The following is a 288,358-nucleotide window of genomic DNA, read 5'->3' as shown; positions in this document are numbered from 1 at the left end:
CCATAGCATCATTTCTCCTGTTTTGACCAAAGTGGGCTTGTTTGATGAATACACATCCTTGCTGCTTTATTTTGCCTCCAATAAAGGAGAATATTGCAATGCACTGTACATGGGGCTGCCCTTGAAGAGCATCCAGAAACTCCAGTTGGTCCAAAATGTAGTGGGTTGCATGGTTTTGTGCAGACCCCTGTATGCACATGCACCACTTCTCCTGCAAGTGCTGCATTGGCTGCCGATTTGCTTCCGGGTGCAATTCAAACTGCTTGTTGTCAGTTTTAATGCCCTTCATGCTTTGGGACCAGGTTATCTGAGGGAATGTCTCTTGCCAGTCACATCTACCCAACCCATCAGAGTGGGGAGGCAGTGAATGTTGTGAGCCCCATCCCCTAGGGCAGTGGGTCTCAACCTTCTTAATGCCGCGACCCTTTAATACAGTTCCTCATGTTGTGGTGACCCCCAACCATAAAATGATTGCATGTTTTCCGTATTTTTTCAAAAATATGTGTTTTCCGATGGTCTTTGGCGACCCCTGTGAAAGGGTTGTTGGACCCCCAAAGGGGTCCCGACCCACAGGTTGAGAACCACTGCCCTAGAGATTTTTATCTGGTGGGACCCAGAAGGGCCTTCTCCATGGTGGCTCCCTCTCTCTGAAACATCACCCCCCAGAGATTAGAATGGCCCCCACTCTAATACTCTTCTGGAAAGTGCTGAAGACCTGGTTCTGCCAGAGGGCTTGGGGAACACAGAGCAGGATGGAGCCCATTAAATGGCTCCTGTTATCTGCTGTTGCCGGGGTGGGGGGTGGGGTGGATTTTATTATATTAACCTATATTAATTTATTTGATTTATTTTAACAGTTTTATTGTTTTAAATGTGGTTTTATATTCTGTAAGCCGCCCTGAGTCGCCGTGTGCGAATAGGCGGCAATATAAATTCCCTAAATAAATAAATAAAATTTTTTTAGCTCAGGGTTGAAGTGAGGGATCCTTGGTGGTTTCTGAGCTTCCTATTTGTTTTCTTGCAGACATTTTATTACCCAAACTAGGTAACATCATGAGCGCTATTATAACTACAGATATTATAATACACCTTGTGTTCTTTTATAGTGTACAAGCTGAGCCTTCACACTGAACAACTCCTGTTTCCCTCGTCCCCACCAACCTCGTCAGCTTAATTTTATTTATGATGAGCATTCCCTAACTCCAATATCAGAAGAACAGGCCCTGCCCAAGCCTAGCTAGAGCCAATTATCCCTCTTTGATTGGCCTTCCTAAGAGCTTCATTCAAAATAAAAGGGAGGATGAACAGGTCTGTGAGGAAGAATCCAAACTGGATCCCGGAGAGTTTCCCTCTTGTTCAGTCTCATCCCTTCTGTCAAGCAGAGAATCTGAGCAAGAATGAAAAGGGTACTTCTCTGTGGGTTCGTCTTACTGCTTTATTTCACCTTGGGTAAGTTGAAAAAAAACCAGTTGTGGTAATGGATCAGTGGTGGGATTCAAACATTTTTACTACCAGTTCTGAGGATGTGGCTTTGTGGGCATGGCAGGGGAAAGATACTGTAAAATCGCCATTCCCTCCCCACTCTTGGGAGAAGGTTACTGCAAAATTCTGGTCGCCACGATGTAAAAAAGATGTGGAGACTCTAGAAAGAGTGCAGAGAAGAGCAACAAAGATGATTAGGGGACTGGAGACTAAAACATATGAAGAACGGTTGCAGGAACTGGGTATGTTTAGCTTAAGAGAAAGAAGGACTAGGGGAGACATGATAGCATTGTTCCAATATCTCAGAGGTTGCTACAAAGAAGAGGGAGTCAAACTATTCTCCAAAGCACCTGAGGGTAGAACAAGAAGCAATGGGTGGAAACTAATCAAGGAGAGAAGCAACTTAGAACTGAGGAGAAACTTCCTGACAGTTAGAACAATTAATCAGTGGAACAGAAGTTGCCTCCAGAAGTTGTGAATGCCCCAACACTGGAAGTCTTTAAGAAGATGTTGGATAGCCATCTGTCTGAAACGGTATAGGGTTTCCTGCCTAGGCAGGAGGTTGGACTAGAAGACCTCCAAGGTCCCTTCCAACTCTACTGTTGTATTGTATAAAATCCCCATTCTTCCCCACCCCACTCATCTGCTTTCCAGCTCCGTTCTCCTGTTCAGGGCATCAAAAGAATATCAGCTGGGAGGCCAGCCTATTTGCTGGTTCTCCAAACTAATCAAAATTTCTGCTACCGGTTCACCAGAACTTATCAGAACTGGCTGAATACCACCTCTGTAATGGATCTTACCAGACCTTAAAAATACTGGGAGAGAAAGAGAAGGTAGATTGGAAGCAGCATTCTGAAATATACAATACAATACAATAGTAGAGTTGGAAGGGACCTTGGAGGTCTTCTAGTCCAACCCCCTGCCTAGGCAGGAAACCCTATACCGTTTCAGACAAATGGCTATCCAACATCTTCTTAAAGACTTCCAGTGTTGGGGCATTCACAACTTCTGGAGGCAAGCTGTTCCACTGATTAATTGTTCTAACTGTCAGGAAGTTTCTCCTCAGTTCTAAGTTGCTTCTCTCCTTGATTAGTTTCCACCCATTGCTTCTTGTTCTATCCTCAGATGCCTTGGAGAATAGTTTGACTCCCTCTTCTTTGTGGCAACCCCTGAGATATTGGAACAATGCTATCATGTCTCCCCTAGACCTTCTTTCTATTAAACTAGACATACCCAGTTCCTGCAACCGTTCTTCATATGCTTTAGTCTCCAGTCCCCTAATCCTCTTTGTTGCTCTTCTCTGCACTCTTTCTAGAGTCTCCACATCTTTTCTACATCGTGGCGACCAGAACTGAATGCAGTATTCCAAGTGTGGCCTTACCATGGCATTATAAAGTGGTATTAACACTTCAAGTGATCTTGATATATATTTATGTACACACACACACACACCAACACATACACACACACACCACTATGGGTGTTTGAATATAACCAGTTTATTGTTTTTGAACAGATATGTGACTGTTAATCTAATTATTATTCAACATTTGAACATTCCAAAATTTTAAAATGCAGTTAATCAGAAAAAGTAACCTACAAAATGTATCCTCACAGCAGCGCACAAGGTGAGTTCCCGTTACCTGCCCCAGGTCCTGCCCACCTAGCAGTTTGAAAGCATGCAAATGCAAATAGATAAATAGGTACCACTTCAAAAGTGGGTTTCTACTGGTTCGCTCCAGTTTGGGCAAACCGGTAGTGGTAATTTGGCCTGGGTTGCAAAACCAGTAGTGACCCAGGCTGGCCACGCTCCCGAACCGGTTCCCTGGTCTCCGCTGCCATTGTTGGCATGTTTTTTATTCGTTTTTCGTGGTCTTTGCACATGTGCAGAAGAATTTACAGTGAACTGTGCATGTGCGTGTAAAGCAAACCGGTTCCAACAACTGTAGGAACCTACCCATTTACCACTTGAGTGGGGAGGTAACTGAGCTCCATGCACCTCGTTGTTTAGTCATGGAGGCCACATGACAGTGAAAATGTCTTCAGACAATGCTGGCTCCCTTGCCTAAGAAATGGAGATAAGTGCTGCCCCCTAGAGTCAGACACAACTGGACAGTGGAATCCTTTCTCTTTTCCTAGCATCACATATGGAAAAAAATGACTTCCAATAGGACATTTGCAAACACAAATGTGTGAAGGTTAGAGTGATGGCTCTTAAAAGACATAAATATTTTAATATTATCTCAGATAAAACAAGACCCCAGTTTGGTAAACAAATTTGTTATACTTCCCCCCAAAAAAGAGGAAATCAGCGAAGATTGAATCGATAACTTTGTAATTCTAGAGAGGGAGTAAAAAAGAAATACAATCAGTTTAACTTGTCTACTATTTTGGCAGCCATTTTGTAAACCAGCAATTCCTCCTCATGGGAGACATCTTGTGAGAGCACGTTTAGCCTTCCTCAAAAGGGCAATGGGCTCACTAGCTTAGAAAGATCCCAGGTGATGGGAATTCAAATACAAATGTGACAATTCATATAGTCAGTCTCACACAACGTATTAAAATGATAATTAACAATATATGAAATGTCTATGCAGCCCAACTCCAAGTTGGCCCAAAGTCCGCATTAACCTAAATACCTCAAGTGTTCTCGTAATTTCTTCTGGATTCATCCATTTTTTATAGATCCATAATGGAGGGAAGGAGGGAGGGAGGGAGGGAAGGAAGGAAGGAAGGAAGGAAGGAAGGAAGGAAGGAAGGAAGGAAGGAAGGAAGGAAGGAAGGGCTTGTAAAATTTGGGAATCCTAACTAATGGTGCTTCTGGGTTCTTTCTTTCCAGAATTTTAAGCAATGCAGTAAAGTCGGGAACAAGTAAAGTCTTTAAAAAGTTTTTCAACCATTAAAAAAAAAAAACCACAAGGAGGTTGTGTGAAAAAGAAAGAAAGGTTTTCTGAAACTGCTTTTTCTTGCTTTCATTTTTGCAGCCAATGGAATTACATGTTATAACTGTATGGGACAACATCAACACAGATGTGAAAAGAATCCAGTAGTGTGCCGTGCAAACGTCAAGCAATGTGTGACAGCATCAGTGTACAGAGATGGTAAGTTTCCAGCACCAGAAAACATGGCTCTTTTTAGTGGGCTTCAGCTCAAAGTGAACCTTTTTAGCAATGACAGAGGAACAAAGAGGGGAGGAAGCAGCCTGAGATGCAATCCTGGCCACCTGGGCTTCCAAAGAGCCATCTTCCCAGGCTCAAGAATGAGGACAATTAACCAGTGGAACAGCTTTGCCTTCAGAAGTTGTGGGCACTCCATCACTGGAAGTTTTTAAGAAGAGACCAGACAGTCATTTATCTGAAATGGTATAGGCTCTCCTGCTTGAGAAGGGGGGTGGACTGGAAGACCTCCAAGGTCCCTTCCAGCTCTATTCTATTCTAAGATTTGGATCAGATTGCAGGAGTGCTTCTCTGTGTCCAAAAGCCCAAAATGGCTGGGACAATATATCATTTATATGTGCTTCTCTGTGTCTCTGACTCTTTTATTGTGTGCGAAATTCTCATTGTATTGTTCACTCAGCACATAGTGGACAAGCTTTCAGGAAGAGTTACCATTAAATCACATGTACCTCCCTTCGCAAGGAGTTGGGTGCCGAGACCCATAAGACTCATCCTATACCACCATTAAAAAATGAAAAAGGATTCCCATGAAGCGAAGGACCCAATTGGGGCCATGAAAAGGTTTCCTGGTTCATTCTGATGTTCTGAGCAGCGCAGATAGGCTGACTCTCAATGTGCAGAACAAACATTCATTATTTTCCTTGTCACTGGAAAATGCAGAGGGAACAAAAATTGAGTCACTGATAGCCTCTTTCAATTGTGGAGGAAGTCTATGTGTTTACCTGTTTATCGATTCTATATTCCACTGCAATCATACTTAGATTTTCACACACATACACACACACGTATGTGCGCACACAAACACATACATACACACATGGCATTATAGTAAATCCTTCCCTGTACACTTTGGGAAAGCTTTCAATTCATCCTCTTCTAGAAGGTCACTAAAAATGGAGCCAACTGGACCTCTGTCAGGAGGCCATTCTAGAAAGACTGACCAACGATGGGGAAGCAGCACCTGTAGACTTTGTTCCTCCTGATCTTCTAACAACACAGGACAACCAGCTGCTTCTCCTGGTCAGGGTTTTCTTTAGTGGAGGGGTCCTACTGGGGCACATGAACAGCTTTATAGACCAAAGCCATCTCTTTTAATTGCACCATATAACTAACAGAAAGCTACATCAAGGCACACAAAGTGGGTAGAACAATGCAAAACCCATGAGCACTGGGGCCAGAGAATTTTAGACTTGTTGAGGTATCCAGGGGTCTTTCAAGGGAATGCTATACCTCAGGACAAGATGTTGAGAACAAGCTCACTGATGTTTCTTCAACAACATCCAACGAGGAACATTTTATCTGTTCGTAATCTCAGTTAATAATGTCTATTCCAAACAGATGTTATGGGCACTTTCTCTTGGTTCAGCATTTTCCATGATTCTCCACCTAGTAGTAGAGCTCCAGCAAGAGGTGAAGGCCAACCTATTCTTCATTTATTTATTTAGTGTCTGGCAAACACATGGACTTATTTGAAAAAATAAGACATTGGGCCAGTGTAAGCTCTTGATGGGCATTGGGATACAATGTGATGGATATTTTGTCAAGGACCACCACAGTCACACTGAGCGGTAGAGACAAGACCCCATTTCCTGGCCGACACCTGTCAGGTTCTGAAGGGTTAAGGAAAACAGTCAAACACACAGACGGTTTGATCTCAAAGCCGGAGCTGACACACCATGTTGGGTATGGATCAGGGGTGAAATCCAGCAAGATCGGACAAGTTCTGGAGAAACGGTAGTGGAAATTTTGGGTAGTTCAGAGAACCGGTAGCGGAAATTGTGAGTAGTTCGGAGAACCGATAGCGGAAATTTTGAGTAGTTCAGAGAACCGGTAGCGGAAATTTTGAGTACTTTAGAGAACCGGTAGCGGAAATTGTGAGTAGTTCAGAGAACCAGTAGTGGAAATTGTGAGTAGTTCAGAGAACCAGTAGCAGAAATTTTGAGTAGTTCGGAGAACCGGTAGCAGAAATTTTGAGTAGTTTAGAGAACCGGTAGCAGAAATTGTGAGTAGTTCAGAGAACCGGTAGCGGAAATTGTGAGTAGTTCAGAGAACTGGTAGCGGAAATTGTGAGTAGTTCAGAGAACCAGTAGCAGAAATTTTGAGTAGTTTAGAGAACCGGTAGCGGAAATTGTGAGTAGTTCAGAGAACTGGTAGCAGAAATTGTGAGTAGTTCGGAGAACCGGCAAATGGCTCCCAGAGTAGGGTGGGAATGGAGATTTTGCAGTATCCTTCCCCTGCCACACCCACCAAGCCATATCCACAGAACCGATAGTAAAAAAAAAATGAATTTCATAACTGGTATGGATCCTGTTCTGAGTTGACCAATGCTGGAAAGCAGACTCTTCTTCCACACAATATTGTATGCTGTGGTTTTTAAGCTTCATAGGAAACTGGCCTCAATATGTCCTGTTAGCATCAGCACCTGATATCCGTTGCCATGTATTTAGAGAGCCAAGAGTTCTACGAAGATGTCTGGCTGCCAACTGTCATTAACTGCCAATTGTTCAATGTAGTTGGGCTGCAAGTTGTTGCTAGTCTTTTGGTTCACACTATCATGCTATCCAGGGTGCACCACAAGGGGGCGAACAAGCATCACACCCTATTCTCCATTGACAAGGTGTTATGGTGGTGATACAAATAGTTTCTGAGAGCCAGGACACTTTGAATTCAATCTTCTAAATGCAGGTCTAAATTAACCTTGCAAACAACAGTTATTTTATCTGGTTCCCAGGGTCCTTGGCTGGGAACAGCTGGCTGGGCTCATTCAACAGGTCTTCAGCTCCCTTCCCTGAATCTTTCTGTTTCCCCTGAGATCCTCTTGGCAAAGAAAGAATTCCCTGACTCACACTTTTCTCTTCCCCTTTAAGGTGGTGTTTTTCTGGGAGTCCGTGCTCGATGTGCTGGAGGTTTAGACATTTGGAGATGTAACACAACTCTATTGTTTGCCCATGACATTCAAGTTCTAAATTGTTGTTCCAGTGACAGGTGTAATGGGAAGCGTGCACCTTTTCCTCCCCCTGAGTGTGACAAGCCTGCTTTGGAGTGATGAGGAAAATCAGCCTGCTGTTCCTTCAACTCTGCAGCTTTCTCCTTCCTTGATCTTGAAGAAATCGCTACTATCTTACTACCCATTTAGGGCATATTATGATTTACCTTCCCTGTCTTGTTTTGTTCCTTATACTCATGTAATCCACATCACTTGGAAGTAAACCCATCAAGTGCACAGTGACTGTGCGTGATGATCTATGATTCAACACAACTTGGAAATACCGACAGGGAAAACCTATGGTTATCCAAATGAGAAACATTGCAAATACAACAATAAATGTGTATTTTGACCAATGTTGTTCTACTGCTTCTCTTCCATACTTTCCTCAGTCTATCATCAACTTCCTTTCTTCACTCATTTGTAGTCTTCAGATCTTGGTTACACTTGTAAAATACTATAGTGGAAATGGCTTTTACTGGTTTCAGCCAGTACGCACCAGTATGCACATACCAGTTGGAAGAATTTAGCATGCCTTCCCGTACCAGAGCTTCTGGAGGCACAGTACCATAATGATCCCTCTCCTGGCCTGTCCCGTCCCCCCCGTTCACTGCCCCTGCCTGCCTGGTCACCGCTCATGCGCTCTCTCGCCCCGCCTGTCCACACCAGGCTTGCCCCGCCCACCCACTTCTTTTGCTGGAGCGAAGGATTTGGTGGTTGGAAGAAGCCCATGCGGTGCGTGCTCCCTTCTCTTTGACAGCCACCTGGTTTCCAATATGGGGGAGAAATCCATGCATTACAGGGAAGAGAAGGGCGAGCCTCTGTTAGAGACTGGCTTTTTCCTCCCTCTCCTATGCATGGATTTCTCCCATCCACCATTGCAAACTAAGCAGCTGTCAAAGAGAAGGGAGTATGCGCCACGTGGGCTTCTTCCAATAGCTGAATCCTCCCCTCCTGTTCCTTCTTTGGCTGTTGGAAGAAGTCCATGCAGCACACACTTCCTTCTCTTTGACAGCCGCCTGGTTTCCAATGGGGGGGAGAGATCCATGTGTTAGAGAGGAAGGAAAATGGCAGTCCCTAGCAGAAGCTCGCCCTTCTCTTCCCTCTAATGCATGGATTTCTCCCCTCCCCCGCCCCATTAAAAACCAGGTGGCTGGTAACTGGGAAAGAAAGCTGTGCTTTTTGAGTGGAAGTTTTTAGCAGGTTCTGAGCACGGCTTTCTTTCCCAGTTATTCAGCAGCTTTGGGTTAAGGTGCCTCTGCTTTATGCCACCCCACCTCCTCCTCCTGCAAGCGACAGGTGCCTTGGAGACTCGGCAGGCAGCTCAGGGGAGACAATGGCCACGATGACTTCACTTCCCAGGAGCTGCCACCACCGCCACCACCTAAGCCCTCTCAGGAGCAGAGCAGAGCAGAAGCCCTGAAAGCGAAACGTCTCTCCTTTCCAGTCATCACTGCCCATTGGCCCAATTCCCTGATGCAATTCATGGAGATGGTTGCCCTCATGAAAATGCAGGGGTGGCATTTTCAGGCTTTGAATGCTTACGACTATAGGTAGGAAGACAGGGGCATCTCAGGAGTGAAGCCTTCAGTGCAAAGTGCCGAGTCCCCCTTCTGCCCCCATGAAAATCACCCCCCAACCCACTCACTCCTCCCCCCTCTCATTCCCACAGCTTGCCCATCCACTGCTGTGGCATCCCTGAAGACTTCCCTTAAAGATGGCTGAAGGGCTGACAGGCTTCCTCCCCCCTCAGCTGATAAGAACATCCTGAAATGAGATAGGTGATGGGGGTTAGTGTTGCTGTTCCTAACCACCTTCCCCCCCCCCCCCCAGGGCGCCCCTTAGGCTTGCTATGGAATTTCTCATTGAACTGTCTTACTAATCTGTCTGCTTTTACTTCCCAGCTCTTGATCCATGTAGCTTCAGACAAAGGATATCCCTTCCAGTGGACTAAATATTGCAAGCGACCCCTGTGTAACCTGGGAGTCAATATCTTCTTAACCTCATAGTGAGTCTCAACCTGTACTACCATTGGCTGGCCAGTCCTGCAGTCTTATCTGTGAGCTAATTGCGGGCTTTAATAAACTGCTATGGAAAACCAGGTGTACTTTCCCTAACAGGCGTGGGAAACAAACTGTACAGCGATTGGGTTAATTATTTTCACTATTGAGATTGGCCTTAAAATGTAGGTTCTAGTTTCTTGCTAGGCAATTTTAGCTTAAGGTATTTGGTTGATAGGTGTATGCGGTCTCCCACCTGGAAGGGGACTGGAGAAGTCAGCGCCTATCTGCCTGCTTTTTGTATGCTTTTGCCACCTCAGCTAGTGCTTGTTTCATATTCTCCCAACCCAGATTTAGCAATTCCATCCATTTGACCAGGGTCATGGACAATGGCGGCTCTCAAGGCAGCTCAGGCATGTGGACGTATACCATGCTGCTAGTAACCTGGAAAGGAGTCGGTCCAGTGCTACTGTGCACTACATTATTGTAAGCCACCTCCACAAAAGGCAGCAAATCCGCCCAGTTATGTTGCTGGTAGTCCACGCAGCATCTCAGGTACTGTTCCACCATGGTGTTAGTGAATTCCACAGCTCCATCGTACTCAGATGGAAAGCCAAGCTAAGTCCCTGGATCGACCCTATGGACTTTAGGAACTCCCTTCAGAACGTAGCTGTGAATTGAACCCCTTAGTCAGGGATGACCCTGCAGAGCACTCCTTGCAGCCGGTATATCAACTTTATAAACAGCCTGGCCGATTTTCTGGCAGAGGGCAACCCCAAGCAGGCTATGAAGTGGGCTTGCTTTGAGAATAAGTCAATTGTGGTCCAAATGATCATATTCCCTCTACTTTGTGGGAGTTCAACTATAAAGTCCATGGCAATTTCCTCCCAGAGCCAGCAGGGGTTTTGTTAGAGAAGCCCAGGGAGTGTTCCTTGGTCTCATCTTCATGGTTGCACATGTAGCACAGCTCTTAACATAATCTTCTACATTTGCCTTCACCTTCATCTCCAAACCATCTGATGCATCTGATGTCTATGATGGCTTCTATGTCCCCCTGGGCCCCATGCCCACTCACAAAGAATTCACACATGAATCTCCATACTATACACTAGCCTGAACCCAGACTGAAAAGAGTCCAGATAACCTGTATCCAGGTTGTATCCAGGGACCTCTGCATCTGAAAGCCAACCACCCTCTCAACAACCTTATCCCTCAAAAAAGGATGAAAACTTAAAGAAAGCTACCCAAAACAGTCAAATCGAAGGGTGAAATGTTGAGGAGGGGCAGCAGCACCCCTGACACTGTCAACAGCTGGCAGAATCCTCCCTCCTTCAAAGATTCATGAACCATCATTTGGACAGAGGTTTTATCAACCCAGAAGGGAAATGATTCAGAATTCAGGTGGCAAAGCTTACCAATGTGTGGACCTTGTCCAATTCTTCATGATGTCCCAGCTCAAACTTTTTCCAGATAGAGTTCAGAAGTGCCTTGGTCATTTCCAGAGGATCTGGCCAGAATTGGACTAGTTTCATCTCCCCAGTTTCTTGTCCTGAGATACTGTAATATAATAGAACAAGGTGGCCAGGCAGCTGGGGAATTAGCTCAAATGGTAGAGCACTTGCTTTGCATGCGAGAGGTAGCAGGATCAATACCTGCATTCTCCAGTTAATCTCTATTTGCTTTTGCCTTCCCTACAGAAAATCCACTTCCAGGCAAATTGTGCATATTATCCTAAATTTCTACATTGTTGCAAAGCAGTCCAGGCAGGGAGTTGGGCATTAGTGGCAATACCAAACTCTTGCTTTGCTTGCAGGAGATGGTGAGATCGATGCCCACCTTCATCAGAAAGTTTTTGAGTGGATCCACCCCAGTCCACCATGTGTGATTCTGGCTCTTTCTTAAGAAACGATGGAGCAGAACTACTAGGATGTAGTGTGATCAGCTCAAAGGATAGAGTACCTCAGTAGTGGGTTTCAGCTCCCGTTGCAACCGGTACACTGCAACGGGAGCCAGGTGTGCACCATGGGCACATGAGCTATGCACGCATGCGCACCCACCACCTGTGATGTTCCAGCTGCTTGGCAGAGCGTCACACAAATGCCATACACTGTGCATGCATGCGCAGATGGCCTGTTTCCTGCAAATACAGGTAAGGAACGAGGGTGGGCAGGCGGGCCCTCCAAAGTACCGTTCCGTATGGTGGCTGCTGCTTCCAGCAGGAACCGGTACATGCGTACCGGGGCATACAGCCTGCAACCCACCATTGGAGCACTTGCTTTACATGCAAGAGTGTCAGGCCTGTAATTCTGTTCCTTTTAGGATCTTTGGCCTGCCACATAATTAAAACATATATATATTATGCTGTTTCATTGGTATAGTAGTTGGGAGGGGGGGAATAGAAAGGAGTAGGATTGTGGAATGTATTGTTATGAATTTCTTAGAAGCTCAAGGTCGTCTTTTGTCTCCGCACCTCGACACCTGGCCGGAAGAAGAGGGGTGTACATGCCAGCATGGAAGATGAAGATTGGACCATGTGATGAATTATGGGGTGTGGGGAAAAATGATGAACTTTTAACTGGGTGAATTCACCGGATGTACATTAGAGTTGAAATTCACCAGCTTAATGCCAACATGCCTGTCTTATTAAATTGGAGTTTTAATAATTTTGCAATGCCCCAAAAGGTTCTTACTCCACCTTCCTACAGAGAAGCAATCTCCACCATGGAAGAAGGTTGACATTCTTTTATAGAAGCCAAGGTCATCTTTTGTCTCCGCATCTCGACACCTGGCCGAAAGAAGATGGGTGTACATGCCAGCGTGGAAGATGATGATTGGAACATGTGATGGATTTGTGGGTGTGGAGAGAGATCATGAACTTTCAACTGGGTGAACCCAGAGCATGTACTTCCAGAGTTGGAATTTCCATAGCCGTGCTAACATGCCTGCGGAATAAATTGCACTTTTAAGGATGTTTTGCCTTGGACAATCAGCGAGACAACTGGTCAGACTTGCTACCCTTTGCCGAAGTGGCGTACAACGATGCGGTCCACAGCAGCAGAGGATTAGCGGGTTTCCAGATTACCAGTGGCATGGAAGTTGTTGCCATGCCTGAGTTGCCTAGAGAACCTCATTCTTTCATGTCTTTGAGTGAATGGATGGACATGCTAAAGAAAGGATGGGAGAATACGAAGAAGGCTCTAGCAGTTGCGGCAGAAGCCTACCAGAAGCAAGATGATCAACATCGCTCGCTCCAAAACTCCTACCATGTGGGGGACAATGTTTTTGTATCTACCAAATACATAAGATTGGAAATGCTTAGCAAGGAATTGGGTCCAAAATTTCTAGGTCCATTCCCAATAGTGAAGTTAGTTAACCCAGTTACAGTTCAACTCAGTCTACCCAGAAGTCTAGGGGAAATTGACCCAGAATTTCATTGTAGCTTGTTGAAACCAGTAATTGGGTCTAACAGAAGAGCATCCACCCAAGCTCAATCTCCTCCTTTAGTGATAGAAGGGGAAACACAATCTGAGGTGGAAAAAATTGTAGATTTCAGGCTGAATAGGGGTTGCTTACAGTACTTAGTGCATTGGAAGGGTTACCCTTGGTCTGAGGCTAATTGGGTGAACAGTGGGAACCTAAAAGTGGAGAAGTTAGTAAAGCAATTCAATGGGAAGTTTCGCGAGAAGTCAAGGGGTTCCCCTGGGTGGAGAAGAGGTGGTTAATTTTGTTATATTAACTTTTATGTTATTCTCTTTGCAGGAAACGTTTTTCTTTTGAGGAGAGGCCGCCTGTCAGGCCTGTAGTTATATTCTTTTTAGGATCTTTGGCCTGCCACACTTTCTTATAATTCTCTATGCTGTTTCATTAGTGTAGTAGTTGGGAGGGGGGAATAGAAAGGAGTAGGAGTGTGGAATGTATGCATTCTGCTAGTCAACCTTTTGCTCCATTTTGCCAGGTTATTTGGACATTTTTAAAAAAATCTCTTTAGTTTCTGCATCCTGAGTTCTTGAGGTGCGGTGGGTCAAGGCTAGCTAGAGCTGGGGAATTAGCTCATATGGTAGAGCGCTTGCTTTGCATGCAAGAGGTGGTGGGATCGATGCCCACATTCTCCAATCATATGTTTTGTTTATTTTGGCCATAATATTTGATCCTTTTTATCTCCTCCATTGCCATCCATGATCATTCTCATCAAATCTCTTTTTAGATATAACTAGCACAGGGGTGTCAAACTCAAGGCCCTGACCCATGGGGTGCTTAGATCTGGCCCACAGAGCTGCCCTGGAAACAGTGAACTCAAGAGGGCTGCCTTTCCAAGCTCCATTTTCGCTGGCAGAGGGTTGAAGGAGGCCGTTCCAGCCGAAAACTGAGATTGGGAGCCTGTTTTCACTGGCAGAGCACTCAGGCCACCATAGGCGTCCCTGACACAAGTGACGTCAAGCTGGCCATGCCCATCCTGGACCCCCAAGGTCAAACACAACCCTGATGTGGCCCTCAATGAAGTCGAGTTTGACACCTCTGAGCTAACCCTTCATTAAACCATGATTTAATGATTATCCACAAGTGGGACTGGATCCCCCCTTAACCATAGCTACCTGAGGTGGAGCGGTGTCTCTTACTGCTAATTGAGGCATCCCTCTGAAAAGGTCTAGATGTATTGATTCAAAGGGCTTCCTTTGATGTAGGTCGGTTGAATTGCACTCTCAGTAGGGAACACCAATCTTCTCCTGCTAGTTTCTGTATGTTATCTTTGCTTCTTTCTTTGGAAATTTTTCACCAGGGCTATCCGGCAGCTGGGGAATTAGCTCAAATGGTAGAGCGCTTGCTTAGCACGCAAGAGGTAGCAGGATCAATGCCTGCATTCTCCAGCCATTCTCCTTTATTTTGTCCCCTCCATAGAAAGCCCTTCAACAGTTTCTTCCCTAATGTGGTGCTTCTAGGTTGCTGAGAAATGTACTGTATCTTAATGCTGGTGACAACTGAGCCTGAAGAGACAATGGGGTCTTTTTCAGTTAAGAGCTTAAGCTTTTAATCAACGTAGCTGTGTTTGCAGAAGAGAGATACAGATAAAGGGACAGCCGTAAAGAAATGTGTGTTGTTAATGCTTGCTGTGTGTGCTGGATCCAAAATGCGTGGATGGTACTTACCAGACACATCAAACTCAGACTCCTTTCATTTCAGAGCAAGAGAGTCTGTAAGGCAGACTTCTGAATCCTGTAACCTGGAGTCACAGAGATGGATGATGGTTCTACGCATCCGGGAAAGGAGACCCATTTGTTTCTTTTGGAAAAAACGTCCATCTGGGTTCAATTTCCAAGTGGGGAGAAAGACACTGGAAACATGGAGGCTGCTTGGAAAGATGGTTAAATGGAGCAGAACCATTAAGCACGTGGTCCTGTTGCAAGTGAATACATGGAGTGGAGAGTGAGTGTTATTTATACCCTCTCTTGGGCTTTGAACTTTAGCTTCCTGTTCCTGTGGTAAGGGCAGGGATTCTATTGGCTGTCAGGCTCTCAGGGGGCTATGCAGGGGTCACAGCAGGGATGAGTTCTGGCTGCTGCTACTGCCAGTTCGCTCAGGAACACTTTGTGCACGCTCACAGGCACAGTACTAAAAAAAACCAAGATGCCGGTGCCTATGGCACCACTGAGAGAACCAGTTTGGGATGCATGGCAGGCCGAGTTACTATCTACTTGGTCGAACCAGGCCGAACTGGTAGGAACCCACCTCTGGGTCACAGCTAACCTTCTAGGCTGTCTGTGTCCCAGGCTTGGTTGACTCTTGCTGAGTGATGTAATGAAGGGGCTTTGGGCAATTCCTATTATGGCTTAATGGCTTTGTCCTGGTTTGGATCTTGAGTGAGGGCTAATCCTATCACCCTGGAGTGGAAGGTCTTTTGTGTTGTAGATAAGGTGGCCCAGTCTTTCTGGGGCTAATAGCAAAGGTGGGGACTGCTTTCCAAGAGCATTTCTCCTTTTCTCATCCAGGGAAATATAATACTCTGCCTTTTTAATATTTCCGAGAATATTTCATTCTCCTAAGAGGGGTGGGTGCTAACTTTCTTCACTTCAGTGAGCGGTTCAGTGTTTGCCATTGAAAAGGGGGGTGGGTGGGTGGAAAGATAAGCAGAAAGTAAATGATCAAACTAATGATTGCAACATTCTCTTTTACACCCCTGTTAAAGGAGTTGCTGCTTGTCTTTCTGCTTTAAAGCCCGTCTGTAGACTTTTTCTGAACCAAGTCGGACTTCTAAGATTATACTGGACTCTTCTATATGCACCCTTGTTTAACAAAGAGGCTAATTACAAGTGGGAAGACCTATTTGGTGGTGGCCCCAGCCCATAGCTGTGTGCTCACTAGACAGAATCACCTTTTGTTCTTTTGTGCAAGATGAAGGGTTTGGTTTTTAAAGGAAAAAACAGATTTTTAAAAAAATGCTTTTCTCTGTTGGTATTGTTTGATACTGCTGCTAACTTGATGTTGCTTTTTGCTGCTGTGCTTAATATCACGGTCTTATTTTTTTTCCCATTTAATTTTTAAAATACCTGTCACTCCAGGCAAGAAAAAAAGTGGAATCTTGCATGGTGAAATTTGCTTCAGGATGCTCTATTAGCTTACTAGAGAGAATATTTATAGAAATCATTTTTGTCCTGGCATCCTCCTCTCTGTGTTGAGGCACTTTTTTTTTTGCCTAGTAATTTTTTATTGTTTTTCTCTTTTCATCATATGTTACAATCGTTATGTCAACCTTTTGTACATTGTCATATCGTCTTATCTATACATGTTTTTCTCTTTTCACCATATATTACAGTCATTATGTTAACATTTGTACCTTGTTATATCATCTTATCTATACCTGTTTATAATATTCTGCTTCTATATTTACATACTTTTATACAAAGTTCTATACGTATTTATATATATATTGTTTTTGGCTTAATTATTTTTCTTGTTTTCTAACCATTCATACCAAATGTTCCAGATTTCATAATATTCCGATTCCTCTTTATCTTTTAATTTTAGGGTTACTTTGGGTTCATCTCTGCACAGTCCAGTGTTTTTTTTTATCATTAATTCGTCCGGAGGGGTAGTAGTTTGTTTCCAGTATTGAGCGAAAGCAATTCTAGCTGTAGTTAGAAGATGTGTTAGTAAATATTTGATTTTTTGTGTCTATTTCCCTTTGATTTGAATGAAAGCACTCATACGTGTCCTGGGATAATGTTGCAGGATCCAATCTGGGCCAGTCACCAGGACCAGAGGTTTAGTCTTCCGATCTTTCAGACTCGTGCTGGAGGCCATCCTGAGGAAACTTCTCTCTAGCAGAGTGTATGTGCTGTTCTGTGTGAGTTATTTATAGTACCTGTTGTAAGTGGCTTTTTAGATGTTGATTGGGATGTGTTGATGGCTGACTGTTGAGTGGTTGGCTGTTGTTCACTTGTCCTGCCCAACCCTCGCCTTCTAAGTACTTGATAGGCTGGTGGTAAATCAATACTCCTGTTGACTGATGAGGGCCCTGTTCCCCAGCCTTCCCCACTCCCTTTCTCTTTCCATAAAGGCCTCTTTGCTATCTTTGTCTCAAATAAGATAGCAAAGATGGTGGAACAGCTTAAGTGTGGGAGATTTTCATAATCTGAGGGGACTCCCAAAGCAGATCTTCTCCTTTTCCGGTGGAACAATGGGAGAAAGCAAATTTTCTACCGTAGCAACTTCCCAATTCTACTTTACAGGATCACTGCTAGAGAAATGCAAGTTCAAAATACATTCCCAAACCTGGATGAGTAGCAGTTCTTGGGTGAAAATGCCTTGAACAGTCACTGATTGCAAGCAGAGTAGGAGGCGTGGTTGTAAGAAAGGCACATGACATTTTAGGCAGCACTATGATCAGGGGTGGGATTCTACCAGTTCGGACCGGTTTGGGCGAGCCAGTGACTGCGACAATCAGCTGGTTCACTCCAAAGAATAGGTGGGCCCACCCGCCCCAGGGGTCTACTCACCTATATCTTCTCAGCTGATTCACAAGGCAGAGTGGATTGCCGTGTCTCAGCTGTGTTGCACCCCAGCAGTAACGCAAAATGTAAGTGTTCTTAAAACTGCGTGTGTGCAAAGTGCACAATCACCGAACCAGTTGTTAAACCAGCAGGATCCCACCACTGACCATCAGACATTTCAAACAACAACGGGCATCACCAGGAATCAGAAACCCAAATTCTGTGAAGAAAGTTGGAAGGACTTGGGATTCTATAATGTTGAGAAAAACAAGAGGGATAGAAGAGAAGGGAAGGGAAGGGGAGAAGGAAGAGAAGAGAGAAGAGAAGAGAGAAGAGAGAAGAGAAGAGTTGGAAGGGATCTTGGAGATCTTCTAGTCCAACTCCATGCTTAGGCAGGAAATCCTACACTACTTCAAACAAATGGTTATCTAATCTCTTCTTAAAAACTTCCAGTGTTGGAGCATTTATAATTTCTGGAGGCAAGTTGTTCCACGGATTAATTGTTCTCACTGTCAGGAAATTTCTCCTCAGTTCTAAGTTGCTTCTCTCCTTGATTAGTTTCCACCTGTTCCTTTTTGCCCAGCCGTCGGGTGCTTTGGAGAATAGCTTGACTCCCTCTTCTTTGTGGCATCCCCTGAGATAATATCACATTGACCTTTAAACTTCTGAAGGCGTCTCTCCGAGAAGCTCAAGACCTCTTTTCCTTTGAGAGTGAAACCTACTGAGGCAGATTGAGGTTGAGTTTCCCTTCTTAAACCTTCAAGCAGAGGGTGGTATAGGAAGAAAAATCCGGTCCGGTTCCAAGCCAGGAGAAAGACGCTGGAAATAAAATGGAGGCTGGTCAGAAAAAAAAGAACTCTGTTTATTGATAAGCAGAACCAACAACAGCAAGTAGTTCTGGGACAGCTGGCAACTTGTCTAGATGACTACATGGATTTTTATAGGGTTCTGAGATTTGCAAGGGATTGTGCAATGTCACAAGCCTGGTATATTTTGCTATTCTAATGGTGGTGGGTTAATTCTATTATGTTCTAAAGATCATCTCCAGTTCTTAGAATTTGGGTGGTGGGGATGTAAATTTTAATCCCATCGCTGCAGATGAAGTTGCTTTGTTTGCAAATAGGTTGGCCTGGATTTCTTAAGGGGCTCAAAATATCCATCTCTAAAAACTTCAGGCATCTGTTGGAGGCTGTTTTACCATACAGGAAGACTGGGGCTGCCTTTAAGAACCTGTTTTCTCCATTTCTCCTTTAGCAAAATATAATTTTGCGGGATCGCATCCTGCCCCATACATCCCTGTGGCCGATTCGCTCTCACAGGGAGGGACTCCTCCAGGTGCCGTCCACTAGGCAGTGCCAGGGGGCGACGCCCAGGAGTAGGGCCTTCTCTGTGATGGGCCCGACCCTCTGGAATGACCTCCCCCCCCCGACATTAGAATAACGACCGATCTCCGCTCCTTCCGTAAAAAACTTAAGACCCACCTGTTTAACTTAGCAGGCCTGGCCTAACTGTAGCTTTTGTGTCCCTCTAGCCTATATTTTAAATTTTAAATGTTTAGGGATAGATTTTTTAGGTTGTTTTAATTTTTAACTATAACTGTACAGCCTATCATATAATTTGTTTTAATGGGTATTTATAATTATCTAAGTTTGTATATTGTTTTATTGTGGTCTGTACACCGCCCCGAGTCCCTTTGGGGAGAGGGGGCGGTCTATAAATTTAATAAATTAAATTAAATTAAATTAATATTTTACCTCTTTTAATTCCCCCCAAAATATGTCATTCTCTAGGAGGGGGGGGGGGGGCAAGCTTCCTATAGTGGGCAGCCCAACCTTGAATATGCATTCATTTGGATTTCTCTTCTGGGTGGGCAAGATTTCCTTTCCTGCTATTTAATTGGAAGGGTGAGCAATCCTGGGGAAGGGGGTTTCGCCCTTTGCAGAATCGCAGGCAAATGTACCACTGGCCAAAGTTTTTAGGGGTGGATCCTGTGGAAGTGACACAAAGGGCACCGTATACAGAGTTATTGATTTGCTCATGGGACTTTGTTTGACTTCCCGTATCTGCCTCTTTTAAACTCCCAAAAGACAACATACGCATGTATCTGTGTCCCAGGCCTTATTGGCTGATCTTGGAATTTTGGTGAACGCACGTCAGTAACCCAATCCCAAGTTGAATTTCTGCTTTTTATTCCTTTTTTTTTATCGCTTCTTCATATTGGCTCGGGACATTTCTACTTGAGAGACCTAAAACAGGATGAATGTGATTTTCTTGCTCGGGTTCCCTGCTCTGCTCCTCTACAGCACTGGTAGGTATTTATTTATAATACAATACAATAGCAGAGTTGGAAGGGACCTTGGAGGTCTTCTAGTCCAACCCCCTGCCTAGGCAGGAAACCCTATACCGTTTCAGACAAATAGCTATCCAACATCTTCTTAAAGACTTCCAGTGTTGGGACATTCACAACTTCTGGAGGCAACTTCTGTTCCACTGATTAATTGTTCTAACTGTCAGGAAGTTTCTCCTCAGTTCTAAGTTGCTTCTCTCCTTGATTAGTTTCCACCCATTGCTTCTTGTTCTACCCTCAAGTGCCTTGGAAAATAGTTTGACTCCCTCTTCTTTGTGGACTCCCTCTTCTTCTTTATTTATTTTTATTTTATTTATTTGGTTTGTCAAACATATACAAGATAACAGGTATATGTATAAACATGGACATGAACAAAATAAATGAGTACAAATAAATGGGGACAGTAGGAGATGGATGGTAGGCACGTCCCCTTTACGGACTTCTTAGGAATGGGGTGAGGTCCACGGTAGACAATTTAAGATTGAAGCTATGGGGGTTTGAGGATGTAACAACGGAGTTGGATAAAGGATTCCAGGTGTTGGCCATTCTGTTGCTGAAGTCACATTTCCTGCAATCGAGTTTGGAGGGGTTCACTTTGAGTTTGTATCGATTGTTTGCCCGTGTATTATTGAGGTTGAAGCTGAAGTAGTCGTTGACAGGTAGGACGTTGTAGCAGACAATTTTGTGTACTATGCTTAGGTATTTGCAGAAGGGATTCACTCAATACAATGGCTGGCTGACAGGACTTAAAATGGTGCTGAGTGGCAGGAAGCTGGAAAAACTCACCATGCAGAAATGGGTGAGATGAACTAGTGTCAGTGGTGGGTTCCAGATCCCGTCGCAACCTATACGCTGTGCACGGGGCTGGGCATCCTAGTCGGGCAGGTGCACTGCGTATGCTTGTGCATGCCACCGCCCTGCAACACCCAGCTGCTTGGTGGAGGTCACACAGGCGCCGCACGCTGTGCGCGTGTGCTCAATTGGCCAGTCACATTATAAACAGTTATTGAACGCAGGCAGGTGGGTGGGCCAAACAAGTCACCGTACCGGTACGGTGGCCGCTGCCCCCGGATACTACCGTACAGCGGTACCGTACCGTACCGCCCAGAACCCACCACTGGCTGGTGTGTACCTAGTTCTGCAGAGCATACACAGAGAGAGATTCAAGGAAAACTCATCCATATTCAGATGTTTTTTTCCCGAATTCATCTATACATGATAGGGGGAAGATGACTTAGGTAGTCTACTCTTCACCCACCTGATTCTTCTAGATAGATTCAAAACATCTCAGGACTTACTGCTCTGTTCACGATGTTCCTTCCCTGGGACACCCCATTCCATAGTCTGCATTTCCCATAGAATGAAGTATAGCCTGTACATAGAATGAAGTACATCCTTCAGCACTTGCCCCGTGCAACGCCTGAATTGCTCCAAAGAGACTTATTCCTGCTAAGCAACTTGGAAGCCTCCGCTTTTCTTGACCTGCTGCCCAGCCAAATCATTTGACTGGGGTTAAAGATAATAGAATAGAATAGAATAGAATAGAATAGAATAGAATAGAATAGGTAGAGTAGAGTAGAGTAGAGTAGAGTAGAGTAGAGTAGAGTAGAAGAGACGAGAGGAGAGGAGAGGAGAGGAGAGGAGAGGAGAGGAGAGGAGAAGAGAAGAGAAGAGAAGAGAAGAGAAGAGAAGAGAAGAGAAGAGAAGAGAAGAGAAGAGTTGGAAGAGACCTTGGAGGTCTTGTAGTTAAACCCCCTGCTTAGGCAGGAAACCCTATATCACTTCAGACAAATGGATATCCAATCTCTTCTTAAAGACTCCCAGTGTTGGAGCATTCACAACTTCTGGAGGCAACTTCTGTTCCACTGATTAATTGTTCTAACTGTCAGGAAGTTTCTCCTCAGTTCTAAGTTGCTTCTCTCCTTGATTAGTTTCCACCCATTGCTTCTTGTTCTACCCTCAGGTGCTTTGGAGAATAGTTTGACTCCCTCCTCTTTGTGGCAACCCCTGAGATATTGGAACCCTTAATTTTCCAGCTATTTGCTTACTAAAATTGATTTCTCCTCCTGATACATTTTCAAAGCTTCCTTGACTGTTTTTAAAGGGGCTCTAGAACAAAAATCCGTTGTCTTCATTGCAATTAAAAATAATCTTTGCAAAGATGAAGCTGAATTTCTCACAGCAATCTGTCAAAGATAGAGATTTAACCCTCCCTACATGCACGGTGGTTTAAACTGATTGGTTTCCAACTGCTTACGGTGCAGTTAAAAAGATAAGTAAAAGACCTGATATATTTTATTCACTATCTATTTTTTCCCTGAACCATTTGGATTTTCCAGTAATATTTTGTGCTTGTTCTTTCTTGAAAATATGAAAATTGTCATTGGATTTGGTTAGCTGTTATGTTTTATATACACTTTCTAATTTAGGGTTTTTATTTCATTTAGGGGCACAAAATTGTGTCTGATTTTGCAGTAGGAAAATGTTGCTGTACAATTAAACCTTTCCCTTATTTATGGCAAATCTCTGTCTACTTGAAAAACATCTAAATAGGGTTGTGGCCATCCACTAGATAGGAAGCATTGATGGAAAGCAGAAATGGTCTCAAGTCTGCTTGGGCAGGGGGGTGGACTAGATAACCTACACGATCCCTTCCAACTCTTTTGATCTGTAATCTAATCGGGAAGAGCAACTGCTTAGGGAAAACTCCTCTACCTGCAAGACAATTCTTGGTTCATATTCAAACTTGAGCAAAAGCACTTCAGGTGTTCTACACCTTTGTTTTCTGATTTCGTGTCCAATTTAATGCTCTCTTCTTCTCTGTCAGCCCAAGGTATCGTCTGTAGAGTCTGTGATTCTGGAAATGGCAAAGGTTGCTATGAGAAAGAAGAGACCTGTAAGACTTACTCTGGACAATGCTACTCATATGCAAGTTATGTCGGTAAGATGCAAGGATGAAAACCATGCAATATAGGAAAGAAAGCCAGCCACATATGGGGGATATGAATACAATTTAGTGCAGGCTAAAGAATCTTGGTTGGTGGTTTTAATATTTTTAAGAATGGTTCTGTTTAGGTTTGTCTAGGCCAGGTATGTCAAACTCAAGGCCCAGGGGCCGGATCCAGACCTCTTTTAGATGGCACAAGAAGCTGCAACTTATTCCATTACCATCTGCACACAAATTGGCCCTTCTTGTTGAAAACAGACATCAAACGTTCCTCCCTCTGTTCCTCCCTGCCTGCAGGCCTTACTAATTCTGAAAAGCCTTGCCTGGACTAACTCTGCCCGTCCCCAGTTTCCTTCAAGGCCAATGGAGTTGCTCTCTCACTCGCTGTCAGTTCTTGTTCCAGCTCATCTTCCATTGCAGAGTCAGACTCCGACAGGGGCATGACACCAGCCTTCATGTCCAAATTAGAACTGCAATTTATGGTCTCTTAGTTCCTAGTCCTCTGTTCTGACTTAGGCTTCCTGATACAGCATAGTTCACATGCTTAGTCCCCCAAACCCTATTTTATTTAAACGGCTGTGAATTATGGTCATTCACAGCCCGTAATGATTCACAGTCTGTGAAGAGTCCGACAGATGTCTGCCACAGGGAAATGCTGATAAGCACCCACTTTTATGTCCCTTGAAATGCTGCCAGAGACCTAATTGCCAATTTGTTTGGCAAGGCCAAACTTAGCACAGAGTCAAACAGGACTTCTCAGAGCTTGAACCGACTATATGAACGAATTGCTTCCTGCAAAGACTCAGGTCCGTTTACTCCTCTTTTATGCCTTATGGAAAGGGGCAATCATCTCCAAGCCTTACTCCCGAGTTGCCCTTTTCATCTTAATTGTTCATGCCTTCTGCTCTGCACATGCACACAGTGGGAAAAGGCCTATACTGTTCTTCTGCCTCGCTGATGTCAGACTCTGGAGATAGCACATAACTACCAGATGGCCCTGACCCTCTCTCTGCCTCCGACGCAGAGCCCTCATCCGAGCCTTCCCCAGATTCCAGGACTGGCCCATGTTCCTCCCCAATCTCCTCACTGTCCAACTCTACTGCCGTCTCCACAGGCCACTTACAGACCACGACATCCACCACCTTCACCCAACAGGCTTCATCTGTCTATCTTATCTTATCCCCTCCTGCCACACTGAAAGGGCAGCCCCTCCCACAGAGATAAGCACCACCAACAAACCTCAGTGTTTGTTCTAAAGCAGGTTCATCGGAGAGCTTGGAAACCTTTCAAGGCAGTGTCCTCACTTGGCAAGAGTTACTCAGCCAACGAGATTGCAGGGACACTAATAAGTAACAGAGAGGCACAAGAGAATTTCATTGCGTGCGAGTCTTCAAAACACTCTCCCGTGGTGTTCTGTATATTTAGATTGCAATGGTTATTGAAGGTGTGTTTTTACTGTTTTGTTTTATGGAGAGTCGCACTCATGAGGTGGGCAGCTATATAAGTTTGATCGATCCATAAATAAAGCAACTGATGTTCCCGGAGTAAGGTTCTGGGATCACTCCCAGGCAGGATGGTATGGGTGGGGCCAGCCAGGGGTGGGATATGGAGGTTCTCCAAACCAGCCATAACGTTAGCTACGGGTTCTCCTGAACCCGGGCAAATCCATAGCAGCCCACCCCTGCATATATTGTTTTTTTTAAAGGTACCTTTGTGGCCCAGCAGGATCCATTGGAGCTGCTGAGGGACTCAGATAGTGACGAACCCTATGAGTCGGCTATGGAGAAGGTGGAGGACCCTGGGCAGGGTTCAGATGCAGAGCAGGGACCAGAGAGGCTGGTTGGCCACCAGGAGGTGCCTGAGGCATGGAGCAGTGGGGAAGATCAAAGAGAGTTTGTCCCTGACGCAAGATTAAGAAGGGCGGAGAAACGAAGGCAATAGGTGCTCGGGAGACAAGCTCCTAAGTGATGATCAAGCTCAGGTGGTTGTGGCGTGGCCCCTCCCAAGACCGTATATAAGAAGGGACTTTGGGAGGAGGCTTTTTGCAGGACATAACCATTCATAGTAATCTGGAGAACTCCTTGTCTGATCTGCCTTCTGTTTCCTTTTTTAACAATCTGGAGAAGCTCTTGTCTGTATCTGTTGGAGTCTGGGTTGCTGCCAAAATCTTGCCTGTGAGTCATGTTTGGGCTTTCAGCCAACAAGATTATAGTACTGTCAATAAAGTGTGGCAAACAGCTAAGCCTGTGTCGGCGTTCATTACCGGACGGAGGGGGGTCAGAACAGGTACCCCTTTCACATATTTTTATCTTTCCCCTTATAGATGGTGACCTCTATTTCCTAAGGTATACCTGTATCTATAGCAGCTTTGGCAGTTGGTTTTGCAACAGAACAACAAAGGCGGATCCATATGTCCGTGTTTCAAGTTGTTGCTCCACTGACAAATGTAATGGAGAAATACCACCTTTGCCTCAGAACTGGAATTAAAGAACCTGGTAAGAATTGTGGCTGATATTCTCTGTGACTCCCCAGAGAATCTCTCTCTTTTTTTCATCTGAAGAACTTGCCAATTTATGATTGGCTAGAGAAAGAAATTTAGAAAAGGAAATAAGGGGAAGATACAGTACCCAGACGATACACTATTAAATGGAAAAGGGAGGGGAAGAGGGGGGAAATAGAAAAGAAAGTATTAATATACAAGTATATATTCAAGTGCAAGATATAAAGGGGAAAACATAGTTAGGCTAGATTAGCAAAGGAAAGGGAATAAGAAATGTTATTAAATTATGTTTGGGTTTGCAGAAATACCATCCCAAGAAAATAACTGAGAACTGAAAGAGATTCCCACAACAACAGAAAACGAAAGGAGGAGAGGAGAGGAAGAGGAGGAAAGGAAGAAAGAGGCAAGGAGATGAGGGTGGAAGGGAGAGAAAGAGAAGGAGAGAGGATAGGAAGGGGAAGAGGAAGAGAGGAGTAGGGAAGAGAAGGGAAGAAGGAAGGGAAAGGAGAGGAGGGAGGGAGGGAGAAAAGAAACAGAGAAATAAGGCGGTGTTAAAATAAGGTGGTGGGGTGGTACACAAAGCAACTCAAACTGTATATTGTAATCTTTTAAATCAGGGGTGTCCAAACTTGGGAACTTTAAGACTTGTGGACTTCAACTCCCAGAATTCCCCAGCCAGCCTGGCTGGGGAATTCTGGGAGTTGAAGTCCACAAGTCTTAAAGTTCCCAAGTTTGGACACCCCTGTTTTAAATAGAATGACAAATGTACAAGAATGACAAATGTAAAGAAGAAGAATAACTATGTGGATGTATACCTATAACTGTATGTAAGAGAATAAAAAAGTAAAAAAACTTTTTTTTAGAAACGTACTTGCCAAGAACATCTAATTTCTACAGCGTTCGTCTCTAACCTGTATCTTGTTTCTCTTTTAATCCAGGGATTAGCCATGGGGCCCTTTCCAGATTTTATTGAATGTCACTTGGAAACATCCTGAGCAAAGGATGTGGGGATTTACCCTCCAACAACATTTGGAGGGACCACACGCTGCTCCCTCCCTTGACTTAATGAAACTTATTCCTGAAGAAACCTGCGGGGGGGGGGGTGCAGCCTACATGGTGTAAAATACATATTTAAAAGAAATCCCATGAGGGCTGGTTGTACATAATAATTTCTCTGCTTAGCTCATGTTGATGATTTGGTGCAGTGATAAAAAATTTGGAAATGGAACCCTCTCTGTGTTGTTTATATTCTTCTCGTAATTTGCATGCTCAGGACACATCTACAAAATTCAGTTTGATGTGTATTTCAGTTACCTTTTTGTCTTGTTGTCTGTTATTTTGGATGTGATTAGAACAACAAACCTGAATCAACCTGAGCACCTTTTTCTTTCCTAAATTTTCCTTCCCTTCCCTTCCTACATTTTCCTTTCCTTTTTCCTTCCTACATTTTCCTTTCCTTTTTCCTTCCCACATTTTCCTTCCCTTCCCTTCCTACATTTTCCTTTCCTTCCTACATTTTCCTTTCCTTTCCTTTTTCCTTCCTACATTTTCCTTTCCTTCCTACATTTTCCTTTCCTTTCCTTTTTCCTTCCTACATTTTCCTTTCCTTTCCTTTTTCCTTCCTACATTTTCCTTTCCTTCCTACATTTTCCTTTCCTTTCCTTTTTCCTTCCTACATTTTCCTTTCCTTCCTACATTTTCCTTTCCTTTCCTTTTTCCTTCCTACATTTTCCTTCCCTTTTTCCTTCTTACATTTTCCTTCCCTTTTTCCTTCTTACATTTTCCTTCCCTTCCTACATTTTCTTTTCCTTCCCCTCCCCCTCCCTCCCTCCCTCCCTCCCTCCCTCTCTCTCTCTCTCTCTCTCTCTCTCTCTCTCTTTCCGAACACATCCCATCAGAAGGTGATGGGATTCTAGAGAAGTTTGACTGTTCTTGTAGCCCATCAAATAACATCTCTTTCATGCCTCTTTAAGCAGATATTTGGGGTGGGGGTGGGAATCGATGAGGTCCTAATGTTTTAGTTTCTGAGATAAATTTTTCATTGTAACTCCAAAGGTTATGCATGACATAGGGTAATATTACCATCAGCCAATGCAACTGGTTTGGACCAATTCACCTTAACCGGCAGTAAAAAAAAAAAAAATGCTATCGGGAGAACCGGGATTTCCGACTATCAGCTGTGACGCGTGATTTCTATTAGCTAGAAAGCAGGATTTCCTGGTTTTATGCCAATCTAAATCGCGTGGCACCAGGATCCCCCCCCCCCCGCTGTTCTACTTACCTTTGCAAGAAGCTTGATGGACCTGACTAAGTTTCAAAGGGAACTTGGGGTTTTCCCTGAGACTCTGATCCATGGTTCAACTGAAGCCTACTTGCATTGGAGTAACTCATTCCTGACATAAAATATTTCAGCCAAAATATTTCCAGAGAGACTTTCTGAATGTTATTGATTAAGTGCCATCAGGTCAGCAATGACTCTTAGTAACCACATAGGCAGGGTTGAAATGCTACCGGGTTCACCCAAACTGGTAGTTAAAAATTGATACTGGTTCGCAGAACCGGTAGTAAAAAATACTTTAAAAACTTTTTAAAAAAACTTCCAATGATCACACGTCACACAGCTGATCTTCGGAACTTTTTAAAAAAACATTTAAAGCATTTTTTTTACTACAGGTTCTCTGAAAACATGCGGGTGGGGGTGGGGTCCATTTTTGCTCCCAGCAGGCCAAAAATGGGGGTGGGGGGGCAAAAATGGGGGTGGGGGGCCAAAACAAGGGGTGGGGGTGCTGAGAAAGAAAGAAAGAGAGAGGGGGGGAGGGGGGGAGAGGGAGGGAAAGGGAGAAAGGAAGAGAGAAAAAGAAAGGGAGAGAGAGAGAGAAAGGAGAGGAAGGAAGGACTACAAACCTGTCACTAGGCGCAGCTTCAGAGGATAATCCAGGACTGGAAGGGACCTGGAGGTCATCTAGTCCAACCCTGCTCCAGCAGGACATTGTTAAAGTGAGTTTCTGTCTTTTGATCCCCCAGTTACATGACTACATAGTCACATGACCCCAACAAGCCAAGTAGTAAATATATATATGTATGTATGTACGTATGTATGTATGTATGTATGTATGTATTTGTGTTACAATCCCTGTTTGCTGATGAGAGCTAAATAGCTTGAAATAGATCTATACTAGTCTCCCTTTATTTATTTATCAGCACAAATACAACATATATATATTTCACCACTGCACATAGGTAGACATTCTCCATGCTCATCTGCCTCTCACTTGGTCCTTCAGCTCTCTCAAGGCTTCCTCCATCACCACTGTAACAAGAGCCCACCCATTTGCTGCTGGCCATCCTCTTCTTTTCTTCCTTTCCACCATTTCCAGCTTTAGAGCCTTCACCAAATGGCCAAGTCATCACATCATGTGTCCAAAGTCAGATTGAGCTTGGCCATTGTGCTGATATTTGCATGGTTATATTATGATGGTGTGCTTGCTTTATGATTGTTGTGATGTATTTCTTTATTTTGATGACTGCATGATTATTAATGTATTTGTATGTTGCTGTTGTTGAGTGTTAGAGAGCATTCACAGCTTTCTCTCCAAAATAATATATCTAAGGAAGAAAGAGCAAGAAGCTGCCTGTTCCACCAGGAAGGAAATTGTCCAGTGATTTAGATGGACAAGGTATGACAGCTGAAGAACTAAGAGGAAAAAGCATAGGGTTCAATTTGGTTAGGTGGAGTTAACAATGTCTGGGAAGAAGGACTGAGAAGTTAAGAAGAGAGTGAGAGGAACTGTAACTTAAGATACATCTATGGCTGAGGGAATTTTGGGAAAGTGGAGAGGGGCTGAGAGAAATTGAATTGTTCAAATATATTCTGTGCCTTTGAAGTGTAGCACGCTCTTAAGACTTCCAAGTCTGTTCTGTTCAAAATACAACCGCAAAGCCAGCCTTTCTATGGAACAAATGAACTTTCATCTTAAAGTGATTTTGTTTTTTGAATCTTGTTCAGAAAGCAAACAGTGTTTGGACATGTTGGTCTCCAGAGGGAACTATTCCATTAATCAGATATTACAGGGGAAAAAAAGATCCATTGTCTCTTCAGGCTAAACTTTGCTGCCTTGGGCTGAGCTTTTCAATAGCGAAGGACCATCCCGCTGAAAGAACCTCAGAGGAGACACAGCAATTAGATGAAGGACTCCCTATGGATGGAGCAAATAAAAGAAAATATCTGGAGAATGCAGGCATCGATCTTGCTACCTCTTGCATGCTAAGCAAGCGCTCTACCATCTGAGCTAATTCCCCAGCTGCCTGATAGCATTCTTGCACAATTTACCAAGAAAGAAACCAAGGTAACATTGAGAAACTGGAGAAGATTGGTGCTCCATGGTGAGAGTGCAATCCAACCTACCTACATCAAATCTGGAGCTTCAGAGGGATGCCTGGATTAGCACTAACCCTCACCCTCTGGTACTTCTGGCAAAGTGGGATGTGGGGATCCAGTCACTAGGGTATAATCATTAAATTATGGTTAAGGAAGAGTTGGATGACACATTTCCAGGGTAACATACAAAGCAAAAGGGCTTCTCCATAAACAGATTTAACAGATTAACAGAGTTGGAAGGGAACTTGTAGGTCATCTAGTCCAACCCCCACTCAAGCAGGAGACCCTACACCATTTCTGACAAATGGCAGTTCAATCTCTTCTTGAAAGCCTCCAGGGATGAAGTTCCCAGAACTTCTGAAGGCAAAGCTGTTCAATTGGTTGATTGTTCTCACTGTCAGAAAGTTCTTCCTTATTTCTAGGTTGAATCTCTCCTTGGTTAGCTTCCATCCATTATTCCTTGTCTGGCCTTCAGGTGCTTTGGAAAATAGCTTGACGCCCTCCTCTCTGTGGCAGCCCCTCAAATATTGGAACACTGCTATCATGTCTCCCCTGGTCCTTCTCTTCACTAGACTAGCCAAGCCAGTTCCTGCAGCCATTCTTCATATGTTTTAGCCTCCAGTCCCCTAATCATCCTGGTTGCTCTTCTCTGCACTTTTCTAGAGTCTCAATATCTTTTTTATAGTGTGGTGACCAAAACTGGATGCAGTACTCTAAGTGTGGTCTTACTAGGGCTTTATAGAGTGGTATTAGAACCTCACTTGATCTTGATTGTTTCCCTCTGTTAATGCAACTTATGATTGCATTGGCTTTTTTTGGCTGCCGCTGCACACTGCTGACTCATTTTTAACTGGTTGTCCACTAAGACTCCAAGATCCTGTTCAGATGCTGCTTCCAGCTATGGAAAGGAAATCTCTCCTTCAGTTCCCAGGTGAAACTCAGCTGAAGTGGGCCAAGTCCTCCCCAGTACATGGTGGTATACGAACTATTTAAAAAAAAAAGATGGAGGCACTTCAACAGTTGATTATGTCCACTGATATTTCTTCCCAATATTTTAAATACTTTATAACTTTTGATCGTCAGCCATGCAACTCAATGATCATTGGTGGTTGACAAAACCGGTATTTCTCTCAATGTAACACACACAGCACAACACAACACAACAACACAGCATGGTATGCATTTGTTCCTTAGCATCTTGTCACAGAGAGGACATGACAGTGGCAACCACGTTTGTTGACCTTGGATTGGTTTGTCTGGAAATGTGGCGATAGATAATAGAGGAGTTGGAGATGGAGATAGATGATAGAAATTATAGTTTGGAAGATTGGCATGGTTAACATATTGGCCAACAAGAGGCTGCCTCCTCCTCGTCCTCCTATAGTAGAACCTCTGGTCACGGACCAGTAGTGAATTCCGGATTCCATTCCAACCAGTATGATTGGAACGGCCCCGGCATCACCCACATGGATGTGTGTGGCACGCGCATGTGTCATAATTGCCTGCAACGCTTTCGCAAGCCTCCGCAACACTCCAGCTGCTCGGCGGAGCGTCGCACAGGCACTGTACGCACTGTGCTTAAAGCACAGGTAAGGAGCGAGGGCAGGCAGGTGGGCCCTCCGGAGCACTGTACCGGAATCTGGTGCCCCAGGCAGGCTCCGGTACGCCCTCTCTGTTCTCGCCGGAACAGAGGACCTTGGTGTAAATCATTGTGACTGATTCTGGTATCTAACAGATCCCACAACCTCTTGCATGCAAAGCAAGCGCTCTACCATCTGAACTAAGTCCCCAACTACCTAGCAACCTTGATTCACAATGTTACAAGAATTCAGGGCAAGAGACACCAACTGCGGAGCTAAAAATGATCTAACAACAGAGCAAAATTAAATAAACATTCACTGGAGAATGTGGGCATCGATCCCACCACCTCTTGCATGCAAAGCAAGCGCTCTACCATATGAGCTAATTCCCCAGCTATGAGCAGCCTTGACCCACAAAATTGCAAGAATTCAGGAGGAGGAAGAGAAATCAAGGAGAGGAAATTTGATGCCAACTAGTAAGCCTGCTAGAAATGACCGAGACACACCTGAGCTCCATTTACCTGGGAAGAGCTTGAGCAGGTGGATTCAGAGGAATTGAACATGTTCCTCACAGCTGTGAGTTCTGGAGCTGTGCCAGACTGCAGAGATGCCAGCATGGGGGCCTGTGAGCAGGAGGTTTCTCTCACCAAACTGGCAGCGGGTGCAGAGGTGGGGGGAAATAAATTGGCCCATCTCCTTTTAGGTTTCTGAGGCTGTGCAAACTTTTATGGCCCTTTGGGGAAAGAGATGAGCTGAGCCTCACCTTGGGAAAGTGAGTGGGGGGTGGGAAGCTTTTCTACTTGGCTGCAACCAACTGTGATACCAACTGACGAGCTAAAAATGTTCTAACAATGGAGCAAAATTAAGAAAAGATTTACTGGAGAATGTGGGCATCGATCCCACCACCTCTTGCATGCAAAGCAAGCGCTCTACCATATGAGCTAATTCCCCAGCTCCAGGTAGATTTTAAGGCATCGGAACTGCAAGACCTCAGGACAAGGTGCAGAAACTAAATATATAAACGTGGTCCAATAAATGAGCAAAATGAGGTATATGTTTCTCTCGGAGAATTCTGGCACTGATCCCATTACCTCTTACATGCAAAGCAAGCACTCAGCATTCCAGCTGATTGCACCGCATCCTAGCAGTGCCTGTAAATTGTATCTGGAGAAGATGGGCATCAGTTCCACCGTCTCCTGCAAGCAAAACAAGAGTTTATATATTGCCACTAATGCCCAACTGACTGCCTGTACTGCTTTTCAACAGTGTAGAGATTTAGGGTAATATTCACAATTTGCCTGGAAGAGGATTTTCTGTGTGGAAGCCAAAAGTGAATAGAGATTGACTGGAGAATGCAGGCATCGATCCTGCTACCTCTCGCATGCTAAGCAAGCACTCTACCATTTGAGCTAATTCCCCAGACATAAGGTAACCTTCCCCCACTCAACTGCAAGGATTTAGGATAAGATTCAGGAGCTGAGGAGATGAAATTATAATATTATTATCTATCGGAGAAAAAGCCAAATCCAAATTCCTGGAAGCCTGGCACTCTGACAAATCAGCCATCCACAGGCACATACGCATAAACAACATCTACATATATACCATCAAGGACCTTTCATCTTCCAGTGTCTGGATAAATCCTTCCAGTTCAGACAAATAAGGGGGAAGGGGGTAAACATTCTTCCAGGTTAAAGCCAAGTGGGGAATTAGCTCAAATGGTAGAGCGCTCGCTTAGCATGCGAGAGGTAGCAGGATCGATGCCTGCATTCTCCAGTCAATCTCTATTCACTTTTGGCTTCCATTCAGAAAATCCTCATGCAGGCAAATTCTGCATAGTTTCCTAAAATGGGAATTACTGGTGATGCTAAAGTCTTGCGAGAGACGATGAGATCAATGCCCACCTTTTCTAGGCAGGATTTTGGTTGATTTTATCATCTTTCCCCAAGATCCAGCCCACTCCACCCCTGTGATTCTGTATACGATTTTCTGTGTGGGTGTTTCTTGAGAAATACTGCAGAAGCACAGCAAGGATGCTGGGAAACTAGATCAAATGGAAGAGGGTTTGCTTAACACACAGTAGGTCTGATGCCCAAGCTTACCTTTAACACTGTGTGCCATTTTATTAGACCATTTTTATTTTTGTCTTTATTTAGAGGATTTAAAGGATTTATATGGCCATCCATTCTTTGCCACATGACTCTGGGTCGCTAACGACAAAGACAGAAACGCTAAAAGCAATGCAACAAAAATGAAGAAAAAACAGGAATGTGACTTATTGATCTATACCCGTGATGGCGAATCTATGACACGGTTGGCACGCGGAGCGATCTCTGTGAGCACACATGCTGTCACCTCAGCTCAACTCCCCCACGCATGCACACACGCCTCCCGCCGGCCAGCTGATTTTGGGGTCTCTGCCACACATGCACATGGGGCGGGCAGCACTGCCCCCCTGTGGCCCATTTTTGCTTCCAGGAAGCTGCAGGGAGGCCTACTAGGCCCAAAATGGGGCACGGGGTGTGTGGCATCTCCCCTACTAGGCCCAAAACAGGGGTGGACGTGCACGCATGCGCAGGGGGCGGGGCATTTGCACAGTTAGGATTCACGCATGCATTGCATTATGGGTGCAAGCATGCAGGCGCACTATTGCATGCACGCATGCACACACGCTTTTGGCACGCAATGATAAAAAGGTTAGACATCACTGATCTATACAATCCCCCAGGCTCCAACCTTACTATCTTAGCCTCTTGGGGAAAAGCTAGCTCTATGTGGCTGTTTGGAAGATTAAGAGGGTGGGGCCTGTCAGATCTCAAGGGGAAGGTATGCCATAGGACAGAAACTTCATAGATCTGGCAGGCCCCACCCTCTTAATCTACCAGACAGCCACGTGGAGCTGGCTTTTCTCCCAAGATGATAGGATGGAAGGATGGAACTCTTAAAGGAAGGGAGAGAGAGGAGCAGGGCTGGGTTCCTGCCAGTTCTAACCTCTTCTATAGAAGAGGTTCCACAAATCTATAGTGCCATTTAGAACCGGTTCCAGCTCCCTCCCCCTGCCCGTCTGCACATCATCAAGATGAAGAGCAAGAGGAGGAATTCTGGGAGTTGAAGTCCACAAGTCTTAAAGCTGTCAAGTTTGAACACCCGTTGAGTTTTTTTTCTAAAGGGTTAGGGGTGCAATGGTCTTGTAACTTGACAGCTTTAAGACTTGCACACTTCAATGCCAGAGTTCCTGAGCCAACATGACTGGAGGAGGAATTCTGGGAGTTGAAGTCCACAAGTCTTAAAGTTGTCAAGTTTGAACACCCCTGGAGGTTTTTTTCTAAAGGGTTAGGGGTGCAATGGTCTCGTAACTTGACAGCTTTAAGACTTGCACACTTCAATGCCAGAGTTTCTGAGCCAACATTTTGGTTGCTAAGCAAGAGCATTGTTAAGTGAGTTTCACCACATTTTACAAGTTGGCCATGCCCACCCAGTCACATGGCTGGCAAGTCACTCCCACCTGGTCACATGGCTGGCAAGCCACTCCCACAAAGCAGGGCCACACCTACAGAAGAGGTTCTAAAAATTTTTGAAACCCACCACTGGAGAGGAGGTAACACTTAAAGGAAGGAAGAGGAGATCCTGGAAACAACCTAGCCCTGTGCTAGATAGGACTTTAAAGGTGAGAAGGAGCACCTTGAATTGCAGCGGAGAGAAACTGGAAGCCAATGCAACTGGCATAATAATAGCACAACAGGAGCAAGTCGATGGGCACTAAAGACTGCAGAAGCTGCCACATGCGAGACCATTTGTAACTTCTGTATGGTCTTCAGGGGCAGCCCCATGTGGAGTGCTTTGCAGTAGTCCAACTGTGGAACCACAGGGCATGAATGGGGGTGAGTGTGAGGAAGACAGGAAGGAAGCTGAGGCTGCTGTCTGAGCTTTGGAAAAGCAGCTGCAGCCAAGTAGAAAAGCTTCCCATCCCCCACCCACTGAGCTAGGCTCAGCTCACCTGGTTTTACTACCGGTTCTGTGACATGGCTTGGTGGGCGTGGCTTGGTGGTGTGGCAGGGAAAGGTTACTGCAAAATCCCCATTTCCCCCTGATCAGCTGGGACTCGGGAGGTAGCGAATAGATGGGGGTGAGGCCAGTCAGAGGTTCTTTGAACTATTCAATATTTCCTCTACCGGTTCTCCAGAACTGGTCAGAACCTGCTGAATACAACCTCTGGAAACTGATTTTGCTGCCTGAGCTTGGGAAAAGCAGCTGCAGCCAAGTAGAAAAGCTTCCCACCCCCCCACTCACTTTCCCAAGGTGAGGCTCAGCTCATCTCTTTCCCCAAAGGGCCATAAAAGTTTGCACAGCCTCAGAAACCTAAAAGGAGATGGGCCAATTTATTTCCCCCCTACCTCTGCACCCGCTGCCAGTTTGGTGAGAGAAACTTCCAGCTCACAGGCCCCCATGCTGGCATCTCTGCAGTCTGGCACAGCTCCAGAACTCACAGCTGTGAGGAACATGTTCAATTCCTCTGAATCCACCTGCTCAAGCTCTTCCCAGGTAAATGGAGCTCAGGTGTGTCTCGGTCATTTCTAGCAGACTTACTAGTTGGCATCAAATTTCCTCTCCTCAGTTTCTCCTCCTCCTCCTGAATTCTTGTAGTTTTGTGGGTCAAGGCTGCTCATAGCTGGGGAATTAGCTCATATGGTAGAGCGCTTGCTTTGCATGCAAGAGGTGGTGGGATCGATGCCCACATTCTCCAGTCCATTTTTTAAACTTTCCTTTGCCAAAAACTTTAGACCCTTTCGATCTACTCAGTTTCAACATCTTATCCCGAATTCTTATGACGTGGTAGGACAAGGGTGACAGGCAGTTTACTTTCCAAAGTATTGGATCATTTTCATCTCTTCATTTTCTGCATCTTGTCCTGTATTCTTGTAACATGGCCAAACAAGATTGACAGGGGAATTAGCTCAAATGGTAGAGCGCTCGCTTAGCATGCGAGAGGTAGCAGGATCGATGCCTGCATTCTCCAATCAGTCTCTCTTCAGTTTTGACTTCCATACAGAAGATCCTCATGCAGGCAAGTTTTGCATATTTTCCTGAACTTGGAATCAGTGGCAATGCAGAACTCTTGCTTTGCTTGCATGAGATGGTGGAATCAATGCCCACTTTTTCTAGACAGACTTTTGATTGATTTTATCATCCTTCCCCTAGAAGCACCTCATTCTGCTCCTGTGATTCTACATATGATATTCTGTGTGGGTTTATCTTGAGAAAATGAGGACCCAGATTGTTGGGGGTAATGTGCTGATGTTGCAAACTGCTCAGAAATATATTTGCTCAAATATGCCCATGCTTAATAATGCAGGTAGTCATGAGCGGAAGGGCCCAGTTTGTATAGATACTGTAAGGTCCAAAACTGCACTTAAATCATCAAAATGCCAAAAAAGAGACTTGGGAAATAACAGCTTTTATTTCCACTAAAACAGAGCTGGGTGGTTTTATTCCACAACATACAGGCAAGTAAGCATGTAAGGTGAAGCAACACCTAGGGAGAATGTGTTAAACATCTTATACATTCAGGTAATCAATCAGAGACAATAGCTGGGTACCCAACCCTGGCCTCCTGGCTCATGCCTTAAAACTTTCCTTGTAGCCCTGCATGTCAGTTCTCTCCTGCACCAGTGCAGCAAGAGAGGGGGGTTGAGTGCTTAACAACACAAGTATTTGCCTGATGTCTGAACCCTGCCAGGCGTTGACATACCCCGCAGCATAGAAAAGAAAAGGCAGATACAAAATAATGTGTACAGATGGATTCAATGAGTTTGAATTAGTGTATGGATTGGGGAAAATAACGGAGAATTGGCTGGAGAATGTGGGCACCAATCCCACCACCTCTTGTATGCCAAGCAACCACTGTACCATCTGAGCTAACTTCCCAACTACCAAGCAACCTTAATTAACCATGTTACAAGAATTTGGGCAAGAGGACGTCTGGTTGTACTTCTGGCACCATCAGAAGATTGGTCTGCGGCTGCTCCAACCTCTCCTTATTGGAGGGTCCAAATTTGGACCATAGCTACTCTGTAGGAGTGGCGAAGCAAAGGAGGACTACCTAGAAGTCATCTCCCCTCCCTGTTTAGGAAAGCCCCCTCAGCCAATGACAGGGAGCAGCGGCAGCAAATATGACTGCCATGAAGCCGAAGACAGTCTGAAAACCTAAGACTGTGCAGGAGAAGAGAAAGTGAGTGGCTTGTGAACTGGCTAAGATAATATTTTTTATTGAAATACAAGGGGGAAACATACTGGAACTATTGGCTAGCGGCAGAATAAGCATATTTTAAAAAATCAGAATATTTAAGAAGAGAATTTTTTAAAGAAAATTAAGGAAAAGAAAATCGAACACTCAAAGTAAAGACGTGGTATTGAAAAGTATTTTAAAAAATACTGGAATTCGATCTGGAGCTTGTTTTTCATAATGATAAATTTAAGTGATTGGAACAGACAAACCCCTGGTTTCTTTTCTTAAATTGGATTGACTGTAAAATGGATGCAAGTGGACACAATTAAATGGAGCTGAAATATCAAGACATTAAGGCTTTTATAAAAGAACACAAGGAGATGAAGGAAATATTTGGTTGTATAGATCGTATAGATCAAAAATTGGAAAATGTAATACATTACAACAAGTAAAGAACAGGACAATGAGGAAAGAATGGAATCACTGAAAGATCAAAGGAGACAGCAGAATTGGGAAAACAATAAGAAGAAAACAAGAAGAAGACATTAGTACAATTGATGGTGAATAAGGGATTAGAACAGAAGGAAAATATTCTAAAAGATGTGAAAAGGAAATGGGAAAAACGGGAAGACAGCTGAAGAGAGGAAAAGGAGGTTAGAACTGGTAGCCATAGAATTAGACAGGGGGGGGGGAAGGGTGAAGGGAGAGAAAACTAGAGGGCATAGTTATAACAGATTCAAAAGTAGGTGAAGTAAAAAAATTAAAAGAAGTGTATGGGAGACAACCCCCCCCCCAAAAAAAATATTAAACATTTGGATGACAGTGAAAGATGTGGGACAAAGGGAAAGAAAAAGAATGTAAAGCAAAACATTTTATGGAAGTATTTTGACAATGTGTATGAATCTTAGAACTATATAAATTGGATAACTGCTTTTTATGTGGTGTAAGAGATTACAATCATTTTTGAATATATATTAGTAAGGTAGTAATGTAATGTATATTATTATTATTAAAATTATACAGGTTGAAAAATAGTTTATAAATTAGATAAATAGAATTTGTATAAGGGTATTATTAAATATGTATAAAAATGTGATTAACAGTGAAAAGCTAGGATTAATTTGAGATTAGACAAAGAAAGAACATATTTTAATGAAAATAAGAGTATCATAAGGATTGAAGGGTTGGGAAAATATTAAATGTGAAAAGATGTGATTAACAATGGATATACATTAAATGCTTGAAAGATCACGATTGATGTTAGAAGTGCATATTGAAATATTGAATAAGGAAAAAAGGAAGGATCACATCTGAAAATTATGATGATGGGGGAAGGGGGGGAAGGACTAAAATAGAGGTAGAAATAAGAGCAGGGAAATAGTAAAAACAAATGTTAAGATGATACAACATATGGCAGAACTATCAGAAGGTTTAGAAGTAAAGGATGATAACAGAAGTTATGTGTTAGAGTAAAACTAATACTGAAATGTAATTATTAGAAATAATACTGTTAACTTTATTTGTATTGAACTGTATGATACCCAGGAATCAAACAATGCAATGAGAGGTATAAAAATAAAAAATAAAAAAACTTTAAATAAAAAAAAAGAATTCAGGTCAACCAACTGAGATACCAACTGAGGAGCTAAAAATGATCTAACAACGGAGCAAAATTAAGAAAAGATTTACTGGAGAATGTGGGCATCGATCCCACCACCTCTTGCATGCAAAGCAAGCGCTCTACCATATGAGCTAATTCCCCAGCTCCAGGTAGATTTTAAGGGGCCGAAATGCAAGATCTCAGGACAAGATGCAGAAACTTAAATATATTAAAGTGGTCTGATAAACTAGCAAAATGAGGTATATGTTTCTCTCGGAGAATGCTGGCACTGATCCCATTACCTCTTACATGCAAAGCAAGCGCTCTATCATTCCAGCTGATTGCACCACTTCCCAGCAGTGCCTGTAAATTTTATCTGGAGAAGATGGGCATCAGTTCCACCGTCTCCAGTAAGCAAAACAAGAGTTTATATATTGCCACTAATGCCCAACTAACTGCCTGTACTGCTTTTCAACAGTGTAGAGATTTAGGGTAATATGCACAATTTGCCTGGAAGAGGATTTTCTGTGTGGAAGCCAAAAGTGAATAGAGATTGACTGGAGAATGCAGGCATCGATCCTGCTACCTCTTGCATGCTAAGCAAGCGCTCTACCATTTGAGCTAATTCCCCAGACATAAAGTAACCTTCACCCACTCAACTGCAAGGATTTAGGATAAGATTCAGGAGCTGAGGAGATGAAATTATAATATTATTATCTGTTCTGACCCCCCGTCCGCCTGTGAATAAACCAGAACACAGTCTTGGCTGTTTGCCACTGTTTAATTACTGAGATAACGAATCCTTTGGCTGAGATCCCAGGCAACTCACTTTCAATAGAGTCTTTGCAACAACCCAGATAGTTCAAAAGAAGCAACGCAGATAGTCCAAACGAACAGACACGACTAGAATACATAGACAGATTTTCTTAAGTACTAATTGGAATGGTTGTTTCCTGCAAATGTCCCCTCCCAACGCCTCAGCTATAAATTCTCTTGGGTGGGGCCAATCCACAACCACCTGTACTTAATCATCTTCTGTGAGTCTGCCTACGGAGTTGCTGCTTCCGTTTCTCAGCCCTTCTCAATCTAGCATCAGGGACAAACTGCCTTTGATCCTCCCCACTGCTCCATGCCTCAGGCCCTTCCTGGTGGCCAACCAGCCTCTCTGGTCCCTGCTCTGAGTCTGAACCATGCCCAGGTTCCTCCACATTGTCCAGAGCAGACTCATATGGTTCCTCGCTATCCGTGTCCATCAGCAGCTCAACTGGATCCTGCTGGGCCACAACAATTATCTATCGGAGAAAAAGCCTATTCCAAAAATGCTAGAGAATTCCTGGAAGCCTGGCACTCTGACAAATCAGCCATCCACAGGCACACACGCATAAACAACATCTACATATATACCATCAAGGAACTTTCATCTTCCAGTCTCTGGATGAATCCTTCCAGTTCAGACAAATAAGTGGGAAGGGGGTAAAATATTCTTCCAGGTTAAAGCCAAGTGGGGAATTAGCTCAAATGGTAGAGCGCTCGCTTAGCATGCGAGAGGCAGCAGGAACAATGCCTGCATTCTCCAGTCAGTCTCTTCACTTTTTGCTTCCATTCAGAAAATCCTCATGCAGGCAAATTCTGCATATTTTCCTAAACTAGAAATTACTGGCAATGCTAAACTCTTGCGAGAGACTATGAGATCAATGCCCACCTTTTCTAGGCAGGATTTTGGTTTATTTTATCATCTTTCCCCAAGATCCAGCCCACTCCACCCCTGTGATTCTGTATACGATTTCTGTGGGGGTGCCATCCATTCTTTGCCACATGACTCTGAGTGGCTAACAACAATAACCAAAAACAGAAACACTAAAAGCAATGCAACAAAAAATGAAGAAAAAACAGGAATGTCACTTATTGATCTATATCCGTGATGGCGAACCTATGGCACAGGTGGCACATGGAGCGATCTCTGTGAGCACGTGAGCTATTGCCCTATGTCAGCTCCAGTGCACATGTGTGCCTTGGCCAGCTGATTTTTGGCCTTTCCGGAGGGCCGGGGGAGACCGTTTCCACCCTCCTCATGATCCAGGAAAGCCTATGGAGCCTAGAGAGGGTGAAAAATGGAATTGGCCAACTGGAAATTCAGAAATGGACTGTTTCCAGCTTCTGGAGGACCTCTGGGGGCCGGGGAGGCCATTTTCTTCCAGAAGTTCCAGAAGTCCTGTTTTTCGCCCTGCCCAGACTCCTCGAAATGAAGACCCCTTGAAGCTTTCCTCAAGCCTCTGGGAGGGCGACAATGGCTGCCCCCGGGCTCCGGAGGTTCTTCCTGAAGGCTCCTGGTGCCAAAAACAGAGCATGTTTCCGGCCTCCAGAGGGCCTCCAGAGCCCGGGGGAGCCCGTTTTCACCCACCCAGAGGCTCACTCTCCTGAACCTGGGGAAGGCGAAAACTCTCCTCAGACAGCTGAGGTTGCTGCCTGAGCTTGGGAAAAGCAGCTGCAGCCAAGTAGAAAAGCTTCCCACCCCACACTCACTTTCCCAAGGTGAGGCTCAGCTCATCCCTTTCCCCAAAGGGCTATAAAAGTTTGCACAGCCTCAGAAACCTAAATGGAGATGGGCCAATTTATTTTCCCCCACCTCTGCACCCGCTGCCAGTTTGGTGAGAGAAACTTCCGGCTCACAGGCCCCCATGCTGGCATCTCTGCAGTCTGGCACAGCTCCAGAACTCACAGCTGTGAGGAACTTGTTCAATTCCTCTGAATTTACCTGCTCATGCTCTTCCCAGGTAAATGGAGCTCAGGTGTGTCTCGGTCATTTCTAGCAGACTTACTAGTTGGCATCTAATTTCCTCTCCTCGGTTTCTCCTCCTCCTCCTGAATTCTTGCAGTTTTGTGGGTCAAGGCTGCTCATAGCTGGGGAATTAGCTCATATGGTAGAGCGCTTGCTTTGCATGCAAGAGGTGGTGGGATCGATGCCCACATTCTCCAGTCCATTTTTTTAATATTCCTTTCCCAAAAACTTTAGACCCTTTCGATCTACTCAGTTTCAACATCTTATCCCAAATTCTTCTAACGTGGTACAACAAGGGTGACAGGCGGTTTAATTCCCAAAGTATTGGATCATTTTCATCTCTTCATTTTCTGCATCTTGTCCTGAATTCTTGTAACATGGCCAAACAAGATTGACAGGGGAATTAGCTCAAATGGTAGAGCGCTCGCTTAGCATGCGAGAGGTAGCAGGATCGATGCCTGCATTCTCCAGTCAGTCTCTTTTCAGTTTTGTCTTCCATACAGAAGATCCTCATGCAGGCAAGTTTTGCATATTTTCCTGAACTTGGAATTACTGGCAATGAAGGACTCTTGCTTTGCTTGCAAGAGACGGTGGAATCAATGCCCACTTTTTCTAGACAGACTTTCGATTGATTTTATCATCCTTCCCCTAGATCAGGGGTGTCCAAACTTTTTGCAAGGAGGGCCAGATTTGGTGAGGTGAAAATGTGTGGGGCCGATCATTCAGCCTGACATTCTTTGAACCCTTAACATTAAATGCGAATTAACAACCGTATTTTTCGGAGTATAAGATGCACCAAAATTTTGAAGAGGCAAATTAAAAAAAAAGTTTCTGCACTCTCTCAAAAATGGCCCATTTTTCATGAAAATGGGCCTTTTTTAAAAAAAGGCATGAGTAGCCTTTAAGAGGCTTCTAGAGTGCTCCTGGGGGCTAGGGGGGGCAAAGTTGAGAAAAAAATGACCTGTTTTTTGCTCATTTATGCCCTCCACAGCCTCCAGGAGCACTCTGAAAACCTCCTAAAGGCTATGCACAGCCATTTTGGTGAAGGGGGCAGAGTTTTGGGAGGCAAAAAATGCTGTATTCAATGTATAAGTTTGAGTGGAAAAAGATGCATCTTTATACTTCGAAAAATACGGTATTTTATGAAAGACTAAACAAATGACTCCAGTGGGGAGAAGAGGCTGCGGGCAGCTTGAAATTTGAAAAGGGGCCACATTTGGCCCCCGGGCCGCACTTTGGACATGCCTGCCCTAGATGCACCTCATTCTGCTCCTGTGATTCTACATATGATATTCTGTGTGGGTTTATCTTGAGAAAATGAGGATCCAGATTGTTGGGGGCGATGTGCAGATTTTGCAAACTGCTCAGAGAATGCTGTAAAGCAAGCAGGGGTCCCCTAATCTTTCTGGGCTGGCAGGCTGGGGGCGAGGCACCTTTATGTGCACATGTATATCAGTGGTTGTCTTCTAATTTTTTTACTACCTGTTCGCTTGTGCATGAATGTGCACTCACATCTGGGTGGGTGGGCGGAGTCCCCCGCTGCCACTAATACCTGTTCGCCCGATCCAGGCCGAACCAGGAATAACCCACCTCTGATGTGCATGTGCAAACAGGACCAAGTTCTGTAGAAAATAAACACAGGGTCAGTCAAAAGCGACTCAAATGTCTACACAACAACACACAGAGTATGAGGAATAAACAGGGTGAGTTAGAAATTCAAGCAAATGAGGGCAGATATGATAGTGTTGCCATTACGGAAACTTGGTGGGATGAAACCCACAAATGGAACATACAGCTAGAGGGATTTAAATTATTTAAACGAAATAGACCAAATAAAAGAGGAGGTGGAATTGCACTATATATATATATAAGAAGTCACTACATATCGACAGAAATAGAGCACAACAATGATGAAAACTATCTGGAATGCATTTGGGTCATTATAAAAGGGGACAACGACATTGCCATAGGTCTATACCAGTGATGGCGAACCTTTTTTGGCTCGCGTGCCATAAGGGGGGAGCGCAGGGGGGTCATGCGTGGGCTTGCCGCACCCATAATGCAATATGCAACTCTACCCCTGTTCACATGTGAGCATGAGAGGCACTCTCCCCATTTTTTTCATGCTTTTTTTCACCCTCCCCAGGCTCCAGATGCTTTATAGGAGCCTGGGGAGGGTGAAAAAAAGCCTCCCCCCCCCGGAAGCCCTCTGGAGGCTTCAGGGACCTTCAGGAGGCTTCCCTGGAGTCTCCAGAGGGCTTAAACCTACCCTACGAGCAAACCGGAAGTGACTTCCAGTTTGCTTGTAGGGTCATTTTTAGTCCTCCTGAGGCTTCAGGAAAGCCTCCTGAAGGTCCCTGAAGCCTCCGGAGGGCTTAAACCGACCCTACAAGAAAACCGGAAGTCCGTTCCCAAACTTCCGGTTTGCCCATAGGACCAGTTTTTTGTGCTCCGGAGGCTTCAGGGAAGCTCCTGAAGTCTCCAGAGTGCCTCTGGGGGGGGGACGTTGTTTTCACCCTCCCCAGGCTCCTAGAAAGCATCAAAACAAAAGGCAATGGATCGAGACTAATAAAGGAAAGAAGCAACCTGGAATTAAGGAGAAATTTCCTAACAGTGAGGACAATTAACCAGTGGAACAGCTTTGCCTTCAGAGGTTGTAGGTGCTTCATCACTGGAGGTTTTTAAGAAAAGATTGGACAACCACTTGTCTGAAATGGTATAGGGTGTCCCGCTTGACTATGGGGTTAGACTAGAAGATCTCCAAGGTCCCATCCAGCTCTATTCTATCCATAGAAATGACCATATCAGGATCAACCAGCTAGAACTCTTCCCAGATAATTAAGCTCAGATGTGTCACTTCCAAGGACCTGCCAGTTGTCACCTACGTTCATCACCTCTGTTGCTTGAATTTTCACCTAAATGTTGTGATGTCATGGCCGCCTGGCAACTGAGGAATTAGACCATACATCTTCCCAGTTTCTGCATCTTGTCCTGAGGTTTTGTAACATGGGAGAACAGCTGGGGAATTAGCTCAAATGGTAGAGCGCTCGCTTAGCATGCGAGAGGTAGCAGGATCAATGCCTGCATTCTCCAGTTTGTGTCTATTCACTTTTGGTTTCCATACAAAACTTCTTGTCCCAGGTAAATTTTGCATATTATTTTTGATTTCTACACAGCTGAAAAGCAGTCCAGGAAGTCAATTGGGAATTATAGGCAGTCGTTTGATTCAGCAGATAGAGAAAACAATGTCAACCTTCTCCAAACAGGTCTATGGCACTTAACCAAGGGAACATGTCTGCACCCACTCCACAATGGGCCCCCCCACCACAGCTAACCCATCGCAGGCACTAATCGTAAGCTAGCCTTGTTCTGTCCTGGCAGCCAGCAACAGCCAAGCCAGCAACAGCCAAGCCGCGCCTGATTGGCTAAGACGCGGCTTGGCTGAGCGTGGGCTGTCAAGGACAGCTGATTGGTTTGCCTGCCTGACAGCTCCATATGAATAGCTGTCAGACAGGAGAGAGCCATTCCTTGCTGTATATAGTTGGTTGTTAAGTTTAATAAAAGCAGTTAGTTTCCCTCAGAAACGCGTCCTGCCTCATTCTTCGTCAGAATACAACAAGCCTTCCTCCAGAGGTCCTCCCCAGCGAATGGCCTGCTGGCGCTCTTCCAAACCACCCTCCTCCCAGGCAATTTGGTGAAAGATACTTGTCCCTGACCAATCCATAATGCAGGACATGTGACTGGAATGTAAATCTTTTTGCAAGAAGTGCCATGCTTGGAGTTTTATGAAAGTGGAAGTGGGAGCAATGCTCTTGATTGAAAGCAAGGCATTTAGAGGTACCCATGTTGCTTCTCCTAGTAAAATTGATTAGTTAGAAAGTGCTGACTCATGCATGAGGCAATCTGCACTCTGATTGGTTGCTGTAAGTATAAAGGGGGGGTTTCCCTTTTTCCCTCCTTTTTTTTCTGTGTCTTCTGTATACTGATTGATTTACCTCATAATGTCCCTGTGTTCCCAACTATCTTGCGTTCTTTCTTTCTGTGTGATGACAAAGACTGTACTCACATTTATGACAATTGCACCACTCTCATATCAAATAATCACAATTCAGGCACTTGGCAACTGTTTGACATTTACAATCAGTTGCAGCATCTGCATTATTTTTTGGACCTGGCATTATTTTTTAATTTGCCTCTTCAAAACCTTGGTGCGTCTTATACTCCAGTGTGTCTTATACTCCCAAAAATACGTTGCCTGAAATGTAATACATGGGAGCCATGGCATTGCGGGCTAAATCTGCCCACAGTCTGGCGTTTGATCCCAATGGGGCTCAAAATTGACTCATCCATCTTTCCAAGGGCAGTAAAATGAGGACCCAGATTGTTGGGGGCAATATGCTGACCCTGTGAACTGCTTAGAGAGTGCTGTAAAGCACTGGGAAGCGGTATATAAGTCTAAGTGTTATTGCAGGATCCAATCTTGGTCAGTCATCGGGACCAAGGGTTTAGTCTTCTGAGCTTTCAGACTCATGCTGTAGCCCATCCTCAGAGAATTTCTCTCCACCAGAAAGTGTGCTTTGAGCTATTCTATGAGTAGTATTTATGTAGTAACTGCTTGTATGTGGCTGTTTAGTTGTTGATTTGGGGGGGGGGGTTGATGGCTGGCTATTAAATCATTGCCTGTTATTTCCTTGTTCTCTTAAGTAACCAAATAGGCTGTTGCTAAACCAGCACTCCAATTGACTAATAAGGGGCCCACTTCCCAGGCCTCAATCATTTCCCTGGCTATTTTTGTACTTACTTGGCCAACAATCTTGAAAGTACGTCCTTGTTCATTGCAATGTGAGGCTTGGTAGCCTCAGATAAGCGGTCTCTTTGTCTGACCACTCACTTGTGTTCTTGAAAATCTGGTGGTTAGCTTCCTCACCATCTGTCATACGTAATCAAGGGCAATCTATACAGGGGATTTTGTAGATTACGTTAGATGTGTCTCCCACCTCCAGGCAATCTTTGCAATTCATAACTTATAATGCATGATTTGCATAATGCTAGGAATGTCCCCTGATATTCCTGTCCCAATCAGATATTATAGGCACTTTCTCTTGGTTCAGCCTGCTCGAGCTTCACTGTGTTTCTACTATTCCATTAGGATTCCATTCTAATATTCCATTAGTGTTCCAGAATGAGGTGAAGGCAAACCACTTCTCTATGGGCCAGGGTCATAAGGGGAACATCAAGTGAGAATACAGATAGTTTCTTGGGGTATAGGACACCTTAAAACTCAGCCTTGTGAATTAGATCCCCATCACTGAATCTGTGTGTTTTCCAGAGCAGGAAATTCCTGGACTCACAGTTTTCTCTTTTCTTTTAAAGGTGGTAAATTTTTGGAAGTTGTTGCTGATTGTGTGCAGCTTTAAACTCTTTCAGATGTGGCAGAACTCTAAGGAATCGGCAAGAAGTTCGAGTCATAGAGTGTTGTAACACTCAGAAGTGCAATGGGAAGCGTGTACCCTTCCCTCCAGCTCTGTGTGCAAAACTAGCTAAGGGAGCGTGAGAGAAATCAGCCTGCTTGTCCTTCATCTCTGCAGCTTCTTCTTCACTGATCTTCAAGAAATTACTGTTATCTTACTACCTATTTGGGCCATGTTCTGATTAAGCTACCTCTTCCTTATTTTTTTCTCTCATTCTCATGTAACCTACATCTCTTGGTCTTGTTTCCCAACAAGGGCACAATGCATGTGTCCACAAAGGTTACACAAGAATGCAATGTGGCACATGAGATACATAGAAAGGAAAATAGTATGTCAGGCTTGCAGCCATATTTTCTTGTGGATCTCAGACCTGCCACACTCTCTATTATTCTACTATGCATTTTCTATGGTGGGAAAATGGAAGGGGGGATGGTACGGAGTTAGATGATATGTAGCCAAAACAAAATTCTTTCCAGAAAGCCAAGGTCATTCTTTGCCTCTGCACCTCTGCATCTGATTGGAACTGGATGAGTGGAACTGCCAGCATGGCAGTGGAAGATTAGACCATGTGATGGACTTGTGGGTGTGCGGGCAAGATCTTGAACTTTCAACTGGGTGGGAAAACTGGGGAGATTTGGGTTTTCCCAGATGTGCCAACATGGCTCTCTTAATATATTGGAACTTTGAGAGTCCATACTTTGCCTTGGACTCTGATTTACTTTTGGATGCTATTTGGAACCCTGACACAGTAAATGTAGCAAGTTGCAATTCCCCCACTCCGCCTTCCTCTGAAGAATGGCAGATACACGGATCTAACATAACACTCATTCTCACACACTTATAAATAACACTCACTCTCTATTCAGCCACCCAGGACTTCAAACCCATGTGGTCCTGTTCACCATTAAACCATCCTTCCAAGCAGCCTCCATGTTTCCAGTGTCTTTCTCCCCAATTGGAACTTAAACCAGATGGGAATTTCTTCCAACACTAGTAACACTAGTAACATTCATCATCTGACAAAAAAAAAGAGCACAAAGTTGTTCTCTCTAGGGAGCATGGCCTATACCTGGTGCTACCACCAAATGGCCCTCCCATTCATGACAACCTTAATTAATAAGCATGAGCACATTTGAACAAATTCCCAAACTGTCTGGGACTTTGACCCATCATCCTGCAAGAATTCAGGAAAAGCTTCAGTGGAGGTAAAAAAAAATGTCTCATAATTTGGCAAATTAAAGTCAAGGTTTGACTGGAGAATGTAGGTATTGATCTCACTACTCTTACATAATGCTGGAAAAATAGTCAATTTCCTAATCAGATCAGATTAGCTTTATTGATTAGCCTGTAGTCCATATCAAAGCACAAGGTTCAAACACATACAAACAATGTAAAATAAGAGTAGGGTAAAATTCAATAGTTATAGGATAAGATACAATATAATTTAATACATATGTAAAGTAGAATAAAATGACATAAAATTACATTTCAGTGGCATCCTAACAATCTACCCCAATCAGTCCCACATATGCAGATCTCAACCGAACCATTTAGCTTAAATACTGTGCTGTGTTAAATGTTATTTTCAGATTCTGGCCGCACATAAAGTAAGTTGTTTTGATTTGGGGATCCCATGGGTCCTTCGTTTGGTATATAGACCAAGGAACCTGTCTCTCACCCCCTTATACAAGCAACAATCAAATAGGATGTGAGCCAGATCTTCTACCTCTGCCACTCTGCAAACGTTCATTGTAGGGTATAGAATAGAATCTCCCATATCTGACCATTGTGTCAAGTTGTTCAAATCTCACTCGACCTATCATCCTGCAAGAATTCAGGAAAAGCTTCAGGTGGAGGTGAAAAAAAAATGTCTAGTAACTTGGCAAAATAAAGTCAAGGTTTGACTGGAGAATGTGGGTATTGATCTCACTATAAATATAAATTTTGAATTTATTAGCCGCTCCCTTTCCAGACAGGACTCGAGGCGGCGACTCTTACATACAAAGCAAGCATTCTACCATATGGGCTAATTCCCCAGGTCCAAGTAGCTTTGAAGTAGCAAGAACTCAGGGTGAGATGCAGAAACTAAAGGGATAAAAATTGTCTAATAACCTGCTAAAAGATAAGCATTTCTTTAGGAGAGTGCAGTCACTGGCCCTGCTACCTCTTGTACGTAAAGCAAGATATCCTATATAAATTCAATACATAACAGTGAGGGTTCAATATATTACAGGTAACAGTTTATTTTTTTTCAGCTCTTTCTGACGCCTCCATGAACAAAGCAAATATTCAAGCCCAACCTTGGCACTGAGAATGTATCTTATCCATATAAATTCTGAAGTGTGTCCTTTGCGAATGCTACATTCTCTCCCTCAAAGAGACATTAACCATCACTCAATCACATGTTAACCTCCCAAGCTTTAACAAGCCCAGAAGGAGAGGAGCCCTATAGCTCATATGGCTGAGCTTACAGCTGTGAGGATCTTGCCCACTAACTCAAGATATTTTCCAAGGCACCTGAAGGCCAGGCAAGGAATAGTGGATGGAAACTGATCAAGGAGAGATTCAACCTAGAAACAAGGAGGAACTTTCTGACAGTGAGAGCAATCAACCAGTGGAACAGCTTTGCCTTCTACATTTAGGCAACAAAAATGGAATGCACAGGTACAGAATAGGTGGTACCTTGCTCAGTAGTAGTAACTGTGAAAGGGATCTTGGAGTCCTAGTGGACAACCATTTAAATATGAGCCAGCAGTGTGCAGCAGCTGCCAAAAAAGCCAACACAGTCCTAGGCTGCATCAACAGAGGGATAGAATCAAGACCACGTGAAGTGTTAATACCACTTTATAATGCCTTGGTAAGGCCACACTTAGAATACTGCATTCAGTTTTGGTCGTCACGATGTAAAAAAAAGATGTGGAGACTCAGGAAAGAGTGCAGAGAAGCAACAAAGATGATTAGGGGACTGAAGACTAAAACATATGAAGAATGGTTGCAGGAACTGGGTATGTTTAGCTTAAGAGAAAGAAGGACTAGGGGAGACATGATAGCATTGTTCCAATATCTCAGAGGTTGCCACAAAGAAGAGGGAGTCAAACTATTCTCCAAAGCACCTGAGGGTAGACAATTAATCAGTGGAACAGCTTGCCTCCAGAAGTTGTGAATGCCCCAACACTGGAAGTCTTTAAGAAGATGTTGGATAGCTATTTGTCTGAAACGGTATAGGGTTTCTTGCCTAGGCAGGGGGTTAGACTAGAAGACCTCCAAGGTCCCTTCCAACTCTACTATTGTATTGTATTGTAAGTTGTGGGAGCTTCATCACTGGAGGCTTTCAAGAAGAAGCTGGAATGCCATTTGTCGGGAATTGTGTAGGGTCTCCTGCTTGGATAGGGGTTTGGACTAGATGACCCTACAAGGTCCCTTTCAACTGTGTTAATCTAAATAAGATCAACCAGCTCAAACTCTTCACAGATAACTGAGTTCAGGTGTGTCTTAATCACTTCCAGGACACCTGGCCATTTGGCACCTAATTTCATCACCTCCCTTTCTGAATTTTCTCTTAGGTTTTGTTAGATCGTGGCTGCCTGACAGCTGAGGAATTAGACCAAAAATGTGAAACTCAAGGCCCGCAGACCAGGTGCGGGTCACAATGTGTTTACATCTGACCTGCAGGGCCGCCTTGGAGACGGTGAGGGGCTAGCCCCCACAGCTTCGGCCCGGCCCACCCCAATCCAGTTGGGCACTCCACATGGGCCTCTACACCCTTCCCCTTCCTCAACATCCCCCCTCCTCCAAATAAGAGATCAGACCGAGTTTGGAACCCTACTGTCTTTCCTGCTGACAGCTGCCATGGTGCCTCTCCTGCTGTCGCCTCTATGGGGCAGACGGATGCATTGAAAGCCGCCTTTGGCCCAACCATGGCTGGCCAGTTTGCCTGGCTGTCTGCTTCTTTACTGTCTCCTTCAGGCTCGGCCAAGTCCACTGGGGATGGCGTGAAAAAGAGGAAGAGGAGGAGCAATGGCTGGCTGAGGCGTCTGAGCCCATGTTTATATCACAAAATAAAATGGCCTCTCCAGGCAGCTGGCTGGGATCCTTCCTTGTTTCCCTCCCTCCTTCCTTCTTTTCTTCCTTTCCTTCTTTTCCTTTTATTTCCTTCTTTTCCTCCTTCAACCCTTCCTTCTTTCCTTCCTTTCTTCTTTCCTCCCTCCTTGCCTTCCCTCAATGCAGTGTGTGAGTTCACGCATGCACCCACACTTGGCTACCAACAGTTTGGTGAGATGAGGAGTTTGTGGGGCATTGAATTGTCAATAGTCGAGTTACAGTTAGCCGGTGAGATTTGTTCCATCCTGACCCTGCAGTCCCAAGTCAGCTGCGCCCACTGAGCAGCCACGCGCACCCAGCTATGCCCACCTAGTCACAGCCACACCTATCCAGCCATGCCCACCTGGCTTCTGTGAGGTGCATGCATAGTCTTACATGCAACTGGCCCTTTGAGGGCAACCAAAATGCTGATGTGACCCTCAATGAAATTGAGTTTGACACCCCTGAATTTGACTATTTACATCTCCCCAGTTTCTGCATCTTGTCCTGAGGTTTTGTAACATGGGAGAACAGCTGGGGAATTAGCTCAAATGGTGGAGCCCTCACTTAGCATGCGAGAGGTAGCAGGATCAATGCCTGCATTCTCCAGTTTGTGTCTATTCACTTTTGGTTTCCATACAAAACTTCTTGTCCCAGGTAAATTTTGCATATTATTTTGGATTTCTACACAGCTGAAAAGCAGTCCGGGAATTAGAGGCAGTTGTTTGCTTCAATAGATAGTGTAATCCATGCCCAGCTTCTTCAGAAGAGTCTAGGACAGTTAAACACAGAAACGCATCTGCACCCACTCCACAATGGGGCCCCTACCACCACAGCTAACCCATCGCAGGCACTAATCGTAAGCTAGCCTTCCTCCAGAGGTCCTCCCCAGCGAATGGTCTGCTGGAGCTCTTCCAACCCACCCTCCTCCCAGGCAATTTGGTGAAAGATACTTGTCCCTGGCCAATCCATAATGCAGGACATGTGACTGGAATGTAAACCTTTTTGCAAGAAGTGCCATGCTTGGAGTTTTATGAAAGTGGAAGTAGGAGCAATGCTCTTGATTGAAAGCAAGGCATTTAGAGGTGTCCGTATTGCTTCTCCTTTTGATTGTGGCTCCTGGATCCACTTAATTTTGCATTCCTCCCTTGTATCACTGAGCCCTAAATAAATAATAATTGAGAGATGAAATACCTATTGGACTATTTGGTTCATTGTGGTGTTCTACTCAGGATGTAACAGACGATAACCCTGGAATCTATTAAAGACCTCATCTCTCATAAGCCTTACTTATAATAATATTTGGATTATTGCTTTTATCAAAATGAAGAGCAAAGGAACACTGTGATTATATTTAGAAGCTGTTGAAAAATCACCAATTTAACTGAGAATCATGTCAGAATGGGATAGTACAGAAGGAAGCACCGTGACGGATGGAGGCCTTCTGTGTAGAAACAGAGAAGCAGATGTCTGTCTCCCTGTGATAATCGGAGATTCTTCTAAATCTCTCTGTCTGCTGCAAGGTACTTGGATGGAGGATAAGCATTGCAGTGAGAAGTTTTACAGCACCATGTGATTATTTTATAGGTGCAATCATCTATTTCTTGTGTCTCCATTTGATTGCATTTAATGTCACTGAGGTCCTTGGTGCAACCAGAATCCCAACTGATCAATAGGCCATCTGTATTGGGAGGTTCAAAGGAAGAATATTTTTTAAAAGTGGTGAGGGAGAAAAAAAACAAAAGGTGTGGGAACCCCTAGAAATTCCAACCCACCTCAAACACCCCCTTCCCCTTGCCTTGGAGTTCCATGTCTTACCTCTATATATAGATTTCTTGAAACAATGATATTCCTTGCAAGCATAACAATGAGCAACAGACAAACCAGGAAAACTCCTGTATTTATCATAGCACCAGAGGCAATGAGCTGAAACACAGAAGGTTGAAAAGGTCAAGAGCTCTAAACTCTTGGGATTTTGCAGGATTTGACCCTGGACACTCTTATTGTGTTTTGTCACACCATCAGACAGATATTTAGAGTGGATTTTGTTAAAATATTCATGCCTGGGAGAAACATGGGAGCAAGGTCAGTCAATAATAATAATAATAATAATAATAATAATAATAATGATGATGATGATGATGATGATGATGATGATGATAATAATAATAATAATAATAATAATAATAATAATAATAATAATAATAATAATAATAATAAATATTTATTTCTTAGCCGCACCCTCTCCCGAAGGACTCGGGGCGGCGTACAATGAAACATATGAAATAAATATGGACAAAACAAACATATAACAGAGACATATACCGAGACATGCACAAGGAGGAGGTCGGCTGATAAATAAAACAATTAAAATACAGTATTTAAAAACCCCTAGATAATTAAATATAATTAAAATACCCAGTAAAAACCCGTCAGGAGCGATATGGTTAGATCAAAGTTGATCAAAGTTGAGCCAGGCCAGCTGCTTGGAATAGGTGGGTCTTAAGCTTAATACGAAAGGAGCGGAGGTCAGAGGTATTCCTAATATCCGGAGGGAGGTCATTCCACAGGGCTGGGCCCGCCACAGAGAAGGCTCTACTCCTAGGCGCCGCCCCCCGACACTGTCTTGTGGACGGCACCTGGAGGAGGCCCTCTCTGTGCGCGCGGATTGGTCGCAGGGATGTATGGGGCAGAATACGATCCCGCAAGTAACTAGGTCCTGAGCCATGGAGCGCTTTAAAGATTATTATCAAAACCTTGAAACGCACCCGATAGACCACAGGAAGCCAGTGCAGCTCGCGCAGGAACGGTGTCACATGGGAGTACCTAGTACTCCCCATAATTACCCGCGCGGCTGCGTTCTGGACCAACTGTAGCCTCCGGGTGCATTTCAAGGGAAGCCCCATGTAGAGAGCGTTACAGTAGTCCAAGCGAGACGTCACCAGCGCATGAGTGACTGTGCGTAAGGCGTCCCGGTCCAGTAGGGGGCGCAATTGACGCACCAGGCGAACCTGGTGGAACGCCCCCCTTGCCACGGCTGTCACATGGTCATCCATGGACAGCCGGGCATCCAGGAGGACGCCCAAATTGCACGCCCGCTCCACAGGGGCAAGTTGAATGCCCCCAATGGCCAATGATGGAATTAATTGGCTGAACCGGGGAGCTGGTACCCACAGCCACTCCGTCTTGGAGGGGTTGAGCTTGAGTCGGTTGTCATCCATCCAGATCCGTACGGCTTCCACACACCGGGACATCACTTCGATGGCCTCGTTGGGGTGGTTCGGGGTGGAAAAGTACAGCTGAGTATCATCAGCGTACAGATGGTATCCCACCCCGAAACCACGGATGATCTCACCCAGCGGCTTCATATATGTGTTGAAGAGGAGTGGCGAGAGGACCGACCCCTGTGGCACCCCACAAGTAAGGGGGCGTAGGGTCGACCTCTCTTCTCCTGCCAACACACGCTGCGTCCGGTCAGAAAGGTAGGAGCCGAACCACCGCAAAACGGTGCCCCGGACCCCCAACCCCTCCAGCTGGCGCAGCAGGATACCATGGTTGATGGTATCAAAAGCCGCCGAGAGGTCTAATAGGACCAGGATAGAGGAACAACCTCTGTCTCTGGCCCTCCAGAGATCATCCACCAACGCGACCAAGGCCGTCTCCGTGCTGTGACCGTGGCGGAAGCCGGACTGGCGCGGGTCTAGATAATCATTTTCCTCCAGATGTCGTGGAAACTGGTAGGCCACCACACTCTCTACAACCTTCGCCAAAAAGGGAAGGTTGGAGACAGGAATAGGCATAGCAACTAAGTCAACCAATGGGAGCTTAAACAGACCTGAGTCTGTGCAGAGAATTAAAACAGAAAATTAAGCCGTCTGCTGCACTGAAAAGTAAACTATCAGTCTGTCTGGGCTTATCTGCTAAAATGAAACTAACTGCTTGTGTTTGCCTGTAACTCTCCTGCCTTGTGTTTACCTGGAAGAACCACCTGTTGGTATTGTACATTTATTCATCTATTCTTATGTATATAAAGAAGTTAATGAATCCTGCTGCATTAGTTATCTGTGTGGATTTGAATTTATGCAACAAACTCTGACAGATTTGGCATTTTACTCTCCTATGGAATCCTTCCCAAGGATCTCGACAGGCAGATGTTTTGGATTGTTATTAATATTTCATCACATAAGGGGAGATTTGAATGTTGTATGCTCGACTATGCTAGTTGTCCACTACAACTCCTTAATCCTTACAGCGTGCAATGTGGATAAACAACATCACACACAAGGTCATGATCTGAGTGTTGATCTAATTGAACAAATTTCACTGAACTTTCTTGTCCAGATAGTGTAGCTCCTGCTGTGCCCAAATATATCAGATGTTCATGCTCCCCTAAAGAATGAACTTTCTTCTATAATTTTGCTGGTCCCCAAGTCAACCTCAGGATCATCCAGAATGCTTGAATCCATAGTATTTACCCCTGCAAATGAATTTCTATATTTAACGGAAGGAATCGAATCTGTGCTCAAGATTTTCCAAGTCCAACCATGACATATTTCCCTAAATAGCAAAGACAGTTATTTACTTACCTGAAGTGCTGAAGAGCAGGACAAAGACCCCAAATAAAAGAATTCTTTCCATCTTCAATTTCAAAGGTATGGCTTCCTACCAGGTGAAATGGTGATTTGCTTGGAGCAGGTGTGCAATTCCATCTGATCCACGGCAATGAACACGTCTTGAGTAATGGATAAGGGTGGAGTTTCAGTCTCTTCTGAAATGATGTATGAATGTGTCCTGAGACAATGCGTCCTCCAGCAATGTTCTTCCAGGAAGAACACTGTAAAACCCATGATGAAGGCACTTGCTAGACTCCTGAGAAACAGAAGATTGTTTGTGCCGAAGAAAATGAGACATTCTTTTCTTCCCAAGGCAGGTGCACAATCTGGACTTGAAGTTTATCTCAAGACAAAAGGGTGCATTGAGCATAGGAATGACCACATCAATGTACAGCCCACAGATCACCTGTCAATGTTTTTTTCTCACAGAGAAGCTTGTAAACCACGCTTGTATTTCACAATATAACAATCAGATAGTTTTCAGAATGATACACCTGGGCGGTTGCAGTCCCTGAAAGAACCTTGATATCTCTGGGATTTCTTGGATGAGCATGTTAGTGTCCTTCAGCCACGATCAACTTTAATGTATGGCTGGTTGTGTTCCATTCATGGTCTTTTGTCTGGACTCCTCAGTACTGTTGGCACATCTGGGGAAAACCTGAATCTGAAGGCTTCCCAGTTTTCCCACCCAGTTGAAAGTTCAAGATATTGCCCCCCACACACACACACACCATTCCATCACACAGTCCAACCTTCCACTGCCATGCTGGCATCTTCCACCCATCTAGTTCTGGTCAGGTGCAGAGATGTAGAGACAAAGAATGACCTTGGCTTTCTAGAAGGAATTTTGTTTTGGCTACATATCATCTAACTCCATACAATCCCCCCCTCCCATTTTCCCACAATAGAAAACGCACAGTAGAATAATAGAAAGTTTGGCAGGCCTGAGATCCACAAGAAAATATGGCTGCAGGCCTGACACCTTGCTGATGATTGTCCAACCTCAATATCAGAAGAGCATAACCCGCCCAAGCCAAGACACAGCTTCATATCCCTCCTCCATTGGTTGTTCCAGGATCTTCACCCCAAATTGACAGGATGACTGCAGATTCTAGAGATTTTCCCTCTTGTTCATCCTCACCCCTTCTGCCAAGTATGGAATCTGAGAAGGAATAAAGGACGTACTTCTCTGTGGGTTCTTTGTTCTTCTTTCCTTGTCCTTTGGTAAGTTTCAATAACTACTTATGATAATGGCTCTTACCAGCCCTCAGAAAGAGTTGAGAGACAGAAGGGTTTGAAAACAGGGTCCTGGAAAAAAAGACATGAGGTTGTGGGTGGGTGAGAATAATAATAAATTCTTATTTTTCATCTCATATATGACTGCTAACCAAATCCATTCAAAATTTGAACATTTCCAAATGTCGAAATGCAGTTATAGATGCAGATATAGAGTGGAAAAAGGTCTTTCCATGGATGGTACAAAACAAAGGAGAGTAACTGGAGAATGCAAGCATCGATCCTGCTAACTCTCGCATGCTAAGCGAGTGCTCTACCATTTGAGCTAATTCCCCAACTGCCTGTCAACCTTGTTCTAATGTTGTCCCCAAATTTGGCTCTTAGCCTGGTGCCAAAGCCAATGAAGATGACCGGACACGAGGTGCAGGATTGATTTCCTTTTACTGAAGTGATTCAACAAAAGGGGCCCCAGCCAGCAAAATGCCAGGACCCAGAGCAAAAGATTCAACCAGCTTTTATACATTTTTTTTTTCAAGGTGGGATAAAGATACATTGCCAAAAGGGCATTTTGAAAGTTATCTAACGGGTCCTCTGTTGACTCCACTCCATCCCTATTTCTAAGTCTTAATTAATAAACACTTCGAAAGTTATTCTATTGGCTCTACTTCAGCCCTATTCCTAAAAGTTTATTAATAGGCACTGGGGGGAGACATTTAGCAAGTCTTCTATTTGTTCTGTCTTAGCCCTGTGCCTTGTCTTAGCAATAAGTCTTGTATGATGTGCCTGACAGCCAGCTATTGTTTTCTACATTGAAAGGGGCCCCACCTGTTCACACTCCCTCCTCCTTTGTCTTTGTTATACAGGCTTGGCACTTACACATACATCTCATCCCTTCCTTCTGAGTTCATGCCCTAATCTTGCATTTTTTTTATAGCAAATGGCCCATCGCTACCAATGTCAGGGTTCCAAGGGTATCCTCCATGAAATAAGAATATGAGATCAGAGGTTCCTTAAAGTTCCAATTTATTAAGAGAGCCATGTTGGCACATCTGGGGAAACCAGAAATCTGAAAGCTTCCAGGTTTTCCCCACCCAGTTGAAAGTTCAAGACTCTGCCCCAGTACTCACACATCCATCACGTGGTCCAATCAGTCACTGTCCAGAAAAAAAATTCCTCCCAGTCACTCCACTCCAGGTGCCGGGGCAAGTTGATCTTGAATTACTTAGAAAGAATGTTATTTTGACTACATACCTCCCATGCAGGGGTGGGATGCTGCCAGTTTTACTACCGGTTCATAACATGCGCGCTGCATGCACATGCGCTGTTCAATGTAAATTGTTCTTCATGCTTGCGCAGAACAATTTACAGTGAACTGTGCATATGCAGTCCCTAAAAACCAAAATAGCAGCGGCCCAGCAGCAGCAAGGGAACCAGTTTGGAGGCATGACAGGCCTGGGTCGCTGCTGTTTCTGCGATTCAGTCCTGAATTCCACCACCGGTTCGGCCAAACCAGGCCAAACCGGGAGCAACCCACCTCTGCTCCCATACTCCATACAATCCCCTCTCCCAGTTTCCCACAGTAGAATTAAAGTAGAATAAAATATGGATTAAAATATAAGAATGAAGACGTGGCATAAAAGGGACAGGTAGAAGCTTGCTAAAGGGACAGGAAAATGTCATCAGCCTTCAACCACAAGATGTTCCAGCCAACGTCCCTATGTCAAAAGTCCAAACCACAAGGTTCAAATAAAGTTTGTTAATGACACGTAGTCCATACCTGTAACAAAAGGAGAAGTAAGACCCCCATCTACTTATAAGGCTTTTCCCCCAAAATAACCAATAAGAAATGAGTTAAGTATTTCCGTGTTAACGCTGTCTTTGAGAATGTATAAGAATGCGTGCTTCGTTAATGAAGATTGTTCAGAATTTGCAATGTTAGCCATGTGCTAGCTTTCTGAACCTGGCTGCCAAATAAACTCTTCCTGTATCAACTCTGTTGGCTGCATCAACAGAGGGATAGAATCAAGATCACGTGAAGTGTTAATACCACTTTATAATGCCTTGGTAAGGCCACACTTGGAATACTGCATTCAGTTCTGGTCGCCACAATGTAAAAAAGACGTGGAGACTCTGGAAAGAGTGCAGAGAAGAGCAACAAAGAGGATTAGGGGACTGGAGACTAAAACATATGAAGAACGGTTGCAGGAACTGGGTATGTTTAGCTTAAGAGAAAGAAGGACTAGGGGAGACATGATAGCATTGTTCCAATATCTCAGGGGTTGCCACAAAGAAGAGGGAGTCAAACTATTCTCCAAAGCACCTGAGGGTAGAACAAGAAGCAATGGGTGGAAACTAATCAAGGAGAGAAGCAACTTAGAACTGAGGAGAAACTTCCTGACAGTTAGAACAATTAATCAGTGGAACAGAAAATGCCTCCAGAAGTTGTGAATGCCCCAAGACTGGAAGCCTTTAAGAAGATGTTGGATAGCTATTTGTCTGAAACGGTATAGGGTTTCCTGCCTAGGCAGGAGGTTGGACTAGAAGACCTCCAAGGTCCCTTCCAACTCTACCATTGTATTGTATTGTATTGTATTGTATTGTATCCTGAGAAGTCTAAAGCCTGTCATTTTCTCCAACAGAATAAGTGGCAGGCTTGAGGCCCACTGTAAAAGATGGCTTCCAAGCCTGATAACCATGTTGCAAGAAATCAGAACAAGATGCAGAAACTGAGGAGATCAAAATGACCCAATAATATAGCAAAATAAATGTTTGGCTGGAGAATGGACAACCCTAACTTTTCAGACAGAACTGATCCCTGGTGCCCAAAAGGATGGGGGCCGCTGGTATAGATGAATGGATTGGGGACCTGGTTTTTCTTAATTGTTTGTTGTGTTGCTTCCCACCATTCTGTTTTTATCATTGTTGTTCGCTATCCAGAGTGATGTGGAAGAGGATGGGGAGAAGGGGCTATTAAAAATCCTTTAAAGATATAAATAAAAATGGTCTAATAATTTGCCAAAATAGGGTAAAGGTCAGGGGTGGGATTCAAAAGCATTTACTACCAGTTCTGTGGGCATGGCATGGCTTGGTGGGCTTGAAGGATCCTGCAAAACCCCATTCCTTCCCCACCCCACTAACCTGCTTTCAAGCTCTGTTTTCCTGTTCAGGGCAAAAAAGATCGGCTGGAAGGCAGTGGGGGCAGCGGGGGAGGGGCCAGCCTATTTGCCAGTTCTCTGAACTACTCAAAATTTCCACTACCGGTTCTCCAGAACCTGTCAGAACTGGCTGAATACCACCTCTAGCAAAGGTTGATTGGAAAATAAAATCTACTACCTTTTCTGTGTGAATCAAGCACTCTTCGATTTGAGTTAGTTTCACAGCATTCTACCATTGCTCCTCCATCACTTCTCAAGATCATATGCAGAATCATAGGGGTGGAGTGGGATGGATCTTGGGGAAGGAAGATAAAGTCAACTAAATGCCTGTCTTAGAAAAAGGGAGCATTGATCTCCACTATCTCTTGCAGGCAAAGCAAAGCTTCTATAGTGCCAGAAAAACTTGCCTGCATGAGGATCTTCTGTATGGAAGTCAAAACTGAAGAGAGACTGACTGGAGAATGCAGGCATCGATCCTGCTACCTCTCGCATGCTAAGCGAGCGCTCTACCATTTGAGCTAATTCCCCTGTCAATCTTGTTCGGCCATGTTACAAGAATTCAGGACAAGATGCAGAAAATGAAGAGATGAAAATGATCCAATACTTTGGAAAGTAAACTGCCTGTCACCCTTGTCCTACCACGTTAGAAGAATTCGGGATAAGATGTTGAAACTGAATAGATCGAAAGGGTCTAAAGTTTTTGGCAAGGGAACATTAAAAAAAATGGACTGGAGAATGTGGGCATCGATCCCACCACCTCTTGCATGCAAAGCAAGCGCTCTACCATATGAGCTAATTCCCCAGCTATGAGCAGCCTTGACCCACAAAATTGCAAGAATTCAGGAGGAGGAAGAGAAATCAAGGAGAGGAAATTTGATGCCAACTAGTAAGTCTGCTAGAAATGACTGAGACACACCTGAGCTCCATTTACCTGGGAAGAGCTTGAGCAGGTGGATTCAGAGGAATTGAACATGTTCCTCACAGCTGTGAGTTCTGGAGCTGTGCCAGACTGCAGAGATGCCAGCATGGGGGCCTGTGAGCCGGAGGTTTCTCTCACCAAACTGGCAGCGGGTGCAGAGGTGGGGGGAAATTAATCGGCCCATCTCCTTTTAGGTTTCTGAGGCTGTGCAAACTTTTATGGCCCTTTGGGGAAAGGGATGAGCTGAGCCTCACCTTGGGAAAGTGAGTGGGGGCTGGGAAGCTTTTCTACTTGGCTGCAGCTGCTTTTCCCAAGCTCAGGCAGCAAAATCAGTTTCCAGAGGTGGTATTCAGCAGGTTCTCACCAGTTGTGGAGAACCAGTAGAGGAAATATTGAATAGTTCAAAGAACCTCTGACTGGCCCCACCCCCATCTATTCGCTACCTCCCGAGTCCCAGCTGATCAGGAGGAAATGGGGATTTTGCAGTAACCTTTCCCTGCCACACCCACCAAGCCATGTCACAGAACAGGTAGTAAAATCAGGTGAGCTGAGCCTAGCTCAGGGAGTGACTGAGCTTTTCTACTTGGCTGCAGCTGCTTTTCCAAAGCTCAGACAGCAGCTTCCTTCCTGTCTTCCTCACACTCACCCCCATTCATGCCCTGTGATTCCGCAGTTGGACTACTGCAATGCACTCCACATGGGGCTGCCCCTGAAGACCATACAGAAGTTACAAATGGTCCTGCATGAGGCAGCTTGTACAGTCCTTTGGGGCCCCTCGGCTTAAAAGGGTATAAAGTAATAGGTAATATTGCTGGATTGGGGCCCTGGTCTTCCATGCATTTTTTGTTGCATTGCTTTTAGTGTTTCTGTTTATAGTCACTGATGTCAGCCACCCAAAGTCATGTGGTATAGGGTTTCCTGCCTAGGCAGGGGGTTGGACTAGAAGACCTCCAAGGTCCCTTCCAACTCTGCTATTGTATTGTATTGTATTGTATTTTAAATAGATGGTCATATAAATCCTCTAAAGAAAGACATAAATAAAAATGGTCTGATTTGATTACTAATATTCAGACAGTTCAAAAATTGTCTAATAAAATGGCACACATTATTAAAGGTAGGCTGTGGCATTGAACCTACTGCCTCATTGTGTGTTAAGCAAGCACTCTTCCATTTGAACTAATTTCACACACAACATTCTTGCTGTGTTTCTCCACAATTTCTCAAGAAACACACAAAAAATAGCAAGCACAATCACAGGGGTGGAGTGAGGTAGATCTTGAAGGAGGATGATAAAATCTTTCAAATGCCTGTCTTAGAAAAAGTGGGCATTGATCCCACCACCTCTCGCAAGGAAAGCAAGATTTTTCATTGCCACTAATTTCTAGTCCAGGAAAATATGCAAAACTTGCCTGCATGAGGATTTTCTGAATGGAAGCCAAAAGTGAATAGAGATTGACTGGAGAATGCAGGCATCAATCCTGCTACCTCTCGCATGCTAAGCAAGCGCTCTACCATTTGAGCTAATTCCCCACTTGGCTTTAACTTGGCAGGATTGTATACTCTTTTTGTGAACTGGAAAGATTTATCCAGACACTGAAACTATCAAAAGTCCATTGTGAGAAGTTTTACAGGTAGTCCTTGAGTTACGAATGTAATGGAGCCTGCCCATTCCATTTGTAACCTGAGGATTCGCGGGAGTGAATCTCGCACCTTGAACGAGATCACTCCCTCCTTTCGCCCACACATTCGCTAATTGAATGCGAGGCTCATTAAGTGCACATGAGATATTTCAGGGTTGGGAAGGCCATGTGGTGGTGGGGATAGTGATGGAACAGTCCACATACCTAAGACCACACAAGGCCTCCCTTACCCACTGAAATACGTCAAGCTCCCCAAATTGCTCCCCCCCTCCAACCTGCCATGCTGGGTCACTTACCTTGTGAAGATCTAGCAAACAGTCTCCTCTCCAGCCTCCTGCACCCCTCTGCAATTCTGTTCAGGCCTCTGCAAGCCTCCCCCGGCACGTTGCAGGCCAAAATGGAGCCTCCAGGGGCCAGATTCAGCCCCTCAGAAGCTCCATTTCGGCCAGCAAAATGCAGGATGAATGTTGCAGAGCCACTGTGGTTCTTCATAAGGGTGAACAACTGCCTGGTGCTGCAAGATTCGTAGTTTCGGGCCCCATTCGGAAACGCTAGGGGGGGCGCTGATCGCATAACTTCAAACGTTCACTAAGGGAACACACATAACCCAGGGATTAACGGTATATCCAAATACTTTATTTTTCGGACTGTAAGATGCACTGGGATATAAGACACACCTAGATTTATAGGTGGAAAACAAGAAAAAAAAAGGTTTTGGCCTCCGTGCGCTCACATTTTCAGTTCCGGGTGAACCAACTGGTTGTTACAGCATGTGACGCCTACCTCTGGTTAGATGGGGTACGAACCCATTAGTTCCCTATAGGAACCAAGGACATTCCAACAGGTAGCTGGAGAGAGGAGGAGTCCAGTTACCAGGTGACCAGCCAGTACCTTGATTGAACAATGTGACTGATTGGGGAAAGTGGGAACTTTCTAAAACTTACAACTTTAACAGTAAAAAACATATTAAATCAATACTTTATATATACAAACCCATATAATTCTATAGAGAAGAAAAACGAAAATTTGGATGGAGCACACAAAACTGTTTTAATATAATTCTAAACATTATAATCCAAAAACTGTTTCTGATTAGAATTAAATTTTGCATCAGTTTTGCCGTTTTATATAAGAAGTTATTCTGGACTTCAAAGCATACTTCCCTAATTTATTTAGCTATTCTACCAAAGGAGGAATCAAAGATGTTTTCCAATAAAACACATATAAAATGCTTGTAACTATTTTCATGTATAGTACTAGTTCAGGAAAATACTAATATAGTTTTTGAGATTAGCTGAGTTCATTTAAGTACTGCCATCTAGCTGGACAATAACATGGAAATAAATTTCAAAATTATTTGTTTCTTAAAGCCATCCTATATTCTACATTCTGCCACTAGGGGTCAGAAAAAACTTACTTTTGATGTGATATTGAAAAACAGGCTTTAAAGAAAAGTAGGGAAGAGGGTACCGTAAATATGATGTGCATAGCAATCCAAAATTTCGTATTTGTGATCTTGTGATGAACAACTAAGTACGCACTTTGATGACAACCCACATTTTGTCTTTTCAACAGTATTTATCTCAGGTCAATCCCATCATCATACTGATTAACACTTCAATCCATTGATGAATTATCTTTTCCAGCAATTTCACAGAAGTAAATAACACAAGTAGACTCCCAAGTTTTCCTCTAGATATCTATTTAGCTGTCTGTCAGTCTGTCAGCCTATCTATCATCTATCCATCCATCTATAATTGGTCTATTATAGATGGATGGATAGATGATAGATAGATATGTTCCAATATCTCAGGGGTTGCCACAAAGAAGAGGGAGTCAAGCTATTCTCCAAGGCACCTGAGGACAGAACAAGAAGCAATGGGTGGAAACCAATCAAGGAGAGAAGCAACTTAGAACTGAGGAGAAACTTCCTGACAGTTAGAACAATTAATCAGTGGAACAGAAAATGCCTCCAGAAGTTGTGAATGCCCCAACACTGGAAGTCTTTAAGAAGATGTTGGATAGCCATTTGTCTGGAATGGTATAGGGTTTCCTGCCTAGGCAGGGGGTTGGACTAGAAGACCTCCAAGGTCCCTTCCAACTCTACTATTGTATTGTATTGCATTGTATTGTATTGTATTGGTCTATCTGTCTGTCTGTCTATCACCTATCTATCATCATCTCTCACCTTTAATATTTTTATAAATAACTCAAGGTGGCAAACATAACCTAATACTTCTTTCTCCTTCCTTTTTCCCCACCTGTGAGGATGAGAGAATGACTGGCCCAAGGTCATCCAGACATTTTTCATCCCTACGGTGGACTAGAACTCACAGTCTCCTCGTTTATCTCCTGGTGCCTTAATCACTAGAACAAACCGACACTTGGAGCAAACAAAGACTTGAATGCTCTCCCTGGCACCCAAGACTACAATCTGGAATGACTTACATCAAACCCACTCGCATCACTTGTGATGTATTGCGATGTGTTTTGTCTTCACAGAGCCAGGGCAGGTGTGCCCTGCGCAGACCCTATTCGGCCTGTGGGCTGCCAGTTTGATAGGCCTGACTTATGCCATAGAAGTGGACTCACTATAAAATGTACCTCCGACTCCCAAACCAGTGAACTACAGCAGAAAGACAATAAAGTCCGGCACTAAGCTGTGGCAGAGTAAAAGGCATTAAGAGAGGCTATTACTCTGTAAACTGCTTAGAGGGGGCTTTAAAGCACTGTGAAGCAGAATATAAGTCTAAGTGATATTGCTATTAGCATTCCTAAGAGTGTACATAGTGGGGAACTCATCAAATTTGCAAATGACACCAAGCTGGCGGGAATAGCCAACACTCCAGAAGATATGCTTAAGATACAGAAGGATCTTGACAAACTTAAACATTGGGCACTATCTAATAAAATGAAATGCAATGGTGAAAAGAGTAAGGTTCTACATTTAGGCAACAAAAACGGAATGCACAGGTACAGTATAGATGGTACCTTGCTCAGTAGTAGTAACTGTGAAAGGGATCTTGGAGTCCTAGTGGACAACCATCTAAATATGAGCCAGCAGTGTGCAGCAGCTGCCAAAAAAGCCAACACAGTTCTAGGCTGCATCAACAGAGGGATAGAATCAAGATCTCGTGAAGTGTTAATACCACTTTATAATGCCTTGGTAAGGCCACACTTGGAATACTGCATTCAGTTTTGGTCGTCACGGTGTAGAAAAGATGTGGAGATTCTAGAAATAGTGCAGAGAAGAGCAACAAAGATGATTAGGGGACTGGAGACTAAAACATATGAAGAACGGTTGCAGGAACTGGGTATGTCTAGTTTAATAGAAAGAAGGACTAGGGGAGACATGATAGCAGTGTTCCAATATCTCAGGGGTTGCCACAAAGAAGAGGGAGTCAAACTATTCTCCAAGGCACCTGAGTGTAGAACAAGAAGCAATGGGTGGAAACTAATCAAGGAGAGAAGCAACTTAGAACTGAGGAGAAATTTCCTGACAGTTAGAACAATTAATCAGTGGAACAGCTTGCCTCCAGAAGTTGTGAATGCCCCAACACTGGAAGTCTTTAAGAAGATGTTGGATAGCCATTTGTCTGAAATGGTATAGGGTTCCCTGCAGGGGGTTGGACTAGAAGACCTCCAAGGTCCCTTCCAACTCTGCTATTGTATTGTATTGTATACAGGTGGGTTTCTGCCGGTTCTCCCTGGATCGGGCAAACTGATAGCAGTGGTGGTGGAAAGCTCCGCCCACCCGCCCAGAGATGCTTCAGATGCATGTGCAGAGGCATTGTGCGAGCACACAAATATGCGCAACAAGCGAACCGGTAGTGAAATAAATTGAAGCCCACCACTGATAGAATAGCATGAGAGGAAGAAACCGGCAGCAAAGTTATAAGCAAAGTATAAAAAAATTAAGTTACCTAATTAGAAGCCTGGAAACAGAAAACAAAACAGCAGAAAAAGACCAGGTCCATCGAGTCAGCCCTTTCAGTGGTTTTTTTTTTCTTTTTTCTTTTAAATTTATTTATTTACTATTTTATATTAATTTTTGATGGATGATATGTCAGGTTCCGTTCAGGTGAAGAACATAAAGGTGTTAAGAGTAACCTTTAAAGTCTGTTCTGGTGCTTCTAATCATCACAAAATGTAAATCACGAGTGAAATGAAGTCAAGCCTGTAATTCCGTACTTCCCTCCACCATTTAAACCCTCCTGTCCCCCGCCCTCTCCTATATGTGCGCAATACACCTAATATACTCCGATGATGTGCTGGCGCCGCTCTGTATGAAAGTCACTGCAGGGTTACTGTGCCTGCGTCTGGCCGCCTATCAGCTGTGAGACCCCACCGACATAACGCTCATGGCCTGTCACTACGTTATTTTGTTTGTCTACTTGAGCTTCTATTATAAGTTATACTGTAGAGAAGTGTTTCTTATCTGACAATGATTTATTGTGCATGCTTAACATGTTTATATACATCACACATTCCAGAGACTTCTTCCCTTTTTGATCTTCTGTTCGTCTTCAAGAAGACGGACAACATTTGTTATTGCCAAAATGTAACAATTAGATAGATTTGTTTTATTTCTATTTTGTTATTTTTGTATTAAAAGTTTGTTTTTAATTAGAACTTATTTTCGGGTTTTATTTATTTTTCGCTTCTTGAAGAATATGCCTGTTTGGAAAAGCCGCCGGTCTAAGCCTCATTAGTTCAGGGTGAAATCTTCCCCTGACACGGCCAACGATCCGGGGGCGGGGGGAGTGATCCAAAGGTCCTTCACACTCTTGGCGTGGCAGGGAAGCAAGCGTGGCACAGCAGCAGTCCAAGGCACGAAACTCCCTATTCGCGGATCTCCCCACCAGTGGAATGGCAGCTCCGAGTCGCTGAGAGCAACAGGTCTGACAGATATTTATCTCAAGCATTTTTAAACTCAGTGATGATTGATTCGACTACTTCCACTGGAAGTTAAGTGCCAACAATTAAGTTAAAAGTTATTAGAATACATAGTATTTAGACTCAATCACTGCAGCTAGATACACATATAAAAAAGGGCGTATACACCTAAAACCTTGTAAATAACTTTGCACTTCACTTCTGTAATGAATAGCACTATATTAATTCATTAGCCACGTGTTTGTGCCTTGTGCTATTAAACAATTCCTATTTTCTCCGTACAACTTTTGTTGTCAGTATTTATACAATTATAACTCGAGTCAGATGAGACGTTAGCACTGGATGGGAGCAAAAAGTTGAATTTCCAATGTTTTCCATACTTGTGGCTTTTTCTTAAATTGCATCATAAGTGAACATAGCTACATTCCAGTGACGTGCGGTCAGGGGAGGCAAGGGAGGCAGAGCCTCACCTCTCTTCATGAAATAATAGTATATAATATTATATACTATATATGTTACGGTGAAAGACCGAAATCTGGTGAATGTCGACATTCACCGGTGAAAGACCGAATATTTCATTACATCGTTTTACATTCGGACCTTCACCGGTGAATGTCGACATTCACATAGTCGCTTGGTGTATGTCCGAAAATACCCTTATCCTCTCGACACCCTTACCCTAATCCCCTTAACCTAATACCTCGGCTCCTCGCTTCCTTTTAAGCGTCTTCTATTCGCGGAGTTTTTTTTAAAAAAACCTGCGATCCTTAAGAAGACGCTTAAAAGGAAGCGAGGAGCCGAGGTATTAGGGTAAGGGTGTTGAGAGGATAAGGGTAATCCTCTCGACACCCTTACCCTAATCCTCTTACCCTAATACCTCGGCTCCTCGCTTCCTTTTAAGCGTCTTCTATTCGCGGAGTTTTTTTTTTAAAACCTGCGATCCTTAAGAAGACGCTTAAAAGGAAGCGAGGAGCCGAGGTATTAGGGTAAGAGGATTAGGGTAAGGGTGTCGAGAGGATTACCCTTATCCTCTCAACACCCTTACCCTAATACCTCGGCTCCTCGCTTCCTTTTAAGCGTCTTCTATTCGCGGAGGTTTTTTTTTTTTAAACCTGCGATCCTTAAGAAGACGCTTAAAAGGAAGCGAGGAGCCGAGGTATTAGGTTAAGGGGATTAGGGTAAGGGTGTCGAGAGGATTACCCTTATCCTCTCAACAACCTTACCCTAATACCTCGGCTCCTCGCTTCCTTTTAAGCGTCTTCTTAAGGATCGCAGGTTTAAAAAAAAAACTCCGCGAATAGAAGATGCTTAAAAGGAAGCGAGGAGCCGAGGTATTAGGGTAAGAGGATTAGGGTAAGGGTGTCGAGAGGATTACCCTTATCCTCTCAACAACCTTACCCTAATACCTCGGCTCCTCGCTTCCTTTTAAGCGTCTTCTTAAGGATCGCAGGTTTTAAAAAAAAAAACTCCGCGAATAGAAGACGCTTAAAAGGAAGCGAGGAACCGAGGTATTAGGGTAAGAGGATTAGGGTAAGGGTGTCGAGAGGATTACCCTTATCCTCTCAACAACCTTACCCTAATACCTCGGCTCCTCGCTTCCTTTTAAGCGTCTTCTTAAGGATCGCAGGTTTTAAAAAAAAAAACTCCGCGAATAGAAGACGCTTAAAAGGAAGCGAGGAGCCGAGGTATTAGGTTAAGGGGATTAGGGTAAGGGTGTCGAGAGGATAAGGGTATTTTCGGACATACACCAAGCGACTATGTGAATGTCGACATTCACCGGTGAAGGTCCGAATGTAAAACGATGTAATGAAATATTCGGTCTTTCACCGTAACACACACACACACACACACACACACACACACACACACACACACACACACATATATATATATATATATATATATATATATATATATAATATATTATAATATTATACATCCGTCCGGGCGCACCCGGGAGCTGCGGAGGGCGGAGGCAGAAATGTTGTCGGCGCTCCCAGATGATGAAGGCACGAAAGCAACAGTCGACAGTCGCTTTTGTGCCTTCGTCATCCGGAAACGCCGACATTTCTGCATCCGCCCTCTGCAGCTCCCGGGCGCGCATGGACGGAGGTAGGCAGAATGGCGCCGAGCCGATCCGGCGGGCGAGCGACCGAGGATCGGGCTGCCTCGCTCGCTCTTTCGTCCGCCCGGATCGCCTCGGTGTCGCTGTGGCTACCTCCGTCCATGCGCGCCTGGGAGCTGCGGAGGGCGGAGGCAGAAATGTTGTTGGCGCTCCCGGATGACATCATCCGGAAACGCCGACATTTCTGCCTCCGCCCTCCGCAGCTCCCGGGCGCGCATGGACGGAGGTAGGCAGAATGGCGCCAAGCCGATCCAGCGGGCGAGCGACCAAGGATTGGGCTGCCTCTCTTGCTCTTTCGTCCGCCCGGATCGCCTCGGTGTCACTGTGGCTACCTCCGTCCATGCGCGCCCGGGAGCTGCGGAGGGCAGAGGCAGAAATGTGTGCCTCCAGCACACGTGGTCCCATTCCCCGCCTTCCTGATGACGTCACCAGCCTCACCAGCCATTAACCTCACCGCACGTCACTGCTACATTCATTGCTAAAAAGACTAGTAGAAATTTGTACTGATTTCACACTGGATGAATCTACAAGCCTTGTTTGATTTGAGCTTGTCCTCTATTTTGTGTATGCTGACAACACCAGGGGCTATTTTCTTTGCTGACAATGTGCTTTGTTGTACCACGTGTGCCATCTAGCTAGGGAAATCTATTTAAATAAGTTGATTTCCAGGTTTTTTTTAAAAAAAAAATCCAAGCAGAGAATGTCTATGGAGCTTCTCAGTCATCCAGGTCATGGTTGTCCCAAAGGTGCTTTTTTTCAAGAGGCAACTGAATTTTCTTGAAATTCAAAGGAAACATTTCTTTGAAAACGTTTCACTTCTCATCCAAGAAGCTTCTTCAGTTTAAGTCAAAGTTGGAGAAACTTCTTGGATAAAAAGCAAAACATCTTCAAAGATAAACAAGAAAGTCTGGTTGCCTCTTGAAAAAAGCACCTTTGGGACAAGCAGAGCATGGAAAAAGTAGAATGGAACGGAACAGAATAGAATAATAACTTTATTGTCACTTTGAATGTACAGTAATCGGCATACCTTAAAATGAAATTTCATTGCATACCGCTCTCAAAGGGTCTCCACCTCTAATATACATACATAAACATAAGTAAATAAGTAAATACAAAATGATGCATGCACCTACATATATGACACAAAGAAACAACACAGTCTACTTTGGATGAATACATATGTACATGGTGAAAAAAACAAATTTGGTGCTTGAATTGTTCAGGCTGCTGCAGATCAGGTCTCATCCAATAATTGCCAGCAAAAATTCAACCTGACTGGCCCGGAATGGGACAACTCACCATAGCCAAAACTCACCATGGGAAAACTCGATGGGGGACAATTTTACAAATACAAAAGTTACATTAATTTCAACCGAACCGTGGCCGGTAATAATAAAATAAATCCAGAAATACAGGGATTACAATAATCTCGATGGAAAATGTGATCACCAGTAATAATGAAAGTTTCGTGCAGCTTTGAGTATTCTCATAGCAAGTTGTGCTGAGGCAAGTTAGCCACAGCAAGTTGGCTGCAGAAGTTGTCCTAGACCCAACTTGGCTGTTATTTTTTTTCTGGGAGTGGCTGAGTATGCGCTTTGATATCACTATGCCAGCCACATCACAGCCTGTATTAACTAGTCCTTCTTTGCTCCAGATATCCTGCATCCGTACTTTTAATTTGTATTTGTTCCTTGTCTGATGGAGGCTGCTGGGAGAAATTTGCTGAAAATCCATTCTTACTTTTTTTCCCCTTGAGAAATAGGACTCATTTGAGGTCTTTTTTCCCCTTCTCTACAGCCTCTAAGAATTTCTTATGTCTCTTTGTTTGATGCTCATTGATCTCTGCCAGATTTTGTGCATTGTTATGTCATCCCCTATTGCAATTTCTTAACCAGTGTTTTTCCCCAAACCATTATGTGTCTTTTCTTTTTTAATAGAATAAATAGAATAGAATAGAATAGAATAGAATAGAATAGAATAGAATAGAATAGAACAGAACAGAACAGAACAAAATAGAATAGAATAGAATTCTTTATTGGCCAAGTGTAATTGGACACACAAGGAATTTGCCTTTGGTGCATATGCTCTCAGAGTACATAAAGAAAAATAAAATACATTCATCAAGAATCATATGAACATTTAGTGATAGCTATAGGTTACTATAAGCAATCAAATCATACTAGGATACAAATAAAAACAATATAAATTGTAAAGATACAAGCAATATAGCTATAGTCATGTGGGAAGAGATAGGTAATAGGAAGAATGAGAAGAATAATAGTAATACAGTTTTAGTAAATAATTTGACAGTATTGTGGGAATTAGTTATTTAGCAGAGTGATGGCATTTGGGGGAAAAACTGTCCTTGTAGTCTAGTTGTTCTGGTATGCAGTGCCCTATAGCGTCGTTTTGAGGGTAGAAGTTGAAATAATTTATGTCCAGGAGGTGAGGGGTTTGTAGATATTTTCACAGCCCTTTTTTGACTCGTGCAGTGTACAGGTCCTCAATGGAAGGCAGGTTGGTAGAAAATTGTTTTTTCTGCAGTTCTAATTATCAGTTGAAGTCTGTGTCTGTCTTGTATGGTTGCAGAGCCAAACCAGATGGTTATAGAAGTATAGATGACAGACTCAATAATTCCTCTGTAGAACATATAATGTTCAGATATTTTCCTTTCCCCCTTTCCTATTTCTGCTTGGCAATTTGTGTTTGTTTCTCATAAGTTGCAATTTGTTGAAAGAGTGAAATACTTTTGACATCACAAGATGGGAAGGGAAAAATACTTATTCTGCTATGATCTTGGCAAACTCTGAAGATGATAATTGTGGACGTCAACTTAGGATATATATGTCTTTTTCTAAGTCTGGGTGTGGTTCAATTCTCTTGTCGAAAAGACTCTGTGGATGACAAATAAAATAATCATTCATAACATGTGAGGCTGCTTTTGTGAACTTCTCTTTGTAAAAAAAGATGTGTGCACATGGTGGACGTGTGAGGCGGCCCAAAAATTCTGGGTTAAAATCAAAAACTGGTTGAAAGTTATAAAAGGGAACCACATAGATTGGAAACCAGAGACATTTTTATTAGGTTTAACCACAACAAAATACAGTAAAGAGACTCTATACCTAATTCTACATATCATTACAGCGGCCAGTATAGCATATGCACAGAAATGGAAGATCAACACAGTACCAAACGGAGATGAGATAATACGGAAGATCTTAGAATGCGCAGAGATGGATAAATTGACCAAGAAAATCCAGGGAAAGGAGGAAACAGAGTACTATTTAATTTGAGAAAAATTGTATAAATGGTTAGATGATAGAAATAGGAAATAAGAATTTGGGAAATGCAATTTTTATTATAGAAGAAGTAGAAAACAGTGATAAGAATGTAGGAAAAGTAGGATTTACGAAAGTAGAAAAAGATATGTAATAGAAGAGTAACAAAGACTGTCTGGTGTGAATGAGCAAAAATAGACTGTTAAGCAAAAGAGTAAGAAATAAAAGGATTATAAGTGTAAAATTAGAATGTATTGAGAGGGAAATAATATTTGTAAATATTATAGATATCTGCTGTAAGAAGGAGCGTGTAGTTCCGATGTTATCTGTAAGTTTTGTGTATGTTTTCTCAATGTGTTTAAGTGTTTAAAATAAAAAAAATAAAAAAAGAAAGAAAAGATGTGTCCATGCACATGCACAGTCTCACGGCAGAAACTTTTTTTAAAAATTCTGCTAATCTTTTTGATATAAAGTTGTACTCAACAAAACGCTGATTTGCCTCACGAGCGTAGACCTATCAGTAACTTGTTAGAAACACCTTATCAATAAGTAAACATTAAACACTTCTTGGAGAAAGGTCTTGAATGTTGCTGGATATCTGAAGACAACTAGGTCACAGGGTACTCAATTTTTTTCCTTCTACACGACTACACATATATTTAATATCCACTGCCCATTTTCATTGCCCAAGGTTAGAAAATATTGGCGTAAGATAAGGAAGTGATTGGAAGGCGTAACTGATAGAGTTGGATAGAGGATAGAGTTGAGGCCGGAATTGTTTCTCCTGGGTATTTTTGATGGGAAAATGAGGGAAAAACTACAATACATAACATTGCATATATTAACCACAAGTAGAATTGTGTTAACACAGAACTGGAAACAAACAGATACTCCTCCAGATCCAGTTATAAAAAGGAAAATGCATGAATGCGCAGAAATGGATAGATATGGAAGTGAAGGAGAGGGAAGAAACCAAGTACTATCAAATTTAGAATAGATGGTACTCCTGGCTTGAGAGCAAATGTAAAACTTAAGGTATACGGTGTAAAAGTATAATATAGAGAATGCAAAACTTACAAGAAATATATATTGATGTGTAAGTGGATGTTATTATAATTTAAATAAGGATATAATTTAGGATAGTGATACAGAGTTGTAATTTTTGTAAATAGGATTGTTACGAAAGAGATTGATACCGATATGGAAAAGCTGCTATAGGTGTACATTTGTGTTTTGTGTTTTAAATGTTGGAAATTTTAATATATACTATTTTAAAACAGGACACATATGTCTCTTTTCAAGACTGGGTGTGGTTCAATTCTTTTGCCGAAAAGACTCTGTGGATGACAGGTAAAAGAATCATTCATAATATGTGAGGCTGTATGTGACAGTCTCATAGTGGAAACTTTTTTAAAAAAATTCTGCTAATCTTTTTGATATAAAGTTATACTCAACAAAATGCTGATTTGCCTCACAGTTGTAGACCTATCAATAACTTGTTAGAGACATCTTATCACTAAGTAAACATATTAAACACTTCTTGGAGAAAGGTATTGAATGTTGCTGTGTTTATGAGGACGGCTAGGTCACACGGTACTCAATTCTTTTTCTTCTACACAACTACACATTTAACATCCACTGCCCATTTTCATTTTTGGGTAGAAGAATTTGCAATTGCGAGCTAAAGTTAGCTCTGTCTCAGAAGCTTTAAATGCCACTCATTAAAGCATTACAGGTAGTTCTTCTATAGTGATTGCCTTGTTTAGTGACCATTCACAATTACGACAGTGATGAAAAAGTAACTTTAGTTTAACATGTTTAATACGAAGTAACATTTGTATTTACTTCATTGGCCTGTAAAGGAAAGGAAAGCTGATGTGAGTTCATAAGCACAGTTGTGGTTTTACTTAGCGACCACTTCATTTAACGACCAAGATCCTGGTCCCAATTGTTACACTTAAAGCATTACTTTTTACTCAAACCCAAAGTATTTATAACCATTTTAAAATTATTTTTATTATATATGGATATTTGTAAACTAGTAGTGGGTTTCAAAATATTTAGAACCTCTTCTGTAGGTGTGGCCTGCTTTATGGGAGTAGCTTGCCAGCCATGTGACCAGGTGGCAGTGGCTTGCCAGCCATGTGACTGGGTGGGCATGGCCAACTTGTAAAATGTGGTGAAACTCACTTAACAACGCTCGTGCTTAGCAACCAAAATGTTGGCTCAGAAACTCTGGCATTGAAACACGCAAGTCTTAAAGCTGTCAAGTTACAAGACCCTTGCACCCCTAACCCTTTAGAAAAAAAAACCCCAGGGGTGTTCAAACTTGGCAGCTTTAAGACTTGTGGACTTCAACTCCCAGAATTCCTCCTCTCGCTCTTCATCTTGATGATGTGCGGACGGGCAGGGGGAGGGAGCTGGAACCGGTTCTAAATGGCACTGTAGATTTGCGGAACCTCTTCTATAGAGGAGGTTAGAACTGGCAGGAACCCACCCATTGTAAACTGTCTAGATATACTTATGAATGGCAGCATATAAATCTTTGTTATAAAGAAATCTGTGCTATTAAAAATGCTGTGTTTTACTCATAAAGTATGGGAAATGGCTATCTGCTTACCTGTAGGTATGTCCAGAGGTTACCATATTTCTCTGAAATTCTGCTTCAATTTTTCCTGATGTCTTTTTCTTTTATAACGTAGGAAAACTGTATTAATACCCAGGCTGTAGAACAGTGTTTTTCAACTTTGTTAACTTTTAAGATCTGTGGACTTCAACTCCCAGAATTCTTTAACCAACATGAATTTCCAGAAATTCTGGGAGTTGTAGTCCACGTATACCTGCTCTAACAGATATTCCCCGCATATATTATTAAAGTATTTAAAAGGCTGTCCTTCAAACATCTGTTCAAGATATTCTTGTTCTCCCAAAGTTCAAAGAGTTAATATTATGTCTTCTATTTTTGTTTTCTGAATGCACTGTGACTTTTGTATTATGCTAAGTAAAATAGATACAATAGTCATACATGACATCAAATCACACCCTTAATGTCATCCCTTCTTGCCTTCTCCTCCCTGGGGCTTTGGATTGCAACACCCATCATGCCCAGCCACATGAGAATAGAATCGGAGTTGTTTCTCGCTTGGTTCAAAGCATCTTCTCAGGATCACGTAGAAGGATTCTTCTGGAATATAAAAGATTGATCTGGCATGAGGAAAATGTCAGGCTCTGTTGTTCTTCATTCTCTTGAAGTCCACTTCAAGATCTAAATATCTATCATATTTTCTCGTCCATCCCTCCCAAGACATTCCAATCTGTTGAGAAGGCAAGGGTAAAAATAAAACTGGGTGTGTAGCATGGGCTTTCTTAGGAGTGTCTGTAAAATAGCCAGAAAAAAATAAGTTTGAGTTTCACAGATGCATAGGCTTCTGTTCTTAGCCATAGGAATGGATGACAAGGTACCAAAACATCTGTTGTGATGTCATTTACTCATGCCATGATGTTACAGGAAAGTTCCTAAAGGTCAGAGCTTGTGTTGTGATAATACGATGCAGAACTTCTCAGTTGGCTTCTTTGCCCGCCATGTATCTATACCTGAATAGATGTATATTGACAGAGGTGGTCATATTGACACGGCCAAGGTATCAACCACTGATTCAGTAGACTTGATGCATTTCTTTTTCAGTGGATTATTTGCATATTCTAGAAATACAAATATTAATTACAGATTAGGACCGTCTCTGTCTCACTTTTACTTTTTACAACTGACAATGGTATACATATTGCTAGCTCTTCCCATTTTCTCCACAATAACTTTTTGTGGTACATAGTTGAAAATAGCTGGCCCAAGGTTACCCAGTCAGCTTCTGGGACAAAGGGAAGACTAGAACTCACAATCTCCTGGTTTTCCTCAACCCCTATACCAAAGTAGCTCTCACTTAAAGAAGCCCTCCATTGATGCCATCCTCCCAGGCATATTAAGGTCTGTAAAGAAAGCTATAGCTGCAAAATGCTAGTTAATGAAGCAAGACCTTTTCTGTGGTGGTTCCAGTCCTGTGGAATCATATCGCTGCCCAACAATCAGGATCTAATGATGATGTGTTTGCTGTTGTTAGTCACGAAGTCGTGTCCGACCCATTGCGACCCCATGGACAACATTCCTACAGGCCTTCCTGTCCTCTATCATTCCATGGAGTCCATTTAAGCTCACACCGACTGCTTCCGTGACTCCATCCAGCCACCTCATTCTCTGTCGTCCCCTTCTTCTTTTGCCCTCAGTCTTTCCCAGCATGAGGCTCTTCTCCAGTGAGTCCTTCCTTCTCATTAGGTGACCAAAGTATTTGAGTTTCATCTTCAGGATCTGGCCTTCTAAAGAGCAGTCAGAGTTGATCTCCTCTAGGACTGACCACTTTGATCACCTTGCAGTCCAAGGGACTCGCAGGAGTCTTCTCCAGCACCATAGTTCAAAGGCCTACATTCTTTGACGCTCAGCCTTTCTTATGGTCCAACTTCCACAGACATACATTGCAACTGGGAAAACAATAGCCTTGACTATACGCACTTTTGTTGGCAGGGTGGTGTCTCTGCTTTTTAGTATGTGCCTAGATTTTGCCATAGCTTTCCTCCCCAGGAGCAAGAGTCTCTTAATTTATTGGCTGAAGTCCCCATCTATTGTCATCTTGGAGCACAGGAAAATAAAATCTGTAACTACTTTCACTTCTTCCCCATCTATTTGCCAGGAATTGAGAGGGCAGGATGCCATTATCTTAATTTTCTTAATGTTGAGTTTCAAACTTTTGCACTCTCCTCTTTCACCTGCATCAAGAGGCTCTTTAGTTCCTCTTCACTTTCTGCCATTAGAGTGGTATCATCTGCCTATCTGAGGTTGTTGATGATGTATATAGGCACCTCTTAAAACAATTTTTAGGTCCCCTCCTCCCATCAGCCATTAGTTCCTTTTTCAATAGATTATCATTTAACTCAAGAGTTAACCCCCCCAAGCCCCAGTGCACAGACAGGTACTGGTCCATGCAAGTGACAGGCAAGAGTGTGAAGTTCCATTTACACAAGCGGTAGGTGCACATGCAAAACTTTCCTTTCCCCTCCACCTACACACCTACACACACACACACACACACCTGTTGATGCTGCCGGTGTCAGTTCATGGAGCCAGAAAGGTTGGGGGCCATTGGTTTAACTGATCATTTCCTTGCATCTGGCTTTGTTAGTGTGTTTACTTGGTTTCTTCTATTTTTATCCTGGTGTGTGTGTGGGGGGAGTGTTAACTCATCTTTCTTTTCTAATGGTTTTAGAATTTTTCATAAGCCACAGTGGGATGGCCTTGTAGGAAGTTAAAACCCACCCCTCTGCTAGAAAACTGAAATATCCTGGGAAATATTAAGAAGGCAGAATGTTATATTTCCCTGGATGTGAAAAGGGAGAAACATGTTTTTAAAGACAAAGTAGCTCCCTGCAGTTTCCTGCCCTCCCCCCCCCCCCCTTTGTCAATGAGCCATTAAAGCCTGAGCTAGTCTACTCTAGATAATAAAGGTAGGATTAGCCTTCTACAGAAACTCACCACATGGCATCTGGGAACTCAACCAAACTTGGACTCAAAACACAGCCTAGAGAGTAGCCCCTGCATGGGCCCATGGGAGTCTGACAACCAATCAGAATACATTTCTTACACAGGAACAGGAAACAGATATGTGGGGCCAAACAGAGTCTAGAAAACCCAGCAAGCCCCTTCTTTTCTTTTCTTTTTGTCTTCTTCACTCAACACCTTGAAGCATGTGGTCCCCTTTTTCTGTTCAGGACCTCAAACCATGTGGTCCTGTCCACCATTAAAACCATCTTTCCAAGCAGCCTCCATGTCTCCAGTGTCTTTTTCCCCACTTGGAGCTGAACCCAGAAGGACATTTCTTCCAACAATTTTTAAGAGAACTGCTATTGAAAATACTGTTAATGAAAATAAATAAAGTTATGTGTAATTTACATGTCTTCTATTACAGCAAATGCAAACATATTTAAGGAGATTATATTGTGCGTAGTGAAGGAATCATTTGGATGGCAGGAAGGGTTTTGGGGTATGTTAATCTTAAAGATATCACCGAACCCTTGATTGATTTGAGCTAATCTGGCCATGCCCATGAAACTCTTCAAGGAGGAAAAGTATGTAGATTTGAATGCTGTTCAGGTTATTCCCCAAGTGTGCTATTTTCATCTTTAGATTACATGCGGTGTTTCTCATTTTCTCAATAACTCTCTTCAATTAGCCAACTTGCTCTTGCTCAAGGAACGGTTTAAAATGCTTTCAACCTGGAGTGGGTTGAACAGCCAGTGAGAATGAGAGGTACTATTATAGGCAAGTCATTGGGTAATGCAATGTAAAACTTTCCATGATTTGGCAAGCAACCTGTAGGAGAAGGAGTGGCAGACCCTGGGAGCAGTGTTAAAAGAGAATCTCTACATAGCCACAAGCAGACTAAGTCCAACCACGTCTGGTAAGGCCACACTGGGAATGCTGCATCCAGTTTTGGTTGCCACGATGTAAAAAAGATGTGGAGACTCCAGAAAAAGTGCAGAGAAGAGCAATACAGAGGATTAGGGGACTGGAGACTAAAACACATGAAGAACGGTTGCAGGAACTGGGTATGTCTAGCTTAAGAGAAAGAAGGACTAGGGGAGACATGATAGCAGTCTTCCAATATCTCAGGGATTGCCACAAAGAAGAGGGAGTCAAACTATTCTCCAAGGCACCTGAGGGTAGAACAAGAAGCAATGGGTGGAAACTAATCAAGGAGAGAAGCAACCTAAAACTATGAAGAAATTTCCTGACAGAACAATTAACCAGTGGAACAACTTACCTCCAGAAATCGTGGGCACTCCATCACTTGATGTTTTAAGAAGAGTCTAGACCAGTGATGGCGAACCTATGGCACGCATGCCACAGGTGGCACGCAGAGCCATTTGTCAGGGCACGCGAAGTCACTTCCGGTTTGCTCGGAGGGTTGTTTTAAGCGTTCCGAAGGCTTCAGGGAAGCCTCCGGACGGTCACTGAAGCCTCCGGAGGGCATCCGGGAGGGCGGGGGAGGCTCTTTTCGCCCTCCCCAGGCTCCTATAAAGCCTCTGGAGCCTGGGGAGGGTGAAAAAAGCATGTAAAAATGGGGGTCGCGCCTATTATGCGTGCATGCGCACGGGGCCACGTATTGCATTGTGGGTGCGGCACACCTGCACACGACCCCCCTGCGCTCCCCTACTTGTGGCACGCGAGCCAAAAAAGGTTCGCCATCGCTGGTCTAGACAGTCTATGCCAGTGATGGCGAACCTTTTTTGGCTCGCGTGCCACAAGTGGGGGGAGCGCAGGGGGGGCGAGTGCGGGCGTGCCGCACCCTTAATGCAATGCGCCACCCCCCAGTGCGCATGCGTGCAAAACGCGTGACCCCCCCATTTTTACATGTTTTTTTTGCCCTCCCTATGCTCCAGGGGCTTTATAGCAGCCTGGGGAGGGCGAAAAGAGCCTCCCCCGACCCCCCGGAGGCCCTCCGGAGGCTTCATGGACTGTCCAGAGGCTTCCCTGAAACCTTCGGAGTGCTTAAAACCACCCTCCGAGCAAACCGGAAGTGACTTCCGGGTTGCTCGGAGGGTGGTTTTAAGCGTTCCGAAGGCTTCAGGGATGGCCCCTGAAGCCTCCGGGGGGGGCGGGGGGGCTCTTTTCACCCTCCCCAGGCTCCTAATAAAGCCTCTGGAGCCTGGGGAAGGCGAAAAATAGCTTTTAAAAAGGTGAACTCAGCTGGCCAGCGCGCGCATGCGCCCTGGCCAGCTGACAGGGCAGCGCCTTGCGTGCCCTGACAAATGGCTCCGCGTGCCACTTGTGACACGCGTGCCATAGGTTCGCCATCACGGGTCTATGCTATCTGAAATGGTATAGGTTCTCCTGCCTAAGCAGGGAGTTGGACTAGAAGATCTCCAAGGTCCCTTCCAACTCTTAATTAACACATTCTGCATCTCCTCCCACTCAGAATGCAGCCAAGCTCCCACCCAATCAGCTCAAACCCCCACTGGCAGTTAAAAAGAGGAATCGGCTGAGACCTCACATTGCTCCTGGAAGCACCAAGCCGGAAGCACCAACCTGAAGATGATGAATGAGACTTCATCGAAATGTCATGAAGATACTTCCAATTCTACGCAGGAAAAAACCCGAACAACCAAAGACGTACATATACGAGCCAGGGAAATAGGCTTAGTGGCTAAGACTCCTGCCTAAGATATAATACAGCCCAGGTTCAAATCCCAGTAAGGGTATGGCTAGCTGATGAGAGCTAATTAGCTCGAAATAGATCTATACTTCTCTCCCTTTATTTATTTATCAGTACAAATACAACACAAATATAAAAAAGGCAACATTAAAAATAAAAATATGGTTTTCTGCCTGCATGGTCTTCTGTGATGAGCCGAAGGACAGAAAGAGGGAGTGGTGACCTTCCTCCCATATTTAGGCATACCAGGGGTTGTAACACAAATACATACCTATTTCCCTGGCTCAACTGATAAGGAGGCGAGCCTGTGGCTTAGTGGCTAAGACTCTTGCCTAAGATATAATACAGCCCAGGTTCAAATCCCAGTAAGGGTATGGCTAGCTGATGAGAGCTAATTAGCTCGAAATAGATCTATACTAGTCTCCCTTTATTTATTTATCAGTACAAATACAACACATTATATATATATATTTTAAGCCCACAGCTTGAAGATGGCAGGTGAGATCCTGCCGAAACGTTGCAAAGACAATCTCAACCTTACACGGGAAAAGACCCAAATACAACAAAACCAGCATACCTACACTCGTGAAAATCTACGAAAACAAACAAATATATATATATATATATATATATATATATATATATATATATATATATATATATATATATATATATATATATATATATATATATATATATATATATATATATATATATATATATATATATATATATATATATATATATATATATATATATATATATATATATATATATATATATATATATATATATATATATATATATATATATATATATATATCCTCTTCTATTCTTCAGTAATAATAGTTCCTGAAATTTCTCACACACATTCTCTTTCTCTCTCTCTCTTCTGTTCTCTTCTCTTCTATTCTTCAGTAATAATAATTCTTGAAATCTCTCTCACACACCCTCTCTCACTCTCTCTCTTCTCTTCGCTTCTATTCTTCAGTGCTCACACACACTCTCTCTCTTCTCTTCTCTTCTCTTCTCTTCTCTTCTTCAGTAATAATACGTCCTGAAATCTCTCTCTCTCTTCTCTTCTCTCCTTTTCTTCAGTAATAATAGTTCCTGAAATCTCTCTTTTCTCTTCTCTTCTCTTCTCTTCTCTTCTCTTCTCTTCTCTTCTTCAGTAATAATAGTTCCTGAAATCTCTCTCTCTCTCTCTCCTATTCTATTCTATTCTATTCTATTCTATCTTCTCACAGTTCAGTTTCACAGTTCACTTTCCCCCAGGCCTTCAGCCTCCCCTCCAGCTTCCCTGCCCCCCAAGGTTTGTGGCAGACTGGCAGTGAGGTGGCAGTTCTGACACCATATTTAATGCCTAGGCCTCGATTTTAAGGGATTTCTCTACCATTGCATCAAGGAAGGTAACTTGGTTAATGTCATCATGACCAAATAAATAAAGCCCATGGAGATATTTATAGGATGATGATCATCATTAGCAACATCACCACTCATAGCACAGCTGAAGCCTTGGGTTGAAATTGGTGGATCAACACATTTATGAAAATCAAGAGAAATTGGATATGCTGCCAATATCTTGCTAAGGGGAAAGTAACAACTCCCTTTTGAGTTGGGACTTTCCTGATCACGGCAAATAAATGAAAGAGATATTGAGTCATGATACTTAGCCAGGGACAGATCAATGTTATTTACTGGGTAAACTATCGAATGGAGGCCTTTTTCATCCAGTAAGGCTGTGAGGGCAGAAGGTCAGTACTCACAAACTAGGTTGGGCAAGAGAAACCCTGGTTTTGGACTAGGATTCAAGAAATTCAATTTCTGGGTTTCTCTTTAGGCCTGTCATTCTGTTTCCACTGAACCAACAATGAAGGGTTGAGCACCAACAATGAACACTGCACACCAGAACAACTCGACACAAGGACAGTTTTTCCCCCAAATGCCATCACCCTGCTAAACAACTAATTCAACACTATCAAATTATTTACTAAGACTGTATTATTATTATTATTCTCATCCTTCCTATCTCTTCCAACTTATGACTATAACCATGTTGCTCGTATCTTTTAAAATTTATATTGTTTTATTTGTTTCCTAGCATGATTTCATTGCTTATAGTAACCCATGACTATCACTATGGGATGCTGTGGCTCAGTGGCTAAGACGTTGAGCTTGTCGATCAGAAAGGTCAACAAGTCGGCAGTTCGAATCCCTAGTGCCACATAACGGAGTGAGCTCCCGTTACGTGTCCCAGCTTCTGCCAACCTAGAAGTTTGAAAGCATATAAAAATGCAAGTAGAAAAATAGGGGCCACCTTGGTGGGAAGGAAACAGCATTCCATGCGCCTTCGGCGTTTAGTCATGCCAGCCACATGACCACGGAGACATCTTTGGATAACGCTGGCTCTTTGGCTTTGAAACGGAGATAAGCACCACCCCCTAGAGTTGAGAACAACTAGCATATATGTGTGAGGGGAACCTTCACCTTTACCTTATGACTATCACTAAGTGTTGTGTCTTATGACTCTTGATGAATGTATTCTATTTTATTTTCCTTTATGTACACTGAGAGCATATGCACCAAAGACAAATTCCTTGTGTGTCCAATCACACTTGGCCAATAAAGAATTCTATTCTATTCTATCCAATATGAGAACGTAGAAGGGGAAAGTAGCTTTTGAAAAGAAGCAGTCTTATCTGCAGTGGACACTATGAGAATTGCGAACTGTCCTCCCACACCGCTGCATTGTTGTCGTGGTTGTTGTTGTTTGCTTATTTCTTCTGCCAACCGAGGGAGAGAAATGTCAAAAATTCTCAGTAGGAAATAGTAGAATATTTTTCTTTTGTTCTGTCACTTAGGCGATTCAGAGATGATGGAAAACATGTTAGTAATAACTTCTTCTCTAATTGTGTCTCTTCTGTATATTTAAAGCTGGGAAGGTGGAACATAATATTGCACAAGGTCTACTCCAGAAACATTATTGTTTGCTCATTTGTTTAATCTATTTATATTCTATTTCCTCACTGCCTCCACCCCAACATCTCAATGTACAATAGGTGCTATTGCCGACTATTCCAATAATTAGCCAAGCTCATCCTAAAACTTGCACTACGCAGGGTCCAATCTGGGTCGGTCACTGGGACCAGAGGTTTTATCTTCTGAGCTATCGGACTTGTGCTGGAACGCATCTTCAGGAGACCTCTCTCTAGCAAAGAAAGAGGTTTCCTGAAGATGGGCTCCAGCACGAGTCCGAAAACTCAGAAGAAAAACCCTCCAATCCCAGTGACTATCCCAGATTGTGCCTTGCAACATTATCCTGGGAGACTTATATTTGTCTTCATTTGCTGTAATCTCTAAGCTTTCTAAGCGTGGACTTACTACCGTGTTTCCCCGAAAATAAGACAGGTGTTACTTTCTTTTGATCCCTGAAATAAGTGAAATAAGCCTTATTTTCGGGAAGTCCTATTATTTTTGAGGTGCAGGAGGCAGTGAGCGTGGTCACCTCATGGCTGTTGCTATGTTGCAATGTTTTGGAGGAGGGCGTATTTTCAGGGGAGGGCTTATTTGAGGCATACGCTCAAAAGCCCAATTGTGCTTATTATCTGGGGAGGTCTTATTTTCAGGAAAACAGTGTAATACAATACAATACAATACAATACAATAGCAGAGTTGGAAGGGACCTTGGAGGTCTTCTAGTCCAACCCCCTGCCTAGGCAGAAAACCCTATACCGTTTCAGACAAATGGCTATCCAACATCTTCTTAAAGACTTCCAGTGTTGGAGCATTCACAACTTCTGGAGGCAAGCTGTTCCACTGATTAATTGTTCTAACTGTCAGGAAATTTCTCCTCAGTTCTAAGTTGCTTCTCTCCTTGATTAGTTTCCACCCATTGCTTCTTGTTCTACCCTCAGGTGCCTTGGAAAATAGTTTGACTCCCTCTTCTTTGTGGCAACCCCTGAAATATTGGAACAATGCTGTCATGTCTCCCCTAGTCCTTCTTTCTATTAAACTAGACATACCCAGTTCCTGTAACCGTTCTTCATGTGTTTTAGTCTCCAGTCACCTAATCATCTTTGTTGCTCTTCTCTGCACTCTTTCTAGAGTCTCCACATCTTTTTTACATCGTGGCGACCAGAACTGAATGCAGTATTCCAAGTGTGGCCTTACCAAGGCATTATAAAGTGGTATTAACACTTCATGTGATCTTTATTCTATCCCTCTGTTGATGCAGCCTAGAACTGTGTTGGCTTTTTTGGCAGCTGCTGGGTAGTTTCTCTTTGGCTAGCAGATGAAGACATCACAGACTGAAGAACTGGCTGGAGATGACAGGACCTGTCCTTCAACACATATTCATAGAATCGTAGGGTTGGAAAGGACCTTGGAGGTCTTCTAGTCCAATCCTCTGCCAAAGGCAGGAATCCTTACACCATCCCAGACAAAGGGTTGTTCAATCTTTTGTTAAAAATCTCCAGTGATGGAGGACCCATAACTCCAGGAGGAAAGCTGTTCCATTGATTAATCGTTCTCATTGTCAGTTATTCCTCCTTATTTTCAGATTGAATCTCCCTCTGATGAGCTTCCACCCAGTGCTTCTTGTCCTGCTCTTGGATGCTTTGGAGAATAAATTGATACCCTCTTCCCTGTGGTACTTTTCAAGGATTCAAAAGATTGAGGACATTGCAAAGACTGTGACAAATGTATCTTGACTTCTGGCCTTCTCATATTTATAAAGGTGCCTGTTTGATGCTTATTTGTGGTGGTTGGGAGATGGGTTTTGCAGACAGACCTATATCCAGATTCCGGGTAACCTCATCTATTTATTTTTTTAAGCCAATTGTGCCATTAGTGTATCTAGGTCAGAGTTCCAAGTGGCAGGATGAGGAAGGAAGAGCTATTTTATCATACTGGAAAGCAAACAAGCATATGTTGACATTGGGAGATCAAGTTTATGAAGTCTTTAGGAATGAAGTCTAACATTGTCTAATTGTTTTAATGCAGTTTTTATAGACAAGCCAGTTCTTGACAGCATCTCAGGCTTGACATTTTAAAGCCGTCATCTGGTTTCTGATGCTTCTCTTAAAATAATGCATTGGTGCCACTCAAAGCTCATGCCTTCTGGGTTGTGTGCAAGGGTTGGATTGCACACAACTCTTGCACATAGTAGTGGCAATGATGCTAACACCATGTTGCAGGTGCCTTGACCCCTGCCTCCCAGCCGCCTCCAGCCCCACACAACCTCCCCATTATCCCACCGACCTGGGGACACTCCCAGCTTTGCTGCGTAGCTACTCCTTTGCGCCCCATTGCCAGCTGCAATTGGCCTTTCGGAGGCCCCACTTTGTTCCACCCCTCTCCCTGCCAGCTGCAGCCCAGGCCCCACCTGGTCAGCCAGCTGGGAAAGTAGCAACCGAGCAGGTGGGCGGGTGGGCGGCCGGGACCGGCCTGGCTTCCAACACTCCATTCTGCAGGGGCGGCAGCAAGCAGTAAGGGAAGCAAGCCCCAGGCCAGCATCCCTGCCTCCTTCCTCCGAGAGCTGGCTAGGGGATAGCCAGTCTCCTCCTCTTGTCGTTCACATAGAGCCTCTGCCAATGGGGTGCCTCCAATTTCACTTCGTGCGGCTCTCTGACCAGGCACGGCCTGGGCTGCCACCCGCGGGGATGGGGGTGCAACACATGGGAGGCTCCCCTCAGTTCTTTGACTCATCCGGGCTGCAGCTGACCCACTGCCCTCTCCTGCCGACGCCCAGAGCTGTTGTCATGCTTTCTACTTTACTTCTCCAAGGAAACCATTTCACTTCTTCCTCCTTCTCAGTTGCTTTGCAACCTAGTAGGCACTTCCTTGTGGGGTTCCATCATCTCCCTTCCGACGTTCCCCACTTAAATGAAGCCACGGGAAGAAGTCCTGTGTTGGTTCTTGTAGAGATATCCTCACTATACGATGAACACAATTAATGCTGGACTCAATAGTTCTGGACAACTTTTATCCCATTTCCCACTTACTAGGGAAGATTGTTAAGAAGCCTCAAAAGGCAGTGGAGGAAATGGGTTGTCTGGACCCATTTCAGTTCAGAGGTGGTATTCAGCTGGTTCTGACCGATTTGGACAAACTGGTAGCCGAAATTTTAGCCAGTTCAGAGAACCGGCAAATACCACCTCTGACTGACCCCACCCCACCCTTTCCAGGAGTCCCCACGCATCCCATTTTGGCTTCCAGGTAAGTGCAGAGAGGCTTGATAGACTGAAAACGGAGAGTGGGGAGGCGGTGCAGGCGTGGAAGGAAAGGCCACAAACTCTGGCACTAGACACAGCTTCAGAGGATGCTTTGAAACAGCACAGCAATCCAGGGCTGGAAGGGACTTCCGAGGTCATGTAGTCCAACTCCCTGCTTCAGCAGGAGACCTTATATCCATGATGGCGAACCTATGGCACAGGTGCCACAGGTGGCATGCGGAGCCCTCTCTGTGGGCACATAAGCCGTCGCCCCAACTCTGCTCCACCGTGCATGCACGCACACCTCCCGCCAGCCAGTTGATGTTTGGGTTTCTGCCTTGCATTCATGAGGGGCGGGGTGCATACAGGCAGGGAGTGGGGGGAAGGCAGCATTCCCCCCATGTCCCATTTTTGGTCCCAGGAGGCTTCAGGGAGACCTGCAAGACCCAAAACGGGCCATGGGGGGCATGAGTGCATGCACAGGGGAGCGAGGGAGCATGGGGGATTGCGCGTACATTGCATTCTGGGTATGTGCACGCTTTGCATTGCATTCTGGGTATGTGCACGCTTTCGGCACGCAACAAGAAAAAGCTTATCCATCACTGCCTTATATCATCTTGGTTATTTTGTTGCCTCTAACACAGAAGAGAAATTTCCAGAAATCCCTAGGCATTGCCAACCTCTCCCCCACTAGTAAAAAACAAACAAACACACCTAGAGCAAAAACGTTTGCCTAGAGCATTAAAAAGAAGAATAGAAAAGGGGGCTTCTGTGTATTGTTTAATGAACTGCTAAAGTGGCGAAATGGACTGCTAAATTTGGCACACCCACCCAGTCACATGACAACCTGACCGTGCCCGCCAAGCCACGCCCACAGAACCATTAGTAAAAAAAATGAATCCCACCACTGTTTCAGTTAAGTTTCAAAGCAGTTTATAACTCAAAGGCAGTGTTGGCCATGTTTGTGGATGACCTCTAGTTGAGCTAGGATGGAGGTGGTGTGAGTATTCTGTTAATACAATACAATACAATACAATACAATACAATACAATACAATACAATACAATACAATACAATACAATACAATACAATAGCAGAGTTGGATGGGACCTTGGAGGTCTTCTAGTCCACCCCCTGCCTAGGCAGGAAACCGTATACCGTTTCAGACAGATGGCTATCCAACATCTTCTTAAAGACTTCCAGTGTTGGGGCATTCACAACTTCTGGAGGCAAGCTGTTCCACTGATTAATTGTTCTAACTGTCAGGAAGTTTCTCCTCAGTTCTAAGTTGCTTCTCTCCTTGATTAGTTTCCACCCATTGCTTCTTGTTCTACCCTTAGGTGCCTTGGAGAATAGTTTGACTCCCTCTTCTTTGTGGCAACCCCTGAGATATTGGGACACTGCTATCATGTCTCCCCTAGTCCTTCTTTCGCTTAAGCTAGACATACCCAGTTCCTGCAACCGTTCTTCATATGTTTTAGTTCTTCTTCCTCATTTCTCAACAGCTTTCAATGACCATACTATCCTTTTGGATTACCTGAAGAGATTAGGAGTGGGAAACACAAATTCTTCTCCTTTCTCTGTGGCCAACTCCTGTGGGTGTTGATAGGCAGGAGAGATCAAATCCAAGGCCCAAATGTGTCTGGCCTCAACGCTCATCTCCTGTTTAATATGTGTACGAGGCCACTGTGTGAGATCATTCATCATTTCAGGATCAGCTGGCATCGCTACATTTACAATGCCAATATATATCTTAGCGGCCAGGGGTGGGATTCAGCTGGTTCAGACTGGTTTTGGTAAACTGGATGTTAAACTGGTTCGCCGAACCGGTAGCTGAAAGGACTGGCTGATCCCGCCCACCCTGCCCCTCCCCTCCCAGGAGTCTCCACACAACCCGTTTTGGATGCCAGGTAAATATAGGCCCCACGCGGAGGCTCTGGGAAGGCAAATAACGGGAGTCCCAGAAGTTCCGGAAGTCCAGTAATGGCCCTGTTTCTGGACTCCAGAGGGCCTTCGGAGTCCGGGAGAGGATGATTTTGCCCTCCTGGAGGCTCGAGGAAAGCCTCCAGAGCCTGGGAAGGCCGAACAACAGGCCTACCAGAAGTACCGGAAGTCTGGAAGTGGGCCTTTTTCCAGCCTCCGAAGGGCCTCCGAAGCCTTGGGGAGGTTGTTTTTGCCCTCCCGGAGGCTCCAGGAAAGTCTCCGAAGCCTGGGGAGAGTGAAAAGCCCCCCCCCCAAGGTGCAATAAGCTGACTAGGCCACGCCCCCATAGCCACGCCCACCCAGCAACCAGGCAGAGACTCGGTTGCTAAAAAATGTCAATCCCACCCCTGCTTAACCCCAATCAAGTGAAGACTTGTTTGGTGCCTGGCAGTTATTGTGTGATATCCGCCCTTCAAGGTAGACTAGACATGGACATTAAAGTTATGAATACTGAAATTACTTTGATTACAGGGTGACCCTAATCAGAAAGTATCTCTCCCCTCCCGGTCTTTATTTTAAAATAAAGTAGGGAAGGTTCAAGCAGTGGCGTAGCGTGGGGGGTGCAGGGGGGGCCGGCCGCACCGGGCGCAACATCTGGGGGGGCACCCTGACTCGCCCTGCGCCGCCCTTTGCCGGACTGTGGCCGTCTCTTTCCTCCCGAGGAGGAGCTCGAAGGGCAGCGGGAAAAGGCTCGACTGAAGGGAAGCAGGTGCCGCGGGGGTGGGAGGCGCACCGGGGGCTTCGGGAAGGCGTCGGCTTCCCGGGGCGCTCCAGGCGGAGCCGAAGGAGAGCGGCGCTGCGCTGCGCTCCGTCTGCCCGCCGCTGCAACGCCACCGCGTCCTCCCGCTCCTCCTGGAGCGCCCCGGGAAGCCGGCGCCTTCCCGAAGCCCCCGGTGCGCCTCCCACCCCCGCGGCACCTGCTTCCCTTCAGTCGAGCCTTTTCCCGCTGCCCTTCAAGCTCCTCCTCGGGAGGAAGGCAGGAGGCCAGCATGGAGAGCCTCACTTGACTGATGCCGACCCAGGGGCAGCTGCAATCGGGCCGCCCTCGCTTTAGGGGGCGCAAATTACTTGCCTTGCCCCGGGTGCTGACAACCCATGCTACGCCACTGGGTTCAAGGGAGACATTTTTTTCAAAGTACATTCTTGCTTTGGATTTACGTTTCTCTTATCTGACTGTCGTCATGGCTGCAGCCTGTTCCTCAAGATTATTCCCACAGCCCATTATATCTGATTACCTGCACTGGAAGGTGCTACCAACATGCTCGTATCAGCGTCTGGTTGGCCTACTGAAATGCAGTCTACATGGAGCTGCCTTTGAAGAATAGGATGGGTTGTAATGGGGTGCGGTGGGGTGGGTGGGGTGGGGCGGGGTGGGGTGGAGTGGAGTGGAATGGAATGGAATGGAAAAGAATTGAATTGAATTGGAAGGGACCTTGGAGGTCTTCTAGTCCAATCCCCTGCTTAGAGGCAGGAAACCCTACACAACATCAGGCAAACAGTTAAAGTTTTATTGTTTTTTTTTCAAATATTTTGGGGAAAAGGGTACATAAGTGTGGGGGGAAAAATTTGACAGCTACATCATACGGAAAGTAGTACTTCCCCGGAATCTTGCATCTCTTTCATATTTTATATATATCAAAATATCATTGTTACATTCATATTAGCAGTTATTTTACTCAATTCTTTGACATCTTCAACCATACTTTATATCACTTCTACATTTCATTATATTAGCAATTGCGATATGTTTTTAATTCATTTCTGTGACCTAAGTTTCATTGCTGTCTCCTCTCCCCTGTCTGTTGGCTGAGTCAAGGCTCCTCCCCCCTTCATGTCTTGTGTGCCGTCTCTTGTTTCACCTAGGAGGTCCTTATGTTTTCCCATGAAGGCTTCTGCCTCCACCACTGTGTTAATTCTCACTCTACCCCCCTCCCAAAAAGTCAACAAGCCTTCTGGAATTAACCACCGAAACCAGATATTTTTTTCATGTAGCTTTTTAGTTAGAAAGAAGAATTTCTTCCTCTACAATTTGGAAATTACTGAAGTGCTTTGGACCTCATACAAATCCAGACGTTCTCTGGTATCCATTATAATAAAGATATCTGAGCAGCAAACATCTACTAGATAGAGATGGAAGCCAAGTGTTAGAACTGACTGTTCTCTTTGCTTCCAGATAATGGCTCCTGAGATTTTTGTAGTCCTAATCAACCATTTATTAAGCCACCCTATTGCTTTAAGAGTCACGTTAACTTGAGCAAGTGGATGCCTTAAACTAGAAACATCTTATTTTCCAGGTTCTCCCACTAGCAAGATTGGCTAAAATGTACCCAAACGTATCACCGGACTGTTGGGAATGTAGAACAAATCAAGGAATGTATTACTTCATGTGGTGGTTATGCCCAAATGCTAGACAATATTGGCATAGAATAAGAAAATGGCTTCAAGAAATTACTTAATAGCAAATAGATATGAAACCGGAATTATTTTTATTGGGAATACCTATAAAGAATTATGACCAAAACCCCCACACAATATTTAATTATACATATAACGGCAGCGAGAATAACATATGCACAAAATTGGAAGAATATTAATATACCAACAGAGGGGAATGTTATAATGAAAGAGTGTGCAGAGATGGACAAATTTACAAAAGAAATCAAAGAAAAGGAGGAAGCAGAATATTACATGGTATGGAATGAGTGGTACAAATGGCTAGAGGACAGGTGTAAAGCTTAAGGAAAGACTAAACGAAGAAGACACAGGAGCTAGAAATTAACAATGTATAGGTAGAGATGAACAAACGTGTATAAATGGAAAGAAGGATTGTAAATTAAGGACTGCATATAATGGTATCATATCTTTGGACAAAGAGAAATTAAAATAAGGGAGGGAGAAAATACATTTAGAATGGATGTATACCGAGGTGGAAATGTTGTACAGAAGGAAATTTCAAAAAAAATATTTTTTTTTCTTTTTGTCTTTTTTTTTAACTTTTCAAATAATATATATATATGAAAAATAGAAACATCTTTTTTTTTCCCAGGTTCTGTTGATACTTGAAGAAACATGGGCTTCTTTACCGAATAGTAAAGAGGTGCACATTTTCAGAAACTTAATGTCCCCGTGTGCCAACTCCTATTTTATTTCTTCCTTTTTCTGTGCACTAGAGTAATCTAGATAGGAGACCATCAAATTATTTGGCTTGACATAAGTACTCTATTTATTCTATCCTACTTTGGACACATGATGTGAAGACAATTTTGAAAATTTTGTAATGCTGGGAATGGTGGAAGAAAAGAAAAGGGGATAACCAGCAGCAACATGGGTGGATTCAGTTACTGGGGCAATGGGAACAGCATTGGGGGACCAGAAATATCAGGTTATATAGAGCTTAGGTAAAGGTAAAGGTTCCCCCACACTTGCGTGCTAGTCGTTCCCGACTCTAGGGGGCGGTGCTCATCTGCATTTCAAAGCTGAAGAGCCAGCGCTATCCGCAGACGTCTCTGTGGTTGTGTGGCCGGCATGACTAAACGCGCATGGAGCACTGTTACCTCCCCACCAAAGTGGTACCTATTTTTCCAGCTGCATTTTTTACATGCTTTCGAACTGCTAGGTTGGCAGAAGTGGGGACAAGTAACGGGAGCTCACTCTGTGCTAGGGATTCAAACCGCCCAACTGCCGACCTTTCCGATCTATAATCTCAGCATCTTAGCCACTGAGCCACCACGTCCCCTTAGATAGAGCTTAACATGGGGGTGGGGGGAGGAATCTCTCTGCTAGGAGTCAAAAATAACTTAATGGCACATAGACAATAAATCAAGTTATTGTATCACAAAGCACGAATCCCAGAGGACATTGCAACTGAAGGCACACAATCCTGGTCACAGTTTCCACATCTAGGTGGGCACCCAAAGTGCCACATTGCAATTTTGGAAGGTGGCATCCAACCTATTTAATCCCTTTGTCTAACTATCCAGATATTGGAGGAAATAAGAGCTTAGCTATTGTTACTACAATTCTACAACAAGATCAATAATTTCAGTGGGAGGAGCTGGAACATGCTCGCTATTATTTTCTTCTGTGCAAGACTTGGACAGTTGCTGAAAGAATCACTGTGATTATGCAATACAATGTGACTACAAGTTCATGGATGCTTTCAGATCCCCGAAACAACAGAAGGGTGGAAAATGGCTAATGAGCCCTACCTAGAAATGTCATAGTTTTTCATTGACTCAGAATTTCTCTCAGGCAACTTCCACACCTCTTTCCCATACAATCCCCCATCATAATTCTATCTCAGCATTGGTTTCCCCCACAATATATGGAAGGATACCTTGACCTTGAGGGAAAGGATTACCTCAGGACTTACTCCTATTCTAGGCCCTCTCTACGAACCTCTGTCTATACTGGAGCTTCCCAAATTCAAGTTCAAAAGGGTGTGTTGTTGCAGCTACAATCACACCTCCGCCCACTGTTATTTTAGTGGTACTTGATGTTGACATCGGACAGCGGCAATATATAGAGGCTGGCAGAATTAACCTCCCAACACTCTTTCAAACAAGCGGATGCTGGTATTTCTTCATTCACACAGTTGCTGTACAGCTGCCAATCTGTCCTGACTGCTTTGACATTCTACAATCTGAGTTATGGAGAAAAGAACTGGAGTCTTGAACATTTTCTTAGCAGTGTGCTTCTTCCAAATAGGTAAGTTGGAGGACTTGATTTCAGCTGATTTTTGCAAGCCAGGCTATTGTGCTGAATATTATTTAATGCTTAGTGAGAGCAACTAAGATGATCAAGGCCTGGAGACAAAAACATATGAAGAACAGTTGCAGGAATTGGATATGGCCAGTCTAGAGAAAAGAAGGACTAGGGGTAAGATGATAGCAGTATTCTAGTATTTGAATGGCTGCCACGAAGAGGGAATCAACTTATTTTCCAAAGCACCAGAAGGCAAGACAAGAAACAATGGTTGGAGACTAATCAAGGAGAGAAGCAATCTGGAATTAAGAAGAAACTTCCTAACACTTAGGACAATTAACCAGTGGAATAGCTTTGCCTCCAGAAGTTGTAGATGCTTCATCACTGGAGGTTTTTAAGGAGAGAGTGGACAACCACCTATCTGAAATGGTGTAGGGCCTCCTGTTTGACCTTGAAGACCTCCAAGGTCCCTTCCACCTCTATTCTGATTGGTTGATTGAGATGTGCTAAGGGTGAGGTGGTATGGAGTGTCCAGGGAGGGGTAGCATCTCTGATGGAATGACTCACCATACCCTTTTTACGGCTGCTTGTTCACCTTTGGTCCCCACCTGGTATTCCCTCTGTGGCTCCAAATAGATATAACACATGTAGCTGCCACACCCTACTAAACTGTCTTGACAGATGTGCCAAACTAGGTGAATCTTTGACCCTAAAGTAGAGGCTCCATCTAGAATTAGGTATGCACAAAAGTGGGGGGGAAACGGAAGCAGGGACATGTGGTCAGGGGAGGCAGGGGAGGCAGAGCTTCACCTCTCTTCATGAAATAATAGTATATAATATTATATACTATATATATATATATAATATTATAATATTATATACATCCGTCCGTCCGCACCCGGGAGCTGCGGAGGCAGAAATGCTGTCGGCGCTCCCGGATGATGAAGGCACGAAACGACTGGGTTCCCCAGTCACTTTCGTGCCTTCGTTATCTGGCAGCGCCGACAACATTTCTGCCTCCGCCCTCCGCAGCTCCCGGGCGCGCCCGGACGGAGGTAGCCAGAATGGCGCCGAGGCAGTCCAGTGGGCGAGCGACCGAGGATCAGGCTGCCTCGCTCGCTCTTTCATCTGCCCGGACCGCCTCGGCGTCGCTGTGGCTACATCCGTCCGGCCGACGCCGAGGCGGTTCGGGCGGACGAAAGAGCGAGCGAGGCAGCCTGATCCTCGGTCGCTCACCTGCTGGACTGCCTCAGTGCCATTCTGGCTACCTCCATCCGGGCGTGCCCGGGAGCTGCGGAGGGCGGAGGCAGAAATGTTGTCGGCGCTCCCGGATGACGAAGACACGAAAGCGACTGGGGAATGACGAGAACCTTCCTGCCTCTACTGGATTTTGTGCGCTCCTTGCGACTGCACTATGCAGTCGCGAGGAGCGCACAAAGTCCAGCAGAGGCAGGAAGGTTCTCGTCGTTCCCCAGTCACTTTCGAGGACTGCGGAGCGCGAGCCGGCGGAGCACACTCAGGAAGGCGGGGAATGGGATCACGTGTGCTGGAGGCTGAGGCAGCCTGAGCCTCCAGCACACATGATCCCATTCCCCGCCTTCCTGATGACGTCACCAGCCTCACCAGCCATAAACCTCACCGCACGTCACTGAACGGAAGTATGCCTACAGATTGAAATAGTAATAAAGAAAATATTAAAAGTATGCCGAAATGGGCAGGCTAACAATGGAATTTAAAGATAGAGGAGAATCAGAACATTACTCAATATGGGATTTATGGTATAAATGGGTAGATAATAGGTGCAGAGATTAGAAAATCAACAATGAAAGAAGATTAACAAATTAGAAACAAAGACAGGTATATAAATATATGTAAAATATATATATTGTAAACAATAGTAGTATTGGGCTGTATGCGACGATAAATTAAAATGTATAGAGTGATAAAAGTATGGCACAACAATGGAAATAATAGGCATAACTATGCTCTACAATATTATATATTTAAAAAAGAGATTATACTATATGATTAAGAGAATAACGGTTATGATTAGGGTGTATAACACCATGTATATATTTAAAAAGGACTGGGTACAACCAGCATATGATTGTGGCAAAACTGAAATTGTGATGTAGAATAAATGAAAAATGTACAATAAAAACATTCCTTTTTTAAAAGAAAATGAAGTAGAGGATTTATCTAACCAAGCATGTACAGTCTGGCCCTCACTGATTGAGTTAAGACCAATCAATGGTCCAATGGTCAAGAAAGTAGGCCCAGCAGATGATATGGAGTGCTAAGAGTATGACAAGACACTTAGATTCCACCGCAGCAGGAGAGGTCTCCAGATGTAGATGTTGTCTGCGCCATTGGATTAAGGTCTCATCTACCGAGAGAATGGGATTGAGCCCTGTGCAACAGTTATTCCACTCAAAACTCCATCACACACAGGTTTCGGTGCAAGTGTCTTCTTTGAATTGCCCTCCTGAAATTATTTGGCGTTTGCACAAATCAGATTTTGTAGCCCAGAGAAGTTACCAACTCCACTTTGTGTGAAGGCTAAAACAACCATTCTTTCAAGCTGGTATGCCACGATAATCCTCAAACTTCAAATCTTTGTAGAGTTTCTAAGGAGGGTAAGGGTATGGCATCTGTGCATTTGTTATTCAAACAATTTGTTGCAATATAGTGGGTGGAAATAGTCCTTTCTAGGGTCTCGAGGCTCAGTCAGGGACACGGTGGCTCAATGGCTAAGACGCTGAGCAGGTCAATCAGAAAGGTCAGCAGTTCGAATACCTAGTGCCACGTAACGGAGTGAGCTCCCGTTATTTGTCCCATCTTCTGCCAGCCTAGCACGTCAAAAATGCAAGTAGAAAAATAGGAACCACCTTTGGTGGGAAGATAACAGCGTTCTGTGCGCCTTCGGCGTTTAGTTATGCCATCCACATGACCACGGAGACATCTTCAGATAGTGCAGGCTCTTGAAACAGAGATGAGCACCACCCCCTAGAGTCGGGAACAACTAGCACGTGTGTGCGAGGGGAACTTTTACCTTAGGGTTAATGATAAGCACAATCAGGACGGGGAGCAAATATCTCTCCAAATATAGGTTGTTTCCCCACCATTTATTTACATTGAGAGGGTGGGACAGGCAGTCTAGAACCATGAAACACAAACAAATGAATGTTATCTTCTCAAAGCCTACAACTATATTTGTGCCCCCCCCTCCCCAAAAGCAACAATGTAGACAGTTTTATATCACTTCAACAATATCTGGCTGATGCTCTACACCAGGGGTGTCAAACTCAAGGTCCGCGGGCTAAATCTGGCCCAAGGGGTGTTTAGATTTGGCCTGCATAGCCACCCTGGAAATAATGAAGGACCGACCCACAATGCCTATGTCAGAGAAAACAGAGCTCGGGATGGCCACGTGCAGCCCTCCTGAGTTCCGTTTTGGGTTGCAGGAGGTTGTAGCAGCCGGAAACAGAGCTCGGGAGCCCATTTTCACTGGCAGAGCGTTGGGCCACCACAGGCACCCTGACACAAACGACGTCGAACTGGCCATGCCTACCGTGTCCACCCCACCCCACCCCCGAGGTCAAACACAACCCTGATGCGGCCCTCAATGAAATTGAGTTTGACATCCCTGCTCTAAAAAGTCAGTAAGTTGCCAGTGCTGGAATGACCATTGCTAGATCAGAGCTCCCATAATTCCTTTCATCTGGACATTTGGCTGGAGCTGATGTGAATGAGATTCAGCGACATCTGAAGTACCTCCTCATTATATAAATGAGAATCCATTTGATGTCTGGGTGAGGGCATCCAGGTTTAAGGCCACTCTTCAGCCATAGAGCTCACTGGATTATTTTGGTCCACTCATCTTTGTTTAACCCAACCTATCCCACAAGAGTTCTCGTTGTGAACTTAAAATGAATGATGAACCGACATGCATGGCCCTGAGCAACTTCTAGAAGGTAAGGTAGGACAAAAATGCAATTTTCATCCATCATTCATTCATTATTCATTCATTCATTCATTCATTCATTCGCCATTCATGAATTATAAAATTAGTAATAGAATTATGGAAGTGGAATAGTCCCAAGAATCATCTAACCGAGAGCCTTGGTGGCGCAGTGGTTAGAACGCAGCATTGCAGACTAATTCTGCCGACTGCCAGCAGTTCGATTCTCACCGACTCAAGGTTGACTAAGCCTTCCATCCTTCGGAGGTCGGTAAAATGAGGACCCGGATTGTTAGGGGAAATACGCTGACTCTGTAAACCGCTTAGAAAAGGCAGCAAACCTAAGTGCTATTGCTATGGCTAATCCAATCACGTGCAACTTCCAGGAAAACCAATTAAACCATCAATGAGAGATTGTTATTCAGCCTCTTCTTCAGAATTACCACGTATGCAGAATCTACCACCTCCGGGGAGGTTTGTCCCACTGCTGTACAGGTTTTTACTCTTAGGAAATTGTGTCCTATATTTAAACAAAAATTAGATAGATATGCGTATTATTTCTGGTTCCAGTTTCTGTGGTTATGGAAAATGTTTCTTGACTTCATTGCTTTAACTTCCATTTCTTTCCTAAACACAGAGACAGAAAAACAGACAGACAGACATGAGGACTAGACAGGACTTACAGTTTCCTGGTTTCTAGCCTGATATCTTCACCACTAGACCCAACTGCATCTCATGTCTTCCCCATGTCTTCTTCATATGTTTTTATCTCCAGGCTTTTAATCATCTTAGTTGATCTTCTTTGCACTTTTTTTCAAAGTCTCAACATCTTTTTTTTTTTTTTTTGTAAGGAGGTGGCCAAAATTGGATGCAGGGTTCCTGGTGTGGCCTTAGTAAGGATTTATAAAGCGGTACTGATACTTCATGTGAATTTGATTCTATGCCTCTATTTATACAACCAAGGATTGTGTTCGTTTTTTTTTGGATGCTGCTGATTCATATATAAGGGATCGTCCATTAGGACTCCAAGGTCCTTCTCATAGTTACTGTTTTTGAGCCAGGTTTTGTACTTGAACCTTTGGGTTTTTTTCCTGCCCAGGTGGTAAAACCTTGCTTTTCTCTACATTAAATGTCATTTTATTGGATAGTGCCAGGGACGTGCGGTCAGGGGAGGCAGGGGAGGCACAGCCTCACCGCTCTCATCATTAAAAGAAAAAAAAAGGGAAAAGGCACAAGTGGTCCGATTCCCTGCCTTCCTGAGTCAACATGAAGGGGACTGGGGAGCGCGCTCCGCTGGCTCGCGCTCCGCGGTCCCCTTCATGTTGACTCAGGAAGGCGGGGAATGGGACCACATGTGCACACGTGGTCCCATTCCCTGTTCCTAAGTCAACATGAAGGGGACTGCAGAGCGCGAGCCGCGGGATCACGGAGTGGGCTCCGCGGTCCCCTTCATGTTGACACAGGAAGGCGGGGAATGGGACCACATGTGCAGGAGGAGCGCGCTCCGCGGTCCCGCGGCTCAACATGAAGGGGACCGCTGCTCGCGCTCCCCGGTCCCCTTCATGTTGACTCAGGAAGGCGGGGAATGGGACCACGTGTGCAGGAGGCTGAGGCTGCCTCAGCCTCCTGCACACGTGGTCCCATTCCCCGCCTTCCTGATGACGTCACCAGCCTCACCAGCCATAAACCTCACCGCACATCACTGGATAGTGCCCATTGTTCCAGTCTGTGAAGATCTTTATGGATCCTGAGCTTGTCTTCAAGGTTGTTGGTTAGCCCTGCCAGCTTAGTATCATCTGCAAATTTGATGAGTTCCCCATCTATTCCCTCATCTAACTCATTTATGAGGATATTGAAAAGTACTAGCCATAAGACATAACCTTGTGGTACCCCACGGTCAGGGCCGGATTTTCCTATAGGCTAACTAGGCTTCAAGATCAAGAGGGGCCTTTTATTTTTATTTATTATCCGTGCCACATATTTTATAAAGCTTAGTACCAATTACAACATGTTTCATTTAATATATTGATATATATCACAGTAATGATGTATTTTATTATCTCTCATGTAATTTACAAACTTAAAAATGGGAGGTGAAAGGGCCCCATAAGTGGAATAGCCTAGGGCCTCTTTTCATCTAAATCCGGCCCTGCCCACGGTTAACCTCCCTCCATGTAGATGTAGTACCATTAAGGACTACTCATTGAGTATGGTTTGTCAGCCAGTTACAAATCCATCTGATGGTGATGCTGACTATCCCACATTTTTTTAGCTTAGCAAGAAGGGGGTTGAGACTACTTTGTCGAATGCCACGTGACCACAGAAATGCCTTCCTCCCTCGGCTAAGAAACAGAAATAAGCCTCACCCTCTCGAGTTGGGCATGACTGGACAGGGGAAACCTTTATTTTTTTCCTTTTACATAGAACTTTTGTTTCCAGTTCTTTCATAAACTTGGTAGCCCTTCTCTGGATTTTGCCTCGGTTTATCGACGTCTCTTTTTAAACCGGGGTGGGCAGAAGTTAGAGCAGAAAAAAACAGCCCTGGGTTGTATTCATGCTGTCATTTTGGAGGTGCTTCTCTTCCCAAGCAAACCCTTTGAAGCAAAAACTTCTGCTGGCTCGCTCACAGGCGCGCCGGGCATGCTCGCATTGTGCACATAATATGCACAGTACAACTAAAATTGCTCTATACAACAGGGGTGGGTTCTGGATTCTTTTACTGCTGGTTCACTCAGGGACGGGCTTTGGGCTTGCACACGCTTTACACGCACGGATGCTCAGTAGTGAAAAAATGTGCAGAAGCAAAAAAAACAAGAAGCCAGGAGATCTGGTTTGGGGAAGTAGCAGGCCTGGGCCGCTGCCAGTTCCAGCGACCCAGGCTGCCAAGCTACTGCCGGTTCAGCCAAAACTGGTAGGAACCCACCACTGCTTTGAGGTTATGTGAAAGACGCTTAGCTATTGAAAATTCTCTCCTCCTTCCCTCCCTTGTTTTTCTGCATCAAAATCGAAGAGTTACCCAGAGATTTTTTTCCATTCCCTGTTTCAAAACAGCATGCATAGTCAGCTGAAGAAAAAAAAAAAAAGTTCAGCACCAGAATTTCCTTAGAAGAGATTCCTGGGGTGAATAAATAATCAAGCTTCTGCATGCTTTTCCATTTGCTGGCCCATCCCATGGAGATCCTGTCTTCCAAATTCTTCCCATTTTAATAAAGAGAGTCTCCAATTCTGGCATGGTGAAGTCGCCCTGTAGTTGTGCTGGTGGATATATTTCCTGACCATATGGAAATAGTTTAGCATATCCCCCACCCCCACCACCCCGCCCTCTATTTCCAGTCTAATTTACAGGCTGAGGCTTTTCTGGCAGTCTTCCATCTAAGCCCTAGCCACATCCAGCTCCTTTTAGCTTGTTCGCATGGCTGGTAAGGTGATCATGAGGATATTTTTTTATTAGAGAAAGATGTTGAGACTGGAAGGGGAGAAGCTTTGGAGGAGCTACAGGAGCTTCATCGGGGCCTCTGCAGGCTGAAGAGGGAGATTCTCCTCATTGGAGTCTAGGTTATTTCGTAACCTTCCTCAACCGTGGCCTTTTATAATACAATACAATAGTAGAGTTGGAAGGGACCTTGGAGGTCTTCTAGTCCAACCCCCTGCCTAGGCAGGAAACCCTATACCGTTTCAGACAGATGGCTATCCAACATCTTCTTAAAGACTTCCAGTGTTGGGGCATTCACAACTTCTGGAGGCAAGCTGTTCCACTGATTCATTGTTCTGTCAGGAAATTTCTCCTCAGTTCTAAGTTGCTTTTCTTAGAACTGAGGAGAAACTTCCTGACGGTTAGAACAATTTCAGGTACCCTCGAATGCAACTGCCATCACGTCCAGCCATCCTTCTATTGGGTAGCGCAGTGATGGTGAACTTATGGCACAGGTGGCACAGGTGGCACGCAGAGCTCCAGCTCAGTTCCAGCTCAGCTCCACTGCGCATGACACCTGCCGGCCAGCTGGTTTGGGGGGGACGCATGGGGGGCAAGGCCCTTGGGGGAGAGGTGTGTACATGCACGAGGGTGTCACAGATGTGTGTGGGGGTATACATGGGGGGGGTCACGTGTGCTTGTGTGGGGGATCATGGTATATGTGGGGGGTAGCGCGTGCATGCGTGGGGGAGGTGGGGAAGCGCAGGGGGTCGCACGCACATGCATCGCATTATGGGTGTGTGTGTGCACACTTTCAGTACACGAGGGCAAAAAGATTAGCCATCACTGGGGCTAGTGGAGTGCTTCTGGGTGTTTTCCCAACAAGAGGAGTGAGCCTCCTCTGTAGGGTTACAAAATCCTACAATTTTGTAAGATTGGGGGGAAAGAAGTAGCATAAAGTAACCTATTGGCAAGGCTACTTGGTCACTTAGAAAAGAGACTGACGTACAGGAGGTCACTTTTGCTCCCTATAGCAGCGACGGCATCAATTGGCAGGAGCTACCTTTTTTTAAAAAAAAAAAAAAAATTCCCTTTCAGGCATCCCAGCCCTGTGCCAGAGTACAAAGCCACTGCTCTGTTTTAACTGTACCTTTGGACAACGCTGCTTGGAGTCATCACTGGTGAACTGTAACGAAGGAGAGAGATGTGGCACCATCAAGGGACTTTCAGGTGTGTTCCAGCATTGTTCTGGCCTTCTGTAGATGCCATATCTATCTATCTATCTATCTATCTATCTATCTATCTATCTATCTATCTATCTATCTATCTATCTATCTATCTATCATCTATCTATCTATCTATCTATCTATCTATTTATCTATCATCTATCACCTATCTTTCAATCATCTATTATCTATTATCTATCTATCTATCTCTATCATCTTTCATCTATCACCTATCTTTCAATCATCTATTATCTATCTATCTATCTATCTATCTATCTATCTATCTATCTATCTATCTATCTATCTCTATCATCTATCACCTATCTTTCAATCATCTATTATCTATCTATCTATCTATCTATCTATCTCTATCATCTATCACCTATCTTTCAATCATCTATTATCTATCTATCTATCTATCTATCTATCTATCTATCTATCTATCTATCTCTATCATCTATCACCTATCTTTCAATCATCTATTATCTATCTATCTATCTATCTATCTATCTAGCTATCTATCTATCTCTATCATCTATCACCTATCTTTCAATCATCTATTATCTATCTATCTATCTATCTATCTATCTATCTATCTATCTATCTATCTATCATCTATCTATCTCTATCATCTATCACCTATCTTTCAATCATCTATTATCTATCTATCTATCTATCATCTATCTATCTCTATCATCTATCACCTATCTTTCAATCATCTATTATCTATCTATCTATCTATCATCTATCTATCTCTATCATCTATCACCTATCTTTCAATCATCTATTATCTATCTATCTATCTATCTATCTATCTATCATCTATCTATCTATCTATCATCTATCTATCTATCTAACATCTATCATCTATCATCTATCATCTATCATCTATCATCTCTTTCAATCATCTATTATCTATCTATTATCTATCTGTCTAATCTATCATTTATCTATTATCTATCACCTATCTTTCAATCATCCATCTCTATCTATCTATCATCTATTATCTATCTATCTATCTATCTATCTATCTATCTATCTATCTATCATCTATCCCCTGTCTTTCAATCATCTATTATATATCTATCTAATCTATCATCTATTATCTATTATCTATCTATCTTTCAATCATCTATCTCTATCATCTATCTATTATCTATCTATCTTTCTCTTTCTTTATTCTCTTTTTCTTCCTCCCTTCCTTTTCTACCTCCATCCCTCCTTTCTTCCTTCTTTCCTATCTTCCTTCCTTCCCGCCTTCTTATTTTCCTTCCTCCTCCCAACTTTCCTCCCTTTCTTTCTTTCCTTCCCTTCTGCTTTCCTTCCTTGCCTTCCTATCTTCCTTTCCTTCCCACCCTTCCTTCCCTCCATCCATCCTTCCCTCCCTCCCTCCACAACTACAGGTGTAATTTTTTTTCAAAACAAACTGGATGTCTTGGGTACAACCCAGATATAAAATCAATATTGAGCCTTAACTGTTTGCTGACAATTGGAATCATGATCTAAACTTATTTCCTATATCTATCATGTTTCCCTGAGTCTTATTTTCTTTTGACCCCCAAAATAAGCACTTGGTTTTATTTTCGGGGAGGTCTTATTATTGTTGAGGTGCAGGAGGCAGCGAGCACCTCATGGCTGCTACTGTGTTGCAATATTTTGGGAGGGAGGGCTTATTTTAGCACATGTACTCAAAAGCCCGATTGGGCTTATTATCCAGGGAGGTCTTATTTGGAGGGAAACAGGGTACGAATGAGCCCATGGCAAGAGGTTGAGGGAAGTTACTATTTGTTCCCAATAAAAACTTCAGGGATGGGGTAGAGGACTTTACAACAAACCCCACTCCATCCCCTTTCAACTCTTGTGGAATTTATTAATTGCTTCCATGGGATCCAATTGAATTGGATCCTAGAGCTTTTGGGTTTATATTCTGGCATTTCTGCAGTAACATCTTACCTAGCCTATCACTGCTGAACTCTGCTAGAGACCTACACTATGTAGAAGAATATACAAGGAACGTAGGTACAAGGATGCACATTGCACATAGAGCCGTGGCGTCACAGTGGTTAAAGTGCAGTACTGTAGGCTAATTCTGCCCACTGCCAGCAGTTCAGCAGTTCGATTCCCAAGGCCCAGGTTGTAGGGGGCAATATGCTGACTCTATAAACAGAGAGTGCTGTAAAGCACTGTGAAGGGGTATATAAGTCTAAGTGCTACTGCTATTGTACGCAAATCTCTGCACCAACCCTTCCTCAATACTTTCTCCTTGTGCCATCCCGAACTAGCTCAACTCTAACTCGGCATTTTTGTTTTTGCAGATTTCAAAGTGCACGAATCCATCCATGCAAGAGGCTGCATCCAGGCCACAAAATGCAATAAGTTGGACAGGGCTGTCTACTCAGATGTCGGCTACCGGATCCATGTCTCCTGTTGTGATAGCCATCTCTGCAATGGGAGTAACTCCTGGGCGTCCCAGACTTCTGCCGCGTTCTTCTTCTTGCTGGTTGCGACCACAACTATATCCGTTCTTCTTGCCGCTTGCTCCTGAGATGCAAAATCCACCTGCTTCTTCCCACAGTCACAGCAACGACTGATCCGTTAAACACCAACCGTTAGAAACTTTACTGTAGGGGCTAGATAAAAAGTTAGTATTCCGTTGGAAGTCTGGTAGATTCATTGTTAGTGCACATAGTACGGCTGGTCCTCACTTATCTGCCACAATTGGGAGTGGAAACTCTGTCTCTAAGTGATGTGGTTATTAAATGAGTCACTGTGGATCCTTAAGCGCAACTTTCTGTGATGACAACCGGCAACTTCCTGCCAGTTCTCCATTGACTTTACTTGTTGGACGCCAGCTATGATAGTTACAAATGACAATCACAAAACCACAGGGGGTGCTATGATGCCCACAAGTTCAAGGATTGGTCATAAAACACCACTGTAACTTCAAATAGTCACTGAATGAGGCAATCAGTAAGTGAGGGCTATCTGTAGGCTATCTATCAGCTCCCCAAACACATCAAACCCTCTGAAGTTGACTCAGATTCCTTTATTAGGGGCGGCAGCAACCCTGGCAAAAGGTTTCTCTCTCAACGCAGGCTAACAAGTCCACCCAACAGAAGATTAATAGTTGTCTGCCACATCTATTCATCTCCACCCCCTGCCTTTTATGCCCAAAGCTAGAGTGAGCCTTCACTAGTAGCAGTGGCTCTTCCTTCCCAAGGATCAGCCCACGGATTTCCACTGCCCTCCTCTCCTCTGCCTTCTGTGCATCTGCGTGTCAGGCACTGGACCCAGCTGTTCCTCCTCTTTCTCATTAGCCACCTCCAGACCTGGGAGCTGCTGACTCTCCATCTGAGGGCTGACAGACAGCTCAGGCTCCGCCTCTCTCTCTCTCTCTCTCTCTCCCTCCCTCCCTCCCTCTCTCTCTCTCTCTCTGCCAGCTCCATTCCCTCTTCCCCCTCGGAGCTCTCAGGTTGCATTGATGCTGACCCTGACTCCCACGCTGCCTCCTCCTTCTCTGATTTGGCTACTGGAGGGGCCAGTGACTGACATGCCATAACAGGGACCCAATTGCGAGGCAGCTCCAGGAAGGGAGAGGGCTCTGGGTGATGCTACAGGAAGAGCCGGTCTCTTTCTCTCTTGTGTGCAGCCAGATCCTCCTCCTTATGGCGCACCTTGGGAAGCACGCAAGCATGTCCTATTACAGAACTGGAACCTTGGCAGACCAAACTACCACTCTGCATACCATTGTGGTCTCCTGGCTACTGTAACAATGCCATATGCTAATAGTTATAATAGCGAATTCCATTTAAAAACAGTTGGGACTTTAACTTCTAATTAGGATGTAAATGAAGGTCTTTGACCTTAACACAGGCTTGATATCCTGCACCTTTGCTGCAAAGAAACCCGGGGAAACCAATGACACAGAGTGAGGTTACAAACCTTAACTCTGTGCAGTAGCAGCACACATCTTGCACAGAATCACAGGACTGGAAGGGACCTTGAATCCCATGTATTTACTTAACGATAAGCAGGTTGTTATTATGATGATGATGTTCATTTTCCACCCGTCTCATATTCAAGGACTCTTGGATGTCAACGTTGCTTTAATAAAATTTCAAAAAAGTTCCCCCCACCCCCAGAAAAGACATAACTTTGTGTTTTTATTTCGAGAAACAGGACGGAAGTTTCCTTTGAGTGTTGCTATGAAAATCCTTTCTCGGGCTAATATACATCACAAGATCTTGAGTCACCATACTACTAGGTCCGATGAAGCTGACGAAGAATGACTCAACAATGCCACCACACCAGTGTCTAAAATGGGCATCTCTCCTTCTGGGTCGTTCACTGAAATTGAGGTGCTCTCTGCCCATCTTTGAGTCAGCAGAAAAATATTCTGATGTACAGTTTGTTGGGGCCCATTACCGCCAAGCCCAAAACCAAGAATAACATGTAGCAATTCTTCCAAGTGGAGTGCTTTTATTCTTTCACACCCATACACAGAATCTTGCCGTACTGGATACTCTACTTCTGCATCTCCAACAGATGTGGGTTCCTACTGGTTTGGCCCGGTTCAGCCGAGTAGGTAGTAACTTGGTCTGCCATGCCCCTGAACCGGTTCTAACGTCAGCACCGCCATCTTGATTTTCGGTTCTGTGCATGCGCAAAACAATCTTCATTGCAAAAATGTAATTTTTTTCCTTTCCTTTTCCTTTCCCTTTGAGGTGCAAATGCACACGCATGTGGACTGCACGTTTGGCGAGTGCAAAAATTTTTATACACTGAACTGGCAGTAATGCCAGCAGCAATGCCGGCAGCAACCCACTCCTGATCTCCAATCTCCTGCTCTGCGAGACCACCTACTGCCACCAGTAGCCTCCCACCGTCCAGTACGATCCCACAGAGTTGGCCTCCTCAGGGTGCCGTCGGCCAGACAGTGTCGGCTGGTGACCCCCAGGGGGAGAGCCTTCTCTGTGGGAGCGCCTTCCCTCTGGAATGAGCTGCCCCCGGAGCTCCGCATAATCCCTGAGCTCCGGTCCTTCCGACGCGCCCTAAAAAGTTGGCTTTTCCAGCAAGCCGGCCTGGCCTGTTAATTTTAACTCATTTTTTTAAAATGTTATTGTCCTATTAATTGGGTTTGTTTTTTGGATATGTTTCTAATTTCTTTTTAACTTTCGTGATGTGTGTTTTTTAATGTTGTACGCCGCCCTGAGTCCTTTGGGAGAAGGGCGGCATATAAATCCAATAAAACTCAAACTCAAACTCAATATGCTTTGTTGTGAATTATTAGGAAGGATCTGTCTTCATTCTCTTTCTCTCCTGTGTGATATCCAGGCTGAATTGCCTCTTAATCCTCTGGAATGCACCCCTTCCCTCCTGGGGATCCACCTCCTTACTACATTACATGACATCTTTCGGTCTTTTTTTTCCTCCCCAAATTACTCATGTTTGGGCTTGGTGCTGAACAGTAGTATTCTGATTGAGTGTTTGCATAACATGTTAAGTAACGCAACCGATTGAATCCGCTGGTTTCACCATCCCTGTATTCTGCTTGAACTTCACCCCTGCCAGACAATGGCACCACTGTAGCAGGAATGACATCTGAAGTCCATTATCTTTGATGGCACACACCCATATTGTTGCCAAGGGACAAAAGATGGGATTACAAAGAGGAACTGAGAGTCCCGGGCTGCGGTGGTGGTGAATGGGCCACGATGAATGGGCCATGGCGAACAGGCCATGGCGAACGGGGCATAGCAAACAGGCTGTGGCAAACAGGCCATGGCGAATGGGCTGCAGTGTATCCCTGCTGCCTAGAACATCTGATCGGCAGTATTCCAGGAGGCAGATCCAATTGCCAATCAGCTGTTTGGCCACGAAGGCTCCAGCGTTTCACGACGGCAGCAACTCAGCTCAGTTGACCAGTGGTGGATACAACAGGCGAATCCCTGATGAGCGACATGCTGGGGCTGCAATGATGTGCTGAAGCTGACCAGGCTGTTTGCTGCTAGCCAGATGGATGCTGGGAGGCAGAGGCAGATTTCTTTTTTTTTGGGGGGGGGGGTTCCTCCTCTAAGGCTAATGTGCATCTTATGCTCCGGAAAGTCTTATAGTCGGAGAAATACGGTATATACTGCTTCATAGTGCTTTATAGCACTCTTTAAGCGATTTACAGAGTCAGTATATTGCCCCCAACAATCTGAGTCCTCATTTGACTAATCTCGGAAGGAAGGAAGGCTGAGTCAACCTTCGACCAGTCAGGACTGAACTCCTGGCAGTGGGCAGAGTCAGTGTATAATACTACATTCTAACCAGTGTGCCCCCAGAGCTCTGAAGAAAGTCATCACCCACCAAAAGCTTAAAGCATCAGCATTGTACAAGTGCAACTAATTATTCATTTCTTAATTAATTGATTAGGTTAATGAGGCCACCAAATCAAAAAAACTCAAGGTGGTGTCCAGGATTTAAAATTTCATTTAAAAATACAAAACCAAATACAGAAAGAGTAAATGTGCTAGGAGAGTATCTGTGGTGATTCTCAGTCATACAATACAATACAATACAATAGCAGAGTTGGAAGGGACCTTGGAGGTCTTCTAGTCCAACCCCCTGCCTAGGCAGGAAACCCTATACCGTTTCAGACAAATGGCTATCCAACATCTTCTTAAAGACTTCCAGTGTTGGGGCAGTCACAACTTCTGGAGGCAAGCTGTTCCACTGATTCATTGTTCTAACGGTCAGGAAATTTCTCCTCAGTTCTAAGTTGCTTCTCTCCTTGATTAGTTTGCACCCATTGCTTCTTGTTCTGCCCTCAGGTGCCTTGGAGAATAGTTTGACTCCCTCTTCTTTGTGGCAGCCCCTGAGATATTGGAAGACTGCTATCATGTCTCCCCTAGTCCTTCTTTCTATTAAACTAGACATACCCAGTTCCTGCAACCGTTCTTCATATGTTTTAGTCTCCAGTCCCCTAATCATCTTTGTTGCTCTTCTCTGCACTCTTTCTAGAGTCTCCACATCTTTTCTACATCATGGCGACCAGAACTGAATGATGTATTCCAAGTGTGGCCTTACCAAGGCATTATAAAGTGGTATTAACACTTCATGTGATCTTGATTCTATCCCTCTGTTTATGCAGCCTAGAACTGTGTTGGCTTTTTTGGAAGCTGCTGCACACTGCTGGCTCATATTTAAATGGTTGTCCACTAGGACTCCAAGATCCCTTTCACAGTTATTACTGTTGAGCAAGGTACCACCTATACTGTACCTGTGCATTTCGTTTTTGTTGCCGAAATGTAGAACCTTACTCTTTTCACAATTGAATTTCATTTTATTAGATAGTGTCCAATGTTCAAGTTTGTCAAGATCCTTCTGTATCTTTAGCCTATCTTCTGGAGTGTTGGCTATTCCTGCCAGCTTGGTGTCATCTGCAAATTTGATGAGTTCCCCATTTATTCCCTCATCCAAATCATTGATGAAGATGTTGAAGAGTACTGGGCCCAAAACAGAGCCTTGGGGTACTCCACTGCATACTTCCCTCCATGTAGATGCAGTTCCATTGAGAACTACACGTTGAGTGCGGTTGGTCAGCCAGTTACGAATCCATCTGGTGGTGATGCTGTCTAACACATTCTTCTACTTTATCTAGTAGTAGGTTATGGTCTACCTTATCAAAAGCCTTACTGAAGTCCAAGTAAACTATCCAGGTCATGGTTGTCCCAAAAGCCCTTTTTCCAAAAACAACTGGACTTCCTTTGTTTTTCCCTTGAAGATGTTTCACTTCCCATCCAAGAAGCTTCTTCAGTTCTGAAACCTGCCCACTTTTTAGCTTCTGCTATTCCTGCTATTTTTAACATTTGACTCTTTCTTCTGAGCGTAAAAGTGGATTATGAATTATGTAATTCAAGTAAATTCATGTGCATACTTGAACATTGTTGTCATCACTTTATTCTAGGCAAACCCATTTGGGTAATCCTGCTCTCACAGCATATTTTTTTCTCCTGTTTTCTTCCGTTTTGTCATGCTTTTATACTTCTTTGGATTAACTTGTGCACAGCTTTGATTTATTTCCAAGTATGCATTGCACTGGCATCCTTCAGTCTCAAAAGACTATGGTATTGTGCTCTGGAAAGAGGTAAAGCTGGAATGTCCTCTCCAGAGCACAAGGCGTGGGTAGATTAATATGGAGGATAGACTGTTACACAAGCAGCAGATCCCCCCTCTCCAAGTCGCTGAAATAGTCCAATGGAACCGCAAAGCCGATACGATTGGTTCCAGCTGCATCGCAGGAGTTACTAGAACATGGTTGTACACAGTCACAAACTGCTTCCGGGACTCCGGCTCCAGATTTTGCCTCGGGGTTGACTCCTGAAGCCTTGTCCAGTAGTGGATATAGCCACAAGGCAGTGGAGATTTGTAATCAGAGTTTCCCTTCTTCTAGAAGATGGTTCTGCCATTTTATCTGCCATTGGGGCATAGAGCCCTTTTCTGCCTTCCAAACCGTTGGCTGTCTTCTCCTGTAACCCCGGAAAGGGGCCCTTACAAGGTGCTACCAGATGGGCCAGCTGGACCAAGCTTTTTAAGGAGGTGTTACTCCTCCATCAATACAATACAATATAATACAATACAATAGCAGAGTTGGAAGGGACCTTGGAAGTCTTCTAGTCCAACCCCCTGCCTAGGCAGGAAACCCTATACCATTTCAGACAGATGGCTATCCAACATCTTCTTAAAGACTTCCAGTGTTGGGGCATTCACAACTTCTGGAGGCAAGTTGTTCCACTGATTCATCGTTCTAACTGTCAGGAAGTTTCTCCTCAGTTCTAAGTTGCTTCTCTCCTTGATTAATTTCCACCCATTGCTTCTTGTTCTGCCCTCAGGTGCCTTGGAGAATAGTTTGACTCCCTCTTCTTTGTGGCAACCCCTGAGATATTGGAAGACTGCTATCATGTCTCCCCTAGTCCTTTTTTCTATTAAACTAGACATACCCAGTTCCTGCAACCGTTCTTCATATGTTTTAGTCTCCAGTCCCCTAATCCTCTTTGTTGCTCTTCTCTGCACTCTTTCTAGAGTCTCCACATCTTTTCTACATCGTGGAGACCAAAACTGAATGCAGTATTCCAAGTGTGGCCTTACCAAGGCATTATAAAGTGGTATTAACACTTCACGTGATCTTGATTCTATCCCTCTGTTGATGCAGCCTAGAACTGTGTTGGCTTTATTGGCAGCTGCTGCAAACTGCTGGCTCATATTTAAATGGTTGTCCACTAGGACTCCAAGATCTCTTTCACAGTTACTACTGTTGAGCAAGGTACCACCTATACTGTACCTGTGCATTCCGTTTTTGTTCACTCACCCTTTGTCCTGGCTTGTGACAGGTAGAGCCTGGCTTCCCAAACATTCGGCCCAGGATGGCAGGTTTCCCAAGTATGCACAGCTTTGATTTATTCCTAAGCACTCATCCAGCCTTCTGTTTTCATCCTTCCATGAGATAAGAAACATTTTTCCTAATGTACATGGTGTTTTTTGTTTCTGTTCTTATTGTTTTGGGATGCCCTAGTAAATTATCTTAAGAAGTCGGAAACTATTTTTCTTGGCTGGAGATCCACAGTATGACAAGGGTCATAACTCAAAAAAAAAAAAAAGCTTGTCCAGGGAAAGTCAGCTATGTTAAAGAGGGAAGCGAACAGGGTAAGAGCAAAACAACAAAAGACAGAATTCAGATTTAACGTATTTTTTGGAGTATAAGATGCACCGGAGTATAAGGCGCACCCAGGTTTTGAAGGGGCAAATTTTAAGAAAGGTTTTTGCACTCTGCAGACCTCCAAAAATGGCCGGTTTTTCACGAAAATGGGCCCATTTTTTAAAGGGCATGAATAGCCTTTAAGAGGCTCGTAGAGTGCTCCTGGCGGCTGGTGGGGGGGGCAAAATTGAGCAAAAAATGGCCCATTATTTGCTCATTTCTGCCCTCCCCAGCCCCCAGGAGCACTCTGAAAGCCTCCATAAGGCTATGCACGGCCATTTTGGTGAAGGGGGCGGGGTTTCAGAAGGCAAAAAAATGCTGTATTCGGTGTATAAGATGCACCCAGATTTTCAGCCTCTTTTTTGAAGGAAAAAGGTGTTTCTTATACTCAAAAAATATGGTATATTTGATGAATTAAATAGAACAAGAACCCAAAATGTCAACCTCAATATAAGCAACATAAATGGATCATAGATGTGAGATGCATCAAGGAAATGGATGTATACTTCATTTCAGAAAATATTTGTATATTTGATTCAGAAGCTGTTTGAACCCAGACAACGATGAGCTGAAATAGAGGCGTATCTTCAGGAGTCAGTCCTTCAAAGTAGTGCAGGCCAGGGGTGGGTTCTGGTAGGCACTACTGCTGGTTCTCTTGTGTGTGTGTGCCATGTGTATACACAGTGTGATTAAAATTGTTATGCGCATGCGCAGAACCCAAAAACAAGATGGCAGCGCCTATGGTGCTGCCCGGAGAACCAGTTTGGGGGTGTGGCAGGCCTGGGTCGCTGCCGGTTCCAGCGACCCAGGCCGCCAAACCACTACCGGTTCAGCCGAACCGGTCCGAACCGTAGAATCCCACCACTGGTCCAGGCAAGAAACCAAACCGTGATATCAACATTACCTTGATTGTAAGATTCCGTTAACAGAATCTGGCAAGCCTGAAAGCACTTCTCCCCTCCCTTGCCTTTACTTACTAGAAAACTAGGGTGGGCCCCTTCTGGGATGATTTCTTTATCCTCATTCCTTCTGTGGGCTGAGACATCTTTTGCTGACATCGCCTCTGCTGCTGTTCCTCCCTCTCTTGTCTCCCATGATTATTCTCATAGAGAATATGTTCCTTTCAGTCAGTGTTGTTTTGGGTTCTTCTCCTTCTCCTCTTCCCTGAGAAAGGTCACCCAGTTGGCTTTACGTCTAAGACTGGATGAGAACTTGTGGTCTCCTATTTACTATCTTGGTGTCAGGGTTCCAACGGATGCTTTAATTAAATCAGGAGCCTCGAGCCAAGCTTCAAAAGAAATCCTGTTATTTATTAGGAGCAACATGTCGGCATGTACCCAAGTGAAGCCAGCTTTTACCCTATGTAATTTACAGCCCAATTATGACCCTGCTTCCCCTTCCCCCCAGGGTGTGTTATAAATCAACTTTCGAGGGCTGTAGAGGTCATTCCCCTCTGGCTGCTGCGGGTAACCTGGGATATATCCTTGAGAAAGATATGCCTGGAATGTGCTTCTGGTTGTGGCTGCCTAGCAGCTTTGTCCGTATTCCATTCCCCTTTCCTATGGCAACTAGAGAGCAGGCCAGGGATGCTTTGTGAGTTCACATTTGGTTCCTTACATGCTACAGCTAACTGGCTCTCAACTACCCTGTTTCCCTGAAAATAAGACCTCCCCGGATAATAAGCCCAATTGGGCTTTTGAGTGCATGCGCTAAAATAAGCCCTCCCCCGAAGATAAGCCTTCCCCGAAAATATTACAAAACAGCAGCAGCCATGAGGTGACCACACTCGCCACCTCCTGCACCTCAAAAATAATAAGACCTCCCTGAAAATAAGGCCAAGCGCTTATTTTGGGGGCCAAAAGAAAATAAGACCCTGTCTTATTTTCGGGGAAACACGGTATTACTCTATTCTGATTAAAGGGAAACCAATGTCGTATAGCAATAGTACTTAGACTTATATACTGCTTCACAGTGTTTTTACAGCCCTCTCTAAGCAGTTTACAGACTCAGCATATTGCCCCCCAACAATCTGGGTCCTCATTTTACCCACCTCAGAAGGCTGAGTCAACCTTCAGCTTGGTAAGATTCGATCTGCCAAACTGATGGCAACCAGCAGTCAGCAGAAGTAGCCTGCAGTACTGCACTTTGACCACTACAGTATAGTGGTTAAGGAGCTGGATCAGGACAGGGAGACACACGTTTTAGTCCTCCTCAATTACAAAATCTCCTGGGGGGACTTTGAGCTAGTTCTCCTCTCTCTCAACCCAAGGGGCAATCTGATGCCATAGTGAAGGTGCTGGACTGGGAGCTTAGATCTCAAGGAAAATACAGTTGTGTATGTGTGCGCATGTGCGTGCGTGCGTCTGTGTGTGTGTGTGTTTGTGTGTGCATACATCTTCAGGTCATTCTTGACTCCTGGCAACTACCTAAACAAATCCCTTCAGATTCACAAGAAGTGATAATATCGCTTTATACGGATACAGATTAACAGAGTTGGAAGGGACCTTGTAGATCATCCAACCCCATGCCCAAGCAGACCCTACCCCATTTTTGACAGATAGCAGATACTGCATTAGTTAGGCCATTCTTGGACCAATGCTTACAGTTCTGGCCAGTACAATATCAGAAAAGTTGCTGAGATCCTAGAAAGTGTACAGAGAAGAGAAACAAAGACAATGAAGAATATGGAAGCCAAATCATATGAGGAACAGTTGAGGGAGCTAGATATGTCTAGCCTATCAAAGAGAAGAATTGGATAGGTGGGTGGGTGGGAAACATGGTAACTATCTTCCAATATCTGAGGAGCTTTCACAGAGGATTGACTGTAAATATTAGTTCCCATCAAGGATCTGTGGGGTTTTGGACTGTAAAAATGATCCACTTCAAGTATAATCAACTGAGGACAACCCATTAACAAGGACTCCATCATAATCCAGCGGAACAGCGAATGGGCCTAAAATCCACAATCGCAAGAAAAGAAGATCTACTTTGAGAAAACAGTGGACAGGTTTCGTTGGTAGAGAAAGTTATGAGTAACAGCAAACCTGTTTTTCACATAGATTTACAAGGATTCACAAAAACATGTCTTTATTTGAGCACAGCAGCATGACACATTTCACAAGAAGCTCATAAAAACACGTGAAACAAGCTCTCCTATGTGGGTGATTCCTTGAGATTTCTTTCTGCCTAGCCACAGAGAGGGGAAAAATAGATTTAATGGCCTCCAAGTTTGTATTAGATCTTCAGTTTCTATTGGGACAAAATGTGTGGCTGGCTAAATATCTTATATCCCCCTTAAACCGAAAATGATGTTCAGAGGTTTCTTTCTGAATTTCTCTACTTCCTTGGCACAGTTTGTCAGCTGTTTTCACTCAGATTTGTCCTACAGGCAAATAATAATCTCACACAAGAGTCTTTGTGTACAATAAGGCCAATTGTATCAGCTTCCTTTTGTGACAGTTATCAAAAATAGCCTGAGCAAGATATCCAAACATGTCTAGCCAGCCTGTTTGCTTCAGACATAACCCCTGGGACATTTTTTGTGGACTGTATTCGCTCTTTAAAAAAAAATAGCCTAAATATCCAAATTGCACTTATTTTCCTTATTCCTAATGTGTTTTTAAGCAGGCAAAGATAAAGGTTCCCCTCGCACATATGTGCTAGTCGTTCCCAACTCTACTTTCAAAGCCGAAGAGCCAGCGCTGTCCGAAGACATCTCCGTGATCATGTGGCCGGCATGACTAAAGGCTGAAGGCGCACGGAACAATGTTACCTTCCCACCAAAGGTGTTTCCTATCTTTGTACTTGCATTTTGTAAGTGCTTTCGAACTGCTAGGTTGGCAGAAGCTGGGACAAGTAACGGGAGCTCACTCGGTTACGCGGCACTAGGGATTCGAACTACCGAACTGCCAAACTTTCTGATCGACAAGCTCAGCATCTTAGCCACCGCATCCTCTTTTTAGACAGAGAGGCCCCCAAAGAAAGGGCACTGTACTTTTGTTCATTTGAAAGCTCAAGTAAGTCAATTGACAGCTGCACAATAGTTGTGAACCCAATTCAACCTCTGGGCCTGGAATGAACACCCGATAGATCAGGACCAAAAAATTCCTTAGGAGACCACAGCAGTTTCTTGAAACTGATTCTGCCCGTGTGGCTACAAGCTAGACAGATTTGTCTCTATTGGTGGAGAGGTGCTATAAGGGTTAAATGCTGGTCTAGGCTGAGAAAATACAAACCAAGCCTTATGAACTGGACAGGTGTAGCCTTGACAAGAGAAGATCGAAGGTATATAATGATCTTCCGTATTCAGATATCAAATGGGTTGTCTTGTAGAGGAGGAATTCGGCTTGTTCTCTGTTACTCCCAAGGGCAGAACTAGGGCAGTTGGAACTACAGAATATACTCATCAGCAGAAGAGAATATTTGTAGCTCAAGGTTAAACTGTAGGGTCCTTGTGGCTCTCTGAGCTTGATTGTTTCTTGAAGATGCTTCACTACCCAAGTAGGTAATATCATCAGTGCCCTAGTTGGGTAATGAAAGATCTGCCAAAAAAAAAAAAAAATTCAGAGATTACCAAGGAGCCCAGAGTATATTCAGTTTAGCTATTAGGAGAAATTTACCAATGGTAAGATTTGTCAACAAGTGGAATAGATTTCGGTATGGCATGGCATGACATGGTAGGGTAGGGTAGGGTAAGGTAGGGTAGGGTATGGCAGGGTAGGGTAGGGTAAAGGTAAGGTATGGCATGGTATGGTATGGTAGATTAAGGTAGGGTAGAGTATGGCAGGGTAGGGTAGATTAAGGTAGGGTAGAGTAGGGTATGGCATGGTATGATATGGTAGGGTAAGGTAGGGTAGGGTATGGCAAGGTAAGGTGGGATAAGGTAGGGTATGGCAGGGTACAGCAGTGTAGGGTAGGGTAGGATAGGGTAGAGTAAGGTAGGGTAGAGTAGGATAAGGTAGGGTATGGCAGGGTATGGCAGTGTAGTTTAGAGTAAGGTAGGGTAGGGTAGAGTAGAGTAGAGTAGAGTAAGGTAGGGTAGGGTAGAGTAGGATAGGGTAGGATAAGGTAGGGTATGGCAGGGTATGGCAGTGTAGGGTAGGGTAGGGTAGGGTAGAGTAGAGTAAGGTAGGGTAGAGTAGGATAGGGTAGGGTATGGCAGGGTATGGCAGTGTAGGGTAGGGTAAGGTAGGGTAGGGTAGGGTAGAGTAGAGTAAGGTAGGGTAGAGTAGGATAGGGTAGGATAAGGTAGGGTATGGCAGGGTATGGCAGGGTAGAGTAGAGTAAGGTAGGGTAGAGTATGATAGGGTAGGGTATGGCAGGGTAGGGTAGGGTAAGGTAGGGTAGGGTAGGGTAGAGTAGAGTAGAGTAGAGTAAGGTAGGGTAGAGTAGGATAAGGTAGGGTATGGCAGGGTATGGCAGTGTAGTGTAGGGTAAGGTAGGGTAGAGTAGGGTAGAGTAGGATAGGGTAGGTTGTGGTTGTGGCTGTGGCTGTGGTCGTGGTTGTGGTATGGTATGTCCCCAACTCTGAAGGTGTTGAAACAGAGACTGAATAATCACCCATCTATCTAAAAGGCTTTAGTAGACCTTGCATCAAGCAGGGGATGGGCATGTTTACCCTTCCAATAAGATCCAATGGGTAAGATAGGACCTCCGTGGCCATATCTCGCTCTATCATTCTGTGACACTACCCTGGAATCAATGAATCAATGACTTGGTCGGTGAGCTGAGGGTACGTCAACAACATTTGGAACATGGCAAGTTCCAGAATAAATACTCATAACCACTTCTTATTGACTTCTCATTCAAGGGATCTTGGTTCAAAGGTCTATGGAGATTCCAAGTTATGGTTGTCCCAAAGGTGCTTTTCAAAAGGCAACTGGACTGTTGAAAAACATCTTTGGGACATCTTGGTTCAAAGAGTTAGAAGAGTTGTATAATGTGATTAAAGAGGTCATTTCATTGTGAATTTAAGACAATTCTCTCTGCAGCAGGATTTCTAGCCAAATGGACTCCTGTAGTATCTCCAAGTGCGTATATTTGCTTTATTATTCTGTGATCACGTGACAGTCTTGTGGAAACATTTTTTTTTAATGAGTTGTGGGATCGTGCTTGAAGGAAACACCCTCTGGGGTTGTCATTCCTGACCTGCAAGTGGCTATCGAAACTTGCTTATCTCACAAGAGCACCTGCAGAACTTAAGTCAGCTGACACTTCAAGACAACGTCCCCACTTGGGCTAAGAGAGAACATGACAATTTGGAAAGGCAAACTGAAATTGTGGCAGAGGGAGACCAAACAACAAACAAACAAGCTGACAAGAGATCCCTTCTTTCTGCCACAATTCCCCCAGCTAGCATACAATGCATTCTCCGTGGGGCTGACCTTGAAGACCACACAGACGCTACCACTCACCCACAATGTGGCAGTGTGAATAACTACGGGCATAGATTGTAACACATCTATGCAAGCTAACGGGCTACCAGTAGCTCTTGGGTGCAGTTTATGGGGCTAGTTTTCATCTTTAAAGACCTATAGGGTATACTGTAGATTAGAACATGGATTGTCTGTCCCGCATTATGCTTACCCTTCCAGTAAGAATCCAGAAATGTGCCTTCCCTATCAATGCACCTGCTTTGACAGCAATATTCCCTCAAAATCTGCAGAGATCCAGGCTTGTCTGCCTTCAAGAACCCTCTGAAGATCTGGCCCTATCCAGGGGTATATGTCCACCATTTGCGGTAACTTATATAAGGTTGCACATTTTGAATCAGTTTTCCTTTCTCCACCAGAATTCTTTCTTCACTTGTTCAACTGTTGAAGTGTTTTGTTATTTTCATCTTTCTTTTCCTTCCTCTCCATTTCCCTTCTCCCTCCCCCTCTCTCCCTCCCTCTCTCTCTCTGTCCCCCTTTCCTTTCCCCCTCTGTCTCTTTTTTCTCTCTTTTCTCACCCTCTCTCCCTCTTCTTTCCCTCATCACATGAAGTATTCATACCACTTTATAATGCCTTGGTAAGGCCACACTTGGAATACTGCATCCAGTTTTGGTCGCCACGATGTAAAAAAGATGTGGAGACTCTGGAGAGAGTGCAGAGAAGAGCAACAAAGATGAATAGGGGACTGGAGACTAAAACATATGAAGAACGGTTGCAGGAACTGGGTATGTCTAGTTTAATGAAAAGAAGGACCAGGGGAGACATGATAGCAGTGTTCCAATATCTCAGGGGTTGCCACAAAGAAGAGCGAGTCAAACTCTACTCCAAGGCACCTGAGAGTAGAACAAGAAGCAATGGGTGGAAACTAATCAAGGAGAGAAGCAACTTAGAACTAAGGAGAAACTTCCTGACAGTTAGAACAATTAATCAGTGGAACAGAAAATGCCTCCAGACATTGTGAATGCTCCAACACTGGATCTGGATCTTTTTAAGATGATATTGGAGATCCATTTGTCTGAAGTGGTGTAGGGTTTCCTCCCTAAGTAGGGGGTTGGACTAGAAGACCTTCAAGGTCCCTTCCAACTCTGTTATTCTATTTTCTATTTCTTTGCCTGTCTTTTCTTTTTCTCTTTTTTCCTCTATTTCTTACTGTTTCTTTTCTTTTCATTTCCTTCCTTCTTTCTTTTTCTTTCTTTCTCCTCTTTTTCTTTCAATCTTTCTTTTCCATCCCCTCTCCCTCTTTCTCCCTCTCCCTTTCTCTGGCTCTCTCCCTCCCTCTCCCACCATGATCCCATTGCTGACTCACTTTTTCCTTGTGACTCTTCTGCCTCCAAGGATCACACCCGTAGCTGAAGGGCGGCAGTTTAGTCCGGACCCACCTGGTCGGCCAATTCGAGCTCGGGAAGGTGGAGCGTATCACGTGGATATATAGATAGGATGGGGGAGCTGAGGGGGAGGGAGATTCTTCAGGCACTTGGAACTGTCGCCCGGCTGGAATAACATCGCTACCCTTCTATCCGTCAGTGCATCAACTTAGCCATGGGGAAGCTGCTTGGACTCTGCGCGGTGGTGCTGGCTTGTATCACCATTGGTAAGAGGGACAATCCGTCGCGGTGCAGAGTTCTCTGGTTTTGCCTATGAAGACCTCATCTCCTTATCCGTCACTTCTTTTTTCTCTCCTTTTCTCATCTTTATGTTACTTTGCTCGATCTGTGTTTGTGTGTGCGCGCGTCTCTGTCTGTCTGTCTCTCTGTCTCTCTCTCTCTCTCTCTCTTACAGTCAAAACAAAAAGATCAGGTTTAGTAGCAGATCTGTAAGGCATGCACAGAAATGAGCCCCTCATATAGGAAAAATAATAGAATAGAATAGAATAGAATAGAATAGAATAACAGAGTTGGAAGGGACCTTGGAGGTCTTCTAGTCCAACCCCCTGCTTAGGCAGGAAACCCTACACCACTTCAGACAAATGGTTATCCAACATCTTAAAAACTTCCAGTGCTGGAGCATTCACAACTTCTGGAGGCAATTTTTTCCACTGATCAATCATTCTAACTGTCAGGAAATTTCTCCTGGATTCCAACTTGCTTCTCTCCTTGTTTAGTTCCCACCCATTGCTTCTTGTCCTGCCCTCCTGAATATAGTTGTTTTCTCAAAAACAGGGAGATATGTTTCAGCCAGCTTCTCCTTTTTTCACACCTTAAGTTTATTCTTAAGTTTATTCTGTCTCAGTTCCAGAGTTGATCTTAAAAGGATAACATGCCTTTAAGTTAATTGCTTATACTTTTCTTAATATATACATTTGGAAAGAACCTTATGTAGCATTGTATAAATTTTTTCTCTGCCCGCTCCATTATCACATATATTTTGAGTGTACTTTTCCTTTCCGTGCGTACTTCTTATTGCGTTGCAAACTGCGTTGCAAATTCAATAAAGCCTGAATCTTGGTTTGTGGGGAAGGGGGGGATTCAGTATATATATATAAATAAGGAAGTGAGAATATCAGTTTCACACTAAATTGATGTAGTGTTTGGTGTCACTCCTAAATAGCAACAACTGGGTATGTCTAGTTTAATGAAAAGCAGGATTAGGGGTGACATGCTGGCAGTGTTCCAATATCTCAGGGGTTGCCACAAAGAAGAGGAAATCAAGCTATTCTCCAAAACACCTGAGTGTAGAACAAGAAGCAATGGGTGGAAACTAATCAAGGAGAGAAACAACTTAGAACTAAAGAGAAATTTCCTGACAGTTAGAATGATTCATCAGTGGAACAGAAAATGCCTCCAGAAGTTGTGAATGCTCCAACACTGGAAGTTTTTAAGAAGATGTTGGATATCCATTTGTCTGAAGTGGTGTAGGGTTTCCTGCCTAAGCAGGGGGTTGGACTAGAAGACCTCCAAGGTCCCTTCCAACTCTGTTTTATTCTATTATTGTGCAACAGATTCATTGTTCTTTTTTTAAAAAAAATAAGTGAAATTGGAAACAGAACTCAGCCTAAATGTGTTTTCTCCTAGCCAAACACCCATGAAATGTGCAAAAGTCAATGAAAGACTTAATTTAGTTTTGTTTTTTTAATAAAGGGCCAACTTAAATACATCAAGGGGGGGAAATGTTTTGATAGATAGATAAATCTTCATCCCAGACCCCAAGACAGCAAATCAACTTTATAGCAAATGACCTGCGGCTTAAAATAGAACCGTGTGGGTGATCTAGTTGCAAAACCTCACACAGCCCTAATTTCAGGCAGGATGTTTTATTTGCCTCTCCCCACGGTAGTTTTGCAAATGCTGGCTTTGCCTGGTGTAGAAATAACCTTCTTGAAAATGATCGGATGATCATCAGCTCGAGTAACTTAACAACGTCCCAAAACAAGTTTCCTTGCCTGCAGGCTAACAATATTATAAAGAAACGGGCGAGATAATTAAAGAAACCTGTTCGCCCTGGGAAAAGATTTGCATCCAGAGCTTTCTTTGGCTGTAGCAACTGTAGAAAAGAAACACCAATGAAGAAACGTTGGAGCCATCAAATTTGTTTGGGTGTGGAACTGTATTTTTTATTTCACATCTACCAAATGAAAGTTGGGAGTGTACATGGAATGCCAATTCCTCAGGGAATTCCAGTCTATGTAATATACCGGTAGGCTGTGGTCCATTTGGCATGATTAATGTTGGTGAGGGGTCTCTAGCAAATATCTTCTCCAGCTTTCCTGTGGATATGGGTGTGGTCACTCCACCAGCCCTGGAGCTCCATGTGCCATCCTTTTGAAGCAACTTGCCATACCCTGTTTGTAAACAACATTCTTCTTACATAAGAAGCCTTATGATCAGTGATTGGTTTGGCTTAAAAGAGGCCCTGTGGCTTTTTGCCTCCTAACTCCAACAATTCCTACCAAAAATTCAGGATACTCCCAGGGGTGGGCTTCCAAAATTTTAGCAAGGGGTTCTCTGCCCGGTTGCTGGATAGGCGTGGCCATGGTGGGCATGTCTTAGTCAGCCTCCTGCACCACGGTGGGGAGGGCATTTTTGCCCTCCCCGGGCTCTGGAGGCTTTCCTCGAGTCTCTGGGAGGGCAAAAATAGCCTCCCCAGGCTCTGGAAGCCAGAAATGGGCCCGAACGTCTGGTAGGCCCATTTTTTGCCCTCCCTGAGCCTCCGCACGCGCCCTGAACTAAGGGAAGGGTGGGGTGGATGGGGCGGGGCCAGCCAGGAGTGGGATTTGGGGGTTCTCCAAACTCCACAGAATCTTAGCTAGAGGTTCTCCCAAGCCCCTGCGAACCCCCAGCAGCCCACCTCTGGATACACCCCAAACTTTGTCCTAATTATTCTGCTTGGGGGAAAATCTGGGGCCTGGATTATGTCCTAGACATAATTGGACACACCCAAGCCCCCATATTAAGGCAAATCATTTTCTTCAGTCTGGAATGCATCCTGGATTTTAACATCTGCAGTTTGGGGGTACACACTTTAATCTTTCCACAGGGGTTCTCTTGGAAGGGGTTATGCTTGAGATGGAATCTGAAGATTGACGATACAACAAAAATGTTAATTCGGCCAAAAGGAATGTTCTTTTTTTTTTTTTACGGTGCTTCATTCAAAAGCATGCAAATGTGAATAGATAAATAGGTACCACCTCAGTGGGAAGGTAACAGCATTCCATGCACCTCGGGGTGTAGTCATGGTGGCCATGTAACCTCAGGAATATCTTTGGACAATGGCAGCTTCCTTGGCTAATAAACAGAGATGGGCATCACGTTCTGGAGTTCTACATGGCTGGACAGGGGAAACCTTTATCTTTATTAACTAGAAGGAAACTTTATTAAATTAACAGAAGGTGGAAGGGACTTTGTAAGTCATCTAGTCCAACCTCCCGCCCAAGCAGGAGACCCTACACCATTTCTGAGAAATGGCAACCCAGTCTCTTCTTGAAAACCTCCAGGGATGAAGCTCCCACAACTTCTGAAGGCAACTTCTGTTCCATTGGTTGATCGTTCTCACTGTCAGAAAGTTCCTCCTTATTTCTAGATGGAATCTCTCCTTGATCAGTTTCCATCCATTATTCCTTGTCTGGCCTTCCAGGTGCCTTGGAAAATAGCTTGACCCTCTCCTTTTATGCGGCAGCCCCTCAAATATTGGAACACTGCTATCTTGTCTCCCCTTATAAAACAACTTCTACTGGTCTACCAGAACAGGACATTCAAGGTTGATATTTGAGAGGTCACAAAACTAATTAAAGTCAAAGAAGAGAAGGGTCTAGTGCAGTGATGGCGAACCTATGGCACGCGTGCCACAGGTGGCAGGCAGAGCCATTTGTCAGGGCTTCAGGGAAGTCACTTCCGGTTTGCTCGAAAGGTCGTTTTAAGCGTCCCAAAGGCTTCAGGGAAGCCTCCGGACGGTCCCTGAAGCCTCCGGAGGGCCTCTGGGGGGGCAGGGGAGGCTCTTTTCACCCTCCCCAGGCTCCTGTAAAGCCTCTGGAGCCTGGGGAGGGCAAAAAAAGCATCTAAAAATGGGGGGCGTGCGTTGTGCGCGCATACGCACTGGGGGGTGTCGCGCATTGCATTATGGGTGCGGCACGCCTGCACACGACCCCCCTGCGCTTCCCCCACTTGTGGCACGCGAGCCAAAAAAGGTTAGCCATCGCTGGTCTAGTGGTTAGGGCACCAGGCTAGAAACCAAGAGACCATGAGTTCTAGGCCTGTCTTAGGCACGAAAGCTGGCTGGGTGAGTTTGGGCCAGTGACTCTCTCTCTCTCAGTGCACAATGTCAGTCAGACTTGGGGGACAAGCCAGTTCCCTAAGTTATAAAAAAGCACACAGATCTCAGCACTTGCCAGAATTTCAGTGGCCCAAATACTAATCTTCAGGTTGAACTCAATGAAAACCTGAAACTAGATGTTTGATATCCCAATCAGAAACTTTCTCATCACCTATCTTTCACCACCTGGCAATCTAAATCAAGATCAAATGTTGATGTAATGAAGTGGTATGAAACTCGATTTCATTGAGGGCCACATCAGGCTTGTGTTTGACCTCAGGGGGCTGGGATGGGCGTGGCCATGGTGGCCGTGGCAGGGGGCATGTCCATGGTGGGCGTGTCATGGGACCAGTGGTGAGATTCAGCCAGTTCGCACCACTTTGGGAGAACCAGTTGTTAGGTTTCTGAGCAATTTGGTGAACTGGTTGTTGGAAGAAATTATTAAAGCAGAGAATCGGTTGTTAAATTATTTGAATCCCACCACTGCATGGGACTTGTGTTGGGGGCACCTGTGGTGGCCAAGTGCTAAGGCAGGACTTCCCTGAGACCCTCCCTCATTCTCATTATAATCTTCCTTCCTTCCTTCCTTTTCTTCTTTTTCCTTCCCTCTTCATTCTCCTTTCTTCTTCCTTCTCCCCTTTCCTCATTTCTCCTTCCTTGCTCTCTTCTCATCTTTCCTTTTTTTTTCTTTGTCTTTCAGCTTTCCCTTTCTCCTTTCCTGTCTCTTCTTGCATGCTCAAATGCAAAAGGGGGAAACATTTCTCCTTTGGTTTTGTTCTTAGTTTGTTTTGATATCCCTCTGCCAGAAAAAAAAACGGAGCGGGGGGGGGGTGCGGTCTCCTGCAGCCATCTGCCAGGGAAAACAGAGTGCCGCGGGGGGGGGGGGCGCTCAGCTCCCACTGAGCTCCGTTTTCCTTAGCAGAGGCACCACGGGCTGGCCCTTTGCTGTTTCCAGGCCGGCCCTACCCCTGTTCCTGTTTGACACCCCTGTTCTAATTCATTTACCATATTTTATGGAGTATAAGACGGACTTTTTTCTCTCAAAAAAGAGGCTGAAAATCTGGGTGCGTCTTATACACTGAATACAGCAAAAAAAATTGCCTCCCAAAACCCCGCTCCCTTCACCTAAATGGCCGTGCAGAGCTTGTAGGAGGCTTTCAGAGAGCTCCTGGGGGCTGGGGAAGGGAGAAATTAGCAAATAATCTGTCGTTGTTTGCTCAATTTTGCCCCACCATCCCTCAGGAGCACTCTATAAGCTTCCTAAAGGCTATCCATGCCCTTTTTTATTTGTTTTTGGGCCCACCCCAGCCCCTCAGGAGCACTCTACAAGCCTCCTAAGGGCCATTCATGCCCTTTTTTTGAGGAAAAAAAAGCGGGCCCATTTTCATGAACAACGGGGCGTTTTTGGGAAGTTTGCAGAGTGCGAAAACTTTTTTTTTAATTTGCCTCTTCAAAACCTTGGTGCGTAATATACTCTGGTGCGTCTTATACTCCGAAAAATACGGTATATTGCTATTTTTGACATTGCAAGCCACCTAAAATCACTTGACTTGATAGCCTCGAGTTTGACGCCCCTGATCCAGGAGTGGGTTCCGGCAGGCACTACTGCTGGTTCGCTCACATGCCTGCGTATGCGCTTTGCACGCACATGCACAGTGCAATAAAAATTGTTCTGCGCATGCGCAGAAGCAAAAAACGAGAACCGGTTCCGGGGGCGTGGCAGGCCTGAGTTGTTAGATACTTGTACTAATTACAGTGGTTTCCACCAAGGTCCACAGAGGTTTAATCCTATTGGTTGAAGGGTCTGACAGCTCCCTATAAAAGGGCTGCTGTCAGACTGAACCTTCGCTGGATTGTTCTCACTTGTTGTTCTTAATAAAGAGCTGTTGTAACCGTAAGCCTGTGTGTGCCTATCCATTACCCGATCTAACATGAGTCACTGCCAGTTCCAGCGACCTAGGCCGCCAAACCACTACCAGTTCGACCCGAATCGGTCCGAACTGGTAAGAACTCACCACTGCCCTGTTCTAATGCTAAGAAGGGTTAAGAGGCAACACTCTTCTGTACGGAATGTGCCGAGCTGAGGTTCCTCTTCCCTTGATAAGGATTGCAGTTTCTTCATGTCAACTGGCAAGAGAAATGGGATTATGGTATTATTTACTGTGTAATCACTGGCTGGGGAAGCGTTCACCTTGCCTCTTTTTTAATCTGAAGTCAGAGTTACTGTATCTAGAAAGTTGGCCACTCCCGTTCTCCTCCAGCGATTCCAAGGAAAATCATTGTTTTCAACCATTCAAGTAGAAACTGTGAAAACAGCAAATTGTTTCCATTCACCAGTGATGAGAAACAGGTGGGGAGCAGGCAAAATTTAGATGCCACCACCCCTGAGCCATGAATGATTGTTCCAGACCCGTGACTGATATGAATAAGAGGGAAATCAATCAATGTCTACTTTGTTCTTCTACCATTGTACTGTGGGGAAAAACCAGAATACATTTTGCTAAACCATTACATTCTTTTCTTTCTTCAGTGTAAATAGGAGCAAACCTTTCACCAGGTCTCAACTGAAATGTAGCAATGCAGGTGGTCCTCGACTTACGACCGCAGTTGATCTCAAAATAAGTGTAGCTCCATGTGTTTTGCGCCACTTTGCAACTTTTCTTGCCCCATTCGTTAAGTGAATCACTGCAGCTGTTAAATTAATAGCACAGTTGTTAAGTGAAACCGGTTTCTCCATGGACTTTGCTTGTCAGAAGAATGACCCCGGGACATGCTACCGTCATAAGTCTGAGTCCATTGCCAAGCATCGGAATTTTGATCATGTGACCATGGGGATGCCGCAACGGCCTTAAGTGTGAAAAATGATCATAAGTCTCTTTTTTCAGTGCCGTTGTAACTCTGAACGGCCACTAACTGAACTCTTGCAAGTCGAGGGACCACCTGTATAGAAAATGTGCTGCTAACTTAACAACTGCAGCGATTTACTTAACAACTTTGGCAGGAAAGGTAGTAAAATGGGGCAAAACTCACTTCATCACTGTCGCACTCGGCAACAGAAGTTTTGGGCTCAATTGTGGTCGTAAGTCAAGGACTCCCTATATTTTAACTCTTTTTATTTTTAAGTATTTTATATTTTTGTTTTTTATAAAAATGTAAAATCAATGCGAGAACAGTGTGGCACCTGGGTGCCATACATTCAAATACAAATGAAATTGCTCAGATTAAACATAATTATCACATTCAATCAATGTATTTTTAATAACAATACACATTTATATTAGGTTGCAGTCTATCATTATTCAAATATTCCACATTTTCTCAGGATTACTTCCATTTTATAAAATAAAAATGTATACATTAATACTCCCCTTATTTCTATCACTTATTCTAGCTTTTAATTATGTCACCTTTTATTAAGAAACTTTTTTCTTTCTTTCCTGTTGAAGGAGGTTAGCACCCACGCCTCTCCTAGAAAGTGAAATATTCTAGGAAATATTAAAAAGGCAGAATATTATATTTCCCAGTGTTGGAAGAAATGTCCTTCTGGGTTCAGTTCCAAGTGGGGAAAAAGACACTGGAAACATGGAGGCTGCTTGGAAAGATGGTTTGATGGTGGACAGGATCACATGGCTTGAGTTCCTGAACCGAAAGAGGGGATCGTATGCTTCCAGATGTTGGGTGAAGAAAAGAGGGGAAAGAAGGGGCTTCACAGGTTTTTTATACTATGCCCACCTCTCTGTTTCCTGTTCCTATGTAAGAAATGTATTCTGATTGGTTGTCAGACTCTCATGGGACCACGCAGGGGCAACTCTCTAGGCTGTGTTTTGAGTCCAGGTTTGGTTGAGCATTGCTTCTTCCCAGGTGCCCTATGGTGAGATGGGCTAATACTATCATGCCTTAATCCCATCACCCTGGAGCTGAAGAGGGGAAATCTTTGTTATGTAGAATAGACTGGCTCGGGCATTTTAATGGCCCACTGACAAAGGTGGGGGCTATTAAGAGTGAGTCTGTTTCCTGCCTAAAAACATGTTTCTCCATTTCTGATCCAGGGAAATATAATATTCTGCCTTTTCAATATTTCCCAGGATATTTCATTTTTCTAGGGGGGGGGGGGGTTAACTTCCTACACCAGGATGAGAAATGGAGAAACATGTTTTTAGGCAGGAAACAGACTCACTCTTAATAGCCCCCCCTCCCCACATTTGTCAATGGGCCATTAAGGCCTGGGCCAGTCTATTCTACATAACGAAGATCTACAGGCAGAGCCATAATAGGAATCCCAAAGCCCTTTGGGATCACCACCTAGCAAGGCTCAACCAAATTTGGACTCAAAGTACAGCCTACAGGGTTGCCCCTGTATGGCCCCATGGGAGTCTGGACAGCCAATCAGTGTGCATTTTTTGCCCAGGAGCGGGAGGCCTCGGGGCAGAGCCCAACAGAGGGCATAAAGCCCAGGGACTCTCAGGAAATCGGCTCTCTGTTTTTCCTTCTTCAACATCTTCGAGGTATGCATCCCCTTTTTCCCCCAGGACCTCAAACCATGTGATCCTGTCCGTTAAAACCTTCTTTCCAAGCAATTTCCATAAATCCAGTGTCGTTTTCCCCACTTGGAACTGAACCCAGAAGGACATTTCTTCCAATACTGGGCTTCTAATCATGTCACCTGCCTGAAAAGAAAAGGAGAAGAAGAAAAGAACAGGGAGAGAGGGGAGGTGGGGAAGCAACTCAAAACAACAACAGAAAAAGGAATCACCCACATCATCCCTTGCCTGCTTAATTGCTGTGCTTTAAAAGAAAGAGAGGAAAAAGGGAAATTATTTTAACTCTTCTATGGATTTACCCAACCAAACCACTCCTGGTTCCCACCCTTACAACAGGAATGCCATCACTGTTCTTGAAAATCTTTTACACCTCTGAGAAGAAGTTTCATAAGTTGCATTTTTCTCCCACACATACACAACCTCTCCAGCCCGTTTTTCACTTCACAAAGCAACACCGCTTGCTTGCTTGCTTGCTTTCATAACTTTCATAAGTGTGTTCACACCACACCTGATTACTTGTTGTCACTAACAAGTTTAAAAGCCCCATCATAGAGTTGAGTGAATGTCTTTTCCCCAAATTCGGCAAAGCTGTATGTTTACGGATGATTCAGACACATAAAATCCTACCCTCCCTTTTTTTTTCTCCTTGGCTCCTCACTGTGTGATTCTTTTACTCCCATTTAATGAAATGTATTGGTTCAGTCCTTCCTATTAGACGCAGCCACACCCTGCTCTTTGACATTTTTTAAAAAAATAATATTTATCTTCACTCCTGTGGGAAATGGAAATAGACAAGTCAAAGCAGACCATCTTATATGGATTAGAAGATGTAATCAGAGGATTACAAGAAGCCCATGTCTAATCCTGTAGAGATACAATACAATAATACAATAATACAATAGTAGAGTTGGAAGGGATCTTGGAGGTCTTCTAGTCCAACCCCCTGCCTAGGCAGGAAACCCTATACTGTTTCAGACAAATGGCTATCCAACATCTTCTTAAAGACTTCCAGTGTTGGTGAATTCACAACTTCTGGAGGCAAGCTGTTCCACTGATTAATTGTTCTAACTGTCAGGAAGTTTCTCCTCAGTTCTAAGTTGCTTCTCTCCTTGATTAGTTTCCACCCATTGCTTCTTGTTCTACCCTCAGGTGCCTTGGAGAATAGCTTGACTCCCTCTTCTTTGTGGCAACCTCTGAGATATTGGAAGACTGCTATCATGTCTCCCCTAGTCCTTCTTTCTCTTAAGCTAAACATACCCAGTTCCTGCAACCGTTCTTCATATGTTTTAGTCTCCAGTCCCCTAATCATCTTTGTTGCTCTTCTCTGCACTCTTTCTAGAGTCTCCACATCTTTTTTACATCATGGCGACCAAAACTGAATGCAGTATTCCAAGTGTGGCCTTACCAAGGCATTATAAAGTGGTATTAACACTTTACGTGATCTTGATTCTATCCCTCTGTTGATGCAGCCTAGAACTGTGTTGGCTTTTTTGGCAGCTGCTGCACACTGCTGGCTCATATTTAAATGGTTGTCCACTAGGACTCCAAGATCCCTTTCACGGTTACTACTACCGAGCAAGGTACCACCTATACTGTACCTGTGCATTCCGTTTTTGTTGCCTAAATGTAGAACCTTACTCTTTTCACCATTGAATTTCATTTTATTAGATAGTGCCCAATGTTCAAGTTTGTCAAGATCCTTCTGTATCTTAAGCCTTTCTAGATGAACTGCTAGATGTCAGGATTCCAAGTAACACCCCCAACGAAAGACGACTCCGAGGCTTGAGTTTCCTCAAAGCTCCATTTTATTAGAGATGTCATATTGGCACATCTGAGAAAACCTGAATCTGAAAGCTTCCACGTTTTCCCCACCCAAATGAAAGTCCAAGCCCCTGCCCAGCACCCACATGTCCAATCAGGCACCATCCAAAACTGGAGATGCCTCCCAGTCACACCATCGCAGCTACAGGGCTAGGTGTCCTTGACTCTTTGAGAAAAGAATGTTATTATGACTATATATCTCCCCTACTCTATATAATCCCCCCTCCCATTTCCCCACAGCATTAAATGTGGCAGGCCTGAAGGCCCAATGCAAAAGATGGCTTCCAGGCCTGACACTAGAATAGTTATTTTGTCTCCCAAGGGAAGGCTGGGAATTGTAGTTCTCAGAGGCGGGGTTATCTTGGGATGTTCCTTCAGCTATGCTGGCTGGGGGATTCTGGGAGTTGAAGTCCACAGAATGTAAAGTCGCCAAGGTTGAAAAACACTAAGCTAATTCTTTCCAAAACTACTATTACCAGGATCCTTTAATCATGTGAAGTTTTATGAAGTCTTGACGTAAATAGCTATCCAACCTGTTCCAACTAGCTGGCTGGCCTAGTTGATTCATAGTCCCACTTTCAACCTCCTGGCAAACACCTTACTTTGGGGTAGTTTTTTAAGGGTGATTTTTAATTGTTATCTGAATTTTAATTTATTATTGTACAGTGCATATCTTACCTCCTCCGTTTATCCATGTATATCTATCCATGTATATCTATATTTTTGTATTTACATTGTTTTAATATGACTGTACACCGCCCCGAGTCCTGTTTAGGAAAGGGCGCGGTCTATAAATTAAAGTTATTATTATTATTATTATCGAGATCAGGGAACAGAAAAGGCTAAGAAAGTCACACAGGTAGACCTCAATTTACCACAGTTCATTTAGTGACCGAATTTACAAGGGCCCTGAAAATAGTGACCTATGACCATTTTTCACACTTACGACCCTTGCATCAGTTGATTTACATTCAGATTCTTGACCACTGACTCATATTTATGGCAGTCCAAGAGGTCATTTTGCGACCTCCTGACCTGCAAAGTCAATGGAGAACCCAGGTTCACTTAACAGCCATGTTACTAATTTAACAACAGCAGTGATTCAATTAATACCATGTGTGGCAAGAAAAGTCGTAAAATGGGACGCTTAACAAATTTTTCACTTAACAACATAATCGTGGTCATAAATTGAGGACTACCTGTATTTGCCGTAAAAAAACAAAACCTGGAGATTAGGGCATGTTTGTTATGGCTTTTGGGAGGAAGATACAATCATGGAAGTACAGGTAATCCTAGACCTACGATGACAATTGAACCCAGAATTTCTGTTCCTAGGCAAGGCTGTTGTTAAGTGAGTTGCGCCCCATTTTACAACCTTTGTGCCAGAGTTGCTAAACGAATCACTGTGGTTTTTAAGTAAATCACGTGGTTGTTAAGCCAACCTGGTTTCCTCCATTGATTTTGCTTGTCAGAAACCGACTAGGAAGGTTATAAATGATGATCATGTGACTCCGAAATAGTGCAACAGTCATAAATACATGCCAGTTGCCAAGCCCCCGAATTTTGATCACATGATACTGCGGCAGTTGTAAGTGCAAAAACCAGTCATAAGTCACTTTTTTCAGTGGCGTCGTAACTTCAAATGGCCGTGCAATGAATAGTTGTAACTTGAGGACTACCTGAATTGAGTTTTTGTACACCAGGGGTGTCAAACCTACATCATCACGGCGGTGTCATGTGACATACCATGACTTTTTTCCCCATCACTGAACCAGGCGTGGGCGTGGCCAGCGCATGACGCATCTGGCCCACAGGACACGAATTTGACACCCCTGTTGTAGACCTTTTGATGGACGCATTTCAGTGGGTATACTGATTTTTATACATAGATGGGTGGGTTTTTTTTCAGATTGAGAAATAATATCTGTGACCTATGTTGTTACAGAATTAATAATATGAAGCTATTCTTCAAAACCATCTTCATCCTTAGATTAATGCCCTAGATCAGGGATCTCCAAACTTTGGCAACTTTTAAAACTTGTGGACTTCAACCCCCCCCCCCCCCCGAATTCCTTTGGCTGGGGAATTCTGGAAGTTGAAGTTCACAGGTCTTAAAGTTGCCAAGTTTGGAGACCCCTGCCCTAGATGGATTGAACTAATTAAATAATTTAGAGGACATCCCACTCCAAGGGACTTTGAACAGTCTTTTTTGTAAAAGCAAGAATGCAAAATCAAAAAACAGATCCTAGACATCTAGAAGACAGAAGGCTAGCCAAGATAGGTTGGTTCACACCACAACGTACAACAATATATCAGGGGCTGCCACAAAGAAGAGGGAGTCAACCTATTCTCCAAAGAGGATAGGACAAGAAGCAATGGGTGGAAATTCCTCAAGGAGAGAAGCAACCTAGGAGAGATCTCCTGACAGTTAGAACAATTAATCAGTGGAATGACTTGCCTCCAGAAGTTGTGAATGCTCCAACACTGGAAGTTTTTAAGAAGAGACTGGATAACCATTTGACTGAAGTGGTGTAGGGTTTCCTGCCTGAGCAGGGGGTTGGACTAGAAGACCTCCAAGGTCCTTCCAACTCTGTTATTCTAATATGTGAGCTACAGACATGCAACAGTTACAATTTGAACTCTGGAAAATATTCTGAAGTACCCTTGGTACCACTGGTCTGTAAGATCCCAAAGGAACTGTGCTCTCTGTTAAGTTTCAAGGTACTGCAAATAGGTGTGGTGTCTGCTCTCTTTTGTGGAATCTGCTCTCCTTTGCATTCAGAAGAGACTGAATCCAAAGCACTGCACAGTTGTAAGGCTAAGCATAGTTTTAATCTTGATAATGTGGTGGTGTTTTCATATACAATTGTGCAAATCCACGCAAAAAAGCTTGCGGGTTGACGTATTACATGAACTCAGAACATGGGTTAAATTAGTCATCAGGATAAGCCATATAATAGGAACCCAGCCCCTGTAGACCTGTTTTTTCAGCTGTGCAATTATGACACTGCAGAATCATCTTCAAGATCAATTCTGCACCCAATTAAGTAATTAAAAATTTATTTTTTTAGTACGTAGGATCATGAAGTTGGATAGAACTGTCTAGCACCACTCAACTCCTAGAGCAGACTCAGACCACCAACCCGGCAATTATTTCCTAACCTCTAGTCTAGGGCAAAAGAGTTCAAATCTTCTTTCATCTTTGATGTCTGGAACATGGCTGGCATCTTGATGTCTATCTACCCCTTCCTTCCCCCAGGGGTGGGCTGCTACGGGTTCACTCGGGTTCGGGAGAACCCGTAGCTAACGTTTGGACAACCTTCCAATCCCACCCCTGGCTGGCCCTGCCCATTCCACCTCACCCCCTCCCACCCTCTCCGCCCCTCCCAGGAGTCTCCACGCGGCCTGTTTTGGATGCGGGGTAAATGCAGGGCCTGCGCGGAGGCTCAGGGAGGGAGAAAAACGGACCTCCCAGAAGTTTCAGAAGTCCGGACCCTGGGGAAGATGAAAATCCCCCCCCCCCCGGCTGCCATGATGCAGGAGGCTGGCTAGGCCACGCCCATCATGGCAACGCCCACCTAGCAACCAGGCAGAGAATCCGTTGCTGAAATTTTTGTAGCCTACCCCTGTCCTCCACCCCCGTAGTTCGTTGGCAAGCTGAGAAGCGAAAATAGTTGCGACAGCAAAAGCGTCTTTTGAAGCTTGACAGACAGAAGATTGGAAGAACAAAGAAGAGCGAAAACTAGAACATGGCTGAAAGGCATAGAGCAGTGGTTCTCAACCTGTGGGTCGGGACCCCTTTCACAGGGGTTGCCTAACACCATCGGAAAACACATATTTTCGATGGTCTTAGGAACCGAGACACCAATTTTATGTTTGGGGGTCACCACAACATGAGGAACTGTATTAATGGGTCGTGGCATTGGGAAGGTTGAGAACCACTGGCATAGAGGGATAACAGTACAGGTAATTTTCAATTTGCAACCTCAATTCGTGTTCTCTAGCTTGTTGGTTGGGACATTCCCCAACGAAAACACAGATCCAGCAGGATGTGGAGGAAATCCTTTTGCACACCCATTTCCTCTTCGAGGGGGAAGTGGGGGGGTGGGAGGGAAATAGTGTGTGATCAGTGTGATCACTGTTACAGACTTCTCCTGGGGACCAGAAGCGACCTGTATGCTCCCCCAACTGTGCAAGCCAGCCTCCTCAGCTGATTCCTTCCTCAGAAGGAACAAACAAACCATTTTAATTTTCCTAGTACAAAAAAGGTGACTTAAGGCGCTGCTTATTTATTTATTTTTTTCCTGAAAACAGAAAAAAGTGGTGTGACCAACTCGAGTTCTCTTCTTCCTCCCATCTCATCTTTCAATCTGAGCATGCACAAACAGAGATGAATAACAAGCTGCCTGAGCAAGCAAAAAAAAGCAGTTTCAGGGCCCTTGGGAAGTTTGTTTTCCTCAAAAAGCTGTGGTTTGCAGCAGTGTTATTTTTTGTTCCTGTTTTTCCAAATTTTGCTCCGGCAACGCTTGACGGGCTCCAACACGCCCCCCCCCTCCAGCTCTGTTTGCTTTGCTCCAGGAGAGAACAAACCTCATGTGTGATTCTTGCTGTAAATGTACTTTAGGCATTTGTCTGTCTTCTATTAACAGCAGTGAAGATTTGGGATTTTAGCATTCTTAATTTTGAGGGCAGATTTTCTTGGCAGAGCAGCAAAAATGGCAGGCAAACTTCCATTGTGGGTTGTACTCTGCAAAATATATAAACTGGGAGGAATAGAACCAGTAGGTTTTTATTCTTTTTTTTCCCCAACAGCAAATATTATGAAAGAATCCGTGGGAGATGATATTGTGGTTATAGCTGAAGAAAGAACTATTATAGGACCCGAAGGTGCTTTTTAAAAAGGCAACTGGGCTTCCTTTGTTTTTTCTTGAAGACATTTCACTTCTCATCCAAAAAGCTTCTTCAGCAGAACTGAAGAAGCTTCTTGGATGAGAAGCAAAATGTATTCAAGGAAAAACAAAGGAAGCCCAGTTGCCTATGAAAAAGGCACCTTTGGGACAACTATGAACTGGATGACTGAGAATCTCCGTAGACATTTAACGATTACAGGAAGAAAAATGTTGCAGTATTAGGACTTAATTTCTCGTTCATTTTCTACATAAGCATAGATGCAAAATCTATGCAAAATATATAAACTGGGAGGAATAGAACCAGTAGGTTTTTATTCTTTTTTTTCCCAACAGCAAATATTATGAAAGAATCCGTGGGAGATGATATTGTGGTTATAGCCCGTCAAGCGTTGCCGGAGCAAAATTTGGAAAAACAGGAACAAAAAATAAAACAAATACTGAAGAAAGCAGTTAAAACTGTGAAAAAGATAGGATAATACCACTGTTATTCCGAAAACATAGACAAAAATCCCAGCGTAATAAACTCCAAGCAGATGTAATTTTACATAGTTAAATATAAATACATTTAGAGCTGCTGTTAAAAAGATCAAAAGCCACTTCTTTAAGCTCTTTCCTTTCTTTCTTTTCTATTTTCTTCCTTACTTTATTATTTTTCCTACTTTTCTTTCTTTCTCTTCTAATACTGGTATTGTTTTTAAGCTTCAAAATGCCTTCATCTGTTTAAAAAAAAAAAAAACTTCAAGCAGCAGAATGTTAAAGAGGCATTTATATCATGATGTGTGTGGCAGGCCTGAAGGCATATGCAAAATATGGCTTCCATCTTTTCTGTGTTCCTGTGTTTGCGTGGGGAGCAGGGAGTTGGAAGAAAGGCTCTGTGTGAATTCCTTAGTGCTGATTGTGTTGCAAAATGCCATCAAAATTGGCAGGCGATATTGTTGGCCCAGACTTGTTAACGGTCTTTTCCAGGCATGGGGGGGTTCAGAGGAAGACAGAACTGTAGATCAGGGCAGCAGTATAAAACTCCCATGCTTAAAAACAGTGAATCACAAAAAAAAGCCTACTTCTATAGAAATTGTTAGGTGGCAGAAGTTTCCCCGAGCCACTGAGATGCCAAAGAGAGTGAGATTCAAGAGGAGGCGTGCAAAAAGTATCCGCTTTTGTTTATGGCCATAGCAAAAGCTGGGTGACAAAATTATATCCAAAACATACAAACAAAATGCATGCAAGGAATAGCCATACTTCTGCAGGAGTGGCTCAGAGTATTATATACATTTTACGCAGATGGAAACAAAGTTTACCCAATCAGAGACAAAGATTCGTTACCAACATGATCTTTAAAGCGTTTCTTTGTGTCTCTGTCAGCTGCCCCTTGGCCAAATTGTTTATTCGGCAGAATGCTTTCATGATTTATGAGGCATGAAAACTCCCTATTCTGGTTCCTTTATCTATGGGGGTTGCTATTCCTGGGTAAAAATTTCTTCTATATTTTTAAGAAAATGCCTAGCTTTGAAGCCAAGTATAGAAGCGAGACACAGCAGTGAGATAACAAACTTTGCACTAATGCCAACCAGTATTAAGGTTACAATTTACTAAGCTAGAATTAGTTCCTAACAACTAATTTCTGAGAGTATACAACAATATAAGCAGAAGCCAATAAGAAAGCTTAAACCCTAAGAAATTATTTCCAGCAGTATCAAATATTGGTTTAATCGGTAACAATTGTATAGTAGCATAAGCAATTCATAATAAAAACAAATAGCCAATATTGATTCATATACTCCTTCAGAATCCTAGAATCACAGGGCTGGAAAGAATCTTAGAGGTCTTCTAGTCCAACCCCTTGCCCAACACAGATGACCTTATATCAGCCTGGGCTGTCCAATCTTTCCTTGAAAACTCCCAGAGATAGAGGTCCCACGATTCCGGGAAGTAAGCTGTTTCATTGATTAGCAATAGCACTTAGACTTATATACCGCTTCACAATGCTTTACAGCCCTCTCTAAGTGGTTTTACAGAGTCAGCAAAATGCCTCCAACAATCTGAGTCCTCATTTTACCCACCTCGGAAGGATGGAAGGCTGAGTCAACCTTGAGATTCGAACTGCCAAATTGCAGGCAGCCGGCAGCCGGCAGTCGGCAGAAGTAGCCTGCAGTACTGCACTCTAACCACTGTGCCACCGCGGCTCTAATTGTGGATTAATTGTTCTCACTGTCAGGAAATTCCTCCTTATTTCCAGATCTCTCTTTAAGTGAGAGCCATTGCTTCTTCTCCTGCCCTCTAGTGCTTTGGAGAATGTCAATCCACTCTTCTCTACGACAGCCTCTCAAGTAATGGAAGATTATTCTCATGTTCGCCCCCCACCACCCACCCTCCATCCCTTCTCTTCTATAATCTAGACACACCTAGCTCCCTTAACTGTTCATCATACATCACCCCCTAAGCCCCTTGTCATCTTTGTTGCACTTGTCTGAATTGGTATAAGGCTGTGATGGCAAACAGGTGACACACGGAGCTCTCTCTATGGGCGTGCGAGCCGTCACCCCAGCCCAGCTCCACCACACATGTGCGCACACCTCCCGCTAGCCAGCTGATTTTGGGGTCTCTGCCTCACATGCATGAAGGGAGTGTGTGTGTGTGTGTGTGTGCAGCGCCCCTAACCCGCCCCATAGCCTGTTTCTGGTCCCAGGAGGCTGCAGAGAGGCCTGCTGGACTCAAAACAGCTCACATGCGCAGGGGGTGGTGCGTTTAGGGGGGGGTGTTGCAGGCGCATTGCATTATGAGTGTGGGCACACACACACACACTTTCAGCACGCAACAACAAGGTGGTTAGCCATGACTGGTATAGGGTTTCCTGCTTGAGAGAAAGCAAGGGGGTGGGACTAGAAGACCTCCAAGGTCCCTTCCAACTCAGTTATTCTGTTATTAATCTGCTTTTCTCTGCACTCTTTGACAGAAATTTCTAGGAGCCCAGAAATTCTATAGCCTCGTTATGTTTGTGGCAAGGTGGCCATTCAAAAATGAATTTCATGGGCACATTTGCAAATTTAAAATGGCTATTATTTTAAACTGGAGCTCGGTATCTCTCATCTTCCCGTCTGTATTTTGATTTGCCTGCTATTCTGGAGCTGCTAACTGGGTGGGCCACAAAACCCCTCTTCTTAGGGTTTCCAGCTGAACTCACAACAAAACAAACTTCTCGTAAAAGGATTTGATTTGATTTGATCACATCCAACCACCCTGGTACATGGATTCTTCAGTAGCATCTGGTTAGCCACTATAGAAATGCTCACAAAATATGCTGACTCGCTAACAATTCAATTGCATTTTAGCCCAATTGGGGGAAGCCATTCTGTGTGGCCTCTGGGCTCTGCCAACTCTGAAAATGTGAGTGGAGGGAAACACAATAAGGCAAAAATAAATCAAGTTCAGTTTCAAGTCAGTTCAATTCTGACCAGCTCAAGGTTGATTCAGCCTTCCATCCTTCCGAGGTCAGTAAAATGAGAACCCAGATTGTTGGGGGTGATATGCTGACTGTAAACCTCTGCAACTATGAAGCAGTATATAAGTTTAAGTGTGATTGCTATTATCCCCCCAAAAATGTTGTCTGCCCGTAGTCCAAAAGGTGCTTTTTCGGGAGGTAACTGGGTTTCCTTGTTTTTCTTTGGAAGACATCTCACTTCTCATCGAAGAAGCTTCTTCAGCTCTGACTGGGATAGTGGGGAATGGAAGGATTTATATTCCTTGCAGACAAGCTGGTCATTTGCATCCTTTTAGGGGCTCATTGAAGCACTTGGAGATTTATCTGTGTCCTCAGGTTCACCTGAAGAAGTTCTCCTGGTTCATGCAGTCTTCAATTTTTCCTCTGGAAATCCATTCCTACTCCCAAACCATTCAAAGGGGTGTTCATCCCAAATTGTATAGCTAAAAAACTGAGGACACAGGTAAACCTCCAAGTGCTTCAACGACCCTCTAAAAGGATGCAAATGACCAGCTGTCTGCAAGGAATATAAATCCTTCCATTCTCCCACCATCCTGTCAGAGGCGAAGAAGCTTCTTGGATGAGAAGCGAAACATCTTCAAAAGTAAAACAAGGAAGTCCAGTTGCTCCTGAAAAAGCACTTTTGGCCCAACCATGGCCTGGATGACTGTAGCTTTTAAACTGGGGGTAATTACCAACTTCTCTGGTTATTAACAAGGGGGTAATTACGAGATATCCTGAGGGTAATGATGTAATGTAATAGCTTGTTTGTGAGTCAAGGATCTAGTTTATTATTGTGGCTGCCAAGATAGTGGTGTAAAACAACCGAGTCTAAGCTGTTTAGTGGGGATAATGGCATTACCTGAGCCTGAGAAAAGGGATAATCAAACAGTTTAAGAATCACTGCTGTGATTTCTTCATAGATACATAATGTCTACATCTATCTCCTTAATTTGCCTTTTTGTGAATGTGCAATTATGTCCACCTTGGCATGTGTCAAACAATCAAAAGTTCTAGCTCTACTTGATTGTAAGGTTCCATTAATGAATCGTGCATGCCTGAAAGTACATCTCTCTCTCCCCCACCTCACTTTACAGGCCTCCACATGTCGTGTTTTCGCCCTCCCAGGCTCCCAGAAGCACTCTGCAGTGCTCCGTATGTCCCTTTTTTGCCAAAAACAAGCCCATTTTTACTAACAACGCACCCATTTTGGCCCGCAGAGTGCTTCTGGGGGCCAGGGAGGGTGAAAACGTGATGCACGGAAGGCTTGGGAGCCCAAAACCAGGCTCATTTTTGGCAAAAAACAGACGTGCGGAGGACTGCAGAGTGCTTCCGGAGGCCAGGGAGGGCAAAAACATGACATGCAAAGGATTTGGGAGGCCAAAAACACCCATATTCAGTCTTTAAGATGCATCTAAATTTTCAGGGAGGGGGGAAATGCATTTTGTACTTTGAAAAATATGGTATGTCCGACTTTAGGGCATGGTGCTCATCTCCATTTCTTGGCTGAGGGAACCACGGTTGCCCAAAGACAATTTCTGTGGTCATGTGGCCAGCATGCTTATACGCCAAAGGTTCGCGGAATGCCGAAGTGGTACCTATTAATCTACTCACGTATAGGTAGGCAGGAGCACAATTCTAGCCTTAATTATTATTATTTTAATTAGGGTGGCATCAAAGGTAGGCCCAGTATTGTGAATTCCAGCTTGAATTGATTTCATCTCCCTCCTTTTTAAAATTATTTTTTTTAAAAAAAACTTTTCCTTTGCATTTCAGGATCTGCTCTTCAATGTCTGCAGTGTAAATTCACCATTTTTGGTATACCCTGTCACACTTCAACTGTCACCTGTAAGAGTGGAGAAGTTTGTGCTGTCATCAAGGGAGCTGCTGGTAAAGATTTTCCTTCTTTTCTTTCCTTTTTTATTTCCTCCCTGTCTTCACCTCGGCTGTTTACCCTAGGAACTTTATCAAGCATAATTTTGTTTCTTGGAATAATATTCTGAATAGGTCCTCATATACAGTAGTATAACCTATATGTAGTTATGCAGTTATATGTAGTTATATGTAGTTAACTATAGGTAGTTGTGGAATAAACAACCCTTGGTGCAGTGGTAAAATTCAAACATTTTTACTACTGGTTCTGTTGGCGTGGCTTGGTGGGCGTAGTGTGGCTTGGTGAGCGTGGCTTGGTGGGCGTGGCAGGGGAAAGAAACTGCAAAAAAACTCACGTGAAGTGTTAATACCACTTTATAATGCCTTGGTAAGGCCACACTTGGAATATTGCATTCAGTTTTGGTCATCACTATGTAGAAAAGATGTGGAGACTCTAGAAAGAGTGCAGAGAAGAGCAACAAAGATGATTAGGGGACTGGAGACTAAAACATATGAAGAACGATTGCAGGAACTGGGTATGTCTAGTTTAATAGAAAGAAGGACTAGGGGAGACATGATAGCAGTGTTCTAATATCTCAGGGGTTGCCACAAAGAAGAGGGAGTCAAACTCTGAGGGCAGAACACGAAGCAATGGGTGGAAACTAATCAAGGAGAGAAGCAACCTAGAACTGAGGAGAAACTTCCTGACAGTTAGAACAATTAATCAGTGGAACAGCTTGCCTCCAGAAGTTGTGAATGCCCCAACACTGGAAGTCTTTAAGAAGATGTTGGATAGCCATTTGTCTGAAACAGTTTCCTGCCTAGGCAGGGGGTTGGACTAGAAGACCTCCAAGGTCCCTTCCAACTCTGCTATTGTATTATAAAATCTCGATTCCCTCCCCACTCTGCGTCCAGCCAGAGGTGGCATTTGCCAGTTGTCTGAACTACTCAAAAATTCCGCTACTGCTTCTCCAGAACCTGTCAGAACCTGCTAGATTTTACCCCTGCTTGGCTGTCCTAATGAACATCAGGTAATGCATTAAAAATGTTCCATTTTTGTCCATCTGTTCAACCATCTTTGGTCTGTTTAAGACCAACAAAGCCACCTTAGACTATTCAAGGAAAAACCCACTCGGGTTTTGAGTATTTTAAACTCAAGTGGTGTGGATTTGCAACATTTGGCAATATCTTCTTCACACGCATCCATCCCCCCCCCTTTGGAATATCTTCTCCCCCAGAGGTGGGGCGGACCCCCACTCTTCTGGCTGTTCAGAAGAGTTTGAAGATCTGAGTCCACCAACCCCCATAGGACTTGCAAGCTCTGGATTGGCTACACCAGAGGTGTCATTCAGCAGGTTCTGACCAGTTCTGGAGAACCGGTAGGGGAAATTTTGAGTAGTTCGGAGAACCGGTAGATACCACCTCTAACTGGCCCCGCCCCCATCTATTCTCTGCCTCCCGAGTCCCAGCTGATCGGGGGGAATTGAGATTTTGCAGTAAACCTCCCCTGGAGTAGAGAGGGAATGGAGATTTTACAGTATCCTTTCCCTACCACCATGATGGCGAACCTATGGCACGCTATTTTTCGCCTTCCCCAGGCTCCAGAGGCTTTATAGGAGCCTGGGGAGGGCAAAAAGAGCCTCCCCCCCACCGGAGGCTTTAGGGATTGTCCGGAGGCTTCCCTGACGCCGTTGGAACGCTTAAAACCACCCTCCGAGCAACCCGGAAGTCATTTTAAGCGTTCCGAAGGCTTCAGGGAAGCCTCCGGACGGTCCCTGAAGCCTTCGGAACGCTCAAAACAACCCTCCGAGCAACCCGGAAGTCACTTCCGGTTTGCTCGGAGGGTGGTTTTAAGCGTTCCGAAGGCTTCAGGGAAGCCTCCGGACGGTCCCTGAAGCCTCCGGAGGGCCTTCGGGGGGGCAGGGGAGGTTATTTTCGCCCTCCCCAGGCTCCTATAAAGCCTCTAGAGCCTGGGGAGGGCGAAAAAAGCATGTAAAAATGGGGGAGGGTCACGCGTTGTGCACACATGCGCACTGGGGGGGGTCGCACGTTGCATTATGGGTGCGGCACGCCTGCACACGACCCCCCTGCGCTCCCCCCACTTGTGGCACGCGAGCCAAAAAAGGTTCACCATCGCTGCCCTACCACACCCACCAAGCCACGCCACAGAACCAGTAGTAAAAAAAATTGAATCCCACCACTGGGCTAGACCTTTTCCCTGCCTTTTAAATTTTAATTATTCTAGTCTTGTTTTATTTATTTATTAAATGTATATGCTGCCCATCTCCTCGATAAGAAAACTCTGGATGGCTTAGACAGAGAAAAACAATTATAATTTTCAAACTATGTAAAAAAAAACCTTCGTACAATCAAGGAGACAGACAGCATGGGGACGAGGTCTTCTTAAATACCTCTCTTTTTGCTGTATATCTCCATGCTTTCTGTCTCCATTTCCACCCTATTTATGCTTTGGTCCTTTGCCTCCGCATTGTCCTAATGTTGCTAATGTTAATGTTTTAACTTTTAACACCTAATGTTATTCATGTTTCTAAGCATTCTAATTCATTTATATTGCTACTTTTGACATTGCAAATCGCTTGATAGTGAGATTGGCAGCATATAATTTCCAATTTTTATGATTTTGAGCAGCTCAGAGTTACCTCCAGTAAGAAGGGCTACCTATAAAGTTTACAAATAAATAAAATAAAATAATAAAACAAAGCAAAAACAAAATAAATGGAATAGAAAATAAAATAAATAGAATAATTAAAATAAATAAGTAAAAGTAAAACAAAAGAAAAATAATAAAATAAAATCATCATAATAAAATGAAGTAAAACAAAAGAAAAAATAATAAAATAAAATCATAATAAAATATATAAAAATATTAAATAAAATAAAATAAAGTAAAACAAAATGTAATAAAATAAAGAAAAAAATAACAAAATATAATAAAATAAAAATAAAATATAATAAATATAAATATAATAAACAATATAATAAATAATATAAATAATATAATAAATAATATAAATAATATAAATAATATAATAAATAAAATAAATAAAATAAATAAAATAAATAAAATAAATAAAATAAATAAAATAAATAAAATAAATAATATAATAAATATAATAAAATAAATAAAATAAATAGAATAAAATAAATAAAATAAAATAAATACATTTATACCATCCAGAATCATTCTGTGAGTATTGGGAAACAGCAGGGCAGGGAGGAGAGGTCAAACAGAAAACTAGCCTTATGCTCAGTGGTGAAATTCATTTTTTTTTACTAACAGTTCTGTGGGTGTGACTTGGTGGGCATGGCAGGGGAAGGATATTGCAAAATCTCCATTCCCTCCCCACTCTGGGGCCAGCCAGAAGTGGTATTTGCTGCTTCTCCGAACTACTCAAAATTTCCACTACCGGTTCTCCAGAACCTGTCAGAACCTGCTGGATTTCACCCCTGCTTATGCTTTTGGAGAACTATTCAGGGATTCAAGTCTAGTCCCCCGGTTGACCCCTCTTCCCCCCCCCCCCCGCCTACCTATGAGTTTGGAACAATGAGTGAGATGGGTAGTCTGTAACGTTGATATATCAAACGATCAATCAACTCAGCTTTGCGTTCTCCCCTATGTGTTCCCAACAATGCAACAACAGGGTATTGTATAGGTGGCAGGGAACGTTATCCATCCATACCTCTCACCCTATGTCTCTTTCTTTTTATGTTCCACCTAGCTGGTCAAAGTTTAATCATGAAGAAGGATTGCGTCGCACAGGCTAAATGTGACAGGAACGATACCGAGAGCTATCTGGGCGTCAAATACGTCACCACCTACAGGTGTTGTGATGGCGATTTCTGCAATTCGGGGGCCACCTTGCCCTCTGCTCACATCTCTCTGCCCATGCTTCTGGTCATTGGAGGCACCTGGCTCCTTCGCTTCCTCTAATCCTTTTTCCAGAAAGGAGAGAAAACGCCAGCGCTGGAAGATGCTGAAGATTAAGCCTGCGATCCTCCTACATTTTTTACCTGAAAGTAACGTCCATGGAACTCCAGTCATGTAGAGGATTGTACTTTTATCCTATCAAGCACTGTATTAATTAGACACTCTCGCCTTTCCTTTTTATTCAAAAATGCATCTGTGGCTTAATGAAGGCGTATCCTCTATTTTAGAGCATGTGAATGAAGCTTTAGGAGTTGAAGCTGCCTTAATCTTTCTCCTCCTCCTTCTCCTCCACCACCCCTTCTTTTTTCATTCTCTTCTACCTTTTCCATTCCTTTTCCACTTAATTTCATCCTCTGCAAGCTTATCTTTAAAACAGGGTTGGAAAACTAGTGTCAGACCAACTACAAGTCCAATAGTCCCATCTAGATCACCGACAAGGAATACTGGTCCCCATCTCCCTTAGGCCCCTTTTAAGCTTCTTCACCCCTTGAGATTTTACACTGCCTTCCTCCTCCTGTACTAAAAACTTCCGCCTAACCTGCTCTGTATAATTTCTTTTTTTACTTTCTCAGCCTACATGCTCAAGGTTGGGTTTCCTCTCCAATTATCTCATTTCATAGGATTTCTCCCAACTATGATCACCAATTCATGCCTTTTTCCTCTCGTTCTGCCAACATTTCTCCTGATGACAGTCTCATGTCTATGAGGGAGATAAGGCAACGGAGGATAAGTCCCCTCAATGCAATTCCTCCACACACACACACACACCACGCTTTCATCCCACCCCGCATTCCCTTAAAGAAATACGATCTGTGGCATCCCTAGACATATTTGGCAGCAGAGAGAGAGAGAAAGAGAGAGGGAGAGGGAGAGAGGGAGACAGAAAGAGAAGGCTTCTGAGGCAATCAACCCACTGGCTGGCTGATGAAAATATGCCAAGAGCTGCTATTTTGGGCTGACCCCCGAGCTAGTTATGCTTTAAAGGCCGCATGCATAACATTCTGCAGAGGAGGGGCTCTGTTGCCTGCTCTTGCACACATCCCTTCAGGCCGGAGAGTTGGATTTAACCCTCTATATGCCGACATTTCAGCCTTTGTCCCCAAAATCTGCAGGCAGTTTTCTTGCATCTGTACGCAAGGGTGGGATTGAAAAAATTTAGCAACCAGTTCTCTGCTGGTTGCTGGGTGGGTGTGGGTGTGGGTGTGGCCATGGGGGCGTCGCCTACTCGAGGCTTCCTATTTCCACATCAGTTTGCCAATTTGTTTTAAAGTCAACGTTTGTGTATACCTTTGCTCTGAATATATGGATTGACATACACACTTTCTCCAGTACAGTACAAGTTTTTTTTAAAAAAAATACACATAAAGTAACAAGGTTTTTTTTTATGATGTAATACATTTTTATACATACATTCTCCATATGTGTACATCCTTAGGGTTTGTTTGGTTTTTTTTTTCTTTTTTTGAGTTGTGAAAACAACCATTGTATTTTTGCATTTTTTATATTGCACTAAATCAGGGACCCTCAAACAGCAATTACTCCCGCTCGAGGGATGGGGTCCTTCAGGCACTTAGCTTGGCTGCCTGTTTAGTAGCTTCAGCTTGAGTGAGCGGTGCGCGAAACTTCAGCCGGGCTCCTCAAAAGACAGAGTTTGCAGGGTGCCGATCTAGCACCCGGGTGGCTACAAAACAAACATTCATTCTTGGCCATCATTTGAGATTCCTAGCTGCAATGGACAGCAAGCCTAGGGTTGACCCCGGGTACTTCTCTCCACTAACAGGCAGCCAAGCTAAGTGCCTGAAGGACCACATCCTGTCATTAATTCATATTAGTGGTCCCCCCTATTTAAAATTATGAATTAAGTGGTCCCTGAGGTCCGAAAGGTTGGTGATCCCTGGTATAGATGAGGTAGAAGAAAGGATAGCTGGAACAATGGAAAGATCTAAGGCAGGGGTGTCAAACCTGTGGCCCTAGGGCCAGATATATCATGCGCTGACCACGTCCATCCCCGGTTTAGCGAAGGGGGGGGAGTTGTGATACGTCACGTGACGACAATGTGATGTTGCGATTTTGACACCCCTGATCTAAGAGATGGTGTTTGTGTAAATTAAATTAATATCATTTTCTTTTGGACCTTTAATTTCTTTTGCTTGCTACTTTTTTTTACTTTTCTGCACTTTATGTAACGTGGCTTACCTTGGAAGGGAACAGAGAGATTGATGTGCGTATATTTACTTTTTAAAAATGTGCTTTCAAACAATGATAAAAGAAACTAAACAATGATAGAACTTCCATAACAAAAATTAAACAATCATTCTGGCTACTTTTTAAGTTGAAAGGGAAAACCTAAGTGCACCATAGTTCTAAAGAAGATCTATTGGCTGTATGTTTATTCCTTCTTACCTGGAAGCAAGTTCCATTTAACTTAATGGGTCTTACTTCTAAGTACGGTAGATATGTATACGTGTATTCTGTAAAAATAAACATGAGTCTTCCACACATATGGGTTTTATTCCTCTGTTCTCATTTCCACACCAACCTTGGCATGTTCACAGCATTCCTAAAATATGGAAGAGACTTCTCCTTTAGAGTAGACATATTTTCCAGAGCATTTGAAGGCAGGACAAGAAGCAATGGATGCAAACTAATCAAGGAGTGAAGCAACCTAGAACTAAGCAAAAATTTCCTTTCAGTGAGAATAATTAAGCAGTGAAAACGGCTTGCCTCCAGAAGTTATAGGTGCTCCCAACAATGAAGGTTTTTAAGAAGAGATTGGACAGTCATTTGTCTGAAATGGTACAGGATTTCCTGCCTGAGCAGGGGGTTGGACTAGAAGACCTCCAAGGTCCCTTTCCACCTCTGTTATTCTGTTGCAATTATGGGCAATTAAGGCAACTTTATGACTTGTGGACTTCAACTTCCAGAATTCCTGAGTCAACCACACCAGATGTCTTGGACACGTCCTATCACATATTCAGTTCTGCTCAGTGGTGGGATCCAAATAATTTAACAACCGGTTCTCTGCCTTAATGACCAGCTGGGTAGGCATGGCTCGGTGGTCATGTGACTGAATGGGCGTGGCCAACTTGACGTCACTCATGTCGATGGGCGCTTCGCGTTAGCTATTACAGAAAGAGGCAGTTTCTGTAAGCAGAGCAATAAAGATTAGGCTAGAAACAACACCAGAGTGTTTCCTTCCTGCCTTCCTTACAGGATTAGCCCTGTAAAATGGGGAAAAAACAAAATGAATTTTCTTCCAACAACCTGTTCTCCAAACTGTTTATAAAGTTAACAACCGGTTCTCCTGAATAGGTGCGAACTGGCTGGATCCCACCGCTGGTTCTGCTGTTGAGTGGAATTGTGGCAATCGGAAGTCCAAGGCATCAGGAAGATACCTATAGAGCAGGGGTGAAATCCTCCCGGTTTGGCTGAACCAATAAGGACGATTGTCCCTGGTTCTGCTAATTGCTAGTTTGAGGGAGGGAGGGGGGGTCATGTGACTGGGTGGGCGTGGCCAACTTTTTTTCACTTTTTAAAGCATTTTTTCCCTGCTGATCCGGGAGAATAGGCAGGAAAAAATGCTTTAAAAAGTGAAAAAAAAAGCTTCTAACGATTGTGCGACTCAGTTGTGAGCCATGCGATCTTGGGAAGCTTTCCCCCCCACTTTTTAAAGCATTTTCCCCTGCCTATTCGCTCAAAAATGCTTTAAAAAGTGAAAAAAAGTTGGCCACGCCCACCTAGTCACATGACCACCACCAAGCCACGCCCACAGAACCGGTGTGCAAAGAAATTAGATTTCACCACTGCTATAATAATAATAATAATAATAATAATAATAATAATAATAATAATAATAATAAAAAATATTTATTTCTTAGCCGCACCCTCTCCCGAAGGACTAGGGGCGGCGTACAACAAAACATAGGAAATAAATATAAATAAATATAAATAAATGTCTATAGAGACATAGGGAAGCCTTGAAGGACAGGAAGAAGAGATGCTACCAAAAGGAATGGTCAGATAAAAGACACTTGAGCCCGGGCCAAGAAAGCAGTTTGAGAAAACCAATCCTAGTCCACATAAATAAAAAGTGAGGGGAAAGGAAGTATCAGGATTGCATATTCAGGCTTGCAAGATTCTGTAACTACAGCTGTTACACCTGTAGTTGGTATAGGTAGTTCTCAACTTACAACGGTTTCACACTTACGACCATTGCCGCATCCCATGGTGAGGTGATCAAAATGCAGATGCTTGGGAACTGACTCACATTTATGACCGTTGCAGTGTCCAGGGGTCATGTGATTGTTTTTTATGACCTTCTGACAAGCAGAATCAATGGGAAAGCCAGATTCGCTTAACAACTGTGTTACTAAATTAGCAACTTCAGTGAGTCGCTTAACAAATGTCTCACTTAGCAACAAAAATTTGGGGTTCAATTGTGGTCGTAAGTCAAGGACTACTGACACTCCTGACCTACATGACATCAATTCCTTTTGCTTTATCCGCTTTGTTTGACAATCCCAGACCAGGGGAATCTACCCTACATGAAATTAGAGGTAGTCCTTGACTTATGACACAATTGAACCCCAAATTTATGTTGCTAAGTGTGACAGTTAAGTTAGTTTTGCCTCATTGTACGACCATTCTAGCCACAGTTGTTAAGTGAATCACTGCAGTTGTTAGTAACACAGTTGTTAAGTGAATCAGGCTTCCCTATTGACTTTGCTGGTCAGGTCACAAAAGGTGACACCACATGATCCCAGGATACTGCAGCCGTCATAAATATGGATCCGTCGTCGAGCATCTAAATTTTGATCACACAACCTTGTATAGATGCTGCAATGGTTGTAAGTATGAAAAATGGTCATAAGCCACTTTTTTCAGTGCCGTAACTTTGAATGGTCACTTTATGAACTACTGCAGGGGTGTCAAACTGGATTTCTTTGAGGACTGGATCAGCATTGTAGTTCTCCTCCATGGATCAGTAGCCGGGGGTGGTGGTGGCAGGGAGGGTGGGGATGGGACAGACGCTTCCTGCAGCACATTGCCAGCCAAAACAGGGTATAAGAGGGCCACATACTTCTCCTCACCCCCCGCGGCCCATTTTCGGCTGACAGAGTGCTGCAATACAATACAATTAGCAGAGTTGGAAGGGACCTTGGAGGTCTTCTAGTCCAACCCTCTGCCTAGGCAGGAAACCCTATACCGTTTCAGACAAATGGCTATCCAACATCTTCTTAAAGACTTCCAGTGTTGGGGCATTCACAACTTCTAGAGGCAACTTCTGATCCACTGATTAATTGTTCTAACTGTCAGGAAATTTCTCCTCAGTTCTAAGTTGCTTCTCTCCTTGATTAGTTTCCACCCATTGCTTCTTGTTCTACCCTCAGGTGCCTTGGAAAATAGTTTGACTCCCTCTTCTTTGTGGCAACCCCTGAGATATTGGAACACTGTTATCATGTCTCCCCTAGTCCTTCTTTCTATTAAACTAGACATACCCAGTTCCTGCAACCGTTCTTCATATGTTTCAGCCTCCAGTCCCCTAATCCTCTTTGTTGTCAGAAAATGCCTCCAGAAATTGTGAATGCCCCAACACTGGAAGTCTTTAAGAAGATGTTGGATAGCCATTTGTCTGGAACGGTATAGGGTTTCCTGCCTAGGCAGGGGGTTGGACTAGAAGACCTCCAAGGTCCCTTCCAACTCTGCTATTGTATTGTATTGTAAGTTGGTTGCAGAGAGTCCTTGTCACAGGAAGAGTTCCCTGGGACTGCAGCACCACCTGGAGTATCACTGTGTCACTGCAACTCTGCATGTAACCAGGGCAGGCCAAGAAAGGCAAACCAGGCAAGCACAGCAAAGTATCCAGGCATTGGTCACAGCACGTGAGAGTGGAAAAGAGAATGCTTGTTCCCAACAAACACCCCTCCCAACAGCGTCTCTTTAAATCTCTTTCCCCAGCTGAGACTTATGAAAAGGGGTGGGGCATCCTCCTCCTGAGTAGTCAGGTTGCCTTGGACTGATCCCGCCTCCTCTCCATTCTCCATTCTCAGGGATCGGGGCGAGGGGAAGTAACTGCTCATTGCTGGAGCTCTGTCTCTGCTCCACTGTCTGCCTTGTCCCCCCCCCCCCCTCGCCTGCCTTCTCCACCCCCTTTCTCACTGGCGGACTGCCTCATCCTGCTCCTTCGGTCATTCCTCCGTCAGCCCTAGGTCCGTCTCATCCTCCTCCTCGGACTCAGGCTCCGAGGGGGCCATGACAAGTAGCATGAAATAGGAGGCACTTCACAAAACCAAGGGAGAGTTGAAGGTGATACTTGGCCTGAAAACTGACTTAGTTTTACACTGTGTTTGTTTTCCTCTTGGAACACAAGGTACGACATGCAATGTTCCATCCTCTTAATTTTATATTCATCAACAATTCCGTGACGTTGGTCTGTCTGAGCATCTAAAGAGAAGCCAGGAAATAAATAGGTACATAAATAACTGACTGTGGACCTCAACCCGAGTTTCCACCATCCTGTCCTTAAAGCGGAATCCAAATATAAGCCAGCTGTATCCTCATTATGATCCCTCCTCCCAGCCTATGACAAGAGCCTCTGTCCTTTTGGGCCATGAAGCATAATAAACACTGTAGCGTTTCCCTCTGAAATCTATTTTTCTTCTTCTGGGGTTGTTGGGTCTTTTGCAGTGGGTGGGATTCCAAATCTTTTCCCACCGGTTCTATGAGAGAGTGCTTTGTGCATGTTAAAGGATGGGAAGTTTCCCTCCCACCTTCAATAGACGAGGTGTGGATCGCAGCCCTTCTGAGAAGCATCTCTCTTAATGAACAAAATAAAACCCGATAACATGTTCTAATGAAAACAAACTTTAATATGAAAATAAAATAAAACAAATCTATCTATCTATCTATCTGGCAAGAACAATTGCTGCCCACCTCCTTCGGCAGGTAGATGAAAGATCAGAAGGAAAGTACAAGAATGTGTGATGTATTAAGAAACGTGTTAGGGGGCATGCGCAGTAAATCATTGTCAGATAAGAAAAACTTTTCTACAGTATAGCTCAGAATAGAGGCTCAAGTTAGACAAACAAATTAACGTAGTGACAGTGCAGGCGTGCAGCACTCAAAGACTGCCCTTGGTGTCAGCGCTGGTGAGCTGAGCTGTTGTTTAGCTCAGCTGAGGCGCGACAATCCACTCTGCCACGCGAATCAGTTGAGCTAAAAAACAAGGGAATACAGGACAGGGAACGAAGGGGCGGGAGGGCGAGGCCAGCCAGTGGTGGTATTTGCCGGTTCTCTGAACTCCTCAAAATTTCCACAATCAGTATGCAAGAACCGACTCAAACTGGCTGAATGCCACCTCTGATCTTTTGGTCTGCTTACCAGTAGTGTCCTGGAGCAGCTGAGAGCGTACTGGTATGGTGGCTCTATTGGCCATCCGCCCGCCCACGCTCTATACCTGTTTTTATGGCAAACAGCAAAATGTGAATGCGCAAACAGCATGCGGTGATTGCGCAAGCCCCAACAATCAGCTGGTTGTCACAGGAGCAGTGTATTGTGCACGTACGCACAGCACAAGTCAGGCACATGTGCAAACAGAATGCACGAGTGCGTGATCAGCATACCGGTAGTGACAGTAAGAGCAACCCATTGCTGGTTGTCTTGTGTGCTAAGCTGATTCCATGTGGTTGTAGTAGTCTGTTGGTAGTTTCTGAGATATTCTTGATGTTAGGCAGTCTAATTCTTTTTAGGGTTTGTGTTGGTTGAGTGGTCAGGGACCTTTTGATAAAGCTGAGTAGATAATCCATTTTGTTGGAACATATTGTGTAGATGTTCTATTTTCTTTTTCTGCTGCTCTGGATTGCTGCAGTGAGTTTGGGCTCGTCTAAATAAAGCCCTTATGTAGTTTCTCTTATGGGAGTTGAGTTGTTGCTTTGGTAGTGGAGAACCTGGTTACTATGGGAGGTTTGTCTGTAGACTTGCATTTTTAGTTTGCCATTCTGGTCTCTGCTGATCAGGATGTCTAGGAAGAGTAGCAAGTTGTTGTTCTTCTTCTCTAACAAACTGGATTCCTTTAAGAATATTATTGATGGGTCTATGGATGTTCTCTAATTGGTTTTTTTTTTAATATTATGGTAAAGATCCATATTTTCAGATGCATTTGTGGAAGTGCTATGGCTTCTAGACATTGAATGATGACCTCCGTTATAAGTCCTGAAAGCAATGATCCCTTCAATCTGTTGGTAAATTTGTCCATCAAATTGGAAGTATGTAGTTAAGCAGAGGTTTATGAGATTCATAATCCTGAGTTTTTTTATCTTTGTTTATTCGGTTAAGTCAGGTGTGTTGTGAGCAATGCAGCCATGGATTCTTTGGCTAATCCTGGATTTATAGACATGAACAGGTCTGTGACATCAAATGAGACCATGATTTTGTCCCCATCTCCAAGCTGTCTAACAAAGAGTCTATTATCTGTGCTAGGGAGTGTGGGATTTGCTCATGCTTCCTGTTTATATACAGTGGTTTGCCTTGCTAATGTTGGCGAGGGTGTGGTTTTCTCCTTGCTCATTTGTTTATTTGTTTATTTATTATATATCAAATTTAGAAACTGCCCATCTCCCTCATAACGCAACTCTAGGTGACATACAAGTAACATATAAAAGCTGTATATAAATATGTTAGGAGGCAATTAAAACCAAGAGGAGAATAATTTAAATTGTAGTTAATAAGGCTCAGCTTAATAAATTAATAATATTTGTAAGTGAAAAAGGAAGAAAGAGGGCCTTCCAAGAAACATATTAAGAAGTTTTTGTTGTTTTTTTGTTTGTTTGCCTGATATAAATCTCTGCTTATGAGTGTGATGTGCAGGAGACAATGTATTCTGGTCTTTTTGTTTCCCTTGATTTTTTTTTATTATCTCTTTTAAATGGTGAGTATATGTGGTTTACCTCTAAGTATCTATTGATGGCTGATTTGATTTAATACCAAACTTCCAGAAATTTCCTAGCATTTTTTGTCTGGGATTCTCGCAGTTTCTCAGTTGAAACTATGATTGAGTCTGTCCCCATGTTGTGATTTCAGAATTGTTGTTTCATGAATAATAACATTTTTTTCCAATTACAGATCTTTCACTCCCCCATAGAAATTAAACCACAATCTCTGAGAAACAGGAAACGTTTAGCAAGGCATGTTTTCCATGTTCTCAATATGTCCAAAAGGCTTCACCGCCCCGAGTCCCTACGGGGAGAGGGGGCGGTCTATAAATTTAATAAACCTTAAACCTTCTTACAAGATAATTATTTCATATCATGTAGAGGGGAGAGTTAAATTTAGTTAAATTTGGTCCTTGGCAGGGGTGGCATTCAGCCGGTTCGGTCCGATTCAGGTAAACTAGATGTTAATTTTACATCTGGTTCACCAAATGGGTAGTTCCAAAGATTGGCTAACCCTGCCCACCCTGCTCCGCCGCTCCCAGGAGTCTCCACGCGGCCTCTTTTGGATGCCAGGTAAGTGCAGGGCCTGAACGGAGGTTCTGGGAGAGCAAATAAACGGCCTCCCATAAGCCCTGAACCGTGTCCATTTCTGGCCTCCAGAGGGCCTCCAGAGCTTGGGGGAGGCCGTTTTTGCCTCCCGAAGGCTCAAGGAAAGCCTCCGGAGCCTGGGGAAGGCAAAAATCCCCAACACCATGGTGCAGGAGGCTGAGTAGGCCACGCCCACGCCCACGCCCACTCAGCAACCAGGCAAAGAACCTGTTGCTAAAAAATTTCAATCCCACCCCTGGTTCTTGGCCTTGTGAAAAATTCCAACACTCTTCCCAAAACAACCTGTCTGAGAGATTATTTCTTCTATTCAATTCTAATAGGGCAGTCAATGTTTAGCTCACATTTGGCTTCTGTTGCTTTTAATAACTGTATGTTGATCTCCGATTGTAGATTTTCAATATTGCGAAAATGTTTACTTTCTTTTTTTAATTAATTTTTATTGAATGTTTTAATCTTTAAAAACAGTAAAAAAAGACACAAGGAAAAAAACACAATAAAACAAAACAAAACACGGAACATACATAACAATATAGAGTAATTTTACGGCTTTCAATATCGGCTTTTATAATTCTCCCTTCTGCATTGCCTTCCTATTACTATAACCTTGTCCTGTGATGTAACATGCATAATATTAACACTTATAGTAATATTCATTATTTGTATCTCCATCTATTTGTATTCTCTATTTCCTGTTTTGGCTTCTGATTTCTAGCCACTTGTACATTTTATTCCATACTTTATAGAAGTCCGATTCTTCTCTTTCTTTTAGTTCTATTGTCATTTTGTCCATTCTGCACATATTTTCCTGATTGTAGTTTCATCTGAGGGTGTATTAATTTTTTTTCCAATTTTGTGCGAAGGCAATCCTGGCTGCAGTGAGTATATGTATGATTATGTATTGAGATTGTTTGTCCATTTTTTGATCCAGTAGTCCTAATAAGAATGCTTCTGGTTCTATTTTTCGCTCAGTAATTTCTTCTAACCACTTTCGAATTTTGCACCAGTACTTCCTTGTGATGGGGCACATCCACCACATGTGATAAAATGTTCCAGGCTTGTGATTGCATCTCCAACAATTAGGGGATAGATTTGGGTACATTTTGGCCAATCTCGCTGGAGGCAAATTCCAACACTCTTCCCAATACAACCTGTCTGAAAGATTATTTCTTCTATTCAATTCTAATAGAGCAGTCAATGTTTAGCTCACATTTGGCTTCTGTTGTTTTTAATAACTCTATGTTGATCTCCGATTGTAGATTTTCAATATTGTGAAAATGTTTACTTTCTGATTCCATTAAGGGGGCAACTGAAAATACAGCTACAGTAGTTAGGGGAAGAGATAATAAGGAGAAAGAGTGGTTGTTTCCTATATTTTAATATCTGATGTTGAAAAGATGGTTGTGATGATCCAGGGCAAGGCACAGAGATAATACAAACAGCTGGCTGTTCAAACAGCCCCTTTGTTGCTCCAAATCTCCCCAAACACTCCCATGTTACTGGCAAGTCCTAAAGCAGAGTGACAACAAACCCCCACACAACCTCAAACAGCCTCTGGCTGCAATTAGTCCAGCCCAGTGCTGTCTGCACCAAGGCTGCACAGCGATAAATCCCAAATGTATTTGGCAAAACAAGAGCCAAGCAAGGAGTTCAGGAAGCAGAAAATCCAGATAATTAGTCCAGAACGCCAACAAGGAATGCAAGGACTCTTGGCAAGTTCAAACATTGTCAAACAACACTTCAGGAACTCAGTGTGTTGTTCCCGAAAAATGCCTCTCCCCATGGCATTTCATTAAGTGTCATTCCCCTGGTGTTCCTGGTGAAGCTGGGCAGGGCACTCTCTCACACGTGGCCTTCTCTGCCTGCACTGATCCAGCCTTCTCTGCATTCTCCAAGCCCTTGCATCAGGAGGAGGTGGTTCTTGCTCCTCGTCTGAACTCTGTCTCTTCCCCCTACCTGCAGGCCTTGCTAATTCTGAACAGCTTCGCCTGGACTGACTCTGCCCTTCCCCAGTTTCTTCCAAGGCCAATGGAGCTGCCCTCTCACTCACTGTCAGTTCTTGTTCCAGCTCATCTGCCACAGAGTCAGATTTCAGACGGGGGCATGACAATGGTCATCCTAAATATGTTGTCAACTCGCAAAGCATCCTTGGCCTACTCTCAAGTTGCCATAGGCAAGGGGAATGGGAAAACTAACTTTGCAGCTGCAGCGAATCACACTTCAGTCAAAACCAAAGCACATTCCAGCCATCTCTCTGTCAAGGCCATCTCTGTGGTTACCCACAGTGGCTGGAAGGGAATGATCTCTTCAACCCTCGAAACTGCTTTGTTGGAGGATGTGACTAATGACACACCTGGAGGGAAGGGGGAAATAGGGTCAGAGCCGGGACTTAAATTTAGTGAAATCAAAGTCGGCTTCATTTGGACTGTGCCAATATGAAACTCTAATAAATAACTGGATTTCTTTTGAAGCTTGGCTCGAGGCTCATGATTTAATTAGGGCGTCGGTCGGAACTCTGACACATTTTATGACACTACAGGTAATCCTCAACTTACGAACACAGTTGTGACTAGACTGTCTGTAGCTAAGCCATGTGGCCATTAATAGAATCATCACATGTCCACGTCTGATTTTATGAGCTCTTTTGCCATGATTGTCACCATTGTTGTTAAGTGAATCACATGGCCATTAAATAATTCTAGCGTATCCCATTGAATTTGCTTGTCAGAAGCCAGGTGAAGATTGCAAATAGTTGTCATGTGACCCTGTGAAATGCTTCAACTACCAGAAATATATGTCAGGTGCCAAACACCCAAATGACAATTACATGACATGGACCTGCAATGGTTATAAGTGCAAGGAATGTCACAAAGCGGTCATAAGAGCCGTGGTGGCACAGTGGTTAGAATGCAATATTGCAAGCTAATTTTGCCGACTGCTAGGAGTTCGATTCTGAATGGTTGACTCATCCTTCCATCTTTCCGAGGTGGGTAAAATGAGGACCCAGATTGCTGGGGGCGACATGCTGACTCTATAAACCACTTAGAGAGGGCTCTAAACAGTGGTGGATTTCAATTTTTTTTAGAACCTCTTCTGTAGGTGTGGCCTGCTTTGTGGGAGTGGCTTGCTGGCCATGTGACTAGGTGGGATAGGCTTGCCAGCCATGTGACTGGGTGGGCGTGGTCAACTTGTAAAAAGTGGTGAAACTCACTTAACAACGCTCTTGCTTAGCAACCAAAATGTTGGCTCAGAAACTCTGGCATTTGAAGCACGCAAGTCTTAAAGCTGTCAAGTTACAAGACCTTTGCACCTCTAACCCTTTAGAAAAAAAAAACCAGGGATGTTTGACCTTGACAGCTTTAAGACTTGTGGACTTCAACTCCCAGAATTCCTCCTCTCACTCTTCATCTTGATGATGTGCGGACGGGCAGGGGGAGGGAGCTAGAACCGGTTTTAAATGGCACTGTAGATTTGTGGAACCTCTTCTATAGAAGAGGTTAGAACTGGCAGGAACCCACCCCTGGCTCTAAAGCACTGTGAAGTGGGATATAAGTCTACGTACTAGTGCTATTACTATTGCTTTTGCTATGACCTGTGGATTTCAACATGGCTGGCTCAGGAATTCTGGGAGTTGAAGTCCACAGGACATAAAGCAGCCATATAGGCTCCTCCCTGTGCTAAGCCACAGTCACTGGAAACATGGTTTTGCTGAACAAGCTGCAATTGGCTAAAAGATATTGTGGTTGGGCAGGCTGTGTAATCCGAGCTGCAGAAATGGTACAGGATAAGGGTGTGGTGTGAAAAGAAAAATATTTTTATTAAGGGCCGTGGTAGCATAGTAGTTAGAATACACTATTGCAGGCTAACTCTGCCCACTGGCAGCAAGTCAATCTTGATTGGCTCAAGGTTGACTCAGCCTTCTATCCTTCCGAGGTGGGTAAAATGAGGACCCGGATTGTGGGCAGCAATACGCTGACTCTGTAAATCACTTAGAGAGGGCTTGTAAAACACTATGAAGTGGTATATAAGTCTAAGTGTTATTGCTATTGCTAAATCATTTTTTTCAGCACCACCGTTAACTTTGGACAGTCATTAAACAAATGGTCGTATGCTGAGGACTATCTATACAAAGAAAATTATTACAGTGCAAAACCAGAAAAAAAAATGTATTTCACAGTGGAGGAAGTTCCTTTTTGGAAAACTCCTCCTACTTTGAACAACAACTCAAACTTTGACCATTTTGGATGACCAGGAGATCCAAATCTCCAAAACTTGGGACTTTTTTCTTACTGCAGTTACACACAACATAAATATACCGAGGCTACCTCTTTTTTCCCCCCCCGGCAGCCCAGAGGTGGTATCCAGCCAGTTCTGACCGGTTCTCATGAACCTGTAGCAGAATTTTTGAGTAGTTCGAAGAACCGGCAAATACCACCTCTGGTTGGCACCGTCCCCATCTATTTGCTACCTCCCAAGTCCCAGCTGATTGGCTGGGCCTTCTTCTGTTGCCCTGCACGGAAGAACAGAGCTAGAAAGCAGATTAGTTGGCTGGGGAGGGAATGGGGATTTTACAGTATCCTTGTCCTGGAGTGGGGTGGAAATGGAGCAGTGGTGGGTTCCTACTGATTTGGACTGGTTCGGCTGAACCGGTAGTGGTTTGGAGGCCTGGGTCGCTGGAACTGGCAGTGACCCAGGCCTGCTATGTCTCCAAATGGGTTCTCTCATGCCACCATCTTGTTTTTTGCTTCTGCACATGCACAAAACAATTTTTATTGCACTGCGCATGCTCACGTGCGTGGCACGACCATGAATCAACGGGAAGTAGTGACTGCCAGAACCCACCTCTAAAATGGATCCTTCCCCCAGGAGTGGGGAGAGAATGGGGATTTTGCAGTTTCCTTCCACTGCCACGCCCACCAAACCAAGCCACACCACGCCCAACAAGCCACGCCCAACAAGCCACGCCCGCCAAGCCACGCCCACAGAACTGTCAGTAAATAAATTTGAATCCCACCACTGGTGCAGCCCACCCTGTTATTGTTCTCCCCTCGCCAGCTCATGAATAAGGCTTAAACAGTCCTTAACTGTATTGATCTTTAGCGTTTTCCTCCTCTTTTCGATATCCCCAAAAGGCAGCTTCAAAATGCATAAAATCCATTCGGCTTTGTTACTTGGAGAAAAATCACAAGTTTTGCGTGATCTTGAAACCGAGGCAGGAGACAGATCAGCCATGGAGACAGTGTATGTCATCCCTCTGTTGTTTTTCAGGATGGGTGGAGGCTGTTTTAATTCAGACCAGGGGAAATCACCCAAAATCCAAGGCTTTGTTTTTTTGACCTATCTACTCTGGTCCTTTCCTGATGTGCTATCTACTAAATCAACCTATCTTCGCCGGCCAACCTAACCAATAGATGATGGGAGCTACAATCCTGGCAGGTTGATCAGAGGATTATGAAAGGCCTGGCAGGATTAAAAAGCACACACGAAAGCCAGGAAAATGTTAGATCTTGGGAAAGGTAACATTGCTCAAGAGTTGCTGGGTTTGGTCCAAGGTTGTTTGACTCAGTGAGAACCAAAATATTTCCCTTGTCACAGCAATGGTAGTCCTGGTTAAATATTCTCGTAGATCTGTGGTGTGTACTCAGATAGGGGGATATCTGTAATTAGCAGACGGAGCAGAATGAGTAAGCACGTTAGCACTAGCAAGTTAAAAATTATTGTGTTGTTCCAAACTAGCCAAAACTCTGCAACCCTAAAATAGGGATTTTCTAATGGAATAAATGGTTCCATAGATGTTTGCTTCTTTTGCCAGTAGGTAGGTAGGTTGGTAGATAGGTAGGTAGATGGATAGATAGAAATAGATGGATGAGTGGGTGGGTGGGTGGGTTAGGTAGGTAGGTAGGTAGCAGTGGTGGGTGCAGGCGGTACACTCCGGTACGGGCGTACCAGATCCTGCCTGGAGCACCGGGTACCGTTCCGGTACGGTGCTCCGGAGGGCCCACCCGCGCTCCTTACCTGTTGTTTAAGTCTTTGGCACTTCCGCGCATGTGCATGATGCGTGCGGCACTGCGCAACACTCCGCTGAGCAGGTGGAGCATGGGGGAGGCTTGCGGAAGTGTCGCAGACAACTACGATGCGTGCACGCATCACACGTGTGCCCGCGCACACCACGGACGTCCATGTGGGTGACGCTGGGAATCCGGAACCCATCACTGGTAGGTAGGTAGGTAGATAGATAGATGGGTAGATAGGTGGGTGGGTGGGTGGGTGGATGGATGGATAGATAGATAGGTGGATAGATAGATGGGTGGATAGGTAGATAGATAGATCTAGATAGATGATAGGTAGGTAGGTAGGTAGGTAGGTGGGTAGGTAGGTAGGTGGGTGGGTGGGTGGATGGATGGATGGATGGATGATAGATAGGTGGATAGGGTAGATAGATCTAGATAGATAATATCTAGATAGATAATAGGTAGGTAGGTAGGTAGGTAGGTAGGTAGGTAGGTAGGTAGATGATAGATAGATAGATAGATAGATAGATAGATAGATAGATAGATAGATAGATAGAAGATAGATAGACAGACAGATGATAGATAGATAGATAGATAGATAGATAGATAGATGATAGATAGATAGATAGATAGATGATAGATAGATAGATAGATAGATAGATAGATAGATAGATAGATAGGTGGATAGATAGATAGATCTAGATAGATAGATCTAGATAGATGATAGATAGGTCGATAGGTAGGTAGGTAGGAGGTAGATAGATAGATAGATAGATAGATAGATAGATAGATGATAGATAGATAGATAGATAGATAGATAGATAGATAGATAGATAGATAGATAGATCTAGATAGATGATAGATAGGTGGATAGGTAGGTAGGTAGGTAGGTAGGTAGGTAGGTAGGTAGGAGATAGGTAGGTAGGTAGATACGTAGGTAGATAGATAGATGACAGATGATAGATAGATAGATAGATAGATAGATAGATAGATAGATAGATAGATGATAGATAGATAATAGATAGGTGGATAGATAGATAGAACTAGATAGATGATAGATAGATAGATGATAGATAGGTGGATAGGTGGGTAGGTAGGTAGGTAGGAGCTAGGTAGGTAGGTAGGTAGGTAGGTAGGCAGGCAGGCAGGCAGGCAGGCAGGCAGGCAGGCAGGCAGGCAGGCAGACAGACAGACAGACAGACAGACAGACAGACAGACAGACGATGATAGATAGATAGATAGATAGATAGATAGATAGATAGATAGATAGATAGATGGATAGAGTAGATAGATAGATCTAGATAGATAGATCTAGATAGATGGTAGATAGGTGGATAGGTAGGTAGGTAGGAGCTAGGTAGGTAGGTAGGTAGGTAGGTAGGTAGGTAGATAGACAGACAGACAGACAGACAGACAGACAGACAGACAATAGATAGGTGGATAGGTAGAGAGATAGATCTAGATAGGTGATAGATAGGTGGGTAGGTAGGTAGGTAGGTAGATAGATAGGTAAGAGATAGGTAGGTAGGTAGGTAGGTAGGTAGGTAGGTAGGTAGATAGATAGATAGGTGGATAGGTGGATAGGTGGATAGGTGGATAGGTGGATAGGTGGATAGGTGGATAGGTGGATAGGTGGATAGGTGGATAGGTGGATAGGTGGATAGGTGGATAGGTGGATAGGTGGATAGGTGGATAGGTGGATAGGTGGATAGGTGGATAGGTGGATAGGTAGATCTAGATAGATGATAGATAGGTGGATAGGTATGTCGGTAGGTTATTCATTGATCTGGATTTTCTATCCAATCTTATGTCCTCCTTTTCAAGCTTGGTCCCCTTTTGAACAGAATCGAGACAGCCAAAAATGGAGACATACAAGCTGAGAATATCAACGTAACCCACCTTTCCGGGGCTTCTTCAGATGGTCTGTATACCTCTGGCTGAAAGAAGAGATTGCAAAAATGAGCAGAATCCAAAGTGAAGATTTGCATCAAGGACCCTCTACTGGCCAAAATGCAATATGCAGATGATATGCTAAAATCGAAGGGTATCTTCAACACACAAAACAGCAATAAATAAATGTTTCTATAAATAAATAGCCAGGACAGAAGGGAGAGAGGGAAGGAAGAAGGATCATTATTATACCATCTAAACCTCTTAAAGCTAAAACTCTAGGGACGTGGTGGCTCGGTGGCTAAGATGCTGAGCTTCACAATCAAAAAGGTTGGCAGTCCAGCAGTTTGAATCCCTAGCGCTGCGTAATGGAGTGAGCTCCCGTTACTTGTCCCAGCTTCTGCCAACCTAGCAGTTCGAAAGCATGTAAAAATGCAAGTAGAAAAATAGGGACCGCCTTTGGTGGGAAGGTAACAGCGCTCCATGCGCCTTCGGTGTTTAGTCATGCCAGCTACATGACCATGGAGACGTCTTCGGACAGGGTTGGCTCTTCGGCTTTGAAACGGAGATGAGCACCGCCCCTTAGGGTCAGGAACGACTAGCACATATGTGCGAGGGGAACCTTTACCTAAATCTCTTAAGATTAAAAGCCTGAAGAGTGCCACAATTTTGGGGGGTTCATCCATTTGTTACAGAGGAAGGGAGGGAGGGAGGGAGTCCACAAGTCATTGTGGACAAGTCACAAATTTGTGTGCCAAGTTTGGAGACCCTTGACCTAAACTGTACCCATATCCAATCTATGGATATCCAGAGATTCATCCATCCAGATTTCAGGTAAGAATTTCAAGTCCCTATAATGGATTGGAGTGGAATGGACCTTAAGGGATACAATACAATACAATACAATACAATACAATAGCAGAGTTGGAAGGGACCTTGGAGGTCTTCTAGACCAACCCTCTGCCTAAGCAGGAAACCCTACACCAGTTCAGGCAAATGGCTATCCAACATCTTCTTAAAGACTTTCAGTGTTGGGGCATTCACAACTTCTGGAGGCAACTTCTGTTCCACTGATTAATTGTTCTAACCATCAGGATCTGTCATCCAATTCCTATCTGAAGACCTACAGTGAAGAAGAACTCACCACTTCTTAGGGCAGATCAATTCATTGGGCGTCTGTTAAAGAGTTTCATCACTTGAGACTTTCAATAAGAGATTGGCCTGCCATTTGTCAGAAATGGCGTAGGGTCTCCTGCTTGAGCGGGGGTTTGGACTAAACCTATAACCGGGATGGCGAACCTATGGCACGCGTGCCACCTGTGGCACGCGGAGCCATTTGTCAGGGCACACGAGGCGTTGCCCTGTCAGCTGGCCAGCATGCATGCGTGCGCTGGCCAGCTGAGTTCAGCCTTTTTTAAAGCCATTTTTTGCCCTCCCCAGGCTCCAGAGGCTTTATAAGAGCCTGGAAAGTGCGAAAAGAGCCCCACCCCCGGAAGGCCCTCCGAAGGCTTCAGGAGCTTCCCTGAAGCCTCCGGAGCACAAAAACTGGCCCTATGGGCAAACCGGAAGTTCAGGAACTGACTTCCGGTTTGCTCGTAGGGTCGGTTGAAGCCCTCCGGAGGCTTCAGGGACCTTCAGGAGGCTTCCCTGAAGCTTCTGGAGGACTAGGGTTGTTTTTAGTCCTCCGGAGGCTTCAGGGAAGCCTCCTGAAGGTCCCTGAAGCCTCCAGAGGGCTTCAACCAACCCTATGAGCAAACCGGAAGTGACTTCCAGTTTGCTCATAGGGTTGTAGGCCCCTGAAGCCTCCAGGGGGGCGGGGGAAGCTGTTTTCACCCTCCCCAGGCTCCTATAAAGCCTCTGGAGCCTGGGGAAGGTGAAGAAAGCATGCAAAAAATGGGGGGGGAGCGCCTCTCATGTGCGTATGCGCACTGGGGGGTCACACGGTGCATTATGGGTGCGGCATGCCCGCACCCGACCCCTCTGCACTCCCCCCTTTATGGCATGCAAGCCAAAAAAGGTTCACCATCGCTGACTTATAAGATCCCTTCCAATTCTGTTAATCTGTTAATATAGTGGCAGTTTCTACCTGGAATCAAATTTCTGCAGCCTCAACCATTGTTCTGGGGCAACAGACAATACATCAGTCCCAGTGGTGGGTTCTGGGCGGTACGGGCCGGTACGGGCGTACTGGTGGTATCTGGGAGCAGCGGCCACCATACCGCTCGTTTGGCCCACCCACCCGCCCACGTTCCTTACCAGTTTTTGATGCAAATGGGCCAATTGCATACGCGCGCACAGCGTGCAATGCCTGTGCGACCTCAACCGGGTAGCTGGGTGTTGCAGGGTGGTGGCATGTGCAGCGCGCGTGCCCGATGAGGACAGCCGGCCCCGTGCGCAGCATACCGCCTGCTACGGGATCCGGAACCCACTACTGATCAGTCCCCTCTTTTGTGGTGGGCAACCTACCTATTACATCTCCTATTGGTCACCACTTCTGTAAGTGAAACATATCCAGATCGTTCATTCATTCATTCTTTTGTTCATTCATTTATTCATTCGTTCGTCTCCCATCTCACATGACTGACACCCATTGTTCCTCATAAGGTTGGTTCTCTTGCTATTTTGGAACTTTTCACTGCATTTTTCTGTGCCGCTATCATTATGTACATTATTTACTAACGTCTTCCCAAGATCCAATGCATATGATTTCAACTTACCTACAGCTCCTCCTCCACAATACCACCAGAGTAAGTATGATTAGAAATTGCAATATAATGCAAACAGCCAGTGGAATCCATGGTACTCCGTTTATTTTGACTTTTGAGCATTGAGACGATAAACTATTTTTCACTGTCCCTGTATCTAGGGAAAGGCAGAAAGAGAGGACATCAGCAGGAAAAAAGCTCAAATAGTACACCATGTCATGGTTTATATATTGAAGATCCCATTATCCCGTCATTTCAAGTGGGGTTATGTTGTGGTGCAGCAGGATCCGGTTGAGCTGCTGATGGACTCGGATAGCGAGGAACCATATGAGTCTGCCCTGGACGATGTGGAGGACCTTGTGCAGGGTTCAGACTCAGAGCAGGGACCAGAGGGGCTGGTTGGCCACCAGGAGACACCTGAGGCATGGAGCAGTGGGGAGGATCAAAGGCAATTTGTCCCTGATGCTAGATTGACAAGGGCTGAGAAACGGAAGCGGCAACTCCGTAGGCAGACTCATAGAAGATGATTAAGCACAGGTGGTTGTGGATTGGCCCCTCCCAAGAGAGATTATAGGTGAGGCGTTGGGAGGGGACATTTGCAGGAAACAACCGTTCGAATTAGTAGTTTAGAAAATCTATCCATTCTAGTCGTGTCTGCTCATTGGGACTATCTACAGTGCTTCATTCGAATTATCTGGGTTGCTCTATTGAACGTGAGTTGTCTGGGCCCTCAGCCAAAGGATTTGTTATCTCAGTAATTAAACAGTGGCAAACAGCCAAGCCTGTGTTCTGGTTTATTCACAGGCGTGGAGAGGGGGGTCAGAACAGGTTACATCATATTCAGCCCTGCAATCCTAGAGAGAGTCAAAACTTGATAAGGTGGAATGATTTGACTCAGATTTCAGTAGCTGCCTAACTTCACTGAAACATGTAAATCACTTAAACATGAGCCAGCAGTGTGCGACAACAGCCCAAAAGCTAATGCAATCCTTTATTGTGTACACAGAGGCATAGAATCAAAATCAAATGAAGTATTATAAAATCTTAGTAAGGCCACACCTGGAATACTGCATCCAGTTTTGGTCATGTTACAAAAAAGATTGTTGAGACTTTGGAAAAAGTGCAGAGAAGAGCCACTAGGGCAGGGGTGTCCAAACTTGGGAACTTTAAGACTTGTGGACTTCAACTCCCAGAATTCCCCAGCCAGCATGGCAAGGCTGGCTGGGGAATTCTAGGAGTTGAAGTCCACAAGTCTTAAAGTTCCCAAGTTTGGACACCCCTGCACTAGGGTGATTAAAGTGGAGACTAAAACATGTATGTATGTATGTATGTATGTATGTATGTATGTATGTATGTATGTATGTATGTATGTATGTATGTATCAGGGGTGGGTTCCTGCCAGTTCTAACTTCTTCTATAGAAGAGGTTCCACAAATCTACAGCGCCATTTAGAACCGGTTTCAACTCCCTCCCCCCACCCGTCCGCACATCATCAAGATGAAGAGCGAGATGAGGAATTCTGGGAGTTGAAGTCCACAAGTCTTAAAGCTGTCAAGTTTGAACACCCCTGGGGGTTTTTTTTCTAAAGGGTTAGGGGTGCAAGGGTCTTGTAACTTGACAGCTTTAAGACTTGCGTGCTTCAAATGCCAGAGTTTCTGAGCCAACATTTTGGATGCTAAGCAAGAGCGTTGTTAAGTGAGTTTCACCACATTTTACAAGTTGACCACACCCACCCAGTCACATGGCTGGCAAGCCACACCCAGTCACATGGCTGGCAAGCCACTCCCACCCAGTCACATGGCCGGCAAGCCACTCCCACAAAGCAGGCCACACCTACAGAAGAGGTTCTAAAACATTTTGAAACCCACTGCTGGTATGTATGTATGTATGTATGTATGTATGTATGTATGTATGTATTGCAGTTTATAAATATTTGGAAGGAAGAGGAATTTAACTATCAGATAATAAAAAGTAAAATATCTCTGCTTGCAGGCAATCAATAAATGGGGTCAACATATAGTAGAAAAGTTTTTTTTTATTTGCAGGAATGTGTGTGATGCGAAGTGTTTGGGCCATATTGAAATACATACTACTTTGGCAGAAACGTTCTAATATTTTACTATAATATTTTGTACTTAATACAGTATATTTTCATACTCTATATGGATTTATTAATAAACCAGTAACCATTAATTAGTTTAATTTACTGTGTAAGGTACTTTTCTTCCTTTTTTCTTTGACTTTTTTAATCTTTTGATTTGCTTTGGGTTTCTTTTTTTTATTTCTTTAAAGATTGTTTCATTTAACTTCAGGATTTTTAAACTATATTTACAATACAATAATACAATAGTATAGTTAGAAGGGACCTTGGATGTCTTCTAGTCCAACCCCCTGCCTAGGCAGGAAACCCTATACCGTTTCAGACAAATGGCTATACAACATCTTCTTAAAGACTTCCAGTGTTGGGGCATTCACAACTTCTGGAGGCAAGCTGTTCCACTGATTAATTGTTCTAACTGTCAGGAAATTTCTCCTCAGTTCTAAGTTGCTTCTCTCCTTGATTAGTTTCCACCCATTGCTTCTTGTTCTGCCCTCGGGTGCCTTGGAGAATAGCTTGACTCCCTCTTCTTTGTGGCAACCCCTGAGATATTGGAACACTGCTATCATGTCTCCCCTAGTCCTTCTTTCTCTTAAGCTAGACATACCCAGTTCCTGCAACCGTTCTTCATGTGTTTTAGTTTCCAGTCCCCTAATCCTCTGTATTGCTCTTCTCTGCACTCTTTCTAGAGTCTCCACATCTTTTTTACATCGTGGCGACCAGAACTGAATGCAGTTTAGGTGATCTATCAATATGTTTTGTATTTTGAATATTAATGATCAGTACAAAACCATAGAACATAAATAATAAATTACAAAATGAATGAAGAAACAAAGCACAATTAATTTATGATCAGTGAAAACTGTGGAAGGAACTATGTTCTGCAAACTCCCCCCCCCCTCCAAGACTGCTGTGTTTCTACAAAACATGGGGATTCCTTTCCTTCTCACATAGGTGGCACTGTTTGACCACAAAAGAAATAATACTCATACCCAGACTTTCCTTTAGCAATAGAAGGAGTGAGCTCTAAAAAAAACAACCTGAAATGTTCCAAAATATAGGTTGTGTTTGACTTCAATCACAGTTGAGTCCAAAATTTCCATTGCTAAGCAAGGCAGTTATCAAGTGAATTATTCCTAACAAGGTTGCAAATGACAATCCCAGGACCCCAGGATGCTGCAAACATCTGTAGAAAGTTAGCACCCACTAGTGGAGGGATTCAGCCAGGGGAGAACCGGTTGTTAACTTTCTGAGCAGTTTGGTGAACTGGTTACTGGAAGAAATCATTAGGGCAGAGAACCGGTTGTTAAATTATTTGAATCCCACCACTGGCACCCACCCCTCTCCTAGAAAAATGAGATATTTTAGGAAATATTAAAAGGGCAGAATATCTCCCCTAAAAGGGAGGCAGAAATTCAGTCCCCACATCTTTGTCAATGGGCCATTAAGGCCAGGGCCAGTCTATTCTACATAACGAAGATCTACCACCTTCAGGCAGAGACATAATAGGAATCCCAAAGCCCTTTCATTACATCCTCATCCAACAAGGCTCAACCAAACTTGGGACTCAAAAGACAACCTTCCTGGATCGGGATGCTCTGTGCACAGTCACTCATGCCCTCGTCCTTTCTCGCCTGGACTATTGCAATGCTCTCTACATGGGGCTGCCCTTGAAGAGCACCCGGAGGCTTCAGCTGGTCCAGAATGCGGCCGCGTGGGTTGTCATGGGGGTACCTAGGTGCTCCCATGTTACACCCCTTTTAGGCGGCCTGCACTGGTTGCCGGTTGTTTTCCGGGTGTGATTCAAGGTATTAATTATGACCTTTAAAGCGTTCCATGGCTTAGGCCTGCCAGACCACCTACTGCCACCAGTAGCCTCCCACCGTCCAGTACGATCCCACAGAGTTGGCCTCCTCAGGGTGCCGTCGGGCAGACAGTGTCGGCTGGTGACCCCCAGGGGGAGAGCCTTCTCTGTGGGAGCGCCTTCCCTCTGGAATGAGCTGCCCCCGGAGCTTCGCATAATCCCTGACCTCCGGTCCTTCCGACGCGCCCTAAAAAGTTGGCTTTTCCAGCAAGCCGGCCTGGCCTGTTAATTTTAACTTATTTTAAATGTATTGTTTTTTTTAAATTCGGTTTGTTTTTTGGGGGGATATGGATTTAATTTTTTTTAACTTTTGGGATGTGTGTTTTTTTAATGTTGTACGCTGCCCTGAGTCCTTTTGGAGAAGGGCGGCATATAAATCCAAATAAACAAACAAACAAACCTACAAAGTCGCCCCTGCATGGCCCCATGGGACTCTGATAACCAATCAGAACACAAGCTCAAATTCAAAAACCCAGAGAGGGCATAAAACCCAGGCACTCTCAGCATCTCTTCCCTTTTTTTGCCCAGGATCTCAAAGCATGTGATCCTGTCCACCATCAATAAACCACCTTTCCAAGCAACTTCCATGAATCCAGTGTTTTTTTCCCCATTTGGAACTGAACCCAGTTCAATTCAGAACCCAGATGGACATTTCTTCCAACACATCATAAATACATGCCAGTTGCCAAGAACCCAAATTTTAATCACCTGACTGCGGGAATGCTGCAACGGACAAAAGTATGAATTTTGGTCAAGGGTCACTTTTTTCAGTGCCATTGTAACTTTGAACAGTCATTAATCCAATAGACGTCAGTCTACCTACTGTATTTTTCGGAGTATAAAAACGCACCTTTTTCCCTCAAAAAAGAGGCTGAAAATCTGGATGTGTTTTATACACTGAATACAGCATTTTTTTGCCTCCCGAAACCCCACCCCTACACCAAAATGGACCTGTGTAACCTTTAGGAGGCTTATAGAGTGCTCCTGGGGGCTGGGGAGGTAGAAATGAGCGAAAAACAGCCCGTTTTTTGCTCAATTTTGCCCCCCACCCCAGCCCCCAAGAGCACTCTATAAGCCTCCTAAAGGCTATTCGTGCCCTCTTTTTGGGGGGGAAGAAAATGGGCCATTTTTGGGGATGTCTGCAGAGTGCAAAATATATATATATATATTAATTTGCCTCTTCAAAACCTTGGTGTGTCTTCTACTCCGAAAAATGCGGTATATTTAGGAGGAAAAACCTACCCGGCAAAGAAGGTGTCAAAGTACTACAAGTACAGCGGTCATGATGATTATCCATCAACGTGAACGTGATTTCGGTCTTCCGAGCAAAGCGGCATTTGACATGCTTCTTCGGGGTTTTCTCCGAAGCCTCTTTTTTCACGCAAATGTGGAGTTGAGAGGCCCTTTTCCCCTTAAATATGCTGGGTCTTCCCACCTGATCAACATCCAGGATTTGTTTTCCACCTTCCCACCAGGTGACCACTTCCCTGTAGAATTCCTTGGATGGGAATAAACAGCTCAAGATGTAGCACGTGCTATCAGTCTGGTAGGACTCCAACGTTTGCTGACTGCCTGGAAGAGACACGTTCAATGAGGAATCAGAGAAGACAATTGCAGCTGGAGTAGAGCCAGCACTGGATTCTTTGCTTGTATATATTGTAACCCACTTTTATTACCGTATTTTTTGGACTATAAGACGCCCCAGAGTATAAGACACACCATGATTTTGAAAAGGTAATTTAAAAAAAAAGTTTTTGCACTCTGCAGGCTTCCCAAACCCTCTGCATGCCTCGTTTTTTTGCAACAACAATAAAAGGGCATGCAGAGGGTTTAGAAGGCTTGTAGAGTGCTCCTGGGGCCTGGGGGGCAAAAGCGAGCAAAAATGGCCTGGTTTTTGCTTGTTTTTGCCCTCCCCAGCCCCCAGGACCACTTTGCAAGCCTCCCAAACCCTCTGCAGTTCCATTTTTGCAAAGGGGGTGGGGTTTCAGTAGGCCAAAAATGCTGTATTCAGTGTATAAGACGTACCCAGATTTTCACCCTCTTTGGGGGGTGGGGGGGAATGGTGTGTCTTATACTCCGAACAATATGATATTTGTACAGTTAACCTAAGGCAGTGAACCATACCTAATACTCTTTCCTCTTCCTATTTTCCTATTTTACCAAATAACTCTGTAAGTGGGTCGGGCTGAGAGAGCGAGCAATTACCCCAAGGTCATCCAGCTGGTTTTCATGATTAAGGCAAGACTAGAACTCACAATGTAAGAATCCACCCGTCATCCTTAGTGAACCGTGCAAACCAGCGTCTACATTTCCTGCATCGGATGTTGAGAGCTCATCTTTCTCTTTCTGTCCTGGCCACTTTTTATAGAGGCACAAATGAGAGTGTTTTAACCAACTGCATCCTTGTTTGGTTTGGTGGCAGCAGTGCCTCAGATAGAAAGTCCCTACAGAGAGTGGTGAGGACAGCCGAGAATATTATAGGAGGCTCACTTCCTGTTAGGATACTGCTTTTAGGCACTATGTGCTTAGAGCACAAAGCATTGTTAGAGACCCCACACACCCACTTCACGGTCCATTCCTGTTGCTCCTCTCTGGGAGGAGTTTTCGAACAAATTACTAATCTGGAGTTCCTGTTTTGGGAGACCTGAGCAGGGGGTTGGCCAAAAAGTCCCCCAAGATCCCTTCCATCTCTGTTCTTCCATTATAAGTGTGACTTAACCCGTTTCAGAATAGCCTCAGGCAGAAAAGGTGTTATCAGGATTTTACTTTCAAATGCTACCTCACTTACTTCTCACCACCACCAGATCATAAAAATGGTTCAAGTCACACCAGTAGCGACCTGTGTCATTATCCCTCACATGGTGAAATTGAAGCGAGTTATTCGGAAGCATCTTGAGCCGGCTCCAGGCAGCTGGAAAACGCTTTATTTGGCCATTGGAGATTTTGCGGAAGAGTAAAGCTGTTTGGCCTTGCTGGACACAATACCAGGACATTAGTGTAGAATCAGAACAAGATGGACACAGACAGGGCAACTCTGGGGAAGAGCCTCTCTCTGCGTATACAGCTATGAGAAGAAAAGGCATAATTAGGTCCCCAAACTTAAGAAGAGATTAATTAGCAAAAAGGGTAGGCAAGCTATGCCCTCTTAATAGGATCATTACAAAAGATGTTGAGACTCTAGAAAGAGTGCAGAGAAGAACAACCAGGATGATTAGGGGACTGGAGGCTAAAGTATATAATGAACAGTTTCAGGAACTGGGCATGGCTAGTCTAGTGAAGAGAAGGACCAGGGGAGACAGGATGGCAGTGTTCCAATATTTGAGGGGCTGCCACAGAGAGGAAGGGGTCCAGCTATTTTCCAAAGCACCCGAAGGCCAGACGAGGAATAATGAATGGAAACTGAACAAGGAGAGATTCCACCTAGAAACAAGGGGGAACTTTCTGACAGTGAGAACAATCAACCAATGGAACAGCTTTGCCTTCAGAAGTTGTGGGAGCTTCATCACTGGAAGTTTTCAAGAAGAGACTGGACATCTGCCAGAAATGGTGTAGGGTCTGCTTGGGAGGAGTGGGGGGTTGGACTAGTTGACCTACAAGGTCCCTTCCAATTATGTCAATCTGTAAATCTTCAAGCCCAACCCCTTACTCAAGCAGGAAACTATACCATTTCAGACAGATGGTTGTCTAATCTCTTCATAAAAACCTCCAGTGTTCAAGCACCCACAACTTCTGGAGGTAAATTGTTCCACTGATTAATTGTTCCCACTGTCAGGAAATCTCTCGTCAGTTTCAGGTTGCTTCTCTCCTTAATTAGTTTCCATCCATTGCTTCTTGCCCTGCCCTCGGGTGCTTTGGAGAATAGATTGATCTTTGTGGCAGCCTCTTAGATTGCGGAAAATTGCCGTTGTGTCACCCACAGTCCATCTTTTCATTAGGCTAGACCAGGGGTGTCCAAACTTGGCAACTTTAAGACTTGTGGAATTCTGGGAGTTGAAGTCCACAAGTCTTAAAGTTGCCAAGTTTGGACACCCCTGGGCTAGACCTACCAAGTTCCTGCAACCCCTCTTCATGTTTTAACCTGTAGTCCCCTAATCATCTTTGTTGTTCTTCTCTGCACTCTTTCTAAAGTCTCAACATCTTTTTTTACATCGTGGCGACCAAAACTGGATGCATTATTCCAAGTGTGGCCTTACCAAGGCATTATAAAGTGGTATTAACACTTCACGTGATCTTGATTCTATCTCTCTGTAAATGCAGCCTAAGACTGTATTGGCTTTTTTGGCGGCTACAGCACACTGCTGGCTCATATTTAAGTGATCGTCCATTAGGACTCTAAGATCCTTCTCACAGTTACTGGATCATAATTAGTCTAGCAAACAGACGTCACTTGTGTTGCCTGCAATGAAGAATAGCTAGTGGCTCTCCAAGAAAATCTTCCCAGCCCTTCCTGGGAAAATGAATTGACCTGAAATCCTTTGGGTATTTTACTATTTTCCTGTCCTTTCTGGCTCAGTTACCTCTCCAACTTGGTCCCCTCTAGATGTATTTGAGAACAGTTCTCAGCATCCTGCAGATAAAAAGAATCAGCTTTTCCCCCTATGGATCTTGGTGATTGCCTAGATCAGGCTCCTATCCATTGCAGGAAGACACTAATTCAGCATCCTTGATAAATGATCATCCAGCTTCTTTTTAAATGCCTCCCCCACCCCCACCCCTGACTACCAGAAATCCATCAGTCCCTGAGAAAAACCATTCCAGTTCTTAGATGATATTCTCAACATCTGGATCAGGGTACTAAATTGGGAGAAGAGGGGGGGGGGAGTCAACTCAATCTTTCTACTTTGAGAACATGTCTCAGTCTTCTGTCCCACCACCTCCACTCAAGCTTTCTGGGTGTCTCCAACTCTAACTAACATTTACAAAAGTCTAATATTTATTTTGCCACAAAACAGTATCAGGCTCAACTACTCTGTCATTAAAATATTGTCCCCTTCATTTTCCACTTAAATTGTTTTATGCAGCAACCTTTTTCTAAATTCCTCTAACGGTGTTCCAATATCTCAGGGGCTGCCACAAAGAAGAGGGAGTCAAGCTATTCTCCAAAGCACCTGAGGGCAGGACAAAAAGCAATGGGTGGAAACTAATCAAGGAGAGAAGCAACCTAGAACTAAGGAGAAATGTCCTGACAGAACAATTAATCAGTGGAACAACTTTCCTCCAGAAGTTGTGAATGCCCCAACACTGGAAGTTTTTAAGGTGTTGGATATCCATTTGTTTGAAGTGGTGCAGGGTTTCCTGCCTAAGCAGGGGGTTGGACTAGAAGACCTCCAAGGTCCCTTCCAGTTCTGTTATTCTACTCTACTCTACTCTACTCTACTCTACTCTACTCTACTCTACTCTACTCTAACTACAAATTCAGGGGAGCCCCAATTCTTACAGATCTGTATTTATGGTTTCCCCTCCTGCATCTTTCCCAATCTAAAAGGCAAACAAAATTCAGATAGTTCTTACTGTTGGCATCACAAAGCTGGACAAGTAGGAAGAGGGTGGCCAGAATGGCTGTGGCAGTCCTAGGAGTTGTAACACCAGCATCCATTTCAGAGTAGAGATTCTTCCGAAAGACCATTGTGCGAAAACAACATAACTGGGCTAAAATGTTTGGTTTTTTTGCTCTGATCCAGCAGAGGTTCTTCCTTCACACCCTCAGCATTACGTGTTAGGTTACATTTATTTTGCTTCTAAAACAGGGTCATGATAAAAGTTTTTTAAAAAAGAACCCTCACAAAGAGCCAACCACATCTACATCCGGCACATTCAGAGGATACCAGATAGTAGAGCTTATCAAGAGGACATAAACTGAACCATAAAGGGTAGTAGGAGGGAATGAGAGACATTTAATGGGTTATTTAAACGTCAAGACATTTAATAATTTGCTAGTCATTGATTCCCCCAAATGATCTTTTTTTTAAATTAAAAAAATAGCTTTTATTATTATCATTGTTACTGTGGTTGTTTATGGTTCATCACAAAGTCAGCCAGATGTTTAGACTAGATTTGGCATCTGAAACATATGATCAGGGGTTATTTTGAAGGAAATCCTGTTTGTTTTATTCTTTTTTAATGGCCTATTTTAAGGAGCCTGAATCTGCTGTTGCAATGAAATTAGGCAAGTGGCAAGAAAGTTTGCGCTCTTTTTCCCTTTGGGGAGGGGAGGGGGTCTTAAGTAAATAGATCCCTTGGGTTGAGCAAGGACAGCAAGGACCAAGGCAATATGGACTGCTGAATTGGCCATGATCACCCAGTCACATGACCACCGAGCCACGCACCCACCCAGCCGGTCCACGCCCTCCCTCCCTCTCCAACAGTCTGAGGGACTGTGAATCGGCCCCCTGTTCAAAAAGTTTGAAGGCCCCCCCGACCTATTGAGTCTTTCCCAGGGATCTGGGATAAGGCAGATGACATTGCCGCTTGGTGCTGATAACGATAGTCACAAGAAGTAAGCTGCTTCAAATAAAGCTGCCTTTTGCAATTGACAGCTGATGATTTCGTCAATGCCAATAATGTTCAACAGGTGCTCCAGTTGTTTTGGGATTGCACCAGTGGTGGGATTCAATTTTTCTGTGGGCGTGGCTTAGTGGGCGTGGCAGGGAAAGGTTACTGCAAAATCCCCATTCCCTCCCGATCAGCTGGGACTCCGTAGGCGGAGAATAGATGGGGGCGGGGCCAGTCAGAGGTGCTATTTACCAGTTCTCCAAACTACTCAAAATTTCCACTACCGGTTCTCCAGAACTGGTCAGAACCTGCTGAATACCACCTCTGGGTTGCACCAAAGGTAGCTATTCCTGTTGCTTTTTGTGGTTGTTGTTGTTGCCACAGTCGTTCTACTTTTATCTGCTGATTTTTCTATTTTGTGATTCCCCACCCCTACCCTCCAGTTCTTTCTCTTCTAATCAGCAGTTTTCAGGCACTGGCATATACACTATCCAGTTTTTGTCTCATTAAGCATTTTAACGTCTGGGGGGGGGTGTGTTATGTGACAGGTATTTGTTTGAATTATTGCTACAATTCAAAATTATTAAAATTAATACTAATATTCATTGCTATAATTTACTTTTTTATTTTATTAATTATTATGAAACAGGTAGTCCTCAACGTACGACCACAATAGAGCCCAAAGTTTCTGTTGTTAAGTGAGACATTTGCTGAATATTACCCCATTTTATGACCTGGCTTGCCACAGTTGTTAAATGAATCACTGCAGTCGGTAACTGAGCAACCTGGTTGTTAAGTGACTTCCCTTTTGACACCCCTCTCCTAAAACTTAACCAATTTTGTTGTATTTATTTTGTACAATGACAATAAAGACTATACTAAAAGAATGAAATATTCCAGGAAATATTGAAAAGGCAGAATATTTCCTCTAAAAGAGAAATAAAAATATCAAAAGGAAACAGAAACAAAAGACCCCAGCTCCCTGCCCCAGCAGATATTTTGATGCCAGCTTATCTACAAGACAAAAGACCTTTCAGGTCCAGGATGATGGGATTATCTTTCAAGGCAAACCCACTCAGCCACAATAGGAAATTGCCCTTCATTGCATCACCCAGCAAGATTCAACCAAGCCTGGGACACAGATAAAGTTAGCTAAGACCCCCGCCCCCTGGTAGTCTGACAGCCAACAGGATACATTTCTTGCACATGATCCTACAGCAATTAATGGGATACCTGCCCTTGCACAGGAACAGGAACCTCTAGGGCAGGGCCCAAGAGAAGGTATAAATATCTCCCTCTCCACTCCGTGTGGTCAACTATCCAGAATCACATCTGCTTGGTGGTTTTACTTCACCATTAAACCATCCTTCCAAGCAGCCTCCATGTTTCCAGTGTCTTTCTCCCCACTTGGAACTGAACCCTACCTCTCCGACCCTACCTCTCCGACCGGACGCAATGTGTGTTGGCAGGGGAGCAGAGGTCGACCCTGAGGTCGCTCACTTGTGGGGTGCCGCAGGGGTCGGTCCTCTTGCCCCTTCTGTTCAACACATATGTGAAGCCACTAGGTGAGATCATCCGTGGTTTTGGGGTTGGTTACCCTCTTGTTCGCTGATGACACTCAGCTGTACATTTCCACCCCAGACCACCCCAACGAGGCTATAGAAATGATGTCCCGGTGTTTGGAAGCCGTTCAGGTCTGGATGGGGGACAACAGACTCAGGCTCAACCCCTCCAAGACAGAGTGGCTGTGGTTACCGGCGCCTCGGTTCAACCAGTGGACTCCATCGCTGGCCATAGGGGGCGAGCAATTGCCCCCTGTGGAACGGGCGCGCAATTTGGGCGTCCTCCTAGATGCCCGGCTGTCGATGGATGACCATGTGGCAGCCGTGGCAAGGGGGGCATTCCACCAGGTTCGCCTGGTGCGCCAATTGCGCCCCCTATTGGACCGGGACGCCTTACGCACAGTCACTCATGCGCTGGTGACGTCTCGTCTGGACTACTGCAATGCTCTCTACATGGGGCTCCCCTTGAAATGCACCCGAAGACTACAGCTAGTTCAGAATGCGGCCGCACGGGCTATCATGGGGAGTACTAGGTACTCCCACATAACACCTCTCCTGCGCGAGCTGCACTGGCTGCCTGTGGTTTTTCGGGTGCGTTTCAAGGTGTTGATTACCATCTTCAAAGCGCTCCATGGCACAGGACCTAGTTACCTGCGGGATTGCATCCTACCGCATACATCCCTGCGACCAATTCGCTCTCACAGGGAGGGACTCCTCCGGGTGCCGTCCACCAAGCAATGCCAACGGGCGGCGCCTAGGAGTAGAGCCTTCTCTGTGATGGGCCCAACCCTCTGGAATGACCTCCCCCCCCCCCCCCGATATCAGAACTACTACCGACCTCCGCTCCTTCCGACAAAAACTTAAGACTCACCTGTTCCAATTAGCTGGCCTGGCCCATTTATAGTCCCATTTATACCTCCTGGCAAATATTTTAACCTGGGATAGTTTTTAGGGGTGTTTTTGTAATGTATTTTTAAATTTAAAAAATTTTAAATCTAACTTTAACTATTGTACAGTAAACTATTGCTACCTCCTCCAGCCACATCTATATTTATTTTATATTTATATTATTTATATTAACTGTTTTTAATATGACTGTACACCGCCCCGAGTCCCTTCTGGGAGAGGGGCGGTCTAGAAATCAAATAAAAGTTAAAGTTAAAGTTAACCCAGAAGGGCCAATAGAATCATACGGCTAGAAGGGACCTCAGAGGTCTTCTAGTCCAACCCCACACCCCTGCACCCAAGGCAGGAGACCTTACACTATCCCAGACAAATGGTTGTTCAATCTTTCCTTGAAAACCTTGAGTAATGGAGCATCCACAACTTTGAGAGGCAAACTGTTCCATTGATTAATTTTTCTCTCAGGACTTTCTGGTTTGTTTGTTTTTAAGATGTTTTGCTTCTCATCCAAGAAGCTTCTTCAGCTCTGGAAGAACCTCCACAGACACGGGTTTTAAAATATCTTTGATGCCATTTGATGGATGTCCAAAGTTTAGTTGCCCTGCAGTAGTAGTTCTACCAGATGCAGTCTGAACAAGACAGAATTGGTAGAAACAATGAGATCATCTAATCCTGACAACTTAAGCATCCATTTCCAACCTGTGTTGCAATGCACATTTTGTCAATTGCATACATTATGTTTGGCAATTTCATTTGCTTTTTTTTCCCCCAGCCGCATCATACCTGTTTAGTTTACTGTTCAAGCCTGTTTAGCTTACAGTTCATCAAGAACCCCACGTCTTTTCCATATGTAACATTGCCCAGTATGGTGCCCCTCCCACGCCCTACACACGCATCTTTTTACTTTTTCCTGTCCAAAAAAAAACCACCGGATTTTTGCTTTGAAATAAAGCACTACTGGTAGGTCTACCTGTATTTCTGCCTGATCGCCTGAAGGGGGAGCTACCTCAAGGACCAGATGTTGACATTGCGTTTTTTTTAAAAAGCCTATGGAGTTTTTGACCCCTCTTCCTTCCCGTACAGACCCCGGAAGTGTAGTTTTCCCTGGCTTCCCCTCCCACTTTCTCGTGCTGCTTACCCGGCTTTTAGGTCCTTCCCCAAGATGGCGAAGCTGTTGAGTTGCGTGCTGGGGCCTCGGTTGTACCGAGTCTACCGGGAACGAAGCCCCACCAGATCTCGCCGACTCAGGGCTGAACCAGACGATGGGTCCCAATCCTCCTTGGACCCTTCTTGGGTGAGCCCCCTACTTTTGACGACCCCTTGAGATATTTGGTATCGCCCACGTCACCCTTTATAGAGGCTGTGGGCGGGGAGGTGGGCGAAACCATTATTGAACCCGGACGGGGGGTGTCGTCCCTTGACACTGAAAGGGACCTGGCGAAGACAGCGTGCAATTGAAGAATTGTGTCGTTTGCAAGCTGGTTTAAGGGGAGAACAAACTCAATCCGGAGAATCCCCTTATTTGAGGGTCCAGAGAGAAAAATGCAAAGCAGAAAGCGAATAGCCCGGTTAAAAACAACATATTTTTTGCAGGCGGTTAAGAAATCTAGTTTTGTTTTTGGTTTTCTTTTTGCAAAACTGCCCTTTCCTGAAAGTGTGTGTGTTTTTATGTATATATGTATGTTAGCGTGACCGATGCACTTGCATGTTGACGTATAGCAGCGCTGCAATGGCAAAAGCTAACCGGGTGGTATATCTGCCTGCTGTGCATCTGAAAATGAACTCTCGTTCAGCTTTAAAGTTTTGTGTGTCGTTCTCCTCCAGAGCATTCCAAACAGCTTCCGATCCTATAAGAATCAAAGTGTAAATAAAACAGCTTTTATTAAGCATTGTTTCAGGGCACATACACTGACAATCACAACCAAATGTTTCTGGTAACTCAATGAGTTTTCTTGGCAACCCAGTAAAGCCTGGGATTTTATCCCAAAATTTATGAGATGAAAATCCAGAAAGGGATGCCATCACTGAGAATTGTATTACTAGCCTGGCTGCCTCCTACTTTTATTCAGGGTCTTTCAAAGAGGGGATGGTAGTAAGGACTTTGTGTCTTCCCCCCCCCCTCCCCCCACCCAATCCTTGGGGGAATATTTCATAGGGGGGAAATAGAAGTAAGTGCTATGGGTATTACTTTGAAAAAAGGATGAGATAAAAAGTACAGAAACAAATAGGACATTAATAAAGAATGTGTTTGGCTCAGCCTTGAAATGAGGGGTCTTTAATAATCTCGGAGATTGGTTGTTTTATTGCAGATGTTTCATTACCCAAAAAAGGTAACATCACCAGTCCTAGCTGTCAATACTAGCATTGGTGATGTTACCTAGTTTGGGTAATGAAACGTCTACAAGAAAACAACCAAACTCAGAGAGGGCCTAGGGCCCCTCAAAAGGGAAATTGGAATGCATGCCAGAAAAAGAGCCTTTCCTTGCTTTTTATATAGTAGATTCTTAGGACTTTAATAGTTTTAAAACTGCGTCCCTTAGCAAAAGATCTTTCCATAATTCATTTTTTGGCTAAGACAAGCTTTTCTATGGTAGCTCCTGCCCTATGGAACACTGTTTCCCAAAGTTAGGCAAGCCTCCACCCTTCTACCCTTTGGTAGAGCTTTGAAGACCTGGATTTCCCCCCCAAGCCCCCGGGGTAAAACTGGATAATTTGAAGATTAGAAGGCTGAACTGCTGCCAGGTCTTTGTTCTTTAAAACATTTTAATCTATTTGGTTTTATAGTTGTGTGTGTGATGTTTTAACTTTTCACTGGGAACCGCCCAGAGTTGGTTGGTAGAAGATGGGCGGCTGTATAAATATTCTAAATAGATAAATAAATGCAGCAGTTTGGCTGGAGGTTGTATTCTGAACAAACTGAAATTGCCATCCATAAAACACTTGAATTGCAATCACCCAGGCTTGAAATGGGAGTGTGTCAGGGCAGTAACCCTCATAAAACTATCACTTTCCAGAAAATGTTGCAATAACCTTCTCAAAGTCACTTTTTGATCACAGAATCTGCCTAGATCAGGGGTCGGCAATCTTAAACACTCAAAGAGCCATTTGGGGCTCACTCCAGGAGACCATCCAGGCAGAAAACCATATGTTTAACGTTGCCTTTGTTACATTTGTGTTGTATTTGTGCTGATAAATAAATAAAGGGAGACTAGTATAGATCTATTTCAAGCTATTTAGCTCTCATCAGCTAGCTGATCCCAGTAAGGGTATTCAAATCCCAGTAAGCTGATGAGAGCTAAATAGCTTGAAATAGATCTATATTAGTCTCCCTTTATTTATTTATCAGCACAAGTACAACACACACACACACACATACACACACCTTTATGCTGTGTATAAAAAATGTATAGTGTGTTGCATTTATGAACTGCTATAGAGAAAACAATTTTTTATTTCTGAATCCATACATTTTGAAAAGATGGGTCAAAAACCTCAATAAATCGCCTGCCAGGAGCTGCAGCAGAGGGGTGAAAGGGCCACATGTGGCTCCAGAGTCACGGGTTGCAGCCCCCTGGCCTAAATCTTGGTAGTAAGAGCCATCACTAGCAATACCCACGAGCTGCAGAGTTCGTTCTTAAATATGTAAGTGACAGCGATAGGTTAAGTGACACCTTCTAAACCTCAGAGGACTCTTTCCATGTTAATTAGTGTTATTGTTAAACACTCAAATCAGTCTCTGCTGTGAAAACACTGTGAACGGGGATTTCTGTTTTAGTATCCAAGTGACACGTGGCCTTTTGTTCATTCAAGAGAGCACTGAATTGAACTCAAGTACATTTTTAGCTAGGGATACGAAGGGGAAAATTACCTTTGAGGGGCGTTGCTGTTCACCCTTGCTTATTTCCATCACAATTTGAAAGTAACTGTTCTAATTCTTTGCCATATACGAATGAGGAACTAAGGAAGGACAGGATCAGTTATCCCCATGAGAAATGGGATCAGGTTTGTGGCACATTTGAGTACACTTCCTCTGTGCTTACTAGAGTCCATACATCCCAAAGGTGCTTTTTTTTTTTCAAGAGGCAACTGGACTTCCTGCTTTTTCTTTGAAGATGTTTCACTTCTCCTCCAAGAAGCTTCTTCAGCTCTGACTGGATGGTGGGGAATGAATGGTGGAGAACTGACCTTGGAAGGATTGAAGGCTGAGTCAACCTTGAGCCAGTCAGGATTGAACTCTAGACTGTGGGCAGAATCAGCCTGCAATATTGCATTCTAACCACTGCGCTGCCAGGGCTGTTGGTGATGACAGTGATAGATTAGTTATTTGTTATAGAGAACTGGTTTGGTATAGTGGTTCAGGATAGGAAGCAGGAGACTGGGGGTTGTATTCCCGCCTTGGGCACAAAGCCAGCTTGTGATCTTGGGCCAAATCCCTTTCTGTCAACCCAAGGAAGAAGGAATAGGAAAACCACTGAAATTTTTGCCAAGAAAACTGCAGTAACTTGTCGAGGAAGTAACTCAGACTCATAAACTGATTCATAGTCACACGTATACCCCCTCCTCCCAAAACCACCCCACGTTAGTTGTAATAATATTATAGATTGGAATCATAATTTTTGCAGAGGAACATTTTGTGTCATGGTGAGTGGGTTAGCAACAGGACTTTAAGGAAAGGAGTAAGAGTTATAACTCTTATTCCCTTAATCTTGACACTTTCTTCCCTGTCACTGCGGGATATTGTGTAAAAAGAAAATATAAAAGTGACCGATCGTAAGGAAAAACTGTTAAAGTTATCAGGAAGGAAAAGGCGATTGAAATCAAGCGTGCTGTTGGTGTTTGGTTTATTTTATTTATTAATCAAATGTATAAAGCTTCCCATCTCCATAAAAGCTCACAAATAATTAAAAACGGTATGAAAGGCAGAAAACCATTTTTATGAAAAAAAAACCATATAAAATCAGGGGGGGATATTATGGCCAAGGTAATCAACTTCCTCCCTAGCAGTCAATACAGCCAATGCACAATCTCTACCACACTTCCAGCTCCCCACACCTGTTGGCAAAACCATGTTTTTAAAGCCTTATGCCTCCTAAACCACTGCATAGGGATTGAGGTTCAGTTACCATCATCTGTCAACTGCAGCACTGAGATTTATGTTCTGTTCCTTGTGGAAGGGAGTCACGAGGTTAGGAAAGATGAATGCTACACAGCAGCTAATTAATTTATGACGACAAAGCTGTAAGACCAGGAATCGGGAATGAAAGGGCAGCTCAGCAGATGTGATGGTGCAAAACAGATTTTCTCGAGATAAAACCGTTCCATCAAAGTAAGCAACCTCTTATGTTTTTAGATGTGGTTAGTAGGTCTAACTGAAGCATCACTTGTTATCAACCTTGGTAGCTTGAGAGCTGTATAGCTGGACCATTTGGGAGGTCATCCATTTGCCAAGTCTTGGAATCATTTTATCAAGGAAAGTATTTATTTCCAGTGTTTTTTGGTTTTTATTTTCTTTTTCTTCCTGCCTTAAGTTCAGAACCCTGATCCTTCTCAGCAACGCAGAAGAGAAGAAAACAGAAAAGTGTTGCTTGCTGTAGGTTCTATGCCTTTGTATGTTAACCTTCGTGAGAGACAGCCAAATATATACCGTATTTTTCGGAGTATAAGACGCACTTTTTTCCCCTCTAAAAGAGCATGGAAATGTTGGTGCGTCTTGTACACCAAATACAGCCAATTGTGGCCTCCCGAAGCCCCACCCCTGCATCCCATTTTTATGAAAAACAGGCCGTTTTCACAAAAATGGAGGCATTTTTGCCTCCCCTCAGCCCCCAGAAGCACTCTGCAGGCTTTGGCAGGGCTGGGGGAAAGCAAAAATGTCCCCTTTTGCTGAAAAATGGGCCATTTTTCGCAAAACCGGAGGTGTTTTTGCCTTCCCCCAGACCCCGGAAGCACTCTGCAGGCTTCAGCAGGGCTGAGGGAAGGCAAAAATGCCCCCGTTTTTGCAAAAGAACGGCCCATTTTCCGCCTGTTTTTCGCAAAAATGGCATTTTTGCCTTCCCCCCGCTGAAGCCTGCAGAGTGCTCCTGGGGCCCGGGAAGGACAGAAACATTTTTTTTCTTACATACCTCTTTGAAATCTTGGTGCGTCTTATACACCGGTGCATCTTATAGTCCGAAAAATGCAGTGTACTCAGAAAGAAAGGCTGATTGATAAGTTAGGAACAAAAAAAAATGTAGTTCAAGCACAGAGGTTCCAATGTCATTCTGTCATTTCATGATAAGATTTGCGGCCGGGGGAGGGGGGATGTCTCTGAAGCCTTGAAGAGCTGCTGATCACTAGATATATGTGTGGGTTGGTAGGGAGTTATGCTTGTGTGATTGTGGTAAACATTTGTAAGTTGGAAACTGGGCAGTTGCAAAGCCCAGGTATGTAACAAGCTTCAGGCTTAGGCTATTGGAGATATCAGTGAATACAGTAAATCCCCCCCCCCTTAGCAATATTCCCAAAAGCATATCCTGCAGTCCGAGGTTGAATTGTGCTTTCTCCAAAGACCTTGCAAGCCCCTGAGCTCTGATACCAATCTTATAGCAATAATAAAAGACCTGTGCTTGACCTTTTTACTTTGGTATTTTAATTACATGGGAGGGAGGGGAGAGAAGCTTGTAGGAGAGAAGGGATGTGATTTAGAAAGTTGGAAATATTTTTTTCTATGGTAGCTTCCTTCCCAGATCTTCTGGATCTAAAATGTCCCAGATTTCCAGCCCGAAATTTATGGGAATTCTGGAAGGTAATACACTCACTGCACCAAGAGGTTGGAAAAATATCATTTAAAGCAGGGGTGTCAAACTCAATTTCATTGAGGGCCACATCAGGGTTGTGTTTGACTTTGGGGAGTGGGGAGGACAGAGTTGGTGTGGCCAGGGTGAGCATGGACAGCTCGATGTCACTCAGGTCAGGGGGCCTGTGATGGCACGAGTGAAAACAGGCTCCCGAGCTCCATTTTTGGCTGCGATGGTCTCCTTCAACCTTCTGCCGGGGACAACGGAGCTTGGGAGTGCCACCCATGGCCCTCATGAGCTCAGTTTTCAGCTGTGATGGCTTCCTGGAACCCTCTGCCAGTGAAAAATGAGCTTGGGAGGGCCGCACACAGTCCTCCCGAGCTCCATTTTTGCTGGCAGAGTCCCTTGTGGGCCTGTCCTTTGCTGTTTCCAGGGCGGCCCTGCGAGCACCCCTTAGGCTGGATCCGCCCCCCGGCCCTTGAGTTTGACACCCCTGATCTAAATTATCTTGTGCAAGCAACATATTGTTCCACAGGATGATAGACACAAGATAGGTGAAAATGGGTTTTGCAGGGGAAGCCTAAAATACGTACTCGTATCTTCTTTTTTTCCCATCGAGGGAACAAAGGGCAAGATGCTTGAGATCACTGCATATAATTTCAGAAGTAATGCTTTGCGAACCTTTTGATGCTTGCGCAAGGAATTCTTGCTCATCTGCCAGGATCACCTTATGCTACTGTCATTCAGGCAGACAGTAGCTTGTGTGTGGATTACACATAGCTTTAGAAAGAGTTGTAAAGTGCCAGGGGCCAGCTTTACATATTAGCAGGCGGTCTTTGATCCTAAAATGAAAGGATGGCTGAACCCCAGAATACCGTTCTATGGCTAAAACAGGAAGAGGTGATTCCCGCCCCCCAAACTTAATGGGGAGCCCAGTTTTCATTTTTAACTTCCTTTATTGCCTCTAAGGGTTGCAGAGTCCGGTGATCTACCAGCGCCACAGGGAATAAAGTGAAAAGTTTATTTGTTGCTCACTTGTGGTCTTTTTACGTGTTGAAGATTTTAAGATGCAAAATATTTGTTGAGGACACCTTGATCTGGGGATTCCCTAGGAGTCAGAAAAAAATGGGGGTTGGTAGTTCTGGAGCATATAAACAGAAATATAAAGCAAGAGACATCAATTGCACAGAACTGGGCAGAAGTTGGATTTGAACTACAGGTAGATCCAGGGGTGGGATTGAAAAATTTTAGCAACCGGTTCTCTGCCCGGTTGCTGGGTGGCCGTGCCATGGTGGGCATGGCCTCCTCGGCTTCTTGCATCACAGCCGGGGGGGGAGTTTTCTGCCCTCCACAGGCTCCGGAGGCTTTCTTAGAACCTCCGGGAGGGTGAAAACGGCCTCCCCTGGGCTCTGGAGGCCAGAAACAGACATTTTTCCGGACTTCCGGAACGTCTGGGAGGCCCGTTTTTCACCCTCCCAGAGCCTCTGCACAGGCCCTGCACTTACCTGGCATCCAAAACGGGCCGCATGGAGGTGCCTGGGAGGGGCGGAGTGGGGTGGGCGGGGCCAGTGTGTCCTTGCAACTACCGGTTCGGCGAACCAGGTGTAAAATTAGCATCCGGTTCGTGCAAACCGGTCCGAACTGGCTGAATAACACCCCGGGGTAGATCTCTGGTTGATTTGTAGGATTTCTGACTTCCAGTTGTTTTAACAGTAGCGATTTGGGGTTCTAATTTGGAAATCTAGTCCCATAGTACTACAGATCCAGGTTTCTGTTGGTGGATTGATTAACCCGGTCTGTGGCTCATAAAACTCCATAGCTATTCCCTTTTCTCCATGCAGTACCATTTTTCATTGGTTTTGAGAGGGTAAACCTCAGCCCATTTACATGTCTCTTCCAGGCTCAGAAGTATAAAATTAAGTACCAGCCATCTTGTGTAACTTGCTGCACACCATGAAGCAATAGTACTTTGACTTATATATTGCTTCACATTGCCTCTCTAAGCAATTTACGGAGTCAGCCTATTGCCCCCAAACGATCCGGGTCCTCCTTTTACCGACCTGGGAAGAATGGAAGATTGAGTCAACCTTGAGCCTGGTGAGAATCAAAGTGCCAGACTTCTGGCAGCCGGTGACTAGCAGAAGTAACCTGCAGTACTGCATTCTAACCACTGCTCCACCACGGCTCAGTAGTTAGCATTGTTAGTCCAAATCTCTTTTTTTTCCCTCAAATAGTTAAACTGCCTTAGAAAAAAGTTTTGAGAACATTGTTATTTATACAGTAGGTGCAAATCCAGTGGGTCATTGTTCGCCATTATTGTGGCCCGCCAGCAGAGCTGGCAGCAGATTCGGACAGTGAGGAGGTTGCGGAGGAACACGGGCCAGTCCTGGAGTCTGGGGAAGACTCTGATGAGGGCTCTGTGTCAGAGGCAGAGATGGGGCCAGGGCCGTCTGACAATTATCAGCTGCCTTTGGAGTTGGACATCAGTGGGGCAGAAGAACATTTGGAGCCTGTTCAGTGTGCAAATGCACAGAGTTCCCAGATGAAGGGAACAGCTAAGGAACAAGGGTCAACTTGGGAGTAAGACCACAGGTGGACGGTGAATGGCCCCTCCCAGAGGAAATAAAAGAGAAGCGAAAGGGGAGTGGAGTTTGCAGGAGACAGTTAGTTCATTCCTGCACTCTTGCCAAGTATTGCAACGTCTGAAAGATATCGGCCTGGCCACTCTCCAAGCCTGATAAAGGTCAGTAATTGTGAACCATCTTGAAAGGCTGTGGGAGAGGAAAGACTTTGCTGGAGAGGAATTCCCTGTCAATTGAATAAAAGGCGGTTTATCGGGACGAGGACTCGGCTTTGTGCTGTTGGGGAAGCCTCGGTCAGAGCAGCTATAAAGTTGATGACTTGATTGGTTGGTTGGCTGGCTGATTGGCAACTTGAAACCCAAACTCAGCAAATGTCTTGTTTCTTTCAACAGGAATCGTATTACCAGCCACGGACCCTTGAAAAACATGCAGACAGCATCCTTGCACTGGTGAGTGTCTCCTCCATTTCATTTTGGGAAGAAGGAGGAAGAGGAAAATAACAACCTCACAGTCTAGAGCAGTGTTTCTCAACCTTGGCGACTTTAAGTCCTGTGGACTTGCAACTCCCAGAATTCCCCAGCCAGCTGTGCTTAAATCACCAAGGTTGAGAAACACTGGTCTAGAGTGATTTGTACACATTTGTGCTTGTGCAAGTTACATTCCAGACTGATCCTCCTCAAAGAAGAACAAAGCATTTCGCTGTAAATATTTCCCTGTTTTTTCTGTTTTCTCCCCCCCCCCCCGTAAAATAATACATATAGTCCTTGACTTATGACCACAATTAGGGCCAAATTTTCCACTGCTAAACAAGACCGTTGTTAAGTGAGTTTTGCCCCATTTTACAACCTTTCTTGCCGCCATTGTTAAGTGAATCACTGCCGTTGTTAAGTTAGCAACACGGTTGTTAAGTGAATCTGGCTTCCCTATTGATTTTGTTTGTCAGAAGGTCGCAAAAGGGGCTTACGTGATCCTGGGACCCTGCAACCGTTATAAATATGAGTCATTTGCCAAGTGTCTGAATTTCGATCACATGACCCTCAGGTCATAAGTGTGCAATTATTGTAAATGTGTTAAATGGTCATACGTCACTTTTTTTTAGTGCCGTTGTAACTTTGTTCAGTCACTGGATGGTTGTAAGTTGAGGACTACCTGTAGAGTATATCAGAGAAGGATACCTTAAATATATCCCATCAGACCCTTCCTCCAGGCTCTACACTTCTATGTAGGTTTTATAGCTGTTAAATAAGTGTAAAATAACCTTTTTCCAGGGTGGATTTGATTTAAATCAAGTCAATTTAAATTACCATTTAAGTCGTGATTTAAATCACTAGTAAAAAGGCTTGATTTAAATCAACTTGATTTAAATCACAATTTTAAAAGAGCTACTGTCATCTCTGTCCTGCAGAGGCTTTTCCTCTGACTCTCTGCTGACTCACCGATAATCCCAATATTGCAGAATATACAGCCTCATGCTACATAACTAAGCTCCATTTCATGCTGAGTAAACTAAATTATTAATGTATCTTAAATCGAAAACTATCTTTGGATAGATTCTTACTCCAAAAGCATTTTATTAAAATAAATTTGATAAAAATTTAAAAACTCGTTTAAATTTTTAAAGAAATCATTTTTTAATTTAAAAAAAATCATCGATTTTTATCTACCCTGCCTTTATCACACTTGGATTAGAATGATAGCATTTTCTCTTGAATCTCATTTACAGGTGAAATATGAGATGCTTTATTCTCCTTAAGGAAGCCCTTGCATTGAATATCCTATGAGAATGCTTTGAATGTTTGCGGTCCTTTGCGTTTTATTTATTTACTTTTATTTATTTATTTGAGAGCCAGTTTGGTCTAGGGCTGTGATGGTGAACCTATAGCACGCATGTCCAAAGTGGCGCAGGAAGCCATGTCTCCTGGCATGTGCGGCCTTCCCTGTTTGTCTTCTGGATTTCTGGCGCACCTGTGCGCGCAATGATCAGCTGTCCTTTGCGTGCGCAGCAGTACCAAAAACCAGTGTGTGCATGCGTGCCAGTTCAGCATTTCCAGAAGACGACCCCTTTGAAAACCTCCCTGCGCATGTGCGCTGGCCTACTGATCGTCATTCGCGCTAGAACCCGGAAGTTTGGCTTTTCCGGAGCGCGGCCCCGACAAGCACACACGCGCGATGTTTCTGCGTGGTTCACCATCACTGGTCTAGTGGTTAAGGCGCCAGGCTCGAAACCAAACTGACGCTGAGTTCTAGTCTTACTTTAGGCATGAAAGCCAGCAGGGTGACCTCACAGGGTTTGTGGTTCTGTAAAAAAAAAATGAATTATTTATAAAAATAACAAAGGAGGTATAAATAAGGAAATAGGAGGGCCTCTTATTATGAAACAGATATTGCATTGAGTCCTGCCACCTTATTCTGCAGCGGGGTGAAGGAGAGCTGAAGTCCATTTCTACCTCTCCCCTCACTTGGAATATTGCCTGGTTTAGTGAAGCTGTTGGGAGAAGCAAGAGCTCATTAGGAGTACAATGAAAGCCTGTTTATTCACAATAACAGTCCCCCCGTGGCTTTTCAGGAGTAGCTATGGGCACACCCCTTCTCTGAGCGATGTCGCTCTTGCCAGACTCGATTCCCTGTTGGCTTCAACCACTCCGCTTTCCGTCGCCTTCTCGTCTCTCTTTCTGCTGCTTTTCAGCTCCCAGCTCCTCTCTCTCGGGCCACACAAACAACCCGCCGGCTTTGCAAAGATTCTTGGAAACGTTGGTTCTCTGTGTAACTCACCCCTCCCTTTGCTCTGTTCTTGCAGGCTTCTGTGCTGTGGTCCATTTCCTATTACTCCTCCCCGCTCGCTGTGTTTTACCTGTACAGAAAAGGTATGGGATGCTGTTCCTGTGTGTGAACCGTTGGGTATTAAGAGGCTGCCTCTCTGCCTCCATAGCTGTAGGACGGTTACCCTTTGCTTGCTCTGGTCCCCTTGAGGAGAGGTCAGTGATCACCTCTGATGCCCACTGCAGGTCACCAAATCAGGGAGGTGCGGGGGGGGGGGATGCTCTATCGGACAGTTTCTGGGACTTGGAAATGATGCCGGGAGGCACACAATTGACTTACAATTGAGGTTGTAAGTCCTCAACTTACAACCTCAATTGAGCCCCGAATTTCTGTTGCTAAGCGAGATACTGATTAAGTGAGTTTTGCCCCATGCTACGCCCTCCCTGGCCACAGTTGTTAAGTGAATCGCTGCAGTTCGTTTAAGTTAGTAACACAGTTGTTAAGAGCCTCGGTGGCGCAGTGGTTAGAGTGCAGTACTGCAGTCTACTTCTGCTGACCGCCAGCTGCCTGCAGTTTGGCAGTTCGATCCTCTCCAGGCTCAAGGTTGAACTCAGTCTCCCATCTTTCCGAGGTCGGTAAAATGAGGACTCAAAATTGTTGGGGGCCGTATGCTGTCTCTGTAAACTGCTTAGAGAGGGCTTCAAAGCACTGTGAACCAGCTTATAAGTTTAGGTGCTGTTGCTAAGTGAATCTGACTTCTCCATTGAGTTTGCTTGTCAAAATGTCGCAAGAGAGACACGTCCCGGGGCCACTGCAGCCATCATAAATATAAGCCAGTTGTCAAGTGCCCGAATTCTGATCACGTGGCCATGGGGGTGGGGGCTGCAACGGGTGTTAAGTGTGGCAAACATTAACTTTGGCGACAAAACAAAAGGTTGCAAGCTAAGAATTATCTATACATGCTACTAGGTCAATCGCTCGGTTCCTGGCATTTATTTGCAGGCTGACTTAAGAAAAATATCTGCAGGATGGATACCTTGGGCCACTGCCACCAATCCGTGAAGGCAGGAGACAATTGCATCATCATGGCTGCCAGGGTTCCAAGTAATAAACCCAATGAAATCAAAACTCTTATGGCCTGGAGTTTCCTCAAAGTAAGAATGTATTCGGAGTGCCATATTGCTGGGATGGTGAACCTATGGCACGTGTGCCAAAGTTGGCACGCAGAGCCCTCTCTGTGGGCACGTGCACCGTCGCCAGCTGCTCTTCTGCTTTCTGGCACGCCGGCCAGCTGGTCTTCGTGGGCACCACAGCATGGGAAAATGGTCTGAAAACAGCCCCCAAAATGCCCCCCAAACAGGCTGTTTTGAGGCAATTTTTCGGGCCAAAAACAGCCCCCAAAATGGCTCAAGAAACAGCCAAAAATGACCAAAAAACAGACATACACCCGCCAGCGAGCTGATCTTCATGCTCCAGCGTGCACGAAGACCAGCTGGCTGGCCCACGCATGTGCACCAATCAGGTTTCCGGCCCTCTGGCATGCGCATGCGTGCACATTCACACGCGTCCCAGTTTCGGCACTAAGTGCCGAAAAGGTTCGCCATCAGTGTCATATTGGCACAGCTGGTGAAAACCCGACTCTGAAGGACCCCGAGGTTTTCCCCACCCAAATCAAAACCCAGAGTTCTTGTCCCCAGGTCAAACATCCATCACATGGTCCAATCAGGTCACAGCCCTCCTTCGGCTGCCTTCCAAACACCTGGTAGGGACATCCTTGACTCCCACCAGAAAAAATGTTATTTTGGCTACAATCCCCCCCCCCCTTTTTCGGTTATCTCTATCTCCCCCCTTACGTTTCCACAGCAGCAACTTGTCTTGCTGTGGCAGCCCTGAAGATTTCCAAAATGGTTCCAGGGCTGACAATGGCCTAGGACAGCGATAGCGAACCTTTTTTGGCTCGCGTGCCATAAGTGGAGGGAGCGCAGGGGGGGTAGTGTGCGGGCGTGCTGCACCCATAATGCAATGTGCGACACACACACACCCAGTGCGCATGCACGCACTACAGGCGCTCCCCCCATTTTTTGCATGCTTTTTTTGCCCTCCCTAGGCTCCAGAGGCTTTATAGGAGCCTGGGGAGGGGGAAAACAGCCTCCCCCCCCCCCCCCGGAAGCCCTCCGGAGGCTTCAGGGACCTTCAGGACACTTCCCTGAAGCCTCCGGAGCAGTCAAAATGAACCTCCAAGCAAACCGGAAGTCCGTTCCCGAACTTCCGGTTTGCCCGTAGGGCTGGTTTTTTGCGCTCCGGAGGCTTCAGGGAAGCTCATGAAGCCTCCGGAGGGCCTTCGGGGGGGGGGGGGAGGCTCTTTTCGCCCTTCCCAGGCTCCTTTAAAGGCTCTGGAGCCTGGGGAGGGTGAAAAATGGCTTTAAAAAAGGGTGAACTCAGCTCTATCAAGCTGCCCAGTCCACTTTGTGGACCAGAGGATACTTCGAACGAAGTGCTGATAATGAATTAGTTATGATTGTATACCACATCTGTCATTTTACTGTTTTTTGACAGCATTCTGCCCATTTTAAGAAAAGGTACTTTTCCCAAAGTATCTCACAACAGTCAAAATATTATCTTAAACTGCATTAGAATCTGCAGGAGGAAACTTTTTAAAATTTTAAAAGTCCTTCCACACAGGCATATCCTGCCCTTAGTCACTGTGGGAAGACCGAGTACACCTTAGAAGAGAAATGCTAAGTTACTCTGAAAATGCTAAGTTTACAATTTATTTCTTGTTTTGCCCAACCAATACATTAACTCTAACGGGAACATGATTTCAAGAATGAAAGAGTAGGCATCTGAAATGCTCCTTGAACTTTCTCACTAACGTGGATGAAAAATTCTGAGCTGCTATTTGAATTAGGCAAAAATATGCCAGTTTTTATTGGGAATGCTGCAGTGAAATGTTTTCTGATTAGTGACATACATTTCCTTTATCTACTTGCTAGAAATAACCACCAAAAACCTACTAACAATTCAAGAGCTGTGAAATTTGTCTAATATTTTATTTACAACTCATTGGTCAGGTTTGTCTCAAAGGTGCTTTTTCAGGAGGCAACTGGACTTGTTTTTTTTTTCTTTCGAAGACATTTTGCTTCTCATCCAAGAAGCTTCTTCAGCTCTGACTGGATGAAGGGGGAATGCAAACCACTTCAAGAAAAAAGAAAGAAAGAAAGAAAGTCCAGTTGCCTCCTGAAAAAGCACCTTGGAGTCATCAGTGCCTTGAGTCTCCAACGGAAATTGCTGATTCTTTGCTTTGGCTTTGCCTCAAGGCCATTATTGATGGGCAAAATGCCCACTTGGCCACCCCCAAACCTTCTCCAGGCACGGCTCCTAAATCACGGCGGAATGGAAAAATTGGGAAACGTAGAGATCGATCCCTGAAACTCTCCCTTTAAAGCAGTGCTTCTCAAATAGTGGGGCGGGCCCCCCAGGGGGGGCGCGAGGCTCCGTAAAGGGGGGCTCAGCTCAAATTATTTTATATATTTTTGTTTTGCAGGTTAAAGTTTTTTTTAATATTTTGTTCCTTTAAATCCTGTGCTCCTTTAAATCTTTTCTGCTACAGTTAATAAAGCTATTCTTTGTTGTAAATTGATCCACATTTCTTTCTTTTTTTATTCTCTTATACTTTAATAAGGATACAGTGTTATGCAGAGGTGTACTTATAACAATTTTATAGACAAATGATACTATTTACAGTCGCGCGGGGGGCACGAAATGTTTTCTTCTTCCTAGGGGGGACATGACAGAAAATAATCGAGAAGCACTGCTTTAAAGAGATCATGCTTTATTTATCAAACTCAGTTTCTGGCAATGATATGGGGAGCTACCATGTAGCTTTCTTGGCAAATAATACCTCTTTGCCACTGCCTTCTTTCAAGACGGTTTTTCAACTTCTCTTCTTCTTTTCCTTGTGGTCTCCTGTCCAAGTGCTAACAAAAACCTGTTGAGTTTTTCAAAAACCAACCGGGGTCAGCTTGGTTCTGCCACTTAGCTGGCCTTTAACTGTATGTCCTTCATTTTGTTTTGTGTTAAGGTAAATTGAATGAAAGTGGTAGATTTCTGAGTTCCTGCCCATTTTGGTGGGAGAGGGGGTCTCTCTGAAACATCACTCAGGTTTAAAAAAATGTCATCTTTGGCCCAAAACAAAGGAAACCGTCCTACAACACAGGTTGCTCTGTGACCATTGGACTTTTACAAAAGGATTGTCTCTGGCCAGTGGTGAAATTCATTTTTTTTTACTATTTATTTATTTATTTATTTATTACTTGAACTTATTAGTCGCCCCCTCTCCCCACAGGGACTCGGGGTGACGTACAAAAGTATTATATAGCGTACAGAGGAGGTAAAAATAAATAAATAAGTTACAATACCTAAAAAAGTTAAAACCCCAGTGAAATTAACCCTTAAAACTAAAATTACCAATTAAAAATGCCCTGGGCTGGAGAGGTTGTAGTATTATGCCAGGTCAGCTAGTCGAAACAGGTAGGTTTTCAGCTTCATACGGAAGGAGCGAAGGTCGGTTGTTGCCCTGATGTCTGGGGGGGGGGGTCATTCCAAAGGGTGGGGCCCACTACAGAGAAGGCCCTACTCCTGGGCGCCGCCCTCTGGCACTCTCTGGAGGACGGCACCCGGAGTAGTCCCTCTCTGTGTGAGCGGACGGGTCGCAGGGATGTATGGGGCAGGACGCGATCCCGCAGGTAACTAGGCCCTATGCCATGGAGCGCTTTGAAGGTGGTAACCAGCACCTTGAAGCGCACCCGGTAGGCCACAGGAAGCCAGTGCAGCTCGCGCAGGATGGGTGTTATATGGGAGAACCTCGATCTCCCCATAATTACCCATTCTGGACCAACTGCAGTCTCCGGGTGCACCTCAAGGGGAGCCCCATGTAGAGAGCGTTACAGTAGTCCAGGCGAGACGTCACCAGCGCGTGAGTGACTGTGCGCAAGGCCTCCCGGTCCAAAAGGGGCCGCAATTGGCGCACCAGGCGAACCTGGTGGAACGCCCCCCTTGCCACGGCTGCCACGTGATCTTCCATAGACAGCCGGGCATCAAGGAGGACGCCCAAATTGCGCGCCCCTTCCACCGGGGCTAATTGGTCGTCCCCGATGGCCAGCGATGGCATATGCTGGTTGAACCGGGAAGCCGGAAGCCAGTTCTATCACTTCTGTGGGCATGGCTTGGTGGGCATGGTATGGCTTGGTGGGTGTGGCAGGGGGAGGATACTGCAAAAATCTCCATTCCCACCCCACTGGGACCAGCCAGAGGTGGCATTTGCCGGTTCTCCGAACTACTCAAAATTTCCGCTACCGGTTCTCCAGAACCTGCTGGATTTCACCCGTCTCTGGCTCCTTTCCTTTTAGGAATACGCAAAATTTAGGCTGAATTGATCCTTCATTCGGAAATGGAAAGGACTGCTCTTTGAGATAATATTTACAAAATGGAGTAGCAGCATCACACACACACACACACATACACACACATACACACACACACACAAAGAAACCAGACACTAACTTAGCAATATCTTTTATATTTGAAGGGTGGATGTATATGGAAGCCTTTTGCTTTTTCATAGAAAGCTTTTTTCACCTGACAAGGCGGCGGAAATTCAGGGGTAAACAAAGTGAGGATTAGGTAGTGGTAAGCATGAAATGTGTGTCTAGTACCGTGTTTACCTGAAAATAGGGCCTATCCCAAAAATAAGCCCTAGCTTGATTTTACATGTGTGCCCAAAATAAGCCCTAGTTAAGACTCCGCCCATTCTCTTGCACAGGGTGGAGCAAGGCGCATGGGTAAAAATCAAGCAAAGGGGGGGATGGTGGGTGTTGAACTGCTTACTTTCAGACAGTTGCAGCCAGGCCTCGCACATCCCGACACCTGCCTCGCCTTGACGGTCTACTTCGGCTGCTTGTCGCTGCTTGTACGCATCACACCGGCTTCCGTTTCGCCATCAGAAAAGGCCTCTGCAATCTGTAGAAACGGGCTCTGGATTAATGCACACGGCACCCCCTGGCCTCATTTCACTGTCAGAGGCCTTTCCGGAAGCCAGGGGGCGCCACACGCATCACTCCGGAGCCTGTTTCTCAGCTGCTGAGGCCTTTCCTGAAGGCCTCTGACAGCGAAATGGAGGCCTGGAGCCGGGGGGGGGGGGGCGACGTGCATGAGCAGCAGCAAGCAGCTGCAGAAGAAGTGGGCTGGCAGTGAGCTCCTGCCGGGCATGGCTGTTAGTGGCCCTGCCATGAGGTGAGTCAGTTGAGGACATCCCCCAAAAATAACACCTGGTGCCTTTTTTGTGGTGGCAATATATATGTATATAAGACCGGGTCTTATTTTGGGGAAAACATCATAATGCTGGTAGATTTTTGGAATAAAATAGGAGTTCTGAATGAACCCTTTCAAGGCCAAGTAAACATGTAGGACTGGGTACGTGCTTACTTCTCCCTTGAAAATGTTTATTCAGAACTCCTGTGTTATTACAAAAATCTACCGGTATTACTAGACAAACACGCTGCAGTGGGATACGTTTATGGCATGGAATATCTTGATCCGCGGCTTAGCCGGTGTCTCGTAATAAGGGTAGTCCTCGACTTAGGACCACAATTTCCATGGGTAAGCAAGGCAACCGGTAAGTGAGTTGCCTCCACTTTTATGACCTTTTCCCCACGGTTGATAAATGAATCACTGCAGTCATTAAGTGAATCACATGATCATTAAGTGAATCTGACTCCCCCCACCCCCTCAACTTTGTCAGAAGCCAGCTAGGATGGTTGCAAATGGCAAATCACCCCAGGACGCTGCGACCATTATACGTAAATACATGCCAGTTGGCAAGCGCCTGGATTTTGATCATGTAACCTTGGGCATGCTGCAACATTCATCAGCGTGAGAGCTGGCGGTAAATCACTGCTTTCAGTGCCTTGTAGGTTCCAACGGTCACTAAATGAACAGTTGTAAGTCCAGGACACCTGTACTTAGAAGCTACAATAAATAAGTAAAGAAGCAATAATTGCTGGCATATGTTAGCCAGTTATCCTTAATACCATCCCAAGACATTAATGTGTAATCAAATAAAATCAGCACGTTCTATGCAGTCAAAGCTACAAGTCTCTAGAGATTCTCAGTCGTCCAGGTTGTTCCAAAGGTGCTTTTTCAGGAGGCAATTGGACTTGTTTGTTTGCTTGTTTTTTTCTTTTGAAGACATTTCACTTCTCATCCAAGAAGCTTCTTGGATGAAGAGCTTACAATACAATAGTAGAGTTGGAAGGGACCTTGGAGGTCTTCTAGTCCAACCCCCTGCCTAGGCAGGAAACCCTATACCGTTTCAGACAAATAGCTATCCAACATCTTCTTAAAGACTTCCAGTGTTGGGGCATTCACAACTTCTGGAGGCAAGCTGTTCCACTGATTAATTGTTCTCACTGTCAGGAAATTCCTCCTCAGTTCTAAATTGCTTCTCTCCTTGATTAGTTTCCACCCATTGCTTCTTGTTCTACCCTCAGGTGCTTTGGAGAATAGTTTGACTCCCTCTTCTTTGTGGCAACCTCTGAGATATTGGAATAATGCTATCATGTCTCCCCTAGTCCTTCTTTCTCTTAAGCTAAACATACCCAGTTCCTGCAACCGTTCTTCATATGTTTTAGTCTCCAGTCCCCTAATCATCTTTGTTGCTCTTCTCTGCACTCTTTCTAGAGTCTCCACATCTTTTTTACATCGTGGCGACCAGAACTGAATGCAGTATTCCAAGTGTGGCCTTACCAAGGCATTATAAAGTGGTATTAACACTTCACGTGATCTTGATTCTATCCCTCTGTTGATGCAGCCTAGAACTGTGTTGGCTTTTTTGGCAGCTGCTGCACACTGCTGGCTCATATTTAAATGGTTGTCCACTAGGACTCCAAGATCCCTTTCACAGTTACTACTACTGAGTATGGTATCACCTATACTGTACCTGTGCATTCCGTTTTTGTTGCCTAAATGTAGAACCTTACTCTTTTCACCATTGAATTTCATTTTATTAGATAGTGCCCAATGTTCAAGTTTGTCAAGATCCTTCTGTATCTTAAGCCTATCTTCTGGAGTGTTGGCTATTCCTGCCAGCTTGGTATCATCTGCAAATTTGATGAGTTCCCCATTTATTCCCTCATCCAAATCATTGATGAAGATGTTGAAGAGTACTGGGCCTAAAACAGAGCCTTGGGGTACTCCACTGCATACTTCCCTCCATGTAGATGCAGTTCCATTGAGAACTACACGTTGAGTGCGGTTGGTCAGCCAGTTACGAATCCATCTGGTGGTGATGCTGTCTAACCCACAGCTGTTCCTCGCTATCCTGTCAGAGCTGAAGAAGCTTCTTGGATGAGAAGCAAAACGTCTTCAAAAGAAAAGAAAAAAGACAAACGAAGTCCAGTTGCCTCCTGAAAAAGCACCTCTGGGTCAGCCAAAGCTAAAGCAAGAATTTTTTGGGGGGTAGACGGGGAACGTGCACATTTTTATGGTCCATTGAATCAACTCTTCCGGGTCCCTTCCGGGAGAGGGGGCGGTCTATAAATATGAATAATAAATAAATAAATAAACTGATTCTTTCTGACTGCTGGGATTCCCTGCTATTTTCTTAGCAACATTTTCAGAAGTGGTTCGCTTTTGCTTTCTTCTTCCTAGAATTGAGAGCGAAGGACTGGCCCAAAGTCACCCAGCTGGGTTAAATCATTCAGAACAACAAACTAGCAAATACCATTCTGCAGTTTTTGCAACATCAATATCATCTTCAGCCTAGTTTCTTTATGGAATAAGATTGGTGTGTGTGTATTTACTGGTAAGGGTTTCCCTCTTCAAGATGTGAATGCTATTTTGAGCTATATTTCAAAATGGTGGAGTTGCAACTTTTGATTAGGGTGAGGAATAGCCAAGAAAACTGTATTGCATTTTATTTTTAGCTGTCTGAAAGTAGGTTTCATCCACCTCAGTTCTCCTCAATTAAAAGACGCCGGAAAGTCATAGAGTTGCCATCCTAGAACATCCGGAGGGCAGATTAGGGAAGTCAGTAATCAACCCTTCTTCTTTTCTAAGAAAAAACAATGCATTCTTAGCCTTTGATGTGCCAACTGCTCGCTCTCAACCCCTTCCCTTTCTTTTCCTTTCTTTCCAGGGTATTTAACCATGCCGAAAGTTGTTGCTATTTCTCACTATGCTGGGACCATGCTACTACTCTTGGCTGGGATTGCCTGTCTAAGAGGTGTGTGCTTTGAGGGTCTGGATATTGGGTGGTAGGTCTACTGACTCAGGAAGCCATACTTTAACTAGGTTTGGAATCTGGTCTCTGTGCTTGTTAAGTTGTACCTGAGTTGAGTTGTATTCATGGTAATACAGGTGACTTACAACCATATTTGGGAGCAGAACTAAGTGATGCGGTCATTAAGCCAGACATCATAGGAGCAGATCCAATTTTACAACCATTTCTACCATGGTCGTTAAGCAAATCATGTGGGCATTAAGTGATTCTGGCTTCCCCAATTGACTTTGTTATTGGAAGTTGGCTGGGAAAGTTGTAAAACACGATCACATGACCACAAGATGCTGCAACCGTTATAAATGTGACAAGCACCCCAATTGCGACATGACCATAAGGCTGGTGTGACGATAAGCCATAACGTTGAGGACGGGTCATAAGTTTCTTTATCCAAAGCCTTGCTAATCAAGTTGTCATAAATTGAGGACTACTTGTAAGAGCCAAAATCTAAGCCCTGGAGTTGCTTCTGTTCTAAACTTCAGCAGTGAAGGAAAGTGAGATAATAGCTGTGGTAGCACAGTGGTTAGAGTACAGTACTGCAGGCTACTTCTGCTGACTGCCGGCTGACTGCAGTTCGACAGTTCGAATCTCACTGGTTCAAGGTTGACTCAGCCTTCCATCCTTCTGCGGTGGGTAAAATGAGGACCCAGATTGTTGGGAGCAATATGCTGACTCTGTAAACCGCTTAGAGAAGGCGGTAAAGCATTGTGAAGTGGTATATACATAAGTCTTAGTGCTATTGCTAATACAAGTGTCCGGTGCAATAAATCAGAAAGCACAGCGACCTGTTCAAATGGTGACAGGTTTAACGCTAGAAGGATCTGAACCACTAAATTGGCAGCAGATAAGAGCCAACGGAATTTCAAGGAGGGCTGGACTTAGATCTCTTGTGGGCGCCGAAGGGACTCGAGAATGATGACGCCTTTAATGCCCTGGCGCACTCGGGCTCAGCCTGGTCGTCTCTCCTACATCAATAGAGACAGCTGTCAGGGTTCCAAATAGCATCCAATATAAAATCAGAGTCTGAGGCAAGAGATTCTTCAAAGTTCCAATTTATTAAAAGAGCCACATTGGCCCATCCGGGAAAACCAGAATCTGAAAGCTTCCTGGTTTTCCCACCCAGTTGAAAGTTCAAGATCCTGCCCCAACACCCACAAGTTCATCACATGGCCCAATCTCCCACTGCCACGAAGACAGATTCCTCCCATCCAGTTCCGGCCAGGTGCAGAGACAAAGACGACCTTGAGTTTCTAAGCAAAATGTTGTTATGGCTACATATCGGCCCACTCCATATAATCCCCCCACCCCCCATTTTCCCACGGTGGAATGTGTGGCAGGCCTAAAGGCCAAAAAGGAAAGATGGCTTGCAGGCATGACAACAGCATTGATAGAAATAATAATAGTTTGAGGGTTGTTATGAGGACTGATAGGTTGAATCTTTGGGGAAGGATTTGAAGGGAAAGGAAATAGCACCTCATAGGTTCCCTGGGTGGGAACGCCGAGCAAAATGGACTGTTTAGGGCCTCAGTCACTAAAAAGGTTCCTGCTTCTTTTCAGGCATCGGGCGCTGGACAAATCCTCAGTACATCCAGTTCATTACCATCCTTGAAGATGCCCATCGGTATGGCACACCTGAACACAAGGTAAGGGTAGCAGGGTACTTATTATTCATGTTGCGTATGAAATTATTAAACATGTGATTGGGGAATAATCATATTTGCTGTTTTTCATTTTAAATCAAGGAAACCAAAACAAAGTCCTAGCTAGAACCCAAGAAGGATGTTTATTTATGTTGGCTGTTGCACCCATTCATCATTCAGCCTTCAGCCTTAATATTCATTCTCTTGTTAAGAAGACTAAATTTTGGGTGGCTTGAAGAGAGGGTTGCTTGAATTCTGTCCTGCATTCCTTTAGATATTTTAAAATGTTCTCTGAACCTAGAAAAGGAAATGGTCAGAGTATGAATGTTCATAGACTGGAATAGACAACAGGTCAGCCAATGAGGGCTGTTCAGAAACTGAAACAGTATTTGCTGTGTGAGCAGCACGGAGACAGCAAGGAGCCTGGGCATGGCTTAGATTAACTTCTGTAGTATAGCTCTGAGTCTGTGCTGAGCTTTACACTAGTCTGCTGCTCTGAACTGAAACTATTCTCTCCTCTGCTTGTATTTACTACCACGTTGGAAAACCTGCTTTTGATATTGTATATTTTCTTCATTTGTTATATTATATATAATGAGAAGTTAATGAATCCTGCTGAATCAGTTACCTGTGTGTGCTTTCTGGATGTGATTGCTGCAACAAACTCTTGACAGAAACTATCTAAGCAGTCTAAACAAAGAAGGTTATTTCATGACCGTACTTCATAAAGAAGGGTACTGACTTTAGAAGTTGCATTAATCTCACACCACATATTTTTTAAATCATTTTTTTTTCTCTTTCTGATAATGCTTCATAGAAGAAACTCGCCAGCTACAATTTTGACTTCAGAAGCTGGCCTGTGGACTTTCGGTGGGACGAGTTCACGAGTCGGTGAGTTGGCAGTGGAGAATGATTCTATTCTGTCCTTCATTTTGGGGGGTCTTCTCTCCTTTCAAAGTAGAGACAGAAAACCTGGCTGCCGTTCACGAAATATATTATGGGATAACAGATGTGAATTGAATGGAGAAATGCAGAGGAAAGCTGGCTATTGGCAGGCATTCACAAGATAGCTTATATGTTTGTATGAATAGCATAGGTGGGGATATACATATTAGCTAATCAGCGTGCATGATTTTTAAGTGATCTTTGCCAATTTGTAGGATTGCCTGCCGGCCTGCTTTCTCCATCTCTTCTCCTTTTCCTTCTTTCCTTTCCTTCTTCCCTCCCTTCTTTCTTTCCCTCTTTCTTTCCTTGCTTGCTTGCTTGCATATGCTATATCTGGCCATTTTGTGAAAACTTTAGCACCACCCAACCAGTGGTGGGACTCAATTTTTTTTACTACCGGTTCTGTGGGCGTGACTTTGTGGGTGTGGTGTGGCTTGGTAGACATAGCAGGGAAAGGATACTGTAAAATCTCCATTCCCTCCCCATTCCAGGGAAAGGACACTGCAAAATCCCCATTCCCTCCCCATCAGCTGGGACTCAGGAGGCAGAGAATAGATGGGGGAGGGGCCAGTCAGAGGTGGTATTTGCCGGTTCTCCAAACTACTCAAAATTTCCACTAGAGGTTCTCCAGAATTGGTCAGAACCTGCTGAATATCACCTCTGCAGCCAACCATATTTGAAGGTTATGTCCTCCATCTGAATGTTGCATTCCATTCCTTATTCCCCCAATATTCTCAGCCATCGCTTGACAATGCACTCTGATCTGGCTTTCATGTGCTTTCCCTGTTGGTTTTGAAAGAAGACACAATCTTTCCCCTTGGAGATAAATTAAACATTTTGTCAGTAATATTTTATTTTTATTTTTAATATAATCCTTCCATCTTCAGTTGAACAGTGTGTTACCTGGGTACAAATGCCTTTGTGAAACAATAATGAAAGTTACAACATCCTTGGTTAATTTAATATTGATTTTGCAACCTTTAACATAATAATATTCCACATATTAATTCTACAATATTAACATTATAATATTCAATAGACTAGTCGTAATATTTACTTATCTCTTTTAACATATCTTCTTTATTTTGTTTCCTTATTTCTAACTTCCATTTTTTTTAATTTAACCATTGGTAAAATAGATCCCATACCAGATAGTATTCAGTTTGCTCTTTCTCCTTAATTGCCAGCGTTCATCTATTCATTTCCGCACATTCTAATATTTTCCTAATCACATTCTCTTCCGTAGGTATCTCTTCACTCTTCCAATTTTGCGCAAATACAATTCTAGCAGCAGTTAATATATGGATTAACTGTAGATAAATTCAACATCTTGGTAAATACTTGCAGGTCAGATTCAAGAAACGTCCCCTTGTTGCGTCCAGAGCCAAAGCATCGAAGTGCAATCAATGGTTTTCTCCACGCGATCAAGAAGCTGCCCTGCCAAATTGCCAGGTATCTGTCTTATCTTGTTTCGGCTTTAACCTTTGTGAAGCGGGTGAAGCATGGCTGAGGGCGCAAGAAGTCCCCAAGATGCTTTTTCCAAAAGGCAGCTGGACTTTTTTTTTTTCCTTTGAAAAAGTTCCGCTCCTCATCCAAGAAGCTTCTTCAGTTCTAACTGACTGGTGGGGAATGGAAGGATTTATGAAGAAGGCTTATTGTTTTGCTGGTTTCAGTTGTGGCTTGGTATAAAGAAAGACAGAGTCCAGGTATTTACCTCGATAAGCTTTACGCGTTTCTTCAGCAGAATAAAGAGCCCCCCCCCCCCGCCACCTTAGCAAGGAAGACTTTAACACTCATATTTATATGTTTGCTATATTGTCCACTCCTCCACCCAGAAACACTGGCACACTCCACCCAGACAAGCTGACACACTCCAGATAAGATAAAGAAGTACAGAAAGGGCCATCCACTTCCCTTCGAAGTCTTCAAAGGACATTGGGTATTTTCTCAGGGACTTTAGGTGTTTCCTGAGGAAACTTTCCATGACCTTAAAGGCCTGCAGAGGCAGTGATGACATCACCACATAGGTGTTGTGATGTTGTGACTCGCCAGCGGCCAGCAGAGCTGGCAGCAGATTCAGACAGTGAGGAGGTTGAGGAGGAACGTGGGCCAGTCCTGGAGTCTGGGGAATGAGGGCTCTGTGTCGGAGGCAGAGAGGGGGCCAGAGCCATATGCCAGTTATCAGCTGCCTTCAGAATCACATATCAGTGAGGCATGATGGCTGGAGCTTGTTCCCAGTGTGTGCATGCGCAGAGTTGCCAGACGAAGGGAACAGCTAAAGAACAGGGGTCGAATTGGGAGTAAGGCCACAGGTGGACGATGAAAGGCCCCTCCCAGAGGAAATAAAAGAGGAGCGAAAGGGGAGTGGAGTTTGCAGGAGGCAGTTAGTTTGCTTAATTGGTTTGTGACTCTCTGAGATTCCTTGCCAAGTTTTGCAGATATTGGCCTGTCAGCTCTCCAAGCCAGATAAGGTCTGTGACTGTAAATCCTCCCTTGAAAGACTTTGCTGGATGTGAATGATCAGAATTCGCAGTAAATTAATAAAAGGGGTTTTTTTTGTCGGGACAAGGAGTTTGCTTTATGCTCTTGGGAAGCCTAGGCCAAAATAATAGGCTGCCCCAAGATTGTCAATAGAAATATTAGATTCCTGGTCAACGTTATAACTGAAGAAGCTTCTTGGATGAAACGTGAAAATGTTTTCAAAAGGGAGAAAAAACAAAGTCCAGTTGCCTTCTGGAAAAAGCATATTTGGGGTGATTGAGAAGCTCCATAGACATTTATCTGTTCTATACCATCCCAAAGACTTAATATGTTTCTACTGTGACACGTTAGAGAAAGGTAAAAATTTGCCTCAAGTCGAGCTCGACTCATGATAAGTAGACAGATAACGCATGTGTTGTTTCTTGGGAACAATAAGGAAATGGTTGCCAATGCCTTTATTTTTCTAAAGTAATTATATTTTGGTGGTTAGCCGCCTTAAATTCTAGCCAGGTTTGACCTGGCATACTTAGTTGTGAGATCAGCTAAGGTATAAATATTGAGAAGTATAGAAAGAGAAGGAACTAGGAAGTAGGTACTAATAAAAGCAATCAATACAAATCATGAGATACAAACAACAAAGTTATAGACATAAGAAGCTAAGGAAATATTTCTGTTTAGATAATAGGAAAGAGTAGAAGGATAATAGCAGTGGTGGGTTACGACTGGTACGCCCCGGTACAGGTGTACTGGTGCCTGCCAGGAGCACCGGGTACCATTCCGGTACTGTGCTCCAGAGGGCCCACCCGCCCGCGCACCTTACTGGTATTGGAGCTCTTCGGGGCTTCCACGCACACTCACGGAGCGTACGGCGCCTGCGTAAATTTCGGCGAGCAGCTGGAGCGTCGCAGAGGCGTTGCGGATTGTCGCAGGCGGTAAGTACACATGCAGGTGCTGCTCGCGTTCATGGGGTGGATACCGAGCCCCGTTGCACACTACGGTTGCAACGGGATCCGGAACCCACCACTGGATAATAGTAATAGTAATACAGCCCTACTAGGTGGTTTGACATCCCAGGGGCATAAGGCAAATGTTGTAGCGCACCACTCATGTTGTAGCGCACCACTCATGCGCTGGTGACGTCCCGTCTGGACTACTGCAATGCTCTCTACATGGGGCTCCCCTTGAGATGCACCCGAGGACTACAGCTGGTTCAGAATGCGGCCGCGCGGGCTATCATGGGGAGTACTAGGTACTCCCACGTAACACCTCTCCTGCGCGAGCTGCACTGGCTGCCTGTGGTTTTTCGGGTGCGTTTCAAGGTGCTTATTACCATCTTCAAAGCGCTCCATGGCACAGGACCTAGTTACCTGCGGGATCGCATCCTACTGCATACATCCCTGCGACCAATTCGCTCTCACAGGGAGGGACTCCGGGTGCCGTCCACCAAGCAATGCCAACGGGCGGCGCCTAGGAGTAGAGCCTTCTCTGTGATGGGCCCAACCCTCTGGAATGACCTCCCCCCCGATATTAGAACTACTACTGACTTCCGCTCCTTCCGACAAAAACTTAAGACTCACCTGTTCCAATTAGCCGGCCTGGCCCATTTATAGTTCCATTTTTACCTCCTGGCGGATATTTTTATCTGGGATAGTTTTTAAGGGTTAATGTATTTTAAATTTTTAAAATTTTAATCTAACTTAAACTAAATTTGTACAGTGAACTACCGTTACCTCCTCCAGCCCTATATTTATTCTTTATTTATACTATGTATATTTATTGTTCTAATGTTTTTAATATGACTGTACACTGCCCCGAGTCTCTTCTGAGAGAGGGGCGGTCTAGAAATTGAATAAAGTTAAGTTAAGTTGTAGGAATTAGTTGTTGAGCAGAGTGATGGCATGACAACTCTCCTTGTGTCTGATTATTTTGGCTTGCAATGCCCTTATAGTGTCGTCTTGAAGGAAGAAGTTGAAAACAGTTTATGTCCAGGATGTGAAAGTTAAATGATCGAGGTTTTCTATCTGAGGTTGTAGCGCTCCTAGAGCAGGGGTGTCAAAACACAAGGCCCGTGGGCCACATCTGGCCCGCGATGTGGTTGGATCTGGGGCCGTTCTTGAAAATGTATGGGGCTGGCTGCTTCGGCATTGTCTACCCAATGTGAAGAGGAAACATGCCAGCAGTTTGGGGAGTGGTGTCAAGCTAGCCACACTCACCCAGTCAGCCACGCCCAGTGAGTGGTGTCAAGCTAGCCATGGCCACGCAGTTGGCCATGCCCACCCAGCCCCCCAAGGTGAACCACAGCCCTGATGCAGTCCTAAATTGTTGTGGCCCGCCGGCAGCCAGCAGAGCTGGTAGCAGATTCAGACAATGAGGAGGTTGGGAAGGAACATGGGCCAGTCCTGGAGTCTGGGGAAGGCTCTGATGAGGGCTCTGTGTCGGAGGCAGAGAGGGAACCAGAGCCGTATGCCAGTTATCAGCTGCCTTCAGAGTCAGACATCAGTGAGGCAGATGAACAGCTGGAGCCTCTTCCCAGTGTGCACAGAGTTGCCAGACGAAGGGCACAGCTAAGGAACAAGGGTCAACTTGGGAGTAAAACCACAGGTGGATGATGAATAGCCCCTCCCAGAGGAAATAAAACAGGAACGAAAGGGGAGTGGAGTTTGCAGGAGACAATTAGTTCGCTTAATCGCTCTCTTGAGATTCCTGCAGCTATCGGCCTGTCAGCTCTCTAAGACAGATAAGGTCTGTGACTGCAAATCTTCCCTTGAAAGACTCTGCTGGGTGTGAATGAGCAGAATTTACAGTAAATTAATAAAAGGGGTTTTTGTCAGGACAAGGATTTTGCTTCATGCTCTTGGGAAGCCTCAGTCAGAACATCAGTGAAATTGAGTTTGACACCCCTGTCCTAGAGTAAACTTTGGCAGGGAGATTGCACAAGTGCTGAGACTCCTGTCCTTTGTTTCTCCACCTATTTGTTGACAGCTTTATAGTGGCACACACCTTCGGACGACGTATGCTCTACCCAGGCTCTGTCTACCTGCTGCAGAAGGCTCTGATGCCCATGTTACTTCAAGGACAGGCTCGGCTGGTGGAGGAAGTGAGTAGACACCAATCAGGAATTTAAGAGCCCCCCAATTTCCAGACTCCTTTCCAGGCTATTTCTCATCCCAATGCAGATAGTCCTTAACAACCATTTCTTTACTGACCGTTCGAAGTTACGCCTGCACGGAAAGAATTGACTTATGATCATTTTTCATACTTGCAACCGTTGCAGGGTCCCTGTGGTTACCTGATCCAAATTCAGGTGTTTGGAAACTGAGTTGTATCTACGACGGTTGCCGTGTCTCGAGGTCACGTGATCACCCTTTGCGACCTCCTGACAAACAAAGCCAATGGGGAAACCAGATTCATTTCACAACCGTGTTACTAACTTAACAAGCTGCAGCAATTCCCTGAAACAGCCGTGGCAAAAAAAGGTCGCAAAATGGGGGGAAACTCAATTAACAACTATCTGGCAAGAGAAAGTTTGAGCTTATCAGAGTTTGCAGCAGCAATCACATCCAGAAAGCACACACAGGTAACTGATTCAGCAGGATTCATGCTGGTGACGTCCCGCCTGGATTACTGCAACGCTCTCTACATGGGGCTGCCCTTGGGACGCCCCGGAGACTGCAGTTAGTTCAGAACGCAGCCACGCGGGCTGTGATGGGGAGTACGAGGTACTCCCACGTAACACCTCTCCTGCGCGAGCTGCACTGGCTGCCTGTGGTTTTCCGGGTGCGTTTCAAGGTGCTGATTACCATCTTTAAAGCTCTCCATGGCACGGGACCTAGTTACTTGCGGGATCGCATCCTCCCACATACATCCCTGCGGCCAATACGCTCACACAGGGAGGGACTTCTCCTGGTGCCGTCCACTAGGCAATGCCAGCGGGCGACACCGAGGAGTAGGGCCTTCTCTGTGATGGGCCCAACCCTCTGGAATGACCTCCCCCCCGACATTAGAACCACTTCTGACCTCCGCTCCTTCCGGCAAAAACTGAAGACCCACCTGTTCCGATTAGCAGGCCTGGCATAGTTCAACTGTCCCTCCTGGCAAATGTATTATATCTGGTTATTTTAGGGGCTTTTTAATTTACTGTATTTGTTTTTAGGGGTTTGAATTTATTTTATATCTGCTTTGTACAGTTCTTTTAACTACATTTTAACCTCCTCCATGTCAATTGTCAACTGTACATATTTAATTTAATTTTATTGTATCCTGTTATATTTTGTATGAACTGTACACCGCCCCGAGTCCCTTGCGGGAGAGGGGGCAGTCTAGAAGCATTAAATATTATTATTATTATTATTGACTTCTCTTTATATATAATATAACACATGAAGTAAATATTCAATGCCAAAAGCCGGTTTTCCAACGTGGTAGCAAATACAAGCAAACACTGGCAGAGGAGAGAACAGTTTCTGTTTCAGTTTAGAGTAGCAGACTAGTTTTTGAGCTCAGCACAAACTCAGAGCTACAGAGCTATGCCACGCCCAGGCTCCTAGCTGTTTCCTTGTTGCTCACAGAGCAAATACTGTTTCAGTTTCCAAACAGCCCTCATTGGCTGACCCAGTTGCCATGTCTACTCATTGGCTGACCTTGTTACCGTGTCTTTTCCAGTCTGAACTCTACACTGGCAGGGCTCAATTGTGGTCACAAGTCAAGGACTTTCTGTACAAAAGTTAGAAATTAGTTTCTCTGATTTTTTTCCCTCTCCTACCAGCTCCATCCTCCTATCCCGGGAATATGGCATTTGGGAAGCTTAAAAAGAAAGGCAGGTGTTACTTCTGCCCCAAACAATGGTTGTTCTTCTTTTTGCAGTACAACGGAAGACGAGCCAAGTTGGCAGCTTGCGATGGGAACGAAATCGACACCATATTCGTAGATCGAAGGGAAACTTTGGAGCGACAAGGCAGGAAACTAGTGAGTTGACACCAAGTCGTAGTTTAACTCTCAAAGACTTTATTGATAAATTTTCCCTTAGTTTTTCCTCTCCTGCTCATCCTTTACAACAAGAATGTGCCAAAATTACTAAGCTGCTAAGGGAAGAGTAGACACCTATTTTCCACATCAACTGACACCCAAATCAAATGGCCTTCAAAGCAGGAACTACTATCCACCTGCCTTTTATCATCCTATTGGCTCACCTGTGTGAAAATGCCTGGTTTCCCGTATTCATAAATTGTTGCTAATAGTGGTTACAAAGCTGATCAGCTCTGTAATTCGGTGGGAAAGTCTTCCCATCATCTGATTTGCCTGAGGTGCCTCCATTTTGAAATTTTCCTCAGCAGCTGGGGCAACAGATAAAGCTGTCCAATTAACACTGGGAGAATCTCAGTTCAAGCTGTCCTACACTTGGAATAAACTTGGCCAAGGCTATCAATCTGGCTATCTTTCTATCTGAATACCAGCGAGCCACAGTTCACTATATTTAAGACGCCTCGTAGCAATGCCGTGGGGATTAAATGGGAGTATGCCTCTGGAGGAATGCTTATTTATTTGTTTAAAGCTTTTTATGTAGCCCCTCATCTTCCAACCAACTCTGGGAGGCTCTCAATAAGAAGTTAAACCAACGTATAAAATCATATGAGAACCGTAAACCTAAACCTGAGGACAAAAGAAGGGGATGACAGAATGAGGTGGCTGGATGGAGTCACTGAAGCAATAGGCGTGAGCTTAAATGGACTCCAGAGGATGGTAGAGGACAGGAAGGCCTGGAGGAACGTTGTCCATGGGGTTTTGATGGGTTCGGCCACGACTTCGCAACCAACAACAACAAATCTAAACCAAATAACAAGAGTTGGAAGGGATCATGGAGGTCTTCTGGTCCAGGAGTCTCCAACCTTGGCCACTTCAAGACTTGTGGACTTCAACTCCCAGAATTCGGCTGAGGCTGAGGAATTCTGGGAGTTGAAGTCCACAAGTCTTAAAAGTGGCCAAGGTTGGAAACCCCTATTCTAGTCCAACCCCATACTAAGTTGGAAGGGACTTGGAGTCCCAAAGATGGGGGTTTTTTTCAAAGAGGTAACTGGACTTTCTGGTTTTGCTTTTCACTTCCCATCCAAGAAGCTTTTTCAGTTCTAACTGGATAATGGGGGAATGGAAGGATTTATACTCCTTGCAGACATCTGGCCATTTGCATCCTTTTAGCAGGTTGTTACGGTTGGAGGTTTATCTGTGTTGTCAGCGTCACCTGAGCGGTGCAAATGGGTCTGGAGCCTTCTTGGAACTGTTGAAAGGACTGTGTTGTAAACTGGAGATAGATGATGTCATATCCCTCCCTCTCTGTTGAGAGAGGGCTATATTCAATTTTGACACAGATGGCCTTTTGACCCCTCTTTCAAACCAGCGGCCCTCTCTGTCCAAAATGTGGACTTTGTCTTCAACAACAGTCCTTTCAACAATTCCAAGAAGGCTCCACTCCAGCTTGCACCTATAGAGCCGAGGTGGCGCAGTGGTTAGAGTGCAGTACTGCAGGCTATTTCAGCTGACTTGTTAGCTGCAGTTCAGCAGTTCAAATCTCACCAGGCTCAAGGTTGACTCAGCCTTCCCTCCTTCCGAGGTGGGTAAAATGAGGACCCAGATTGTTGGGGGGAATTATGCTGACTCTGTAAACCACTTAGAAAGGACTGCAAAACACTGTGAAGCTGTATATAAATCTAAGTGCTATTGCTAAGAACACAAGATAAACCTCCAGGTGACCTTAACAACCTGCTAAAAGGATGCAAATGTCCAGCTGTCTGCAAGGAATATAAATCCTTCGGTTCTCCCACCATCCAATCAGAACTGAAGAAACTTCTTGGATGAGAAGTGAAACATTCTTCCAACCCCCCCACCCCCCCCCTCCCTAGAAAGTCCAGTTGCCTCTTTGGGACAACTATGACCTAGATGACTGAGAATCTCCATAGACATAAGGGACTTGGAGGTTTGCTAATCCAACCTAATCAACTCAGGCAAGACACCCTGAACAGGCAGGAACCCCTAAACAGATTCAAACATTGAAAACCAACCTAAAGCTGGTGCCAAGGCAAACGCCTAATATGCAGTTGTCTGATCATCTCTCAGCGCTTGGGCAGGAAAGCCAGGCCTTCAAAGCTTTAGAAAAAACTAAGAGGAGTGAGGCTTGCCTAACTTCGGTGGACAGAGTGTCCTGTAGGGTTGCTCAGTTGTTCTTGAGAAATCAGGCTAGCGTGCAAATCTAATCACGTTGCAACTGTAGGGATTTGGACAAGTGAAGTTGACTTTCCCGGCAGGATAATTTAGGCACCAAGGCCACTGCCTGTTGTTTTAGTGAAGGCAAGGCTATCTTTTTTCTCAAAGCAGGAGCCTCTCATCAGCCCCAGACAGTATGGCCAATTTTGGTGGTATCTGGACGGCAGGGAAGAGATTTAATACAGTTGGTCTTTGACTTACTTTGACTTTGACTTAAGTGAATTGTTGTAATTCACTTAGGGACCCTTCAAAGTTCCAACAGCACTGAAAAAAAAGTGACTTATGACCATTTTTTTCGCCCTTATAATCATTGCAGCATCCCCATGATGCTCAAAATTCGCATGCTTGGCAACTGATTCATATTTATGACGGTTGCCGTATCATGTAATCACCTTTTGCGACCTTCTGAAAAGCAATGGGGAAGCCAGATTCCCTTAAAACCATGTCGCTAACAATGGCAAAGATTCACTTAGCAACGGTGCTAATCAATGGGGCAAAATTTATTTAATAAATGTCTCACTTAGCAACAGAAATTTGGGGCTCAATTGTGGCCGTAAGTTGAGAACTACCTGCACCAGAAAACAGCAATGCCTCTCAAAGAAACGCTCAGGTTTCCTAACTGCAGGAATCTTGAGCAGGGGGTTGGACTAGAAGACCTCCAAAGCCCCTTCCAACTCTTGTTATTCTGTTATTCTTCATTGCTTCTTATTCTCTGCTTATCTCAAAGAGAAGAGAACTGAAGGGGAGCTCTGTAATTCTTCATAGAGTAGAAGCCAGCAAGAGCTCCACATTTTGGGCACAACATAGGATGTATAACCTTGAGCTGTGATGGCGCAGGGGTTAGAATGCAGTATTGCAGGCTGAGTCACTGCCCACTGCCAGGAGTTTGATTCAAAGTTGACTCAGCTTACCATTCTTCTCAGGTCAGTAAAATGAGGACCCAGATAGTTAGGGGGCAATACGCTGACTCTCTAAACCGCTTAGAGCAGGATTGTCAAACTCAAGGGCCTGGGGTGCTTAGATCTGGCCCATGGAAACTGCGAAGGACCGGCCTGCGGTGCCTCTTGCCAGTGAAAACAGACTTTGGGAGGGCTGCATGTGGCCCTCCCGGGCTCCGTTTTCGCTGGCAGAGGGTTGCAAGAGGCCGTTGCAAGCAAAAAAACGGAGCTCGGGAGGTTTTCGCTGGCAGAGCTCTCGGGCCACCAAAGGCAGCCTCCCACCACCCCACCACCACCCAACACGAGTGACATCAAGCTGGCCACGCCCTCCCCAGCCCCCTGAGGTCAAACACAACCCTAATGCGGCCTTCAATGAAATCGAGTTTGACACCCCTGGCTTAGAGAGAGCTGTAAAGCACTAGGAAGCGGTATACAAGTCTAAGCGCTATTGCTATTCAACTATAGTCTCCCTTTGAATAAGAGAAACCTTCCCTTGCAGGGGAACTAAGTTGCCAGCTCAAGATCAAGGACCGTTGAATGGTACAAGGCCTTAAGGGACCAAACGAAAGGCAAATGATGGTTTTATTTTATTTTCTTAAGTAATTCTTTGTTGCCAAAGGAAAGCACCCGTGGTTTTGTAGATAGCTCAACCAAAAACAAACCTATTCGGAGATCGCGGCGTTTGCTGCCCCAAAGGGGTGCTCCAGAAAAGTTGGGACCAGAGGCGATTTATTCTGCCGGTTCGGACCGGTTCGCCCAAACCGATAGCGGAAATCACGGGTGGCCATGCCCACCCGCTCCGGCTCTACGGCATCCCATTTAGGCCCTTGTTTTTTGACAAAGCGCATGGGCAGAAAGTGGAGTGCATGCGTGGATGTGGCGCTTGCACTCACATTTGCGAACAGGTAGGGGGAAGGTAAGTGAATACCACCCCTGGTTGGGGTGCGTGATGGTTGCTCTGTAAGGGTGAGATTGGTTGATCTCATTCCCAGGTCCTGCAGTGCTGTTTCTCTAAGGACGATCCCTTTCAATATCCCAGTATTCAGCCCTGTTTGGATAGATCCAGCTACTCGTTACGCCCAGGACGTTCATAGGCAGGAAGTAGGTGGGAACTTCCTGGATGTTGTCTGGTTGCAAAGCATGTTTTCCGGTCGTTTGCATTGCTGGCGCGATAAAAAGTTCCTGTTTTTGTTCTTTTCAGGTGATTTGCTGTGAAGGAAATGCAGGCTTCTACGAAGTAGGCTGTATCTCTACTCCTTTGGATGGTATGATCCATCTCCCTCTATTGCTTTCTTTTCAAGGAAAAGGACTTTTAGATGAATCCATTCACTGTTGATCACAGATTTATCCGACAAGTCATATTTGAGGGGGCTGCCACAGAGAAGAGGAGGGGATCAACTTATTTTCCCAAGCACACCAGAAGGCAGGACAAGAAGCAATGGATGGAAACTAATCAAGGAGAGAAGCGACCTAGAACTAAGCACAAATGTCCTGACAGTTAGAACAATGAACCAGTGGAACAACTTGTCTCCAGAAGTTGTGAATGCTCCAACACTTTAAGAAGAGATGGGCAACCATTTGTCTGAAACAGTATAGGGTTTCCTGCCTAGGCAGGGGGTTGGACTAGAAGACCTCCAAGGTCCCTTCCAACTCTGTTATTCTGTTGTCCTGGAATTGAATTAAACCAGGGATTCTCCTAAAACGATTGCAAGAAAATTTGAGTTCACCTTCTAAAAGGTTTTCTGGGATAGACCCAAATTGTGGGATATGTTTTCCGTTCGTATCCTGTGCTAGGATGCCTGAAAGGTTTTCTCTGTTCCTTTTAAGCTGCTGGAACTCAAGATCTTCCCTCCTAGCCTAGCCTCCCTTCATTTTGGAAATTGCCATTGCAAAATCCATTTTTAATCTGGAAAGGCTGCCTGGATGGCGCCTTAGAAGCCGGGCTATGAAAATTAAGTCACTGGGAGAAATCAACCCCAGCCAGAGAAGTACCGTATTTTTTGGAGTATAAGACACACTTTTTTCCCTCAAAAAGAGGCTGAAAATCTGGGAGCGTCTTATCCACTGAGTTCAGCATTTTTGGCCTCCCGAAACCCTACCCCCTTTGCAAAAATGGCCGTGCATAGCTTGTAGGAGGCTTTCAGAGAGCTCCTGGGGGCTGGGGAAGGCAGAAATGAGCGAAAAACGGGCCATTTTTCGCTCATTTCTGCCCTCCCCAGCCCCCAGGAGCATTCTATAAGTTTCTTAAAGGCTATCCATGCCCTGTTTTTGGCAAAAAAATGGGCCATTTTTTGCTCGTTTTTGCCTCCACCCCTGCCAGGAGCACTCTACAAGCCTCCTAAGGGCTATTCATGCCCTTTTTTTTTTAATGGGCCCGTTTTTGGGAGGTTTGCAGAGCGCAAAACGTTTTTTTAAAAAATTTGCCTCTTCAAAACCTTGGTGTGTCTTATACTCCGGTGCGTCTTATACTCCAAAAATTACAGTAGTTCGGTTGGTGCAGAGCTTTAATTATATACTTGCATGATCAGCCATTTAATGGATGTTCTATAGTACGTTCAGCTGGTGTCTGTATTTCCCAAGCTGAAGTGATGGAGACATGTTCTATCCTACCTCTCTAAGCATTACAGCAGAGTGGTGAGGTGGTGTCATAATAGCATTGTTCCAATATCTCAGGGGTTGCCACAAAGAAGAGGGAGTCAAGCTGTTCTCCAAGGCACCAGGACAAGAAGCAATGGGTGGAAGCTACACATAGTCCTTGCTTAATGAGCAGTTGCTTAGCAATCATTCAAAGTTACAACAGACCTCCCTAGGGCTACTTGCAACCCGGTGGCCGAGTTCCAGTGATTGCATAATTTTGTGCACTTGGCAACCAGCTCACTTGAACGGCTGTTTGCAGCATCCTGCAGTCGTATGACTGATATTCCACCATTTACTTCCCATTTCTGGCAAACAAAACAAAAAAGCCCATTGAAGGCTTGCTTCACAACTGTCGTTTTCATTCATCAACAAAAGTTGTAAAATCAGTCACGGTCATGTGATGATCCGCTTAATGACTGGCACCATTTGTGACCATCTTTCCAGAGTCCGATATGGTCATAAGTCACGGATGACCTCTATGGGTGAAAAATCATTATAGCTGCTTTAGGACCAGATAGAGTTGATATTGTGTAGGGATCCTGCTTTTTAAAAAAAATCCTAGATGGCTTTTTCTTCATCTCCTGCTTGAGTAGGGGGTTGGACTAGAGGACCTCCAAGGTCCCTTCCAACTCTATTCTGATTGATTGGTGGTCCTTTTTTTGTTGTGGTTGGGATTCTAGTTATCACTGATCTTTCCTTTCCAGTTGATTTTTCTCCTTCTGTCTTACAGCTGGATATTCTGTGTTGGGATGGAATCATCCTGGGTTTGCAGGCAGCACGGTGAGTTATTCTGAGATTTATTTCAGATTATTTTTGAGTTCTCCAGTAACGAGTCCCTTAAGAAATCTGATATAGACCTTTCCATTCAGTAACATATAGGGACGCGGTGGCTCAGTGGCTAAAACGCTGAGCTTGTCGATCAGAAAGGTTGGCAGTTTAGCAGTTCGAATCCCTAGCACTGCGTAACGGAGTGATCTCCCGTTCCTTGTCCCAGCTTCTGCCAACCAGCAGTTCGAAAGCAAGTAAAAATGCAAGTAGAAAAATAGGAACCACCTTTGGTGGGAAGATAACAGCGTTCCATGCACCTTCAGTGTTTAGTCATGCCGGCCACATGACCACGGAGACTTCTTCGGACAACGCTGGCTCTTCGGCTTTGAAACGGAGATGAGCACCACCCCCTAGAGTTGGGAACGACTAGCACATATGTGTGAGGGGAACTTTTACCTTATTCAGTAGCATACTGGCCATATTGCAGACCAATGAGCCAATCAACCAATTAATATTTGGATCAAAAAAATGTAGAAGTATTATTTGCTAGGCTGAAACAATGGACTTTTTGAAGGCTTTTAAAAGAAGGCGGAAGGTAGAGTCCTGCTATTTACATGAAGTAAATGTGAGTCATTTAATTTCCCATTGCTGTCTGTTCTGTCCTGGATATCTTTTGCTTCCTCTTTGATGAAGCTTAACAATGGTAATTGTATGTCTGTTTGGAAAACCCAAGACTATTTACTTTTGAAGAGATTTATTTGAGCTTATAGAAGACAAGAAAGAAAGGCTGAGAACCCTTAAGTATACAAATGCTAATATCCAGCGAAATCAAATCAGGCATTTTTGTCTGGGAAGTCTAGAAGCCTACAGTATGTAACATAGAAGGGGCAGTCAACTTATTTTTCAAAGCAAGACCAGAAGTAATGGATGGAAACTAATCAAGGAGAAATCCAACCTAGAACTAAGGAGAAATTTTCCCTACAGCTTGAGAAAAAAAAGAGAGACACCCCCCCAAGATGGCATAGTGGTTAGAATGCAGTACTGCAGGCTACTTCTGCCGACTGCCAGCAGTTCGATTCTCACCGACTCAAGGTTGTTCCATCCTTCCTAGGTCGGTAAAATAAGGACCCAGATTGTTGGGACAATATGCCGACTCTGTAAACAGCTTAGAGAGGGCTGTGAAGCGGTATATAAGTCTAAGCGCTATAGCTGTTGAACAATTAATCAGTGGAATGACTTGCCTCCAGAAGTTGTGGGTGCTTCAGTGCGCCAACATTGGTGTTTTTTTAAAAAAGAGATTGGACAAACTTTTATAAGACCTCCAAGGTCCCTTCCAACTCTGTGATTCTGTTATATGTCCAACATTTAGTCTTTGCCCTTCTACAATGGAGGAACCAATCAGATCTATTCAGTGGTTTACATATCGCTAAAAGTAATGCTATTCCTCATTTTGGACATGCACAGGCATTTTGGGAAACGTTAGTTTCTTTCCTAAAGGATGGCCATGCATGGATTGATGTCCTAGTTTTTGTAAGGGCAAAAATGGGTGGGCTGATTGAGAATAACAAGCGGGGAGTTAGCAGAGATGACTAAATTGACTGTTTTGATCAAAGGAAAAAAAAATACAACTGCTCTTATTTCTACTTGGAAACCGCTTCTGGACTTTGTGCTTGAGATGGGGGGAAAAAATGAAACCTTGATTTTGGGTTTTACCGATTAGATAGATTTCTTGTTATAGAAATGGCTAGTTTATATTATTGTGTAAAAGTAAAAAGTTGAGGTTTGATGTCAATGCTTTATTCTCCTGCATCAGAGGGAATCGGAAGTCCCCCTTTTCTTCCCCTCACTTTTCCCTTCCCTATTTTCCCCTCTGTTCACTTTTGTATTTTCTTTGTATGCTATATTGTAAACCCGTGATGGCGAACCTATGACGTGCGTGCCAGAGGTAGCATGCAGAGCCCTCTCTGGGGGGACGCGTACCGTGGCCGGCTGCTCTTCTGGTTTCGGCCAGAAAAAGAGCCTGAAAACAGCTCCCAAAACAGCCATAAACGGCCAAAAAACAGGCCTGTGCAGGCCGGCCAGCTGGTCTTCGGGTTTTCGGTTCTCTGGCGTGCCAGCTGATCTTCGGGTTTCCCTGACGCTCGGGGTGAGGGGAGGGGCACCTGTGCATTCCGTTTTGAGGGCTCGGTGCCAAAAAGGTTCTCCATCTCTGTTATATACTAATAAATACTGAAAAAGAAAGGCAGAGAATAACAAGCAAGGCCCCTAGGAAAGAGATTTTCGTTAAAAAAAAAAGAAGAAGGAAGAAGGGAGGAAAACCTTAGTCTTTCCCCTCAGGCATGACCTTTCTTCCTTGGCCTCCCTGCTCTCACCAATTTTGTGTTAACTGTTTTCCCCACTTGTCTCTAGGGAGTGCCCCTACCCCAGAATGAGGCCAATGCCATGGATGTGGTGGTGCAATATGCCATCTACCGCCTGGGCTTCCTTCCTGAAGACATCATCCTCTATGCCTGGTCCATTGGGGGCTTCACAGGTATCAAGTAACAAGGCCTAGAAGGAAACTGGGAAATTCCTAGCAGAAGGGAGAAGCGGGAGAGAAAGAGAGAGAGGCAGTGTTTCTCAACCTTGGCTCAACTTTTAAGATACATGGACTTCAACTCCCAGAATTCCCCAGCCAGCATGCTGGGGTCATTGAGGTCATCTCGTATATCTTTACAGCTGCACTGCAGTCCTTGACCTGAAAACCCAAGGCCAAATGTAGCTTTCAGCCTGAACTAAAGTTAGACACCTCGAATTTTAGGAGGTGCCCATCTTGAGGGATTCCTCAAGATGGGCACTGCCAAGTTCATGTATCTAGTCTAGAAAGATGGTCCATTCAGGGGTTTGGTGCCCTACATAAAATATCCAAATGCAATCCTTTTCTGTAGTAATTATGCTCAACCCACTGATTGCCCCAAATTACCGTATTTTTCAGAGTATAAGACGCACCGGAGTATATGATGCAACAAAGTTTTGAAGAGGAAATTTTTTTTAAAAAAGGTTTTGCACTCTGAAAACCACCCCAGAACAGCCTGTTTTTCTGCGAAAATGGGCCTCTTTTTTTTTTTTTAAAGTGCATGAATAGCCCTTAGGAGGCTTGTAGAGTGCTGGGGGGGGGCAAAAACGAGCAAAAAACAACCCATTTTTCGCAAAAAACGAGCCCTTTTTTGTCAAAAAAAGGGCATATATAGCCTTTAGGAAACTTATAGAGTGCTGCTGGAGGGGGCAAAAAACGGGCCATTTTTCGCTCATTTCTGCCCTTCCCAGCCCCAGGAGCTCTCTGAAAGCCTTCTAAAAGCTACACACAGCCATTTAGGTGAGGGGGCAGAGTTTCAGGAGGCAAAAAACGCTGTATTCAGTGTATAAGACGCACCCGAATTTTCAGCCTCTTTTTTTGAGGGAAAAGGGTGCGTCTTATACTCCGAAAAATACGGTATGTATTAATGGAAACAAGATTCGTCATACTAGGCAGCCCCCTAGTGGACATAAAGAGATTAGAGTTTGGAAGAATGCAGTTTTGAAGGTACATGAGATCAGTTCAAGATAGAACTATTGAAGTATTTGGATGGGATGCTGACACTGAGCGATTTTAAAGCCATGGGAGTCAATCTATATGACATTCCAGATCAGTGTTTCTCAAACTTGGCGACTTTAAGTCCTGTGGACTTCAACTCCCAGAATCCCCCAGCCAGCATAGCTGGCTGGGGAATTCTAGGAGTTGAAGTCTACAGGACTTAAAGTCGCCAAGTTTGAGAAACACTGTTCCAGATGATTATGGACCTGAGCATCTCTTAGCATCACATACTCAGTGGTGAGAAATTCAGAGGGAGGAGGCACAGATGTCCCACTTGTTTATGATATTGTGACGTCCCTGCTTTGAGTTTCCACCTCTCCCTAAATACAGATTTCTCTTTCTCCTTGCACCCCACAGCCACTTGGGCGGCCATGTCTTACCCCGAGGTCAGCGCCCTCATCCTGGATGCCTCCTTTGATGACCTCGTGCCTCTCGCTCTCAAGGTCATGCCGGAAAGCTGGAGTAAGGGGACGGACAAGAAATGGACCCTTCTTTATGGTCCAATGGTTTCACCTGTTTTGAATCTGTTTCCCAGACTTCTAAATGGTTCAGTCCGTGAGACAGTTAAAACTTGGTCAGTAAGAGCTGAACCAACCTTTTCCCTTTTTACCACTAAGTTAGTTCTCGTGTCCTCTGGTGGCCTGTGTTTCTTTCCCTTGTCACCTTGGGAGTGCTTTATTATCCTGTCGCTTTGATTTCAGCTTGTAGGTTGAAATTCCAGTTTCGCCACATAGCTATCAATCGGTGTATTACCTTGTAGGCGTCACGGAGCTATAAAATCCCCAGTCCTGAATAGCTGCTATGTTTAGAAATGGTTTAGGTTGGAATTCTTTTGTTTTGTTTTATTTTCTGTCTTCTGCTTTAACCACGATGGAGGTCGGTGGGTGTGTAATCTTCATCACTCTGTTTTGTTCCTCGTTGGTGTGTTTCACAACTGCTGGCGGTTGGATTCTCAGAAAGATTTTCCCTTTGGTGGGGAGAGCCCCTGAGATACTCAACGTTCTTGTAATGTTTGTTTACAAATGTGCAGGTTGAATAGATAAGCAATTCAGCGCAGAATTATGACATGCCAAGTTAAGGCTGCAGACTTTTGCATGTGTCAGGGCTCCAAGTAGCAAGCGAAACGCCCATAGCAAGCAAAACTCCAAGGCAGGTAGATTCCTCAAAGAAAAGCTTTATTGGATATAACATATTGGCACAGATCTGGTGAAAACCGACTCTTTCCTGTTGTTTTCACCTAATTAAAAGTAAAAGTTTTTCACTTTCTCAAAACCATCAGTCACAGGGCCCAATCATGAGTCTGTTTAGTTAGAGAGTCATTGTGATGTAGTAGTGGTGCAGGCGGTGGGATAAGAACCAAGGAGAAAAGCAAGAATAGATCTGCTGAATATAACTGCATTGGTGACAGGAAGGGCATCTGGCCAGTAAACATTCAGCTCCATTCAGTTGCCGAGATTCCATCCCACAAAGGATTATGCGGTTGTTAAAAGGAGATGATGATGATGTGAAGTTGATTTGGATTAGAGACGTACTTGCTGGGCAGAAAAAATGATGTAATGTTATCCTCTTTGTTCCACAGGAAGCTTGGTCACCCGGACAGTGAGACAGCACTTAAACCTGAACAACGCGGATCAGCTCTGCAAGTAGGTAACTGAGAGGAGGAAACACCACGGAGCAAAGCCATTGACAAAAGAATGTTGGAGGATGCCAACTCTTTGGTGGCTAATTTTTAAAATCAAGGTGTCTTTTGGCCATTTTGGACTACCCATGACCAGTAGCCAAATAGCCCAAAAGATCTGGCCAGAAGCAGGTTTCCCCTTTTTTTGTTTTAACCCCATTATCGCATTGCTTTTGTTGCTTATCGGTGGCTTATCAGAAGTGAAGATTAGCCAAGGAGTTGTCCATTAATTTCATTAAAGCAAAGATTGAGTTCTGAAATCTACATCTAGAAGAGAGGTGAGGAACCATGGCCCTTTTACGACTTGTGGACTTCAACTCCCAGAATTCCTGACCCAGCTGGCTCAGGAATTCTGGGAGTTGAAGTCCACAAGTCGTAAAAGGGCCATGGTTCTCCACCCCCGATCGAGAAAAGGCCAGGCAGAGAGAGACTTTCTATACTGGGTTCTATGCAGAATGCAGAATTGAAGAGATAAAAACTTCTTAACCATGGAAAGTTCTTCCTGGTTCTTTTCGCTCCTTTTTGACTTTTCGCCTTCTGACATTCACCGTTATTCCAAGTGGCGTGAAACGCCCCGCTTGAAACCTTTTGAAGCAAAATGCAGGTGGTCCTCGACTTAACAACAGTTGATTGAGTGACCGTTCCACTAAAACAGGCAATTCTCCAGGTTGTCTGAAGTAGATCAGTTTTCAAGCAGGCTATATTCGGAAATTAAAGCTTCTTGCTTAGAACAGTGTGACATGCCGCTGAGATGCAACAATAAAAGGGACAGAAAAAGAGCCCAGTGGGGGACGGGGATATATCCGGCTAATCCTTTCAACCCAGAAGTGCCTTGGTAGCTGCTTCTGACACGAGTGTAGTAGTACAGGTGTGTCAAATTCGGTTTCATTGAGGGCCACATCAGGGTTGTGTTTGACCTGGGGGGGCGTGGCCAGTTGGACATCAGTCATGTTGGGGGGGGGCGCCTGTGGCGGCCCAAGCACTCTGCCAGTGAAAACGGGCTCCCGAGCTCTGTTTCCCTGTTGCTACAGCCTCCTGCAACCCTCTGCCAGCGTAGATGGAGCTCCGTTTTCACTGGCAGAGGCACCGCAGGCCGGTCTTCGCTGTTTCCAGGACGGTACCGCGGGCCAGATCTAAGCCCCTTGGGGACCGGATCTGGGCCCCGGGCTTTGCATTTGACACCCCTGTAGTAGTAGAACAATGTTTGTAGCAAGTTTAGTTGAAATTGTAGTTGTAGCAAGTTTTGTCTGAAACGGTATAGGGTTTCCTGCCTAGGCAGGGGTTGGACTAGAAGACCTCCAAGGCCCCTTCCAACTCTACTATTGTATTATTGTATTGTAAATGTCCTGGTTTGTCTCCATATTAAACCAAGTCTCCCTGTGCTGTCTTCTTCAGGTATCAGGGTCCCGTGTTGCTGGTCCGCAGAACCAAAGATGAGATCATCACCACCACGTGAGTAAAGGAGCCAACCAAGGAAAATTGCCCAGATGTCCACCCAGCCTTGCCAATTTGGTTGAGGCTGTAAATAAATGTAGCTTTCGTGTCATATGTGTCCTGTAGAGTAGGGAAGAGCCATGTGTCAGGGTTCCAAATAATAAATCCATATCAAACGACCTTCCAAGGCCAGCAGTTTCCTTAAAGAGTAGCTATATTGGAAATGTCATATTGGCACAGATCTGATGAAAACCGACTCTGAAGTCTCCCACGGTTTTCATCTAATGAAAAGCAAAACTTCTACTTTCTCAAAACCATCAGTCCCATGACCAGTCACGGTGCAGTCTGGCAACCGGATAGCATCGCTCTACCTTCCTCCAACCAGGTGTGAGAATGTCCTTGGTTCCCAACAGAAAATATTTTGTTTTGGCTACAGAATCCCCTCTTATTTCAAATCCCCCCCCCTCCCTATCGCTCAGCTCAGTGCGGCAAAATTGAAGCTGTCAAAAATGACTTTGGTCAGGTGAGCTTCAGGATTACAATACAATACAATACAATACAATACAATACAATACAATAGTAGAGTTGGAAGGAACCTTGGAGGTCTTCTAGTCCAACCCCCTGCCTAGGCAGGAAACCCTATACCACTTCAGACAAATGGCTATCCAACATCTTCTTAAAGACTTCCAGTGTTGGGACATTCACAACTTCTGGAGGCAAGCTGTTCCACTGATTAATTGTTCTAACTGTCAGGAAGTTTCTCCTCAGTTCTAAGTTGCTTCTCTCCTTGATTAGTTTCCACCCATTGCTTCTTGTTCTACCCTCAGGTGCCTTGGAGAATAGTTTGACTCCCTCTTCGTTGTGGCAACCCCATGATTGACACCATGGCGTTAACTCTTCTTTTTTCTGACCTTCCAGGGTTCCTGAAGATATAATGTCTAACAGAGGGAATGACTTACTGCTGAAGTTATTACAGCACAGGTAAATAAATATTATAGCTGAGGTTAGATAGAGAGCAGAACCTTCCCAATTATAACTGGTTATGTCTGCCAGATTTTTCCTGTTTTGAGGTATAGACTATACTTTTGTAGGTTTTCCACCCCAAAACCTCCCGTTTCCCTGAAAATAAGACCGCCCCGGATAATAAGCCCAATCGGGCTTTTGAGTGCATGCACTAAAATAAGCCCTTCCCCGAAAATAAGATCTCCCTGAAAATATTGCAACACAGCAGCAGCCATGAGGTGACCACGCTCGCCGCCTCCTGCACCTCAAAAATAATCAGATCTCCCTGAAAATAAGGCTAAGCATTTATTTTGGAGGTCAAAAGAAAATAAGACCCTGTCTTATTTTGGGGAAAACATGGTATGTCAGGAAAACACAATGTCTGTTTTCAGCGAGAATGCTGCTAAAATTCAGTCTTTGAGGGCAGAGAGTTCAGAGGCCATAAAAATAGGTTTTTTTAAAAAAAAACAGAACTGAACATACAGGCTAACTGCTTTGAGGAAAGGTTTATAAATAGATATTTTTTTTGTCTGGGGTGGTGGAAGCTGATGGGGTTCTTTCTCAACAAATGCTACCTGCCCTAGGTATCCCAAAATCATGACAGAAGAAGGCATCAGAATCGTCCGAGAATGGCTGAAAGCTTCTACACCCATGGAAGAAGGTAACACGTTCGAAACCTAAACCTAACCCCAGATAGGTGACATGATGAGGCTTGCCTTGACAGGTGCCAGAGCTGTTGTGGGTTTAGATGATTCATATTAACCACCCTGTGAAGGAATTCTTGGTCCCACCACAAGACAGTTTCGGGAACAGGCATTGATTACTCAACAGAAAGGTTCAGAATTGTCAGACGCGTTTAAAGAAGACTTGAATCAGGAATGTTGCTCTGATGCTACTGAAATAAAGCCTTCAATGCACTTGTGAGAACTGCAAGAGTTCTTTCCAAAATAGATCCAGATGCAGCTCAGCAGAATGTTTTAACGGTTGGTTTTATTGTATGCTGCCCAGATGGGTAGGTGAGTGTAGGGTGGATGGATGGGGAGGGAAAATAAAGGAAAATAAAAGAAAGGAAAGAAAAGAAAATTGGATTGGACTGGATTGAATAATTTATTGGCCAAGTGTGATTGGACACACAAGGAATTTGTCTTTGGTGCATATGCTCTTAGTGTACATAAAAAGACAAGATACATCCATCGAGAATCATAAGGTACAACACTTAATGATAATCATAGGGTACAAATAAACAATCAGGAAAAAATCAATATAAATCATAAGGATACAGGCAACAAAGTTACAGTCATAAGTGGGAGGAGATGGGAGACAGGCACGATGAGAAAACTAATAGTAATAGTAATGCAGCCTTAGTGTATAGTTTGACAGTGGTGAGGGAATTATTTGTTTAGCAGAGTGATGGCATTTGGGAAATAACTGTTCTTGCGTCTAGTTGTTCTGGTGTGCAGTGCTCCATAGGATCATTTTGAGGGTAGGAGTTGAAACAATTTATGTCCAGGATGCGAGGGGTTTGTAAATATTTTCACGGCCCTCTTTTTGACTCATGTAGTGTATAGGTCATCAATGGAAGGCAGGTTGGCAGTAATTGTTTTTTCTGCAGTTCTAATTATCCTCTAAGGTCTGTGTCTGTCTTGTTGGATTGCAGAACCAAACCTGACAGTTTTGGAGATGCAGATGACAGACTCAATAATTCCTCTATAAAATTGTATCAGCAGCTCCTTGGGCAGTTTGAGCTTCTTGGGTTGGCGCAGAAAGAACATTCTTTGTTGTGCTTTTTTGATGACGTTTTTGATGTCAGGTGTCCATTTTAAGTCTTGAGGTATGATAGAACCTAGAAATTTGAAGGCCCCTGCTGTTGATACCGTGTTGTCTAATATTGTAAGAGGTGGTAGTATGGGAGGGTTTCTCCTAAAGTCTACCACCATTTCTACGGTTTTGAGTGTGTTCAGCTCCAGATTATTCCGGTCACACCATGAGGCTAGCTGTTCAACCTCCTGTCTGTATGAGGTTTCATCGTTCTCTCGAATGAGACCAATAACTGTTGTATCATCTGCAAACTTCAATGGTTTAACAAATGAATCATTTGAGATGCAATCATTGGTATATAGAGAGAAGTGGGGAGAACACACAGCCCTGGGGAAAAGGAAAGGGAAAAATAGCAATAGCACTTAGACTTATACACCGCTTTACAGCCCTCTCTAAGCAGTTTACAGAGTCAGCCTATTTCCCCCAACAATCTCGGTCCTCATTTTACCCACCTCGGAAGGTTGGAAGGCTGAGTTAACCTGGAGCCCTTTCAGGATAGAACTCCTGGCAGTGGGCAAAGTCAACCTGCAATATTGCATTCCAACCACTCCGTCACCACGGCAACCTTCAGCCTGGTGAGATTCGAACTGCCAAATTGCAGGCAGCCAGCAGAAGTAACCTGCAGTACCGTATTCTAATCACTGCGGCTCTTTCAAAAGAAAGGAAGAAAGGAAAGGGGGAAAAAGAAAGGAAGAGAGATAGAAAGCCCTTGCAATCAGAGCAGTGCCCCCACCTTTGCATCTCCCTGCCATTCAAGCCAGAGGGCTGTACTCACACCAGCTCCTTGTCATTGCAGCCTCTATGTATAGCCGCTATGAAGTAGAAGATGACTGGTGTTTGTCCGTACTGAAGTCGTACCAAGCCGAAGATGGTGATGAATTTCCCTGGTCTGTTGGTGAGTCCAATGCGAGAAGGATGGAGAGCAGAAATCTAGGTGTGGCAGGAAACCAGTTCGTGGAATTGCCACAATTCGTTCTTGCTTGGGAGAAATCTTAAGAATGTGCTACCCAGGTTGAAATTTGAAGACAGGAAAGATTGTCCAATAATGTTGGCCTGGCTTACTGGCTCGTGGGAATTAGCTAATGATATGCTGCCCTCCCACAACTACTTTTAAGGGAGTAGACCAATAAGGGCGACCGCATTCCGAACCAGATATACAAAAGCAAATAGTAGGAAAAATAATGGGAGGAGAACGGAGAAATATAGAAATGAAGGAAGGGGGGGGGGGGGAGAAAAAAACCCCATTGACTTCCGATTCCCTCTGGTGCAGTAGAATAAAGCATTAGCATCAAACCTCAACTTTTTACTTTTACATAGTAGTACAAACTATCCATTTCTATAACAACAAACCTATCTAATTGGGAAAACCCAAAACCAAAGTTTCATTTCCCCCCCCCCCATCTCAAGCACAAAGTCCAGAAGTGGTTTCCAAGTAGAAACAAACGTACTTGTGGGGTTTTTTTTTCTTTGAGTAAAGCGGTCAATTCAGCCATCTCTGCTAACACCATCAGCTTTTGCAGCCATTCGTTCGTCCATGGTGGGGATCAAAGTGTCCTTCCATTTTTGTGCCTGGGCCACCAACTTGATCAGAAAGGAAGTGAGCTTTAATCAGCATGTTTAAAACCCCAAATTGACTGAACAGGGGTTCTGTTGCACCTTGCCGCCCCGTTAGAATCTTCTCAACCCACCTCATTATTGTTTTCAAACCAGGTGAAGACATGACCCTAGATGGAAGACGACAACTTGCACTATTCCTGGTGAGTTCTCCTAGCCTTGCACCCATATGTTCTCCTCCCCACACTCCATTGTTCTAGCACAGTGTTTCTCAAACTTGGCGACTTTAAGTCCTGTGGACTTCAACTCCCAGAATTCCCCAGCCAGCTGGCTGGGGGATTCTGGGAGTTGAAGTCCACAGGACTTAAAGTCACCAAGTTTGAGAAACACTGTTCTAGCACATCCACTTCACTTCCATCCACCATATTTCCCTGTCCAATCCGGCAGGTTTCACAAGAGTGTTGTAAGGCCCTTAGGATTAATTCCCATTTTGTGCATCCACATGCTGGGCAACAACTTAAGCAAAGTGTTCGGAGGCACTCCCACCGAGACACACCAGAATTGGTGTTATTTTCCTGAGGAAAAGGGAATACAGGTAGTCCTGACGTTACAAACCCCAATTGAGCCCAACATTTCGGTTGCTAAGTGAGACACTTGTTAAGTAAACCTTGCCCCATTTTACGGCCTTTCGTTGCACCGCTGTTCAGTGAATCACTGCAGTTGATAAGTTAGTAATACGGCTGTTGTGGGAATCCGGCTCCCCCATTGACTTTGCTCATCAAAAGGTCATAAAAGATGATCACATGACTCTGGGACACTGCAGTCGTCATAAATATGAGTCAGTTGCCAAGCATCTGAGTTCTGATCATGTGACCATAGAGATACCCCCCCCAACGGTCACAAGTGTGAAAAACGGTCCTAAGTCACTTTTTTTTTCAGTGCCATTGTAACAGTCACTAAACAAACTGTTGTAAGTCGAGGACTGCCTGTATTCTCCCCCCATTCTGACCATCTGCGTCTTTGAGTCCAGTACGTTAATCCCATAGTTTGATCAACCTCATTCTTATCTTGATGGCGTTATGCCCAAGAAGGGGCTGAAAACTTCCTGGGCCCATCAGACCAGTGGCAATTGGCAGACGACCCCATAATCCCTTGCGGGGTGGAGCCTGGGCAACTGAATGGAGCTAGCAGAGTGTTTTGCTGGCCAGATGCCCTTCCAGTCGCCAATGCAGAATTTTGTTCAGCAGATACATTCTCGTGCCCAGAGAGATAAATATCTGCCTCTGCCTAGGATCGAACTCACAGCCTCTTGATTGTGAGGCGAGAGCTCCACCTCTAGGCCACCTCATCAATCACTCCTAATGGCTTTATTTTATGGTCCTCTTAAAATAAGGCAATTAGCTAGCCACTCTTCAGGCCTTGGAGAGCAGAGATGGCCCAGAAGCTACCAGTTGGGTTCCCCCCAAGGTAACTTTTTTTTTTTTTTCCATTCCACAGGCACGGAAGCACCTGCAAAATTTTGAAGCGACACACTGCACTCCACTTCCACCCCAAGAATTTCATCTTCCATGGAGCCTATAGCATCCTCCACCACCCTCACCGTCACTACCTCCCATTCTTCTCCTGCACTCACGGCTTCTTGTTTCCGACCACCTTCCCGCCTCCACCTTTCTTGCCTGAGCGCGTTTGCGTGAATGGCCATCACTGTCCTCACCACCACCACCACCACCGCACTGTAAATCTGCTTCTCCCCCCTGTAATATTGATCCCTCTGACCACCAACCCTCACATCTTGTCGTAAGGGTTCACAATAAAGATGGTATTTTTTATATTTCCTGACTCTCTGGTCTCGGGAGCTGCTGGCCTTGTCTGGGGTTGGAAGCTAAGCAGATTTGGTCTGGGTTGGAAACTGGATGGGAGAACAGCAAAAAATTACAGGACTGAAATTTAGTCTGGGGGGGGAAAAGAGGAGGCAGCGGGATACCACTTCCTTGATGTTTCCAAGGAGACAGCATGCAAGTATCCCATCCTCTCCAGGAATCAAATTCAGCTAGAGGACATCTTTACTGCATCTTCTTCTTCTATATATATATAAAAATGGCTGTGTGTATGTTCCAGCATAACTCTGGAACACCTCAAGCAATTTCAACCAAACTTGGTACACAGATTACTTACTCTCTGGAAACAAATACTGTGGGGGTAAGACACCCCTAACACCCCTCGGGGTATGCCTTCTGTTAAGATACAGCCTGTTGTGCCTTCATATGGATTCTACTGTACAGCACTGTGGAGTTGCCATGGTAACGACTTCACAGTACTCCACAAGAGGGCTCCCTCTGGTAAGGGGGAAAATCCAACATTAGACATTATGGCGACATTCATGGAAGGAGATTTGGGATAAATAAATACCTGGGCAGCTCCAGGTTATCAGCTAGTAGATATATATTGGAAAAACAATAACCTTTAGACTGATAGAAGCCTAATAAAATGGATGTCTGTGGTGTGTAGTCCTCCTGTCACTGGTTGAGCTGTTTGCCCTGAGTTGAATATTTCAGTACACGAATAGCCTTTTAACTATCCTGAAAAATGCTTAGAAATAAAAAGGGCAAGAGAGCATCTGACTAGCTGAAGAAACAGAGTTTGTGCAGGAAGCAAGGATAGAGTAAGCAGGAAGTATACCAATAAGTATTTAAGAAAGGCTAACAAATATCCTGATGAGTTTTGACCCTAACCCCAATCCAACTAAATGGGGTGGGTGGGAGATAATACAAAGTCTTGACCTGTCCAATTGGGTCAAGAGGATTTTGTGGCTGTATTTTTTTCTTAGTTGAGAACAGGGGTGTCAAACTTGAGGCCTGTGGGATGGATCCGGTCCCCGGGATGTTTAGAACCAGCAGATGGGGCTGGCTTGGAAATAGCAAAGGAGCAGTCCACTCTGCTAGTGAAGCTGACAGGGCAATCCAATAATAGCATATAAACTGAGAGTAAACCTCACTCCTTACTAGCACTGGTGATGTTACCTAATTTGGTAATGAAATGTCTGTTAGAAAACAACCAAGCTCAGAGAGCACCAAGGAACCCCCACCTCCCCATGTCAACCCTAAACTACAAATATTCTCCTTTATTAGGACTTCTCAACCGTGGCACTTTTAAGATGTGGACTTCAGCTCCCCAAATCCCTCACTGGCAAATTCTGGAGGTTGAAGTCCACACATCTTAAACGTTACCAAGCTTTAAGGTTAAGGTTCCCCTCGCACATAGTTGCTAGTTATTTTCGATGCAAGAGGTCGGTGCTCATCTCCATTTCAAAGCCGAAGAGCCAGCGCTTTCTGAAGACGTCTCCATGGTCATGTGGCTGGCATGACTTAACATCAAAGGCGTGCGGAACGCTGTTACTTTCCCACCGAAAGTGGTTCCTATTTTTCTACTTGCATTTTTTTTTACGTGATTTGAACTGCTAGGTGGGCAGAAGCTGGGACAAGTAACGGGAGCTCACTGTGTTACATGGCGCTAGGGATTCGAACCGCAAAATTGCCGACCTTTCTGATCGACAAGCTCAGCATCTTGGCCACCGCGTCCCTTATACCAAGCTTTAGAAGCCCTAATAAAGGAGACTATTTGTAGCTCACATCTTAAAGGGGCGTCTTCAAAGGGAAAAAAGCAACTCCAGTTGCCTTTTGAAAAAGCACCTTTGGGACAACCATGACCTGAATGACTGAGAATCTCCATAGACAAGAAGAAACAATTATTGATGGAATCTTCCAACGAGATCTCACACATTTCTGAAGGCAGGATGAATCGTTAAGTGGGTTTTGCCCAGGGGTGGGTTCCTGCCAGTTTTAACATCATCTATAGAAGAGGTTCCACAAATCTACAGTGCCGTTTAGAACCGGTTCCAGCTCCCTCCCCCCGCCCATCCACACATCATCAAGATGAAGAGCGAGAGGAGGAATTCTGGGAGTTGAAGTCCACAAGTCTTAAAGCTGTCAAGTTCGAACACCCCTGGGGTTTTTTTTCTAAAGGGTTAGGGATGCAAGGGTCTTGTAATTTGACAGCTTTAAGACTTGCGTGCTTCAATGCCAGAGTTCCTGAGCCAACAAGACTGGAGGAGGAATTCTGGGAATTGAAGTCCACAAGTCTTAAAGCTGTCAAGTTCGAACACCTCTGGGGTTTTTTTTTCCCGAAAGGGTTATGGATGCAAGGGTCTTGTAATTTGACAGCTTTAAGACTTGCACACTTCAATGCCAGAGTTCCTGAGCCAACAAGACTGGAGGAGGAATTCTGGGAGTTGAAGTCCACAAGTATTAAAGCTGTCAAGTTTGAACACCCCTGGGGGGGGGTTTTCTAAAGGGTTAAGGGTGCAAGGGTCTTGTAACTTGACAGCTTTAAGACTTGTGTGCTTCAAATGCCAGTTTCTGAGCCAACATTTGGTTGCTAAGCAAGAGCATTGTTAAGTGAGTTTCACCACATTTTACAAGTTTCCCACGCCCACCTGGTCACATGGCCAGCAAGCCACTCCCACAAAGCAGGGCCACACCTACAGAAGAGGTTCTAAAAAATTTTTATGATTGCCAAGAAAAGTTGCAAAATGAGGCAAAACCACCACTGGTTTTGCCTCATTTTGCAACTTTTCTTGGCACGGTTGTTAAGTGAATCACTGCAGTTGTTAAGTTTAGTAACACAGTTGCCAAATGAATTTGGCTTCCCCACCAACCCCAGGACACTGCAAGCATCATAAATACACACCAGTTGTTAAGCATTCAAAGTTCGATCACGTGACTATGGGGATGCTGGAATGGCCATAAGTCATAAGAACGGTCACTAAACGGAAGTGTTGTAAGTCGAGGACTACCAGTATAAAGATTTGCTAACTATTAAACATAGGGATACAGGGACTCAGGGGCTAAGACACTGAACTTGTCGATCAGAAAGGTCAGCAGTTCGGTGGTTCAAATCCCTAGCAATGCGTAACGGAGTGAGCTCTCGTTATTTGTCCCAGCTTCTGCCAACCTAGCAGCTCGAAAGAATGTAAAAATGCAAGTAGAAAAATAAGAACCATCTTTGGAGGGAAGGTAACAGCGTTCCGTGCGCCTTCGGCGTTTAGTCATGCTGGCCACATGACCCCATGAGATGTCTTCGGACAGCATTGGCTCTTTGGCTTTGAAACAGAGATGTGCACCGCCCCCTAGAGTTGGGAACGACTAGCAGATATGTGCCAGGGGAACCTCTACCTTATGCTTCACAATTGCTAAGTGCCTGAGTCACAAGGCTAAGTGCTGGGATGCTGTGACAGCTTTAGCGCAAGCGTAAATTACTTTTCTCAACAACGTGCTAACTTCAAAGTCACTAAACGAATGGTCGTAAGTCAAGGACTGCCTTTATGGCAGTGTACTCTCAGGTCCTCCCATCCTGAATAAATCTTCACTGCTCTCATTTTTGGGGTTTGAAATAAAGGCTTATTCCTAATATATCCCAATTGTTTGGAATTGAATTGTAATTTTTTGTAAGCCACCCGGAGTCATTGAGAGTGAGTGGGTAGCCATATACATTTTCTAAATCTATATATATAAAAGCGAAATGCCGCTCGCTACATCATGAAATCTCCAGAACCGTAAAGCCTAGAAACTTGAAATTTGGCACGTATGTTCTTCTTGGCTTCTAGATGCTCACTAAGAAATGATTTTTCAAAATGACCATCAGATCATTAGCATTTCTTATACAGTAATTAACATGCTCTGATGCTAAAGAGTTAGACGTTCTACTCCTCCTCCCCACCTGAAAGGAACTCTATTCCAACTGCCAGTTACTTTATATGGGTGTGGCCAGCGTGTCACTCATCCAGCCTGTGGGCTGGCCTGATTATATGGTTTCGTAGTGAAGCATAGGTATCCAGCTACTAAATAAATAGAGGTGCCTTCCTTCTGGAATTGTGGGCTCTCCTTCCCTGGAGGTGTTTCAAGCAAAAGATATTTTAAGGCTTCCTGCCTTGGGCAGTGGGTTGGATTAGAACAGGGATGTCAAACTCAAGGCCCCTGGGCCGTATCTAGCGCAAGAGGTGCTTAGATCTGGCCCACTGGGCCTCTGCCAGCAAAAACAGAGCTCACACACCACCAGCACCACCCCCAAGCTCCATTTTTTTTTGGCAGAGTGCTGCAGGAGACTATCATGGAGAAAAATGGGGCCCAGGGCCCATGCACGTCCCTCCCAAGCTCCATTTTTGCCGGCAGAGGGATATCAAAACGAACTCAAACAAATCAAAAGGAGAAATGTTTCCTCTTTTGCATTTGAGCATGGAAGAAGGGACAGGAAAGGAAAAAGAGAAAGAGGAAAGACAAAGAAAAAGGTGGGAAGAGCGCAAGGAAGGAAAAATAAGGAAAGAGAAGGAAGAAGAAAGGGAAATGAAGAGGGAAGGAAAAAGAAGAAGGAAGGAAGGAAGGAAGGAAGGAAGGAAGGAAGGAAGGAAGGAAGGAAGGAAGGAAGGAAGGAAGGAAGGAGGGAGGGAGGGAGGGAGGGGGGGGGAGGGAGGGAGGGAGGGAGGGAGGGAAGGAAGGAAGGAAGGAAGGAAGGAAGGAAGGAAGGAAGGAAGGAAGGAAGGAAGGAAGGAAGGAAGGAAGATTATAATGAATGAGGGAGGGTTTGAGAGAAATCCTGCCTAGCACTTGGCCATCACAGGTGCCCCCGACACATGGTCAAATTGTCCATGCCCACCCTGGCCACACCCACCCCGGCCCCCCAAGGTCAAACCCAACCCTGATGCAGCCCTCAATGAAATGAGTTTGACACCCCTGGATTAGAAGACTTCCAAGATGCCTCCAACTTCATGGTTCCATGATTCTAAGAAGCATTGTAGTTAAAATTAGCAATCATGAAATGAGTAGTGCTAATTCCCTGAGCTGATGCCTGTTTTTTTCTGCTGTTGTTTTTGCTTTGTTTTGTGTTCCTTTCAGAAATAGCAGTCGTATTTTAAGGCGATGGGTAAGTTATGGGTTTCTGGCAAGGTTCTCCCCTTGGTTTCCATCAGCCTTGAAGTGAGACAACCATTGCACAAAAACAACTTTTCTGTCCATGACACAGCCTGGCCTTCTCCACCCACAAGGCTGAAACCACACTGTGGCTGGCTGGAGATGATAAAACAATTGTGTGTTTCTCCTTTGACTCACAGAAGAAAACCAAACCGCCACCGAGATGTGATAACCTTTTCAGAGGATTAATTTTGTCCTCTTGTTCGAAAAATGCTTCCCTCCTTCTTGAGTGGGATGAATGATGGTAAAAGGCGTTGCCAAACATCCAAACGAGGTGCAAAGATGAAGTTTTGTCTCCTGAATGTATTGGTGGAAATAATTCTCCTGAGGAAAGGGCAAGGTAACAAAGCCACCAAGGGGTCATCTTGGATCTGGGAGGTAAAGATATCGGGAGAGGTGAAAGACTTGTCTTATTTTTAGTGACCCCCCCCCCCCGCTTTCGTTTGCGGGTCTAAATGAAAAGACAAATGTTGTGTGTGGGTGCACGTTTAAGATTTCTGTAGGTGAAAGTTTAGCCGGTTTGCTCAAAGGGCAAGCGAGTCGGATGCCTCAAAAAAGAAAAAAGGAGCAAGAATTATAATTCTAAAGGTGCCTCAGCATCCTCTCCACAAGACAAATTACAATTCCCATTACCCTGAGCTAACTGGGGATGGTGGGAAGTGTGTGGACCACTACATCTGGTATCACACGGTTGATCAAAAACCGCTTAAAAGCAGCATCAAAATGGTTCCATGCGAGTGGGGGTTTTTTAAAAGGTAGGACGGGAAGTAGCGTTCGGCCGAAGAGGTGGTTAACGTCTACTTGTTCTCTCCATCAGCCATCTTGGTGAGAAAGCTCACTCATGAACCTGGGGAGGAGGCCTCCTTTCCTTGTGAAGCTGTGGGCTATCAAACACATTTGCTCTGGCTCCCTCTGAATCCCAAATGTGCGAACACCAGCACAGAAAGAGTGGAAATAAAGTGGAATCCCACCAGAGACAAAGTGATTCCTCTTCGGTTCAACCAGCGCCTGATCTACCAGCCTCCACAATTACTAATCCTTAAGAACCTCGTTATGAGTGATTCAGGGATTTACATCTGTCGCTTATCCAATGGTTCGGAAACTCACACCATCCTGCAGGTAACCACAGGTATGTCTGAGTAAATGCATAAGAATCCTATCCTATCCTATCCTATCCTATTATTCTTATTCTTTATTCTATTTTTTTTATTTTATTCTGTTCGATTTTCTATTCTATTCTATTTTCTATTGTATTCTATTTTCTATTCTATTCAATTTTCTATTCTATTTTCTATTTTATTCTATTCAATTGTATTTTCTATTCTATGCTATTCTATTTTCTATTTTAATCTATTTGATTTTCTATTTTATTCTATTCTAGTTTCTATTCTAGTTTCTATTCTAGTTTCTATTTTATTCTATTCAATTGTATTTTCTATTCTATGCTATTCTATTTTCTATTCTATTCTATTTTCTATTCTATTTTCTATTTTATTCTATTTGATTTTCTATTTTATTCTATTTGATTTTCTATTTTATTCTATTCAATTGTATTTTCTATTCTATTCTATTTTCTATTCTATTCTATTTTCTATTCTATTTTCTATTTTATTATATTTGATTTTCTATTTTATTCTATTCTATTTTCTATTTTATTCTATTCAATTGTATTTTCTATTCTATGCTATTCTATTTTCTATTCTATTCTACTTTCTATTCTATTTTCTATTTTATTCTATTTGATTTTCTTTTATTCTATTCAATTGTATTTTCTATTCTATGCTATTCTATTTTCTATTCTATTCTATTTTCTATTCTAGTTTCTATTCTATTCTATTTTGTATTCTAGTTTCTATTTTATTATATTTGATTTTCTATTTTATTCTATTCTATTTTCTATTCTAGTTTCTATTTTATTCTATTCAATTGTATTTTCTGTTCTATGCTATTATATTTTCTATTCTATTCTATTTTCTATTTTCTATTCTATTCTATTTTCTTTTCATTTTCTGGGAGGGGGGAGCTTCCCACTATACCAAACATGCTCCCTGGCTCCAGAAAGAAGATTTAGTTCTATGTTGGGATTATTGTGGGAGACAAAGCATTCCTGATATCCTAGCATGCCTTAGGATTCCTTCAAATCCTTCCTCCTCCTCCCCTCCTCCTCCCCTCCTCCTCCTCCTTTTCCTTCTGCCATATCCGTTATCAGATATTGGCGATCACGTTGCCGATGCTATTTTTATCAACAGTGCCACAAAAGAGTTTTGCGCAAACCAGTGCCTTAGATTTTGAAGCCATGATGTTCTTCTTCTCCCTGAACCTCGTTTGCTTTTAATTTTTCCCTGGAGGATGAAGTGAAGGATGCCGTATTTTTCTGGGTGATGCATCACAGGTCCAAAATATTGTAACTGTCACTTTTTTATGGTTTTGATGATTTCCCTTGGCTTTCCCAGGTGGCTTATCACCTCCTCCTTTCTGATTTTGTCAACCCAGTTTATACGTAACAGCCGCCTGTAAATCCACATTTCAAATGCTTCTAGTCTTTTCAACTGGCTTTCTGTCAAGAGACCAACTTTCCATTCTGTAGAGCAGGATAGAAAAGATGTAGCATCTGACAAGCCTGATTTTCAGTATTAGGCTTTTGTCATGAGTGCAGAAGACCTTTTTTCATTTTGAAGAATGCTTTTCGAGCTGTCTCTATCCTTTACTTCAGTGGTCCCAGCTTTCATGTAAAATAGAATCAAGGTACATGATGAAAGAGATCTTGGAGTCCTAGTGGACAACCATTTAAATATGAGCCTTCAGTGTGCAGCAGCTGCCAAAAAAGCCAACACAGTTCTAGGCTGTATCAACAGAGGGATACAATCAAGATTACGTGAAGCGTTAATACCACTTTATGATGCCTTGGTAAGGCCACTCTTGGAATACTGCATTCAGTTTTGGTCACCACGATGTAGAAAAGATGTGGAGACTCTAGAAAGAGTGCAGAGAAGAGCAACAAAGATGATTAGGGGACTGGAGACTAAAACATATGAAGAACGGTTGCAGGAACTGGGTATGTTTAGCTTAAGAGAAAGAAGGACTAGGGGAGACATGATAGCAGTGTTCCAATATCTCAGGGGTTGCCACAAAGAAGAGGGAGTCAAACTATTCTCCAAGGCACCTGAGGGTAGAACAAGAAGCAATGGGCGGAAACTAATCAAGGAGAGAAGCAACCTAGAACTGAGGAGAAATTTCGTGACAGTTAGAACAATTAATCAGTGGAACAGAAAATGCCTCCAGAAGTTGTGAATGCCCCAACACTGGAAGTCTTTAAGAAGATGTTGGATAGCCATTTGTCTGGAACGGTATAGGTTTTCCTGCCTAGGCAGGGGGTTGGACTAGAAGACCTCCAAGGTCCCTTCCAACTCTGCTATTGTATTGTATTGTATTGTATTGTATTGTATTGTATTGTATTGTATTGTATTGTATTGTATTGTATGATCCTTTCGACTTTTTCTAGCGCAATTCCTTCCGAAGTTATCAGTGGTAAATTAATGGGCTGTTTGCTGACGACCATGATCTTGGTTTTTGAGGTGTTAAGCTTCAAGCCGTATTTTTCAGATCTTTCAGTGACTCTGTTGATGAGGAACTGAAGGTCTTCATGCTTGTTGGCAAGTAGAATCCAATCTTAATCTTGCCATTTACCTTATTTCCTTCTTTTTTCTCCAGGCTGCTACAACAATATCTTTGTCTCCTCCCACTGGCTCAGTAGCTCCCATTTGCAGCTCACATGCCAGCATTGCAATAACCGGAATATTGAGAGTTTTCGATGGCTTCTGAACTCCAAGCGACTGGGCAACCCCCGTTGGGCAGAGAAGAGTGATATGGGCTCTTCAGTATTATTACATCCCATCCTGGATAAGATATGGGGACGTTGGGAGTGCCAGTCTATTTTCAATCCTGATTGGAGTTCTGAAATTTGTTTAAGTTCACCCACTGGAGAGATGGATGAAAGTAAGTTGGGGATAAACGGTTTGCTTTTAACGGTGGTTTACGTGCCTAAAGCAGGGGTCCCCAACCTTGGTAATGTCATGCCCCCATCAGAGTTTGAATCCGAGGGGGAAGATGAACAGCTGACAGAGAATAGGAGAGTGGCTCCTATTGGCTGTAGAGGAAACTGGGGAAGGGCAAAATCAGGCTGGGCAGAGCAGGGGAGAGGTAGAACACGGGAGATGAAGTTCAGATGAAGACCAAGGCTCACCCCTCCTCATCCTAGGTCACACAGGAAAGAACGGAGTAACGTGGGTTGCGTGGCTTACAAGTGAGGAAACAGGCCCGATTCCCTCCACAAGGCACACCTGGGGATGGAGTTTAAAGGAGACACAAATGGGCGGTGCAGTTGTTGGGAACAAACTCTGAGTTCATCTGGTGTTAACTGCTTATCTGAGTTCCTGGCATCCTCCCAACTGGTTTGATTTACTGCCATGCTACTTCAGTTCTGGAACTCCTTATCTTACTTGCCCTGCTGGATTTATTACCTTACCTTGCCTTGTTGTGGATTTATAGTTGGAAGTTTTCTGCTTACAATGCTTGGACTGGAGGTTTTTCATCCAAAGGCTGTTACAGGTTTGTGGAAAAGCTTTTCTCCAGGCCGGAGAGTTGAAAGGAATGTTGGGGGCACAGTTGGTGTTCATAAAGGGACTCATAGCAGTTCTTTGGCCGTGTTGCCTTTGCGCCACGCCCCCGGGTCATCACAGGCAACTTTAGGCCTGGAGGACTTCAACTCCCAGAATTCTGGGAGTTGAAGTCCTCCAGGCTTAAAGTTGCTAAGGTTGGAGACCCCTGCATTAAAGAGTTGCACAAAGAGGGGAAATGTTCAGCAGATATGGCTCCTTCCCATCAGTGATAGAGCTAGATGTGCCAAGGGTGGAAAACCTATTTGATTTCCCCTTCAAATATTGAAGAGAGACAAAATCAGGCCTTCAGATTCCTTCCGGAGAACCATCACTGTCCATTTCTCTGTCTGGTAGTCCTTGACTTACATTCGTGTAGTAAATTCAAAGTTACAACGGCACCAAAAAAAAGTGACGGTTTTTCACACTTACAAACGTTGCAGCAACCCCATTGTCACATGATCCAAATCCAGATGCTTGGCAACTGACTCGTATTTATGACGGTTGCAATACCCCGGGATCATGTGATCACCTTTTGCGACCTTCCAACAAGCAAGGTCAATGGGGAAGCCGGATCCTCTTAACAAACCAGGATAGTTAATGACTGAAGTAATTTTGTTAACAACTGTGGCAAAAAAAAAAGATAGTAAAATGGGGTCAAACTCACTTAACAAATGTCTTACTTAGTTTGAACTCAATTGTGCGTTAAGTTGAGGACTGCCTGTAATGAAAAGACTTTAAAATCGGAAACCCTGTCAGAAGATGGAAAGTGCTTGAAAAGTAATATATCCTTTACAACACAGTCCTTTCAGTGGTTCCAAGAAGGCTCCACACCCATTTGTACTACTCAGGTGGGATTCAATTTTTTTTACTACCGGTTCTCTGGGCGTGGCTTGGTGGGATACTGTAAAATCTCCATTCCCTCCCCACTCCAGGGGAAGGTTACTGCTAAATCCCCATTCCCTCCCGATCAGCTGGGACTCGGGAGGCAGGGAATAGATGGGGGCGGGGCCAGCCAGAGGTGGTATTTACGGTTCTCTGAACTACTCAAAATTTCCGCTACCGGTTCTCCAGAACTGGTCAGAACCTGCTGAATACTACACTGAGGACACACATAAACCTTCAGGTGGCCTTATTGGCTAAAAGGATGCAAATGACTAGCTGTCTGCAAGGGGTACAAATCCTTCCATTCCAATCAGAGCTGAAGCAGCTTCTTGGATGAGAAACGAAACGTCTTCCAAAGGAAAAACAACAACAAGACAATCCAGTTGCCTCCTGAAAAAAGCACCCGTGGCCTGGATGACTAAGAATCTCCATAGGCGATAGATATTGTATTTTTCACTCCTTTGTCGCTGTCCCAACAGTTCCTGAAGATATTGATTCTATTCAGCCCACCCAGTCAGCATTATCTGATTGGTCAAGTCCCACTACTATTCAGAGGACCGAAGTTACACAGGGACGCCATGCTGTGGATAGAATTGCTACCTGGATTTGGATGCTGCTGTTAGCTGGTCTGGCTCTGATCACAGCTGCCCTGAGTGTGACCTTGTATTTTTGGAAAAAAGATTTTTCAGACAGGTGGGTCAAAATGCTTTTGTGAAGAACATTGATGGGAGCGAAGTGATGCGTTTTCACCCAGGTATGTCTCAATATTGTTGGGACGTGGTGGCTCAGTGGCTAAGACGCTGAGCTTGTCGATCAGAAAGGTCGGTAGTTCGACGTTTCAAATCCCTTGCGCCACGTAATGGAGTGAGGTCCCGTTATTTGTCCCAGCTTCGGCCAACCTAGCAATTCAAAAGCACGTAAAAATGCAAGTAGAAAAAATAGGAACCACCTTTGGTGGGAAGGTATTCTTCGATGTTTAGCCATGCCAGTCACATGACTATGGAGACATCTTTGGACAGTGCTGGCTCTTCGGCTTTGAAACAGAGATGAGCACCGCCCCCTAGAGTCTGGAGCAACTAACAGGCATGTGTGAGAGGAACATTTACAATAATACAATAGCAGAGTTGGAAGGGACCTTGGAGGTCTTCTAGTCCAACCCCCTGCCTAGGCAGGAAACCCTATACCATTTCAGACAAATGGCTATCCAACATCTTCTTAAAGACTTCCAGTGTTGGGGCATTCACAACTTCTGGAGGCAACTTCTGTTCCACTGATTAATTGTTCTAACTGTCAGGAAGTTTCTCCTCAGTTCTAAGTTGTTCTCTCCTTGATTAGTTTCCACCCATTGCTCCTTGTCCTACCCTCAGTGGCTTTGTAGAATAGTTTGACTCCCTCTTCTTTGTGGCAACCCCTGAGATATTGGAACAATGCTATCATGTCTCCCCTAGTCCTTCTTTTCATCAGACTAGACATACCCAGTTCCTGCAACCGTTCCTCGTATGCTTTAGCCTCCAGTCCCCTAATCATCTTTGTTGCTCTTCTCTGCACTCTTTCTAGAGTCTAAACATCTTTTTTACATCGTGGCAACCAGAACTGAATGCAGTATTCCAAGTGTGGCCTTACCAAGGCATTATAAAGTGGTATTAACTCTTCACGTGATCTTGATTCTATCCCTCTGTTGATGCAGCCTAGGACTGTGTTGGCTTTTTGGGCAGCTGCTGCACACTGCTGGCTCGTATTTAAATTTTACCTTTACCTTATGTCTCAAAGGTGCTTATTGAAAAGGAAACTGGACTTTCTGGTTTTTCTTTAAGGACATTTCCCCTCTCATCCAAGATGCTTCTTCAGCTCTGACTGGATGGTGGATTTTTCAAAGAAAAACCAGAAAGTCCAGTTGCCTCTTGAAAAAGCACCTTTGGGACAATCATGACCTGAATGACTGAGGATCTCCATAGACTTTCAACCAGGTATTACTCCCCTCTCCACTTCATTTAGCGACTGTTTGAAATTACAATGGCACTGAAAAAGTGACTTACAACTGGTCCTCCTCACATTCATGACTGTTGCAATATCCCCATAGTCCTGTGATCAAAGTTTGGTTGACATGTTTTAATAATGATTTGCAGTGTCATGTGACCACCATTTTCCACCTTCCCAGCCAGCTTCTGACAAGAAAAGTCAACAGGGGAAGCTGGATTCGCTTTAACGACCATGTGATTTACATAACAATGGTAGTGTTTCACTTAAATGCATAGCAGAAAATCAGCTATTACTCCCTCATCAACAGTCTTGCTTAAGCAACACAGATTTGGACCCCAGTTGTTGAACATTGAGGATTATCCGTAATTTCATTTGTCTCCCATTTGCTGCTAAGCCAAATTGCCGCTGGTCATTAAAATGAAATCATTAATCATTAAAAAGCTTGTTAAATTTAGAAACTCATACCTCTTCTAGTAAGAGCCAACCATGGGGAGGGTTAACTCCAAAAGCTATTAGAGGGACATCCCTAAAAAGCGTACTCCCAATATACCATCACGTGATATGCTCCTTATTACTGGCTGCAATTAATGGGCGTTGGAAACATACCTTGTTTTTAGGAATGATTTCATTGCTTGTATTTCTACTCTCACTTTCCTCCAGGTGTCCTCAGAACAACACTCCAAGGTGAGTTGAACGAAGACATTGTGCTTGACTCATCATGAAATAACCTTCATGTCATGGGGGGGGAGGGAGGGATATTTCAGGCAGTGGTGGGATGCAACCAGTTTCGGTGAGTGCGTGCGCCGCTCACCGAATAAATGTATGAGGTCCCATCCAGGGTTCGGCTGCTGGAGAAGTTCAGGACAACCTCTAGCTAAGATTCTGTGCAGTTTGGAAAACCCCCAAATCCCACTGCTGGCTGGCCCTGCCCACCCTGCCCCTCCCAGGAGTCCCCATGTGGCCCGTTTTGGATGCAGTGCAGGGAGTGCGTGGAGGCTTGGGGAAGGTGAAAAATGTGCCTACTGGAAGTTCAGGAAGTCTGGAAATGAGGGCCTGGAGCCTGTGGAGGCCATTTTCGCCTTCCCGGAGGCTCAAGGAAAACCTCTGGAGCACGGGGAGGGCAAAAACGCCCCCCCCCCGCCGTGGTGCAGGAGCCTGACTAGACCACACCTACCATGGCCACGCCCACCTAGTAACCGGGCAGAGAACGCCTTGCTATATTTTTTGAAGCCCACCCCTGGTCCCATCTACGATACAATTGTAAGCACAGAATTGAACATGCCATTGACCTACAACACGGCCCTAAAACTAAAGTTTAAATCTACTACTCTCAGTATGTAGGAAATGTTGCCAAGTCTGCTTATTCAGAAAGGAGTTTAATCAGGAAGAGGATGCTATTTTAGCTGGTCTTGCCATATTGATTATCATATAGTGCCACTCTAATTTTTTTTTAAAAAAATTCTTTCTAGGGCTACTGGTGAAAGAACGGAGCCTACAGGTAAGGAGTGAATGGAGAAGTCTTTCTCACTGGTTCTTTTTAAGCAATATTTCTGGACAATCCCTCTCCTTGCAGAATATTTTCGTTATTAAATGGAACGTTTTGAATCTTTTTCAAAATGACACTGAACTATTTCTGTTGCTCCTTCCTACAGTCATAGAGCAATGACTGAGTTGGAGTCGAGTTAATGTCAGGGTTCCCTCGACAAAATCAAAACTCCCAGGTAGGCATATTCCTCAAAGCATAGATTTATTAGAGCCGTTTTTTTCCTGGCTCCTGGGATCTTGGAGTCCTAGTGGACAAACATTTAAATATGAGCCAGCAGTGTGCAGCAGCTGCCAAAAAAGCCAACACAGTTCTAGGCTGCATAAACAGAGGGATAGAATCAAGACCACGTGAAGTGTTAATACCACTTTATAATGCCTTGGTAAGGCCACAGTTGGAATACTGCAGTCAGTTTTGGTCGCCACGATGTAAAAAAGATGTGGAGACTCTAGAAATAGTTCAGAGAAGAGCAACAAAGATGATTAGGGGATTGGAGACTAAAACAAACGGTTGCAGGAACTGGGTATGTCTAGTTTAATGAAAAGAAGGACTAGGGGAGACATGATAGCATTGTTCCAATATCTCAGGGGTTGCCACAAAGAAGAGGGAGTCAAACTATTTTCCAAAGTACCTGAAGGCAGAACACGAAGCAATGGGTGGAAACTAATCAAGGAGAGAAGCAACTTAGAACTGAGGAGTAACTTCCTGACAGTTAGAACAATTAATCAGTGGAACAGAAGTTGCCTCCAGAAGTTGTCAATGCCCCAACTCTGGAAGTCTTTAAGAAGATGTTGGATAGCCATTTGTCTGGAACGGTGTAGGGTTTCCTGCCTAGGCAGGGGGTTGGACTAGAAGACCTCCAAGGTCCCTTCCAACTCTGCTATTATATTGTATTATTGTATTGCATCTCCAGGGCTGCCAGCTAATACAGGTAGTCCTCAACTTACAGCCGTTCACTTACTGACCGTCCGAAGTTACAATGGCACTAGAAAAAAATGACTTATGGCCGTTTTTCACACTTATGCCCGTTGAAGCGTCCCCATGGTCCTGTGATTGACATTCGGATGCTTGACAACTGACTCATATTTATGATGGTCGCATGTCTTGTGATTCCTTTCTGTGACCTTCCGATGAGCAAAGTCAATGGGGAAGTCAGATTCACTTAACAACCGTGCTACTTACTTAAGAACTGCAGTGATTCACTCAACCAATGTGGCAAGAAAAGTTATAAAATGGGGCAAAACCTAGCAACATAAATTTTGGGCTCAATTGTGGTCATACGTCGAGGACTACCTGTAGAGACCTTGGACATTTTCTAGACCAAATCTGTACTTCCATCTTTCCCTTTATTTTATTCTCCTTTCACTGTGTCCATTTCTTTCTTTCTTTTTTCTTATCTTGCTCATTGGGACTCCACCACCTCAAGATTTTCCTTCCGCGAGAAATCCGATTAGAAAGGAGAAAATAGGCAAACAAGAGAGTCTGGATGAGGTAACTATCAGCTGGATGTTCCTGGGAGCACACTATGGTTAGAATAAACTTGGGTAGTTCAAGGTGTTATGCCATATTTCCATAATTGCACTCATCACAAATATTAACGTTTCAGTAGAGTTACTCCTTGAGTTACATCCGAGGGCTGCAGTCTAATAGGTTTGTTCGGTATTCTAACCAGTGGTGGGATTCAAAAATTTTAGCAACCGGTTCTCTGCCTGGTTGCTGGATGAGCATGGCCATGGTGAATGTTAAGTAATTAGCTTCCCATTAGGATAGCGAGTATGCAGAGAAGCGTAATGAGAGTGGTATGGAAGAAAACGCACAAACCAGCATACAGAGACACTGAATAGTATAAAAATATAGTAATTTACTATGTAGAAATATAGAGATATTCAGAGTCCGGTTAACAGTCTAAGTCATACACGGTTCAGTAATTCAGTTATCAAAATAGTCAGTCTAACACACAAAGTATAGCTAAACAGTAGCAAACCACAATACCTCAGTATACACCGATCAGCTTCTAACAAAACAGAGAGCTAACAGCCACTCTGGCTCCCTCTTATGGCTGCTTGATGTAACAAACCAATCACATCTCTTAAGCATTTAAATTAACAGTAAAGTAATCATAGCTTATATACATTGCCAAGCCAAGCCTAGGGTTACATCCCTAACAGTGAGAATGGCCTACTCAGTCTCCTGCACCAAGGCCGGGGGAGGCGTTTTCACTCTCCCCAGGCTCCGGTGGCTTTCCTTGAGCCTCCAAGAGGCTGGAAACGGGCCCATTTACGGGCTTCTGGAACTTCCAGAAGACCCATTTTTCGCCCTTCCCGGGCTCTGGAGGGCGGGTGAAAACAGCCTCCCAGGACTGTGAAGGCTCTCTGGTGAAAACAGCCTCCCAGGACTGTGAAGGCTCTCTGGTGAAAACAGCCTCCCAGGACTGTGGAGGCTCTTGGAGGCTGGAAATGGGCCTGTTTCCAGGCATTTTGGAACTTCTATTTTTTGCCCTCCCAGAAGTTCCGTGTGGGCCCTGCACTTACCTGGCATCCAAAACGGGCCAGGTGGAGACTCCTGGGAGAGGAGGGGAGGGATGTGTAGGGCCAGGCAGTCCTTGCAACTACTGGTTCGTCCAACTAGATGTAAAATTAGCATGCTGTTCGTCCGAACGGGTCCAAACCGGCTGAATCCCGCCCGATTCTAACCAATAAAAGATAATATTTGTAGCCTGGAGTTGAATGGTGGGGCACTTTGGTGGTTTCTGAGTTTGGTTGATTTCTCGCAGACATTTCATTACCCCACTGGGCAATATCATCAGTGCTAGTATTAATATTCTAACCATTTATCTAATGCTGCTTTCCTTTCCAGAGATCTGCTTCCCTTTATTATGCTCAGCTGCAACATCTCCAAGGAAAATCTCCCCCTGTTCAGACCCCAGACAATGCCACAGTATATGCTGTGATTGTTTGATTGTTTCATCCCTTCCAAATGCACTTGAAGATTGCACCTTTTACCTGACGGTGTTACCTGTTAAGCTTCACCTGGACTCTGCTTCTAACAGCATGGTATGGAGCCCATCAGGCACAGGACCAAGCAAGTCTTCCCAGCGCCGAATACTGAATGAGAGTTTTCCTTGACGACATGTTTCCTTTCAGAAGGGTGGGATAAGTCATAGTTGAGCCGTGGCGGCACAGTGGTTAGAGTGCAGTACTGCAGGCTATTTCTGCTGTTTGCCAGCTGACTGCAATTCAGCAGTTCAAATCTCACCAGGCTCAAGGTTGACTCAGCCTTCCATCTTTCCAAGGTGGGTAAAATGAGGACCCGGATGGTTGGGGGAAATAGGCTGACTCTGTAAACCGCTTAGAGAGGGCTATGAAGCACTGTGAAGCGGTACATATGTGCTATTGCTATTACTACTTTCCTACAACCACACAGATTGAAATGTACTTGGAGGCCCTGTCCTTTTTTTAAAACTCCTTGTAAATTTAATGTAAATTTATGGTTGCGGTAGAAAAACAGAAGTCATTTCTTAACATGATGTTATAAATGTAATAAATATTCTGCACCAGCCGTGGATTCCAGAGGTCTTTCTTTCCTTCCTGTATATGTTGTTGATATGCACCAGAAACACAAAGGAAAGTTTGTCTCCTAACAGCAAGGTAATTGTCCTGACCTAAGCTTCCCAAAAGCATGAAGCTGAGTCCTCATCCCAATAAAAACCCCTTTTATTTCGTTTAAAGTGAATTCCTCGCCAGCAAAGTACACCGCCCTGAGTCCCTTTGGGGAGAGGGGGTGGTCTATAAATTTAATAAAATAAATAATAAATAAATAAATAAGTCCCGGCCAACAGTCTTTCAAGAGATTTCACAACTACAGACCTTTATCAGGCTTGGAGAGCTGCCAGGTCGATATCTTCCAAACGCCACTCTGTAGCAGACAATACTTGGCAAGAAGTCAGGAAGAGATCTTCACCCTCATGAACTGAACTAATTGTCTCCTGCAAACTCCCATTTCACTTCTCTTTATTCCCTATGGGAGGGGCCATTCACTGTCCACCTGTGGCTTTACTCCCGAGTCGACCATTGTTCCTTAACTGTTCCCTTCTCCTGGCAGCTCTGTGCATGCGCACACTGGGAATAGGCTCCAGCTATTCATCTGCCTCATTGATGTCTGACTCCAAAGGCAGCTGATAACTGTCAGATGGCCCTGGCCCCCTCTCTGCCTCTGACATAGAGCCCTCATCAGAGCCTTCCCCAGACTCCAGGACTGGCCCATGTTCCTCCCCAACCTCCTCACTGTCCGAATCTGCTGCCAGATCCACTGGCCACTGGCAGGCCACAACAATAATATTGTAAATGGAGAGTGCAATCCTCAATGTTATCCCTAGACGATAAGTTGACCAGAACAAAATGACTCTTGAGTAAACTGTGACTACTTGAGTGACAGATCCACTAACATTTATTTAGACATAGAAGAAAAAACTGTGCAAAACAAAAATATTATAAATGCGACCAAAAATACATTTTGCATTTTACATTCCTACAGGTGATCTTCTCTGCCTCCACTGTTGATCGTCTGCTTTCTCTCATCTCAATGAGGTTTACTGGTATAATGTCATCCTGCTTGTACAGATAGTCCTCAACTTTACACTACTTCATTTAGTGGCCATTCAAAGTTACAATGGCACTGTTTTGACCCAGCCTTAGCAAGTAATGGTAAGCCGCTTACTCATGAGTACAAACAAACCTCTTTTCAAACAGGGTAGGAACAGTCTTTTATTTCATGAGGATAAAAAAATAAAAAATCAAACGTAATTAGTTCCAACAGACCTGGCCAAAAAATCCGAATTGCTTCCTGTATCCTAGAAGTGAACGTTTATATGTGACAACTGGCCACTTCCAACCCCCTACTATTTATTTCCCAGCCAGGGAGAGGCTGGCTAGCATCTACAACTTATTTTCCCTGAGAGCCGGCTTATTGTTTTCCTTTGCTCTCCTCTCCTTTCCTCTCTGCACATACATGCATCTGGGATGGGCCCGATCTGTTCCTCCCCCTCACTCAGCTCAGGCCCCAAAGACAGCTGTCTCTCCACCTGGGGGAGGACGGAAGGCTACGGCTCTACCTCTGTCTCACATTCTGCTTCCTCATCAGAGCCTTTCAAAGGCTCTGAAGCTGGCCCAGGCTCCCGCTCCCCCCACCTCCTCATCTGACTCTGCTGATAGCTCTGCTGGCAGCTGACGGGCCACAACAGGCACTGAAAAAAGCAACTTGTTAGATAGGTTAATAGGGAGTGAATCCTGGGACGTAGGCTTCACTCCGGTTCGCTTGCCAAGCAAGAAGGTTTAAACTTGTTAGATATGTTAATAGGGAGTGAATCCTGGGACGTAGGCTTCACTCCCGTTCGCTTGCCAAGCAAGAAGGTTTAAATTCATTGGCTCTTGCTACTGGTGGGAAAATAGAGCAAGCTGAGTGGTTGGGCTGACAGACAGCTCCCTTTAAGAGAGGGAGCTGTCTGACAGCAGGCATGCAGGATGTACTAAGCCTGCAATAAAGAGCTGTAGTCACTATGCTGAGTCCTTCCTCTTCATTCGAGCCCCACTTTTAACACAACTTACAACCATTTTTCACACTCATGAACTTTGCCACATCGTCAGGATCCTGTGATCAAAATTAAAATGCTCGCCAACTGACTCATACTTAAGACCGTTGCTGTGTCCTAAGGTCATGTGATCTTTTTTATTTTTTTGCAACCTTCTGACAAGCGAAGTCCACGGGGAAGCCAGATTCGCTTTACAACCAGGTTACTAACTTAGTAACAGCAGTGATTTACTTTACAGCTGTGGCAAGAAAGGTCGTAAAATAGGGCAAAACTCATGAGCAAACGTCTCACTTAACAACAGAAATGTTGAGCTCAATTGTGGTTATAAGTCGAGGACTACTTGTAATCCAATCCACAGGTTGGTTTGGTTGATCACTGTAGAATCGAGTTTCTTGCCAACCTTAGCAATGAAAACTTCTGCAGGACCCTTAGGCTCACTAGAGCAGCGTTTCTCAACTTTGGCAGCTTGAAGATAGGTGGACTTCAACACCCAGAATTCTCCAGCCCCTCAATGAGGCTGGGAAACATTGCTCTTAAGTAGAGGTGTCAAACTCAAGGCCCGCAGGCTGCATCAGGCCTGTGGGTGTTTAGATCTGGCCTGCGGGGCTCCCCTGGAAACAGTGAAGGACTGGCCCATGGTGCCTCTGCCAGCGAGCTGCAGGAGCCCATCACAGCCAAAAACGGAGCCTCGGAGGCCCAAACACAGCTTCCCCCCCCCCCCAGAAAGCTTCATTTTTGCTGGCAGAAGTCTAGCAAAACAAACTAAAAAGAAAACAAAATGAGAAATGTTTCCCCTTTTGCATTTCAGCATCGAAAAAGGGACAGGGAAGGAGAAAGGGAAAGAGGAAAGAAAAAGAAAAAGGAGGAAAGATTAGAAGAGAGAAATCCTGCCTTTGCACTTGGCCACCACAGGTGCCCCCAATATGAGTAATGTCGAGCTGCCCACGTGCCCCTCCCCAGCCATGCTGTACCCACGCCCCCCCCCCCCCAAGGTCAAAAACAACCCTGATGCAGCCCTCAATGAAATCGAGTTTAGGTGGCACAGTGGTTAGAGTGCAGTACTGCAGGATACTTCGGCTGACTGATAGCTGCAGTTCAGCAGTTCGAATCCCACCAGGCTCAAGGTTGACTCAGCCTTCCATCCTTCCGAGGTGGGTCAAATGAGGACCCAGATTGTTGGGAGCGAGACGCTGACTCTGTAAACTGCTTAGAGAGGGCTGTTCAAGTGCTATGGAGCGGTATATAAGTCTAAGTGCTATTGCTACAGGGAGGGGTGGACAAATTTTGAAGGTAAGTTGTCCCAGAGGTGGAGACCATCACTGAAAAGGTTTAGCAGAGAGATCCTGAAGATGACATTCCTTTAAATTTGGGGTCACCAGCTGTAAAAGCACTGTGAAGCGGTATATAAGTCTATGTGCTATTGCTAGTAACATCCCTGCTCTAAAGGATTGTGTGAATTCTGGGAGTTGAAGTCCACCCATCTTCAAGCAGCCACGGTTGAGACACACTACACCAAAGAATTGTATAAGTTTTGGGAATTGAGGTCCAACCATCTTCAAGCTTCCGTGGTTGACAAACGTTGCACCGAAGGATCGTATATCAGCCTTTGGGTCATATCAGCTCTTCGAACAATTGCTTGTGGGCATTTCTGCATAGATGACAGCAGGCGTCTCCTCCTTTTTCTGACTCTGGCATTTCTCTGGCTCCTTGAGCTGTAGCACTGAGTATTGGATTCCTTCTGCTCCCTAAAAAAAAACAGAAGGGGGAGAAAGAGAGATCAAAAGACCAAGGCCCCTGCGGTCAATATATAGCAAACTTTTTCAACCACCATCCAAGTTACTGAATTTTAACTCAGGTTAATGACCACACTGTATAGTCAAAGCTTTCAAGAAGAGACTGGATTGCTATCAGTCAGAAATGGTGTAGGGTCTCCAGCTTGGGCAGCGGGGTGTGTGTGTCGGGGTTGGACTAGATAACCTACAAGTTTCCTTCCAATTCTTCCAAGATTAGTTAAAGAGTTATTTTGATGTTTTCTCACTGGAGAACTCAGATCTTAGGATAGCGACGTGCAAATCAGGGGCTCCCCCAAAGAAGAGGGGATCAACCAGTGGTGGGTTCCTACCATTTCAGACCAGTTCGAACTGGTAGTGGTTTGGTGGCCTGGGCCACTGGAACCAGCAGCGACCCAGGCCTGCCACGCCCCTGTACTGGTTCTCCTGTAGGTGCCACCAGCTTGTTTTTTGCTTCTGCGCATGCGCAGAGGCAATTTTTATCGCACAAGCGAACCGGCAGTAAAGACTGCTAGAACCCACCCCTGGGGTCAACCTATTCTCCAAGGAACCTGAAGGCAAGACAAGAAGCAATGGATGGAAACTACGGAGAGAGAACAATTTACAAATAAGGAGAAATTTCCTGTCGGGGAGAACAATGAATGGAATAAAACTGACTGAATCTTGATGTTCTGCTTCGGATACCACGAAAACTCCTTCCAAAAGGAAAACAGGTCATAAAGAGGATGTCTAGTGTCCCAGACAATCCTCTGGACCCTGCTCAAGCATCACTTGTGTGCTATGTCCCGGATAGAAGGAAGGGAACTACCAATGATCTTTTCTGCTGTCCTCACCACTCTCTGCACCACCTTCCTCTCTGAAAAAAATAATGCTTCCAAACCAGACTGTCAGGCAACAGGACAGGATGCTCTCAATCATCCCTCTATAGCAGAACTGTCGAACTCATCACATGACATATCGTGACCTCCCCCCCTTTGCTAAACTGAACTTGGGCATGGCCAGTATGTGACGCATCTGGCCCACGGGCCACGAGTTTGACATCCCTGCTCTATAGGAAGTGGTAAGGACCTAGGAAGGAAGATGAACTTTTCTCATGGGATGCAGAATATCCAGAAGACCACCAGGGGGCAGCAAAGGAACATCCCTAATGTCTGTCGCAGGCTCTTTTAAGTACAAGTAGTCCTTGACTTATCACCACAAAGGAGCCAGGTGTTACATGAATCACTGCAGTTAAGTGAACCATGTGGTTGTTAAGCAAATCTGGTTTTCCCCCATTGACTTTGCCCATCAGCAGCCACCTGGGAAGGTTAAATGTGACTTTGGGACACCGCAACTGCCATAAATACATGCCAGGTGACAAGTACTCAAATTTTGATCATGTGATCATGGGGATGCTGTGACAGTCATGTGAAAAATAGTCATAAGTCATTTTTTCCAGTGCCATTTATCTTTGAATGGTGACTAAACAGACGGTCGTAAGTCAAGGACTACCTTGATGAGCCGTGGTGGCACAGTGGTTAGAATGCAGCATTGAAGGCTAATTCTGCCCACTGCTACCAGTTCGATCCTGACCAGCTCAAGTTTAACTCAGCCTTCCATCCTTCCGAGGTGGGTAAAATGAGGACCCAGATTCTTGGGGGCAAATATGCTGACTCTGTAAACCGCTTAGTGCGGGCTGTAAAGCACTGTAAAGCGGTATATAAGTTTAAGTGCTATTGCTACCTGTATACTGAAGACATTGGGCTCCAAAACACAAGAGAGCCAATACCAGCAACACAACAACACAGGCCCTTATGCAACACACACAGAGGCATTCACCGATTAGTACTCACTGCTTACCACTTCAGGTGGTCCTTGACTTACAGCAGTTCTTTAGTGACCATTCCAAGTTACAACGGCACTGCAAAAAATGACTTATGACCATTTCTCACACATACAACCGTTGCATCATCCCTATGATCACGTGATCAAAACTGAGACACTTGGCAACTGACACATATTTATGATGGTTGCGGTGTCCCAGGGTCACGTGATCACCTTTTGCAACCTCGTTACTCACTTAACAACTGCAGTGATTCACTTAACAACCTCGGCAAGAAAGATTAGTAAAATGGGGCGAAACGCACGTAACAAATGTTTCATTTAGCAAGGGAAATTTTGGGCTCAGTTGTGGTTGTAACTCAGGGGCTACCTGTAGTAGATCTCTACTTCCAAAGTCTTGAGGGACCTTACTTGGAAGCATTTAAATCTGCATAGGTGCAGGTCTAAAACTGCCTTCAAGGAATGAGCCTGAATAGAATAGAATAACAGAGTTGGAAGGGACCTTGGAGGTCTTCTAGTCCAACCCCTTGCTTAGGCAGGAAACTGGTTATCCAACATCTTCTTAAAGACTTCCAGTGTTGGAGCAATTACAACTTCTGGAGGCAAGCTGTTCCACGGATTAATTGTTCTATCTGCCAGGAAATTTCTCCTCAGTGCTAAGTTGCTTCTCTCCTTGATTAGTTTCCCTCCATTGCTTCTTGTCCTGCCCTCAGGTGCTTTGGAGAATAGCTTGGCTCCCTCTTCTTTGTGGCGCCCCCCTTCAAATATTGGAACACTGCCATCATGTCACCCCTAGTCCTCCTTTTCATCAAAGTGCAAATACCCAATTCCAGCAACTGTTCTTTATATGTTTTAGCAGGACAGAAATGGGTGAGGTGAAACGAAAGGGGGAATCTTTTCATCTTCCTCTTCAGGTGCCAAAGTATTGTTGCCAGAGCAAAGGAAAGATTGGAATCCCAAAAGCCATTTCTTAAACTGGCTTTATTTGCAGCCACTTTATGCATGGGAGACAAAGAGTTGAAGGGGGCAATGCATATAAACCCCCACTACTCTCTGAAGGAACTGGCCTAATACCCAAATATACTGTATGTTTTAAATTTATAACTGCTTGCACTTGAGAAACAGGTCGCTTCGTCACCATCTGCAATGCCACTCTTTCTGGTATTAAAAATGGCATATATTAATCTAGTCAATAATTAATCTAACAATCAGAAACAGTAGCAGTAGCACAGAGGTTACCTCATTCATGTCTATGTCTTTATCTTTCCCTTGGTTTTCTAGGGTTTTTTCCAGACCTAAGATTGAAAGATATTAGCAATTTCAATAGAACAATATATAGCAACTGACTTGTTACAGATCTGGTCAAGGGTGGGCTTCAAAAATTTCAAAAACGGATTCTCTGCCCGGTTGCTGGGTGGGCGTGGCCATAATGGGTGTGACCTAGTCGGCCTCCTGCACTACGGGTGGTGGGGGGAGTGTTTTCTCCTTCCCCAGGCTCCGGAGGCTTTCCTCAAGACTCTGGGAGGGTGAAAACTGCTTCCCCCAGGCTCCAGAGGCCCTCCAGAGGCTGGAAATGGGCTCATTTCTGGTCTTCTAGAACTTCTGAGAGGCCTGTTTTCCCCCTTCCCCGAGCCTCCGTGTGGGCCTTGCACTTATCTCGCATCCAAAATGCGCCACGTGGAGAATCCTGGGAGGAGCGAGGTGGGAGGGGTGGGGCAGGGGGCATTTGGAGATTCTCTGAACCGGCCATAATGTTAGCTACAGGTTCTCCCGAAACAGGACGAACCTGTAGCAGCCCATCCCTGGATCTGGTCAATAACTATTTTAATAATAATAAATAATAAATTTGAATTTATTAGCCGCTCCCTTTCCAGGCAGGACTCGGGGCGGCGTACAATGGGCATATAGAACATAGAAACATGTGTACAAACACATAAACATACAAAAATACAAAGACACACATGCACGGAGGAGGTAACCAATTACAACATTTAGACAGTTAAAAATCACCATTAAAATACCCCAATTGTAAAAAACCCAATGTACAATTAAAATTTAAAATTTAAAAAGACAGTCAGGAGGAGTGAGAAAAATTACGGTTGAGCCAGGCCAGATAATTGAAAGAGGTGGGTCTTCAGCTGTACACGGAAGGAGCGGAGATCGGAAGTTTATTTATTTTATTTATTTCTTAGATTTTTAGACCGCCCCTCTCCCAAAAAGGGACTCGGGGCGGTGTACAGTCAATAATAAAAACATTCACAATAATTAAATACGTTTAAACTGCATTTAAGATACATTGGAGGAGGAAATAGACTGTGCTAAGAAATAAATAATTCTAATCTTAAAAAGTAATCCTGATGTCACGGGGGAGGTCATTCCACAGGGCTGGGCCCATCACAGAGAAGGCTCTGCTCCTGGGTGTCGCCCCCCGACATTGTTTGGCGGACGGCACCCGGAGAAGTCCCTCTCTGTGTGAGCGAATTGGTCGTAGGGATGTGTGGGGCAGGATGCGATCCTGCATGTAACTAGGCCCTGTGCCATGAAGCGCTTTAAAGATCATAATCAAAACCTTGAAACGCACTCGGTAGACCACAGGAAGCCAGTGCAGCTCGCGCAGGAGAGGTGTTACAGGGGAGTATCTAGTCCTCCCCATAATCACCCGCGCGGCCGCGTTCTGGACCAACTGTAGTCTCCGAGTGCATCTCAAGGGAAGCCCCATGTAGAGAGCATTGCAGTAGTCCAGGCGAGACGTCACTAGCGCATGGGTGACTGTGCGTAGGGCATCCCGGTCCAATAAGGGGCGCAATTGGCGCATCAGGCGGACCTGATGGAACGCCCCCCTTGCCACGGCTGTTACATGGTCATCCATGGACAGCCGGGCATCTAGGAGGACGCCCAAATTGCGCACCTGTTCCATGGGGGCTAGTTGCACGCCCCCGATGGCCAGAGATGGAAGCACCTGGTTGAACCGGGAGGCCGGAAGCCACAGCCACTCTGTCTTGGAAGGGTTGAGTTTTAGTCGGTTGCCATCCATCCAGACCCGTACGGCCTCCAAACACCGGGACATCATTTCGACGGCCTCATTGGGGTGGTTCGGGGTGGAAATGTATAGCTGAGTATCATCAGCATACAGATGATATCCCACCCCAAAACCACGGATGATCTCGCCCAGCGGTTTCATGTATGTGTTGAACAGGAGAGGCGAGAGCACCGATCCCTGTGGCACTCCACATGTGAGTGGCCTCCGGGTCGATCTCTGCTCCCCTGCCAACACACGTTGCGTCCGGTCAGAGAGGTAGGAGCCAAACCACCGTAAAACGGTGCCCCTGACTCCCAACCCCTCTAGCCGGTGCAACAGGATACCATGGTCGATGGTATCGAACGCCGCCGAGAGATCTAATAGGACCAGGATAGAGGAACAACCCCTATCTCTGGCCCTCCAGAGATCATCAACCAATGCGACCAAGGCCGTCTCGGTGCTGTGCCCGGGTCGGAAGCCGGACTGGCGCGGGTCTAGATAATCATTTTCCTCCAGGTGACGTGGGAACTGCTGTACCACCACACTCTCTACAACCTTCGCTAAGAAAGGAAGGTTGGAGACTGGACGATAATTGACTAGGTCCGTTGGGTCCAGGGAAGGCTTCTTGAGCAGAGGCCTCACCACCGCCTCTTTCAAGGCGGCCGGTAGAGACCCCTCACCCAACGAGGCATTCACTAGGCCCAGGAGCCAGTCGCGCGTAACCTCCCAGGATGCCAGTACAAGCCAGGAGGGACACGGGTCCAATAAACATGTGGTGGGTCGCAGACGTCCACGCAACCTGTCCAAATCCTCGATGGCAACCGAGTCAAACTCCTCCCAAAGCGGTCCCTCAAGACTCGCCACGGGCGTCTCTACTGAACTACTGAAAGGGGCCCATCCCATCCGGATTTGAGCGACTTTGTCCTGTAGATATTTCCCAAACTCCTCTGCTCTGCCCTGTAAAGGGGCTTCCCGCGGTCTCTCAAACAAGAGGGAGCGAGTCACCCGAAACAGGGCGGCAGGGCGGTTATCTGCAGACGCAATAAGAGCGGCGCAATGTTGACGTTTGGCCTCTCTTAATGCCACGAGGTACGTCCTCAAATAGGCTCGTGCCTGTGCTCGGTCAAATTCGGAACGGGAGGATCTCCAACGACTCTCTAGGCGTCTCTTGTGGCGTTTCATCACCCTTAGCTCCTCGGTAAACCAAGGGGCCAGGGTGGTTCGTCGCCGCAGGAGAGGCCGCAAAGGCGCCACCCGGTCTAGGGCCCCGGTAGTCGCACTATTCCATGCGTCTACCAGGTCCTCCACTCGGGGGCGGGTCAGGTCCACAGGAGGTGACCCAAGCTCCGTCTGGAACCTATCTGGTTCCATCAGGCGCTTGGGGCGGAACCATCTAATACCTTCCAGTTCCGCCTCCTCGCGGCGGGGGGTAGCACCAGGGAAGTCCAGCCGGAGAAGTGAGTGATCCGACCATGACAGGGGAATAATGGTAGGATCCCCTATTCCCAGATCACTCATCCACTGGCCAGAGACAAAGACAAGGTCCAGCGTGTGGCCTCCCTCGTGAGTAGGGCCCTGAATTAACTGGGTCAGGTCCATGGCTGTCATGGAAGCCATGAACTCCCGAACCCCCTCAGACGCTTCTCCCATCGACGGCAGATTAAAATCCCCCATCACTAAAAGTTTGGGGGTCTCAACCGCCACCGATGAGATCAGCTCAAGGAGTTCAGGCAGGGCCGCTGACGTATAGCGAGGAGCCAGGTATACTATCAGCAGGCCCAACTGCCTCCCTGGGCCCCATCTCACGACAAGGGACTCACACCCGGATGTCTGTGGCACGGTGAACTCTCTCGGCTCTAAGTCTTCCCGGATAATCACTGCTACCCCGCCGCCCCTTCCCTGGGCCCGAGGCTGGTGAAATGCTCGATAACCTGGCGGGCACATTTCCACGAGGGGTAGACCTCCCTCGTGGCCCAACCAGGTCTCGGTTATTCCTGCGAGGTCCGGCTCCCCCTCCAAAATTAGATCGTGGATGAGGGGGGCCTTATTGACAACGGACCTCGCATTGCATAACAGCAGTCTCAGGCCTTGGGTCTGTAGATCCTGACCACCTAGTATGCAGGGGTTGGTACAAACGACCGGGAATGACCAAAAACCCCGGTCTCCCAACCGACTACGCGCTCTTGATCTGTCCTCGCACCTGCCCCTCCCCACGACCGTTGGTATCAAAGAGCCCTGCACAGGAATGCTATCTTCCCTCTCCTCCCCCACTCCGCTCCCTCCTCCTTCGACCACACCTAGATGCCTGGCTCTCCCATCCCTCCTGACCTGTTCCCCCCCCCATCCCTGGAACCCCTTATAATTTTTAAAAAGCTATTAATTAAAAAACCCCTCAATGTGCGCTTCCGCCACCTCTCTGGGTTAATGAACCCGTCCTCAAGGTGGGCCCTCGAAAGGGCAGGAGGCCATACCTGCGAGAGGGGGGACTCTCGCAGTGGCAGTAGGTCAGACCTTGTGTACGTGAGAATCATACAAAAATCATACAGTTATATCACGGGGCAAGATTATTTCAAGTGCTGAAGATGGAATCATAGTTTGTCGTGAAATTGTCCTTACCCTAGATGGAAAGGGTAAGTTTTCCCAGGCATCTATTCTGAAAAGATGGACTGGGATAACTCACTGTGACCAATTCCAATTCGCCATGAGCACCTCACTGTGGCCAAGTTCCCATGGCCAACTCATCGCGGGATAACTCACCACCAAATATTTTAAAAATATTTTAATTTTCATCGTTCACATTTAATTTTCTCCCTCCTTTGGCATCCTTTCTTTAATGACCATGTTCCAACATTTCTTTGACATTAATGTAACTCTTGTCCCGTGGCAAGTTGTCCTAGCCCAACTTCAGTAAACTTCAGCCATCATATCATGTCACAAGGTAGTTTTGCTTAGTTTTGGCTTAGTTCAATATGGGAATCCTATCACCGTCAGGGCTACCATTCAGTTACTCTGTGTACTGCCTGCTGCTGGCGTCCCGCCATAGAAACATGAGGGGTAGGGGGTGGGGAGTCGGGGCTGTGGAATGGGACAGCAGGGTTACCATGGGTTACCATAAGGAAATGAAACCATCCTGTGAGAATAGCCACCTGTTTCAAGGTCAGCAAAGGAATCAGTCAGCTGTAAAGGCAGGGACCATTTCCCCAAACAATTCGTAATACCTAATTACACACTTCTTGATAAATGGTGTTGGGGATGTGAAGGGGAAGGGAACAGGGAAAACTTTGGGCGATAAACCTCAGATCTAGCTTGGCTTCTTCTGTAACACTAGCAATTATGTCAGGGTAATGATGATTTAATAGCTGACCAGCTGCTGTGATGCTGTAATATTGTAATGATGATACAATGGTAGGAATGAATCAGCAAGGTTATTTGACTGTTACCACTTTAAGAGTATGTATTATAAGAGAGGCCCTGTTGGGACGTAACTCTCTCCACATGTGCTTCTGTGCTGTAATTGACTGCTGTTTGTTTGAGGTTAGACTAAAAGTACATGTATGTATATATGCTTTGTGGATAAAACCACTATTTAAATACAAACCTCTGTATACTGTATTTGCTCCTGGGTTGTCTCACATAGTCACAATGTGCATACACTAACAAATTATTGCAAGTGTTGAACCCATATGCCATAAACTAAGCAAGGATGCCTAGATCAGGGGTGTCAAACTTGATTTCATTGAGGGCTGCATCAGAGTTATATTTGATCATGGGGTGCTGGGGGGGGACCCGGGCCAGATCTAAGCACTCAGGGACCGGATTTGATCCGCGGGCTTTGAGTTTGACACTCCTGGCCTAGGTTAAGATTTGCAGCAAGAGTAGAGTATAATCCAAAGTAATGGAACTATACAGATAAATAAGGGTGTATATGTGTATATTATAGGCACACACATACACTTGAAAAATAAAAGGGACAACCCAACTAAACAAGGATACACACACATCTAGTCTTGCAAATTGGATTAAAGCAGTGGTTCTCAACCTGTGGGTCGGGACCCCTTTGGTGGGGTCGAACGACCCTTTCACAGGGGTCGCCTAAGACCATCGGACAACACATATTTTTGAAAAAATACGGAAAACATAAAATAATCTTATGGTTGGGGGTCACCTCAATATGAGGAACTGTATTAAAGGGTCACAGCATTAGGAAGGTTGAGACCCACTGGATTAAAGGGTGTGTATATACAGTATAAATATCCTAAATCAGCTTGTACAAATCTCTCCAAAGCAGTGTTTCTCCACCTTGAAGATACGTGAACTTCCAACTCCCAAAATTCATACAGTGTTTTTGTGCAATATTTCTCAACCTAGATGAGAACGACGGCTGGGAAATTCTGGAAGTTGAAGTCCACACATCTTCAAATTGCAAAGACTGGGAAGCACTGTTCTAAAGGTTGTCACCGAATTGTCATTTTTAAGGTGACCTCAATTTTAAAATATCCTAAAAATATGAGAACAAATCAGAATTTGTGATTAGCTACCTGCGGGATCGCATCCTGCCCCATACATCCCTACGACCAATTCGCTCGCACAGAGAGGGACTTCTCCAGGTGCCGTCTACCAAACAATGCCGGGGGACGACGCCTAGGAGCAGAGCCTTCTCTGTGACGGGCCCAGCCCTGTGGAATGACCTCCCCCCTGATATCAGGACTACCTCTGACCTCCGCTCCTTCCGTGCAAAGCTCAAGACCCACCTCTTCCAATTAGCTGGCCTGGCTCAACCATAGTTTTACCTTATCGCTCCTGACGGGTTTTTTAAAATCTTGTAATTTAATCGAGGGTGTTTTAAATTGTCTATTTTAAATTCTATTTTATATATTTGATACCTCCTCCATGTATATGTATATGTATATGTGTACGTACGTGTATGTGTTTATTTTTATCTGTATATGTATTTTTCATTTGTATATTTTATGTGTTTTATTGTACGCTGCCCCGAGTCCTTCGGGAGAGGGTGCGGCTAACAAATAAAAATTTATTATTATTATTATTATTATTAAAATTAACTTAGGAAATCTTAAATTAATTTTCTATTCCATCAAATACAGTTTGGGCCCTAGACACACCCACTTTAGAATGCAACCTCCGGCATACGTCTGAAAGGCCAGTTGTATCAGTGGGTCCCAAAGAAGTTCTGTCTCAAATAAACAAAATCAGCAGTTTATTCATCAGGTGTGTTATAATCAGAATAGAAAAAGTGGTACAGAGTTTGAAGGCTCTTTACTTCAGCCAGTTAAAATAGAGAAACAGTTGTGGACCTCAGAATACCAATTGTTAACAATGCACAGATTTGCACTAGCCTAAGCACTACCAGGGAAATGAAAAATGAGAAAAACACCTTTATTACAGTCACAGACCAGAAAAAAAAAAGGGGGGGAAACAGAAGTTTAAATACTGTACTCACCAACTGAATTCTGAATCACTTGTGATTTTGTCTCCTTTGCACTTTTACTGGGGCTTAAAAGGAAGACAGAGAAAATATCCGATGTTTATAATATTAATACAAACAAGAAAAACCTAAGTATTGTGCTAAAATCAGATATTTAATATGATTGCTGGAACATGTAGGATAAAGTATGGCAAAATCAAGTAATTTTAGAATCTGGGGGTGCCTTAAGGATCATCTCACCCAAACCCCGGTTTGCCCCCCAAAATAAAAGAACTCTTCCCTGCAAGGCACGGGTGTCAAACTTGCTACATCATGTTGCTGTCACGTGACGTTTTGCAATCTTTTTCCCGTTCGTGGAGCTGGGGTGGGCGTGGCCTGCACGTAACGCATCCGGCCCATGGGCAGCCAGTTTGACACCCCTGCTGTAGGGGAATCGATTGGAGTGTTCTACCTATAGCTCACTTAGAGGTTTTCATCCAGGGATGGGTTCCGGCAGTCACTACTGCCGGTTTGCTTGTGGGGGCGCAGTGCAGTATAATAAAAATTGTTCTGCGCATACACAGAAGCAAAAAACAAGATGGTGGTGCTTATGGCACTGCCCGGAGAACCAGTTCAGGGGCGTGGCTGCAGGGGTGGGTTCCGGCTTGGGTTACTGCCAATTCACTTAGGGACATGCTTCGCGCAAGTATGCATAGTAGTAAAAAAAAATTGCTTCTGAGCATGTGCAGAAGCAAATAACAAGATGGCGGCACCTATGGCGCCGCTGATAGACCTGGTCTGGGGCCGTGGCCAGCTGAGTTACTACCTACTTGACCAAACCAGTCCGAAACGGTAGGAACCCGCCTCTGCGTGGCAGGCCTGGGTCGCTGCCGGTTCCAGTGACCCAGGCCGCCAAACCACTACTAGTTCAGCCGAACTGGTCTGAACCGGGAGGAACCCGCCACTGCTTTCATCCCTTTCTAATGATATCACCTTTCTGAAGGTTTATTCTATTTATCTGAAGCAGTGTTTAGATAAAAGCCACAATTTAGGTGATTTAAAGCTGTGAGGACGTACCAGAATTCTCTGGCCCACAGCCTGGTTGGGGATTCTGGGAACTGACATTTGCATATCTTAAAGCTGCCAAGGTTGAGAAACGCTGATCTAAATGGAAAACAGCTAGCTCCCTGAAACGAGCTTTATAATATTGCAGGGGGTTCCAATTTTAGCCCCAGAATGGCTTCTGCTCTCCTAAAAGAGATTCGTTTGTAATCTGGAACTCCCAGTTCCTATTACATCACAGAAAGGCTTCACTCAAGCTCTCATGGCCTCAGTATCTGACTACTGTAACTGATGCTATATTGGCCCTGCCCTTGAAGATCACCTGGAAAGTACAGCTGTGCAACAGCCCACACATCCTGATGCAAGTGACTCAATTTTCCCAAACAACATCTGCATTTAGGTAGCTTTTATCTGTTCCAGGATGAAATTTAAGGTGCTAAAAATAGCTTTTAAATTTGTACATGGCTTATCTATAAGACCCCTGTTTACTCCCAGTAGAATCTACTAAACAGAACCTTTTGTCAATCACACTAAGTTGACCAGGCCAGGAAATCAATAGGAAAGCTAAAATTCTTTTATTGACATTGGTTACAATAAGAGGATCTTACATATCTGATTATTCTCTGCCTCCCGAGTCCCAGCTGATCAGGAGGAAATGGAGATTTTACAGTATCCTTCCCCTGGAGTGGGGTGAAAATGGAGATTTTACAGTATCCTTCCCCTGGAGGGGTGAAAATGGAGATTTTACAGTATCCTTCCCCTGGAGTGGGGTAGAAATGGAGATTTTACAGTATCCTTCCCCTGGAGGGGTAAAAATGGAGATTTTACAGTATCCTTCCCCTGGAGTGGGGTAGAAATGGAGATTTTACAGTATCCTTCCCCTGGAGGGTGAAAATGGAGATTTTACAGTATCCTTCCCCTGGAGTGGAGTGAAAATGGGGATTTTATAGTATCCTTTCCCTGGAGTGGGGTGAAAATGGGGATTTTACAGTATCCTTCCCCTGGAGTGGGGTAGAAATGGAGATTTTACAGTATCCTTCCCCTGGAGTGGGGTGGGAATATTTTACAGTATCTTTCCCCTGCCACGCCCACAAAGCCATGTCACACCCACAAAGCCACACCCACAGAACCGGTAGTAAAAAATGTTGAATCCCACCACTGCTACAACTACCAGGAACTGAACTGAATGCAAGGGAGACATTCTTTCTTTTTTAAAAAAAATATTTACCTGGTTCTCCGTGACTGAAGCTTCTGCCAGAGAACAAATATAGTCACCCCCATCCCTATGAGAGCGATAATTCCTATCACACAACCCACAATGACTTGGGTCATTAACTTCTTGCCTGTATCTTTGAAGAGACATAAAATAGAACAGGGTTAAGGAGGTTACTCCAGGTCAGTCAAAAAAGTCAAGATGGCAGCCTCCATCATGTACGTAGTTGAAACCCACACTGCCTATGTGTTCATTGTTTTAATTTTTTAAAAAAATTTGTGGGTAATCCTCCACTTATGACCACAATCGAGCCCAAAATTTCTGTTGCTCAGTGAGTTTTGCCCCACTTTACGATCTTTCTTGCCACAGTGCTTAAGTGAATCAGTGCAGATGGTAAGTGAGTCACCCCGTTGTTAAGTAAATCCGGCTCCCCTGTTGGTTTTGCTTGTCAGAAGATCGCAAACGGTTGCCACATGACCCCGGAACACTGCAACCGTCGTAAATATGAGCCAACTGCCAAGCACCTGAATTTTGATCTCATGATCTTGGGGATGCTACAAAGGTCATGCCTGTGAAAAATGCTCAGAAATCACATTTTTTTCAGTGCTGTGCATTCTGTAGTTTACTGCGCTGAAAAAGGTTGGGAGTTAATGCCTTTTTCCCCTTTCCCCTTTTACTCCCACTTCTTTCCTTTTCTCTTTCCCTTTCCCCTATTATCTTTATTTTCATTTGTATTTTATATCATGATATATTTCTATTTAGAAAAAATCTATAGAGCACATGGTAAAAGTTGGAGCTTTAATTGAACATCAAGACAGAAGCTTGCAAGGTTGAAGCCACCAATTTCCAATTGCCACTTTTGATCCCTTGGGGTGGTGGGCCCTTCCTATGTTTCTTTCTCTGACTGTTAAGCCAGTGGGGGCTGCTTCCGAAAGAAGATAGAATCCTAGGTCTGGAAGGGAGCTAAGAGGTCTTCTAGTCCAACCCCCTGGTCCAGGCAGGAGCCTTTTACCAACCCAGTCAAACATGGTTCAGTCTATTTTTGTAACCCTCCAGTGATGGATGTCCCAAAGGTGCTTTTTCAGGAGGCAACTGGACTTCCTTGTTTTTTAGTTTTATAGATTAACAGAGTTGGAAGGGATCCTGTAGGTCATCTAGTCCAACCCCCTGCCCAAGCAGGAGACCCTACACCCATGAGGGCGAACCTATGGCACGGGTGGAAAGTGTATCTTATACTGTGAAAAATATGGTATATTGTAGTTTCAAATAATGTGAGAGAGGGAATTTATTTTATTTTTATTTATTATTCGTATTTATAGACCGCCCCCTCTCCCGAAAGGGACTCGGGGCGGTGTACAGTCACTAAAATGCGTTATAAAATACATACATAAAACAGTTAAATAATTAAATACGTAGGTGGAGGAGGTTGCAAGACTGTATATAGAATAATAAATATAGTACATTAAAAACTCTAATAACCCAGGAGTTAAAATATTACCCAAAATTGCCCATTAAAATATATCCACCGGGAGGTAAAAACTAAGAATGTGCCAGGCCAGCTAATCGAAACAGGTGGGTCTTTAATTTTTGACGGAAGGAACGGAAGTCAGTGGTAGTTCTAATGTCGGGGGGGAGGTCATTCCAGAGGGTTGGGCCCATCACAGAGAAGGTCCTACCCCTAGGCGTCGCCCGCTGGCACTGCCTAGTGGACGGCACCAGTAGTAGTCCCTCCCTGTGAGAGCGGATTGGTCGTAGGGATGTGTGCGGGAGGATACGATCCCGCAGGTAACTGGGTCCTGTGCCATGGAGCGCTTTAAAGATGGTAATCAATACCTTGAAACGCACCTTGAATCAACTGTGAAAACCAATCCTGTAATCCACACAGCTTCAACACTAACTTTGTCTTGGAAAACCACCCTTGTGTTGAGTGCCTGAATTGTTATAGCAGGGATGTCAAAGTCAAGGCCCGTGGGCCGGATTCGGCCCACAATGTGGTTAGATCCGGTCCATAGGTCCATCCCGGTCTACCCGCATCACTTTGGCCCGGTCTACTCAATACGAAGAGGAAACATCAGGCCAGTAGGGACGTGCGGTCAGGGGAGGCAGAGCCTGTCCTTCGGCTCATCACAGAAGACCATGCAGGCAGAAAACCATATTTTTATTTTTAATGTTGCCTTTTTATATTTGTGTTGGCTTAGTTATTTAGTTGTGTTGGCTTAGTGGCTAAGACTCCTGCCTAATATATAATACAGCCCAGGTTCAAATCCCAGTAAGGGTATGGCTAGCTGATGAGAGCTAATTAGCTCGAAATAGATCTATACTAGTCTCCCTTTATTTATTTATCAGTACAGATACAACACAAATATTATAATATTATATACATCCGGCCGGCTGCGCCCGGGAGCTGCGGAGGCAGAAAAGTTGTTGCCGCTGCCGGATGACGAAGCCACGAAAGCGACAGTCGCTTTCATGCCTTCGTCATCCGGGAGCGCCGACAACATTTCTGCCTCCGCCCTCCGCAGCTCCTGGGCGCGCCCAGACGGAGGTAGCCAGAATGGCGCCGAGGCAGTCCGGCAGGCGAGCAACCGAGGATCAGGCTGCCTTGCTCGCTCTTTCGTCCGCCCGGACCGCCTCGGCGTCGCTGTGGCTACATCCAGCCGGCCGCGCCCGGGAGCTGCGGAGGGCGGAGGCAGAAATGTTGTCGGCGCTGCCGGATGGCAAAGGCACGAAAGAAGCGCTGACAACATTTCTGCCTCCGCCCTCCGCAGCTCCCGGGCGCGGCCGGCTGGATGTAGCCACAGCGACGCCAAGGCGGTCCGGGCGGACGAAAAAGCGAGCAAGGCAGCCTGATCCTCGGTCGCTCGCCCGCCGGACTGCCTCGGCGCCATTCTGGCTACCTCCGTCCGGGCGCGCCCGGGAGCTGCGGAGAGCGGAGGCAGAAATGTTGTCGGTGCTCCCGGATGACGAAGGCACAAAAGCGACTGGGGAACGACGAGAATCTTCCTGCCTCTGCTGGATTTCGCGAGCTCCTCGCGACTGCAATATGCAGTCGTGAGGAACGCACAAAGTCCAGCAGAGGCAGAAAGGTTCTCGTCGTTCCCCAGTCGCTTTCGAGTACTGCGGAGCGCGAGCCGGCGGAGCACGCTCAGGAAGGCGGGGAATGGGATCATGTGTGCTGGAGGCTGAGGCAGCCTGAGCCTCCAGCACACGTGGTCCCATTCCCCTCCTTCCTGATGACGTCACCAGCCTCACCAGCCATAAACCTCACCGCATGTTACTGCAGGCCACTGTGCCTTTGGCCCAGTCTACCCAATGTAAAGAGGAAAAATTCAAGCAGTTTGGGGAGTGACATCAAGCTGGCGACGTCCACCCAGTCAGCCATGCCCACCTAGTCCCATAATGTCAACCACAGCCCTTATGTAGCCCTAAATGAAATTGAGTTTGACACCCCTGTATTATAGGTTGCCCCTACCTGTTTGAATTTGACTGAACCATAATCCATGCAGCTGGTTGTTCTGATATAGGTAGGGCATAAATCTTATACTCACCCAATGGTGCTTCGGTAGGCGAGGGCATTTCCTCAGTCTCTGATCTCTCTGAAACTCTGAATTCCTTTTCCAAGCAATAGCCGTCGGATTGTGTAGGACATCTGGCATTGCTGCATTTCCAGAGACCATTATATTGGGGACTGTCTTTCACTAAGATTACATTTTTTAGTACCTTCACGTAAGTGTTATCAGAAACTTTTTTCCCATTTTGAGTCCAGGTGATTTTAGAGCTTTGGTGACTTTGGACTTGCCGATTGCTATCACAAGAATTGCAGGTCAACTTTACTTGCTGTTCACTTCCATGGGAATTCTTGAGAACCTCCATTCCACGTCGATCATCTGTCAGAAATACCGACATGTTATTCCTTCAAAGTTTTGCAAATACAGAAGTAAAGATAAATGTCTATGGAGATTCCTAATCATCCAGGTCATGGTTTGTCTCAAAGGTGCTTTCCAAAAAAGCAACTGGACTTTCTGGGGGTTTTTTTTCTTTGAAAACATCTCGCTTCTTATCCAAGAACCATCTTCAGTTCTAACTAAAAAAAGTTAGAACTGAAGAAGTTTCCTGGATGGAAAGCGAAATGTTTTTTTTAAAAAAAAAAATCAAGGGAGTCCAGTTGTTCTGACTTAGGCTTCCCAAGAGTATGAAGCAAATTCCTTGTCCCGACAAAAAACCCTTTTATTAATTTATTGTGAATTCTGCTCATTCACATCCAGCAAAGTCTTTCCAGGGAGGATTTACAGTCACAGACCTTATCTGCCTTGGAGAGCTGACAGCCGATATCTGCAAAAACTGACAAGGAGTCTTGGAGTCACAAACCAATTAAGCGAACTAATTGTCTCCTGCAAACTCCACTCCCTCTCTGCCTCTGACACAGAGCCCTCATCAGAGCCTTCCCCAGACTCCAGGACTGGCCCATGTTCCTCCCCAACCTCTCACTGTCCGAATCTGCTGCCAGTTCCGCTGGTGGGCCACAACATCAGCAGTGGCCTTCTAAATCTTCATACATAACTTAGATGAGGGAATAGAAGGGAAACTCATCAAATTTGCAGAGGACACTAAGCTGGCAGGAACAGCCAACACCCCAGAAGACAAGCTCAGGATCCCAAAAGATCTTGACAGACCTGAACAATGGGCCCTATCCAATAAAATGAATTTTGATGTGGAGAAAAGCAAAGTTTTACATTTAAGCAGGAAAAATCAAAGGTACAGATTAGGAGAGACTTGGCTCAGAAACAACAACTGTGAGAGGGATCTTGGAGTCCTAGTGGACAATCACTTAATGATGAGCTAGCCATGTGCGGCGGCAGCCAAAACAGCTAATAGAATCTTTGGTTGTATAAACAGAGGGATAGAATCAAAATCACGTGAAGTATTAGTACCGCCTTAATAAAGCTTTAGTAAGACCAAACTGGAATATTGCATCCAGTTTTGGTCACTACATTACAAAAAAGATGTTGAGATTTTGGAAAAAGTGCAGAGAAGAGCAATTAAGATGATTAAAGGCCTGGAGAGTAAAACATATGAAGAACAGTTTGCAGGATTTGGGTTTGGCTAGTCTAGAGAAAAGAAGGACTTAAGGGGACACGATAGCAGTATTCCAGTATTTGAGGGGCTGCCACAAAGAAGAAGGGGTCAAATTATTTTCCAAAGCACCAGAAGGCAGGAGGAGAAACAATAGATGGAAACTAATCAAGGAAAAAAGCAACCTAGAACTAAGGAGAAACTTCTTAACAGTAAGAACAATTAAACAGTGAAACAACGTGCCTCCAGAAGTTGTGGGTGCTTTTTCACTGGAGTTTTTTAAGAGACTAGACAGTCACTTGTCTGAAATGGTATTGACAGTGATGGCTAACCTTTTTTGGCTCCCGTGCCAAAAGCGGGGGGAGCGCAAGGGGGTCGTGCGCAGGCGTGCCACACCCATAATTCTATGCAAGCATGCCGACCCTGCTTTCGGCGCTGTTTTTTTGCCCTCCCCAGGCTCCTGAGGCTTTCTAGGATCCTGGGGAGGGCAAAAACAGCCCCCCCCAGTCTCCCCAGAGGCCCTCTGGAGGCTTCAGGAGCTTCCCCGAAGCCTCCGGAGGGCAAAAAATGTGCCTACAGGGAACCTGGAAGTTCAGAAATAGTGACTTCCGGTTTGTCCGTAGGGCCGATTTTTGACCTCCGGAGCCTTCAGGAGGCTTTCCTGAAGGCTCCAGAGGGTGAAAAACGGCCCTGCGGACAAACCAGAAGTTCTTTCCTAAATATCTGGTTTGCCCATAGGGTCAGTTTTTCACGCTTCCTTGAAGCCTCTGGCGGGTGAAAGACAGCCTCAAAAGAAGGCCAAACTGGAGCAGATAGGACAATGCCTCGCGTGCTCTAACAAATGGCTCTGTGTGTCACCTGTGGCATACATGCCATAGGTTCGTCATCACGGGTATAGGATCTCCTGCTTGAGCAGGAGGCTGGAGTAGAAGACCTTCAAGGTCCCTTCCAGCTCTATTCTGTATACATATTGAACTAAAGTGCAGTTTAGCTCAGTATTTCTCAAACTTGGCAACTTTAAGATGGTGCGGACGTCAACTCTCAGAATTCATTAGGGGAATTGTGGGAATTGAGGCTCACACATTTTAAAGTTTATTGTATTGCCCCTGGCTATCCAGCAAATCACAATAAATTTAGGAGAATCAGACAGGCAAAAGTTCCTCATCTAATCATGAAGGAATCCATTTGAAGAAATGAGAAATACTAGCCGACTTTATTTTTTTAATAGGTTTGTGTTGTATACCGATGAGCCTGGCCAGCAGAGGGCAGTCGAGAGTAGGCCCCCTCTGATTGGCTCAGGCGCACCGGCCAGCCGGCGGGAGAAATCCCTTGTTCCAATTGGTTCGTCGTCTGACAGCTCCTGGTATAAATAGCTGTCAGACGACTAGTTGGTGTTCCTGTCAGTTCTTGTTAAAATAAATACGTTGACTTATATTCGTCTCTGTCTCCTCATTCGAGGCTACAACACTGGCAACGAGGACGGGCGACGTGGAACCCTACACCGTGCCTCCAATGGCTTCTAACGCTGCCCAGTACGTTGCCGCTCTTCGCGCTGAGGCGAGTTTGTGTGAATTCAGCGATCTGGAAGACGCGCTGCTGGAGCAGTTTATCTACGGTCTTCGGGACGTCAAACTCCATCGCCGCATCCTAGCTAGACCTGAATTAACCTTAAAAATTGCAGTCGACGATGCCAGGGCGTACGAAATGGCTGATCAATCCACCCCGGATTTCAGCCACCTCAGCCACCACCCGCATGCTGCCTACTTGCCGCCTTCTCCCTACGCGGCGCCTTCCTCATCCTACGCTCCGTCTACTGCTGCCTCTTTCCGCACTGAGGTCGACCAAACCGCCGACCGCCTCCAGACCCTCTCCACCAGAGATGGATGCCAGTGCCTCAGTTGTGGCGGCCGCCACCAACGCTCCCAATGCAGGTTCCGGCAAGCCCTCTGCCATCAATGCGGCAGAAAGGGCCACCTCGCTGCAGTTTGCCGTTCCGTGCCTCAGGACCGCCGCGGCCCACCACCTCAGCCTCCTCCATCCCGTCAGCCGACTTCTATGGCTTCCCGCCGCCAGCACTCCCTCTCCGTGGGGGACCCAGCTGAAGCCTTCCCTGAATGGCTTGTAGACTCGGCCTCCTCAACTTTAGAGGGCCGGGGTAAGCTACACCTCCAAATCTCCATTGAGGGGGTTCCCTGCCCTATGGAGGTGGACACAGGGTCGGCCCGATCCGTAATGTCGTGGGCCACCCTTCGCTCCTTACTGCCCTGGGTCAGGCCACACCATCTGAAACCCCCTGACTGCCGTTTGCGCGATTATCAGGGAAACGTCATCGACCTGATGGGCTGCCGACCCTTTCACATTTCTTTTGGCTCTCGCAAGGCAAAACTTCCCTTACTAATTGTAAAAAATTCCCTCGCCTCCCTTCTTGGACTGGATTGGTTTAAGGCCCTCGGCCTGTCTATTGCTGGGGTTCACTCTCTTTCACCCCTCCCTCCTGTTTCCCCAACTTCTATCTCCTCTCTCCTTTCTGAATTCTCTGATGTGTTCGCCCCCTCTTTAGGCTGCTACACAGGCTCTCCTATCTCTCTAAACCTCGACCCCTCCGTTTCGCCCATCCGCCTGAAGGCCCGCCGACTTCTCTTTGCTTTAAAAGCAAAAGTCGACGCCGAACTGGACAAACTAATTAGTCAGGGCATACTAGAACCCGTTGATTTCTCCCCCTGGGAGACGCCCATAGTAGTGCCTTTGAAGTCCGACGGATCTATTAGGATCTGCGCGGACTTCAAATCCACTCTCAACAAGGCCCTCCAATCACACCCCTACCCTGTGCCAGTTGTGCAGCACGTCCTGCACACTCTAGGCCAGGGTCGCATCTTCGCTAAGCTGGACCTCGCGCAGGCGTACCAGCAACTGCCTGTCGACGACTCCACCGCGCTTGCGCAGACGATCGTTACTCACCGCGGCGCATTCAAATGCCGCCGCCTTCAGTTTGGCGTGAGCGTGGCCCCGGGCATTTTTCAAGGGCTCATGGAGCGCTTGCTCCATGGCATCCCCAGGGTCACACCCTATTTTGATGATGTTCTAATTGCTGCCCCCAACCAATTAGAACTCATCAAAATTCTACGTTTGGTCCTGCAACAGTTCCGTGCCGCCGGCCTGCACCTCAAACCTTCTAAGTGCCAGCCTGGCGTACCCTCTGTCACCTTCCTTGGCTTCCTCATCGATGCTGACGGCATCCACCCTGACTCCTCTAAAGTCGAAGCCATTCTCTCCGCCCCCACCCCTTCCAACAAAGTGGAGCTCCAAGCCTTCCTTGGTCTCCTAAATTTCTATTCCTCCTTCATTCCCCACAAAGCATCCCTGGCCGAACCCCTGCACCGCCTCCTAGACTCTTCCTCTCCATGGGTCTGGTCCAGCCGCGAGGCGCATGCGCTCGCGGCTGTCAAACACTCGCTCACTGCCCCCCCGGTCCTCGCCCAGTATGACGAGCGTTTCCCTCTGACCCTGGCTTGCGACGCTTCCCCTTTTGGCGTCGGGGCTGTTCTTAGCCATTCTTACCCTGATGGCTCTGAAGCGCCCATAGCCTTTTACTCCCGCACCTTATCCAGAACTGAGCGCAATTACAGCCAGCTGGATAAGGAGGCCCTTGCTGCCATTGCGGGAGTAAAACGTTTTCATTATTACCTCTATGGCCGCCCCTTCTCCCTGATAACCGATCACAAGCCCTTACTGGGCATTATCGCGGGGGACCATCCCACTCCCCCCATTCTTTCCCCACGCATGTCCCGTTGGGCAGAATTCCTGTCTTCCTACTCCTACACCCTGTCCTACAAACCTGGCGGCCACATTGCTCACGCTGATGCGTTGAGCCGTTGCCCTCTGCCTCTTCCCGTCACTGATCCAGCCCCTGTCCACTCTATTAGCCTCCTGGCCGACCTCACCCTACCAATGTCCGTTTCGGACATCGCTCAGGCCTCCCGGACTGACCCCATCCTTCACCGCGCCATGACCGCTGTCACTCGGGGCTGGTCCGCGGCCTCCAATGACCCCCAACTCTCCCCCTTCTTCCGCCGCCGCCTGGAGCTGTCCGTAATGCAGGATTGTCTCCTTTGGGGAAACCGCATGGTTGTCCCATCTTCTTTGTGGCCAGCTGTCCTGTCTCGCCTCCATGACGGCCACCCCGGCATAGTCCGTATGAAGAGCCTCGGTCGCGGCTATGTCTGGTGGCCGTCCATGGATGCGGACATCGCCGCCTACGTCCAACGCTGTCCCCCTTGCCAGCAGGTGCGCTCTGCGCCACCTTCTCCCCCCCCCCAGGGAATGGGAACTCCCTATGGGCCCATGGAGCCGACTCCACGTTGACTTCATGGGGCCCATTGACGGCCGTGTCTTCTTCCTCCTGGTGGATGCCTGGTCGAAGTGGGTTGAGCTGTTTCCCATGCCCAGCTCAACCTCTTCGGCCACTATCCGCATCTTAGACTCCCTATTTAATACCCATGGCCTTCTGGACGTTATCGTTTCCAATAACGGGCCGCAATTTTCCTCCGACGAATTCCAGTCCTACCTTGCTTCCTTGGGCATCCGCCATGCCCCCGTTGCCCCCTACCACCCTGCGGGCAACGGCCTTGCTGAACGCGCGGTACGTTCTGCTAAGGAAGCTCTGGCCCGTATGGCCACCCTTCCCTGGCCGTCCCGCATCTCCACCTACCTCCGTTCCCAGCACTCCACCCCTTGCCCCGCCACGGGCAAAAGCCCTGCAGAGCTATTGCTAGGACGACGCCTCCGTTCCCTTCTCAACCGTTTCCACCCCCTCTACCACCCGTCCTCCCCTGTCGTTCCACCCCCCCCCAGGTCTTTTCTGGTGGGTGAGGGGGTATTTGCTCGCAATTACACCGGCGAGCCAAAGTGGCTACCTGGCAGAGTGACTGACATCACGGGGCCCTGTTCTTACAGGGTCCTCCTCGATGATGGGAGACATTGGCGGCGGCACATAAGCCAGTTGCATCGGCGACCAGAGGGACCTGAACTCAGCACATCGACAGAAAAGCAACCAGGCCCTAACGACGCCGCCTGCCGGCTCGACCGTCCACACGCCGCTAGCTCCGACCTTGCAACAGCCCCTCCCGGTGCGCTGGCTCACTTACCATCGCCCGTCGGTGCATTACCGGGAGGAAGACCCATCCAGGACGCTGCCAGGCCTGTTCGCCACAAGAGCGGAGCCGACACTCCTTCCTCCTCGGGCGGGGCGCCATCTTCTTTGAGACGCTCCCAGCGCGTGCGCAGGCGTCCATCGTACTTAGACGATTACGCCTGCGCAATCCAGGGGAAAGGGGTGTTGTATACCGATGAGCCTGGCCAGCAGAGGGCAGTCGAGAGTAGGCCCCCTCTGATTGGCTCAGGCGCACCGGCCAGCCGGCGGGAGAAATCCCTTGTTCCAATTGGTTCGTCGTCTGACAGCTCCTGGTATAAATAGCTGTCAGACGACTAGTTGGTGTTCCTGTCAGTTCTTGTTAAAATAAATACGTTGACTTATATTCGTCTCCGTCTCCTCATTCGAGGCTACAACAGTTTGTTGGGAGTATACTCCTAGTGTTGGGTAGGCAACATATATCTATATACAATAACAAATGGTTGTTGCTGCTTTAAATGGGTGAATGTACTTATCAGCTGTAATTAACTGTACAATAAGAGGGAGTCAGGAGAGCTCTCTCGCTCTCTCTGTGTGTGTCCTATGCTCGATAACTACTTGCTCGCTTGATGACTGGAACGTGAACTGCGACTGTAAGCAATTGTTTGTTCTTTGAATTGTGTTTGGACATATATCTACTATCACTGCTTGTGAAGCAATTATTAGTAAAGCTACTTGTTTTTTACTAGCAGTGTCTGAAACTCTATTTGTGTGTTTTTTCTACTAGCAACATTTTTTTCTCTCTAGGTGTACATTCCGCTGCGCTATTTTCTGTCTCCCAACGGGGGATATTCCTAACAAGGTTAACAGGTAGTCCTTGAGTTACGACCACAACGGAGTCCGAATTTTTCATTGCTAAGCAAGGGAGCTTGTTTAGTGAGTTTTGCCGTGTCTTTACAACCTTTCTTGCCATAGTTGTTAAGTGAATCACTGCAGTTGTTAAGCAAATCATTTGTTCATTGAGCAAATCTGGCTTCTCTGGTTGATTTTGCTTGCCTGGGAATGATCACATGACCCAGGGACAGTGCAACTGTCACAAATACATGCCAGTTTCCAAGCGTCTGAATTTTGATCATGTGATCACAGAGATGCTGCAATCCTTGTAAGTGTGAAAAACAATTGTCACATTTTTCCAGTGGTGTTGTAACTTTGAACAATCACTAAACAAATAGTTGTAAGTTGAGGACTACCTGTATCATCAATGATACCTAAATAGAAGCTTCTTGATTTGGGAAATATGTTCTCCGTCAATCATATACTGGGGATGTCATCATGTCCTTGATTTCCTGTCAAAGACAGGTAGGAGGGGTGCTGGAGATCATCTAGACTTGGCTCAGTAAAATCTATGAAATACAATATGCCAAACAAATGGCCAGGTTGTCTTGGTTTAAGCCCCCATTGTATGAGAACCTACCTGTGCTTTTCTGTTATCAACCAATAGATTTGGAATATTTATTTGGATTTATTTGTTTGTCCCAAATTTCTTTTTTTCTATAATTTATTTAGATTTTTTTTACCTTGCCTTTATTATTTTTATAAATAACTCAAGGTAGTGAACATACCTAATACTTCTTCCTCCTTATTTTTTCCCCAGAACAACAACCCTGTGAGGTGTGGTGAGTTGGGCTGAGAGAGAGTGACTGGCCCAAAGTCACCAAGCCAGCTTTCACGTCTAAGATGGGACTAGAACCCACCGTCTCCTGATTTCTATTCTGGTGCTTTAATCACTGGGCCATTCACTGATTCTAGCTGGGTCTTCCAGAACAGCAAAGGACAAATCTGGTCTATCCTCTAAGGCAGCGGTTCTCAAATAGTGGGGCGCGCCCCCCTGGGGGGGGGCGCGAGGCTCCGTAAAGGGGGGCGCGAAGGCTCCCTTTCCATCTGGGTGCAACGGCGGCGGCGAGGGCGAGGCATAATATATCCCGCCTGGAAGTGGCAGCACTTCGGACTGTGGATTTTCATTGGAGCCGCAGGCTGGAGCTGTGCAAGAAGCCTGCTCGGGCGGGGGTGGGAGGGAGGGAAGCATGGCTGTCCCAGGCTTCCCTCCCTTCCCCCCCCCCCCCCCCCCCCAGCCCAAGCAGACTTTTTGCACAGCTCCAGCCCGCGGCTCTGATGAGTCTCTGAGCAGTCCCCAGCGCTGCCACTTCAAGCCGGGATATATTCTGCCATGCCCTCGGCGGCGTCTTTATGCAGGTAGCTCGCCTCCCCGCCAGCAGCTCCACCGCCAGGATTCCGTCTGGAAGCGGAAGCGCAACAGCCGCTGTTGGGGAAGGGACAAAGGGGCGGCGGTCGCCCGATCTTGCCACCGCCACCCCTTCGCCCCTGGGATGCTGGAGGAGCTGCTGGCAGGGAGGGAGGGAAGAAAGGGAGGAGGGAGTAAGGATAGACAAGCAAGAGGGAAAGAGGAAAGAAGGCAAGCAGGCAGGAAGGAGGCAGAAGGAAGGAGGGAAGAATGGAACTGGAAGGGAGGCAGGGAAGGAGGGAGGGAGAAAGGAAGGATAGGAGGATAGGGAAAGAGGAAAGAAGGCAGGCAGGCAGGGGGAAAGAGGAAGGAGGGAACTGGAAGGGAGGCAGGAAGGAAGGGAAGGAGGAAGGGAGGGTGGAAGGAAGGAAGGATAGACAAGCAAGAGGGAAAGAGGAAAGAAGGCAAGCAGGCAGGAAGGAGGCAGAAGGAAGGAGGGAAGAATGGAACTGGAAGGGAGGCAGGGAAGGAGGGAGGGAGAAAGGAAGGATAGGAGGATAGGGAAAGAGGAAAGAAGGCAGGCAGGCAGGGGGAAAGAGGAAGGAGGGAACTGGAAGGGAGGCAGGAAGGAAGGGAAGGAGGAAGGGAGGGTTGAAGGAAGGATAGACAAGCAAGAGGGAAAGAGGAAAGAAGGCAAGCAGGCAGGAAGGAGGCAGAAGGAAGGAGGGAAGAATGGAACTGGAAGGGAGGCAGGGAAGGAGGGAGGGAGAAAGGAAGGATAGGAGGATAGGGAAAGAGGAAAGAAGGCAGGCAGGCAGGGGGAAAGAGGAAGGAGGGAACTGGAAGGGAGGCAGGAAGGAAGGGAAGGAGGAAGGGAGGGTGGAAGGAAGGATAGACAAGCAAGAGGAAAAGAGGAAAGAAGGCAAGCAGGCAGGAAGGAGGCAGAAGGAAGGAGGGAAGAATGGAACTGGAAGGGAGGCAGGGAAGGAGGGAGGGAGAAAGGAAGGATAGGAGGATAGGGAAAGAGGAAAGAAGGCAGGCAGGCAGGGGGAAAGAGGAAGGAGGGAACTGGAAGGGAGGCAGGAAGGAAGGGAAGGAGGAAGGGAGGGTGGAAGGAAGGATAGACAAGTAAGAGGGAAAGAGGAAAGAAAGCATGTGACTACGGTGGGAGACGAGGAAAGACCGGTGTGCTATGTTATGCAGAGGTGTACTTATAACAATTTTATAGACAAATTATACTATTTACAGTCGCGTGGGGGGGGGGCGAAATGTTTTCTTCTTCCTAGGGGGGGCATGACAGAAAATAATTGAGAAGCACTGCTCTAAGGAAAGCCTTTCAGATATTTGAAGGCCTTTATCATCCATCAATCCACCCATCCACCCATCCATCCATCCATCCATCCATCCATCCATCCACCCTATCCATCAATCCTATCTATCTATCTATCTATCTATCTATCTATCTATCTATCTATCTATCTATCTATCATCTATCTATCTATCTATCTATCTATCTATCTATCTATCTATCTATCATCTATCTAATCTATCATTCTTATCTATCTATCTATCATTCTTATCTATCTATCTATCTATCTATCTATCTATCTATCTATCTATCTAATCTATCATTCTTATCTATCTATCTATCTATCTATCTATCTATCTATCTATCTATCATCTATCATCTATCTAATCTATCATTCCTATGTATCTATCTATCTATCTATCTATCTATCTATCTATCTATCTATCTATCATCTATCATCTATCTAATCTATCATATCTATCTATCTATCTATCTATCTATCTATCTATCTATCTATCTATCATCTATCTATCTATCAATCATCTATCTATCTGACATATATCTGGTCTTTATTTTTGTTCAGTCAAAGTAGCACACATACGTAATGTTAGCTGGCTGGGGAATTCTGGGAGTTGAAGTCTACATACCTTAAAGTTGCCAAGTCTAAAAAGTACTGGTCTGAAATTACAAGTGTGGACCATTCAAACCCAGGGTGTGTATTAAGGCCCACACACTGACATTCCTTCAAGCCAACAGCTGACTAGGCCATCCAGATGTGTGGAGGCCTTCTAGAAGACATCAGAGCCATTTTCAAATAGCCTAATGCTATTTCCCACCCATCATTTGGTGCCATGAGAATATTCAACATCTGCTTCCCAAAGCCCTAAAATGCCCCCGTTTTTTATTACCAGATTTCACCACGATGGAGATAAAGGATGAGTTTTTTCTTCCATCAAAACAATAGAAAGTGCCAGAGTCATTCATGTGTTGGAGCGGTACAGTGAGGAAGAAAGTTCCATATTTTTTTTCTACCCTCATCCTTTGAAATTTCTTCTGCGTTTCATGAAAGGACGTCCGGTTAGAAATCACACTGCAGATTTGCATGGGGCCCATTTTTAGGCCTGCACAAATGGGGTAACGGGGAATCCAGTACCATATGAGTTGGACATTTTTCAGGTCACATGGAATTGGAATCTCATCTCCAGCATTAACTTCTTTATCTGAAATTATGAGGATAAAAATGTTAACTAATCATTCTTTACACACACACACACACACACACACACACACACACACCACAAAGCCAGCCCCGAATGCCAAAATCACAATTTTTCTGTGATTCTGGGCAGTGGTGGGATTCAAATAATTTAACAACCGGTTCTCTGCCCTAATGACCAACTGGGTAGGTGGGGCTCGGTGGTCATGTGACTGGGTGGGCGTGGCCAACTCAACATCACTCACGTCGATGGGCGCTTCGTCTTAGCTGTTAGAATGTAATAAGGGGTAACCGGAGAGGCAGTTTCTATAAGCAGGGCAACAAAGATTAGGCTAGAAACAACACCATAATGTTTCCTTCCTGCCTTCCTTACAGGATTAGCCCTGTAAAGTGGAAATAAACAAAAGGAGATTTCTTCCGACAATCTGTTCTCTGAACTGCTTAGAAAGTTAACAACCGGTTCTCTTGAATAGGTGCAAACTGGCTGAATCCCACCACTGATTCTGGGACCTTGCATCAGAAGAGTGAGGAGATGCCAAAACAGTCAAGATGGCATATATACATACATACATACTTGTTTTAGTAGATTTTCAGGGGTGTAGGTATACTGGTTTTGTTGTATTCGGGTCTTTTCCCGTGTAAGATTAATTTTCCAAATTAAAATATAGTCCCCACCTGTAATGTCACCCTGCTGTAGCTGCCTTCAACATGGACCGGCCTGGGCTAAAGAGGACTTCCCTAAGGACCTGGCTATTGAAGATCAGGTCAAATATAGGCGTCAGAGTCACTGCGGTACTTTAACAGGCTTTATTAACACAGAACATAAACTCAGAACAAGAACGGTAACTTCAGCACCTCGCCCTGCTTGACAGCTATTTATACAGGAGCTGTCAAGCAGGGCAACCAATAGAAACCTTTCAAAATCCCACTTTCAGCCCTGCGTGTCTAAACCAATAGGCGCAAGCCTTTGGTTGCCGGGCTGTCAGTCATAAGTCAAGGACTTTAGACCGGTCGTAAGTCGAGGACTTCACATTGACTGCAAGATGATCAGGCAGCTAAAGCTTACCTTGGAGAGGCTGCATAGTTGTCCCTGCCAGGGTGACAGCAGCCACGAGGGCTGGAATTAAGAAGAGAAAGGGCTTCATCGGAGGGCAAAGGCTGGAATAGAGAAACGGCACAGCTTTAGCAACTTGTAAAGAGGAAGCTGGAGGGGAAAGAGAAACCACAGATGTTGTCAACAAGTTTGAGAAAGGAGAAGAGAGCAAAAGGGCAGCTTCTCTGTGGGTGGGACCCTTTAAGGGACCTGCCAATCTTTCCTCTCAATTTCATGTTACCCACAATTTGTAGAGCATTCTTATTCCTGAAGTCAGCCTCTGGGTGCAATTCAAGGGGTGGGTTATCTCCTTTAGAGACCCCTGTGATTAGGTAGACTTAGGAGGTAGTGTTCTTCTGACCGAGGCTTCCCCAGCAGCACGAAGCCGAGTCCTCGTCCCAATGACATCAGGATTACCTCCGATCTCCGCTCCTTCCATGTAAAGTTCCCCCTGACATCAGGATTACCTCCGATCTCCGCTCCTTCCGTGTAAAGCTCAAGACCCACCTTTTCCAATTAGCTGGCCTGGCTCAACCATAGTTTTATCCCATTGCTCCTGACAATCTTTTTAAATTTGTAATTTTAACTGAGGGTATTTTAATTGTTAATTTTAATTCTATTATTACTATTGTATACTTTTAACGAGTGTTACCTCCTCCGGATACATGTATGTGTTTGTATGTATGTGTATATGTATTGTATGTATATGTATATATGTATGGGTTTTTATTGTACGCCGCCCCGAGTCCTTTTGGAGAGGGAGCGGCTAACAAATTAAATTTATTCTATATTCTATTTATTAATAAACCTCTTTTATTTAATTTGCAGTGAATTCCTCTCCAGCAAAGTCCTGGCCCACAGTCTTTCAAGATACTAGTTCACAATTACCGACCTTTATGAGGCTTAGAGGTGGCCAGGCCGATATCATTCCGATGCTGCAATACTTGGCAAGAATGCAGGAATGAACTAATTGCCTCCTGCAAACTCCCCTCCCCTTTCGCTCCTCTTTTGTTCCCTATGGGAGGGACAATTCATCGTCCACCAGTGGCCTTACTCCCAAGTTCACCCTTGTTCTTTAGCTGTTCCCTTCGTCTGGCAACTCTGTGCATGCACACACTAGGAACAGGCTCCAGCTGTTCCTCTGCCTCACTGATGTCTGACTCTGCAGGCAGCTGATAACTGTCAGACAGCCCTGGCCCCTCTCTGCCTCTAACACAGAGCCCTCATGAGAGCCTTCCCCAGACTCCAGGACTGGCCCATCTTCCTCCCCAATCTCCTCACTGTCCGAATCTGCTGCCAGCTCTGCTGGTCACTGGTGGGCCACAATAGGTAGACCAGATCAAAACCACGATTTAGATGAGCTAATTCTGCTTTATTGTAAAACTGACCGAAAAGAATCTTGCAAGTCTGACAGTGTCATTCTCTGCCCACCTTCTCCGAGGGGCATATAAATATAATATGTATCTTGTAATATTCTTCACTGTGATTGTGCGGCTGGCTGCCACACGGTGATGACCTCGTCTGCTTTTGGGACCCTCGCGAGGGTGCACCTGAGCTAGGCTTGTGGACCCCCGAAGGGGTGAAAACCCTCGTTAGGGTGAGCCTAAGCTAGGTGGGTCTGGCTCTGCTAAGGAAGCACGAACACCAAGGTGTGTAAAAACGCACCAACCAGCTCAGCAGGATGCCAAAAGAACCCCCACTGGCTGATTGAGACGGTATTTATTAAGGCATACAAGAAGGGTTTTCGTAATACAACACACGATTACATGATTGGTTAAAAACCTGTTGCCGGGCAAAACTTAAGCAGGCTAGAAGCTTTTCATAGGATGTGGTTTTCTCTCATGCCCGGAGTTCTCCGGACAGGCTTTGTGGTTTAGCGTTTCTGCGTATATAGCAGGTGCTTTAGCTTGACAAAGGATGTGGTATTTATGTCGTTAGGCATGTTAGCTACACTTCACTAACGTAATTACTTTGCATTTTAACTTGACTTATTTTTCTCTCTTTGAGAAAGGAGAGCCATCCAATTGAAAATGGTGATAAGGGTTTATCAGGCCATTGCGGACTGGAATGGAGGAGAAGAACTTTTTATCTTATTGATGTATGAATTGATTGATAGCTTGTTTGGACAATATATCTAGTTTAATAGAAAGTTTAATAGAAAGGAGGACTAGGGGAGACATGATAGCAGTGTTCCAATATCTCAGGGGTTGCCACAAAGAAGAGGGAGTCAAACTATTCTCCAAGGCACCTGAGAGTAGAACAAGAAGCAATGGGTGGAAACTAATCAAGGAGAGAAGCAACTTAGAACTGAGGAGAAATTTCCTGACAGAACAATTAATCAGTGGAACAGAAGTTGCCTCCAGAAGTTGTGAATGCCCCAACACTGGAAGTCTATAAGAAGATGTTGGATAGCCATTTGTCTGAAACGGTATAGGGTTTCCTGTCTAGGCAGGGGGTTTAAAATGAGAAGTACTAAGAGTCATGTTAATGATGCAACTTTACATTGCTGTGAGGGGAGGGAAAGTTACTTTTAGGAATAGTTCAGGGTTTTACTAATATTATGAAACAGCTTTTAAAAGAACACACACAATAAAAACTCAGCTTGAACTTTGACTTTAACATGGTAGATTTGAGTTAGCTGCCAGCATCCTGAATCTCTCTGATTGGTAAAGTCAGGCATTTCAGACCTCATGTATTTCATAATACATATAGTTTTTATTTCAACAGTAATCACCACTGACTGGTAATACCGCTAATTCCATAATACTCTATCAGAGTTTCTTAAAAGTTTTTTTAAGACTTCTTCCCATTTTTAAAAATTAAGAGTCTTTGGTTTGCATGGAATATATCCATGTTATCGCATTAAAAATTAAAATTGATGCATTTCTAGAATATTTATTGAATTGTGTAAAAAGTAATATGAAACCCATTAGATATTAACATAAATAAAATACTTTGGGAAGAAAAGCCAGTATAGATAATAATGAATGACATAGATATGATTTTTTTGCAAATATCTTCAATACCGGACAAATACTTTTGATTTTGTGACCCTCTAAGAGGGTCTTATGGGACATCCAGGGAGTCTCAGACCACACTTTAAAAAACACTTGTCTAGATGAAAACTGTCTAGATTATCAACATTTTGGTTTTTTTTTCCCCAGTGGAGCATTTTGCAACTTCATTTCTCAGTATTCTCTTAGCTTTCTGCTTATGTTCAGGAGCTCACCCACTCACAAAGGTTCCTGTTCAGTTCAAACCTGCAACAATATTTTCCACCAGAGACAAATTCCTTGTGTGTCCAATAAAGAATTTTATTCCATTCCATTGTAAGAACTTAGCATCCACCCCCTCTCCTAGAAAAATGGAATATTTTAGGAAATATTAAAAGGGCAGAATATTTCCCCTAAAAGGGAGGCAGAAACTCTCACACACACACCCTTTGTCAATGGGCCATTAGGGCCTGAGCCAGTCTATTCTACATAACAAAGATCTACCTCCTTCAGGCAGACCCATAATAGGAATCCCAAAGCCCTTTCATTACATCATCATCCAGCAAGGCTCAACCAAGCCTGGGGAGTCAGAAGAGCCTAGAGCAGGGGTGTCCAAACTTGGGAACTTTAAGACTTGTGGACTTCAACTCCCAGAATTCCCCAGCCAGCATGGTTGGCTGGGGAATTCTGGGAGTTGAAGTCCACAAATCTTAAAGTTCCCAAGTTTGGACACCCCTGGCCTAGAGAGTTGCCCCTGCATGGCCCCATGGGAGTCTGACAACCAATCAGAATACAAGCTCAAATTCAAAAGCCCAGAGAGGGCATAAAACCCAGCATCTCTTCCTTTTTCCACCCAGGTCCTGTGGTCCTGTCCCCCATTAAAAACCATCTTTCCAAACAGCCACCATTGTTTCCAGTGTCTTTCTACCCACTTGGAACTAAATCCAGAAGGACATTTCTTTCAACACTATTCATTTCTGTTCTGTTCTACCATAGATAGAACTGAGTGTGTGGGTGTTAATTTTGACAAGGCGGGGGGGGGGCAATATATTGACTTGTGAATAGTGGGGAACTCCATTGGTTGACAAACAGCTAGCACGACATCAAAGCTAGCAAGACACACCGGATATCCTCATATTTTTTCTTGCTTCCTTTTTCTACATCTCGTGCTGACTTTCTTGCTTCCTTTTAGCACCTTGGATTACTGGAAAGTGAAAACGGAGGACAGCTGCAGCTCTCCTTATTACACCTGAGCTTCCCAAAGACTCTTAACTGGCTACTGTGTGGTGGAGAATGCTGCATTAGACTGGCCTCAGACCAGATCCAGTGAGGCTTCTGAAGTTCTGATGATTGTTTCCTTTTAGGTCTTAAATGCAGCAGTTTTGGCAAATCCGGCCACAAAGTAAGTTTAATGCCAGTGATCATTCCATTTTTTAAAATGTAGTTCAGCCTGTCCATGTTCTTTTGGACTAATGTAATGGAGATAACTCAGAAACTTCCCCTGGTTCAAAACACAGCTGCATGAATTGCCACTGGCGCAGGTTTTAGGACATATCTCCTTCAAACGGAGGAGGACAGCAGGAATAGCTTTGAAGGAGGGGAAGAAATAGCCACTAACAAGGCAGTGATCAAATAGGGATCTGAGTTAAGGGTGAAATTCAGCAGGTTCTGGAGAAATTTTGAGTAGTTCGGCAAATACCTCCCCTGGCTGGCCCCAGAGTGGGGTGGGAATGGAGATTTTGCAATATCCTTCCCCCAGGAGAGGGGAGGGAATGGAGATTTTGCAATATCCTTCCCCCAGGAGAGGGGAGGGAATGGAGATTTTGCAGTATCCTTTCTCCAGGAGAGGGGAGGGAATGGAGATTTTGCAGTATCCTTCCTCCAGGAGAGGGGAGGGAATGGAGATTTTGCAGTATCCTTCCTCCAGGAGAGGGGAGGGAATGGGGATTTTGCAGTATCCTTCCTCCAGGAGAGGGGAGGGAATGGAGATTTTGCAGTATCCTTCCTCCAGGAGAGGGGAGGGAATGGAGATTTTGCAGTATCCTTCCTCCAGGAGAGGGGAGGGAATGGAGATTTTGCAGTATCCTTCCCCCAGGAGAGGGGAGGGAATGGAGATTTTGCAATATCCTTCCACTACCACGCCCACGAAGCTACGCCCACAGAACCAATAGTAAACAATTTTGAATTCCACCACTGATCTGAGTACTGGGGTAAGAATTTAATGTGAATAGACATTTCAGAGAGGCCCCTCCCTAGTTCTGAGGAAGGAGACCTGGTGGCACAGTGGTTAGAATGCAGCATTGCAGGTGAACTCTGCCCACAGCCTGGAGTTCAATCCTGACCAGCTCAAGGTTGGCTCAGCCTTCTATCCTTCTGAAGTGCGTAAAATGAGGACTCTGATCATTGGGGGCAATAGGCTGACTCTGTAAACCACTTAGAGAGGGCTGTAAAGCACTGTGAAGTGGTATATAAGTCTATGTGCTATTGCTAAAAGGAAGGGACGGGAGGAGCATACTCAGACTTGCAAGTTTCTGTGACTATAGAAACTGTGAGTTCTAATCCCACTTTAGCTACGAAAGCCAGCTGGATAACTTTGAGGCACTCATTCTCTTTCAGTCCAACTCATCTTACAAGAGTGGTTGTTATGGGGAAAACAGTAGGAAGAAGGAGTATTAGATATGTTCAACACCTTAAGTGGTTTATAAAAAGAAGAAGAAAGGTGCGATATAAATATATACAGATACAGATAATATAAATATAAATATAAATATAAATATAAATATAAATATAAATATAAATATAAATATAAATATAAATATAAATATAAATAATATAAATATAAATATAAATATAAATATAAATATAAATATAAATATAAATATAAATATAAATATAAATATAAATATAAATATAAATATAAATATAAATATAAATATAAATATAAATATAAATATAAATATAAATATAAATATAAATATAAATAATATAAATATAAATATAAATAATATAAATATAAATACAAATAATACAAATACAAATACAAATAATATAATATAAATAATATAAATGATATAAATGATATAAATGATATAAATGATATAAATAATACAAATAATACAAATAATATAAATAATATAAATAATATAAATAATATAAATAATATAAATAATATAAATAATATAAATAATATAAATAATATAAATAATACAAATAATATAAATAATACAAATAATACAAATATAAATACAAATACAAACAATAGCTTTACAATCAAACTAGTACTGACCTACTGGACATGGATTTCCTAGTCTGATTTACTTTGAAGAACAGATAGAAACTGCATTGCTTCCCCACCCTTTTTGCAAGAGATTCTCAGTCATCCAGGTCCTGTTTGTCCCAAAGGGGATTTTTCTTCCCCAGGAGGCAACTGGACTCTCTTATTTTTTCTTATTTTTGTGATAAAATTTTATTGGTTTTTCAAAATTTATAGGGAAAAGGGTAAATGGACAGGTATACAAATTTTGGCAGTTGCAAAGTGTGTGAGGCCCCCCTCCCTCCATACCCATAGCGTACATTTATATATAATGCATTAGTATATAATTGATTATAATCAGCATATTAGTTCTATTATTAAATTCAATCAAATTAAACATTACAATATAAAATCCAAATATAATTCCATTTTCACTTTCGGTCAATTTATAATAATATGATTTTCATATTTATTTCTGTGATCTGAGTCTTCTTGCTATTGCCCCATCTCCCTCCACTGGCAGAGCTCTGGCCCCTCCCGTGTCCTGCGTGTCCGTTGTAGTGTCTGGTGGTTTCTCTAGGAGTGTTTTATTTTTTTCCATAAAGGCCTGCGCCTCTATGGGTGAATTAATTCTGATTCTTGTCTCCTCCCAGAATATCAGCATACCTTCAGGCATCAACCATCTAAACCACACCCCTTTCTGGTATAATTTATTCGCTAATTGCGAATAATTTTTTCTTTTTTCTCTAATCTTCTTAGGGATCTGCTTCAGAATGGTTATCTCCATATCATGATATGTCAATGCTTGCCCCCTTTGTACACCCAGAATTTCATCTCTTGTGATTTTTCTAAGGAATTTAATGTGAACCTCCCTGGGTAAATTGTGTGTTCTAGCATAAGCTGAGTTCACTCTATAAACCAGATCTATATCCCACCCCATCTGTTGTTTTTCTTTGTGTGTATAGTCAGCCAGAATGTTTGTCATGATGTCCCTTATATTTTCCCCATCTTCTTCTATAACATTTTGAAATCTAAGATAATAGGACATTCTCTCAAATTCTAATTTCATCTGTTGGATGTCAAGATCTTTGTTCCCTTTCTGCACGGCTTCCACCCCCCCCCCTCACCTCCTCCACCCCCCCTTCCACAAGATTCAGTCTTTGTGAGTTCTTATATATTTGGGCTTGATTTTCTTTAATTTCATCTTTCATTTCCCTTAACTGTTTCTTGATTTCCTCCTGGCCCTGTAGAATTTGTTGAAGCATTTGTTGAAAGTCCATCTCTGTAGTCTTATGTTGCATCAGTTCTGTTATCTTTGACTGTGTGGCTGGACTGGATGTTGCGGATGTTGGAGCAGAAGTGGCAAAGCCAGGTTTTCCAGGAGGGGGTCTTTTAGATGCCATCCTTTATAACATTAAAAGTTCAGTCCAAATATGAAGTAAGCAATTAGAAAAGAAGGGTAGCCAGGTGAATCCGGGAGCAGAATAACCAGGCAGAAGAGAATCTCTCCAATAAGTCTGGCAATAGATAGAAAATTTCCCCTAGAAGGTTAAAAAAATACCAATCCACAAGAGGTTCCTCTGGGAGACACGGAGACAAAGACCGGAAGCCTGAATTTTAAAGGTGGAGTCAGGTTTCAGAGTTCATAAAGACAACGGAAGTGTGCCATCTTGCCCTGCCAGTTTTGGGCACAGAGGCGTAACAAAGTTTTAGAAAGTTCCAAAAGTCCTCAAATCATTGTAATATGTAAAATTAAATTGAAAAGAAAATCATCTCAGCCTAAGTGAGGCTTCATTCGTTGGCTCTCCCCCCTCCTCCTTCCCCGGGGGCTGAGAGCAAAATTGTTTCTTGCCGCTTGTCCAAGGGGGGGGGGAAACCCCCCTCCCTCCAGCCGCACCTCCAAAATGCTCCGAAAGTTGTTTTAAAGTTTTAAAAGCTGAATCAAATCTTCATGCAAAGTAAGGGATGAAGAGAGAGGCAACCTCACCGCACCGCAGCTGCTTCCTTCAATTGTAGCATTCTCCAGTCGGCTTGTAGCGAGGCGCGAGGCGTGGAAACGCGATGCGCCCTCCGAGCTTGCTCCCCGGTGCCTTGGGCGCGCGAGAGAGCCCCCGCCGGCTGCCGCCGCTGCA

General features: G+C 44.6%; 5 protein-coding genes and 1 long non-coding RNA gene across 12 annotated transcripts; 4 read left to right on the top strand and 2 right to left on the bottom strand.

The window, feature by feature from the left end:
- Positions 1-19,666: 19,666 nt before the first annotated feature.
- On the top strand, positions 19,667-26,645 carry LOC309382933. The gene is made up of 4 exons (XR_014173730.1): positions 19,667-19,937; positions 22,804-22,917; positions 25,247-25,418; positions 26,362-26,645. It is a non-coding gene; the product is annotated as an uncharacterized lncRNA (long non-coding RNA).
- Positions 26,646-120,759: 94,114 nt separating this feature from the next.
- Positions 120,760-148,143, top strand: LOC309383990 (sperm acrosome membrane-associated protein 4-like). Its single transcript, XM_081937107.1, has 3 exons — positions 120,760-120,917; positions 141,598-141,711; positions 145,434-148,143. Exons 1-3 carry the CDS (start codon positions 120,866-120,868, stop codon positions 145,643-145,645), a joined length of 378 nt encoding a protein of 125 aa, XP_081793233.1. The 5' UTR covers positions 120,760-120,865; the 3' UTR covers positions 145,646-148,143.
- A 3,710-nt stretch (positions 148,144-151,853) lies between these two features.
- On the top strand, positions 151,854-229,748 carry ABHD16A (abhydrolase domain containing 16A, phospholipase). Of its 4 annotated transcripts, none has more exons than XM_081961223.1 (20): positions 151,854-152,012; positions 188,454-188,510; positions 190,859-190,925; positions 200,015-200,101; positions 201,713-201,798; positions 202,613-202,686; positions 204,088-204,192; positions 208,204-208,318; positions 210,085-210,186; positions 214,615-214,678; positions 216,781-216,830; positions 219,228-219,351; positions 220,789-220,893; positions 222,011-222,074; positions 223,505-223,561; positions 224,462-224,524; positions 225,130-225,206; positions 227,160-227,258; positions 228,074-228,120; positions 229,415-229,748. In XM_081961223.1, exons 4-20 carry the CDS (start codon positions 200,026-200,028, stop codon positions 229,496-229,498), a joined length of 1,392 nt encoding a protein of 463 aa, XP_081817349.1. In that variant the 5' UTR covers positions 151,854-152,012; positions 188,454-188,510; positions 190,859-190,925; positions 200,015-200,025; the 3' UTR covers positions 229,499-229,748. The 4 variants fall into 4 exon arrangements, 3 of the variants coding, with proteins under 3 accessions (XP_081817349.1, XP_081817348.1, XP_081817350.1); XM_081961222.1 differs by lacking the exon at positions 151,854-152,012 and adding an exon at positions 179,799-179,997; XM_081961224.1 differs by lacking the exons at positions 151,854-152,012; positions 190,859-190,925 and having other exon boundaries at positions 188,455-188,510.
- On the bottom strand, positions 160,143-175,434 carry LY6G6F (lymphocyte antigen 6 family member G6F). 2 transcript variants are annotated; one of them, XM_081935344.1, is made up of 6 exons: positions 175,258-175,434; positions 172,535-172,810; positions 170,989-171,318; positions 165,797-165,941; positions 163,089-163,126; positions 160,143-160,835 (listed from the first exon to the last, which is right to left on the bottom strand). In XM_081935344.1, the coding sequence occupies exons 1-6, from the start codon at positions 175,370-175,372 to the stop codon at positions 160,789-160,791; spliced, it is 951 nt and encodes a 316-aa protein (XP_081791470.1). In that variant the 5' UTR covers positions 175,373-175,434; the 3' UTR covers positions 160,143-160,788. The 2 variants fall into 2 exon arrangements, with proteins under 2 accessions (XP_081791470.1, XP_081791471.1); XM_081935345.1 differs by having other exon boundaries at positions 163,089-163,122.
- Positions 229,749-234,756: 5,008 nt separating the features above from the next.
- On the top strand, positions 234,757-250,469 carry LOC309396287 (uncharacterized protein). 3 transcript variants are annotated; one of them, XR_014176082.1, is made up of 10 exons: positions 234,757-235,279; positions 235,757-236,068; positions 238,651-238,935; positions 240,959-241,172; positions 243,120-243,143; positions 243,929-243,957; positions 245,429-245,493; positions 246,859-247,294; positions 248,536-249,330; positions 249,411-250,469. XR_014176082.1 is itself a non-coding variant. In XM_081961319.1 (8 exons), exons 1-8 carry the CDS (start codon positions 235,150-235,152, stop codon positions 246,958-246,960), a joined length of 1,161 nt encoding a protein of 386 aa, XP_081817445.1. In that variant the 5' UTR covers positions 234,757-235,149; the 3' UTR covers positions 246,961-247,493. The 3 variants fall into 3 exon arrangements, 2 of the variants coding, with proteins under 2 accessions (XP_081817445.1, XP_081817446.1); XM_081961319.1 differs by lacking the exons at positions 248,536-249,330; positions 249,411-250,469 and having other exon boundaries at positions 246,859-247,493; XM_081961320.1 differs by lacking the exons at positions 243,120-243,143; positions 243,929-243,957; positions 248,536-249,330; positions 249,411-250,469 and having other exon boundaries at positions 246,859-246,926.
- A 122-nt stretch (positions 250,470-250,591) lies between these two features.
- Positions 250,592-280,065, bottom strand: LOC309382722 (uncharacterized protein). The gene is made up of 7 exons (XM_081934511.1): positions 279,954-280,065; positions 278,580-278,891; positions 267,468-267,806; positions 263,935-264,055; positions 261,681-261,733; positions 254,440-254,495; positions 250,592-251,334 (listed from the first exon to the last, which is right to left on the bottom strand). The coding sequence occupies exons 1-7, from the start codon at positions 280,030-280,032 to the stop codon at positions 251,206-251,208; spliced, it is 1,089 nt and encodes a 362-aa protein (XP_081790637.1). The 5' UTR covers positions 280,033-280,065; the 3' UTR covers positions 250,592-251,205.
- Between the last annotated feature and the right edge of the window lie 8,293 nt (positions 280,066-288,358).

This window comes from Natrix helvetica, assembly GCF_964273705.1.
Source record: "Natrix helvetica genome assembly, chromosome: 1".
In the NCBI taxonomy this organism is placed as follows: domain Eukaryota; kingdom Metazoa; phylum Chordata; class Lepidosauria; order Squamata; family Natricidae; genus Natrix; species Natrix helvetica.
Note: the sequence above shows the minus strand (reverse complement) of the source record. Positions and strands in the feature narration are given on the sequence as shown.

Coding starts and splice junctions, on each gene's coding strand:
- LOC309383990 (XM_081937107.1), top strand. CDS start 120,866: ATGGGGAAGCTGCTTGGACTCTGCGCGGTGGTGCTGGCTTGTATCACC. Junction 120,918..141,597: donor GCTGGCTTGTATCACCATTG/GTAAGAGGGACA, acceptor TTTGCATTTCAG/GATCTGCTCTTCAATGTCTG. Junction 141,712..145,433: donor TGTCATCAAGGGAGCTGCTG/GTAAAGATTTTC, acceptor TGTTCCACCTAG/CTGGTCAAAGTTTAATCATG.
- LY6G6F (XM_081935344.1), bottom strand. CDS start 175,372: ATGGTCTTTCGGAAGAATCTCTACTCTGAAATGGATGCTGGTGTTACA. Junction 171,319..172,534: donor TGATCTGGTGGTGGTGAGAA/GTAAGTGAGGTA, acceptor TGTCTCTTCCAG/GCAGTCAGCAAACGTTGGAG. Junction 165,942..170,988: donor TTTGACACCTTCTTTGCCGG/GTAGGTTTTTCC, acceptor GCCTTTCCCTAG/ATACAGGGACAGTGAAAAAT.
- ABHD16A (XM_081961222.1), top strand. CDS start 179,866: ATGGCGAAGCTGTTGAGTTGCGTGCTGGGGCCTCGGTTGTACCGAGTC. Junction 204,193..208,203: donor CTGCCCTGCCAAATTGCCAG/GTATCTGTCTTA, acceptor ATTTGTTGACAG/CTTTATAGTGGCACACACCT. Junction 220,894..222,010: donor GGTCATGCCGGAAAGCTGGA/GTAAGGGGACGG, acceptor TTTGTTCCACAG/GAAGCTTGGTCACCCGGACA.
- LOC309396287 (XM_081961319.1), top strand. CDS start 235,150: ATGCTTCCCTCCTTCTTGAGTGGGATGAATGATGGTAAAAGGCGTTGC. Junction 243,144..243,928: donor CCTCAGAACAACACTCCAAG/GTGAGTTGAACG, acceptor AATTCTTTCTAG/GGCTACTGGTGAAAGAACGG. Junction 243,958..245,428: donor TGAAAGAACGGAGCCTACAG/GTAAGGAGTGAA, acceptor CACCACCTCAAG/ATTTTCCTTCCGCGAGAAAT.
- LOC309382722 (XM_081934511.1), bottom strand. CDS start 280,032: ATGAAGCCCTTTCTCTTCTTAATTCCAGCCCTCGTGGCTGCTGTCACC. Junction 278,892..279,953: donor AACTATGCAGCCTCTCCAAG/GTAAGCTTTAGC, acceptor TCATAATTTCAG/ATAAAGAAGTTAATGCTGGA. Junction 264,056..267,467: donor GCCTACCGAAGCACCATTGG/GTGAGTATAAGA, acceptor GTCTCTTCAAAG/ATACAGGCAAGAAGTTAATG.